The sequence below is a fragment of the Furipterus horrens genome, unplaced genomic scaffold (genome assembly GCF_987537825.1).
Source record: "Furipterus horrens unplaced genomic scaffold, mFurHor1.1.pri manual_scaffold_4, whole genome shotgun sequence".
In the NCBI taxonomy this organism is placed as follows: domain Eukaryota; kingdom Metazoa; phylum Chordata; class Mammalia; order Chiroptera; family Furipteridae; genus Furipterus; species Furipterus horrens.
Window position 1 is genome coordinate 149,827,179 of NW_028327174.1, and position 276,274 is coordinate 150,103,452.

The 276,274-nt window shown below is 37.4% G+C and overlaps 3 protein-coding genes and 4 pseudogenes across 5 annotated transcripts; 5 read left to right on the forward strand and 2 right to left on the reverse strand.

The window, feature by feature from the left end:
- Window positions 1-16,410: 16,410 nt before the first annotated feature.
- Window positions 16,411-18,819, forward strand: LOC150013052 (prorelaxin-like). Its single transcript, XM_090274125.1, has 2 exons — window positions 16,411-16,612; window positions 18,389-18,819. Exons 1-2 carry the CDS (start codon window positions 16,411-16,413, stop codon window positions 18,727-18,729), a joined length of 543 nt encoding a protein of 180 aa, XP_090130251.1. The 3' UTR covers window positions 18,730-18,819.
- A 2,247-nt stretch (window positions 18,820-21,066) lies between these two features.
- On the forward strand, window positions 21,067-21,504 carry LOC150013053 (small ribosomal subunit protein uS19 pseudogene; annotated as a pseudogene).
- Window positions 21,505-25,428: 3,924 nt separating this feature from the next.
- LOC150013054 (small ribosomal subunit protein eS24 pseudogene) lies at window positions 25,429-25,951 on the forward strand (annotated as a pseudogene).
- A 10,904-nt stretch (window positions 25,952-36,855) lies between these two features.
- INSL6 (insulin like 6) lies at window positions 36,856-39,364 on the forward strand. The gene is made up of 2 exons (XM_090275835.1): window positions 36,856-37,141; window positions 39,027-39,364. The coding sequence occupies exons 1-2, from the start codon at window positions 36,856-36,858 to the stop codon at window positions 39,362-39,364; spliced, it is 624 nt and encodes a 207-aa protein (XP_090131961.1).
- A 2,235-nt stretch (window positions 39,365-41,599) lies between these two features.
- On the reverse strand, window positions 41,600-45,215 carry LOC150013056 (26S proteasome regulatory subunit 10B pseudogene; annotated as a pseudogene).
- A 20,167-nt stretch (window positions 45,216-65,382) lies between these two features.
- Window positions 65,383-238,768, reverse strand: JAK2 (Janus kinase 2). Of its 3 annotated transcripts, none has more exons than XM_090274130.1 (25): window positions 162,325-162,392; window positions 161,393-161,518; window positions 142,615-142,863; window positions 128,868-128,991; window positions 127,254-127,371; window positions 121,441-121,586; window positions 109,056-109,377; window positions 107,936-108,055; window positions 102,532-102,689; window positions 101,607-101,718; window positions 95,709-95,895; window positions 94,943-95,070; window positions 92,786-92,920; window positions 91,847-91,934; window positions 88,947-89,074; window positions 88,026-88,164; window positions 84,725-84,876; window positions 84,424-84,574; window positions 83,353-83,489; window positions 80,972-81,161; window positions 80,010-80,134; window positions 79,668-79,840; window positions 67,452-67,569; window positions 65,812-65,925; window positions 65,383-65,551 (listed from the first exon to the last, which is right to left on the reverse strand). In XM_090274130.1, exons 3-25 carry the CDS (start codon window positions 142,832-142,834, stop codon window positions 65,444-65,446), a joined length of 3,393 nt encoding a protein of 1,130 aa, XP_090130256.1. In that variant the 5' UTR covers window positions 142,835-142,863; window positions 161,393-161,518; window positions 162,325-162,392; the 3' UTR covers window positions 65,383-65,443. The 3 variants fall into 3 exon arrangements, with proteins under 3 accessions (XP_090130256.1, XP_090130255.1, XP_090130257.1); XM_090274129.1 differs by having other exon boundaries at window positions 161,886-162,392; XM_090274131.1 differs by lacking the exons at window positions 161,393-161,518; window positions 162,325-162,392 and adding an exon at window positions 238,335-238,768.
- LOC150013058 (large ribosomal subunit protein eL28 pseudogene) lies at window positions 238,516-238,929 on the forward strand (annotated as a pseudogene).
- Window positions 238,930-276,274: the final 37,345 nt, after the last annotated feature.

Here is a 276,274-nt window from a genome sequence, read left to right on the forward strand (position 1 = left end):
AAAACTGAAAGGGAACAGCTGTTAAAGGTATGTGAAATTCAATGGATTTTGATCAATTGAAACATAATAAGGGAAGTCTGTGAAATGATATCAGGATGTCAGGATAACACGATTGGGCTTTGAGGAATACAGGTGACTATTTTTCTTTTCCTTCCCAACATTCCCACGCCATTAATATTCTGCTGATGAAGATGTGACTTAAGTAGAAGTTAGTCCCGACTCTCTCCACCAAGGTGATTTTGAAAAAGAGTGACTGAGAGAGAGAGAGAGAGAGAGAGAGAGAGAGAGAGAGAGAGAGAGAGAGAGAAGGGAGAGAGAGCTCACATGCCATTAGAAACCCAATATGGATTCTGAGAGACTCAACAATTTCATATTTTAAAAAAATATTTTCTCGTTTTACTGAGATATAATTGACATATAATATTGGTTAAGTTTAAGGTGTACAACATAATGATTTGATATACAAAAATATTGCAAAATTATTAACACAACAAGGTTAGTTAACATATCCATCACCTTTGTCTCTGGTGTGTATGTGTGTGTGGTGAGAACTTTTAAGAGCAACTCTCTTGGTAATTTCCTTATTTTTTTATTGTTGTTCTATTACCATTGTCCCAATTTTCCCCCATTGCTCCCCCTTACTCCGCCCCCCCAACCCACTCCCACCATCAATCGCCACCCTGTTGTCTATGTCCATGGGTCCTTCATTCATGTTCCTTGACTAGACCCTTCCCTTTCTTTCCCTCCTTCTCCCCTTCCCCACTACCCTCTGGAAGCTCAGTCTGTTCATTGTTTCCATGCCTCTGGTTCTATTTTACTCTTTGTTTGTTTTGGTCATTAGATTCCACATATATATAGGGGAGATCATATGGTATCTGTCTTTCGCCACCTGCCTTATTTCACTTAGCATAGTTCTCTCCAGTTCCATCTGTGCTGTTGCCAGGGGTTGTCAATTAATATTTAACGAAGGGGACAGGAGGAAAAAATGGAGTAAAAATAGCCTCTTCAATAAATGGTGTGGGGAAATCTGGACAGGTACATGCAAAAAAATGAAACGAGAACTTCCAGCAAAGATGGAGGTGTAAACAGACACACTGTGTCTCCCTCCACAACTAAGAAGGAATACAACTACTTCAAAACTAGAAACAACCAGAAGTTCCAGAAAATCAAACTACATGGAAGTCCAGCAAACAAAGATATAAAGAAAAAATACTTATCCAGACAGGTAGAAGGTGTGGAGCTGGGGCGGAGAGGATGTGGTGTGGTGGCGGCAGCAGTGGCAGCGGACCAGCAGAAAGTGCAGTCACACATTTTAAAAAGTCAGGAGGCACACCTGGGGAGCATTCCCAGCTCCACACCAGACCTCACTGCCCAAGGTCCCAGCACCAGGGAAAATCAAGCCTCATTGCTTCTGACTGTGCAGACCAGTGGGGGTTGGGATGGAGGCAGAAATTGCTGGCCTCAGCTGAGTCCGCTTGTTTAAAGAGCCCCCACGGTCCTAGAACGTCCGCAGACCCACCCACTCTGGAAACGATGGCCAGGGCAGCAGCTAGAGGAGCTCCAGTCCAGTGGGGAAGTGGGAGAAGTGCCTGGAAAGGGGCGAGTGCTGGGCAGGCAGCATTGTTCCCTCTTGGACCCCTCCCCCACATACAGTGCCACAATGTGGTGAAACAGGTCGCCCTGTACTGACGAATCCCTAAGGCTCCGCCCCTTGCAATGCAACAGGAGCGACAGCTCTACTTGGGACATGGAGGCAAACAAACACAGGAGCCTGTCAGAATGAGGAGACAGAGAAGTATGGCCCAAGAGTGGAAACGATCAAGGTTCCAGTGGGAGAACTAAGCGACAAGGAGATAGCCAACCTAACAGATGAGAAGATAGACAACCTAACAGATGCAAAATTCAAAACACTGGTGATAAAGATGCTCATAGGCTTGACAGATGTGCTTGAGTACAGCAAACGCATAGGAGAAGAGATGAAGGCTATGCTAAGTGAAATGAATGAAAATACACACAAAAACAATGGTGAAGGGAAGACAACCAGGGTTCAAATCAATGATTTGGAACATAAGGAAGAGAAAAACAGTCAACCAGTGCAGAATGAGGAAGCAAGAATTGAAAAAAATGAGGAAAGCTTCCCAAATTTTGTGAAGGAGACAGACATACAGGTCTGGGAAGCACGGAGGGTCCCAGGCAAGCTGGCCCCAGAGGGGACCACATCAGGACATATCATGATTGAGATGCCAAAGGTGAAAGATAAAGAGAGAGTCCTGAGGGCAGCAAGAGAGAGGCAGAGAATTGCCTATAGGCGGGTGCCTATAGGACTATCAGCTGATTTCTCAGAGGACACTTTGGAGGCAGGAAGGGACTGGCAAACAGTATTCAAAGTGATTAAAGGCAACCTGCAACCAGGATTACTCTATCCAGCAAGGCTATCATTTGGAATGGAAGGGCAGATGAAGTGCTTCCCAGATAAGGTAAAGCTAAAGGAGTTCATCATCACGAAGCCATTATTATATGAAATGTCAAAGGGACTTACTTAAGGAAAAGAAGATCAAAACTATGAACACTAAAATAACAACAAACTCACAACTATCAACAACTGAATCTAAAAAATAAAAACAAAATCCAGCGAAGCAAACCAGAATAGGAACAGAATCATAGATATGGGGATTATTTGGAGGGTTATCAGCCAGGAGTGGGGAGGGGGAGAAATGGGGAAATGATGCAGGGACTAAGAAGCATAATCGGTTGGTACAAAATAGACAGAAGGTTGTTAAGAATAATATAGGAAAGGGTGAAGACAAAAAAACTTATATGCACTACCCATGGACATGAACTAAGGGGGGTGGGATGGCTGGAGGGAAGGAGGGTACTGGGCAGAGGGAAGCAATGGGGAAAAAAAAATTGAACTATTGTAACAACATAATCAATAAAATATACTTAAAAAAAATGAAACAAGACCACCAACTTACACCATACACCAGAATAAATTCAAGATGGATAAAAGATTTATATGTAAGCTGTGACACCATAAAAGTCCCAGAGGGAAACATAGACAGGAAATTTTCAGATATCCCACACAGCAATATTTTTGCCGATATATCTCCTAGGGCAAGGGAAATAAAGGAAGGAATAAACATATGGGACGACATCAAATTAAAAAGCTTCTGTACAGCTATAGAAAACATCAGCAAAATGGAAAGGGAACCAACCACATGGGAAAATATGTTTGCCAATAATACCTTAGACAAGGGTTTGATCTCCAAAATATATAAAGAACTCATATGACTCAACACCAGGAAGACAAGCAATCCATCAAAAAATGGGCAAAGGACCTGAACAGACACTTCTCCAAGGAGGACATACAGGGGGCCCATGGACATATGAAAGAATGCTCAGTTTCGCATTTTCTTAAAAATACTCCAGAGAAGATCTGGACTCCGGAATGCTTTTCTCTTCATCCTCAAGCAACTAAGAATTTTGAAAGGAGTCCAACTAAAGCTACCTATTTCAAATTTAGCAATAACAAAAAGATACCTGGGGTCTGAATATAATTTGTGCTTTTTTAGATAGTTACTTCTTGGAATTCAACAGCTATGAGAAACACAGGATTCTAGACTGACCTTTTATCTAGTTTCCTTGTATGAACTGGAGGCTAAGGACAAGCCTGCCACCTCTGAAATAGCCTGGCAGTCTAACTAGGCAGGCAAAGAGGGTTTTGTTCAGCTACTGACTTTCATAATTGCTATTTAGCAATTCAAGCAGAGACGTCAATGTCCTACTAGAATAGGAGTGTTTTAGGAAAATGAAAAGTTCAAATAGGCTCATGGGTCATAGTTAAGAAATTTTGTTCTTTCTCCCATATTTACTTTTATCTCTTTTAGCTATATCGATGTAAGATTTCCCTTAAGCAGATTTTGCACCAAATGCTGTGAGCAAGTCATTGATTTGGGAGGTGATCCCAGAAACACAAAGGGAGAACTGAGGAAATAAGATAGGACAGAGAAGAAAACTAATAAGAGTCTGACCCAAGAAGTAACCTTTCTGTAGAATTGGAGCTTAATCCTGCTGAAGAACCCTGGGAAATAGTTTAGTACATCCCCTACTCCCAGAGTTATCCCATCCAAGGATTGAAACTTTCCTAGGACAAGAGTGTTCAGGCAAAGTGGGCTCTGGAAGCGAGAAAAAATCCTCAGGCAAGAAATGCAGTTGCTAGAAGTTTGAGGCCAGAGCAGCTAAAACTAAAATAGTAAGGGCTAATAAGTACAGTAATTGAAAGCAACTCATAGTGTTATTTTAACTTTACATCTCTAAATAACATTCCGGTGTAGCTACTTCTTAATGTTTCAAAAATTAATATTATTTCTTGACATACCATAATCATAAAGAATTAGCTCTCTTAACTCTCTGACCCCACCACCCAGGAACAACTGCCACACATTTGTATCCTTCCCATTTCCATATCCTTTCAAAATTGTTATGTGATCATTTTGGTTGGATCAATATTCATTGTTTACATTATGATGATGATGAAAACACTTTTCACACTGTGCCATATAGTAAAGCATAATTACTTTCTCTTTCTTGCTCAGTTTCCTGATTTCTCTGGAATTACTGTCTTATTGTTGTTTTATGTGCTCAATGTTCTATATCACTTTAAGCTCAAACTCTTGGTTGGTTTTAAAATCTCCTCCCAAGACATCCATTCATATTAGGTATTCTATCAATACCTTCTTGAAAAAAATTGGAAGCTTCAGACTTGCTCTCACATGTATTCTTTCCTTCTACATCTGGTATGGAGATCTCTCATCCTGAGTACTCCCTTCACCACCATGGTGGGGGTTTCTTTCTTTTTATTGTTCTGTTTCATCTTTTGCTTCCTCATTTGCTAAACTCATCCCTCCTTAGCATTGTGAAAGAGTGAATGGAGGAAATATGTTTAACCTTAGATATCAAACAATAACTTGATTCTCTTCTGACGATGGATAATTTGGCTGAGTACAGAACTCCTGGGTGTTAGTAATTTTCCATCAGGATTTCTAAGGCATTATCTCATTTTCTTTTCACATTTCTCAGCCTGCTTGGGGTGTCAGCACTCTGTGCTAGAAAACCTTCCTACACAGATTCTCCTCCTTGTGCTGCTTGAGCTCCAACCACTCAGGCTGGACCACCCATCACATAGATGTGTTCCTCATCCCACTCAAATGCTAACACCGCTAGGGTGCCCCACTGTCCAAAAGTCCTTCTTAACCAGTTCAGGCTCAAACATTTCTCACTGGGTCACCTTCCTTTCCTCTCTGCCCCCAGAATTGATGCCTTCCTCACTCTTCTCAGGTTACAACACCCCCATCTAAACCACCAGAGCTTTCCACTACACCTACCAGCATGAATACCTCTTTTGTTCTGCCCCAACTAATGGATATAGCAAGAAATTATTCAGAAAGAGAAGGGAAGAGAAAAAGTGAAAGAACTGAATTTTAAAGTTTGTCACCTAACACATATATTTAGAATTTTTGAAATAAAATTATTTTTAAAATGTTTGTGTTCAATAACTTATTTTATTCTATTTTTTATCTTTATTGAATTTATTGGAGTGACATTGGTTAATAAAATTATATAGGTTTCAAGTGTGCATTTAAAAAAAATAATTTGTTTGTTTGTTTATTTATTTTTAGAGAGAGGGAAAAGGAGAAAGCGAGGGAGAGAAACATCACTGTGTGGTTGCCTGTCACTCACGCCCCCAACTGGGGACCTGATGAGCAACCTAGTCATGTGCCCTGCCTGACTGGCAATCGAACCAGCAACACCTGGTTTGCAGGCTGATGCTCAATCCACTGAGCCACAGCAGCCAGGTTCAAGTGTGCATTTCTGTAATATAGCATCTGTATATTATATTGTGCACTCACCAACCAAAGTCCAGTCTTTTTCTGTCACCATTTATCCCTTTACCTTCTTCTATCTCCCCCACCCTCTTGTAATCCCATACTATTGTCTTTGTCTATGAGGTTTTTTTTTTTTTGCTTAATCCCTTCACCTTTTCATCCAGCCCCCAACCCTCCTCCCCTCTGAATGCTGTCAGTTTTCTGTATCTATGAGTCTGTTTCTATTTCCTTTTTTATTTTGTTCATTAGATTCCACATATATAAGTGAAATCATATGGCAATTATCTTTCTCTGACTGGCATATATCATTTAGCGTAATACTCGCCAGGTCCATACATGCTGCCCCAAAAGGTAAGATTTCATTCTTTTTTTTTACAGCCACGTAGTACTCCATTGTGTAAATGTACCAGAGCTTTTTTATCCATTCATCTACTGATGAGCACTTGAGCTGCTTACAAATTTTGCACATATTGGTGCACATGTTCTTTCAAATTCATGTTTCAGGGTTTTTTAGATATAGTCCCAGAAGTAGAATTGCTGCATCATGACACAGTTCCATTTTTAATTGTGTGAGGAAATTCCATACTGTTTTCCACAGTGGCTGCACCAATCTGCATTCCCACCAACAGTGCACCAGGGTTCCCTTTTCTCCACATCCTCACCAGCACTCATTGTTTGTTGATTTTTTTAATAATAGTCATTCTGACCAGTGTGAGGTGGTAGCTCATTGTGGTTTTAATTTGCATTTTCCTGATAATTAGTGATATTGAGCATCTTTCCATATGTTTATTGGCCATCTGTATGTCCCCTTTGGAGAAGGGTCTATTCAGATCCTTGGCCCATTTTCTTTTTATTTTTTTAAAGATTTTATTTATTTATTGTTTAGAGGTGAAGGGAGGGAGAAAGGGAGAGAAACACCGATGTGCATGAGATACACTGATTGGTTGCCTTTCACATGACCCCACCTGAGGACCTGGCCCACAACCCAGGCATGTGCCATGACTGGGAACTGAACCGATGACCTTTTGGTCCTTAGGCCAGCACTCAATCCCCTGAGCCACACCAGCCAAGGCCTTGGTCCATTTTTTAATCATATTGTTCGGGGATTTTTTTGGTGATGAATTGTGTAAGCTCTTCATAAATTTTTGGATATTACCCCCTTATCAGATGCATCATTAGTGAATATGTTTTCCCATTCACTAAGCTGTCTCTTTGTTTTGTTGATGGATTCCTTTGTTGTGCAAAATCTTTTAGTTTGATGTAGTCTATTTGTTTATTTTTTCTTTTGTTTCCCTTGCCTGAGGAGATATATCAGAAAAATATATTGCTAGGAGAAATGTTAGAAATTTTACTGCCTATTTTTCTTGTAGGAAAAATTTTATGGTTTCAGGTATTAATTTAAATCTTTAGTCCATTTTGAGTTTATTCTTGTGTATGGTGTAAGAAAGTGATCTACTTTCTTTTTTTTGCATGTATCTGTCCAATTATCCATCACCATTTATTCAATAAACTGTTTTTATGCCACTGTGTGTTCTTGCCTTCTTTACCAAATATTAATTGAACATAAAGGTGTGGGTTTATTCCGGGCTTTCTATTCTGTTCCATTGATTTCTACATCGGTTTTTAAGCCAATACCATGCTGTTTTGATTACAGTAGTATAGTGTGATATCAGGAGCGTGATACCTCCAACTTTACTCTTCTTTCTCAAGAATGATGTGATCTTTTGTGGTTCCATATGCATTTTTGGAATATTTGTTCTAGTTCTGTGAATATATCATTGCTATCTTGATAGGAATTGCACTGAATCCATAGATTGCTTTGGGTAGTATAAATATTTTAATTTTTCTATCCATAAACACTGCATATGCTTCCACTTATTTGTATGTTTTTCAATTTCTTTCTTCAGTGTCTTATAATTTTCTGAGTACCAGTCTTTTACTTCCTTGGTTAAATTTATTCCTAGGTATTTTATTTTTTGATGCAAGTTTAAATGGGATTGTTTTCTTAGTTTCCCTTTCTGATAGTTCATTATTGGTGTATAAAAATGAAACTGATTTCTGGATATTTATTTTGTATCCTGCTACTTCACTGAATTCATTTATCAGTTCTAGTCATTTTTTTGGTGGAATCTTTAGAAAATCTTTAGGGAATCTTTGGTGGAATCTATATACAGTATAATGTCATCTGCAAAGAGTGACAGTTTTACTTTTACTTTTCCAACTTGGATGCCTTTTATTTCTTCTGCTTGTCTGATTGCTTAGGGTAGGACTTCCAGTACTATGTTGGATAAGAGTGCTAAAAGCAGACATCTCTGTCTTGTTCCTGATCGCAAGGGAAATGCTTTTAGTTTTTGCCTGTTGAGTATGATGCTGGCAGTGGGTTTGTCATATATTGGCTTTATTGTGTTGAGGTAAGCACCCTCTATTGCCACTTTGCTGAGAGTTTTTATCATAAATGGGTGGTAGGTTTTATCAAATGCTTTTTCTGCATCTATTGATATGATCATGTGATTTTTATCCTTCATTTTGTTTATGTGGTGTATCATCCTTATTGATTTGCAGATATTGTATCAACCTTGCATCCTTGGAATAAATACCACTTGATCATGGTGTATGATCTTTTTAATGTATTGCTAGATCCAGTTTGCTAATATTTTGTTGAGAATTTTAGCATCTATATTCATCAAGTGTTGAAACAAAATTATTTTTAAAGTATATGTTAATGGTATTGATTTTACAAGCCAGATCCTTTTATTTAGAATTTGGATGTAAAGGACTTCTCTAAAGAGCATTCATGCAGTTTGGAAAAAAGTACTCTGGAAATGCCAGTGAGCAGAGAGCATGATTTCAAGGCCATAGCAACCAAACATCAAAGACTCTAGTCCAGGTGGCTTTGGTCTGGTAGCTGCTGACTCTGGCCTGCACTAAAGTCCCTCTCAAGAGTACCCAGAACCACTCACCTGGTGACCAACTTCACATCAGAGCACCACCTGAACACCTCCACAAACAACACATCCAAAGAGTAAAGGTGGCAGATAACAAAGCTCCTCTAAGGAAAATCCCACTCTGTGGTGTCAGGCCCTGCACACATCTCCTCTGATGTACTAGTCCTCACAGCCAATAAGCCTAAGAGTCAATACCTCCCATTGATTTCCCAACAGCAGTCAAGGCTCAACTACAATAGGAGGGCACACACAACCCATACATGGGACACCCCTGGAGCACCCAGCAAATGTGATCATGCAGTCTGTGCCACTGAGCCCTACATGATACCTACTACACAAGGCCACTCTGACAAGACCAGGAGCCATAGAAGATGTATCTAATACATAGAAACAAACACAGAGAGGCAGCCAAAATGAGGAGACAAAAAGAAAATGTCCCAAATGAAAAAACAGGACAAAACTCCAGAACAAGTACTGACCAAAATGGAGACAAGCAATCTACCAGATGCAGAATTTAAAACATTAGTTAAAAGGATGCTCATTGAACTTAGGGGAAGAGCAGATGAACTGAGTGAAAACTTTAACAAAGAGATAGAAACCATTAAAAAAGAACCAATCAGAAATGAAGAATACAATTACTGCAATGAAGAATACATCAAAGGGAATCAACAGTAACTCAGATGAAGCAAAGGGTCAAAACAGTGATTTAGAAGACAAGGTAGCAGAAAACACCCAATTAGAACAACAACGAAAAATTTTTAAAAAGGATACTTTAAGGGACCTCCAGTCAACATCAAGCACAACAATATCTTCACGATAGGAGTACCAGAAGGAGAAGAGAGAAAGTAAGGAATTGAAAACCTACTTGAAGAAATAGTGATGGGAAACTTCCCTAATCTGGCAAAGTAAAGATACATACAATTCCAGGAAACGCAGAGAGTGTCAAACAAGGTGAATCCAAAGAGGCCCACATCATAATTAAGGACACATCATAGTTAAAATACCAAAGGTTAAAGAGAAAGACAGAATCTTAGAAGCAGCAAAAAAAAAGCAGTTATGTGCCAGGGAGCTCCCACAGACTGTCAGCTGATTTCTCAATAAACCTTTGCAGGGCAGAAGGGACTGACAAGAAACATTCAAACTGATAACAATCAAGAACCTACAACTGAGATTACTTATCAAGGCTATCAAAGGAGAGATAAAGAACTTCCCAGACCAGAAAAAGCTAAAGGAGTTCATGACCACCAAGCCAGAATTACAATAAATATTAAAGGAACTTCTTTAAGAAGAAGAAGAAAAAAGATCAAAAATATAAATAATAAAATGGCAGTAACAACATACTTATCAACAATTACTTAAAATGTAAATGGATTAAATACTCCAATCAAAAGATGAATGGATAGAGAAGATGTATATTTATATAATGAAATACTAATCAGCCATCAAAAAGAATGAAATCTTGCCATTGTGACAACATGGATGGACCTAGAGAATATTATGCTAGGTGAAGTAAATCAGAGAAACACAAGTACCACATGATTTCACATATAGATGGAATAAAAAAAACAAATTAACAAGCAGAACAAACTCACAGATACCAAGAACATTTTGATGGTTGTATGTTCCCAGATGGGAGAGAGGTGAAGGCATGGGTGAAAAGGGGAAGGGATTTAGATATACAAGTGACCAGTTATAAAAACAATCATGAGAATGTAAAGTACAGCATAGGGAATATAGTCAATAATATTCTAATAAGTATGTATGAAATTAATATAATATTAGATGCCAACTGTAATTGAAAAATAAGAAAAATAGTTAAAAAAAAAAAAAGACCCTGGTAACCAAGGGACCACCTCCTCAACAGAAGAGGATTGAGTCCTGAGCCATTGCCCAGCTTCTGTGTGAGATGCAGACACTTTAAAGAAGTGTGTTGGTTTTGAAATATTTGACTATGTTATACTCTGCCAATTAATTGAGAACTTGAGTCCAGACTCAAGCCTTAAAGTAATATATTTTAGAACTCAGCAAAATGTACTGTTATACTCAATATGCCAGACCATTAGCCTCATAAATTTATTTATTAAATGCAGTATCACTTAGGCATTTGTAACCATTTGAATAATTCTAATAGTGTAAGTGAAACTATTCTGTTGCTTTAATCCAGGGTTTCTCAGTCTCAGCACATTTGGAACCAGATAAGCCTTTGTGGTGGGGGCTGACCTGTGCATTACAGTACAATATGTTTACAGGCACTCCTGGGCACTGCCAAGTAGATGCCAATAGTAGCCCCCTCTATACCAGCTGGGCAACCAAAGATATCTCCAAATCACCCCTGGTTGAGAACCACTGTTTTGAATTTATAGTTCAGTCATTGAGACTCTGTTCTATCTTTGTTGGAAATGTATACATATTTTTTTCCCTAAGAGTGATGAACCACCATTACTTTTTAGCTTCCCAGCTGCACAAAATTAACAGATGATTTTTGAAAGATTTCTGGCAATGCTAGCAACATAAAATGCTAATTTAAAAGGTACTCGGCTTAATTTGAGTAATTTGTAAAGGGAGAAAGTTAGTATCTAGGCAAGGATTCTGAACACACATTTGCAAGAAATATTTGTTTAACCAAAATATTTGGAAAGTAATAAACAAACACATTTAAAATTTTTTTTTAAAAAAGGTACTCAGCTTATATGGCAACTACTCTTTAAGTTCTAAGACTTTCTATTTCACCTGTTTTTAAGTAACCATATTAAAAGGCAGCAAAAACTGAACAATAAAAAGGTACTGGATTTTTAAAATACATTTCAGGGATAAAGTTTATCTGTCAAACTAAAAACTGTCAACACTTTCTAAAATAAATCCTTTTATTTTAAAACTATTTTATTAGAGCTCTAGTTTCCCATTTACTTAAGTTTATTTAACCTCAAAAATTCCACTTTTCAATTGTTTTGGCAATGTTCATGTCTTATATGTAACAAGTAGCAAAATTTGATAGGTATTTTGTAATTCACTATATTATTATTCCTGCTATGGTTTACAAATAACATTCAGATATTTTTCTTTATTTTCTATTCTTTTTATTAACTTATTTCTCAAGCATCAAGTTTTCAAAGGGTAGTCAGGAAAAGCCCACAACTCTCCACAGGGATCTTAATTAGGGCAAGATTTTGAACTCATATTTTATTTATTTATTTTTTGAACTGGTATTTTAAACTTATTAATTTGCTTTAAGTGAATAAAGGGCCATAAAATGTGTCAGTCATCCTCAAAGGATAAAGGTATATGTTATATATGTGTGTATGTTAACTATAAAAATCTAAATTATAGTTATTTTCAAAATCAAATCAATATGTCATTGCTGTGTTGATTGCTAAATGGAACTAAGGGGACATGAAACTTATGTGATAAAAAAGACACTCGATATCTGGAGTCTTTGCTTGAGTCCCATTACAGACTCTTACTAATTGTGTGATTTTTGGCCAAGTATTTCTGAGTATTACCTGTAAAATGGGGTAAATATGCATGTAACATGATTGTTGAGTGGGAAAAATGAAATCATGTTTGTAAAATTTCTCAAAAAAACTATGTTTGATATCCAAGTATTAAGGGCCCAAGCTCTGCAGAAACACAGTCTCAGTTTGAATCCTCACTTCACCACTTACTAGACCTGAACATGTGACTGAATCTTCATTCCTCCATCACCTCACTTGTAGTCTAGTGATACTACCATTACTCAATTCACAGTACTGCTGAGGGGGATGAAAATGAGATAATGCAGATAAAATATTTGGCAGATAATAAGCACTCAATATTTCCTAATATTATTGTTCTATGTTTTTTGACATCCTCCAAAGCACATTCCTTGTCTATTGTTATTTTCACTCTACCCTATAAATTAATGAATTCTATTTTACAAAGGAAAAACTAATAGCTGATGGCAAACCCTTCTCTGTTAAGCAGTTGATTGTATACCTTATTTCTCAAAGAAAAATGACTACTAATTTTCTATGAACACAATAAACATTCCTGAGAACTAAAATTAAAGTGATATGATAAGGGGCCATATTTGATTCATTCATTTAAATGACACTTCACACACACAAAAAAGGTAGAAATTCAACTAACATTTAGTTATGCATTAGACAAATGATATTTACTTAAAAGAATAAAACTGAAATCAGGGCTATCCTGGAAAATCAAGAATGTGAGGTATCTGGACCTGTGGACAAGAAAACCTGAAAGCAGAAAAATAGGGTACTCAGAAAAAATTGTTCCTTTTAGGGAAGTGGTCCTAATACATTCAAAACAGCAGATTATTGGGTATAGTAGTCTCAATTTCTAGAAGCAAGTGAGAAGAAGGTCTCTTCGTTGTGATGAAATGAGCAGATATTCTATGCACACTAAAGATCAGGAAGAACACCCATATCAAAAATTAATAAATCATATGTTTGAAACCAACTGAATCACACTTGTCAATCAATGTTAACAAAAAAAGGAGAATTAAGACTTCATTTTATGAGAAGGGCAATTTATAATTATCTTCAAACTTGCTGCTATAAAAATAATATCTCTTGAAAATCAACAGAACCAATAAAAAAAGAAAATCAACAGAACTATATGTTTTTCTTAAGCTTTAATATGTCATCTCTGGCATGCTAATAAGTGCTTGAGAATTGTTTAAGAACACTTGATAAGGATTATTCTGAGATGTTTCAAGGTTGGCATATTGATCCAGGGTACAAGTAAATATAAAATGTAACTTGTCAATCTCTTTAAATATATGCAGATTATAAGTGACATTTGCTATACTTGCAAAATAAAAGGTTAATGTTCAAAGTCAAGCAAGGAGAAATAAAGTATGATTGTTCAGGTTCTATATTCATGACTGACCATCTCTGTACTAATGTTTCACATGTGCCATTATTACAGGTTGAGGTAGAATAATTAATGTGTTTCTATAAAAATTGGCTAGAATAAGAAAAAGTGAAATACTGACATTTCCTACAACATGCATGGATCTTGAGAGCATCATGCTAAGCAAAGTAAGTCAGACAGAAAAGGACGAAAACTATGTGATTTCACTCATATATGGGATATAAAAGTAGAAAGCAGCAAACGAACAAACAAAACAAGCTAACTAACTCATAGACACAGACAACAGAAGGGTGGTTACCAGAGAACAAGGAGAATGGTGCAGGGGTGAATGAAAAGGGAAATGGGGGTCAAATACATGATGACGGAGGGACACTAAACTTTGGGTAGTGAGCATAGAGTGCAATATATAGATGATGTATTATAGAATTGTACACTTGAAACTTACATAATGTTATTAACCAAAGTCACCCCAATAAATTTATTTTTTTAATAATTGGCCAAAACCTTAGACAAGTTACAAAATATATTTCCCTTTTCATAATACACATTTATTTTTCACAATATGAATAGCATATCCTTATATTATTGACATCAGTTCTTTAAAAGACATTTAAAGTATTGCATAACCCATTTATGCTAAAAACTGGTATATTTAGGAATTCTATCAATTTTATCAATTTTCAGGATTGTATAAATAACAAATTCAATGGAATTATTCCCAAAATCTTTCACTGAATTCTCACTCCTCACCCTCTCTGACCTATCCCGATAATCAGAGAATGGCAGAGTACTTTGTGATCCTGGACTTCCAATGTAGATATCTCTAGAACTCAATTCCATGGAATTACGGAAGTTGTAGGGAGAGGTCAGCTGGGAATAAACTAAACAGATACGGAAATCATATCAAACATACTTCTCAACAGGTTATAATTTTCTATCACACATATCCCTACTAGCAGGTGCCTGAGTCATACAAACTGGGGATGAGGTGGCTGTGGAGGGGATGGTATTAGGTTCGGCTGGTCGAGCTTTCCTGCCACTCTGCTCACTATGATCACACATACTGGGTATAGCAAAAAAGAAATATGCCAGTGTATGTAATACTTTTGCATACAATCACCCTAAGATACGTAATTCCTTGCATCTTGTTAACTTACTCTTTTTTATTTTTTATTTTTTTGCCTATCAAGCCTACTGTTTATTTTATTAATCTAGAGGCTCTTCTGAAAATTTTGAAAAGATCCTTCATTTTTAAGGATTTTTTAGAGAATGAGAAGGCTGTGTGAAAATTACTGATATCTTTTCTTACTGTACTTTTTTGAAGCAATATATAATTTAATATTCATATATTATACTGCCTCCATGTCCATTAGAAAAACTATGTAACCTTTGTAATTCTGTATTTTCAGAGTATACCAAGGGAAGATTTCACAATTAAATGTTTACATTTGAAATGTGGACAAAAGAAAGATTCCAACTGCAAATATATAATTAATTTACATAGCAATGTGTATCATATTTAAAAATAAAATCTTTGCTTATGTTTTCACTGTACCTGGAATGAAACATGATTTTGAAACTGGTTTAAGAGCTACAGATGATTTCCAGGCCATATGTTTAATGACTGCTCCACATCCAACTATTGGTTTTTCCTACCAAACCCTCTTTCATCTAATATGTTATCCAGAGAATGTTTTTAACCAAATAAAATAAAAAAGCTTGTACCATTGAAAAAAATTACCTCACCAAATACAGCAAACATAGAATACTGTAAAAAACAAACAACAACAAAAAAAAAATACCATGATTTTTGTGCTGTAATGTGCTACCAAAACATTCTTCCTGGAATTGTGGGATTCCATTGCTGTTTTTTTCTTTTCTGGTTTGTGTGTGTGTGTGTGTGTGTGTGTGTGTGTTCTCCAGTCTCTAGATACAGAATACAATATCAAATTAAACAATTCAAGAAACTGGTTACTATCAAACTACCTCCCAGAGGAGTTGAAGAAAAGTCAGTGGAGAAAGTGCATGGTAAACTTAAGATACTGTAAAGGCCAAAAGTGATGCATTGGGAATTTTACTGTTTCTACGGCAATTTAGATAAAAATTCATCAGTTTTCCCTCTCTTGTCAACAATTTATCATTTCACTCATATTTTTATGGATTGATATACCACATACTATATTAATTAATCTAAGTAAAATCTTATTTAGGTTAGAAGGTTATTCACCAAATGTTCATGCTGGAAAACTCTAGGTTATGAGTATATGAATGATTTCTATTTTATTTTTGTTGAGAAAATTTAGTGTAATGGCCAGTTTAGCTTTATAATAAAGACTTCAAATATCGACTAACTTTACATAAGTACACAAAATGGCTTGAGAATAAGAAAAGAGAAAAAAATACAACTGTAAGTGGGCCAAGAACAAAAAGATGGGCAAATGAAGGAAAGGCTGGAAGAATGAATTACAGCAGGGGGTGAGGGGTGCAGGTTGTGGATTGCAAGGAGGTGGGTGGGGAAAGGGGTGGAGCTTGGACCATTGACTCAAGGTCTAAGTGGTAACCCAAGGGCTATATAAAAGCTTGGTGGAACCAAGGGAAAGCAGCCTGAAGTCCAGGATTGGCACACAGGCAGAGGCTGACAGACGGCAGCAGCTTCGGTGTCTAAACAGACTGAAATGCCCAGAGCGGGACAGAGTAGGACCTGGATGCTGCATCTGTTCTTGCTCCACCTGCTAGGAAGTTGGCTTCTACTGAGCCAACTTCCCAGAGAGATCCAAGGCCAGGAAACAGAAATTTTTACAAAGTGCAACCACGAATTGGTCCGTTTCTTCATCCGTGTCTGCGGCACTCACCTCTGGGCAGAGAGTATGAGGAAGCAGCGTAAGACAAGATCTGAACCATCTGCAGGTGAGAGCTGCTGGTGTCTGAAAGTATGGGCTCTTCCTGTATAACTTGCTTTTCTAGTAAGGGTCTCACCGGGGACCTCACCAGAACAAGGTAAAGCCCTGGGAACAGTCTCATCTGAGAGGCATTTGGTACGTTTCGCTTCACCTCCTGGCAGCCAGGGTGACTCGGTGGGGAGAATAGAGAAGCCACAGAGAAGATAAGGCTGCCCAAAGATATGTAAGAGGTAGCGTGAATTGAGGCTGGACCCCAGGGTCAAGGTCTGTGGGTTGGACAGCGGGAGTGCTGGTGGCTGGGGCAACTGGACAGGGCATCTTGAAGGGACAAGGGGAAGTGAGGGATGAACTGATTATCAAGTGTGTCTGGGGCAGAATTCAAGAGACCTCCCATAGGGCCCTGGAGTGACAGACACAAAGGGGTTTGGATTTAACAGCTTTCTTCCTTTATAAAAATAAAAAGCTGGGCGATGCCCCATCGGAAACCTCCTCTTTTAATTTTATTTTTGTTTGTAAACTTCACCAAAGGGGAGAGCCTCGTTTCCCACAGCTTTGAACTATGTCTTGAAGTTCACTTGGAGAGAAAGAAAAGGGCCTTGTCACCTTCAGGAGAAAATGAAAGGGACTCTTGGTCAAAGGAAGTTTGCCCTTCAGACATACACAGCTAAACTATTGATTTAGTTGCAAAATCACCTCCAAAAAGTCAGGTTTGTATATTAATGTGCTAGTAGGCCAAGAGATTGAGACACTGGTTCTTGGAGATAGAAAAATGTTTGTTCGATTTGGCTGACATGAAACGACGGGAGAGCAAGATCTCTCAAATCCATCTCTCTCTAAAAGCAAAAGCAGGGAGTCTTTATGTAGCTAGGGAGTGAGGGAGGGAACTGAGAGAGAAGTCTGTGTTTCTGTAGTCATAGTTGATGCTTTTTCACATCAGATTCCTGGGCATTAGCAGCTGGTCACAGCTACCTTGAAGACATTCTTTCCTTTTGCAAAACAAACTCCTAAATTCTCCTAGTGACACTGAAGTTATCTCATGCTTGATAAAGACATAGTACATCAGCAACTTATGAGTATATTCATGAGAACAAGTGAGCAGGAAAAGTGGTTAACATGTGAAAAAAGGCCTGATTAAGAATTAAATTATTTAATTTCAGCTGCCAAAAATACTAGGGGCATTAAAATCACAAAGGGCTCAGCTATAATTTGGAGTAAATACTCCATGGAAAAGAAATTGTTAAATAGTAGAATTGTAAGGGTGTCAAAGACTGGTATCACCTACCTAAGAGATCAGAGCAATTGAAAATTCTGCCCTTTAAACTTTATCTTGAAGCAGTAATTTTCCACCATGGAACATTTGATAGTTTAAAACAATATACTCTTTCAGGGTCATTATTATAACTCAGAGGTTACTTAGTAATGGAAGAAAATTACTCGTGTAAGAAAAATTAATATGTAGTCCAACTGAGTGTTTTTGATGACCAAGATGACCTTAGATATGTCAAGTAGAGTCAAAGGGATTTGATGAGAGCATTAAGAGGACATAAGGAGAGGTGACAGATGGTCCAAGTGGAATAAAAAACTACATACAACCTTGGTAATGTAGTACTTTAAGCTGCTCAACTATAATAAACTAAATTGTTTAGATATCAAGATATCTGCTGATTGTTTTGATATTTAATTTTATTGAGGCAATGCTTTCCTTTATGTCTATGCAAAATTTTAGTTTTCTGATGTTCATTGACATGAATATTTTTCATCTCCCCCTCTTTTTTTAACTTAGGAGTCATGTCATTTTCTACCACCAAAAATGCAGAAAATTTAAATACAATAATGGAATTCATTCCTACTTCGCCACAGGAGTTGAAGACAACACTGGATGAGAGGCAGCCATTATTGAAAGAGACACTACAACAAGCTGCATCAGAGGATACAAATCTTAACTTTGAAGAACTTAAAGAAAATAGTCTCCATACTATTGGAGCAAGAGACAAACGTTTTTCAGAATTTAAAAACACAGGCTTAGTTAAACATTTTCTAAGAAAGAGACATGCCCCTTCCGTATTATCTGCCAAGTGTTGTGAGGTAGGCTGTACCAAGAAAGAGGTGGCCATATTCTGCTGAGATGAAGCTAATTGTGTATTTCATTTAATGTTCACATGTATTCTCAATGGCACATTCACAGATGCCTTAGTCACCCCACTGATTATTAAATTATGAGAAGTTATTAGTGTTTGACTTTTTAATTTTATATAAAGGTATTCCTAGCATTATTGTAGTTTATGCTAATATATTCTTTAATGCTAAAAAGTATTTTTGTCTTTTTAATTAATTGTATAATAACATTAATTGCTTTTTAATGCTGATAACTTAAAATGGCAACAAAAATATTTATCATTTAAAACACACACAATAACTCAACTTAAAATGTTTTATGAGTAGATAGTAAAACTCTATGTCTTGGTTAGTAAGAAGAGGTGTCTACTTTTGAAATCTGTACTTGATAAATTATAATCTGTCATCCACTTTTTCCTCCAGACCTAATATCCAAATGTTCTTTTACTAGTTAATATTAAAAAATTATTTTGATAGCAAAAGAAAAATTAAATATAATTCAGTGTACATAAAGCCTAACATTCAAAGAAGAACTAAAAATCTCCATCTCAAACTATTTCAAAATATTCAAGAAGAGGGAAAACTCCCAAGCTCTTTTTACAAGGACAGCATTATTCAAATTCCAAAACCAGATAAAGACACTACAAAGAAAGAAAATGATAGGTCAATATCCATGACAAATATAAATGCAAAAATCCTCAACAAAATATTAGCAAACTGGATCTAGCAATACATCAAAAAGATCATACACCATGATCAAGTGGGATTTATTTTGGGGATGCAAGGTTGATACAATAGCTGCACATCAATAAATGTGGTACACCACATAAACAAAATGAAGGATAAAAAACACATGATCATATCAATAGATGCAGAAAAAGCATTTGATGAAAGCCAGCAGCAGCCACTTATGATAAAAATTCTCAGCAGAGTGAGAATAGTGGGAGCATACCACAATGTAATAAAGGTCATATATGAGAAATCACAGTCAAGATCATACTCAATGGGCAAAAACAACAAACATTTTCCTTAAGATTGGAAAAAGACAGGGATGTCTGCTTTCACCACACTTCTTCAACACACTACTGGAAGTCCTACCCACAGAAATCAAACAAGCAGAAAAAAAACATCCAAACTGAAAAGAAGTAAAACTGACATTATTTGCAGATGACATGATATTGTACATAGAGAACCCTAAAGATACCACTAATAGACTACTAGAATTGATAAATTCAGTAAAGTAGGAGGATACAAAATAAACATCCATAAAACAGTTGCATTTTTATACAATAATGAACTATCAGAAAAGGAAACTAAAAAAACAATCCCACTTACAATTGCATCAAAAATAAAATAAAACAAAATACCTAGAAATAAATTTAGCCAAGGAAGTAAAAGGCCTATACTCAAAAAACTATAAGACACTGGAGAAAGAAACTGAAGAACATACAAATAAGTGGAAGCATATACTGTGTTCATGAATAGGAAGAATTAACATCATTGAAATGTTCATACTACCCAAAGTAAACTATAGATCAGTGCAATTCCTATCAAGATACCAACATTGTATTTCATAGACTAGAACAAATCTTCCAAAAATTTAGATGGAACCACAAGAGATCCCGAATAGCCTCAGCAATCTTGAAAAAGAAGAACAAAGTAGGAAATATCAATCACACTATCTGATATCAAATTACACTACAAGGCCATATAATCAAAACAGCATAGTACTGGCATAAAAACAGACATGTAGATCAATGGAACAGAATAGAGAGCCCAGAAATAAACCTACACTTTATAATCAATTAATATTTGACAAAGGAGGCAAAAACATACAATGAGGTAAAGATAGTCTATTCAATAAATGGTATGTGCAAAAAATGAAACTACGCCACCTCCTTTCACCATACACAAGAATAAACTCAAAATGGACTAGACTTAAATGTAATACTTGAAACCATAAAATTATACAAGAAAACATAGGCAGTAAAATTTCCAACATTTCTCTTAGTAACATTATTTCTAATACATCTTCTCAGGCAAGGAAAACAAAAGAAAAATAAACAAATGGGACTACATCAAACTAAAAACTTTTTGCACAAGAAACCATCAACAAAATGAAAAAAAAAAAAAGATAATGAATTAATATCCAAAATTTATAAAGAACTTACAGAACTCAACACCAAAAGAGAAAAAATCCAATTAAAAAGCGGGCAAAGGACCTGAATAGACATACAGATAGCTACTGGACATGAAAAAATGCTCAATGTCATTAATCATCAGAGAAATGCAAAATAAAACCACAATGAAAGACGCAGGGTGGGTGGTTTTTTCCAGAGAAGCGACAAGATGGCCTAAGAGGAGCAGAAGAAGCGGACCTTCCTCAAGTTCACCTACCGCGACATGGATCTCAACCAGCTGCTTGACTTGTCCTGTGAGCAGCTGATGCAGCTCTACAGTGCCAGGCAGCCTCGGCGGCTGAACCGGGGCCTGGAGAGGAAGTAGCACTCCTTGCTAAAGCGCCTGCGCAAGGCCAAGAAGGAAGCACTGCCCATGGAGAAACCTGAAGTGGTGAAGATGCACCTGCAGAACAAGATCATCTTGCCGGAGATGGTGAGCAGCATGGTGGGCATGTATGACAGAAAGACCTTCAACCAGGTGGAAATCAAGCCGGAGACGATTGGCTACTACTTGGGCGAGTTCTCCATCATCTATAAGCCGGAGAAGCATGGCCGGCCTGGCGTTGGGGCCATCCACTCCTTCCGCTTCATCCCTCTCAACTAGCCAATAAAAGCACAGACTTACTTAAAAAAATAAAACACACACACAATGAGATAACAACAAACAACAAGTGTTGATGAGGATGTGGAGAAAAGGGAATCCTTTTGCATAGTTGGTGGAAATGCAGACTGGTGCACCCACTGTGGAAGGCAGTATGGAGATACCTCAAAAAATTAAAAATAAAACTGCCTTATGAGTGATTGAACTTCTGGGAATATATCCGAAGAAACCCAAAATACAGTAGCCAAGAATCTGAAGCAGCCCAAGGGTCCATCAGCAGATGAGTAAATAAAAATGCTGTGGTACATTTACACAATGGAATACTTCTTGGCCATACAAAAAGAAGGAAATCTTACCCTTTGTGACAGCATGAATGGACCTGGGAATTATTATGCTAAGTGAAATTAGCCAGTCAGAGAAAGACAAAAACCATATAATTTCAATTATATGTGGAAACTAATGAACAAAAAATTCTAACATAATAGAAACAGACTTATAGATAGAAAACAGACTGACAGCTGTCAGCAGAGAGGGAACTTAAGGGGCTGGGTAAAAAAGGTGAAGGGACTAAGCAAAAATAAAAAAATAAAAACAACTCTTAGACACAGACAACAGTATGGTGATTACCAGAGGGAAAGGGAGGGTTGAGGGGAGGTAGAAAATGGTACGGGGGATGAACGATGACAGAAAGATACTTGACTTAAGGTGGTGAACACACAATACAATATACAGATGATGTATTATAGAACTGTTCACCCAAAACCTATAAATTTTATTAAGCAACATAACCCTAATAAAGTCAATAAAAAGAAAAAAAGAATCAAGCCAGATCAAAGCTCTCTAAACACATGGTATCAGTTCACAGAGTAACCCTGTTTTGAAATGTCAATTTCCTTCATCTTGTCATTCTGTATCAGGAGTAGGTATTATAAAGTCAAAATTTTTTTTAAGATTCTCCGATCTTGCTATTTCCATTAGAATGCCGTTTTTTTGTTGTTGTTGTTTGTTTGTTTTTTTGAGGTTCACCTTTATTAAAACTATAAATTTCATGCCCACACTATCTGTCTGCTGAAGTTTTAGTATTCTGGAACTAATATTGAACTTTCAGAAACTTTTGTCAATTAATTGAGAGTATAGTATAGAACTAGACAAGTTTTTTAAATTTTTTCAATAAATCTACTTTAATGTTTAAAAAAAACCCAGAAACTGCTGAACTTTTAGAGGAATATAAAAAAAAGTCAAAGGCTTACAGCAACTAAGTGACTACACAGTCAAGAAGCCTCTTTCAAAAGGATAGGGAAGTTTTGACATGTTTTTACTTCCCTTTCCACACAACCTCGGTGGTGCAATAGTGGTCTTGGTCTGGAAGTGCCGGCATCCCTGCTGTCAATTTCCTCTCTCAAATGGAGCAGATATTGCTAACTTTACTTTCAAATTATTATGTAAAGCTGAAAGCTACCCGATGGACTGGCTTCTACTTTCCCTAACATGAATTTCAGATAGAAAAAGCAGTGAGCACTAGTCATGAAATCTGAGGAAGATGACAAAATTACATACCTACAGATGCTTGGGCAAGATATAGATGTAGATATACTCATGCAATAGACCATCTAATGCTGGGGCAAATTTGTGTGGGAAATTTAGGCTCAAAGAAGCCATATATATGGGAAACTAAAAAAGTCACACATATACAAACATAAGATCTCAGATAACTGTAACCTTTCACATTGGGCTGATCACTAGGCTCAAAGCAATCCTAGCTTTATAATAAAAAACTTCACAAATAGGCAATCTTCAAAAAATAGGATAGGAAGACTTCCAGTCAAGATGACAGCATAAGCAGACATGGCTTGCCTCTTTGCAAACAACATCAAAACACAACTAAACTAGAGAACTACCATCACTTGGGAACATCAGAAATTGAGTTGAGTGGAAGTCTGACAACAATGGAATTAAAGAAACAACATCCATTCAGACTAGTAAGCGGGGTGCAGACACAAAACAGGCTGGTCCCTCGCCTATGTGTGGTGGATAAAAATTCGAGAGGGATATCTCTGGAGCAAGGAGTCCTAGCCCCACACCAGGTCCCTGGCCCTGGGTTCCAGTGCCAGGAAGATAAGTCCCCTAGTTTTTGGCTATAAAATCCAGCAGGGAATGAGTCAGTTGAAGAAATTGCTGGAACCTCAAACAGTTCCTCTTAAAGAACCCACACAAGGACTCCCCTACTTAGACTCACTCCATCTGAGCTCCAGCACCAGGGTAGCAGCTTGAAAGGCACCTGTGGTGCTATATCCTAGACTCCATCAACCTGGCAAACACTGATTGACCCACCTTGGAGATCCCCAGAGACTCCGTCCCACACAACTTACAGGCCCGCCCAGGCTTCTTTTCCATATGAATGGCTGGTTTTGACTCATGCTGCACAACTTCCTAAAGCCTCTCAAACAAGCAACAGCTGGCCTCAGCAAGCCCCAGGCCAAGCACTAGCAACAGCCAGCCTAGATTCATAGTTTGACTTCACCTGGGAATCTCCAAGCCCAGCACAAGTAGCAGCCATCTCAGGTTCCTTTATAGCTCAGGTAGGGTGGCCCTGGGCAAAACATACATTAGGGCTGACCTTGTCTTGCACCACCTGGGAAACATCAGGTCCAGCACACCCAGTGGTCAGCTACAGACCCCATTGGAGCACCACCACCCTGACCATGCACAGCTGATCCTCCACAGAAGGAAGAGGTTGGTGGTAAGTGGTCACAGCCAATCCTTGCAGCTGACTGGCCTGGGTAAATCCCTCCCATTGACCTGCCAACAGCAACTACGACTCAACTAGAAGAGAATGGTGTACTCAGCCCACACAAAGGGCACACTTAGAGTACCCAGCTTGAGTGATAGGGAATGCTGTGCCAGTGGACCCTACAGGACAGGGCACCTACTACAATAGACAATGCACCAAGACAGAGAGTCGTAGCAGCTCAACCTAATGCACAGAAACAAACACAGGGAGGCTGCCAAAATAAGGAGACAAAGAAACAAGGCCCAAATGAAAGAACAGACTAAGACTCCAGAAAAGAACTAAATGAAATGGAGATAAAAGCAATCTATCAGATGCAGAGTTCAAAACACTGGTTATAAGAATGCTCAAGGAACTTAGTGAGGACCTCAACAGAATAAAAAAGATCCAATCAGAAATGAGGATACACTAATTGAAATAAATAACAATTTACAGGGAAACAATTGAGTGAATGAAGCTGAGAATAAAATCAAAGATTTGGAACATAAGGAAACAAAAAACAACCAATCAGAAGAAAAAGAAAAAATAAGAATCCAAAAAAATGAGGATAATATAAGCAGCCTCTGGGACAACTTCAAGCATTTCAACATTCATACCGTAGGGGTACCAGAAGGAGAAGAGAAAGAGCAAGACATTGAAAACTTATTTGAAAAAATAATGAAAGAAAAATTCCTGAATTTGGCAAAGGAAATAGACATGCCAAGTCCAGGAAGCACAGAGAGTTCCAAACAAGATGGATGCAAAGAGGCCCATTCCAAGACACATCATACTTAAAATGCCAAAGGTTAAAAATAAAGGGAGGATTCTAAAAGCTGCAAGAAAAACAAGTTAGTTACCTACAGGAAGTTCCTATAAGATTATCAACTGATTTCTCTAAAGAAACTTTGCAGGCTAGAAGGGATTGGCAAGAAACATTCGAAGTCAGGAAAAGCAAGGACCTACAACCAAGCAAAGCTATCATTTAGAATCGAATGACAGATAAAGAGCTTTCCAGAGAAGGTAAAGCTAAAGAGGTTCATCACCACCAAGCCATTATTACATGAAATGTTAAAGGGACCCATTTAAGAAAAAGAAGAAGATCAAAACAATGAGCATTAAAAATACAACAAATTGTCTTTTCCTCCTTTGCTAATTGAAGATTAGCCACCATCATGAACAACACAGTGACTATCCGGACCAGGAAGTTCACGACCAACAGAATACTTCAGCGGAAACAAATGGTCATTGATGTCCTTCACCCTGGCAAGGCAACAGTATCCAAGACAGAAATTCAGGAAAAACTAGCCAAAATGTACAAAACCACACCAGATGTCATCTTTGTGTTTGGATTCAGAACCCATTTTGGTGGTGGCAAGACAACTGGCTTTGGCATGATTTATGATTCCTTGGATTATGCAAAGAACAATGAACCCAAACATAGACTTGCAAGACATGGCCTATATGAGAAGAAGACTTCAAGAAAACAGAGAAAGGAATGCAAGAACAGAATGAAGAAAGTCAGGGGGACTGCAAAGGCCAATGTTGGTGCTGGCAAAAAGTGAGTTGGAGATTGGACAACAGAAGGAGTAAAGATTCTTCAGTGACTTTATCTGTGCTGATGATGCAGATTTTTCATGAGGATTAATAAAAGATCTTTTATGTTTCTGGTTATTTGAAATATAAAAAAAATACAACAAATTTACAACTATCAATAACTGAATCTAAAAAAGAAAAAACAAACCAAGCAAACAACAGAACATAGATATGGAGATCACTTGGAGGGTTATCAGCTGGGAAAGGAGAGAAAGGGGGAAATGGTGCAGGGATTAGGAAGCATAATTAGTAGGTACAAAGACAGGGGGATGTTAAAAATAATATAGGAAATGGAGAAGCCAAAGAATTTATATGCATGACCCATGGACAAGAACTAAGGTGTAGACCCATGTACTGGGTGGAAGGGGGCAAAAGGGGAAAAACTGGGACAACCGTAGTGACATAATCAATAAAATTATACTTAAAATAAACTGTTCAACATCACTAACCATCAGGGAAATGCAAAATAGACAGAGGGATGTCAAGAATAGTATAGGAGCCCTGGCTGGTGTGGCTCAGTGGACTGAGTACCAGCCTGCGAACCAAAGGGTTGCCAGTTCGATTCCCAGTCAGGGCACATGCCTGGGTTGCAGGACAGGACCCCAGTTGGGGGCACGCAAGAGGCAACCACACATTCATGTGTCTTTCTCTTTCTTCTTCACTTGCCCTCTTTCTAAAAATAAGTAAAATCTTAAAAAAAAAAAAAAAAGTATAGGAAATGGAGAAGCTAAAGAACGTATATGCACGACCCATGGACAGAACTAAGGGGGTGGTGAGTGCTGAAGGGAAGGGGGATACCGGGCATCGGAGGGCAAAGGGACAACTGTAATAGCATAATCAATAAAATGTACTTTAAAAAGAAATAAATAGAACCAGAGGCATGTAAATAAGGAACAGACTGACAGTGACCAGTGGGAAGTGGGGAGGGGAAAAAGGAGGGAAAGAAGGGTCAGGGTCTAGTCAAGGAACTAGTATAAATGGACAACAGGGTGGGATTGACTCTGGTGGTGGGTTGGGGGGGTAGGGGAGAGCAATGGGGGAAAATGGGACAACTCTAATAGAAAAACAATAAAAATAATAATAAAAAATAAAAATTGAACATAAAAATAAAATTTTTCCTAAAATGTCAGCCCTCTCTTCTACCTCTCTGTCCATCAGAGCCCAATTAAGTTCTGTCTCCCAAACCAGTGATTTTCAACCCTTTTCATTTCATGGCCCACATAAACTAATTACTAGAAGTCTGCAGCACACCAAAAATATATATTTTTTTGCAAATCTGACAAAAGTAGGTGTAATTTTGATTCATTCACACTGGACAGCTATTGTTGTCATTTATTTGACAATCTAAGGGAAAAGAGGTCAGTGCCCCTAACTAAATAGTCAGATATTGCATGTTTTTAAAATTCTTGCAGCACACCAGTTGAAAATCATTGTACTAGGCGAAGCCTTCCAAGGTCACTACGACCAACACCAGACCCCATTCTATGAATTATTTTACTTAAATTATTTACCATTCATTTCAACATTTAACCAGTACTGCCCTGACCAGTGTGGTTCCATTGGTTGGGAGTCATCCGGCAAAGTGAAAGGTCACTGGTTTGATTCCCAGTTAGGGCACATGCCTGGGTTGTGGGTTCAGCCCCTGGTCAGGGCACGTACAGGAGGCAACCAATCAATGTTTCTTTTTCACATTGATGTGTATCTCCTTCTCTTTCTCCCTCCCTTCCCCTTCCCAAAAATGAATAAAATCTTTTAAAAAAACTTAACGAGTAGTGTTTTTACTCCATTATGTTTTCAACATAATTAGAATAAGAAGTATATGCAGCTTGTGTTTAAAGATATTTCACTTATTTCATTTATATATGCTAAATGCCAAAGACTTTTTCCCCCAATGAATTAATGAAAAACCTTTTATTTTAGGACCTGATCATGACTATATTGACTGCAAACTATCCTTTATATAATAAAAATAAAAAGATAAAAAATAATTTTTTATTGCACATTCTAAACTCTTGCCAAATTAAATCTGGTATCTGATATATAAAAGAATACAACATTTATTTTAAAGAGCATTCTACCTATTATCTCATTTGCTTTTCACATTCCAACAAAATATAGATGGCAATAATTATAACTGCTAAAATGTTTTGAGTATTATATGTCAGGTACTGTATTTTCACATTTATTGTCTCATGTTTCATCTCATTTAATGTATTACATTATTTAATACTTTAATAACTTTATCAGAAGTTACTATTATTATCTACCTTTAACCTATGCCACATGTTCATGACACACATAAGTAAACTGGGGAATATAATTTCTGCAAGTTTGTATAGCTAGCTAGTCTTAGTTAATTGGGCCTCTACAAGTCTTTACTACCAACAGAAACATTGAGGCAATCACCTTAATTGTTCTTTGTTTGTTTTTGTATGCTTTTTGTTTTAAATAATTATGTCCTCTAACTTAGGGTTTTAGTCTCAAAAGACTTGCTTTGATCTTCTGATATCATGTATCATTTTAATCTCTTCTGAAAAATTATGGGTATATCAAATAGGTTAAGAGTTTGGGATCCAGAGACAAACACTATTTCTAAGTCTCTAGGACCCATATTTTCTTTTTTTTATATTAATATTTTCATTTATTTTGTTTCATTCTTAAACAAATATTACATGTAGCTACTTTTTATACTTTAAATTATTTCTTCTTTTACAATATTATATTAGTTCTATGTGTACGTCCCAGTGATTCAACATTATATAACTAAGTGATCATTCCAATAAATCTCATACCCATCTGACACCATTCGTAGTTATTAGAATATTATTAACTATATAACCTATGCTGTACTTTACATACATATGATTATTCTGTAACTACGAACATGTACTTCTTAATCCCTTCACCTTTTTCACCCATTCCCCCAAACCCCTGTCCATCTGACAACTGTATCAATGTTCTGTTTCTGTTCTGCTTGTTTATTTTGTTTTTTTAGATTCGATTGCTGATATATATGTGTGTTTTTATTATCATTTTATTATTCATATTTTTAACTTTTTTTTTTCTTTTTCTTCTTAAAGAATACCTTTTAACATTTCATGTAATACTGGTTTGGTGGTGATGAACTCCTTTAGCTTTTTCTTCTCTGGGAAGCTCTTTATATACTATGTCCTTTGATTCTAAAATGATAGCTTTGCTGGGTAGAGTAATCTTGGTTGTAGGCCCTTGCTTTTCATTACTTTGAATATTTCTTGCCAATCCCCTCTGGCCAGCAAAGTTTCTTTTGTGATATAAGTTGACAGTCTTATGGGATCTCTCTGTAGGTATCTAACTGCTTTTCTCTTGCTGCTTTTACCTCTGTATTCAACCTTTGGCATTTTAATTTTGATGTGTCTTACTGTGGGCCTCTTTGCGTTCATCATATTCGGGATGCTCTACACTTCCTAAACCTGTATGTCTATTTCTTTCACTAAATTAGAGAAGTTTTCTGTCATTATTTTTTTACATAGGTTTTCAATTCCTTTCTCTCTTCTCTTTCTGTCCACCCACTGCCCATGATGCAAATGTTGGTATGCTTGAAGTTGTCTCAGAGGCTCCTATACTATCCTCATTTTAAAAATTCTTTATTATTTTTCTGTTCTAATTGGGTGTTTTCTGCTTTCTAAATTTCCAAATCTCTGATTTGATCCTCTACTTCATCTACTCCACTGTTGATCCCCTATAATATACTCTTCATTTCAGTTAATATATTCTTCATTTTTGACTAGTTCTTTTTTATGTGTTCTAGTTCCATTTTTCAATTTCCTATCTCTTTGTTGAAGGTCTCATTAAGTTCATCTACTTTTCCCTGAGTTTGTTGAGCAACCTTATAACCAGTGTTTTGAACAATGCATCCAGTCGATGGCTTGTTCCATTCTGTTTAGTTCTTTTTCTGGAGTTTTGTTCTGCTCTTTCATTTGGGACACGTTTATTTGCCTCCTCATCTTGGCAGCCTCCCAGTGTTTGTTTCTAAGTATTAGGCAGAGCTGCTATTGTCTCCTGGGCTTGGTAAAGTGGCCTTATATAGTAGGTGTCCTGTAGGTTCCTGTGGCACAGTCTCCCCATTCACATAACCTGGGCACTACAGGTGCACCTCCCAATATAGGCTGTGTACACCCTTCTATTATTGTTAAGCCTTGATTGCTACTGTCACATCAAGAAGAGGGATTTACCCCCTGCCAATGAGCCAAAAGGACTGGCTTCAATCACAGCAGAGGTTCAGCTGTGCAGGGGCCCACTCCATGGAGCAAGACTTACTTCAGAGGGGCTCTGGTGCCCCCCGAGTCTGCTCCATTCGTGGAGATGGTTGGATGGTGCTCCAGTGTAGTCTGAAGCTGTCCACAAGGTTCTCTGGCTCTGAGACCTTACAGGGGGTGCAGACCAGATCAGCCACTACATGTGTTCTGCCCTGGGCCACCTGGCATGAGCTACAAAGTGATCTGCAGATAGCTGCTACTTGTGTTGAGCTTGAAGGTGCCCAGGAGAGGCCAAACTAAGGCTGGCTGCTGCTAGTGCCAGGCCTGGGGTCACTTTGTGACAGGTATGGGGCACACTGAAACCAGATGCTACTTATGTGAGAGATTTTAGGAAAATCTGAAGCATGAGCCAAAACAGGACATTTGGATGGAAAAGCCACTGGAAACAGTTTGGGTGGGCTTGCAAGATGGGTAGAGGTGGGCCTCAGGGAATCACTTGGGCAAGCAAACAGTGATAGCCAGGTTAATTGAAACTCAGATATGGTGCCAGCCCACTGGCTCCACTGGGGGAGGGCTCATCAAAGGAACAATGGATCCTGTCAGCACTTTTGTCCAGGAGAAAACCACCCCTCTGGCTCTCGTCCCAATGCCAGACAACTGAGTCCCTCCCTGTATGTTCCTGAAGTCTTTCAAGCTACTTCTCTAGCACCAGAGCTCAGAGTGAGTGAGCTAAGTAAGTCCATGTGTGGACCCTTTACTAAGAATGCCTGGACGTCCAGTAGCCCTCTGTCTCACTCAGCCACAATCCCTACTGGTTTTTACAGCCACAAATTATGGGGACTCATCTTCCTGGCATGGAAACTCTGGGGTGGGGGTGAGAGTGGGAGGCTGAAACCCCTTGCTCCTCAGGGTGGACCTCCACAGCCAAGACATCCCACCTGATTTTTATCCCTAACGTGGGTTGGGACCAGCCCTTTTCTGAGTCTCTGCCCCTCCTACCAGTCTTGATGTGGCTTCTTTATATCTTAGTTGTAGGACTTCTGTTAAGTCACATTTCATGTGGTTCTGAGTGATGGTTATTCTGTAGTTTAGCTGTAATTTTGACATGGTTTTGGAAGGATGCCTACCCCAGGACCCATAGTTTTGTTTGGTTTTGTTTTTTTAAGGTTTTATTTATTTATTTTTAGAGACAGGGCAAGGGAAGGAGAAAGAGAGAAACATCAATATGTGATTGCCTCTTATGCACCCCCAACTGGGGACCTGACCTGCAACCCAGGCATGTGCCCTGGCTTGGAATTGAACCAGCAACCCTTTGGTTCGCTGGCCAGCACTCAATCCACTGAGCCATACCAGCCAGGGCAGGACCCATAGTTTTCAATTATTCAGGCCTCTACCTCTTATCAGCTCTTCCATCTTTGGCAAGTTTCTTAATATCTCTAAGTCTGAGCTCCCTCATCTATAAAATAGGGATAATTATAGTATTACTTGATATGATTGATACAAGGACTAAATGGGGTAAAACGTGTACAAGCTTGTTGTCTGATGTGGTAATCGCTCAAAACATGATGTGTAATTATTATGAGAATTCTTTCAAGACATATCTTTGATATCAAACTATACTATAAGGCTACAGTTATCAAAACAGCATGGCAGTGGCATAAAAACACACATATTAACGGAAGAGGATACAGAGCCCAGAAATTAACCCATGCCTATATGATCAATTAATATCTGACAAAGGAAGCAAGAAGTACAATAGGGTGAAGACAATTTATTCAATAAGCAGTGCTGAGAAAATTGGACAGATATGTACAAAAATTAAAAATAAACCACCTTCTTACACCATACACAAGAGTAAACTCAAAATGGATTAAAGGCTTAAATGTAATACTGTACTTGAATCCATAAAACTCCTAGAAGAAAGCATAAGCAGTAAAATCTCTAACATTTCTCTTAGCAATAATTTTTTGATATATCTTCTCTGGTAAGGGAAACAAAAGAAAAAATAATAAATGAGACTACATCAAACTAAAGCATTTTTGCACAGTAAAGGAAACCATCAACAAAATGAAAAGGCAACCTACTGAATGGGAGAACGTATTTGCCAATGATACATCCATTAAGGGATTAATATCCAAAATGTATAAATAACTCATACAACTCAGCACCAAAAAAACCCCAACTAATCCAATTTAAAAATGGGCAGAATATCAATGGACACTTCTCCAAAGAGAACCTACAGATGGCCAAGAGATATACAAAAAGGTGCTGAACATCACTAATCATCAGAGAAATGCAAATCAAAACCACGATGAGATATCACTTCACACTTGTCAGAATGGCCATCATCAATAAATTCAAACAAGTGTTAGTGAGGATGTGCAGAAAAGGGAACTAGTACGCTGTCTGTGGAAATGCAGTTTGGTGCAGTTACTATGGAAAACAGTGTGGTGGTTCCTCAAAATTAACACATTGCGGACCGGGGTATTTAAATGCCTTTTAATCCTCTGTTCTGGCAGGTTTTTAAGATTTAAATATGGTTATATGGCTAATATTAATTAAATGATTTCACGAAATTAACAACTAAGCTACTACTATCCTTAATAAAAAAAAAAAAGCAAATGAAAAATTACTACTGAATGTCTAAATAACCTTATTTAATTGTTTAAAATTACACGATCGAATGATGAGAATTCTCGCCATCCGAACACAATGTGTTAAAAATGGAACTGCCTTCTGACCCAGTGATTCTACTTCTGGGTATATACTAGGTCTGTCCAGAAAGTATCCAGCCATGTAATATGAAAAATAGAGACATTTATTGAAAAAGATACAAGAAATATTGTACATAGGACAATGATGCTTCAGTCTCCTTCAAAGTAGGCACCTTGGGACCTCACACAGGTCTCCCAATTGCCATCAGCGGCCCCATCATATTTTCCTGAATCTCATCAACAGTCTGAAATCTTTTCCCTTTCAAAGGTGATTTTAGTTTTGGAAAAGGCCAGAAATTGCAGGGTGCCAAATCTGGCTGTAGGGGGACTGAGTCACCTGGATGATTTGATGTTTCACTAAAAAAGTCTGCACAAAACATGATCCATGAGAAGGTGAGTAATCATGATAAAACTGCCAATCACCAGTTGCCCATAGCTGCAGCCTTCTGAGTCATCTGAATAGTTTCTGTGTAAGAATGTTCAAGCTTAATGCAAAATCTGTTGCTGATTCGCTACTCTACTTGCTCAGTCATTTTGAATGCTTTGGCCACATAGTACACATGCTCACTCAACAGCATCTACCACTCCCACTGACTAGTACAGTGAAGTCATCATTGTTCACACATGTGCATTCCCGCCTACTCCCCTTGGCTGCCAGATTACACTGATATCCCGAAAACTGTTCCCTTTATATTAACAATAGTTGGTCTTTTTCTGGACAGACCTTGTATAGATCTGAAGAAACCTGAAACACTAATTTGAAAGAATATATGCACCCCTATGTTCATTGCAGCATTATTTACAATAGCCAAGATATGGAAGCAACCCAAGTTCCCATCAATAAATGAATAGATAAAAAAGCAGTGGTACATAAAAACAATGGATATTACTGGCCATAAAAGAAAATAAAATCTTACCATTTGCAAAGCATGGATGGACCTAGAGGATATTATGCTAAGTGAAAGAATTCAGACAGAGAAAGGTAAATGCCATATGATTTCACTTATATGTGGCATATAAAGAGCAAAATAAACAAACAAAATAGAAACAGACTCGTAGATACAGAGATCAGACTGATAGTTGCCAGAGGGGTGGAGAGGTTGGTAGGCTGGGTTAAAAAAGGTGAAGGAATTAAGATAAACAAATTGACAGTTACAAAATAGTCATAAGGATGTAAAGTACAGCATAGGGAATATAGTCAATAATATTGTAATAAATATTGTAATAAGTATGCTGTCAGGTGGGTACTTGAAATATTTGGGAAATCACTTTGTAAAATATAAGATTGTCTAACCACTATATTGTAAACCTAAAATAATATAAAATAATATTGAGTATACATTGTAATTTTTTTTCAGTTTAAAGAAAATAAAACCATATCTTTGAATGCATATTATTTGTATGTATTTAAGAATACACACTTGGTGCAAACATCAATAATGAAGTGTTACAAAAACACCATTATAGTGGGAAAGACAAATAATTGAACACAAAGCAAAAAGTAATTAAAGGAGATATTATTTGTATTATAACCAAGCAATTATTTAGTTATTATAATTAATTCTACACACAACATTTCTAAACTAAAATTTTTAAGGATTAACCATGGGAATCCCAGTTCCTATATCAAAATATCAACACAAAATGCTAAAATAACTTGAGAAACAAATATTCTAGTATAATTCCTAATAATCCCATGTTTTATCTTTCATAAATGAAATTCTCATTTATAAATATTCAAAATGGGTTTATTGGTCAGTTCCCATTTATGAAGATGTTCTAGATAGAGTAAGGTAGCTAGGATAGGAAACTTGTAAGTCAGGCATGAATTCATTTGGTAATAATAGTAACTTATTCAAAATAAGTCATTTTACTGAGAACCTGTTCAATTCAATAAGTTCATTAACTCTTGCTAACAAGCATACTAAGTAGTATTAGTAGTTAGAATGTGTTCATTCATTCATTAAATGTTTATTAAGGGTCTGTTCAGCAGAAACTGTCCTAGGTTAGATAATAAATATTAAACAAAAATAGTTTGAGTCCTTGTCCTGGCCAGGTAACTCAGCTGGTTAGTATCCCAATACACCAAGGTTGCAGGTTCAATCCCTGGTCAGGGCACATACAAAAACCAACCAACGAATTCATCAATAAGTGTCAATGTCTGTCTGTCTCTGTCTCTCTCTCTCTCTCAAATCAATAAATTTAAAAAAAACTTTAATCGTTTCACTCCTTAATGAGCTTACAACTAATAGAAAAGAGATGATTACATGATTTTTTTCAAAATTCACCATAGTACAACAAAGAACTATAATTATGACAAGTATAAAATAAGGTATAAAGGAACACTTAGCCAATTCTTAGGAAGCTTATTCATTTATTCTTTCATTCATTCACCAAATGTTATGTGATTGTTGATATTAATATTTCATTTATTATTTGTTAGTAATATTATTAATTACAATTATTAACATTAAATTATTACTGAGAACCAACTATGAGCCAGGCACTTTTCAAGACAGGTGATATCAAGGTAAACATAATAGAATCACTGCCTGCATGGAGCTCACATTCTGGTAGGAGTAGGTAAATAGTAAATATACAGAGAAGTAAAATATACAGTGTGTCAGTTTATAATGAATGGTATGAAGAAATACAAAGGGCAAGGGTATAGAAAGTACAAAGAGAATGAGAGTATAAATCAAATTTGCTAGTTTCTAACATATTGCTTGAGAGGTCTTTTTAAAATCTTTTCAGTATAACAAATGTTTTCCTTTCTCAAAAGGTTTCACTGATAAAGTTCTGACTAGGACCATAGCCCACTGTAGTTTGGATATTAGTTGTTTTTCAAGGAAGGCAATGAAATTGTGCTAATCAAATCACATCAACCTTGAAAAAAAATCTGACTGCCAGTTAATCTAACAGTGCTCATGGATGCTACTGGGGAGCAGGGAAAAGCTGGGGGAACAGAAAATGGAGAAAAAGACACAGAGCCAGGGGGCAGGAAAAAAATGTAAAGGAAGGCTACCATTGACAGCTGCGGGCATCTCTCGGAGGCTCGGGCATCTCTCGGAGGCTCGGGCATCTCTCGGAGGCTCGGGCATCTTTCGGAGGCTCAGGCATCTTTCGGAGGCTCGGGCATCCTTAAGTCTATTCTTCTGAGACAGCCCCTGGCTGCCCCCTTGTGGCTGGTAGTACCTCCTTCATAGCCAACACACTAATAAAATTTTATTTAAAGTGACAGAGACCGGTAGGGATTGCGCTGCACTTTCCAGTCCCTTCCCTCCTAATTTAGCAAAATTCTGTTATTAGACGGCAAGTCTTCTACAGGTCCCTGTCACAGGCTAGTTACTATTTGGCAATAGACAATCCTTTATCATCTATAACCGGAAGAACCAGATTATCCCCCCATGTACCTTAGGCCCCTTTCTCCCTGCTGAACTGGTAGAAATCTTCTGAAGAAACTGGTAGAAATTTTCTGAAGAAACGTTGAATGTGCCTTTAAAATACATAGGTACATACTCTAGCACACATGTTTCAACATATTTCATTGCCAACTACGCTTCAGGCCCTGAGGTACAAGGGACAGCGAGAGCAGACACAGGGACTGCCTCCATGAAGCTTGGGGATTTAAGGGAAGAAGTTATTGAGCAAGCACACAAACGTGAGCAAACCGACCGAGATAAACACCACGAAGAAAATGAGAGGTTTCTCTGTGGAAGTGACGCCCCAATAACAACCAAGCAAAAAGGGGTATACCTCAAATAACATTTTTTACGGCTCTTTCGGTTAACTGGGGCCCCACATTTCATTTGCTCAATCTCCCTAGACAGGAAGGCAAGAAAAATGAAAGCAATCATGCTGCTTACCACCGCTGAGAACGCGGGAAGCCCAGACCCAGCCACCACCTAGCACCACCTGGTCTCCGCGTTCTCACGAGGTCCGCACGCGCTCTGAAGACCTGTGGGGGCGCGGGCGCGGGCGCGAGGGCCTGAGGGGGGCGTGCGTCCGTTAGCGCGCGCGGCAGACGCGGCCTGGGGGCTCAGGGATGCCGCGGCTTGTCCGCTTGGGTCTGCTGTGGCTCTGGCTCCTTCCGTTTCGGGTCTCCAGTGAGCAAAGCTACGAAAGCAGAGCCAGGAAGCTGTGCGGCAGGCACCTGCTGGAAAGCATAGTAAAACTGTGTGGTGATGCGGACTGGAGCCACTTCGAGGAGGAAACCCCTTTAAAAACACAGCTGATTCCCCAGGCTGCGAAGAAAGTTGAAAGCTTCATCCCTGACCGGTTGAAAAGCTCCCAGACCACTTTCCCAGTCTGGCGGGGAGGCACAAATGCAGGTAAAAATCTAAACCAAAGGTGTGTTTATCTCAGTAGATACCCTATCTCGGAATCTGCTCCGTCAGATGGTGAGACTCCCCAAGAGATGGAATTTGTGCCTAGTACACAGGAAAACAAAAAAATTGTTATAAACCAGTATATTGTAGATATACAAAATCTCTAATAAGTTTTTTCTGTAAATCTCATGTGGCAATAAAGCTGCAGTTTTAAACTATGGAATAAGAAAATATGGATTTGCATTAAAATTTTAAAAATGTTTAATCTATAACGGAAGATAACATTTAATCTGACCTGTTTATTTCCAGTGAATAATTAGAAGTTGTAGAGAAATATAGGTATGTGTTTCCAATATAGAATTTCAAGATAGAATATATAATTGTGCCATTTCTTTTACATATGAATATAGCTGAAACGTTGGTTAACTTTTATTTAGCTTGTACCAGCAAGACACATTTCTGTGTTAGATCAAGTCAATTATCAACAATTTTTTTATCTTAAAATTACAGTTGATAGACAATATTAGTTTCAGCTGTACAGCCCCATGATTGGACATTTATATAACTTATGAAGTGATCATCTCAATAATTCTAGTACCCATCTGACACCATATATAATTATTACAATATTATTGACTATATTCCCTATGCTGTACTTTACATCCCCATGACTTTTCTGTAGCAACCAATTTGTACTTCTTAATTCTTGCATCTTTTTCATCCATCCCCCCACCCTCTCCCATCTGGCAACTGTCCAAATGTTCTATATATGAGTCTGCTTCTGTTCTGCTTGTTTATTTTGTTTTCTAGATTCCACATATAAGTGAAATCATCTAGCATTTTAATATTCTGGTGATCTATCTATTTACATCTGACACAGGAAAATATAGTTTGGTACACTGATATTCAAAAATACTTTTTTTTTTCCAGAGCTACTCATTCATATCTTGAATCTGAGATTGTGTACCCTGAAGGTATGGGCCATGTCTCCCAAGACCTGCCCCAAGATGTGGCTTCATGAAGCAGACATCATATTTCTAAATTCTGACTGAATATAGTGCTGCCCAGCTCTTAGTGCCAGGAGAAACCACTCATGTTTCATCACCATCTTTTCATAACCCATAACACCTGTTCCAGTTAGATTGGCCATATTCCCCTATTTTTGGTTTTCATTCATCTATTTTTGTTTGTTTTTTAGATATCATTTTCAAAACTGGGCCTTGCAAGACACCTCTCTATATATTAATTTAACAAAATTTGAGTGCCTGTTATGTCCTAGGTATTTTTCTTGATATTAGATATAAAAATAAAGTTTCAGGAGGCAGTAAAGGCTCCTGTCCTCACGAAGCTTGTAGAATAGAGACGATAGATAATAAACATAAGTAAATGATGCAGTATGAAGACATGCTACAACACAGACGAACTTTAAAAACATTATGCTGAAAGAAACCTGACACAGAAGGCCATATATAGTATTATTGCATTTTCATAATAGGAAAATCTATAGAAATAGAAAATAGATTAGTGGTTTTCAGGGACTGAAGGATGAAGGAAAAGGGGGAGACCACTGATAGGTATTGGGTTTCTTTTGGAATTACATACTGGTGATGGTTGCGCAATCTTGTGACTATACTTAAAAAATCACTGAATTGTATACTTTAAAATGTTGAACTTTATGGCATGTGAATATCTCAAAAAATCCTTTTTGCATAAAAATGTGCAAAGGTTTCTAAGACTTTTTATAGGAAAACACTGCCTACAACTATTTTAGTTAAAGATATATGTTGCTGTTGAATAATTAACTGACTTTAGTATTCCAATATTATGATTAAATCTTCAGCTAAAGGAAGATTTTAGTAAAGTAGAATTTTTTCTCATCTCTCAACAGTCTCTACTTCTGCCTCTCAGAAAAAAGCAATAAACAATGTGGAGATGAAGTCACCTCCCGAGTATCAATATAAAAAGGCCTACTTACTACCTAATAAGACAAAAGAATTTGCCTCATCACAAGATATCAATTCATATGTTCATGAGATTATAGAATATCAGAAGAAAAATACAAACAAAATTAAAACCTTAAGAAAATTGATTAGGGGAAATCATCCCCGAAGAATACGCAGAGGATACGCAGAAAAGTGTTGTCTTAAAGGATGTACAAAAGAAGAACTTATTATTGCATGCCTTCCATATATTAATTATAAAAACTTAAAGCAGCATCAATTGTGACTGAAATATACTAACCATCATAGGAATTATACTTAATAAAAGCTTAATATGTTTATTTTACTATTTATTAATTTATTTAGTTTTGGTAATTGTCCTTGTAGGTTCTCTGCTGTGAACACCTCAATGTACTTGCAAGCACTTGACAATACTTGATGTTGACAATAGGAATCTTAGTATTTTCTTTGTTGACTCTTATTTTTCATAATTTTTATATTTAAAGATGTTACTAGAGATGGCATGATCCATGTAGACATCTAAGAATTATCTGTTCATCCTTGTTATTTTGGCTGAAATTCTCTTAAACTGTATTTAAATGGATTATGGAGTGTTCTGCATTCCATCTGTATGACATCCAGATAGATGCCCGTGACTATTAGGCTCACTCCGGTATGCCAATACATCTATACCACCAACTTAAAAGTAACTAACCAACTACCATTCCTGTAATAGTAGGCACGCTTTTAATTCTTTGAGTATTTTTATAGTAACTGGTCAGACATCTTTTCGGTTTCTCTTGAGGACTTAAAACGAGTTTAGCTAATCTCTTTTGATTATAAAATCAAATCTCTCCAAGAAACTCTTTGCTTGGAATGTACTGATATAATTAATGTGATCCTGTATTCTGGCTTAGTTTCTCTTTTCTTGGGTGGACTTGAATGATAAAGCCCCTGACAATGATTCAGAAAATGGTTTTGAATTGGTTTAGAGGAAGAGTAGTAAATTAGTTTCATCTTAAATGGTAATGTCAAATGATTGCTTGTTTGTAGTTCATCCGGTTTTTAAGTAAAAGTTAAATACACGTTTTCATTTTCATCAATAACTTTAACAACGCAGTCACTGTTTTGTTCCACTACCTTCTGCCATCTTTTCAGCAACTTCATAATGACATCTTCCCAAAACTTTTTATCTTTTTGAGCAAGGAACTATTCCAGGTGCCTTTTGCAGTCTTCCAGGGAATTGAAATTTTTTCCACTGAGAGAATTTTGTAAAGACCTAAATAAATGGAAATCTGAAGGTGCAATATCTGATGAACGTGGTGGATGGATCAATTTACCAGCCAAGCTGTAACAGTTTTTGCCTGGTCATCAAAGAAACATGTGGTCTTGTTTTATCCTGATGGAAGATCATGCATTTTCTGTTGACTAATTCCAGATGCTTTTCATTGAGTTCTGCTTTCAGTTGGTCTAATTGGGAGAAATACTTGTTAGGATTAATCATTGATTTTCCAGAAGGAGCTCATAATAGAGGACTCCCTTCCAATCTTACCATATACACATCACCTTCCTTGGATGAAGACCAGCCATTGGTGTCGTTGGTGGTGGTTCATTTTGCTTGTCCCTTGAGCTCTACTGTTCCATGTTATTGTAAAGTATCCACTTTTTATCACCTGTCACAATTTGTTTTAAAAACAGAATGTTTTCTTTATGTTTAAGTAGAATATCACATGTGGAAATACAGTCAAGAAAGTTTTTTACACTTAACTTCTGTGGAACCCAAACATCAAAGTGATTAACATAACCAGGCTGGTGCAAATGATTTTCAATGCTTGACTTAGATATTTTGAGGATTGATGGCTATCTCCCGCATAGCATAACATTGGTTGTTTTCAATTAATGTTTCAATTTGATCGCTGTCAACTTCAGCAGGTCTACCTGACCATTGAGCATCATTCAGCAAGAAATCTCCAGCATGAAACCTTGCAAAACACTTTTGACACGTTCAATCAGTCATATCACCTTAACCATACTCTGCACAAATCTTTTTTTGTGTTGCAGTTGCATTTTTACCTTTCTTGAAATAATAAAGCATAATATGCCAAGAATGTTGCTTATTTTCTTCCATCTTTAATATTAAAATGGCCACACAAAAATTCACCAATTTTGATAAGTTATTTTTTAAATGCATACCGATATGACAGTTGTCACAATTCAATCTAACAAAATCATTATGAATGAAGTTAAAGACAACTAAGTGCTACTAAAGCCAGCTTATGAAAAAAACAAATGAACTTTTTGGCCAACCCAATATTTCTTCACATGCATTTTAAGACCTCTTCAACAGTATACTTCAGTTCTCTCTCTTGACTTTTCTGCTACTTATGTTATATATTCGAATTCCACATATGTTATAAACCACACATAATTTATTCATATACTTTTAATAAGATTATTGCCATTGTGTACATTTTCTTTGACTGATTTTTACATTAAGTCTATGTCATTTAGCCATTAAAAATTAGTCCAGTTTAGACTCTAGATTCTTAAAATCACTCACTTCTGATTGTTCATGAAGTCTTTCTACACTACAAACTCATAATCTGCATGAATTGTAAATATTCATAGACCTTCTGCAGCACAAACATTTCTCAGATCTGCTCCATTAAAGTTCCCTGTAAGCATCATAATTGCTTCTAATAATCTATTTTATTATACTTTGTAGTGGCATCTCCATGGATTTTCTATATCTCTAATCTTGCATATAAAAAATCTATATATTTTTTTATATTGAGCTGGAGATAGTAAAGCAGAATTTACTTGACTTCTTTGTGGCCATAAGTTTAACTCTATGCACTGTATTATATTACCCATTTGATTTAGTAACTCCATTAAAGTCCTCTGGACTTCTGGTCAAGATGGCAGCATAGGTGAACACGGCTTGCCTCCTCGCACAACCACATAAAAATTTCAAGTAAATTATAGAACAACCATCATTCAAAACCATCAGAAATTGAGCTGAGTGGAAATCCTACAACCATGGTATTAAAGAAGAAACCAACTATGGAATTAAAGAAGAAACCACATCAAGATTGGTTGGAGGAGCAGAGACACAGAATGGGCTATTCCCACACCCATGGGTGACAGATGAAAATCAGGGGGGATATCTCAGGAGCAGGGTGTCCCAGTCCCACACTAAGCTCCACAATCCAGGGTTCCAATGCCAGGAAGATAAGCCCCCATAACTTCTGGCTGTAAAAACCAGCAGGAATTGAGGCTGTAGAAGATAGAAACTGCTGGAGTCTTAGGCAGTTCCTCTTAAAGGGCCCATACACAGACTTCCTCAGACTCACTCTTTCTGCGCTCCAGCATGGGGGCAGCAGATGAAAGGTATCAGAAACATATGGGGAGGAACTCATGTCAATGGCATCAGGATGAGAACTGGGTGGGCAGCTTTTTCTCAGACAGGTACTGGCAGAAGCCATTGTTTCTTTTCTGGGCCAACAACCACAGAGCCAAAGAGATGGCAGGTGGGTGCCATTACTGAGAATTCATATACCTGGCTCACAGTGTTTGCCTCACCCTGGTGAGTCCTGAGGTCCTCCCCACACAACTTTTGGGCCCACCCAAGCTGTTTCCAGTGGCATTCCCATACAAATGTTTTGTGTTGGCTTATGCTTCAGATTTTCCTAAATTCTCTCAAATAAGCAGCATCTAGCTTCAGTGAGCCCCATACCTCTTGCTAAGCTGCCCAGGCTCAGCACTAGCAGCAACTGTCCTTGGTTCATAGCTTGGCCTCAGCTTGGCATCTTCAAGCCCAGCACAAGTAGCAGCAGTCTGCAGATTGCTTTGTGGGTTATGCTGTGTGACCCTACACAGAACACAGTTAGTGGCTGACCTTGGACATGCCAATAGTAATCAAGACTTAATTTCGACACATGGGTGTACACAGCCCCCCATGGTGGGTACACCCTGAGTACCCTGCTTGGGTAATAGGGGAGGCTGTGTCACTGGACTCTAAAGGACACCTAGTATATTGGGCCACTCTATCAAGCCTAGGACACATAGAAGCTCTACCAATCCATAGAAATAAACAGAGGGAGGCTGCCAAAGTGAGGAGACAAAGAAATATGGTCTAAACGAAAGAACAGAACAAAACTTCAGAAAAAGAACTAAGCAAAATGGAGACAAGCAATCTACTAGTTGCAGTTCAAAACATGCTCAAGGAACTTGGTGAGGGCCTCAACAGCATAAAAAAAAAAAATCCACTCAGAAAATGAAGGATACACTAATTGAAATAAAGGACAATTTACAGGGAATAAACAGTAGAGTGGATGAAGCTGAGAATCAAATCAGTGATTTAGAATATAAGGAAGAAAAAAAAAAAAAAAACCAATCAGAACAGAAAGAAGAAAAATAGAATCCAAAAAAATGAGGATAACATAGGGAGCCCCTGGACAACTTTAAGTATACCAATATTTGCATCATGGGGGTGCCAGAAGAAGAAGAAGAGAGAAAGAAATCAGAAACCTATTTGAAAAAATAATGAAAGTAAACTTCCCTAATTTGGTGAAGAAAATAAACATACAAGTCCAGGAAGCTCAGAGAGCCCCAAACAAATGAACCCAAAGAGGCCCACTCTAAGACACATCATAATTACAATGTCAAAGGTTAAAGACAAAGACAGAATCTTAAAAGCAAGAAAAAAGCAGTTAGTTACCTATAAGGAGCTCTCATAAGCCTTTCAGCTGATTTCTCAAAAGGAAGTTTGCAGACTAAAAGGGACTGGTAAGAAATATGCAAAGCAATGAAAAGCAAGAGCCTAAAACCAAGATTACTCTACCCAGCAAAGCTATCATTTATATCATTTAGAATTATAGGACACATAAAGAGCTTCCCAGACAACAAAAAGCTAAAGGAGGTCATCACCACCAAACCAGTATTATGAAATGTTAAAGGGTCTTCTTTAAGAAGGAGGAGGAGGAGGAGGAGGGGGAGAAGAACAATAATGTGAACGATAAAATGGCAATAAATACATATTTATAAACAAATGGTTATAAAAAAACAAAGAAGCAGAATAGAAACAGCTTCATAGATGCAGAGAATGGCTTTTTTTAAAAAAATTATTTACTTGTTTATTTATTTTGCAGAGAATGTTTTGATGGTTGCTAGATGGGAGGGGCACCAGAGGGATGGACTAAAAAGTGAAGGGATTAAGAAGTACAAACTGATGGTTACAGAATAGTCATGGGGATGTTAAGTACAGCATAGGGAATAGAGTAGCCAAGGAATATATATACATGACCCATGAATATGGACAATAGTGTGGGAGTTGCCTAAGGGATGAGGGAGCTGGGTAGGTGGGGGCAAGGGGGGAAAACTGGGACAACTATGATAGCATAAACAATAAAATAAAGTTTTTTAAGAAGTCCTCTGAATCTATCAGCTGAAGTACTTGCAGAAAAATCAACATCATCAATAGCATCTATTTAGCCATGAAAATGATGCATGGCTAATGATCCCTTTATAATTAAGGATTTCTCTAATCAAATAAGTGCTTTCACTAATGTACTTGTTTACAATAGAACTTGATAAACAGTTTAAGAAATATCAGTACAGCTGGCTAACAATAGCTCTTGTTATTAGTGTTTTCCCAAACAGGTGGTCCACATAACAAACACCTTTTTAGAAATATTATTCCTATACTGGAATAATTCTAGGTTTGTAGGAGGTAGTCCTAGTACCCTTCTTAATTATCTGATCTGTTCTGATAACCTCCATCTTAGAAAAAAATATTGCCAGTATCTTCATGAGACATGCTGTTAACCAGTGGCTCTTAGCAAATATCATTGTAATCATATCCAAAGCAATTCTTGTTCCTGGCTTCAGCTTACTTTTTTGAAAATGACAATGATAACCCATAACTTATATAGATAGGTCTAATCATAGCTTTAACAATAACTTTCCCTTCCATTAATTCTTAAGTACTTCACCCACAATATTCCCAGATTTGGTGATTGTGGGGCCAGCCTTCAGATCATTTTCAGACTTTTCATACTGATTGTTCCCTGAACTGTTGAAGACAATTGTTGATCTTGTGCTCCAGGATCTTGTTTTGAGGTAGTCTTGAAGCTCATTATCTTTATGATCTGTAATGATGAGATGCTACCACTCATAGAAGATGACAAGATTGGCAATGGCATATATAACAAACCCCCAGTTAACATTATACTCAATGGAGAAAAACTAAAAGTGTTTCCCTTAAGATCAGGAGGAAAACAGGGGTGGCCACTCTCACTACTCTTATTCAACATTGTACTGGAAGTCTTACCCACAGCAATCAGACAAGAAGAAGAAATAAAAGGCACCCAAATTGGAAAGGAAGAAATAAAACTCTCTTTATGTGCAGATGACACAATACTGTATATAAACAACCCTAAAGACTCAACCAAAAAAACACTAGAACTGATAAATGAATTCAGTAAAGTAGGAGGATACAAAATAAATATCCAGAAATCAGTTGCATTTTTATATACCAATAATGAAATATCAGAAAGGGAAACTAAAAAACAAGATCCCATTTAAAATTGCTCTAAAAAAAATAAAATAAAATACCTAGAAATAAATTTAACCAAGGAGGTAAAAGACCTGTACTTGAAAAATTGTAAGTCGCTAAAGAAAGAAATGAAAGAAGATACAAATAAGTGGGAGTATATACCATGTCCATGATAGGAAGAATTAACATTATTAAAATGTCCATACTACCCAAAGCAATCTATAGATTTAATGCAATTGCTATTAAAATACCAATGGCATATTTCACGGAACTAGGACAAATAATCCAAAAATGTATATGAAACTACAAAACCCCAGATATCCTCAGCAATATTGAGAAAGAAAAACAAATTTGGAGGTATCATGCTACCTGATACCAAACTATACTACTAGGCCAGAGTAATCAAAGCAACATGTTGTTGGCATAAAAACAAATATGTAGATCAAGTGACCAGAATAGAGTTCAGAAATAAACCCACGTCTATATGGTCAATTAATATTTGACAGAGAAGGTAAAATGGGAAAATTGGACAGATACTTGCAAAAAAAATGAAACTAGATCAACTTCTTACACCATATAAATTCAAAATGGATTAGACTTAAATGTAAGACTCAAAACCATAAAAATCCTAGAAGAAAACAAAGGCAATAAAACCTCAAACATTTCTCTTAGCAGTATTTTTTTCTGGTATATCTTCTCAGGCAAGAGAAACTAAAGGAAAAATAAAAGGAGAAAAACTAGATGTTTTTGCACAGCAAAGGAAACCATTAACAAAACCAAAAAACAACCGACTGGATGGGACAACATATTCACCAATGATACATCTGATTAGGGATTAATATCCAAAATTATAAGAACTCAGACAACTAATAGCAAAAACAAAAACAAAACCCCTAAACAACAACTCTATAATAAAATGGGCAGAAGACCTGAATAGACACTTCTCCAAAAAAGACATACAGATGGCAGACATAGGAAAAGTTGCTTAATATCACTAATTGTCAGAGAAATGCAAATCAAAACCTCAATGACATATCACCTCACACCTGTCAGAATGGCCATCATTGATAAATCCACAAATGACAAATGTTGGCCAAGGTGGGGAGAAAAGGGAACCCTCATACACTCACTGTTTGTGGGAATGCAGGTTGGTGCAGCCACTATGGAAAATAGTATGGCGTTTCCTCAGAAAATTAAAAATGGCCCTGACTGGTATGGCTCAGTTGGTAGGGCATTTTTCTGTAAAGTCAAAGGCTGCCAGTTTGATTCCCAGTCAGGGCACAAGCCTGGTTTGCAGGTTTGGCCCTCAGTTGGGGTGCAGATGAGAGGCAACCAATTGATGTTTCTCTCTCACATTGATGTTTCTCTCCCTTCCTTTGTCCCTCCCTTCCTCTCTCTCTCAAAATAAATAAAATATTTTCAGCTAATATTATTTTTAAAATTAAAAATGGAATTGCCTTATGACCCAAAGTTTCCACTTCTGGGGATTTATCAAAAGGAACCTGATACACAAATTTGAAATATATGTAAATATATAGACACACACATATATTTCTATCTATCTATATCTATCTAGATGCCCTGGCTGGTTTAGCTCAGTGGATTGAGCGTCGGCCTGCGAGCTAAGTGTCGCTGGTTCGATCTTCCAGTCAGGGTACATCAGAGAAGGAAAACTCTGACTCCAAAAAACCTCCGCTGCCTTGCGGCATACCTCTTCTGGGGAAAGGCTAAGGGAGTAAACCCCGACAGAAAATCCGGAGCCGGAGTCCCTAAGGCGGTTTGACGTTGTAGTCAACACCGGCAACTCCTGCGGCGCACCTGAAGCCAAGCTGTATCGACTCCGTCTTTCCCTTGGACCCTTCAGCTGCGAAGAGAGGGGGGGTCTGCTGCATGGGCAACAGCAGACCCTCCATATCACCCTGCCCAGGCTCTGTAGCTTCAGCTCCACTGGAGAGGACACTCCAGCGTCATCGCAAGATGTCAATTCAACACGGGAGGAGACAGATGCCGTGTCACTCCCGAGTCGGACTGCACAGCCATTCTTGGCGGTGCAGATAGACACTTAAGAAGCTACACCATCGTCTCTCGAGACGGACGGCTGCCGACGACGACGACGATATCTATCTAGATAGATAGATATAGATAGATGTAGATATATATCTCTCCCCATGTGCATTGCAGCATTATTTACAATAGCCAACATATGGAAGCAATCCAAGTGCCTATCCATAGATGAGTAAATTTAAAAAGCTGTGGTACATTTACACAATGGAATATTACCTGGCCATAAAAAGAATGAAACCTTACCATTTGTGACAGCATGGATGGATCTAGAAGATATTATACTCAGTGAAACAAATTAGTCAGAGAAAGACAAATACCATATAATTTCACTTATATGTAGAATCTAAAGAACAAAATAAACAAAATTGAAACAGACTCATAGACACAGAGGGCAAACTAGTGGTTGCCAGAGGGGAGGGCAATTGGAGAACTGGGTGGTAGAGGTAACAGGATTAAGAAGTAAAAATTGGTAGTTACAAAATAGTCATGGGGATGTAAGTAAAGCAAATGGAATATAGTCAATAATAATGCAATAACTATGTATGGTGCCAGCTGGAGTACTGAAAATATTGAGGGGAACACTATGTAAACTATATGATTGACTAACCACTAAGTTGTACACCTGAAACTAACACAAAATAAAATTAAAAGAAAAAAAATGAATGGCCATGACCACTGAGGTGGGGGGAGAAGTAGAATGGGGGAGGGAGGGAGGAAGGCAGCACTAAAGGAGGAAGGTAAATGATCCTACCCAATACAATTTTAAGAAAATCAAGGAGAAATATTTGCCCTCATATTCATCATCTTGCTTTTTATCTCTTTATTTTAGAATCAGGTGTCCAGTGGTATAATTTTCTGTCTGAAGAACTTCCTTTATTATTCCTTGTAGTACAAGTGAGCTAGTGATGTTTTCTTGGCTTTTGATTTTCTGAAAAAGTTTATTTTGGATAATATTTGATTTAAAAGACTTTACTTTGAAGGATATTTTTTCATGGCAAAACATCTCAAAATGGTAGTCTACATTTACTGCCTCCACTTCTTTACCAGTCTCAACCTCTTCAGCCTGATGTAGTCTGAAAGCTTGTTTTTGAACTTATCATCAGTTTCCTGTTGCCCATTCCAAGTCAGTTCATGGTACTCCTATTCCTTGGTTCTTCAGTAAACACAGTCAATACAGTTGATCACTTTCTCCTACTTAAGACGCATTTTTCTCTTGCTTTTATGAAACTCCTCTCTCTCACTTCACTAACCACTTTGCCTTTTCTTACTGACTCCTCTTCCTCAATCAAATCTCTAAATGTTAGATAGTCTCAGGTCTTGATCCTTTACTTGTTTCCTTTTTCTAACAACACTTCCTTAAGTTACCTTAACTGCATCCATTATTTTAAATGACTACCTATGTGACATCTCTACTTGGATATCTAATAGGCGTCTCAAATTTAACAAGTCCAAAATGGAATTCTCTAAACCTCCCCTCCCCCATATAAGTAAATAGCTGAACCATCCATCTAGTTGCTCAAACCAAAACCTAAGACATGCTTGACTTGTTCCCTTTTCTCACCCATCCTATCCAATCCATCAGTAGCAGCAAGAGACTGTCAGCAAATGAATGGTGAATAAACTAGTTTGGCTGTATTGGAAAATTATTATTGATAAATACTGGGAGATATATCTAGGTTAGGCAGTTTGGGACATGTTTTGGAGGTCTTGGAATGACAGAATCTTATTTTACAAAGGGGAGCAGATGGAGTTATTCTTCTTGAGCATAATTCTCCTGACAAGTAATAGTTTTTCAATAGCTTAAAATATATTGATATGTTATTAATATCATAATAAAAGGATGCTAGTTAAAGCAGTATGACAGGTGGAAAAGGTAGTCAAATGATGGTGTCTTTAAAAATACTTTCTCCCTGTTGTTCAACCAACAAGGCAGGCCCTACCCCAGAATCTCTTTCTTTTGATATTAAAGTCTGGATCTGCCTCTGGTTACAGTCTGGGGTGTTGAACTTTATTCTGCAGGAAACAGGAAGAATTGGAAACCTTTTGAGCAGAAGAGTGACTGTGGCTAAAACTGTGTTATTGGAATAATTACTTGACAGGGATGTGCAGGGCTAATGAGAAAAGGTAGGAAGAGTAAATTATTACAATAGTACAGGCATGAAATTATAAGAGAGTGCAAAGGAAGAGATTGATGGAGACAGTGAGGAGCAAGAATGGAAAGAGTACAAGAAATAAAAACAGAAATTAAAGGCTTTTACTCAGGGGGAGGGATTCTTAGTTCTGATGACAACAAAATTGAGATGTCATTATCATGACTAAGTACATTAAGAAGAGAGGCTGTTTTACGGAGAAAATACAGTGAGTTCTGCCTAAGAGTTCTGAACTGACAAATGTGACCAATAATTATATATGGCTGTACTTGGTGTAATTCTTTGGTCATTCGCCATCATACAAAATAGTTTTGCAACCTTGGTTCTAGGTTTACATTTCCCAGGTTATTTAGTTGATTTAAATATATTAAATATCTATTTGCTAATATTATATGTATAACTGATACGGCTTCAGTTCTACCTACCACTTATTTCCTGTACTGCAAATTCATCAGAAGCAATGTTCTTTTAGAGATGTGCTATTTAATGTTCTGTTTTTCCTCGATATTTGCAAGTTATCTTTGTAATACTTTCTAAAGATACATCCTACTCCCTTCTCAACTAAAAATCCCTTGAGGATCTGAATGAATGTTTTTATTTACTAACAGTGTTTAGCATAGTGCTTTGTTCACTGTAGGCTCTCCAAAAAAGATTTGTTAAAAGATTAAAGTTTATGGTTTGTTTACAACGTAGGCTCATTTCCTCAAAAATAGATATTTTACCCTATTTTAGTATACAGAGCATCCATTAAAGTCAGAAGAGCTGGGCTCTAGCCTGGCTTTGCTCTTGGTCAGATCTGTGATGCAGAAAAGTTAGCTTCTTTGGACTGAACTTCCTCAGCTAACACCGTTTTAACTAAATCTCTGATCCTCTCCTCTCACTCAGTGATCCTTCCTCATGTAGCAAGTATTGTTGATTTTGGAAAAACATGTTTCAGTTCCTTAAGCAATCATATATATCTCTAGACTTGGGAGTGTCCAATTCAAATAATACTTCTGGCAGAGTACTTTCAGAGTCAAAGTCATCCAACAAAAACTTTTTAAAAGTTAATTTACTTTTAAAAGTAAATGTACTTTTAAGTTCATTTATCTTGTCATCCTTACATTGTTCCTTCTACAAAGACTTACTTTCTACATCTTATTAAATTGTTGTGCACTTAAATTCTTTTGTTTGGGGACATGATGTAGTAATCCAACTAAAATTATACTTGAATAATTTCCACTGGGAACTAAAATAATTTTGTCGTCTTGCTACCTGGGAACTGTAACCATGGATCACTGCAGAAAGCTTATCTAGTTTATTGCTGCTTTATATGTGTGCTGCCCAAGTTGTTAAAGGCAGCATGGTGAAGTGGTTATAAACTCTGGTATTGGAATCAGACTGCCTAAGTTCAAACTCCAGCATCCATTCTTTTGACATTTGGTATTTGGAAATTTATTGTATCTTGATAAACTTCAGTTTCAACATACTTAAAATGAGAAAAAAAATAGTACTTACCTCGTATTTGTATGGATAAAATTAGATAATTCACATAAGAGGGAAATTACCCCTACCCAAAGCATACTACAGATTTAATGCAGTCCCTGTCAAAATTCCAAAGATGTTTTTTTGCAGAAATAGAAAACCTATCCTAAAATTCATATGAAATTTCAAGAGACACCAAATAACCAAAACAATTTTGAAAAAGTACAACAAAGTTGGGGTTTCACATTTCCTGATTTCAAAATTTACTACAAAAGCTACAGTAATCAAAACAGTATGGTACTAGCATAAAGACAAACATATAGACCAATGGAAAAAAAAGACAGCTCAGAAATAAACTCTCACATATATGGCTAAATGATTTTTGACAAGAGTGCCCCAATATCATTCAATGGGGAAAAAAACACTCTTTTTCCACAAATAGTACTAGAAACACTAGAAATCTACATGCAGAAAAAAAATAGTTGAATCCTTACCTTACACTATATATAAAAGTTAACTCAAAATGAATCAAAAACCTAAATGTAAGAGCTAAAACCACAATACTTAGAAGAAAGCTTCACGACATTGGTTTTGACAATGAATTCTTGGAAACAATACCATAAGTAAAAATAAATGGGAATACATCAAAATTAAAATCTTGTGTAACACAGTACACAATCAACAAAGTTAAATGGCAATACACAAAAAGGAAAAAGATATTTGCAAATTATATATCTAAGGGGTAAAAATCTACAATATATAAAGAACTCCTATAACATAATGACAATAAAAAACAGACAACCTTATTTTAAAATGGGCAAGACTTAGACATCTTTCCAAAGATACACAAATAGCCAATAAATTGCAAATTAAGACATGATAAACATACTAATCATTAGTAAAATGCAAATCAAAATCACAATGCTATTCCACTTTATAGTCATTAGGATGGCAATAATTGAAATAAATGTGGAATTTGCCCCGGCTGGTGTGGCTCAGTGGATTGAGTGCAGGCCTGTGAACCAAAGAGTTGCTGGTTCAATTCCCAGTCAGGGCACATGCCTGGATTGTGGGCCAGGTACCCAGTTGGGGGCTCACAAGAGGCAACCACACATTAATGTTTCCCTCTTTCTCCCTCCTTTCTCCTCTTTCTATAAATAAACAAACAAATAAATAAATAAATAAATATCTTTTAAAAATGTGGAATCTGATGAACAAAACAGAAACAGAGGTATGGAAGGTGAAATATACGTGTGTGTGTGTGTATAAATGTATTGATAGGTGTTATTGCATCAAATGTAGTACTTTGAAGGTGACTGACGTTTAAACATGTAAGAATAAATGCACATTTTTCCCCTAATCTTCTCCACCATGGAATTATATATGTTTGTCATATATAGACACCGACAACAGTGTGGCGATAGCCAGAAGGAAAGAGGGTGGGTGGGGGTAGGTGGAAGTGGGCAAAGGAGGGGGGAATGGGGACAGAAAGAGACTTTGCTTGGGGCAATGGGTACATGATGCAGTGCACGGATGATGTTTTATTGAGTTGTACACTTGAAACCTGTATGGTTTTGCAAACCAATGTCACTTCAATAAGTTCAATTTTTTTAAAAAGGAAAAAAATTAAAATAAAACTGCAGCATTTTTCAGTCAAAAATGAATATTTTGTCTTCCAGGTATATTTTGTAACAGATATGACCTTTATTTGGCATTAACTGTTAGTTTCTTTCCTTTTTCTCTGTGGAAATCTTATTTTGACTTTAATATACAGTAGTATGACATTGTTTTAACATCAAAAGTTACTTTCTTCCTGTCTTATGACCAAGAAGAAAAATTGTTAACATAATGCATGTTATTATACCCTGTTATGTTTTTGAGAGACTCTTTCTTATCAATTTATTGTGAAATGTAAAAACATGCTAACAAAATGGTACTCAGGGATTGCATCTCCACTAAAAAAGACCTAATTTTCATATCTGTTAAGGAAATTCTTTAAGTCCTAGAAAAAAAAAATCCTTACCTGAGGACATATTTTTGTCACTGCTTTAAGAAAGAGTGGAAGGGAGAGAGGAAGGGAGAGAAACACCGATGTAAGAGAGAAACATTGATTGGTTGCCTATACGTGTCCAAAATGGGGATTGGACCCATAACCCAGGTATGTGCCCTGCCTGGAAACTGAACCTGCAACCTTTCAATTAAGAGGATGACACTCCAACCAGCTGAGCACCCTGGCCAGGCTACCTGACTTATTAAAACGATTATATGTCAACTAATTTTTCTCAGTTCAGATACACTATTTAGAACATTTACTTAAAGATCTAATATTCTCAACTGTTCTGACACCAACATATCTACCCTCTCTTTATTGAGGTCATTCCTGAGGTAGTGCTATTTTGGCCCATGTCTCTGTGAGCACTGTTTCTCAACTTTCTTTACATTATTTCCCTTCTCTTATTCCCCACCACCCCCAACCCAAGGAGGTTTTTAGATATTTTCCCCTAATCTCCACCATGAAACTTTAACACCACTGTATGTGTTTATAAACTTTATGTATTTATGTGCTTTATACATAAAAACAAAATTTTTTAATCCTCCAACATCAATATTCACCCTTTAAAGATATCACATATGTTGAAAAATCATGCTCTGGAGAGTGAAACTCCAACTCTCACACAAGGCCTGGGATCCAGATATCTTCCTGTGGGTCCTTTATATATGCAATTATTTGGGGCAATACCAAACTAGGTTCCCTGAAAACACCACAGTTGATGCCCATATCCTCAGAGCTTCAGTAGAACTGGATATTTTAATCTTTTGTTTTTGTCTGAATATTTAACAGGGAATTCTAAATTGATATATCATCAGGATTCACCCTCACATAGAAGTGGGGACCCAGAAAAAAATGGAATTCTCTTCTGGAGAGCGAGCCCCTTGTAGCACAGGCTTCCCCTGCTAGCTGAGTGTTCTAGGAACCTATCTGTGTCAGTGTACCAGCTGGTGTTGTTGTGAAAGGCTCCATTCAGCTTCAGTGAATTTTTCTGGAAGACTCTTTCAATGCATTTGCCCATTTCATGATGTGTGATTTACAGTGCACCTGGCCCCACCTCGCTGAGTGTTTAGCAGTTTTTGACCAAAAATGGCATGACCCCCATGCCCTACCCCCCTATTCACCTGATCTTGCCCCAAGTGACTTTTTTTTGTTGTTGTTCCCCCGAATGAAAAAAGTCCTCATAGGGAAACATTTTGTCGACGTGGAATAGGTGAAACAAACAAAAAAATAACAGAAGCACTAAAAGGCATCAAGATTGACGAGTCATAAACTGTTTTTGAGTACTGGAAAAATGTATCGATAGGTGTTATTACATCAAATGGAGAGTACTTTGAAGGTGACTTAAGTTTAAACATGTAAGATTACACATTCTTAAAATAAATAAATTCTATTTGGGGGTTCCCCCTCATATAGAATTATCCAGGATCCCTTTGCCTATACCCATCATTGGCTTATCTATTTTCCTTTATTCCCAACCTGTTAATGAAACTTAGGATTTTATCAATTTAAGAGATGATGGCTTCATCACTATAACCATCAACATGAACTACCTAGTGCAACTTGAAAGTTGTAGGTAGCCTACATTGTCATTATTGACAAATGAGTGCAAATATAGAAAGGTTTGAAGTGTAATAAAACGTAGATACAGTCTTTATTTTTTTTAATTTAGTAAGAAGAAAGAACTCTACTAAAAATATGACCATTAACCCTGGCTGGTGCGGCTCAGTGGATTGAGGGCAGGCCTGCAAAACAAAGGGTCGCTGGTTCAATTCCCAGTCAGGGCACATGCCTGGGTTGGGGGCACGTGAGAGGCACACATTGATGTTTCTCTCCCTCTTTTTCTCTCTTCCTTCCCTTCCTTCTAAAAATAAATAAATAAAATCTTTTAAAAATATTGCAATTAAGTAGTCAAGTGGGAGCTATAAAAAAAATGACCTAGGTAATTACTAGAGCCAAAGGATTTTTGTCATTTGATTGAGTTATGCTCTAACTCAATACTCTAACTTTCCATATTTATTAAAGTAATACTAAAATAAGATTTTTTTTTAATGTTAGAAAATATTCCCACTAAATGTGAATTTAATATCAGATCTGACATAAATTTAGAAATTCTCATTTCCCAGAACTATCCTTACTGCTCCTTAGGTCGCAGATTTCCAAATCATTTTTAAGAAATAAATTGTTCTTTACAGTGCTATCAATTTTTTTGAAATTTCTTCCTCTATAATAGTAATTTTGGAAATAAATAGGCCTTCTGAAGGAATTTCAATATACTCAGGGTTCTAGAATTCAACTTCAACATTTTAAAGAAGAGTTCTACAATTCAACTTCAACATTAAAAAAACTGTTTCAATTTTGTCAACAATACCTTTACTCATATTATCAAGAATTTGTATTCAACATGCTGCAATGCGGTATTATAAAACATTAACAGAAAGTGGGAAAAAGTGGTACTAGGATATTCACACTATCCTCAAAATCACTGATAGAAAGGATTTAAAATATGTTTTAAAAAGGGAAGGAAAGAAAAAAACATTCTGGCAAGATTTGTGGAAAATAGTGACTATAATTTTGTTTTTAACATGCTTTCTGAACAGCAGTCAATAAGTGCTATCATTTAAGACAAACCCCATCTGATTTGTCATTTTTCTGGGCCACCTGAAGCTTGCACATGAGTCACTTCGGTGATGAAGATTAAAAGTCTTTTAATCATCATTGTTAGAGAATTTAGTTACTCTTTTTCTCTTTTTTTCTAAAGAGAGGGAGAGAAACATCAATGTGTGAGAGATACATCAGTTGGTTGGTTGCCTCTCGCACAACCCCAAGTGGGGATCTGGCCTGCCTGGGAATTGAACTGGCAACTGTTTGGTCCTCAGGTTGGTGCTCAGTCCACTGGCCACATCAGCCAGGGTGAATTTAATTATTTTTAGGATTCAGGATGAAGTCTTTGGTTCTGCAAACAACTTCCTTTTTACTTTTTCTCCAACCAAAAATTGAGGAGTCTTAAATACTACTAAGGACATAAAATAATAAATGTTGTTCTAATATACTTAAATTTTGAAATAGCTAAAAAGATTCATTGTTCTAGCAACCTTCAAAAAAACTTTTATGCAAAAGAAGAAAGTATCACATTTATTTCAAGTAGTTGAAGATGAAAATTTCAAGTAGATATTTTAATAATTGAGTGCCTTGAGTGTCAGGCTTACCTTTCTTATTTTTTTTCCCATTTTCTTTAGTACCTATGATTTCCTTAACTTATAATGTTTTTAATTTCAGTAAATAAATTCTGACTCACAATCTTATACTACATGTTAACAGAAAACTCACTCTTAGATTTTTATATTCCAAGCATTAAAGATCCTACTTTTTTTTTCATTAAAAATACTACCCACTTAATTATCTTCTACTTTGCATGAAAAGCATGCCTAAGCATTTTCATCTATGTATACAAGTGTGCTTGAAAGGACAGCTGATCAATAAATCTTTCTAATGCATGCTTTCATTTATGTTTTTAGAACTTGTTCGTATGTCTTAATCATCCACAACTGATAATTTGCCTTATCAGCCAATTGCTGTTTTTACAATATTCTACTATACCATTAACAAGAGAAAAATCCCAAGATGTTCTAAATTAAATTACAGCAACTGGAGAGTGAAAGACAAAAACAGTTAACTAGGTAGTAACTCTAAACAACATAAACACTCAAGTGGGCGCTGCACAGTGCCTACAAACACCTCATGGGTCTTTAATATCATCAGCTGACTGCCCTCAGATAGTGCTTTTTGCATCAGATCTCTTCTTCAAATTGAACTTAGCATTTTGTTTGTTATTATAAAAGCTTCTGCTGTTATAAATCTTCATTGACATTATAAAGACACCACTCTGATAATGGTTGCTCAACATTTTGGGATGATCACTAAGACCAATGAGACAATATGAGAAATCTCAAGAAACTACAGAAGATATCTGTCTTTAAAGAAACATGACAGTAAAAGCCTTTTCTGTTTGGCACTCTTGTTGCACAAATGTGGCCAAAGGCTCCTAAAAAAACTACTTTTCCTTCTACATGGAGCATAACATACCTGGAACAAGCCTCCTAGCTATGAGGAACTGACAATGGGATGACATATCCAAAATAAGCCACCTGACAATTGAGGACCAATGATGTTTTAATCACTTATTAGTGCTGCTTTCAAATAATTGATCAGGGATGCTTCCAGGGAAAAACCCTGATCAAAAGGGGGAAAATGTAAACAAAATCTAAATGGAGCCACTTTTTAAAATGGAGCTAGAGCTGCCATGCCAGAGGAAATGCCTTGCATGTCTTATGCCTCAAATCTTTGGAATGTTTAAACAGGACAAAATAACTCTTTGCAAAGAAAACAAAAAAGCAGTTATTACTACTACTGGACTGACTACCACATCAAAATTAAAAACGTTGTTTAAAATTAACATAATTATGTTACAGTATCTTCACCAGTAGAAATGCCTGCCTTCTGTTGATGAAATTGTTCCCCTTTCCTTTCTCATAAATGCCCATTGCTTTGTCTCCTAACAGAAACAGTGTTTGGGCTTCTGTCTGAATTAGTGCTTCCTGAATGACTATTCTTACAGATTTCAAAGAAACACTTGTTACCTCTTACTTTGAAAGACCTTATTTTTAAGTTAACATAGTTGTGGGCCAACTAACAAAAGACTACTCACAATCCTTAATGTATATTGGAGCTCTGAATCAACCTCTAGGAGTCTATCAGCCAACCACTAGACCACACTGCATCCTGCATATACATGAACTTTCAGGACTGTTGCCTGTAACCAATCAAAAGTAGCAAATATTTCTTCCTGACAGATTGTGCACCTATCATAGAATTGCCCTTACTTTACCTTTGCCCACCCCTGTTATCTGTCACTAATGTAATTTCTTTCTAAACAACTTATATCTTTCTTCCCCCAAACATAATGTATAAAAGTGCCCCAAAACTCCAGGACAGCAGACATGTTTGTCTTTTCCACTCAGCTCTGCTGATAGTGGTTTAGACTTCATGCCCCTGTACTTGGTCCTTTTCTGGCTACCATATTGCTCAGTAAATCCTTTAAGCTTTCGGCTGTGAAAGGTTTCTTTTTTTGTTTAACAAACCCCATCTTTTCCTTACTACCTTGCACTATTTTATGTTATTTACCAACAGTCAGATCTAAAATGTATGTTTCTGTCTGTTCACACTGCTCAAAGCTGACTTATTTGACCTCAAATAAGCACTATTTATAGGAGTGCTTCCTACTACAGTTATGAAAATAAAAACTATTCACAAAATATAAGAATATGGGTAACGGGAACAGGGATTCTTAGTGCTCTTTTAACCCTCATTTCATAAATATTACATTAAAAAAGATGTTAAGCAATTGCTATGCAAAGAAAAACCTTATAATGGAATGATTACGTAGTGTAAGCCCTGACAGTTTTCTCCTTTTTGTAATGCAAATGTATGACTTCAGCTCTGATTGCTAAGGCACCCACTGCAAAGAAGGCTATCTCCAATAAAGACGTTGTCAGCCGCATGACTGGAAGGATCAGGCCTCCTCTCTCCACTAAGACTCTTTTGTTTTAGGGATCTTAGTTATTCCAATAACTGACCATTTGGCCACTTGTTTTTTCTCTTCCCATGCTTTAAATTACCGCTCTTAGGTTTTAAATTCTCCAATAAAGAGTAAGCCCATGAAACCCTTGGCCCCCACCCTTGAGAGAATCCCAGGCCAGTGTGCCTGTGCTCTCTCTTCTCACCTTCCCTTTGCTCCCTTTTCTTCCCTTCCTCCTCTCCCCTCCACTGGATTTCCCTGTGTGGCTCAAAGTGTGCTATGTAATTTCCAAGTCCTATTGTTATGGTGAGTGTTTAGCTAGAAAAGGGGGTGAGACAAAGGGAAGACGACATTGAGTTTAATAAACTGGGGAGCATAAGCCTGTTTGTTTAACCAGGAAGCTACATCTTCACACCCCAGGGGATTGGAGCATTGCTCCACCAAGGAGTTTAACTCTCCTCCCTTCCCCCTTCCAGTACAGGGTTGTTGGGGAGGGGGGTGCACAAGGGGAGGTGCTTGACCAAAGAGGCCAGTCAGTCTGACTAGGGAGTGTGGACCTATCTAAAGGCCATGAAGGGCTGGAAAGTTCACTGGTGTTTTTGAAAAAGCACCTGGTCCATCCCAAACCCAAGCTAATATAATCCTAGGGGAACAAAGAAGCTCTTTTCGCTCTCTCTCTTGCTCGTGACCTGCACTCACCCAAGTGTTCCGGAGGCTTCTTTCCACAGCCCATGGCCATGTGGATCCACACAAAGGTTCCGGGAGGGAGCACAGCAATAAACTGCAGCTGGAAACACAAGCTAAGCTAACTGGATGCTGGATGGAACTGTACTTCAATATAGAGCAAAAGCTTTGGACACTGGCTTTTGCTTAGGCCTTGCTAAAAAAAAAGACTGGACCTGTCCCATGGCAAGATGGATGAAAATGGGACACTGGGATGTCAGGAGGGGAACCCCCTTAATTTTATATCATCAATAAAGTTTACCACAGTACCCCATCCTCCCATGCAGGTCTCAGGAAATTATCTTCCTCACAACACCACAAGAACTCTACTTCAACAATAACACTAAAATAAACTTTTTTTTTTCCCTCCAAAGTTTTCTGACAGTTATTGCTAAATGGCATCTTGCAATCATAATAAGAACCACAAGGACCAGTCCAACCACAATTAGTTATTAACAGGCTGAGACCAACATACAAAATGAATCATTAACAAGTTTTAAAGCCATATTAATAAAGACTGGTGTTTCAATTGGAGATACAGCTTTTTTTAATACATTTGTAAGATTGAAAAAAATAAATATTTTAATATTTAAGTATATAATACACATTTTACTAAGAAATTGATTCACATGAAAAGTTAAAGGCCATATGATATGCACATTATATAAATCTGATTAATGTGAAAATATTTAAATTCTCTCAATGTCATTCTGAAATGTCTCTAATGTTACTGCCAGCATTATGAAACACTTAGCTAGTTACCTTGAAATTAAGAACAACCAACCCAAATCTGGCAGTTAATGCAAAGTAGATTTTCTGATATTCATACTGATATTTTTTCTTAAATAAAATGAAGTTTATCTCATATAACTAGTCTTTTGTTTGGGTAATCCTGCTTATACTTACTCTTATTATTTATTCTACTATAGCAAAGTAAAAGATCTTTAGTAACTTATACTGGAAAACTAGAGAAACTTTCATTAAATATAATTTAGATACCAGAAATCGAGTGGATACAGTAATGTTCAGAAAGAGCACACAGCAGTTGACAGCAATCTTAGGAAGTATTTCTTTTAAAAAAATCTAAAGGTAAGTTTACTATTATAAAAGACTTTCTCTATACATCCCTAAACCAGTGTGTGTACCCCTACTTCCTTGGTTAGGTGACAATAAAAAAGAAAATAACTTATGAATATTTATTACATATATTTCAATTTTGTGGGAACATGCTAAAGGTACAATGAAGAAAATAACACAGTTTTAATAAACTGACCACATAATGCCACCCCATGGAGAATGGCTCCCTAGGTACAGAACTGTAAGTATTCTCTAATTTCTACTCTGTAATAAAACTTTAAATAAAATTGAAATATCAGAAGTTATAGTTGTGATAAAAATTCCACTTGACTTCACAGCAGAAGTCTTGGGCTTGTAAGAAAGTACTCCTCCTATAGCAAATTACAGTGCTACTGACAGCATATATATAAATAACAAAAACAAAAAAACAAAAACCTATTTTCCAAAGCAGGTAGTCATGGATATAAGAAATTATTTACATGAAACTGTATAACTCAATATACCCAAATATTTATAAAACTACAGAATTCTAAGAAGATCTTTACCCTCACTTTTAATTTGAAGAAACATTTGGTACTAACTGGTATACTAACCATATGTTCCTTGCAGATGTAATTTCTTTTATGTATAGTCAGAAGCAAAATTTAAAATATCACTAACCCTTAGTGAATAATAATTCTCTCAAAAACTTAGAATTTTACAATAAGGTAGTCATCCCAGGCTAAATACTTAAGATTATTTATATATTTTTTCCTAAAACTAAAAACTGAAACATTAAAAACATTTTAAAAAGAAATCTAGTTGATATCCTTGTTTTAAAAACCAAAATGTTATAGACCTTTAAAATTTTACCTTTCAGTACTTAAGTTTTAGCACAAAAATATGAAATCAAGCACATCACATGTTATGCTACTTTTGACTTGAAAAGTAGCAAAACAGAAGATCTTCAATAGAGCTGTATTTACAGATCTTTGAAGTGTCTTTACAAATTAAATAAAAATTATATACAACTTTCATCAAAATTTCATCAGGATTTCATCCAACTAGAAATCTTTTCAAATCTACTATATTATCACTTTAGATGATTTTTGTATTCGTTAACTACTAAAATGTTTCAAGAGACTTCCAGCCAATGTGGAGGTGTAGATAGACATGCTTTGTCCCCTTGCACAACCACAAGGATCACAACTAATTGCAAAACAAAGAACAATCAGAACTGTCAGAAAATTGAACTGTATGGAAATCCAACCACCAAAGATTTAAAGAAGAAATACTCATCCAAATGGTTAGGAGGGGAAGAGGCAGAGAACTGGGGTGGAGAGGACACAGTGTGGCGATAGCAGTAAGGCAGCAGTGGCAGCCAGCAGAACAAGCAGTCCCACATTGAGGTGTGGTGCATAAAAGCCAGGCGGGACACCTGGGGAGACATCCAAGCCCCAGGTCAGACCACGCAGCCCAGGGCTCTAGTGCTGGGAATGTAAAGCCTCACGGGCTCTGGCTGTGAAACCAGTGGGGGTTGGGGCAGCAAAAGAAACTGCCTGTCTCTCAGGAGAGGCAGTTTAGAGGGTCCCCACAGATCTAGAACATACACAAGCCCACCCTCTTTGGGAACACCATCAGGGCAACAGTTAGAGGGGCGCCAGCCACGTATGGGAAGTGGGTGAAGGGACAGGAAATGGGGTAAGTATGAGTAAGCCTCCAGCAATCAGACAGAGGAATTTTCCCCTCTCTGACTCATCCCCCACATACAGAGCCACAAAAGAGTAAAGTGGGTTGCCCTGCCCTAGCTATTACCTAAGGCTCCGCCCCATACAATGTAACAGGTGAGCCAAGACAGGGAGTCAAAGCAGCTCTACCTAGTACATAGAAACAAACACAGGGTGGCTACCAAATTGAGGAGACAAAGAAAGATGGCCCAAATGAAAGAACAGATCAAAAGTCCAAAAAAAGACTAAGTGAAAAGGAGAGAGCCAACCTATCAGATGCAGAATTCAAAACACTGGTGATAAGGATGTTCAGAGAACTCACTGTGTATGGCAAACACATAAAGGAAGAAATGAAGGCTACACTAAGTGAAATAAAGAAAAATCCACAGGAAACCAATAGTGAAGGGAAGAAAGCTGGAGTTCAAATAAATGAATTGGAACATAAGGAAGAAATAAACAGCCATCCAGTACAGAATGAAGAAACAAAAGTTCAAAAAAATGAGGCAATCATAAGAAGATTCTGGGACATGTCCAAAAGTGCCAACAGCCAAACCATAGGGATGCCAAAAGAAGAAGAAGAAGAGCAAGAAACTGAAAACTTATTTGAAAAAATAATGAAAGAAAACATCCCTAATTTGGTGAAGGAAATAGACATGTAAGTCCAGGAAACACAGAGAGTCCCAAACAAGCTAGGCCCAAAGAAGACCACACCAACACACATCATAATTAAAATGCCAAACGTTAAAGTTAAAGAGAGAGTCTTAAAAGCAGCAAGAGAAAAGCAGCGTTACCATATCTACAAAGGAGTTCCCCATAAGACTACCAGCTGATTTCTCAGAAGAAAGTTTGCAGGCAAGAAGTACTCAAAGTGATGACAAGCAAGGACCTACAACCAAGATTACTCTATACAGGAAAGCTGATTTAGAATTTATAGGCAGGTAAAGTACTTCCCATACAAGGTAAAGCTAAAGGAGTTTATCATCACCAAGTCCTTATTATATGAAATGTTAAAGGGACTTATTTAAGAAAAAGAAGAAGATCAAAGCTATGAACATTAAAATGATAACAAACTCACAACTATCAACAACTGAATCTAAAAAACAAAAACAAAAACAAAACTAAGTACACAACTAGAACAGGAACAGAATAATATATATGGAGACTATATGGAAGGTTAACAGTGGGGAGCGGGGAGGGGAAGAATACAGAAAAAGGTAGAGGGATTAAGAAGCATAACTGGCAGGTACAGGATAGAGAGGGGGATGTTAAGTATCATAAAGGAAATGGAGAAGCCGAAGAACTTATATGCATGATCCATGGACATGAGCTAAGGGGGGAGGGGTGAGACTGGAGGGAATGGGGTACCAGGTGGAGGGGGCAAAGGGAAACAATTGGGGCAACTGTAATAGCATAATCAATAAAATATACTTTAGAAAATAAGTAAAATGTTTTATAATGTGAAAAGCATTTCTTCGCTTTCCTTCCAACCCCCAAATCTCAAACTTAACATGTAACGCATTTTTGCTTATATAATTTGCACCTTAAAACTAGCTCCAAAAGTCAGAAAAAAAATCAAGTCTTAAATACCAGTTTAAAAAAATAGCATATACCATTGAAACTAGAATAAAAAACTATTTACTTTTTAACTAAAATAATAAGTATTTTAAACTTCGTATAAGTAAAGCAAGAAACCCACCACATTTTAGATACAGTGTGTAAAATGGAGTCACATTAAAGCAAATGACAAAGACAATAATGCGTTACATGTTAAGTTAAGACAATAATGCTTCATTGAAAATATGTACATTCTCATTTTTCTTGAAGGCATATTTTGAATTTTCTACTGGCATTCTTGAATAAAATAACAAGCATATTTTTCACCAATTTATTCTCATTTTTCCCTTATATATAAGAATCTCTAACAAAAGAAAATTTCTTCTGTGACAATAGATTCCTAAGATCCCTAAAATACAGTCTTTAGAAAAAAAATTCCAAACCCACACTATGCATCGTGATAGGCTTATATATTAAAAACAAACAAACAATGTCTCTTATGGCTTATACTCAAATTTAATGCATGACCATAGTTTCCAGGGATTGAAGAATCTTATTGGCAGCCAACAACTCAAGGGATGACAATATTCCTGCATTTGTAATCTCAAAAATTTAAAAGAAAACTATTTGCCATAGTCTTGGAAAAACTTAGAGTTCTATTTTAAAAAGACATACACAAAGAGATACAAGGGAGAAAAATAAGAAAATAGATTGTGTTACAGCTTTGTAAACTTGTTTCATTTCAAAATATATTTTTTAGAGCCAGGGAGATTTCCTGTACAAATAAAACTAAACACTTGTTCCCTTTTCTTCAAAAAATATTTACAGTACATAGAACTACAAGTGAAAGTGTACACCTGCTTATATTATTGGCCAGTGATATAGATGAATAAGAACACAAAAGTATTTATTCATTTATCTGAGCATCTTAATTTGCTTGTATGGTAACATTATTATAGACTATGAAAAAATTAGAAAATACCATTAATGAATACCAGCCCTTGTGTAAAACATCACACAAGATGCCAAGGTATTATACATTCTCTGTAGTAGAAACTGTACATACATATTCTGTGCATTTTTAACATTGCAAAATTTATATTACAACTTTTTCATCTCTCAAAATTCTGAGTTAAAAAGTCTATTTTTTCTTTTGCCAAAGAAAGGTGATGTTAACTGACTGGTTAAGTCTATAAAACTTTTTACAAAATTCTTTGCAAGGACTGTTCATCAATTTCTTTTACTGGTATCTTCATTAAAAAACAAACAAAACCAAAAAACTCACTGAATTTTGAATGTCTTGAGCAGATATTTCCACATCTTTGTGGCTAGCATCATGATATATACAATAATCATACATGAAATAATAGTCCACAGCAATGTGAAATACAAAACTTTGTTCTCTAACTTTATTTTGGTCTCAGAGTTTGAAGTTCATTGCTTTCATCCAGCCATAGTGTCCCTTATTTGATCAACTCGAAGAGCTAGGTGTCTGAAAGAGGGACGCTGATTTACATTATTGTTCCAGCATTCTGTCATGATCACATAAATCTGTAAAAGAGAAAATAAACCAAAATCACAATGTACACCAAGTGCTATCTTTTAATTGGAAGAGAACATGAATTTGGGACTCCCACTTAATTCTCCCATACAGGTGTATGTCATGGCTATGCCTAGATCCACAGTCATATGACTTATGTTATTTATCTAAGAACTCACCAATTAAATTTCATAAAAGTGACCTTAAGTCCCTGTTATAAAAGAGAAGACAATTGCATGATTATTATGAATAAAAAAAATTTTTTTGTTACCTCATCTGGGCATCCCTCTGGTCTAGGTAATCTTCCATTATTCTTCAAGAGTTCTATCAAATGAAACACAATCATCTGTCCTTGTTTGTCATTGCCAATCATACGCATGAATTCCTGAAACACAAACCCACTGATCAATGAGATTTTTGGGGGGTATACTTAATTTGAAGCAGAATTCTTTCTCAGCTTCTTCCAGTAAATGGAAAAAATTTGATATATGTTTTCTTATATGTTTGAAACCTTTTAAAAATAGACTATTTTAATGATCAAAGACTTCCTTTTTAGTAATACTTCAGAAAAGACTATTAAATGTGGAACTGCTATATACCCATTTCCATAATTATAATATACTCAACACAAATTCCCTGAGAAGGGCTCAAAACAAGTGAACTAAAAACATATTTACATTTTTTGGTTGTTATTATTTTAACATGTCACATTACATTTCAGCTGAAATAAAAACTTGAATGTGAAAGAGGACATAATAAAAAGAAAGTGCAGAATGAATGTTTAAGCATAAATACATAGAGAGAAAAATGCTCATGTTAAAAATTCATAGAAGTCTGAACTGTAAACTAGAAAAATATTCACATCATTTAATGAAACATAAAGAGCTCTTATAAACTGGTAAGAAAAATTACCAACATAAAATGGGCAAAGTACATAAGGAGACAATGCACACACACACATATACTCACACTGAACACCATTAAATATGTGTTCAGCCACATTAATAGGAGAAATGCAGATTAAAATCAAATAGATACAACTTCTTTCCTATCAATTTGGCAAAACTGCATAAAAACATAATGGTCAATACCATCAAATGATGAAATGTATATACCCTGTGCACTGTTATTGAGAGTGTAATCTGGTATAGCTTTTCTAGAAAGCATTTGGAAATAATCAAAAACCTTTAAAAGAGTTCATGACCTTTCATCTATCATTATACTTTTATTCTAAGGTGACAATCAGAGATAAACAAATATTTCTGTATATTTATTCACTATGTTCATAGAGGTATTACTTAAAAGACTGAAAAATAGAAATAATTTTTTAGATATTATTTCCTTACTATGAAATGCTACCCAGAAGTCAGAAGCCATATCTGCAGAAAATATTTACTAATACAGGAAATACTTAATGAAAAAGCAGGATAGCAAGCTGTATAGTGTTACAACCTTTATTTCATAAAATATTTTAATAAAATTTAACTTTTATATATAAAATTAAAAGAAGCCTGGAAGAAAACATAGCACAATATTAAAGTAGTTTTCTCTAAGTAGTTGAATTAGAGATGATTTTTTTCATACTCTTCTATATTAAAAAAATTCCACAATGATCAGGAAAAAAATTACTTTAAAAGGTTTATTTTACCTTTTGCAATAATTCCTATAATGAAAGAGTTTATTAGATTCACTGAGAATAATATTAAAAGAATATGGTTGATAGTACTCTACCCATCCCCTTCTTTAAAAATTCAAGTTTATTTAATGAATAAATTTAGGGTTATTTTATTGGATGCTGTCTTACAAATAAGCAATAAGAGGCTCTAAAATGAGCCTTAAGCTTACTATTATTGTTTGGAAAAAGCTTTTCTTATGTTAAAAAAGTTGAAAGTAAATAAAGAACAAACTGACCGCTGGTGGACTTTTACTCTTCTCAATATATGTGAAAAGTTCATACAGAACCACTCCAAAGCTCCAAACATCTGAGGCCACAGAAAATTTGCTCTCTGTCAGTGATTCTGGAGCATACCTGTGATATATAGGAAAAGCATTTAAAAGATGGTTTCTTGATGTGCCAACCCTTGATTTTACATGCAAACCACTAAATTAAAGGAAAAGCAAAGTGTACAGGAAAGAGTTAACATAGCAGGCTTGGGGTTGCCATCCTCCAGAAGTCCCGCTTGCAATGCTGACAACTGACTGGTACATGGAGCTTAGCTTTCAGGAGGGTTTCCACAATTCTCTAAATGATAAAATGGCTCACTATGCCTAAAACGTTTGTGCTGAACACCTGCTTTCCTTCTAGGAGTCTGGAATTTTAGTTTGTACCAGGCAGAGAGTGCCTACATGTCCAACCCCAGCAAAAGCCTTGGGTACTGAGTTCCTAATGAGCTTTCTTGGTAGACAACATTTCACATTTGTCGTTACAATTTACTGCTACAGAAATTAAGTGTCCCATATGACTTTACCGGGAAAGGACCTCTGGAAGATTGTGCTTGGTTTCCTCCAGCTTTACCCCAGACTCCTTTTCCCTTTGCTGACTTTGCTTTGTATCCTTTTCCTGTAAGGAATCATAGCTAGGAATATGACTTATGCTGAGTACTCTGAATCCTCCTAGTGAATATCACACCTGAGGGTGGTCTTGGGAACTTCCAACAAACAAAGATAACTAAAATTTTTTAAAAAGTCATTTCTGTCTCTATTGGAAACACCAGGGTTAACTGCCAAGTACCTCCTAAAAACGGAAACATGCACTGCTCTTTGCAAGTTAAGCTTTAAATGAATACAAGTAAGTATCCAGAAGGGAAAAACAAGGCTCTAAAATGGAGCAAGACTTGAAGCTATTAACATATAAAAGAAAGAACCTGTTTATCCCAGGAGAATGATTATGTGAGGGAGCACAGAAAATATTAGAAACCACAGGGGGAAATGGTGCCATGTCTATTCAAGTATCAACACTAACCAAATGAGAATTTTTGGCTAATGGACTGTGAATATCTTTGTTACATTGCTAAGTTTATCCTTATTATGGAAGATGGTGACAAGGACCTGTTTAAGATTGATAAAATTTAAAACATGAATTATAAAAATCTGGTCTCTCCTTTAAAATTTACTCCCACAAGCTCCTTCTCTGACTACTCAAGGTCTTAATGATCCAATGCTACTGAATTTCTATAGTACATGTAGAGTCCATTACACACGATTAACCATGTAATACTAATTAATTTTATATTTACTTTTTAAAAGCACTTTACATATTTAGTTATATTTTAAATGAATGTTAGCTTTATCCCACAAATGGAACATAATCTCCTTGAAGACACTGCTACTCCCCCAACCACTGCAAAATATCCTTATCTTTTGGTTGTCATGAAAGCACTTTGTAGTTTCCCCAGTTCAATCCCCACAACACCCAGGAGAGGAGTTGGGAGGAGAGCGGATCTCTGCCCGCTGGCAGAGACGGGACTCGACCAAGTGGCATTGGCGCTGAAGGACAGGAGACAGCGTGCTGCCGGGCAAGTGAGAACATAATTCTCCTTTATATTTTTCTCTAGTGGACGGTGGAGAGGGGAGGAAAGTTTGGGGGTGGTAGGCCATTCTTGAGGAGCGCAGGCGCAGTGGTGCGCTTATCCACTCCCCAACCCTACCCTTGGGTCCCGGGGGCGCGCATAGGGAAGTGCTCTCATTCACTGGCCCAGGTGCGCGGGCGGTGAGTCCAGGCATCCCTCGGACACTCCCCAACGGACCTAAGATCAGTGCCCCAACGGGCACAGGGAGGGCCCACTGAACACGCAGAGGACCGTGCGCAGACACCCCTAGCCAGCTCTCGTGGGCGCCGGGCCCCAGGCCGGAAAGCAGACCACTAGCGCAGGCTCTGTTCGTGCCCTCCCAGACGGGTGAGGGAAGGCAGTTGGCTGCGGCGCCGGAACAGCGGGCGGCAGCGACTCACGGACGTTCACTTCACTGAGCACAAGTGTCCGCGGCCCCGCCCTAAGAGGCGAGAGACCAACTCCCGGAGCTCGGCTCAGCGGGACTAAGGGCACCGGCACGCGAGCGCGAAAACACCTCAGCCCAGGGACAATAGGCGCCAATCGCGGGGCAAGTTCTCGGGCCGCTCACACGCATGCAGGGACACGCACAGGGACACCTCGGCGAGAATGCAGAAGCACCTCGGCCTGGCAACAATAGGTGCCAATCTCGGGGCAAGCTCTCGGCCGCCCCTCCCATGCAGGGGCTCGCGCGCAAGGACACCTCAACTGGCTCCGGTGGGCAGCAAGGGAGCGCGCCATGCCGGCAACCGAGGGCACGCACCGTTGCGGCAACCGTGGGCGCACACCAGTGCTGCAAGAAACAAGAACCTCTGAACCGCCACACTAGACCAGCTGTGGATGCAGAAAAAGAAGGCGACACACTAAGGCTAAAACGGACATCTCCACAAAAGAATTCGAGATAAAGTGGATAGAGTGACTTTCAATCAACAAGCCAGAAGGAATATACTAACAAAAAAATCTGAAATATAACCAGACAGCATAAACAAATGATATGAAAGGTACCCCAAGAACATCAGGCTCAGGAGATCAAAGAGACTGCACCACTGAAAACCCCAGATCTACCATAAAAAATCTCATACCACAAAGGTGGGAAGGCAAAGCAGACAAATCCAAATAACAAAAACAAACAAGAAGAACCCAATATGGTAAGACGCAGAAACAACCTCTCAATGAAAAGAAAAGAGGAATCCCCAGAAAGAGAGGTAGATGGCATAGACATAGCCCAAATGTCAGACATAGAATTCAAAACTATGGTGGTGAAGAAGCTCAATATGCTCGAAAACCTCAAAAACAACTATGACAACCTCCAAGGAAGTTACCAACAGCTCCAAGAAAATTACAGGGAACTTGCAGAGAACTACAGCAGCATAAAAAAAGACATAGAAACTATCAACAAGAACCAGGAAGAAATGAAGAATGCAATCTCTGAACTGAAAAACACAGTAGAATCAGTCAAAAGCAGACTAAATGAAGCAGAGGATCGGATTAGTGAGTTAGAGGATAATGTAGGTAATAATCCTCAAACGATACAGCAAAATGAAAAAAGATTAAAAAAATATGAACAAGATGTAAGGGAATTACAGGATAGCATGAGAAGAAATAATATCAGGATCATCGGAATAAGAGAGGGAGAAGAAAAGGAGGACAGAATTGAAAAACTGATAGGAGAAAGAGTGACAGAAAATTTTCCAAATCTGATGAGAAAAAGTTATGCAAGTCCAAGAAGCACTGAGAGTTCCAATAAAGAGGAACCCCCAAAACCCACTCCAAGGCACATCATAGTTAAAATGGCAACATTCCAAGACAAAGAGAGAATCCTAAAAGCCGCAAGAGAAAAACAGCAAATAACTTACAAGGGAGCTCCAATAAGGCTATTGACCGATTTCTCAACAGAAACATTACAAGCCAGAAGGGAATAGTCAAAGAATAAATACATGTCAATAATAACGTTAAATGTAAATGGATTAAATGCTCCCATTAAAAGACATAGGGTAACGGAATGGATAAGAAAACAGGACCCACATATTTGCTGTCTACAAGAAACACACCTCAAAACAAAAGATTTACATAGACTGAAAGTAAAGGGATATAAAAAAATATTTCAAGCAAATGGACCTGAAAAAAAAGCTGGGGTAGCAGTCATCATATCAGACAAAACGGATTTCAAAGCAAGGGCAATAAAAAGAGACAAAGAAGGACATTTCATAATACTTAAAGGAACGATTCATCAAGAAGATATAACACTGATAAACATATATGCACCCAACATAGGAGCACCCAAATACATAAAGCAAATACTAGAAGACCACAAGAACGATATTAACAACAACACACTCATAGTAGGGGACTTCAACACTCCATTATCAACAATAGACAGATCATCCAAGCAAAGAAACACCAAGGATATACAGGCATTGAACAACACACTAAACCACATGGACTTAACTGATATATATAGGACTTTTCACCCCAAAGAAGCAAAATATACATTCTTTTCAAAGGCACATGGGACATTTTCAAAGATAGACCACATAATAGGACACAAAACAAGCCTCAAGAAATTCAAGAAAATTGAAATTATATCAAGCATCTTTTCAGACCACAATGCCTTGAAACTAAAAATCAACCTCAGGGAAAAAAATCAAAGACACCCAAACTCATGGAGAATGAATAAAACGCTCTTAAATAACGAATGGGTTAACAATGACATCAAAGAGGAAATCAAGAAATTTCTAGAAACTAATGACAATGAACACACAACAGCCCAAAACCTATGGGACACAGCAAAAGCAGTCCTAAGAGGGAAGTTCATAGCAATATAGGCATATCTGAAAAGACTCGAAGAATCTCAAATAAAAAACCTAACCATAAAGCTACAAGAACTAGAACAGCAACAACAAACAAAGCGTAGGGCAAAAAGAAGAAAGGAAATCATCAAGATCAAAGCAGAATTAAACGACATAGAAACTAAACGAACAATCCAAAAAATCAACAAAACTAGGAGCTGGTTCTTTGAAAAAATAAACAAAATTGACAAGCCTCTAGCCAGGCTCATTAAGAAAAAAAGAGAGAAGACCCAAATAAACAAAATCAGAAATGAAAGAGGAGAAATCACGACTGATACCTCAGAAATACAAACAATTATAAGAAATTACTACAAACAACTATATGGCAAGAAATCTGACAACCTAGTAGAAATGGACAGATTTCTAGAAACATGTAACCTTCCAAAACTGAATCAAGAAGAAGTAGAAAGTCTCAACAGACCAATAACAAAGAAGGAAATTGAAACAGTAATCAAAAATCTCCCTCCACACAAAAGCCCTGGACCGGATGGCTTCACAGGCGAATTTTACAAAACATTTAGGGAAGAACTAACTTCTACCCTCCTCAAACTATTCCAAAAAACCCAAGAAGAGGGAAAAATCCCAAACTCTTTCTATGAAGCCAGTATTACTCTAATCCCAAAACCAGGTCAAGACACAGCAAAGAAAGAAAACTACAGGCCAATATCACTGATGAACATAGATACTAAAATCCTCAATAAAATTTTGGCAAACAGGATCCAACAATACATCAAAAAGATCATACACCATGATCAAGTGGGATTCATCCCAGGGATGCAAGGATGGTTTAATATTCGCAAATCAATCAATATAATACATCACCTAAACAAAATGAAAGACAAAAATCACATGATTATATCTATAGACGCAGAAAAAGCATTTGATAAAGTACAACACCCATTTATGTTGAAAACACTCAGCAAAATGGGAATAGAGGGAGCATACCTTAACATAATTAAGGCTATCTAGGAGAAGCCTGAAGCCAACATCATACTCAATAGACAAAAACTGAAAGCATTCCCCCTGAAATCAGGAACCAGACAAGGCTGTCCACTCTCCCCACTTCTATTCAACATAGTGTTGGAAGTCCTAGCCACAGCAATCAGACAAGACAAAGAAATAAAAGGCATCCAAATTGGGAAAGAAGAAGTAAAACTATCACTATTTGCAGATGACATGATAGCATATCTAGAAAATCCTATAAACTCCACTAAAAGACTACTTGATATGATAAGTGAATTTGGCAAAATAGCAGGGTACAAAATAAATATACAGAAATCTAAGGCATTTCTGTACACCAACAATAAAATATCAGAGACAGAAGCAAAAAAGAAAATACCATTTACTATAGCAACAAGAAAAATAAAGTACCTAGGAATAAACTTAACCAAAGAGATAAAAGACCTGTACACTGAAAATTATGCAACATTGAAGAAAGAAATTAAGGAAGATACAAATGAATGGAGGCAAATACCATGTTCTTGGATGGGAAGAATCAACATCATCAAAATGGCCATACTACCCAAAGCAATTTACAAATTCAATGCAATCCCTATTAAAATACCAATGACATATTTCACTGACCTAGAACAAATCCTCCAAAAATTCATATGGAACCAAAAAAGACCCCGAATAGCAAAAGCAATCTTGAAACAGAAGAACACAGCAGGAGGAATCACGATACCAGACATCAAACAATACTACAAAGCCACTGTGATCAAAACAGTCTGGTACTGGCATAAGAACAGACATATAGATCAGTGGAACAGAATTGAAAGCCCAGAAATAAACCCAAGCCTCTGTGGTCAACTAATCTTTGATAAAGGAGGAAGGAACATAAAATGGAGTGAGAAGAGCCTCTTTAACAAATGGGGCTGGGAGAACTGGACAGGGACGTTCAAAAAAATGAAACTAGACCACCAACTTACACCACACACAACAATAAACTCAAGATGGATTAAAGACTTAAATGTAAGCCGTGATACCATAAAAGTCCTAGAGGAAAACATAGGCAGGAAAATTTCAGATATCCCACGTAACAATATCTTCACGGATACATCTCCTAAGGCAAGAGAAATAAAGGAAAAAATAAACAAATGGGACTACATCAAACTAAAAAGTTTCTGCTCATCAAAAGAAAACATCAGCAAGATGAAAAGGAAACCAATCATATGGGAAAACATATTTGCCAATGATATCAGAGACAGGGGACTGATCTCCAAAATATATAAAGAGCTTATACAACTCAACATCAAGAAAACAAACAACTCAATTAAAAAATGGGCAAAGGACCTGAACCAACACTTCTCTGAAGAGGACATACAGAAGGTCCATAGGCACATGAAAAAATGCTCAACATCATTGGCCATCAGAGAGATGCAAGTAAAAACCACAATGAGATACCATTTTACACCTGTCAGAATGGCCATCATCAACACATCAACAAACAACAACTGCTGGCGACGATGTGGAGAAACAGGAACCCTACTGCACTGTTGGTGGGAATGCATACTGGTGCAGCCACTATGGAAAACAGTATGGAATTACCTCAAAAAACTAAAAATGGAACTACCATTTGAACCAGTGATTCCACTGCTAGGATTATACCCGAAAAATCCTAAAACCCTAATTCAAAAAAACCTATGCACCCCTATGTTCATAGCAGCCCTGTTTACAATAGCTAAGTGCTGGAAACAGCCTAAGTGCCCATCTGTAGATGAGTGGATCAAAAAACTGTGGTACATCTACACAATGGAATACTATGTAGCAGAAAGAAAGAAGGAACTCTTGCCATTTGCGACAACATGGATGGAACTAGAGCGAATTATGCTTAGTGAAATAAGCCAGGCAAAGAAAGCAAAATACCATATGATATCATCCAATACAGGAAACTAAAGAGCAACACAAACAAACGAACTAAATAGGCAAAGACTAGAATAGTAGTCAGTAGGGGGGAGGGGGGAGGGAGAGAAGGGGGATAAGTAAGGGAAGGGTCTAGTCAAGGAACGTATATGAATGACGCATGGACATGGACAACGGGGAGGGATATAATTGTGGGAGAAGGGATGGGCTGGGAGGGAGGAGCAAAGGGGAAAAATGGGACAACTGTAATTGAATAACCAAAAAATAAAATTAAAAAAAAAAAAAAAATCCCCACATCGTTTCACTCTCTCCGACTATTTATGTAAAGATAAATATAGATCAAAAAATATATATATAATTCTCCCTGTTGAAAATGAGGGAAATGACTCCTTCTCCTCTTTTCTGAAAGCACTTACTTTAGAAAACTTATCGTTGTAAATTCTTTGTCTCTTTCAAATATATGTAAATCTTTTTAAAAGCTTTTGCTTAAAAGCCTCTTGCTAGCTTTATGATACATAAATGTCTTTCTGAAGAACCAGGGAACCATCTCTTTCGAATGTAATCATCAGGAAGTTAGCTCGCCTATCTCCCAGTTTCTGTAGGGGTGTAGGAATCTAACTTCAGCAGGTGCCTCCTTCCTAGTTACAAAATTACGTCTTGTCATAAAGATACGAGTTTATTTTCCCTTTGGCAAAGCCAATTAGCTCACACAGATGGTGACTTTAATTACCCAGTGAATTTAGGATGAACTATGTGTGACAAATGGTGATGTCAAGTCCTCTCACTTGAAGACTAGTTATTGTTTATCAAGAGAACATGGATGTAATGGGTTGAATCTGCTTGGCCATAAAAAAGAGTAAGATTTCTTTCTCTCTTTGCAATCTATAAATAGATTGCTTTTGATGCACATTACTTTCTGGATTAATGCTTATTCAGTAATAACACAGTTTTCTCTTTTGTCATTGTGGTGAGGTTCTGGGTTGAGAGGAGATTTAGTTTAAAATTACGTATCTCCAACACTTTCCCTTTTTTTCTCCATCCTCTAAATCTAGGTTTCCCTAAGGTTCCATCATCAGATCTCTTCCTCTGTCAAAAACTTTCCCTTAGGTAGTATCATTCAACTATATACTGAAGTCTCCTACATTTATAACATCTTTGACCTTTCTTTGGTGCTTCAGACTTATTGACTATTTCTATATTAAAGTTCTACAGGCAAACAGAACTCCATCCCCATCTCTTCAAACCTACTGATTATTTTACTTTCCTGATACAATGAATTGCATCACAATCTATGTAACTGCCCAATATGGAAATCTTAGAAATTATTTTGACTTGTCTTTCAATCCGAAGTCTAATGAGCCACCAAGTCCCTCTAAAGTACGTCTTAGAAATGTCTCAAATCAATCTCTTATGCCAATATCACTGTAACGATCTTAGGTGAGATCCTGTACTAGATGATGAGCACAGAGGTCTTTAAACCTGGTGAAGAGTAACCCCAGGGATAGAAGATTTACCAAGGGGTACTCTACAGCAAGGACAGTATAAGTAAGGGTCCTCCATGAGGCCAAAATCCTGCTTTGACAATTTAAAAAAAATTTTTTCCAGAAGCATTTTTCCCTCAGCTCTTGATATCAATCCCTAGGACATGATAAAACGTGCTATTAGCTTAAGAGCACTTTTGAACAACAAAAGCAAAATAAATGACAGATTCTTTTAAATTAAATGATAATTTTTAAAAAGATATGATGGCTAAATTCTATGGATAAAAATTATATCTGATTTATTTCAGACTAGAGTTAGTGTTCACTATTGAGTAAGTGAGCTAAAACCTATTTTATCAACTCACATTCTGAAATAATTATACAAAATGTAGTCAACCTCACTTCATTATATAAAACATTTAATGTTTTTACTTGTTAATATAAAACTATATGTCAATTGCCAAACTGATTAGTTTTTAGCAACATATAGCAGCTATCTTTTTCATAAAACACATAGGAAAATTTTGATCATGATAAAAATATGTTATTTCTGATTTTTATTCAAGCTTATTTAATGATTCCCCAAAATAAAACATCAGTTTGATACATATCTCCCCAACACATTTACTAAAGTAATATATACCCTACTCCATAAATTATAATCTTAGCTATATTTTATTCTGTATTACTTATTGTATTTTAAGTAATGAGAAATTATTTATCTTATTTTCATCACTTAATATGAAATTAAAGATGCTAGATATAGTATATCATTTTAAGCTTACTTTGACTGCCTTTGTGATTTAGCTTTCCAGACATGCAGAGAGAAATACAGAGCCCAAAGTTTATATAATTTGGGAGTTTTCATTATGACAAAGAATATTAGGTATAAAAGTAAATATTTAAAATTAGAAAAGAAGAAATCTTGGAAGGAAGGTGCTCTGGAAAATATGCTTTGTTAGTTTCACTATAAGCATGCCTCTGCACATGTGTTCTGCAATTCTGTTTTTTCTTAGAAATAATATTTCATAATATTACTATGTGTACTTAAATTGAAAACTGCAGTCAGATCTTTCTATTGAAAATTAAATGTTATTTGTTTACGAGGCCAGGCATTGCCAAATGGGTTATATAAAAGATAATCTTCATAAACTGACTCAACCTTTGAGGCAATACAAAGGTTTGCCATATTTAAATAATATATTTAAAACATGATATAATGTTATCGAAAAGTATATTTAAAATATTGTTTTTGCAACCTTTTCTGAATGTATCATTTTAAACAAGATGCCTCTAAATCAGAGTAACATCACAATTTAATTTGAAAAATTATTTTGGTATATACTGCTTCTCAGAGATGGAGAAAATGAATGACTAATGATTGGATAGTAAATCCACTTTTGAAAAGAAACTGGCTTTAATTCTTTGTTTTTAATAACAATGGAAAATAGATCTAATCAAATTCCCAGCTAACAGATAAATTTTAATGGAAGATTACTATTTGCTTTTTTTAGCACATATCTCAGAAGGAGTCATAGAAATAAACGATACTGTTATAACAAAACTTCCATTTCCTACCTATTTATTTACACAAACTATTTTTTCAGTGTTTTCAATAAAACTTTTAAAAAAATTATCTAAATTTGTAATTTATTTACATTGCTTTGGAAAATTGTATCCCAGTAACTTCAATGACAACTTAATCCAGAAGAAAAACGTGAAAACTTATGAGTTTTGTGGTAAGAGGAAATTTAAAAATTAATTACAATGTATGTACATATTTTGGTTACAAAGGAGATAGGTGATCAAAAGGTTTTCCAGGTACAAATATAATGCATTATGCAAAATTTTGGGCGAGAAGGGAAGTAGAAATATAATTTGAATATAATTTTAAAGAAAAAAAGAATGATATAAAATTTTTATCAAAAATAAAATGTCTGTCCCTATAAGTGGGTGACAATAGGTATTAAATTGTTGTGTTTAGATTTCATTGCATACAATACTTTAGAAAATATATTATTTACAGCTATTTAAATTTATAAAGTAAAACTTTAGCTATCAATTTTAAAATGTGTGAGACAGGATAGTTTTTCACCATTCTTTCAGTGGGTATACATACACAAAGGGTTTAAAAACCAATGGCCTAGATTCCCACAAAAGTTGTCTAACTAGCCTCTCCCTGCTGTTAACCTCTCCTTGATACAATATACCCTCCATACCAGTAATTTTCAAACATTAGGTTAAAGGGTCTCCTATATACTCTTAAAAGAATAATTTTGTGAGAAAAGTAGCACTATATTACATTTAAGTTTCTTTAATGTTTGGTTTAATAGAAGACTGTAAGATTATAGCCTATAAAAAAGTCCACTATCTACTCATGAAAAAGGCAAATAACATCTTAGTCTTATTATGAAAATAACTTCTGATAGTACAGATTCCCTAAAGGGGGTACCAGCAGTCCCCACAAGTAGCGGTCACCAAAAGTAGAGGCAGAGAACCAAAAAAAATTTAGATTTATATTCCTAAATTATGAGTCTTACCACGTTATTTCCCTGGATAAAGCCTCTAATCTCTCACACACTTTCTACTAAATAAAGTCTGAACTAATTAACACGGTATACAGAGCTCAATATCATTCTAGTCCTAATTACTCCCTGTTCATTCTGTAATGATGCCCTCAACTTGCAAGCCCCTGATCCTCTTGTTCTTGTTGTCCTCCTCATGGAATACCATTCCTCTGGTCTACCAATAAACTTTTAAAAAAGTAACTACTACTTTATTTATATTCTTTTTATTAAAATATAGTTGACAGATGAGTTTCAAGTGTACAACATAGTTATTCAACATTTACATACCTTATGAAGTAATCACTGTGATAAAACTAGTTAACCATCTGTCACTATATGAAGTTATTGTAATACTACTGACTATATTTCTTATGCTGTACATTACATTCCTGTGACTTAATTATTTTATAACTCTAAGTTTGTACTGCTTATTCCCTTTCACCTTTTTCACCCATCTCCCTAGGGACCTCTAACACCTCTAAGGTATCATGCTAAGTGAAATAAGTCAGACAGAGAAGGACAAATATCCTGTGATCTCACTTGATATTGTAGGTGAAATGTAGAAACCTTGACCTTGAGAAAGCTATTTACCCTGTCTACAATTCAGTTCCCTCATACTTAAGATAATACTCTCCAATGGTTGTTATAAGGATTAAATGAGATAATCCATGAAATGTATTGACGGACTATTAATAGTAAAAATAAAGTTTTAAGTATATGATACATTTTTGGTATTATTGACAAACTACTAATAATAGTAAAAATAAAGTTTGAAGTTTGTGTTCTAAAATTTCATTTTATTGTACTAAAATATACTCACCAGAAAATGGGACTTTCACCAGGTTCTTTTACTTTGTAGTATTCTTTGTCTTGCGGCAAGACTTTGGTTAACCCAAAATCTCCAATTTTAACTCTATTTTCATTCTCCACCAATATATTCCTTGTTGCCAGATCCCTGTGGATATACCTTTTTGTACCAAGATACTCCATACCCTATGGATAAAATATCATTATTCTTTCAGCTTGTTTTGTAAACATAAATAATTTAAATGGTCTTGCCTATATATACTCCCTTAATTATCTAAGAAAAACTAGAGAATTTCTTAACAATTACTTCAACATTCTCTCTTCATCATCAATAAAGAGCCAGAATATTAGGTACCTTGCATATCTGAGATGTGTACTGCAGAAGTTTTTTATGATCTATCCGTTCTTTATGCTTTTGGAGATAGTCACGTAAACTTCCATATGGTAAATATTCCATAATCAATCTTAGATTACGGCGGCCTTTGAAAATACAAATGGGAACATAATATTATTTTGTCATATTTTACTGATAAAATATTTTAAAACAACTATTCATAAATGGATTAAAGATATATAAAATCTGAGTCTAAGATGACAAAATGTGACTATAAATTAAAGGTGATGTAATAAAGAACACAGGCTTTTGGAATCAAAAAGTTTTTTAAAAAGCTTTAAAGATAGTTATGCTTTCGTCTTCTGCAACCCTTTATGGAAACCAGAATAAGCTGATGAGAAAACTTCTTTTCTCCTCATCTTGTATTGAACAAAAAGCATCTAATTTTTAAACTGTTTTTAAAGAAAATGTGAGCAAAGGCAATTTCTTTCTTTAAAAATGATATTCAACTCCTGGCTGCTGTGTCTCAGTGGATTGAGCATCGGTCTTCGAACCAAGTGTCGCTGGTTCGATTCCCAGGCAGGGCACATAACTAGGTTGCACATCAGGTCCCCAGTTGGGGGCATGAGTGAGAGGCAACCACACAGTGATGTTTCTCTCACTCCCTTTCTCCTTTCTCCACTCACTAAAAGTAAATAAAAACAAACAAACAAATAAATAAATTTTATATATATAAAAAAGATATTCACTTGATAAGCTTAAACAAGAGCGATAACCACTATCCTCAGTGAAGAGAACGATTAACCATCTTGTCAAAGACTTCCTGTAGTTATAGCCCACCATCACCAAGTGCTATATCTCCAGTCTTCTCTCTCTGGATACTGGTATATTATAAGTCCAGATCTTGAGACAGTATATATTTCTATTATCAGGATGCCAATGCCATACCTTGAGTTCAAAATAGGTTTCAGTGGGCAACATACCAGCACTGTAGCACACTCCCTTGTACTTGACAATGTTGTCATGTTGCAGGGATTTAAGGATTTCAATTTCCCTTTCAAAGTCCCTGAGGTGCTCTTCAGTACTGTGCTGAAGCTTTTTCACAGCCACCACCTCTCCGGTGTTGTCTTGTAGAGGGTCATACCGGCACATCTCCACACTCCCAAAATTACCCTAAACAACACAGCACATAACTATAGAAATCTCAAGTTTTCTACACAAGTACTTACAAGTTCTACAAGAATTAAATAAACAACTCCAACAGCTAGAATTAACAGACATCTCTAAGCTTACATTAGGCAACTTTCACACAAAAAAAGGAAATAGTGTTCCAACAGATGGGTAGTAAACCTATATTTAATTTCTTCAAAAAGAATTATAAACAACTTCAAGAAAGCATTTAAACATAAATCATGAACATTAATTATTAAGACAACCCAAGGGACATGCCAGGAAATTCCTAAATTTCTATCACTAACTTCCAGAAAGAACTTCGCTTCTTCACAGTACACCCTTTGATATCACTGTCAGTGTGCTTGATGAAGTAAGGGTCTATTATGACTGCATGTGAACGTCCCCCCTAAATTCATGATAAAGCCCTAACTCCCAATATGTGTGTATTAAGAGACAGGGCCTATGAAGAGATGATAAAGGATAAATGAGGACATAAGGGTGAGGCCTTAATCTGATGGGGCTGGTGCCTTTGTAAGAGGAAGAGACACCAGAGCTCTGTCATATAAGGACACAACAAGAAGGTGCCCATATGAGGGCCAAGAGGAGTGCCATTAAAGCAACCAAATCTTGCCAGTACCTTAATGTCAGACTTTCCAGCCTCTAGAACTATCAGAAATAAATATCTGACGTTTAAGCCACCAAGGTCATGGTATTTTGTTATGACAGCCTGAGCAGACATACAAAGTCTAATTTATTTGCTCAAGAAAGTATATTTTTAGTCTATGGGCATGTTGTTCATTTATTAAAATTATTTTTTAAGGCTAATCATTAAAGAAATCTGTTCTCTTTTAATTTAAGACTCATTATCTACATAGAGTTGATAAGTTGATATATAATATTTAAAATTAACTTTTGGGCATTAATCAAATTAGTATACATCAGGTATTATTGCATTCTTAAAGAATAAAACAGCATAGTCCTTGAACTACAAGACTCAGTGATGATATTTTCAGTTATATATTTGAAGCCAATTAAAAAAAAAACAAACTTAGACCATATATAAGCTCAAAGTTAAATCTCTAATTACAGAGGCCACACAGCAAGGAATGAGATGTCCCTTCTGAAATTAGGTTAAAAAAAAAAGACCATGGCTTCCACTGTGGGTGTGTGATCTCAGCTGCCATGTTATGGGGCAGTCCTATAGGGAGATCCATATAAATGAATTTTAAGCAGAAACCCTGAAGCCTGGCAATAGCCAAACGAGGGAGCTTGAGAGTGGATCATCCCGTTGTCAAGCCTTCTGGCTGATGCCCACTAAGTTGCTATCAGAATCCTGATTTACTTAAATTAGGTGATAATAAATGTTGTTTTCAGCTGTTAAGTTTTAGGGTAATTTGTTACAAAACAATAGATAACTGATACATCCAAAGAACTAGATCTTTTTTTTTTTTTTCTTTTTTGGCCATTGCTATATCACTTGAAATAATCATGAGAATATTTACAAACAAGGAGCAAGAGCAAAGTATTAATATAGCTAAGCCAACACTTGATATAATTCCCAGTGTTTAGCTGTGGTAAAGAGGGATCTGAATACTTAGCTTAGATTCGAAGCCTTCATAATATGTCAATACCAAATTCTATTTCATAAGGTCACATAGTACAGAACCCTTTACTGGCAAACTTAGAGGAAGAGAGCTTGCCACTATGATTGGACCTGGTAAGAATTGAGCCTTTCCTTGTCTTACTTAAAATATGTAGGCTAAGCATGACTGTGTGAACTTTTAGCAGAAAGAAACTGTCTGCTAGTAAACAGAGTCCAGTCAGCGCGTAGACTCTAAACAATCAGATTCTTTCTCCCTGAGATGACTAAAAAAGAATGAGTTGAAAGGCTTAATTCAATTATTCCTTTCTCTATTTCATAAATAAAGTGCCCTCCACCCAGAAAGAGCCATAGTCAAATCAACCAGAGAAATACTGACTAATTTATTATCCTCTTGAAGATGTTCAATGCACATTACAATTAAAGGTTCTAAGAAGTTCTTCTCAGAACTTGTGACAGCTAAATCTATTTTTTCTACAAATATTCCTTAAACATTTGTGAAATGTGAACTTTAGATACTCTCTAAAGATTTTTTTTCCTAAATTAAATGTTCTATGATTATACTTTATTTTAAAACTTTTGTTATCTCACCTTGCCAAGTTGCTGCAGAAATTTCAAGTGTCTCTCTTCAAACTGAGTAGGGTCTCTGTCTTCAAAAGCACCAGAAAACCCTAGGGCACCTATCCTCATATTTGGTAACATGTCATTTTCTGTTAATAGTTCATAATCTGCAGAAATAAAGAGTATTACCACCATAAACTAGAAAATATATTCTCTGGATTAAATTGATAGGTATTCAAGCTGACAAAAATAATTAGAATGAGTTAGAAATACTAAATGCAAATTAATACCAGGTAACTCTAATAGTTTAGATTACAGTAATGGGAACCTTTAATTATTACCCATAATCTGACAGGCTTTCAAGAAAGATTTTTACAAAGGATAAATAATTACTTCACAAAATAGGTAGTTTTAATATTAATAAAGTTAGAATAAATTCTGACTTTTTCTGTGACAATAGCAAGTATTATTGAAACAGGAAATACATGTGGGTCAAACACATGCATATTTAACTACATATTTTAAAGGAGGGGAGAAACAAAAACAAATTTACTTCATGTTTAGAAAATATATTATAAAATGTGTAAATACTGGCTTTAAAGAAACAAAGAATTGTTTTTACTCAAATAAGATAAACTTCTGTAGTATACTACTCATCAGGTGGAAGACTAAAACTGGGTAATTAAAAATGGAAAGACCGCTCAATCATGGAGACTAGAAAATGTGTAAAGTAGAAAAAGTCATAGGACCATAAGAAGTTAAGAAGTGCTAAAAGACATTAAAGAACTTACTGGAAGGCATTATAAAATTACTAACGATTTGTTAAATACAAAAAAATAAAATAAAATAAAAAGAGGGCCCTGGCTGCTGTGGCTCAGTGGATTGAGCATTGGCCTGCGAGCCAAGTGTCGCTGGTTCGATTCCCAGTCAGGGCACATGACTAGGTTACATGTCAGGTCCCCAGTTGGGGGCACAAGGGAGAGGCAACCACACAGTGATGTTTCTCCCCCTCTCTCTAAAAATAAATAAATAAATTATTTTAAAAAAAGGAAAAAAGAAAGATACCTAGAGAATCAGTAGAATTGCTCCATGAATACATACCTGGAGTAAACAAACTGTTAAGATCTCGTATGATGGCTCTGAAAGAAGGTCTAAAATCTGGTTCATAATCCATACAATTATTAATAAGATTTGCTAATTCTGTCCACTTTGGTGCAGGAAGCTGGTGTCTATCTTCATAAAACTGTAGCTTCTATAATTAAAGAAACACACATTGAGAGTAAATTGCATAATGCCTTATCAACCTTCTTTTTAACATTAGATGTGCTAAAAAAATTTCAAATCATGTAAAAGAAACATCAAGGATCACAGAGTTAATCCAATTCCAGTCTGTAAAACTTACTCTTTGAGAATCCAAAGCATTCAGAGGCTTATCTCCTCCACTGCAGATTTCCCACAAAGTGGTACCAAAACTCCATTTGTCTGTTGCCAAGTTTAAATTTTTAGGATTTTCAATGCATTCAGGTGGTACCCATGGTATTCTCTCCTGAAGAACTTTTAAATGATAGGAACATTGTATGGCTAAATAGTTCTCACAGGTAAGTAATTCTTTTATATGCAAATATTTTAAAATTCATTTGAATAATCGACTAATTCAATATCTCAGCTTTAACAAATGACAAAACTGAACTCCATAAGACAGTAATTTGCTCAAAGTCACACAATTTGTTAGTAGAAGTAAGAGAATTAGAATCCTGTACAATAAATCCTGGAACAACTAAACTCTTTCCATTAAATTATAGTGTCTCTTTATCCCTTACTATTAATACTGCATTCAAAAATTTTTTTTCCATAAAATTTGTCCTAAAATTGCCTCTTGATATTTTTTTGTATTTCTTTACAGTGTGTACATAGCAAAGGTTCTAATCTGTTTTAATGATTCAATAGCAGTGGTAGTTCTAATTTGTGGGTGAAAAAATAAGGACGAACAGGCAGACGGTGACTAAATTATACCAAGATATTCTGGGTGCAAAATCAATATGTGTAGGTTCTGCTCAGATAATGGAATTTCTCCAGTAAACTTTCTGTGGTCTTTGACCCTATCAAAAAAAAAAAAAAAAATGGTATTCAAGAAAAGAGGGAGTACCTTAACTCTCTACATTCTTGTATTCTGGTATAGATAGATAACAGATAGATAGATAGATAAGACAGACAGATAAGAATGAAGGATAATCTGTTACAACTTTTGGTATGTTCAAAGAGTACTTGTGCCTTTCTCCTTCACCATATGAATACATTTTCTCTTTCTTCACCTCTCATTCCAAAGGGTAAAATTTAACTGAGAACCAGATCCAAGATTCTATAACATTTTCTGCCTTATAACCTGTCTTCACTGTCAGATAAGCCATCAAGTTTAAGTACTATTGGCTCAACTATGCATCAATGCACAAAAGTTAAATCAGTTTTGATTCTAAATTTAGAACACTCAATTAGAGAAATTAGCTCAGATAATGAAATACAATTACATTATTTGGACCAAAATAAACCTCAACTATTTGACAAATTTTTCATTTTAATTGAATGTGTTAAATAGAAGATTAAGAAACAAAAAAGAAAGGTATTTTTTTAAGCTTTTTAAAAAATAAATAAGTAAGCCTTTAAAAGTCAAAATTTAGTTAAACTAAGTAAAATCACAAACTAGGTAAACATATCTTTTCAAATTTTTATTTAGTGACTAAGGAAAGAAAAATTTAGCAATTTACTTGTGGCTCAAAGAATATTAGAAAATTTCACTTTAAAAATGGATATAATCTGATCCTCCATATATAATCAGGGATCTAAACTATTTTTAAAAATTATGAATAAAATGATAAATAAAATAAGTCCTTTGACAAATGTATGAGAAGTACACATCAAAAGCACATTCCTGTATTTAGAGTAATGCAATAGATGACAAAGAAAGGACACATTAATATCAAAGAGAAAGAGGGTAAAACTGGCTAAGTCCTCCAAAAAAGTCAATTAAGATACCTTGCACAAACATCAAAATAAACTCCAGTTCAATAAGCATAACAAGTAAACAAGGAACATAAAATATATAGAAAAAATACCGTTGAATATTCTGTGAGTAGAAAAGAACTTTCAAAGCATAGAAGCAATGGAAGAAATTAAAAAGAAAATTATCAACGAATTTTCATATTTAAACAATCTTAATGTTAAAAAAAATTAAAAAATAAATCAGAATGGTAAAGAATGACACAAAATGAGAAAGGTTAATATTATTCCATGAAAAATACATGGGATCAATAAAAACCTCACAGAAAACTGGACAAAAGATGTGAAGAAACAGTGTAGTAAACAGCAAATGCAAATATACAATAAATTTATGAAAAACTACTCAGTGTCTTGAATAATCACAGAACAGGAAAGCAAAACAATGAAATGTGATTTAAATTAAGAGTTCTCCAATGCTCAAAAGGCCTCTGAGGTCAACTGAGTACCACTTTTTTCAGAGAGCTCCCTGATGACTTGTATGGAGAGCCTTAAATATGTTCCCAGGCCTTGACCCAGTAATTGTACTGTCGGGATCTATTCTAACGAAATATTCAGAAATATAGCCACGATTTTTGCATATTATCATAGTATCTAAAAAATAAATAAAATAGAAAATAAAAATAAAGATAAAATCTGACCTTCCATACATAATTGGGTATTAAAATTGTTTTAAAAATTTCTTACAGTCCTGTGGAACCTGAAAGAAGATGCCTACTAAGAAGGGCTCCTGGTGGTGAACTGGGCTAAAATTTGAAAGAAAAAAAAGACCAACATAAAACAGAGCCTAGCAGCCATTTCTACACAGGGGTGGCCTCTCATGCAAACTGTACTTTAGGGAGAAGACTGCATCGAACTACTTCCCTCTGCACTGAAATGCCTGTCTGTACTGTGTTCCTGCCGTCTGAGGCAGCCCTTATAAAGAAGTTCCTGGAATCCTATTACAACCTTCCAACTGGAGTAGCATAACTCTGACCAACCAGACTGGTTCTATTCTGACCAATCAGGACAAAGACATTTGGACCAATCAAACTGTGAAGATCTGGAGTCCTCACTTGCGTAAAGACAGACCAGTCAGGGACCAGGGGCAGGGACTTCTGTCTATATAAGCCAGCTGGCCTCTGGCTCTGGAAGTACACCTTCCTTTCCACTAAAGATTGAAAACAGTGTTTCCCTGGCTTATCAGCAGAACATATTGGCACAGAATAGAGCAGACCAAAGCACAGAAGACCAGCACAGTGCAAAGCAGACTGGCTCAGAGCAGAGCAGACCATCAAGGAGCAGTGCAGAGTTGTCTGGCCAGAGAGGGGCCTGAGTCCGGTGCTGTCTGTTTTCACAGCCATGCTGTGTCACTGTTGCTCCGTTATGCACTGAATAAAGTTTCCTTTTCCACCATATCCCAATTTGGGGATTCCTGTTGGCTTGAATTAGCACCGTGACCATCAGCTGACAGTCCATAGTAACAAGCTTATAAGGACAAATGGACAGAGACTTGGAAGTAACTATAATTTAATTTAGATTGCTAAACATGGCAGATAAATTTTATTATTAATCAAGAATGTCAATAAAATGGTTTAAGAAAAATTAACATTTTTTATGCAACCCTCCAAGTAAAGCTTAATAAAGTTAAATACAACTCCTGTAGAACTTACTGTCCTTTGGCAAAACTGTAATACTAATGCCAGGATCACTAAGTTTGATGAAAGGAGGATTTCCTGTCTTCCTGTCTTCTTCTCTGATAAGTAGAATATTTTTGGCACACACATTCCCATGAATAAGGGTTTTTTCTTCCTATTAAAATAAAATGTACATACAAATATCAATCCACAAATATACAAGCACTTAATGTAACTTAGGCCCCAAAATGTACTTAAAGAAAAAAATAAGATAGTATTAATTAATAAACATTAATTTGGAGTTATGCTTTGAGATATTAAAAGGAAATTAATAGCCAACACTTTGCTTCCTTTTTACATTTTAAATGATACAATAATCTATCCTTATAATAAAAAAAATACATTAAAACTACCCAATGAAACTTCACTTTCTAAAGCAGAGATTTTAAGTAGTATCTATTTTTAGGTGGAGGCTGACAGAAATCCTATTTCTGTTCAGCAGCAAAATATAGGTGCACTCTAAGGGGTCTGATCACTGGTTGACCCTCTGGTGTTCTGCTTCTCTAGCAATATTGTTTCTTATTGGGTATAATTTCTAATTGCCCACAAATACCACAACAAGGTATATTCTAAGGGGTTTTCTACCATCCATAGTTAGCACAGCATGTTTCTGCATAATTTCTGGTTAAAGTCTCTAAACCTAAGTGACACAAACTAGAGATTGTCTGTTCTTCAGTTCTAAGAGATTGGTGGGATGACAAAACTATTTCTTTTAAAAGTGATTTTATATAAATAAATATATGACTAAAATAATACTTTTCATAAACTAACACAGATTATTTTAAATTACTCAGCATCCATTTACAGATTTATTTCTTCTTCCGAGGTCAAAATCATTTCTACACTGCGTCATAAGATAAAACAAATTTCTGATAACAGAATATACTAATTACTTACTAGAAAATGCATGGCCCATGCTAACTGTTTAGCCACTTCAAGTTTCCATAATATATTTATAGAAGTTTTATTCTTTTTCAAATATGTATCTAGTGATCCAAATTTCACAAACTCCTGAACCAGAATATCTGCATTAAAAAAAAATAATAATAAGGCTCAAGTATATATTTAATAAAAATATATAATTTTAAACTTTTGTAAATATATAGTTACATATAGGTATTATAAAAAAGAGATTAAACTACATAAAATTCACTAATTTTAAAAAATATTGTATTTATTTATTGTTAGAAGGAAGGGAAGAAAGGGAGAAAGAGAGGGAGAGAAACATCAATGTGTGAAAGAAACATCGATTGGTTGCTTCTTGCATGCCCCAAGCTGGGGATCTGGTCCACAACCGAGGCATGTGCCCTGACCAGGAACTGAACTGGCGAACTTTCAGGTTGCAGGACAACGCCTGCCTCACTGAGCCACACCAGTCAAGGAAAAATTCACTAAGGTATTTAGTTTATTCACAACGCTAAGAGGTAGGAATCTAAACCATTATATCTCTAATATTATATTATATGTAAGTAAATATTATATAATATACAAAGTTATATATAACATTATTATATACACATTTTATATATACACACACACATGCACACATAAAATATTTCTTCAGTACACCTCTGTTTGTCAGTACTAAATTATGGCTGCTGTTTTAAAACAAATGAAAATTTCTCACATAGTTAATTTTTTTTCCATGAAACTGTTTAGACATTCAAAACTTCCTAAAATTCTCCTTCCACACACCAAAATTAATAACAATGCCTATTCTATTGAGACATAAAGGATAACTGAGTTTGAACTGCATCCATTTCTTTAATTTATGCTATAAAAAAAGTGTTTTTCATTGCTTTATCTTCAAAACTATTTTTAAAAAATTACTCTTAAGATATATCTTGCCAGAAAAACAAATATTAGCTCTTATAAACAGTACTGACTGCTTTTAAGTCACAATAAAATTCTCAACCCTACTAGTATTGACCAAGTTCCTGAAAGCCAAGACTGTTTCTGCAAAAAGTATGTTATTTAATAAAGTAATTAACTGGGTTTAGGGTTTATTTATATTCATCTAGTAACAATTTGTAATAGAGTAAGCTCAAGTTCTTGATTTCAAATTTGAATTTACTGAGGTCATTTTGTTGTTTCTAAAGCATAAATAGTGTTGTTTTTTAAATTAAAAAATAGGAAATTAAGATCCAAAATAAAAAAACACAGCAATTAAAAGTATAAATTTTAAACATGGTGTCATGATATATATTTTTAAAGAAATTCTGACAGACTTCACATTGTAATCCATGTTAGTTCTTGGCCCAGTAAGTTTTCAAATGTCTATACTTCATGCATGCCTATGTTTCACATATTGGCTTTAAAATGCATACTGTAGAACTAATCTTGAATTGTGATTCTGCTAGATTTAATATTAAAACCACCTAGTTTTAATTTGGTATATAACAACTGTTAGTAACAAAAGTTACGCTTGGCCCTTGCTGGATAACAAAAACAAATTAAGTGTTGCTGCCCATAGTTAATTTAGAGAACAATCTACATGCCAATCATTAAGTATTGACCAACATTAGCCCAATAAATTTAATTTAAAAAAATGATTGCCTGTAGGTATATTTGTCAGGGAAAGTGTTTAAAAAAAGAAAAGATCTAGGGGTTACAAAGAACAGGAGCTTAATCAAACCTCTTTATGTGGCATTTAAGACTTATTATGTTTCACAGATACTACAGATTATCATATGTCCCCTTATTTTACGTCATAAAAGAAAAAAATTACCAATTAAACTGACATACCATCAATTATATCACACCTCAGTTTCAGGTATTCTTAAATGTGAAAAAGGTACATCACACAATCAATGAAATCAGTATAAAAGCAAGTGTAAAAATTGGGATTATATGCTCTAAGTGTATTCTTTTCTTCCCCCCAAATGAAAAATTACGAGAAGAATCAATAAATAAAAGAGAGAAATGCAGAACCATTCTAGTTGGCGACGAGTGGGCAGAACTCTCCATTACTGCATTTAGATTTACTCTTCTTTTATTAACCCTCTTAAGTTACCCGAGGAACTTCCAGAAAACAGATAGGAAAACCACTGCCTTTGAAAACACTTTCAATTTTCAAATATATGAGGCAATATTATATAAGTATAGATGCATATCTAATCCATATTACTAATGGAAAATGGGGAATTACATAGAACTTTACTAAATGTAAACTGTTTTTATGACCAGTCTAAATTTAGACATAGAATATATCAAGTATTAACAACCAACCATTTCGGTTGGTTTCATTAATAATTATTCTACAATTTATAAGCTTTGTCTTTATAAATCCAAATGAACTGGTACTGTACTGAAATGGTCACTTACTCCAATGTTATGCTAAACCAGCCATAATCTACATGGTTGGGCAAAAGTAGGTTTACAGTTGTTCATATGGAAAATAATTCAATAATTAATAAATAATAATACAAGAATAAACTCTGTGTTTGCTTACTCACAACTGTAGGACTCCATTTGCTCTTCCCTGTATATTGTTACAGGGAAGAGCAAATAGAATATTACTAATAGAATATTAGTAAACATTGTTTACTATAATGCTCTACTGTTTTAGAATTTTAACATAAGCCATGTTAATGATTTTCTACATTTTAATTTCATTCATTGGTTTCGTTTTTTAGAAGACCTTACTGAATAGTTCTACAATGTTTGGGGTTTCAATAATATTTAGCTCCTGTTAAGTTATGCTTTACCCTGATACCTAAGTATAATCCTGAAATTGAATTTTCTATATAGACAAAAAAAAGATGTACTGTTAATAAGGAAGCTAGAGATTTACTTACTCTCCTCTCCACAGACACATACTCCATAATTTAAAACCAGATGCTTGTGAGAAAGCTGGCTCATCATGCTTGCTGCTTCAAAGAAAGACTAAGGAAAGAAAACCATGCTAAAGAATTATTGTTTGTGCCTGTAAGTATTCACAGTTCACAAAGATCAAAGAAATGTACTTTCCTATTCTCCTCAGAACTATATAAATAAAGCTACAATGTACTTTGATCCCCTTATTTTGTCTTGCAACTGCCATCAACCTTAATGCTCGAGTTCATTCTGAGGAAACCCCTCAATAAGGCTGGAATAAAGAGATAGCAGTGAGAGAGAGGAGCAATGAACAATGGCAGCATGAATAATGGAAGACTAAAAGGCTTAGACGCATGGCACCTAGAGTAGAAGACAGGTACAAATAGAGGTAGACACCGGAGACAGTAATATAGGATTGAAATAAATGAATGGGAACTTCAAATTATACCTCTTGATGAATTAAAAGTGATCTCTATGCAGATAAAATATCCCAACTATTTTGGGAGATTAGCACGGTATTTACATCATTCTAACTTTACTAAACTTTGACTAGAAATCCATATTTCACCTAGAATGTTCCTTAGTACAAACTCTTTTTTAAAAAAAGTAGATGAAATTGTGGAGGAAAACTGTGGAACCCATAAAGCTCTGGCAACCAAGTTTGAAAACCACTGCCTTAGTATATGCAGAGATGTAATAATACCCACAACACAATGCTAAAAATAATGAGTTTGGAAATGTTATTCTAAAAAATATTCTATCATTTTCTACAGCCACACCAGAAGGCATCCTCTGAAAGTGCTCGATATATATACTTTTTAAAGTTACAATTTTGAAAAGCTACAAGCATGAATGTGTTGTGTGCGTATGAGACATCTTTAAATATTAAACTACATGAACTACACAAAAGACATACACACCTCTGAATAATTTCTATGTGCTTTATCCAAAACTTTTAAAAGAACTTCTGTTTCATGTAGTTGACCATAGTCTCCTATTTCTCTTCTTACACCTTTAAAAATTTTTGTAAAAGTGCCTTGGCCAAGGCTTTCATTCTTTAAAAGGAAGGAAAGAAAAGAATGAGTAAACATGGATAAAAATGTGAGGATTAGGAAATACATTCAATGACAAAGAGTTAAAAAAATCCATTAGCAAATATTTCTCTTACAAACTAAACCCAGATTTAAGACTCCAAATTAAGTATATTTTGCTTCCTTACACAATAATAGAAGAAAACAAGGATTAATAAGTAAAGTATATTTTGGTTTCACCAGGTTCTTAAACCCCCTGAATTAGCTATAATTATCACTTATTTATAGAGTCAGTGTTTACCTATTTTTATTTAGATATGAATATTTTTTGTTTGCCTTTCCTAATAGTATAGAAGAAAGGCAGTACATATGGTCTGTGGAGGCAGAATATCTGACTTAGTTCTTATTACCCAACACCATCTAGTTGTGTGACCTTGTACAGGCAATTTAATCTCTGTGCTACAGTTGTCTTGATTTCCTCACTGGAGGAATGAGAATAATAACTATTTTTCCATAGACTGTTACGAACAATAAGTGAATAAATACTGTACTGTATATGAAAGCACTTAGAACATAGTTGATGCTATTACTTCTATTACTAGTATTTCCTGTATATCCTCAACAGAGTAACTGTTGAAACCCTGAACTCTAAAGCAGGGCTGCCTATGTTCAGATTGAAACTCTACTATTATTAGTTTTGTAATGTTAGGTTACCTATTATTCACACGAGGATTTATGTCTTTACATATCTTGTTAATTCTATCTACTGTCTCTTTATGGGACTCAGACGTCAGTTAATCTTTCTCATTCTGCTCTCCTATTTCCTAATCTCTCTTTTGTAATTTCCATTTCTATCTCCCTATCTGCTATATCTGAATAATTTCCTGATATATCTTCCAATTCACTCACTCTCTCTTCAAGTACAAATAATCTGCTTTTTAACCTGTCCTTTTTTTTTTTTTTAAGGTCAACGAGTGCACTTTTCACTTCTATATTTTTCTTCTCTAAATCTTTTTGGTCTTTTTAAATAATGTCTTGTTTTTCCCCCATGTTTTCAACTCCTGTTATATCTTTAAAATATTTATGTATTTTATAATCTCTTTCTAAAAAGTCTATTATATGAAGTACTTTTAATGTTTGCTGGTCTGCTGACTCCCTTACTCTTGGATTATTCCCTTGTATAATTTTTTCAATTAAAAGCTGTTTTTTGGAGTCATTTCATCTATAGAGTTCTAAGTGACCTAGGTTAAGCGTATGTTCTTTCAAAAATATTTTGTTTCTGCTTCTGCCATGTACCACAAGGTATTACTAGGGGAGTATCACTTTTTATTTCATTTATTAGCTTAGGGTTTCTCAGATAATGCAAGTGGAATAAAGAAATCCTAACTCAAAAGCTTATGATTACAAATTCTCAGAAGAGACTTTTTTCCTAACTACGAGCCCAATTAAAACAGACAATACTACTCGTCTCCTGTTGTTAGTAGGTGAATTTTTCACAAACCACATACTGTTTTACTGGGAATGTATTTACTTGTAACTTCCTGGCTCTATTCAGAGATGGCTTCACTTTTAACTCCTGGTCTTGCATAGGCCCTAAGATTTGGCCCTACTTTTAGATTTTAATCCCCTTGATTAGTTGAGACTAATCCCAACCCCCAATATTATTCTATAGCCAAAACATCAGCTCTTATATACTACTTTGTTTTCAGTATCTTCTTTATTTTAACCCCTTGAATTTCCCTTATTTCTCTACAACTTGAGAATTAAAATAAAGGTATTTTGTACAAGACAATTTTTAATTTAAAACTTAGAAAGAAAGTTCTAAAATCCTGAAAAGGGAACACAATTCCCTTCTTCATTAATTATACTATTTATAACTCATGTTTGGTATCACATTTTCACAAGAAATAAAAATATTTAAACAGCAATAAAAGTTTAACAATATAGGTTATAATAAAATACTTCCAAATGTCACATGAATATAAGTGGGAAATAGTTGTTATTTTAAAGGACAAATAAGACAATAATCAGTATCTAATGACTTACAAAAATCAAATCCTCATTTTTGATTTTGTGAAACACCATTTGGTTCACATTATTATTTCTCTGTAATGTTGGTGAGGCTGGTATATCAGAAACACCATTGGTTCTAAAGACTAGAAGGTTTGATTTATCTGTAAAAGAAAAAAAGAAATAATGAAAAACATATATAATCAAAACACAATAAGGAAATAACTGCTCCAAAGGGGTAAAATAAAATGTGTACTAAATATAAGAAATGCTTAACAATTTCTTACTATTCATAGAAAATTATTTTTGTATTTTATTCATTAAAGTTTAATGTACTCTAACCAGTTATTTCAAATATTCAAAATTATAATCACTTCCTTAACTAATATTTTTCAGGAATTTTAATAAATTTTAATAATCCTATTATTTCAAGACATTTCCAACCTCACCATTTTTATTTTTAAAGTTTAGAAATTAAAATCTAAGAGTATTAAAGTTTTTACATAGAACCACATATAAGAATTTGGTAGTGAGGTCTTTCTTTCACATCAATAAATAGAAACTGGTTTATAACAAGCAATTATTATTTTTAAATAGCATTTTAGAATTATGGAACTTCACATCACTTTTAGACAACCCAAATCAAACTGAACAATCTTATTTGAGGATGTATGCATAAAAGAATGAGACAAAATTAATCTGTTCTTTTTTATTTCTTTTAAAATCAACATACTGAAGATATCACTCACTATATATACAAGCCATGAACTATATTTTTAAAATAACTGGAAAATTATTTTACCTTTTGGCTTTGGGGGACAGCATTTTGTAAACTGGAAAATTATATTGTCTGAGCGAACAGTTTCCATCTGGTAGCAATTCAAAAGATCTTTAAGATTATTGAAGTTCTTCTTAGTCCCACTGAGGTTGTATTCTCCATTCTCATTTTTTGTAATCAAACAGTGCTTATATTCAATGACATTTTCTCGCTATATGTTTAATTATAAAAGGCAGGAAGAATCACAATGGATATCATGGTGATTATTGTGACAAAATAAATTTCACAAAAATAACGAAAATATTTAGACGTTTGAATCATGAATCCCTATGTAGGACCAGTATAGGCTGATAGAGGTGCTCGGTTCTTCAAAAGGAATATATTGTATAGCCTATAGAAATGGCTTAAGAGTTGACTTCATTAAAAAAAAAGCAATGATAATTAGCAATAATAATACCATCCTTAACAGCTTTCCATCATTTACAAGATAAGGTCTATAACTAATTTAAAGCATTCCTTCAGCAGACTTCTGCCTCCATCTCCAATCTCAACTTTTGCCATTCTCAACATACAGCCTATGTTCGAGATATATTAAGTGACATAAAATTTTTGCAAGTGCCATGCTATTTCATGCCTCGATAGCTGTACATGCTCTCTCTCTACCTATGAATTTATATCTCCTTCTGAGCAATTCATTCATAAAACTCAGTTCAAGCAGCACTTTCTATGAGGTCCTTCCAATAATTCTCACATTTCACAAGCAAAGGTGATTCCCCATTCCATTATACCACTACTGTATTAGGATAACTGCATTCAAAATGGTGATTTTACTGTTTTTCAGTCTTTCAATGTTTGTCCTATGTGCTATATTATGAACTTGTTCATTCACTTATTTTTTTGAGATGCTTCTTAAAACCATACTCAACCAATAGAACCATTTATATAAACAGAACTAAATATTCAGTTGGCCAAAAAGTTCATTAAGTTTTTTCCATACAATGCTTCTAGCAGTAATTAGCTATCTTTAACTTCATTCAAAACAATTTTGTTAGATTGCATTGTAACAGCTGTTATATCAGCATGCATTTAAAAAAAACTTATTGAGGGACTTCCAGTTAAGATGATGGCATAGGTAAACACGGCTTGCCAACTGGCACAACAATTTCCAAATAACAAGTAAATTATAGAACAACCATCACTCAGAACAGACAGAAATCAAGTTGAATGGAAGTCAGACAACTATAGAATTAAAGAAACCACATCCATCCAGACTGGCAGGAAGGGTGGAGACACGGAACAGGCTGGTTCCACATGCACTTGTGGTGGGTAAAAATTCAGGAGGGATTTCTTGGGAGTGAGGAGTCCCAGCCCCACACCAGGCCCCCAGGCCCAGGATACCAGTGCCAAAAAGGTAAGTCCCCACAACAACTGGCTGCAAAAGCCAGAAAAATTGAGTCAGTGGAAGAAACTGCTGGAGCCCCAAGCAGTTCCTCCTAAAGAACCCACACATGGACTCACCTTCTCAGACTCACTCCCTCTGAGCTCCAGCACCGGAGTAGCATACAGAAAGGAACTGGAAGTGCCTGGCATAAAGGCGAGAGCTGAGGAAAACTTTCTTCCAGACAGAGAGATGGGCAGAGCCACAGAGCCCACAGGCAGGTGTCATGGAGACTCCATAGACCAGGCTAACATTGCTTGCCCCGCCCAGGAGATCCTAAGGCTGTTAACAGAAGCTTTTCCATAGGAATGGCTAGTCTTGGCTCAAGCTTCACAACTTCCTAACTCTTTTCAAACAAGCAACAGTGGGCCTAGGTGAGGCTTCTTACTACCCCTTCCCACATACCTCTTGTTAAGTGGCCCTAGGCAAACACTAGCAGCAGTCAGCCTAGATTCACAGCTTGGCTTCACCCAGAAATCTCCAAGCCCAGCATAACTAGCAGCCATCTCTGATTGCTCAATAACTCAGGCAGGGCGGCCCCTGGCAGAACACAGGTGGAGGATGACCTTGGCCTGCACCACCCAAGAAACTCCAGGACCTGCACACCCAGTGGACAGCTACAGACCACACCGGAACACCACTACCCTGCCCCAGCACAAATGATCCTCCATGGAGGGCATAGGTTGGTGGGCAGTGGTCACAGCCAATCCCTGCAACTGACTGGACTGGGTAAATCCCTCCTGTTGACCTGCCAACAGCAACCAAGGCTCAACTACAAGAGGAAGGTGTACTCAGCCACGATGGATAATGCACCTCCAGTACCCAGCTCGGGTGATAGGAGAGGCTGTGCCACTGGAACCAACAGGATACTTACTATATTAGGCCACGCACCAAGAAAGGGAGTCATAGCAGCTGCCAAAATGAACAGACAAAGATTCATGGCCCAAATGAAAGAACAGATCAAAACTCCAGAAAAATAGTTCAACGAAATGGAGATAAAAGCAATCTATCAAATGCAAAGTTCAAAATACTAGTTATAAGGAGGTTCAAGGAACTTGATGAGAACCTTAACAGCATAAAAAAGATCCAGTCAGGAATGAAGGATACATTAATTGAAATAAAGAATAATTTACAGGGAATCAACAGTAGAGTGAATAAAGCTGGGAATCAGATCAATGATTTGGAACATCTATCGGCAGCCATCCGTCTCGAGAGACAATGGTGTAGCTTCTTAAGAGTCTATCTGCACCGCCGAAAATGGCTGTGCAGTCCGACTCGGGAGTGACACGGTATCTGTCTCCTCCCATGTTGAATCGACATCTTGCGATGACGCTGGAGTGTCCTCTCCAGTGAAGTTGAAGCTACAGAGCCTCGAGAGACGATGGTGTAGCTTCTTAAGAGTCTATCTGCACCGCCGAGAATGGCTGTGCAGTCCGACTCGGGAGTGACACGGTATCTGTCTCCTCCCGTGTTGAATCGACATCTTGCGATGACGTTGGAGTGTCCTCTCCAGTGAAGCTGAAGCTACAGAGCCTGGGCAGGGTGATATGGAGGGTCTGCTGTTGCCCATGCAGCAGACCCCCCCTCTCTTCGCAGCTGAAGGGTCCAAGGGAAAGACGGAGTCAATACAGCTTGGCTTCAGGTGCGCCGCAGGAGTTGCCGGTGTTGACTACAACGTCAAACCGCCTTAGGGACTCCGGCTCCGGATTTTCTGTCGGGGTTTACTCCCTTAGCCTTTCCCCTGAAGAGGTATGCCGCAAGGCAGCGGAGGTTTTTTGGAGTCAGAGTTTTCCTTCTCTGATGTGCCCTGACTGGAAGATCGAACCAGCAACACTTAGCTCGCAGGCCGACGCTCAATCCACTGAGCCAAACCAGCCAGGAAGCAAAAAACAACCAATCAGAACAAGAAGAAAAAAGAATCCAAAAAACTAAATATAATATAAGCAGCCTCTGGGACAGCTTCCAGTGTTTCAATATTCACATCATAGGGATACCATAGGAGAAGAGAAAGAGCAAGAAACTGGAAATCTATTTGAAAGAAAACTTCCCTAATTTGGTGAAGGAAGTAAGACATGCAAGTCAGGAAGTACAGAGTCCCAAACAAGATGGATGCAAAGAGGCCCATTCCAAGACATATCATAGTTACAATACCAAAGGTTAAAGACAAAGAGACAATCTTAAAAGCAGCAAGAGAAAAGAAGTTAGTTACCTACAGGGGAGTTCCCATAAAACTGTCGGCTGATTTCTCAAGAGAAACTTTGCAGGCTAGAAGGGATTGGCAAGAAATATTCAAAGTCATGAAAAGCAGGCACCTACAGCCGAGATTGTTCTACCCAGTAAAGCTATCATTTACAATTGAAGGGCAGATAAAGAGATTCCCAGATGAGAAAAAACTAAAGGTGCTCATCATCACCAAATCATTATCATATGAAATGTTAAAGGGAATTGTTTAAGAAAAAGAAGAGCAAAACTATGAACAATAGAATGGCAAAATTTACATATTTATAAAAAATTGAATCTAAAAAACAAACTAAGCAAACAAGAAAAATAGAGACAGAATCATGGAAATAGTGTTTTGATGGTTGCCAGATGGAGGGTGTGTAGGGGAATGGGTGAAGAGATGAGGAGATTAAGTACAAATTGGTAGTTACAGGATAGTCATGGAATGTAAAGTAGAGTATAGGAAACAGATTAGCTAAGGAACTTATATGCATGACCCATGGACATGAACAATGCTGGGGGGATTGCCTGAGGAAGAGGGGGTTGCTGGGTGGAGGAGGGTAAGTGGGGAAAAACTGGGACAACTGTGTTAGCATAATCAATAACATATAATTTAAAAACATCAAACTTGGTGAATTTTTGTGTAGCTATTTTAATATTAAAGATGGAAAAAGATATACAACATTTTCAGCATATTAAGGTTTATTATTTTAAGAAAGGTAAAAATACAACTGAAATGCAAAACAAAAAAACAAAAAAAAATAAGATTTATGCAGTGTATGGAGAAGGTACTGTGACTGATCAAAACTGTCAAAAGTGGTTTGTGAAGTTTCTTGATACTAATAACATTTTGGCCAAATAATTCTTTTCTGTGGGGTTGTCTTATGCACTTGAAGATGTTTAGCAGCATCCCTGGCCTCTACCCATTAGAAGCCAATAGTAGGAGATAGCCAACATACTCAAAATATCCAAATCAACAAAGTATTGGTGAAAATAAAAAATGTGTCTTTTATTCAATGGAAAAAAACTAAACGGACTTTTTGGCTAACCCAATACTTCAAGGTCAATCTCAAGTCCTTCCTATTCCAAAAGATCTTTCTTAATAACTGTAAGCCTTCCTTTTATTATGTATATTTGCCTATACTGAATAATTACAATGTTCTATTTGTATTTTTTGGTATACTTTCTTATTTTTTTCTAAAAAATAACTTTCTTGAAACAAGGCTATGTGTCATATACTCCCTAATATATAACAATACATTCATTTTGATTTGATAATAGAATATAATGAATTGCTATAATTATGGTAAAAAAATACTATACAGAGTATTTTACAATGCTGAAGTTATGGAGTAACCTACCTTCTGTTTTTACGGACAATTAATCCACCCTACATATGCTAAATATAAGATGGTTTTATTTTATTAAGCTTAAAATAACTGAATAATTAAATCATTACCAGCTTTATTTTTAAAAAGCAAGATAAATTTTGGAAGCTGATACAGTTTTTTCAAAATTTATACCATTAAATTGCCTTATAAATGATAGTATCTTTTTAGGTAATTTTTGGATAGTGAACAATCTCAGATGACATCCAAAATAATCTGTATTAACAGTGAGGTTTCATTGTAGTTTTATGCTTAAAACATACACTGAAGCCCTGGCTGATGTGGCTCGGTTGGTTGGAGCATTGTCCCATAAACCGAAAGGTCCATGGGTTTGATTCCTGGTCAGGGCAGATACCTAGGTTGCAGGTTTGGTTCCTAGTTGGTGATCAATAGATGTTTCTTTCCCTCTCTCTCCCTCTCCTTTCCCCTCTCTCTAAAATCAATGAGCATGTCCTCAGGTGAGGATAAAACAACAACAACAACAACAACAAACACTGTAGATCATTATTCTTAATATTGAAAAACCAATAGTTAAAAGTGTAAAAATGTTTTTTTCTTTATTATTTCCCTCTTTCACTCTAATCTTGTAACCATTACTAGTAAAAGGGAAGTTTGCTTCTGATTATTTTGTTCCACATGTTTTAGTGAAGATTTCCATTTTTCTGAAAAAAGACTTTGAGACTTGATGCAATTTGACACACTTGTGACATCCAAATATCAAAAAAAATAAAATAAATTCTATATAAAAAGACAAAGACATAAATCATTTCATATTTTTATATAAATCCTAGGAATTATATCTTGTTTATTATATATGCAGAATTACATGGACTGAATAAAGATGTTACCATCAATTAATTAATTTGACATACTAACCTTGACAGCAAAAGTCAAAAAATATTTATTAAACTCCTTAGGACTGCATCGAAGTACATAGAGTCCAGTCTGATTACCTGCTTTCTTCAGTTTACTTATGGCAAAATCCATTCTAAAGGTAAAGAAGTAATGTGAATGAGAACATAGCAAGGTGCCATCCAAAAGATCAAAAGTCAAATCTAAAACTCAGAATTTTTAGAAGTCTCCTGTTCTTTATAAGTTTATCAATAATCTTGTAAGGAAAAAATAATAGAAGTTCTAACCAATTAAAGGGACAATCATACTGCTTTAAAAACAAATAAAAGGACACACAAAATCATGAAGAACAAGTTATTCATTCGAGTTTTTTGCCTTCTGCTTACAAACGTAGTATTTTAAAAACCATACTTACTATGATAAGTTTTAATTTAATGATGCAAAAAACAACATATCGTAAAATACGTACATCTCTTCTACCTTAGCAATTTTGAATAAAAAATTCATGTGCATTATTTTAATATTTAATATAATACCGGGCTAGCAGAAGACCCATGACAAGTAACAAAGACTACTGATTTTTTAAATTTGCTATGTTTTATTGAAGCTGTACACCTTGAAAGAAAAGTCAAAATGTAATCTACATGATAAGCAGGAATCATCTCCAGTTCACTTATTACTATCTTATAATGCACCTAGGCAACTAAATGTCAAATTCACACAAGTTAGAAGTATTGCAGATTAAGATACAGGTGATAAATTATGTCTTAAATAATTTTAATTACTTAATGTTATTGTAAATAGACTTTTATTATTAAAAAAAAACTTCAGTTAAGATTTTTTTTCTAAGCTCCTAAACCTAAGTATATTACTCTGTTGTGTAAAACCTTCTTTGTAAATATCTCGTTTACTTTTCTAAAAATTTACTTCTGAAGTTTGTATTACTCACGAAATTGGGCCATGACAGTTGCTTTGTATATTTTCAAGCACCATTGGAGATGCTACTTCTTTACAGAGGTAATGATGTGCATCTGCAGTTAATCTATAATAGCCATCAATTAATGACACAAAAGACAAAGCTTCCCTTAATGAGCTAAGTTCAATTTCCTTGAAAAAGAAAAAGAAATTGTAAGTACCATTTAAAAAGTCAACTGCAGGCTACATATTGAAAATTCTCCTCACACTGTATTGTTAGATTAATTCCCCTAAATTAATTTTCTTCTAAATTGCTTAAATGTCTTTATGGTCCAATTTGAATTATAAATTCTTCTGTTTAATATTTAAGACCCTTGAATATGGCTTATCATGCCAGTTACAGTTCACTGTATATCCATAATTTTATTATATTTTCCAGTATACTGTTAGGAAAATGTGCCAGTCATCTCAATTAGAAGTATCTCTAATCTGACATAAAAGTTGATATGAATTAGAAATCATGGGCATTTATTTTTACATATCAAATATATAGGTGATAAATTATACCCTAAATAATTGTAATTACTAATCTGATTGTAAACAGACTTTCACTACAAAAAACAACTTCAGTTAATATTTTTTTCACTGCTAAGTTAAAGTGCTCATGCAATAAATTAAAATGTACATAGTATAAACTAAAATCATATATAATTATGCTATGATTATATCATACATATTTAATAATTAGTCTAAAATACAGCTTCTTATTTAATGGGAAAACACTGAAGGAACTTTTCCTAAAGTCAGCAATAAGAAAGCCTACTATCTAATGTGTATTATATTGTATTATACTAACATAATGAAGCCATAGAAAGCAAATATAATTGAGAAATTGGAAACAAGAAGGTAAATTATCTCTATTTGGATACTGTATGATTGTATACTCAGGGAACCCAAAAGAAAACTACTACAGGAGTAAGATAATTTATTAAGATTGCAGGAGGCAGAAATCAGTATCTTTCACACATAAAAAATAGTCAATTAGATTATATAATAAAATGTATAAACCCTTGTTATAATAACAACAAAAAAGTAGTATGTAGAATTAAACTTAATCAAAAAATGAACAAAATTATTTTTAGAAAAACTTCAAAACACTCTTGTGAGATACAACTTTTTACTTAACTATATAGAAGATTTACCATGTTCTTGAATAGAAAAACTCAACATCATGAAGATGTAAAAATCCACCCTAAATTAATTTTCTAGTTTGTCACAATCCCTAATATAAAAATATCAACAGGTACTAGAGGATGTACCCAGAAAAACAAGGCAAATATTAGATTCAGAAAACCAGGGATCCAACGTAGAGAGACAAGAAGATAATTTCCATGAAATACTTATTAAGCTCTTTCTAAACTAGGCCATAGAGCCTTGGGCAAGGTGCAGGGGATAAAAATACACACAAAATGACCCTTACCTTCAAGAAAGTCATAGTAGGGAGTAGGGACACAGTATTAATCATATTTTTATCTAAGAACAGGAAAGCATGCTGACTAAAATGAGTTGCAAGTTAGTTAGAATTCTGGTAATATAAACTTGAAATGGCTAGAGAGGTCCATACAGATACTTAAGTTAAATGAAGGAATAACATTAATATGACATTTAAGTCAGGAAGTTAAGAAATATCTGAGTTAAAAAGAAAACAGTGCCAGATAAATAAGAAACTTAAGAGCAGGGTATAAAGGAACTGATTTCTTTCCTTTCAATTAAAATAAGTGGGATTTCTGAAGCTATTTAAAGAAAGAGAAAGGGTAAAATCCTTTTTTTAAAAAATTGATTTCAGAGAGAGAGGAAAAGGGAGAGAGAGAAAGAGAGAAACGTCAATTTGTTGTTCCACTTATTTACGCATTCATTAGTTATATGCCCTGACTGGGTTGAAACCCACAACCTTGGCGTATGTATCGGGACAATTCTTTAACCAACTAGCCTTCGATAACCAGGCCAGGGCAAAAGGGTTATATCTTTTAGAATCAATCATGTCTTACAGCTGGGTAGGGCAGAGCAGGGCTTGGCTTACATTTTGTTGTATCAATTCCCAATAGTACTATTTTGATTTCTTTCCCTCCTTTAATTAGTTAGTATGACTGCTGTTATGCACATATCTATTGTTAACAAAAAAAAAATATATATATATATATATACAGGTATCCCCGTATAACACAGTACTTCCATAACACGGTTAGAGAATTGGGGAAAACTACCATATAACACAAAATTAGGGAAATCCCCATACAATACTGAATGTGATAAAAGCTTTTAAGAGCAAAAGATAATTCATTTAAAATTTTTCATTCGAGCACGTACATCATATCAGATTTTCCTGTAGAATTTTAAAATTAATCTAAGCCAGCAGAAAACAGGATGGATGTTAATAGTAGAACTTGCTAAGTCTTTAGGAGGGGAAGGTTTTGGTGATATGACTGTAGAAGATATGCAAGAATTGCTGGTAGTAGAAGAAACTGATGAAGCCATTTTGGTGGAAATGACATCTGCAATGTGGCCAGATAACTTAGGGGATGACAGGACTTATCAAAATGCAGAACTTAAACACTTTACTCTAAAAAGCGTAAAGAAAGGCCTAGACTTAGCCAAACAATTAGAGTCATATTTATTAAATGAAGATCCTTGCACTGAAAGGAGCATAAAGTTTAAGAGAGAACTTCAAAAGTGCTTAGCACTATATAATGAAATTTATGAAGATCTCTCAGCTAAAAGCAAGCAATCTAAAATAATAGATTTTTTGCAGAAAGTAGAGCATAGAACTCAAGATAATGCTGAAGAAAGTTCAGAGGATGAGGATATCGTGTCAAAAAGAAAACACATTCAGTTAATGGAGATTGAAGGTGATGAAAGAAAACATTATTTAATTCATATTAATATGTAATACTTTTGATGAAAATTGCTTTAATAAAAATATTTCTCTTAATTATAAAATATAATAGTGTTTTTTTAATTTTTGAAACCTAACCCCCCTTTTTGTACTAGTTCTTTGTTTCATATAACACGGATCTGCATAACACAGCATTTGTTAGGAACCTAACAACCGTGTTATACGAGGGTTACCTGTAGTCAGGAATAAGAAGTACAAAAGGATCTAGTGACTTCTGGCCAAGATGGAGACAGAAACACTTTATCTCCCTACACAACTAAGAAAAAATACAACTACGTCAAAACCAGAGACAACCAGAAGTTTCAGAAATTCGAGCTGCATGGAAGTCTAACAAACAAAGATATAAAGAAGAAATACTCATTCAGACAGGTAGGAGGGGCAGAGCTGGGGCAGAGAGGACGTGGTGAGGCGGCAGCTGTACTGGTGGCAGTGGCAGGCCAGCGGAAAGCGCTGTCACACATTTTAAAAAGTCGGGAGGGACACCTGGGAAGCGCTCCCAGAACCAGACCAGACCGCACAGCTCATGGTCCCAGCGCCGGGGAAAATAGAGCCTCATTGCTTTTGACTGTGCAAACCAGTGCAGGCTGGGGTGGAGGAAGAAACAGCCACTCTCACAGCAGAGTCTGCTTGTTTAAAGGGCCCCTACAGTCTTAGAATATCCGCAGATTCACCCACTTTGCGGACGACAGCCAGGGCAACAGCCAGAGAGGTGCCAGTCCCATACAAATTGGGAGAAATGTCTGGAAAAGGGGCAAGTGCTGAGCAAGCGGCATTGTTCCCTCTCAGAATCCTCCCCCATAAACAGTGCCACAATGTGGTGAAACGGTCGCCCTGTACGGACGAATACCTAAGGCTCCGCCCCTTACAACGTAACAGGAGTGACAGCTCTACCTAAGACACAGAGGCAAACAAACACAGGAGCCTGTCAAGATGAGGAGACAGAGAAGTATGGCCCAAAAGGGGGAACAGATTAAGTTTCCAGTGGGAGAACTAAGCAATGAAGAGATAGCCAACCTAACAGATACAGAATTCAAAACACTGGTGATAAAAATGCTCACAGGCTTGACAGATATGCTTGAGTATGGCAAATGCATAAGAGAAGAAGTGAAGGCTATGTTAAATGAAACAAAGGAAAATCCACACAAAACCTATGGTGAAGGAAAGGAAACTGGTGTTCAAATCAATGATTTTGGACATAAGAAAGAAATAAATAGTCAACCAGTACAGAATGAGGAAAAAAGAATTGAAAAATATGAAGAGAGGCTTAGGAACCTCTGGGAAAACTTTAAACGTGCCAACATCCAAACGATAGGGATGCCAGAAGGAGAAGAGGAAGAGCAAGAAATTGAAAACCTATGTGAGAAAATAACGAAGGAAAACTCTCCAAATTTGGTGAAGGAAATAGACACACAAGTCCAGGAAGCACAGAGAGCCCCAAATTAACTAGACCCAAAAATGACCACACCAAGACACATCATAATTAAAATGCCAAAGGTTAAAGATAAAGACAGAATCTTAAAAACAGCAAGAGAAAAGTAGAGAGTTTCCTACAAAGGGGTGCCTATAAGACTATCAGCTGATTTCTCATAAGGACTATGCAGGCAAGAGGGGACTCACAAGAAGTATTCAAGGTGATGAAAAGCAAGGACTTACAACCAAGATTACTCTATCCAGCAAGCTATCATTTATAATGGAAGGGCAGAGAAAGTGCTTCCCAGACAAGGTAAAGCTAAAGGAGTTAATCATCACCAAACTATTATTATATGAAATGTCAAAGGGACTTACTTAGAACAAGATCAAAATTACGAATATTAAGATGATAACAAATTCACAACTATCAACAACTGAATCTAAAAAATAAAAACAAAATTCAACTAAGCAAACCAGAATAGGAACAGAATCATAGGTATGGCAATCATTTGGAGGGCTATCAGCTGGGAGGGAGAAGGGGAAGATATGGGGAAATGGTGCAGGGACTAAGAAGCATAATTGGTTGGTAGAAAATAGACAGGGGGAAGTTAAGAATAATATAGAAAAGGCTGAAGCCAAAGAACTTATATGCATGACCCATGGACATGAACTAAGGGAGGGGAGGGGATTCCTGGAGGGTAGAGGGGTTCCGGGTAGAGGGGAGCAAAGGGAAGAAAAAATTGGGACTATGGTAACAACATAATCAATAAAATATACTTAAAAAAAAAAAGGGAACTAGCATAACCCAGAGTGGGGAGAAAAAGAAACTAGTGCTTTGCTAATCATACAAATAAGTGAAAAGTACATTAGTGTACAAGAAACTGTGGGAAGATAGTATTAGTAGTGATACAAAAAACTAGATGTAATAAAAAAGCTGACTAAATTGATATTTATGTTTAGAGCTGTATTTAAAACTATAATAAAAATTTCTATAAGATAATAACTTGCGTATTAAGAAGAAATACTTTTAAAAACTGTATAACATAACCATTATTCAGTTATAAAGCACACTTACCAGATTTTTACCATCTTGCTTATGGATAGTTACAATTCTGCTTTCATTTGAGCCTTCTTGGTTTGCCTGCTTAATACTGACATCAATAATATCAGGAAAATCACAATATAACTGTAACTCCTACAATTAAGAGCATTTGAAATTAAAAACAGGTAGAATCTATGGAGCCATTTTAAAATAAGACTTATAAAGGAAATAACATTCATAACAAATTCTTTAAAATAAAAAAGCATTGATAGCAATAGATAAATATTAAATGGGACTCTCTTCCCCAAAAATCTAACCCTAGACTACAATGTATCTTGCTTTGATTTAAAAATGAGCAATAACCCTGGCTGCTGCGGCTCAGTGGATTGAGCATCAGCCTGCGAGCCAAGTGTTGCTGGTTCGATTCCCAGTCACAGCACATGACTAGGTTGCACGTCAGGTTCCCAGTTGGGGGTGCAAGTGAGAGGCAACCACACAGTGATGTTTCTCTCCCTCTTTTTCTCCTTTCCCCTCTCTATAAAAATAAATTAACAAAACAACAAATAAATAATTTTTTTAAAAAAAGAGCAATAAAGGGTGCCAGGAATCTGAGACATGTGCTAGCTAGCACCCTTCAATCCAATGAACATTAATAGCAACCACTGTCAGAAAACTGAAAGTTTACCAGAGTGAAGACGAAAACAATTTTAAATCTCCAGTAATCTAAGAACAACACAGATATGAACTTAAAACATAATGCAATCCTAAGACAAACTAAATCATTCAACAGGTATACATCATCATGAAATCAATTAAAATCAATCTTCTCTAGGATATTAAATTTCTCTACTATATGAATAATAGTAAAAGAACAGAAAGAGGCAAAAATACCTTTAAAAATCACTTTTCTGAAACTATAGGAATACTATTACTAATTATTTTGTAATAAAGAATGAAATTTTTAAAAAATTAAGAAAATCAGAAAAGAACTACATAGATATGACGTTGATGGCTTCACACCATTAAAAACGTACACTTCTATCAATGGAAGAAGAAAAGTACAGGGCATGTTTCAAATGACTAAAATTACTTTGCTTCTATTGCCATTCTACTTAAATTAACAAAAGAATGAGAACATATCATTAAGGATTACCTGTTCTGTCAGTGTCTCACTTTCTTTATGTTTCCCTCTTGACCACTGAATTCCACCGTTTCCAGTTATTATAATGGTTGCAAAAATCTCCTCACCTGAAGGACCTCTTCCTGGTTCTTTTACTTCAAATTGCTCTGTGTAGAAGGCAGACTGAAGAGTTTCCAGATTTATAAGATACTTAAGTTTCAAGTTTCTGGCAGTGGCTTTGCAATGGCTGAATTGCTCAATAAACCTGCGAAATCTGTACCTTATTCGCTTTCTGGTCAAAATATGATAGTCTTGGATTTTTGCTCGAACACATTTTGGTAAGAATGTCTTGTAGCTAGGGATAAAGAGCGCACAGAGAAAAACAAAACAAATTGGAATATAAATCTAAAACTTGAAAGAGAAGTTACCGCCTTTTTAGGATAAGTAAGTACTATATTTATGCACACACATGGAAAAAGGAGACATAGTCACCACCCACACAATATAAGACCTTTCAGTCTTTGTTTGGTCATGTAAATACACATACAAATTTGCTCTGAGTTACCTTAAATGTTTAGAATAGGAGATGCTAATTTTCATTCCCTAATGAAATTAAGCTAGTCTTGTTAATAATGGAGTCTTTAAAAAATTGTTTCCTCTGCCCTGACTGGCAGGGCTCAGGTGGTTGAGTGCCATACTGCAAAGCGAAGGGTCCTGGGTTCGGGTACGAGTGAGAGGCAACCAATCCATGTTTTTCTCACATATCAATGTTTTTTCTCCCTCTCTTTCTCCCTCCTGTCCCCTCTCTCTAAAAATAAAAAAATAAAATTTTCTTTTCTCTGATTATCTTATATACCATTTTTTGACACTGTGCTATAAATATTTTCTATCACGTTGCACACAAATATTTAGATGAATTCTGAAAATTGTTACATTTTGTTGAATGCTACTGTTGTTTATTATTCAAACATATTTCTTTCGGACTTCTGGCCAAGATGAAGGTGCAGACAGACATGATGTATCTCCCTCCACAACTAAAAAAGCATACAACTACCTCAAAACTAGAGACAACCAGAAGTTCCAGAAAAACAAGCTGCATGGAAGTCCAACAAACAAAGATATAAAGAAGAAATATTCATCCAGACAGGTAGGAGGGGCAGAGCCAGAATGGAGAGGACGCGGTGTGGTGGCGGTGGCAGGCTGGCAGGAAGCACAGTCACACATTTTAAAAAGTTGGGAGGGACAGCTGGGAAGCGCTCCCAGCACCAGACCAGACAGCACAGCTCACAAGGTCCCAGAGCTAGGAAAAATAAAGCCTCATTGCTTCTGACTGTGCAAACCAAGTGGGTTGGGGCAGAGGAAAAAACTGCTGGTCTCTCAGCAGAGTCCACTTGTTTAGAGGGCCCCCACGGTCCTAGAACATCTGCAGACTCACCCACTCTGGGAATGACATCCAGGGCAATAGCTAGAGGTACCAGTCCCATATGGAAGTGGGAGAAGTGCCTGGAAAAGGGGCAAGTGCTGAGCAAGCAGCATTGTTCCCTCTCAGACCCCACCCCCACATAAAGTGCCACAATGTGGTGAAACGGTCGCCCTGTACTGACGAATACCTAATGCTCCGCCCCTTACAACGTAACAGGAGTGACAGCTCTACCTAAGACACAGAGGCAAACAAACACAGGAGCCTGTCAGAACTAGGAGACAGAGAAGTATGGCCCAAAAGGGGGAACAGGTCAAGGTACCAGTGGGAGAACTAAGCGACAAGACCAACATCACAGACCAGGAGACAGCCAACCTAACAAATGTAGAGTTCAAAACCCTGGTGATAAAGATGCTCAAAGGCTTGACAGATAAGCTTGAGTATGGCAAATGCATAGGAAAAAAGTAAAGGCTATGCTAAGTGAAATGAAGGAAAATCCACACAAAACCAACGGTGAAGGGAAGGAAACCGGGGTTCAAATCAATGATTTGGAACATAAGAAAGAAAAAAACAGTAAACCAGTACAGAATGAGGAAAAAAGAATTGAAAAATATGAGAGGCTTAGGAACCTCCAGGACAACTTTAAATGTGCCCACATCCAAACTATCGGGATGCCAGAGGAGAAGAGGAAGAGCAAGAAATTGAAAGCTTATGTGAAAAAATAACGAAGGAAAACTCACCAAATTTGGTGTAGGAAATGGACATACAAGTCCAGGAAGCACAGAGAGTATCAAACAAGCTAGACCCAGAGAGGACCACACCACGACACATCATAATTAAAATGCCAAAGGTTAAAGATAAAGAGAGAATCTTAAAAGAAGCAAAGGAAAAGCAGAGAGTTACCTGACAGCCTCGGTTCCCATGCCCTCCCCCTCGCCCCGCCCACCTGCAGCTGTCTGGGAGTTTGCCGTGATTGCAGAATGTGCCAAACCGAACCGCGTGCGGCCTTGATCAGTCAGCTGCCAGATAAACGACTAAATTCAATAGTGCCTTTTTTCTTCCTCCTATAAAATAACACCCTCCTTCCCTAGGAGCCCAGAGTCAGAGCCATTCGTGGCACAGCTTCCTCCCCACTTGCTAATTCCCTCAATAAACTTCTTTTTTCTCCTCGCTGTGTCTTGATGGTTCCCTGAGAGACTCCGTTCTTACATTACCTACAGGGGGGTGCCTATAAGAGTATCAACTGACTTCTCAAAAGAAACTTTGCAGGCAAGCAGGCGCTGACAAGAAGTATTCAAGGTAATGAAAAGCAAGGACCTACAACAACCAAAATTACTCTATCCAGCAAAGCTATCATTTGGAATGGAAGGGCAGATAAAGTGCTTCCCAGACAAGGTAAAGCTAAAGGAGTTCATCATCATCAAGCCATTACTATGTATATGAAATGTCAAAGGGACTTACTTAAGAAAAAAAAAATCAAAATTATAGACATTAAAATGACAACAAACTGACACCTATCACACTGAATCTAAAAAGTAAAAACAAAATCTAACGAAGCAAACCAGAATAGTAACAGAATCATAGGCATGGGGATCATTTGCAGGGCTATCAGTTGGGGGTGGGGGAGGAAGATATGGGGAAATGGTGCAGGGACTAAGAAGGATAATTGGTTGGTAGAAAATAGACAGGGGGAAGTTAAGAATAATACAGGAAAGGCTGAAGCCAAAGAACTTATATGCACGACCCATGGACATGAACCAAGGGGGATAGGACTGCTGAAGGGAAGCAGGGTACTGGGCAGAGGGGAGCAAAGGGAAGAAAAGTTGGGACTACTGTAACAACATAACCAATAAAATATACTTTTAAAAATACTTTTTTTGTATACACTATTTTCTTAAGCCAGCTTCAATAATTTCTGGTAATTCTTTTAGAATAAAAAAAAATTTCATTTTGAAATGTTCCAACCCTTTTGTACTTTCATCTCTATGTCAGCAGCCGTCCGTCTCGAGAGACGATGGTGTAGCTTCTTAAGAGTCTATCTGCACCGCCGAGAATGGCTGTGCAGTCCGACTCAGGAGTGACACGGTATCTGTCTCCTCTCGTGTTGAATCGACATCTTGCGATGACGCTGGAGTGTCCTCTCCAGTGAAGCTGAAGCTACAGAGCCTGGGCAGGGTGATATGGAGGGTCTGCTGTTGCCCATGCAGCAGACCCCCCCCTCTCTTCGCAGCTGAAGGGTCCAAGGGAAAGACGGAGTCAATACAGCTTGACTTCAGGTGCGCCGCAGGAGTTGCCGGTGTTGACTACAACGTCAAACCGCCTTAGGGACTCCGGCTCCAGATTTTCTGTCGGGGTTTACTCCCTTAGCCTTTCCCCTGAAGAGGTATGCCGCAAGGCAGCGGAGGTTTTTTGGAGTCAGAGTTTTCCTTCTCTGATGTGCCCTGACTGGAAGATCGAACCAGCGACACTTAGCTCGCAGGCCGACGCTCAATCCACTGAGCCAAACCAGCCAGGGTGTCATCTCTATGTAAAATATCCTAAACAAGGTGGATAACTTATTTCTCTCCTGCTCAAATATCTAACAGATAAATAAATTTTATTTCTTCAGGTACAAGGCAATTAAATTTCCATGCCTTTCACATATGCTAATCTTTCTTCCCAACACCCATCTCCTATCTGGTTCGCTCTTAGTCATTCTACAAATCTCAGCCCAAGCATCATCAAATCCGGGAAACCTTTCTGGACCTCCATGACTACATTAGATGCTACCTGCTTTGTCTGATAGTATCTATGCACTGCTCCATAATACCATTTACTACACTATACTTGTACTTGAGAATTTATAGCCAGTGTTGGAGTGGCTCATGCTGACAGCTTAAGGGTTATTTTGAGCTGATAAACAGCCATCATTAAAATTTAAGTTATATATAAACTTACTAATAAATTATATTAAAAATATAGGTAAGTACTCAAAACATATCACTTTTTAATTATTTTACATTTAAATTTTTATTTTATATTTTAGTAGTATCTATGCCTTTGAGGTTATGAGTGTCTATCATATATGAGTGGTGAAAAAGAGTTTACTACTGCTCATCTCTTACCAATTCTGCATTCAGTGATGTCAGGTTGATACCAAGAGATTGGCCATTAAGGGAGTATCCAAACAAACCAGATCTTCCCCCAACCTCTAGTTGGTAAACATTTACCATCATGCCACCTCTTACTCCCTCCCCCAGCAGGCTACTGCAAGTCCCTGGGGGATCTCTCAGGTTTGTTCTTAAGTAGCCAGCACTGCTGGAGAAAGTCATTTGACAGGATAAATGTGCTGCATTGTAAATTCATAATAACTAATTTTAAATAGCCTTTCATCACTTCTATCACTTATATATTTCTCTGTTCAACTAATTTTCTCAAGTCCCACAACGATGGTAAACCTTCTCCAATTGCCCCAAACCTCCTATCTCAAACCTCAACTACATTCCTCCTCCTTTTCAGCTGATGACTTGATTTCTTTATTTAAGAAAAAGAAGAAAGAAGTTTCTCTAAGCAGAGTTCCCTCAATATCCAACTGGCAAACCCATATACATTTTCTCCTCCTTCCCACCTGTTACAATAAATGAGGTACAAATCTGCTACTTAAAGCCATGCATTGCTGATACTTTCTAGACCCTGTCTTCCTCTAATATACATTCACCTTCTGGGGACTTTTACTCTACTTATTATTTCTCTTCCATTCACGTGTTTTAAAAATACGAATGTTCTTCCCATCCTAAATGTGAATCTCTTCATCCCACAGCCTCTCCAGCCACAGCCTATCTGGCCTCTTTTTGAAAGAGTTTATACAGCCATTTCCATTTTCTTGACTTCCATTTTTACTCCTCAACTCCAATTTGGCTTCTGCTCCATAATCCCATAGAAACTGCTCTTGCTAAAATCAAGAAAAACTTTCATGTTGCTGAAGACCCAAATTCTCATGTTTATTTTTCTTGATTCAAGTAAAATTAGCTTTCCTACTTTTATTACCATCTCTTTGACTGCTTCTTTTCAATCTTCTTTACAGGTTCACTCCCCTTTACCTAGTGATTAAATGTTGAAGTTCCTCAAGACTGAATTATGGGCCCTCTTCTTATTTACACACATTCTCTTTCTTCTAGATATGCTCTATATTTCTATCTCTAGTCCTGACCTCTAAGCTCCAGACCCTTATTTTCCACAGTCAAGTCAATCTACCCTTTTCATTTAGATGGCCCAAAAGCTCCTGAAACAATGTATCGAACCAAACTCAGAAGTCTCTTGAACATCCTCCCAAGATCCTCTTGCAGCATTCCCTATCAACTAAACAGCACTGCAATTCACCTATTTCTGCAAGTCCCAGAAACCCAGGAATCACTCTTTATACCACCTTCTCCCTCAACTCCCATTATTCAATCCATCATCACATTCCCTTGATTTTACCTTTTTTATATTTCTTATTTTTCTCACACTAACATATTCAACTGCATCTCCTGGAGGAATTACTGCAATGGCCTAACTCTCTGATTGACCCTCATTTCCATATACTATTACCCCCTCCTCGCCCCAATTTGTTTTCTGCATTAGAGTCATGGGGATCTTTTAAAAACAAATCTAATCATTTCACCCCTGCTTTATATCTTTGCATGGTTTGTTAGTGTTCTTAAACTTGACAACATGACTCTAAGATTCTCCATGGTCAAGCTCCTGCCTCATATCCTACTAATTCTTTCAGCCCTGACTCTCTTCAGTCTTCCTCTGCTCCCTTCTGCTACAAAGCGTTTTCCATCACTCACCTCTCTCCACCCAGTAAATTCTACTCATTTTCAGACCTCAAATCACATTCTATTCCTTTTCATAGCAATTATATATTTGTAAATAAACAAATATATGAAACTTAATAAAACTCTAGATAGCATTAAAAAAGAGCCTCAGTAAATTTAGAATAAACACTGAAAAGAAGATTAAATATACAATTAGAATGCAAATGCCTATTTTATCTACTTCTATCAAAAAAATTAGTTACCAAGAGCCTTACTAAATTTGTAATGCAATTTACATAAACACCAGTGGCTATTTGATTTAATAAGGCTTTGGAAAACTAATTTGAAGAATAAAAAGAGGAGTTTAAAATAACTATACAACAAGGCTTTCCACTTTTGATTCTTAGAATAAAGGACCAGACATACATCTTTTGGGAATACCACAGGAGTGTGTGGTTCTCGAATATGATGAATACCCTTCAGTGTCATGCTATCAGAACCAGACTTGTTAGAAACACTAAAATATTTCAAAAGAAACAAGTTGTTAACTTTTGAGGCATAAAACCACTTTTTTCTGATGCTTCTCTTACATTGAGTTTTTTAAGAATCCTGAAAGTAAAGCACTAAAACCCTTTGAAATTGAGCTTTGTTTTAGAAACTGTACTATATTTTATACAGTAAAATGAAATCTTCATCTTATTTCAATTGAAGTAGGCCACTGGAAATTTTGTGTACTTGCCTAGCTATTTAGAAAGGGAGTCTGAGTGATATGAGGTACATAGCTCAATTGCTAAATAAGTGTCCTTGGCCCTGGCCTAGTGTTTGCAAATTCATCAGTATCTCCTATAAACTCTTTCCATTCTCCATTTCTCTTCTTTCCACCCTTTCGCATATTTAAGATTTTAAAGAGCAGGTGAAGAATGAAAACAGAAAAATCTTATTTGTTTCCTTCACTTTCTATTCTCCAACACGTAAGCCAAAATATCCAATTAGGGACTGGCATACAAGAGTAAGTATCTAATATATACACATGCACAAACACATACATGCAGGTACATAGTTGCACACAGAGGCATTGCACACCTAATGCACAGGCCCAGACACAAAGAGATGCATCTTACATGTATTTTTTTTTAATTATGGGAAAGGATATGTATTTTGTTATACTAACTAGAGATCCATACTCTACTTGTTATTTCTGGGAACAAAACAGCTTATTTAAATTCTGCCTCAAATTTGTTCTTCCATCAATCCTGACTATTTTAACATTGGGTAGAGTTCTTTGATTATTTCTCAGAAATGAACACTGAAGGAGGATTCAGAAACCACCGGTGAGTTAAATTATATTAAAAAGGAAAGTAAGACAGGCATGTGTTTTGCTTCAGGACAGGCATAAATTATTTATCTAATTATTAAAATACCATGGTATAAGAGACCAAAAAAACAGATAAATTAGACTATTTCAAAATTTAAATTCTTGTGATGCAAATGATACTTTCAAGAACTTGAACAAACAATCCACAGAACGGAAAAATATCTGCAAAACATATATATGATAACTTTTATCCAGAACATAGAGCCCTTATAACTCAATAATTAAAAATATTGCATTGCACATTTTAAATAGGTAAATTATCTCAATAATGCTGTTTAAAATACCATGGAATTTTATAAGAAATGTTTAATATCTAACAATTTTTAAAGTAAAATAAAGAAAACTAAATGCAAAATATTGTAGATGCATTTATATACTGATTAAGAAAAACCAGAGAAATAAAATTACTAAAGATTCACGAAATTTAGGACAAAGACTAAATAACATAGGGAGAAGAACAGAGGGTATGACAAATGACCTCAAAGGAACCACAAGAATATACGAAAACTTTGGACAATATCAATGTCCCCGAGGCAGAAGTATTCCAATACAGCATAAGCCTAAAGGATGGCTTAATTTTTATAAAATTCATTTTCAGTGGCTCAAAGCTTCTCTGTTCACCAACTGTGTTCTTTTTAATTCCTTCAGTTTCTATTTTTTTAATGTATTTTTAATTTTTCCCTTTTAAAGTATATTTTATTGATTATGTTGTTACAGTAGTTCCAATTTTTTTCCCTCTGCTCCCCTCTGCCCAGTACCCGCCCCTTCTCTCCAGCAATCCCACCCCCCTTAGTTCATGTCCATGGGTCATGCATATAAGTTCTTTGGCTTCACCCTTTCCTATATTATTCTTAACTTCTATTTTGTACCAATCGATTATGCTTCTTAATCCCTGCACCATTACCTCATTTCTCCCCCTCCCGCCCCCCAAGCTGATAACCCTCCAAATGATCCCCATACCTATGATTCTGTTCCTATTCTGGTTTGCTTAGTTGGATTTTGTTTTTATTTTTTAGATTCAGTTGTTGATAGTTTTGAGTTTGTTGTCATTTTAGTATTCACAGTTTTGATCTTTTTCTTAAATAAGTCCCTTTGACATTTCATATAATAATGGCTTCGTGATGATGAACTCCTTTAGCTTTACCTTGTCTGGGAATAACTTCATCTGCCCTTCCACTCTAAATGATAGCTTTGCTGGATAGAGTAATCTTGGTTGTCAGTTGCTTTTCATCACATTGAATACTGCTTGCCAGTCCCTTCCTGCCTCCAAAGTGTCCTCTGAGAAATCAGCTGATAGTCCTATAGGCACCGCCCTGTAAGCAATTCTCCACCTCTCTCTTGCTGCCCTCAGGACTCTCTCTTTATCTTTCGCCTTTGGCATCTCAATCATGATGCATACTGGTGTCGTCCCCTCTGGGTCCAGCTCACCCGGGACCCTCCATGCTTCCCGGATTTGTATGTCCGTCTCCTTCGCAAAATTTGGGAAGTTTTCTTCATTTTTTTCAATTCTTGCTTCCTCATTCTGCACTGGTTGACTTGTTTTTTTCTTCTTTATGTTCCAAATCATTGATTTGAATCCTGGTTTCCTTCCCTTCACCATTGGTTTTGTGTGGATTTTCCTTTGTTTCATTTAGCATAGCCTTAATTTCTTCTCTTATTCGTTTGCCACAGTCAAGCATATCTGTCAAGCCTGTCAGCATCTTTATCACCAGTGTTTTGAACTCTGCGTCTGTTAGGTTGGCTATCTCGTTTGTTAGGTTGGCTATCTCCTCATCGCTTAGTTATCCCACTGGAACCTTCATCCAATCCCTTTTTGGGCCATACTTCTCTGTCTCCTCATCTTGACAGGCTCCTGTGTTTGTTTGCCTTTGTGTCTTAGGCAGAGCTGTTGCTCCTGTTACGTTGTAAGAGGCAGAGCCTTAGGAATTCATCAGTACAGAGCGACCTGTTTCACCACATTGTGGCACTGTTTGTGGAGGAGTGTTCTGAGAGGGAACAATGCTGCCTGCCCAGCACTCGTCCCCTTTTCAGGCACCTCTTCCACTTCCACACTGGACTGGTGCCTCTCTAGCTGCTGCCCTGCTGTCATTCCCAGAATGGGTGGGTCTGTGGACGTTCTAGGACCATGGGGGGCCCTTTAAACAAGGGACTCTGCTGAGAGACTGGTAGTTTCTGCCTCTACCCCAACCCCACTGGTTTGCACAGTAAGAAGCAATGAGGCTTGATTTTTCCTGGTGCTGGGACCATGAGCTGTGAGGTCTGGTGAGGAGCTTGGAACGCTCCCCAGGTGTCCCTCCTGACTTTAAAACGTATGACTGAGCTTTCTGTCAGCCTGCCACTGCTGCTGCTGCCACCACACCATGTCCTCTAAACCCCAGCTCTGCCCCTCAAGAGCATAAATAAGGATCAGTCAGAAATAAAGGATACACTAATATAATGAAGAATAATTTACAGGGAAATCAACAGTAAAGTAGATGAAGCCAAGAATCAAAGCAGCAATTTGGAATGTAGGGAAGCGAGAAACACCCAGTCAGAAAAGAAAAAAAATAAATAAATAAAATGAGGATAGTACAAGGAACCTCTGGGACAACTTCAAACATAACAACATTCGCATCATGGTGTGGGGGACAGAAGAAGAAGATAGAAACTGAAAAGTTATTTGAAAAAATAATAACATAAAACTTTCCTAACTTGGTGAAGGAAATAGATACAAGTCCAGGAAGCACAGAGAGTTCCAAACAAAATGAACACAAAGAGGCCTACATTAAGACACATCATAATTAAAATGCCAAAGGTTAAAGACAGAGACAAAATCTTAAAAACGGCAAGTGAAAAGCAGTTACCTACAAAGGAGCTCCCGTAAGACTATCAGCTGATTTCTAAACAGAAACTTTGCACGACAGATGGTACTGGCAAGAAATATTCAAAGTGATGAAAAGCAATGACCTACAACCAAGATTACTCTACCCAGAAAAGCTATCATTTAAATTGAAGTACAGATAAAAAGTTTCCCAGACAAGGAAAAGTTAAAGGAGTTCATCACCACCAAAACAGTATTACTGAAATATTAAACAATCTCCTTTAAGAAGAAAAAGGAGAAGAAAAAATAAAGATAAAAATTATGAACAAGAAAATAGCAATAAATACATATCTATCAACAACTGAATCTAAAAAAACAAAATAAACAAGCAGAACAGAAACAGACTCATAGATTCAGAGAACTTTTTGATGTTTGCCAGATGGGAGGAGAGTTGGGGCATGGGTGATAAAAGTGAAGGAATTAAGAATAGTCATGGGGATGTAAAGTACAGCGTAGGGAATTATAATCAACAATATTCTAATAACTATGTATGTTGTCAGATGGATGAAATATTTATTGGGATGATCACTTAGTAAGTTACGTAGTGTGTAATCACTGGGTGTATACCTGAAACTAATATAATAAAATGTCAACTGTAATTTTAAAATAAAAATGATTTTAAAATGGAAAGAAAATTGTATTTGGCATGACTGTCAATATTCAATATGTAGAAAAAAATATAAATACTGTGGAGTGTGGTTCACTTGTAAAAGAATCTACTGAATCAGTTATAAGATGAATAAGGTCTGAGATCTAATGCATAATCAAAATTTGCTAAAGAGAATAGAACTGAAATATTCTCACCAAAAAAATAACCCACAAAAAAAGATAAATATATGAGGTAATGGGTGTGTTAATAAACTTCATAGGGGATCTTTTCACAATGTATATCAAATCATCACAATGTACACTTTAAATATCTTACAATTTTACATGTCTATTATGCTTCAATACATGTTTTTTTAATCTCCTGGAACACTTATAAAAAATTCCTATTTGTAGACTTCAGCTCAGATTTACTGAATCTAAATTTTTGAGTTAGTGCCCAAGAATCTTCATTTTAGCAGGAACCTTATGTGATACTAATGCAAGTAAAATACGTACACTATTAGAAACATTCTGATTCAGAATTATTTATAAAGACAATGAGCAGAAATTATTCCTCCAGGTGATCTTTTCAGTCCTCTGACTTTACTTAGCTTTTTCACAATAAACAAATCAAATAATAAATAGGTATTGAGCACCTATGATAATTTCTATAGTACACAAACTCTTTAAATCATTTATTTTAGTTATAAGATAAAGAAGTACTTCTCAGATGCAATGTACAATACGATGCCTACAGTTTATGCTGCCGTATGGCATACATGAACTTTTCTTTTAAAGATTTTATTTATGTACTTTTAGAGAGAGGGGAAGGGAGGGAGAAAGAGAGGGAGAGAAACATCAATTTGTGGTTGCCTCTCTCATACCCTCAACTGGGGGGGGGGGGGGGCCTGGCCCACAACCCAGGCATTTGCCCTGACTGGGAATTGTACCAGCCACCTTTGGTTTGCAGGCCGGTGCTCAGTTCCCTGAGCTACACCTGCCAGGGTCATGAATGTTTTTAAGACAGTAGATCCTAAGAGTGCTAATTACAAGGGAAAAAAAGAGTTTTTTCCTCTTTTTTTCTACCTATATAAAATGATTGATGTTTACTGAATTCATTGTGGTAATCATTTCTCAGTATATGTAAGTCAAATCATTATGCTGTGTATCTTAAACTTATACAGTGCTTTATGTCAATATTTCAATAAAACTGGAGAAAAAAAATATGTTTCTTTCATCTCACAAAGTATGTGTTGTGCACAAGAAGGAAAAGTTACCCATAACACTTTTAATCATTATAAAATAAAAAGTATGGGCAAACACATTAAATACAAATAAATTTCATAAAAACTCTGATAGTCCCCAGTTATGTATGTGGATTCACATAAGGAAATTACCTGATAGAGCTATAGATATCCAGTGGGGTTTGATCCTTTTCTTTGGCTATTCTCATCATATCTAACACTGCCATCCCAAGACATTCTTCCTGTGTTTCATGAGTCACAGGTACTTTTATCCATCCATGCAAAAAATCATGACGCCACTAAAGGAAAATAATATTTAAAAGAAAATATCGCATAAGTTTTACTATCACAGTTAAATCTACTACCATATTTTAACCTATAAGGTAATTTCCAAAACATATGCATTTAAAAAGAATGTCAACTCCTTCAATTTTCAATAGTTTTGACATAAAATTTTAGTAAAAGTTCCTTGGCAAATGGAAACTGATTGAAATTGGGTTCCCAACTAGAAAGTACATATATCAATCTATTTCACTGCTTATAGCTTCAAATTATATCATCTACATCAAAACTACCTAAATTAAAATAGATATTTATTAAATATGTACCGAGTTCCAAATATGTTCAAAGCATTATACTAGGGACTGTGTTGGATACAGCATACGATGTGGTCTCAACTCTCAGGGCAACTAAAATCTAGCAGTGAAGCTAAACGTGTAAACAGAAAATTATGATGCCAGATACTATATAGTAAGTGCCACACAACAGATAGTTCAGGATTATACCCAGTTGGGGTAATCAGGGAAGGATTCATGGAAATTTGGTATATCACATATTCTTTGAAGATGAAGTAATTTATGATGGACACAAAATACAGTGAGGAAATAAATGATACAAGAGCAAAGCAAAAGGCATGATCAAAGATTCAAACTAGTTTGATTGGGGTAGACAATTTATGTAAGGGAATGGTATGAATTAAAAGTTGGGGACATAAATTGGGGTCAGATTGCAGGAACCCTTGAATGACTTGATCCTAGAAGCAATAGAGAACCAGTTTCCTAAAGCATATTTTCTTAAAGCATCATGACTTTTTCATTGGTAGAAATAGCAGTGATATAAGTGTTTTAAGAAAATAAAGCGTATTCAGGAAAACTCTATAAGAGGCTGCTATAATGGTTCAGATATGAGGTAATCAAGACCTGATATAGGGAACAGAATACATTAAAAGAGTCTAAAAAATTGATAACTTCATAAAAGGGGAAAATGGAAATTCCAAAATTTTTATCTGGATACTTAAGGGATATGGAAATTAAGTTGAATATGTAATGGGAGAAAAGAAAGGGTAGACCATGAAAAGCACTAATATTCCAAAAATAATTGTAATTTTTAAATTTATTTAGGGATTTTTGTTTTGTTTTGTTTTGTTTTAGAGGGGAAGGGAGAGAAAAAAAGAGGGAAACATTAATATGATGATTGGCTGCCTCTCTTATAACCCCAGCTGAGGAACCTGGCCCACAACCCAGGCATGTGCTCTGACCAGGAATCAAACCAGCAACCTTCTGGTTCACTGGCCGGCACTCAATCCACTGAGCTACACCAGCCAGGGCTAACAGCAATTTTCTTTATAAGAAGGGTAAGAGCTATAATATTAGCTGGAATTACAATATTTAACCAAGGTTTTAAACTGGATATGAGAAAAATAGGGCCTTCTATTTTTTTTGTATTTATCTTCCTTCTTTTGATGTGATAAATTATTTCATGAAATTGAAGTTTTACGGCATTTTTCTTTTTTATTTTTTTAAAAAGATTTTATTTATTACAGGCATTCTTTAAAAATAATTTATTACAAGAAATAAATATGAATTTAAAAGTAGATGTTTGTTAACTTTCTATTAACTAATCACAAAATATTTTTGTATAAGAAAATGAATTATACTACTTAAAAGGCACAAACAATGAAATAATCAGCATTAAATAAAACAAAGGCCTAAATGTTGGTAATAAAAAATTAATTCTGGAAAGGAGCTGAATTTCTTTTTGCACAATTTCAAACACTTATTTCACAACACTTTTGAAAATGAGCACGTAAGTAATTCTGATTAAAAATGAGCTACTAAAAACTGATGGCTAGGTAGATTTCTTCTTAATAGCTTGTTCTTTTCCCATATATTACATAGGACCAATGGATAATAAATTCTGTTCATGAAGATAATCTGTGGAACTCATACCCAAAAGAAAACAAATATATAAAAGATCAGTCAGAGTAGGGCTAAGAACATAATCAACCAAATACCCATTAGAGAAAAGCTACAAATAAAGAGTCCCAAATGCCAAAACATATTATTTTAAACTAACTTGCCTTCAATATCACAGAATGTGCCAATAAATTTTCTTTTCATTAAGATGGTAGAAAAGTAAATTTTTATATGGGTAGCTGACAATATTTGAACAAAGAATTTTTATCTGCATTCAGCCAGAAAAATGAGAGAACAGTTATAATCACAAACTCAGAAATGAACCAAAGAAAAAATATAGAGGAAATATCCATATATACATTTTTTTTTTTTGCTGAATACATACGAATTAATTAAAGATTGTTCACATGGTAGCAGTTTACTTATTTCCTTATTTGCTGATATAAAGAAAATCCTCAGAAAAAAATAAATTTAAAAGGTTGGCAGCATGTGTTTGTCTTTTTAATTGCTTACAGGTTCCATATCTGTCTTTCTACAATACTGTCTTACATACTCTAAAAACAGTTTAATGTCTGGACTGCTTTTTTCTTAAATTACTTTTTAGTTATTTTTAAAATGTCAACATATTCTTACACTCTGGTAATATCATTGGTCAAATTTGCTTTACTTAAGTCTCCAATAGCATATAGCCTAACCTGATAAAAGACACTCAATGAATAAGATAATTACTACCTTATTTATTTCCTAGGACAGACTTACAGAAATAGAAATATTAAGAAATATAAAATTAGAAACTAATATAAAATAATATTAAGTGCTAACTGTAATTTAAAAAATTATAAAGTATATTAAAAAGAAATATAAAAATTCATGTAGTATTGTCTAGACACTATTTAGGATTATATTGTGAAATTATTTTGGTGTTCTAAATATGAAAACCCCTACTAGAACAACAAAACTGGAAATCATCCATAATTTTTATAGATCAAAAGTATCAGATATCACTGTATTAATATTAGGGTAAAGTAACTAAATGAATAGTTTAGGAAAACTTGCCTTATTAATGGGCCTTAACTAGCATGCCACCAAAATAGATCAGCTCTGCAACTGGATGAAATAAAATCATAAAAGTGACAAAGTCATAATCTTATACTACACTATTCTCAAAAGCCTGTCTCTCTCTTTCTTAATGGTTACTGAAACAAAGGAAGCTGAATAAAAGTTGGTTGGTGGTCAAATGACTTTTGACAAGAGTGACAAGACCATTCAGTGAAAAAAGGACAATCTTTTCAATAAATGGTGCAGAAAACACTGGATATCCACATGCAAAAATGAAGTTGAACCCTTATCTTACACCATATACAAAAATGTACCCAAAATGGACAAAAGACCTACAATAAGAACTAAAACAAGAAAACATAAAACACTAACAAGAAAATGTAAGGAGAAAGGTGCATGATATCGAATCTGGCAATGATTTCTCAAATATTAGATGAAAAGCATAAGTAAGAAAAGAAAAAAATTGGACTAAATAAAAATTAAAAACTTTAGCACATCACAGGGCACAATCAACGCAGTGAAAATTAAACCAATGGAATGGGAGAAAAAAAATCTATAAATCATAGATCTGATAAGGAGTTAACACCCAGAACTTATAAAGAACATATAACTTGATTTTTAAGATCCTGATTTAAAAATGGGCAAAGGATTTGAATAAAAATTTCTCCAAAGATATACAAATGGCCAACAAGCTTATAAAAAAATGGCCAACATCACTAATCATTAGGGAAATGTAAGTCAAAACTACAAATACTGGTTTACACCTATCAGAATGGCTATTATAAAAAAAAATAGAAAGTAAGTGGTGGCAAGGATGTGGAGAAATTGAAATGCTGTGCACTGTTAGTAGGAATGTAAAAATGATGCAGCTGCTATGGAAACCAGTATAGCAGTTCTTCAAAAAAAATCAAAAACAGAATTACCACTTGATTTGATTAATTCCACTTCTGGATATATATCCAAAGAAGTTGAAAGCAGGATCTCAGATATTTGTAAACACATGTTCACCACAGCACTATTCAAAAGGTGGAAGCAACTCAAATATACATGAACAGATGAATGGATAAACAAAATGTGGTACTATGTACAACAGAATATTAAGTCATAAAAAGGAAGGAAATTCTGACACATGCTACAACATGAATGAAACTTGAAGACATTATATTAAGAGAAATAAGCCAGTCACAAAAGAGCAAATACAGCAGTCCCTCTCTATATCGCGGTTCACTTATCATGGCCTCACTGTATTGCAGGATTTTAAAAAATATTATATTTAATTATCTATCACGGATTTTTCACTATATCGTGGGATTTCGTGGTACTGTATATGTATGTTGTTAAAGTTACGTAGGTTTAAGAGTGTAGAATATGTTTAAGAACCTAAGTAGTGTTTATAAAAGTGTGGAAAAGGTTAATAAGGGACTGGGAACAGTTTATAAGTGTGTGGGAAGGGTTTATAAAGCCTTAAAATATATATAAATACTAAAATAAAAGTAATGTAAGGTTCCTACTTTGTGGATTTCACCTATCACAGGTGGGTCTAGAATGTAATACCGTGATAAGTGAGGGAATACTGTACTGTATAATTCCACTTATATGAGGTGCCTGGAATAGGCAAATTCATAGAGACATAAAGTACAGTGGGCTGGCAGGAGGAGAGGGGAATGGGGAATTACTGTTCAATGGTTATGAAGTTCCAGTTTAGGAAGATGAAAAATGTTCTGACATGGATGGTGGTGATAGTTGCACAACAGTGTGAATATACTTAGTAAATGCCACTCATCTATGCAGTTAGAAATAGTTAAAATAGTAAATTTTATCACATATATTTTACCACAATAAAAATGTAGGTTTCTCTCATAGCCCAAAAAAGAACTGTTTCAATCTGTTGCTCCCAAACTGAACTAGCCCTACTAGACAGTTTAGAAATGTGAGCCATCAGGATCTGTAGGATTAATTCCTATGATATTATCAAATCTGATTTAGAACTCCTTAATCTGACACGTTGGGGAATACCGAGAACATATCTTCACCCGAAAGCACTAATATATTTTCTTTTCTCTCTTTAGTTTCTACTCCTCAGTCTTCTGGCACATAAAAACAAAAGTTATTTAATGATAAAACATTTCAATTACTGTTTAAATCAAGGTAATATATTTAAAAAGCATTACAAAATGTTCAAATACACTACAAAAATTTAACATAACGGTATTAATAATAAATAACTAGAACCCAGCTCTCAGACTAAATAACAACATTCAGCCATCCTCCCATGAGGAACTACACAAACTATTACAGCTCAATTTTTTAATGCAGTTACCTAGTTTCTTTACATTTCACTCCCCACTATTTAAGTCTGAAAAACTTCTCGAGATATTTGATTGTCTTACATTTCAACCACTTATGTCTACATGAATCATGTTGTAAAATTCAGTCTAAAATTTATGAAATCCTTAAAATAATCTAATGCACTATAAAAGAAGAAGAAAATTCAAAATGGCCAATTCAAGGGATCTTTATAAAAACATTCTATTATCCATAAACCATGGGATTAAAACTTAATGTTAAAGACTTAATTTTGTTACCTGCACCTTTTATGCAAGATGGAACGTCAGTCTTCCCATACATGAAGATTTTCCTGATTAAAGAGGTACACTATAAAGCAATGCATTTATCATTTAACACAGGTATAAGTAAATAATATAATCATACCTGAGCAAAAAGGTAAGACATGACAAAGTCGTCAAGAAGAGGAGCTTCAGCACCTCGAGATATTCCATATCTATAGGTTCTGTTGCTGCCATTACAATACCAATAAGGAAAGTAATATCTACAAGACAGTTAAAACATTCCATCAGCCTCCAAATACATACTTCAAATATAAACGTACTGTGTATATATAACCACTTTCAGCATAATAAAAGGTTATCCCATAATCAGAAAACACAGCTAAGAGAGTTAAATACAAGTTGAGAACAAAAAGACATTTGGATAAGACCATAGTAAAAATATAAGTAGAAAATACAAGAAACATAACTGTAAAATCAATATACTGCCTTCTTCCATGCACAGAATGTAAAGACAATAACAGGAAACAGAGAAATGTAGAAATATGCTTATTATTGATACCTGTATACTGTTAACAATTATGTCATCTCCAAATAATGACTTTTTGTTTCTCTGTTCTGAATTACCAAACTTTTTCTTTTCCTGTCTTACTGCACTGGTTAGGAATTTGACTAAAATCCTAAACAAAAGCAGTGACTGTGGCTATCTTTGTTCCTAATTTTAAAGCAACTGTTTCTAACATTTTATCACTTAGAATATTATTTGCTACATGTTTTTTATAGATACCCTTTTCGTGGTAAGAATGTCTCTCTTAAGTCTTAGTTGATTAAGGCTTTCCTTTACCTTTCTTTTTAAAATTATAAATGAGTCCATATTCTTTTTTACTGTAACGCTGACTCTCTGAAGTGAATGGGTCTATTTCATAAGAGCCACAGATCAAAATTAACTTCTTTGTTTCATTAGGTAGGAAAGTACTTCTGGATTTCTCTAAATTAGTATTACATTGCCATAAATTAACTTTATAATTTGAGACTGTAATAAACACTGACAAAATCTCTTCAACTTAAAAAAAAAGTTATTAAAAAGAAGCGATGTGAGATTACATTTTACTGCAGAGAACATCCAGTTTTCTGGGAAACTAGCAATATTCCAAACATTTAGTATTTTCTAGTAAAGCCATGCTCATCATTTTAAAAATTTAACCATAATTTTAAGCGGTAAAGTAGCATCTCACCAGAACAGCTTTATTTTCAGAGCATTCTAGTCAAAGAACATGCATGGACACTTCCTCTAATAGAGAAACAGAGTTGTAAATGAAGAAAGTTAAATGTTAAGTAGTCTCTGGTATTATGTACATTGCAATTAAAAATTGTTTTGCCCTCGCTGTTGTGGCTCAGTGGATTGACTGTCGGCCTGCAAACCAAAAGGTCACCAGTTTGATTCCTGGTCAGAGTTGCAGGTCAGGTCCCCAGCTGGGGGCATCCTAGACGCAACTGACTGATGTTTCTCTTGCACATCAAAGTTTCTCTCCCTCTCTTTCTCCCTCCCTTCACCTCTCTCTGAAAATAAATGAATGAAATCTTTATTTAAAAAATCTGAATTAAATACACAGGGGTAGTTTCAGCCAAAAGGTTCTCTTTAATACCTACCCACTCACAGACACCAATCATTCCTAATTAAGAAAAAAGAAATTCTTTTCAATAATTTCTCCGACTTTGTTCTTTATCATTAAATGAGTCACATTACTGAAGAAAGTACCTTATTCTGTAGAGTACACTGTGCCTTGTTGACTCATCTATATGGAAGACATGGTTGGGTGGATACCAGATCCTTTCTGTTTCACTCATTAAAGCAAACATACTGTGATACACTGGTGTGATCCCTAGGAAAGAAGCAGAAAAAGAAATAAGTATAGATAGTTAAAAGTACATTTACATTACATCTATAATTTGTAGTGGGTCTGATGTAACAACTCAAAATAAGCACAAAATGCAATAGCAATTGAAATCTTTGTCCCGTTATATTTTAAAATATGATTGCTTGGACTCTTCCAAACAGATTTTCAAAAAACTTTTAGCTGTCTCTATAGAAAAATTGATTCAAATGTGTGTGTGTTTTAATTGATAATGAGGACATCAAGTAGCTAAAATATTTAGAAGTCACTGGATACTTTTAAGAGAACTATGAAACAGATTTATTTTTAAAAAGCAAATTTTACACAATACACTAGTAATTATATTCTGTACTATTTAAACTTACAATGAAAATTTTTAACTGTGAACTTAAAAATGCAAGGGTATGTGATTTTTTTTCAAAGATAATTTTGGATGTACATGAATAAAAAGTTGAAGGTTACTAAACTTTTTAAAAAGCACATAAAATATCTAAGCCACACAATTAATGTTTTTTATTTCCCAGCACATATAGAATAGTCACACATATACAACCATATATTCACCAGTATGTGGAGATTAAAAACAAGTCTCCAAAAATGCTAGAGAATAATCATACATAGCATGCCCTCTAATCATGAGTCAATTAACTCAGAAATGAATACTTAAATTTTTTCAATCCTATATATTTGAAAAAATCCTCAAAAAAAGTATTTTTAAGGTATATTAACTTTATTTGTTCAAAAAATTATTTTAAAAAGAGAGAATAGAGAGGTTTTTAATATTCACTGATAAATTATTATTTTAAGGAATTATTATCAATTCTTTATTAATAATAATGGTATTTTTTCCCCCTCAGGAATAGCTGTTTTATTTTATTTTATACTTTTCCATCACCATTTATATCCCCTATATCCTTTTCCACCTCCACCCACTCCCCTCCCCCTCACAATCACTACATTGTTGTGCATGTCCATGAGTTCTTTCTCTTTTTATTTCTTTTTGTGCTCAATCCCTCCGCCCACCCCAGCCCCCCACCCAAAGCTGTCAGCCTGCTCTCTCTCAGTCTGTTTTTATTTTGCCTGTTAGATCAGTTTGTGCATTAGATTCCATATATAAGTGAAACCATATAGTATTTGTCTTTCTCTGACTGGCTTATTTCACTTAGAATCATGTTCTCCAGGAACATACATGTCATCACAAGGGTAAAATTTTCTTTCTTTTTTTTTTACAGCTGAGTAATATTCCATTGTGTAAATACACCACAGCTATTTATCCACCCTCTACTGAGAATATTTTTACTTTAGTGACATTTTCATTCTTTTCCACTGTAGGCAAAATGACACCAACTGGACATACCAACAAAAAATTTTAATTTGTAGTTAAATTATTAAAATTGTCTACTCATAGATATGTAATAATTTTAGTGAGTCACATATGAAAAGCTTATTCAGTACAAACTTTGAAACTGTATCCTTGTGTTCACTCTTATATTTACAAATACTTCTAAATCTCTCACAGGTCACAGAAGAAATTATAACAAATTCATTTATAATGAATGATCAATACCATATATTAAAAATTATAAACTATAATTAGAGTGATTCTCAACAGGAAACTAGCAGCTCTGATATGATTATATTAGAAAATAACAGATTGAAGTAAGTTATCTAAAGCAAAACATTAGCAAAGAACAGAATAATCCTAAAGACAGCTAAAAGGACATGACACAATTGAAGTTACAATAACAGGGAATAAAAATTTAATAAAGAGAATTAACAAGATAAAAATTGATTATTTGCAACGACTAGTTAAATAAACAAACCTCTGTCAACTATGATAAAAAAAAAAGGCACTGATAAAAACACTAAGAATTTTTTAAAGTATAAGTTATGAAGACAAAAAGAGTGCTAGAATAAATTATGTCAATAAATTTGACAATGTAGACAAATGAACAATTTAAAAATATATAACTTTAAAAATAGATTTAATAAAAAACTTCAAAAGAACTACAATCATTAAAGGAATAATCTATCCACTTTTTTAAAAATGGAGGGGAAAGAAGGAAAAGAGAAATAAGGAAGAATCAGAAAGAAGAAAAGAAAACCACTATCAGATCCACAAGAAATTTATATGAGTTCAACCAAACATGAAAGACAATTTCTATTTTATTACAGAGACTAAAAGAGAATAGAGAAACTGACATATATTGTGAGTTTAGTGTGATCATGATACCTAAACCAGATAGACATCATAAAACGATAATGTCACTTACCAAAAGACACTAAAAATCCTAAACTAAATATTAGCAAACCAAATTCAGCATTGTTTCTCTTTTAAAAGTTAACAAAGTTCATTCATCCTAAGATTGAAAAATGGCTTAATTAGAAAAATCTATTAATGTAATGTATCACAGTAACATGCTGGGAAAAAGTCTGCAATAAAATGGCAAAATCATAGACTTGAAAAGGCAGGTGGCGAGTACTGACATGTATTATATTTTTCTAAACAAAGTATTACTTAAAATATTTTATAACAAGAAATCAAAATTAAAAAGGTAAAATAAAAAAATTAAAGTGAAAAATAGAATTAAGTTATTCACAGTAGAGCAAATCTACAGGACTAATAAAACATGAAGGAATGTTGAGACCTAGTACTAAAGGAAATGCAAATTAAAATTACAGCCCTGGCTGGTGTGGCTCAGTGGATTGAGTGCTGACCTGTGAACTGAAAGGTCACTGGTTCGATTCCTAGTGAGGGCACATGCCTGGGTTGCAAGCCAGGTCCTGGTTGGGGGCATGTGAGAGGCAACCACACATTGAGGTTTCTCTCCCTCTCTTTCTCCCTCCCTCTCCCTTCCTCTAAAATAAATTAATAAAACCTTTTTAAAATTTAAAAAATATAAAAATATGTGACATCACTTTATACCCATTCAACTAGCAAAAATAATGAGGGGTAACATCAAGTGCTGATTATATTGTGGTAAAAAGGGTACTATTACATAACTGCTAGAAATATAAACTGGTAGAGCTTCTGAGAAAGCAATATTGATATAATTTTGAGAAATCAATGTCAATAAATGCTTCTTAAAAAAAACCTTTAAACCTAGCAATCTCTCCTATGTACTCCTAAAAGTACAGTACATTAATAAGAAAATAGAAAGAAAATGTAAATTTGAGAGCAGAAGATAAGAAAAAATGATGGTAGTATATAATCCATGCCATGGACTGTTACAAAATTAAAGAATGAGTTAGTGCAAAAGTAGTTAGCTTGAATAGATTTTTCACAATGTCTGAAGCACACAAGGGTATATAATACAATTCCATTTTATAAAATAATAGCCCCAAAACCCTAATGACTGTGGGTATGAGAGGAAGTGAGACAGTGTGTCCCTATGTGATTACATGATCATGGAGCAAAGTATAAAAGGATTCACAAGAGATTATTGCCCCAGTTAACAGGATGGGACTAAGAAAAAGGAAGGTCAGACTATAGCGGAGAAGCAATTTTTTCTTTTATTAAATAGAAACATTAAGCACTCATGTCAAAAGAAGAAAAGAAAGAAAGGAAGGAAGGAAGGAAGGAAGGAAGGAAGGAAGGAAGGAAGGAAGGAAGGAAGGAAGGAAGGAAGGAAAGGAAGGAAGGAAGGAAGGAAGGAAGGAAGGAAGGAAGGAAGGAAGGAAGGAAGGAAAGAGAAGAAGGAAGGAAGAAAAAAGGAAGAAAGAAAGAAAGGAAGGAAGGAAGGAAGGAAGAAAGAAAAGGGGAAAACGGAGACTAATCAACTCCAAAATAAGGGTTTACCATGCAAATCATCTCGAAGCTAAAGATAACTATGGTCTGTCATTCTCTAAACTTTAAAATAACAAAAGGATGCCTTGGCCAGTGTGACTCAGTTGGTTGGAGCATCATCCCATAAACCAAAAGGCGGTTGGTTCAATTTCTGGTCAGAGTACATCCTAGTTGCCAGTTCGGTCCCTGGTCAGGGCAGGTAGTAGAGGCAACCAACGTTTCTCTCTCACATGATGCTTTGCTACCTCTCTCTCTCCCTTCCTTTCCCTCTCTCTTTAAAATCAGTTAGCATGTCCTTGGGTGAGGATAGAAAATTAATAAAATAACTAAGTTAACAGCAAATGTCACTCAAATAATTTGAGAAATAGTTATTTTATCAGAATACTATTTTGATCCACACAAATTCTGGATTGAAAAAATACCTTAAATTTTAAATAACATCATCTAGTCAAGTAGTTAGCATCACAATCCATGTCTCTGTGTCTTGCACATACTACTTTTCTTATCTAGAAGGAACTACCTCTCTTCTAAGTCAAAATATTTCACATAAGCCAGTGTTCTAGGTATATAAGAGACACAGGGGGCAATGAAATTGCCCAGAAAGAGGACATAAAAGACATGATATGAGATTATCTTGGAAAGAAAAAAATATTTGGAAGAGAACCTTAACAGAGAGCTAGCATTTAGTTTAAATGTAACTATACCGACAAAATTATATATGTAAGTATTATTCTTAGCACATGTTAATAAGGATATTTTTAGAACAAGATGGTGTCATTTTCAAACAACAGTGTAACTACACAAAGCAGGAAAAGTGAATTCATACTATGAATCATCAGGGTTTCTTTTAATGATGAATGATTTCTTAACACAATAAAGACTCCATTTATTAATTATAGGTATTAAAATAAGAAAATTAATGTATCCATATAAATTGGCAAAAGAGGTCAGAAAAAGGAGGTACACACCAAAAGAAAAATTTTAGGTCAGTTCTGCCATAACAAAAGACAATGCTCATAGTCATGTTTAGTCACACTGATACATTATTTCAAAATGGAAATTATATATTAATATTTCTTCCTTTTTTTTCCAATTTGATTGGATTGTTCTAGAAAGGAAGCAAAGGCACTGACCCTGTATTTGAAATATACACTGTATTAAAAAAAAATAAGGACCTCAGAGAAATTTCTGCCATTTTAACTCCCTTTTCTTTCCCTATACACCAAGTCCAAATTCTTTTTGTTTTTATTTATTAAAATCACTTAGATGTATTTCTTCTTTTCCAAGCCATTACCAGATTTGTGGTATAGTTTCATGCAATTCTACGGCAAGAACAGTCATCATTCCTCTAATATTAACAGAGTCCCTATTCTATAACAAGCACAAGATGAGTACAGGAATGAAAAATAGTGCCTAACTTTAAAGATCTCACAGTGTAGTAGATGGCACAGAGAAGCCTCTGGAGAATTATAATTCAAGAGGGTAAGGATAATGATAGTGAAGACCACAGGAAAATACAGAAGCACAGGGGAGAGGTGACAAAGATTCCTGACTGGACCAAATTTTAGTCAGGTTCCTCTGAACCCTCTCCCGAACAAGGCCCACATGTACTTCCTTGTAGAATCCAGTTCTTTGGCTTCTCCATTTCCTTTACTATTCTTAATATACTGTTTATTTTGTACCTACCAATTATGCTTCTTAATCCCTGTACCTTTTCCCCCTTTCTCCCCCTTCCCTCTCCCAGCTGATAACCCTCCAAATGTTCTCCATACCTATGATTCTGTTCCAGTTCTGGTTGTTTGCTTAGTTTGTTTTTGTTTTTATTTTTTAGATTCAGTGGTTGATAGTTGTGAGTTTGTTGTCATTTTAATGTTCATAATTTTGATCTTCATCTTTTTCTTAAATAAGTCCCTTTAACATTTTATATAATAAAGGCTTGATGATGAACTCCTTCAGCTTTACCTTGTCTGGGAAGCACTTTATCTGCCCTTACATTCTAAATGATAGCTTTGCTGGATAGAGTAATCTTGGTTGTAGGTCCTTGCTTTTCATCACTTTGAATACTTCTTGCCGATCCTTTTTTGCCTCCTAAGTTTCTTCCGAGAAATCAGCTGATAGTCTTATGGGAACTCCTTTGTAGGTAACTCTTTGCTTTTCTCTTGCTGCTTTTAAGATTCTCTGTCTTTAGCCTTTAGCATTTTAATTATGATGTGTCTTGGTGTGGTTCTCTTTGGGTCCAACTTGTTTGGGACTCTGTGCTTCCTGGACTTGTATGTCTATTGCCTTCTCCAAATTAGGGAAGTTTTCTTTCATTATTTTTTCAAATCAGTTTTCAGTTTCTTGCTGCTCCTCTTCTCCTGGCATCCCTATAGTTTGGATACTGGCACTTTTGCAGATGTCCCAAAAGAAATGGAAGGGAACTTCCTCAATGTAATAATGGGCACTGAAGAAACACCCACAGGTAACATCATGAATGGTGGTAAAAGACTAAAAAGCTACCCTTAAGATAAGGTTCGAGACAAGGATGTCCCATTCACACCACTTCTATTCAACATTGTAATTGGGAAGGAAGAATCAAAACTGTCCCTATTTGCAGGTCACATGATCTTATATATAGAAAATAATAAACAATCCCCCCCCAAATGATCGGAGCTTTAAGTAAATTCAGCAAAGTTGCAGAACACAAGATCAATAGGCAAACATCAATTGCATTTTTATACGCTACCAATGAACAATTGAAAAAGGATAATAATTTAAAAATCCATTTACGATAACATCCAAATGAATAAAACACCTATGAATAAACTTAAGAGGTAAAAGACTTATACACTGAACACTGTGAAGCACTGCAGAAAAAAGTTAAAGAGGACCTAAACAGACAAAAAGACATCTAATGTTCGTGAACTGGAAGACTTACTAATTAAGGTCATAATACTTCATAAACTGACTTTTATATTCAATGCAATCGCTCCTGAAATTTCAGCTTTCTTCATTGAAAAAACTGACAAGTTAATGATAAAATTCATATAAAAACTGAAGGGTCAAAACAATCTTTAAAAAGAACAAAAAAGTTGAAAGGCATATACATTCTGATTTCAAAACCTACTACAAAGCTACAGTGAAGAGAGTGGTACTGGCATTAGAACAGACATACAGACAAATGAAACAGAATTGAAAATCCAGAAATAAATCTATTTTTCTATGGGCAAATGACATTTTCACAAGTGTTTTAAGACAACTGAGTGGGAAAATCATAGCTTCCTCATCAAATGGTGCTGGGATTTGCATGTGGATATCCATTTGTTTTTGACTTCTTGTCATAAGGTTCATCCATGTTGTACCATGTATTTGATATCATTCAGCTGAATATTATTCAGCCACAAAAGAATAATGTACTATTACATGGTACAACATGGATTAACTTATAAACGCTGTACAAAGTGGGAGAAGTCAGTAACCAATGAATATTTACATGAAAAAGGAGGATATTGGAACCCTATCTCAAACTTTGGAGTAGCAGCTTTCCACATACATTAGTCACTTATAGCTTTAATCACTTAAGCCTATCAATTAAGACTAAACTACTTAACACCTGAGTTCTATCATTCCCCCTGTTAGTTTTTAATTATCTTATTTCTATAGGGTTGTTTACAAACTAAAACAACATAAAATACAAAAGCTACACAATTTTGGAAGAATGGCAGGCTTCTGCCTCAGAGCCTGTTCCCTCTAGAGCACCCAAAGAAGAATAACCCTACCACCCTCTGCCAGGCCAACCCAATCCTAAGCTGCACCCGGAGTTTCTTCTCCCATCCAAAATATTGTCCTTTGGGAAAAACAGGCAACTGCAGCACGATCATCCAAGCATTCTTAAGGAAGAGAGCCTGAGAACCAATTTCTGTCCTCTTCTTATTTTAAATCTTCAAGCCCATAATTCCATGCATTCTGGAGGCATTCAGCTTCTCGGCCAATCCTAGACTGTTTACCATTGCCTCGGGCAACCTCCTCCTACAGCCCCTCCTACACACCCCCCAGTGACCTTATCAGATCTCTCTGTATCAAAAGTTCCTCAAAAAGTTAAATGTGGAATTACCATTTGAACCAGCAATTCCACTCCTACACAGGAGAGAAATTAAATCATTTGTCCACACAAAAACTTCTATATAAATGTTCACAGAAACATTACTCATGATACCCATAAGGGGAAAACAGTCAAAATGTCTATCAACTGATCAACAGTTAAACAATATGTGGTATTATCCATACTATGGAATACTCAGTCATAAAAAAATGAAGTACTGATAGATGGTACAACATGCATGAACTTCATACTGTGATCAAAAAGACAGGTGTTGATGAGGATGCAGAGAAATTGAGGCCTTTATACACTGCTAGTGGGAATGTGAAAAGTGCAGTTGCTTTGAAAACATTCTGGCAGTTACTCAAATGGTTAAGCAGAAAGTTACCATATGACTCAGCAATTCCACTCCTAGTCAAAAAGAACCACATATTACATGATTCCATTTACATGAAATGTCCCAAATATGCAAATTATTAAAGGTAAAAGCAGATAGGTGGTTGAGGGAGCTGAGGAAGAAATGGAGAGTTACTTCTGATAGGTATGAGATGGTGAAACTTCACATGATGATTGCACAGCTCTGTAAATGCACTAAAAATATTGAATTGCTTAATCAAAAAAAAAAAAAAAGAAGAAGAAGAAGAAGAAGGAAGTCTCAACAGCAGCAAAGAAAACCACAAGTCACCTAACCACCTGCCAAAACAAAATCTATCACGATTTAAAGACTACAACAAAATCCAGCAGGCAACAATGTAAATTACAAATTTATGTTATAATGTCCAGCATCCAATAAAAAACTGTACGCATTCAAAGAAGCAGGAAAATACGACCTATAACTAAAAGAAATATCAATGAGTAAGATGCCCAAAAGTGAAACAGATGGAAGAATTATCAATGAAAAAATGAAATCAAATACTATAATACTTTCCATCTATTAAAGAAGGTAGAGCAAAACATCAACATGGTGAGGTAATGAAAATTATCCAAATATAACTTTTAAAGTATAACCTGCAGGAAAAAAGATTGGTAACTATGAAGACCTAGCAATAGAAACCAAATGAAATGAAGCCATACACAGAGAACTAAAACTGAAAAAAAAGTGCAAAAGTGATGTCAAAAAATATCAAAAGGTTAACTAAGAAAGTCCAGAAGGCAAGGAACAAGAAAGGAGTACATAAATATAATGAAAATTATAAACCCATAGATCCAACAGGCTCAACCACCAGCAAAGCAAACATAAAGAAATCTGCATCAAAATACATCATCATAATTAAATTTCTGAAAACAAGTATTAAAAAGAGAATCATAAAAACCATCAGAGAAAAAAGACACATTAAATACAAAGAACAAAGAAAAGAATAATAGCTTCTGATCAGAAACAACTCAAGCCAGAAATAGTAAAAAGAAGTACTGAAAGAAAACACTGTAGGCATTTTACGTAATTGGCTAAAATGTCTTTCAAAAATAATGGTAAAAACTTTTAACCAAACAAAAGTTAGATAGAATTGTTAAGCAAAAGTTAAAGATTTGGAAAATTCTCAGTCGATCCATCTTGTAGAAAATGAGGAAGTGTGGTCAGAGAGAACACTCAGGTAGTGGCCAAACAACCATTTGATAGTGTGGATCAACCATCTCAATAGATGTCAGGAGCTATTCCTTGAGACAATAGAAGAATGACTGCAAAGGCAACTCAGAAATCATCTTGGCTGCCCCTCCTATCACAGACTCGGAGTGCAAAGGCACTGGTAACACAGCAATTTCAAAGGAGGAGCTGCCAAATCTTGGAGACATCCTGCTTGCCTCCTAGTGCTAACTCATATTGAGGGCTCCTTTGGGGCACTGCAGTTCTGAGCTTATTGGTTGCCATAAGTGCAGCTCTGGTAGTCTCGAGTGCAGCAGGTACCCCTCTGTAGGGTGCAGGGAGCAGACTTTGGTGAAGGTGTTTCTACCAAGTGAGATGGCACAAGCCCAGAGGGCATGGTTGTCTCCACCGAGATTGCAAAGGATGGAGGAACCCAAATACATGAGAGAAGGGCTCCTAAAGCCTTGGGAGGCCAAACTCTGCCCAGCAAAGATGTAGGGGCAGGAACACTGCCCTGGTGGGCCTAGAGGTCAGAGCCTCATAGCATAAAGACAATAAGGTTTAGGCAAAGTGGCTATGTAGAGTTATCTATTGTAATTCTCCCACCTCTTTCTGAGCCCTTTGCCAATCACTTTTCCTTCACTGTACTTCTCATGTACCTAGTATTCCTTCCCTTCCCATCCCCAAATGCCCTTCATTCTATCTAGCTGTAATCAAAACTTATATTAACAGCCCTTTGTTTAGAATGGATTTGATTATCTGATAAAATATTTTATAATAAGTTATAAAGGATAAATAGTTTAAATATCAAAATATAATGAAGTATCTTGATCTATGGTAATCTCTCATTGTAAAAATATTTAGGGGAAATTTATATATTTTTTATATATATTTGTGTTAGAAAGTTGCTTTTTTTTTTTTTTTAATTATTGTTCTACTACAATTTTCCCATTTTCCCCGCTGTTGCTCTCCCCAGCCCCACCCACCTCCATCCCTCTCCCACAGTCAATCTTCATCCTGTTGTCCATGTCCATGGCTCATTTATGTTAGTTCCTTGACTAGACCCTTACCCTTCTTTCCCCCCTTCTCCCCTTCCTCCTCACTTATGGTCACTGTCAGTCTGTCCCTTGTTTCCATGCCTCTGGTTCTATTTTGCTCATTTGTTTGTTTTGTTCTTTAGGCTCCTATATTAGGTGAGATCATATGGTATTTGTTTTTCGCCACCTGGCTTATTTCACTTAGCATAATACTCTCCAGTTCCATCCATGCTGTCGCACAAGGTAGGAGTTCCTTCTTTCTGCTGCGTAGTATTCCATTGTGCAAATGTACAACTTTTTGATCCATCCATCCACTGATGGGCACTTACGCTGTTTCCAGCACTTGGTTATTGTAAATAGTGCTGCTATGAACATAGGGGTGCATAGGTTCTTCTGAATTGGTGTTTCAGAATTCTTCTGGTATTATCCCAGCAGTGGAATCACTGGATCAAAAGGCAGTTCCATTTTTTAGTTTTTTGAGGAAATTCCATACTGTTTTCCACAGTGGCTGCACCAGTCTGCATTCCTACCAACAGTTCACTAGGGTGCCCTTTTCTCCACATCCTTGTCAGCACTTGTTGTTTGTTGATTTGTTATTGATGGCCATTCTGACTGGTATAAGGTGATATCTCATTGTGGTTTTAATTTGCATCTCTCTAATGGCAAGTGATGTTGAGCATCCTTTCATATGCCTATAAGCCCTTTTTAACTTCTCCTTGGAGAAGTGTCTGTTCAGGTCCTTTGCCCATTCTTAATTGGATTGTCTGTCTTCCTGGTGTTCAGTCCTATAAGTTCTTTATATATTTTGGAGATCAAACCCTTGTCCAAGGTATCATTAGTAACTATGTTTTCCCATATGGTTGGCTCCCTTTTTATTTTGCTGTTTTCTTTAGCTGAGCAGAAACTTTTTAGTTTGATGTAGTCCCATTTCTTTACTTTTTCCTTTATTTCCCTTGCCTTAGGAGATACATCAGTGAAAATATTGCTACGTCGGATATCTGAAATTTTCTTGCCTGTTTTCCTCTAGAACTTCTATGGTGTCATGGCTTACTTTTAAGTCTTATCTATCTTGTTTATTCTGGTGTATGGTGTAAGTTGGTAGTCTAGTTTCATTTTTTTCACATGTGCCTGTCCAGTTCTCCCAACATCATTTGTTGAAGAGGCCATTTTTACTCCATTTTATGCTCCTGCCCCCTTTGTCAAATATTAATTGACCATAGAGATCTGGGTTTATTTCTGGGCTCTCTATTCTGTTCCATTGATCAATATGTCTGTTCTTAAACCAGTATCAGACTGTTTTGATACAGTGGCCTTGTAATATAGTTTGATATCAAGGTATTGTCAGTCCTCCCACTTTGTTCTTTCTCAGGATTGCTGAGGCTATTCGGGGTCATTTTTGTTTCCATATACATTTTTGAAGTATTTGTTCTAGGTCTGCAAAATATGTCATTGGTATTTTAATAGGGATTGCATGGAATCTATGAATTGCTTTGGGTAGTATGGACATTTTAATGATGTTGCTTCTTCCCACCCATGAACATGGTATATGCTTTCATTTACTTGTATCTTCCTTAATTTCTTTCTTCGGTGTTCTGTAGTTTTCTGAGTACAGGTCTTTTACCTCCTTGGTGAAGTTTATTCCAAGGTACTTTATTTTTTCTTCTTGCTATAGTAACTGGGTTTTTTTTTTGTTTTTTGTTTTTTTTTTGTAGTTTCTATCTCTGATATTTCATTATTGGTGTACAAAAATGCCTTTGATTTCTGAATACTGACTTTGTACCCTGCTATTTTGCCAAATTCACGTATTACGTTGAGTAGTTTTTTTTTTGTGGCGTCTATAGGGTTTTCTAGGTACACTCTCATGTCATCTGCAAATAATGACAGTTTTACTTCCTCCTTTCCAATTTGAATGCCTCTTAGGGGAAATATATATTTTTAAGTGACCTTTATTTTTAACCCAGTATCTAAAGAGTAGAATAGAATGTGGAGTTAATGTTACAGCTGTACACCATATAGCATATTTTTTCAGCTAGCTAAACCTTATTGACACTGTCCTAAATAATTTACATGTGTTATTCAATACTTACAACAACACTAGGGTATGTAAGTAGTATTGTTATCTTACTTTTAAAAATGATAAAATGGCTGAAATTACACTTCATTCTTAAACCTCACCTAAGAATTCCTTTTGGCTGTTTTGGAAGTAGAGCTTTCAGGGCTCTAACCTTTAATATTGAAAATTGTGACAAAACATGATATACGGTTCATGCATTCATTCAGCCAAGCCAGCACTCAGTTGAGCCATTTAATCCAGAATCATTTGACAAATGAATAAATGGGTTAGCTCTGTTGTGGAAAGAGAGTAAGAGAGTAAAGAAAGGTTATAAAATGATGTTGGAAACCACTGTCGACTCTCCTTTGATGTGAGAATAATAACCAAGACCTCATTAGGGTAGGATTGTTTTTTAAACCTGAATATTTATAGTTAGAACTAGCATTTCTAGTGTTTTGAATACTTTTTTTTAAAGATTTAATTTATTTATTTATAGAGAGTAGGGAAGGGAGGGATAAAGAGAGGGAGAGAAACATTGACGTGTTAGAGAAACATCAAGCAACTGCCTCTCTCACGCCACAAACTGGGGACCTGGCCTACAACCCAGGCATGTGCCCTGACAGGGAACCAAACTGGTGACCTTTCAGTTTGCAGGTTGGCACTCAATCCACTGAGCCACACCAGCCAGGGATGATTCATCTTCTTACTATGTCCTCACGTGGCAGAAGTGGCAAAGATGCTCTATGGGGTAGGGCACTAATCCCACTGATGAGGGATCTGCCTAATGACCTATTCACTTTCCAAAGGCCCTACTTCCAAATACCATCACACTGAGGGAATAGATTTCAATATAAATTTGCAGGGGATACAAACATTGTCTATATGACTAGCCCAAGGCAGATTTGCTTTAAATTCTACTCTAGTGACATTCTCACTTTTTATGTACATAAAAACACATCTGTCAGCTATATAAGCATTAAAAAAATAACACATTATACATGTACATTATATTAGAGTAAAAAAATTAAAGCAATCATCTATTAATAAGAAGAAAAACAACTTTTCAATAGTTACCACAGGCTTTAGAAGCAGCAACACAAATTTCTTCTGCAACATAGTCACCAGTTGGAAACTTCAGGTAATCTCCCTCAGTCTTCCCAGGGGAATGATAAAGATACACCTGTAGGACTGGGTCTATTTGCTTCACAGAATCAGCAATACCAGGAATATCACCATTATGCTGTAAAGGAAATGTAGATGATCCTTCCATTTCTGTGATTGTAAGGCAAGCCATTTCTATGTAGTCTTTTTCAGAACATTTGCCTGTAAGAGAAAACAACATAGTTAACAAATGAAAGTAGTATTGGTAAGGCATCCTTTATATACAAAGAAGTTTTCACTGACAAGAATCTATCAAATCCATTATCTGAATAAATATTGTGTGCTACCATATAGAGAGCACTGTGAAAGACATCAAGATTATAAACGTCCTGTGGACAAGGACCATAAAACTGTGAAGTTTGAACTTAACTGAGAAAACATAATATAATTATGTAACGCAAAACAAAGAAAATCAATTACAGACCACAGAAGAGATCCCATGAGGCACATGATTTCTTGACAAATGAATTACTCTGAAAATTGCTTATTAGTGTCTGGAGGGGAAAAAATAACATTTCAGGCTGGGATTAATTAATGAGTTTTATTAAAGGAGGTCATATTTAAAACTAATCTTGAACAATGGATTGGATTTAGATGGATGGAAAAGGAAGAACATTCCAAGAAAGTGAAACTGCTGAAGAGTAAAAAGGTATAACATATGCTCAGGAATTTGTTGGGCTGAAGTGTAGAATTTGAGAAGTTATACCATTTAGGATAGATGGATACTCGTGGCAAAACTGCAGCTACATACCCAATCTGCCTTTTCCCTTTTTCCTTGATACAGAAGCCCAATTTTATTGAGCAGAGCAATGTATCAAAAAACAAAACACGGTACTTCCCCACAGATACCTAGCCACATGAACCAGTTTTAGAAAATGAGATTTAGTGAAAGTTGGGTGGTACTTCCAGGACCACTCCTTAAAAGGAGGCTGGCTGAACTTCCTTTTTGCTTTTTTGTCTTCACTCTCTTCCTACCTGAATCTGAATATAAATATAGGGTAGTGAGTCACCTCAAAACCAGGAGGCAACCATGAAGAAAAGCCCAAGAGAACGAAAGACCTGGCAACCTTAAGCAGCTGAATCAATGTCATATTACCTATGATCTACCACCAGACATCTTGTTACTTGTAAATGAATGCAATCCTAACTGATATAGTACAAAATTAAGAGGCCTGAAGGTCAGACAAAAAGAATTTAAACTTTATCCCACAGTCAATAATGAATTAGAAAGGTAAAATGATGAAGAGTCAGAAAGCTACTGCAATAGTGGTGTAGATAGTAATAAGATCCTGAAATGAAACAGCAACATGAAGTAAAATAAAAGCAAGACTTCATATAGCCTGGAAACTAATTATGTATTCATAAAAGCCAGGAGTGGGAGCTGATGTGAGGATTTCAAATTTGTGAGATCTATAATACCATTAATGGAAATAAGGAAATGAGAAGGACTTTGTCCTTTGATACTTGAAGGTGAGGAGTATAAGGACTACAGTAGTTTTACACACTTTCATTTAGAAATGGAGGAAGGGCAATTACACCAGAATCTAGCTGGCAGCTAAAACATGACATTGACATTTGAAAAAGCTGAAAATCTGACAACCTTTTCCATAGATGTAATCACTTAATCATGAACAGAATTACACAAAAGAAGATGGGAATAATAGCAAGCATACTCATATGACATGTGCTATGTACCAAGCAGTTCTCTAAGTACAGATATTAAGGAAGGAAAAATGATTATTGAGTATGTGAATTGCAATGTGGTATTTAGTTCTATATTCAACTATAAGGACTTGACTGTATTTGAGAAAATACTGAAGTATTTACTTAGTTATTCAACAATATGGGACTTTCAATGTATAAAAACAAAACAAAGCAAAATTTTCAACTATATTCAAGTATAATTGACAAAACTGCAAGATAGTTGAAGTATACAACAGGATGATTTACATTGTATACACTGTAAAAAGATTCCCCCTCCCACTGAGTTAAACAAATCCATCAGCTCATTGTATACCTTTTTGGGGGATGAGAAAATTTAACTTCCCCTCTCTTAGAAAATTTCAATTATACAATACAGTATTCTCAACTATAGTCACCATTTTATACTTCAGATCTTTAGACATTATCTATCTTATAACTTAGAATTTATAGCCTTTACCAATTTCTCCCTATTTTCCCCACCCCCTAGCAACCACTTTTCTGTTTCTTAAGAGTTACACTTTTTTTTAAGATCTCAGATATGTGTTACTATACAGTATTTGCTCTTCTATCTGGATTATTTTACTTGCCCTCCAGGTTCATTTATGCTTTCACAAATAGTGTGCATTCCTTTATAAAGGCTGAATAATAAATGTTCCAGTGTACACACACACATGTACACGTGCACACACATTTTCTTGACCCATTCACCCAATAACAATCTATTAGGTTATTTCTGTACCTTGGTTGTTGTGAATAATGCTGCAATGAACGTGGGAGTACAAATATCTCTTCAAAATAATGGTTAAGTTTCCACTGGATACAGACCCAAAAGTGGGATTACCGGATCATATTGTAGTTCTATTTTTAATTTCCTGAGGAACCTCCATACTGTTCCCATAGCATCTGTACCAATTTACATCCCCACCAACAGTATAAAAGGTTCCCTTTCTCCACATCCTCACCAGCATTTGTTATCTCTTGTCCTTTGAATAGCCACCGTAACAGGTGTGACGTGATAACTCACTGTGGACTTGCTTTGTATTTGCCTGATAGTGATGTTGAGGACCTTTTCATGTATCTGTCAGTCATCTGTATGTCTTATTTGGAAAAATGTCTTTTCAGGTCCTTTGACCATTCTTTAATTAGGTTTTTGTTTGTTTGTTTGTTGGCTATTGAGTTGTATGAATTCCTTATATATTTTGAATATTATCCCCTTATCGGATAGTTCACAAATATTTCCCCCCATTCCACAGGTTGCATTTTCATTTGTTGATGGTTTCCTTTGCTGAGCAGAAGTTTTTTCATTCAATGTAGTTGCTCTTCTTTATTTTTACTTTGGTTGCCTTTCCTTTTGCTGTCAAATAAAAAAAAAATTGTCAAGACCAATGTCCTTTTCTTCTTCTAGGAGTTTCATGGTTTCAGGCCTGACATTCAAGCCTTTAATCCATATTGAGTTGATTTTGTGTATGGTGTATGATAGAGATTCAGTTTCTTCTTTTGTATCTGGCTGCCCAGTTTTCCCAACACATTTTATTGAAGAGACTATTCTTTCTTCATTGTTGTATGTATACATATATTCTTGTCTCCTTTGTCATATTAATCGATGATGTATGTATGTGTTTATGTGGGGGCTCTCTATTCTGTTTCATTGATCAATGTGTGACTTTAAGCTAATACTAAACTGCTTTGCTTACCATAGCTTTGTCATATAGTTTGAAATCAGAAACTGTGATGCCTCCAGTTTTGTTCTACTTACTCAATATTGCTTTGGCTATTTGGGGTCTTTTTTGGTTTCATAGAGTTGTAGGTTTGTTTTATTTTTGTGAAAATACCATGGTAATTTTGATAGGGATTGCATTTAATCTGTAGATCACTTTAGGTAGTAGGGACATTGTAATAGTATTAATTCCTCCAATCCATGAGCATAGAATAGCTTTCCATTTATATGTTTTCTTCAATCAATTGTCATATAGTTTTTTTTAATATGCTTTATTGATTATGCTGTTACAGTTGTCCCAATTTCTTTTCCCTTTGTTCCCCTCCACCCAGTGACACCTTCCCTCCAGTTGTCCCCCAACTTAGTCCATGCCCATTGGTTGTGCATATAGTTCTTCTCAACATCTTCCTATCTACTCCACTTCCTTCTACTATGCTTCTTAATTCCTGTACCATCTCCCTCCCTTTCCCCTTTCCCCCTCCCTGCTGATCTCCCCACAGTATGTTCCCCATACCTATAGTTCTTTTTCCACTCTCGTTGCCTACTTAGTTTGCCTTTGTTTCGATTCCCTAGCTTCTGTTGTTGGTTGTTGTGATGCAGTTTTCATTTTAATGTTCATAATTTTGATCCTCCTTCTAAACCAGTCACTTTAACATCTCATATAACAGTGATTTGGATTTGATGAACTCCTTCAGTTTTACTTTGTCCTGGAAGCACTTTCTCTGCCCTTCTATTCTGAATGACAGTTTTTCTGGATAGAGTATTTGTGGTTGTAGGTTTTTAATTTTCATCCCTTTGAATATTTCTTGCCAGTCCCTTCTTGCCTGCAGGGTCTCCCTTGAGAAATCAGCTGATAGTCTCATTAGGACCCCTTTGTACGTAATTCTCTTCTTCTCTCTTGTTGCTTTTAAGATTCTCTCTTTATCCTTAATTATTGATATTTTGATTATAACGTGTCTTGGAGTGGTTCTCCCTGGGTCCAGTTGTTTTGGAACTCTCTGTGCTTCCTGGACCTATAAGTCTATTTCTTTCCCCAAGTTAGGGAAGTTCTGCTTCATTACTTTTTCACATAATTTTTCAATTTCTAGTTCTTCTTCTCTACTTCTGGCAACCCTATGATTCGGATGTTGGCCCGCTTATAGCTGTCCGATAGGTTTCTGAGCCTCTCCTCATTTTTCTCACTTTTCATTTCCTCTTTCTGCACTGGTTGACTGTTTGTTCCTTCCTTATGTTCCGATTTGTTGATTTGATCCCTGGTTTTCTTTCCCTCACCACTAGTTTCATATGTGTTTTCATTCATCTCAGCAGGGCTAGCCTTCATTCCTTCCCTATTTTGTTTAAGATCTGCTGTTAGGACTGTAAGCATTCATATAACCAAAGCTCTGAACTGTGCCTCAGAAAGATTTCCTATCTGCTGAGCCATTAGATTAGATATTTGCTGTCTGGTCAGCTGCGTGATTGGGATCTCCATCGTGATCTGTGCCATCCTGACAGTTTTGTGTTTACCTTTAATTATGGTTACCAAAGAGAAAAACAGCCAAAGAAGTATAAATAGTAAGACAAAAATATGTAAGAAAATATTTTTGTCCTGGCTGATGTGGTTCAGTGGATTGAGTGCTGGCCTGCGAACCAAAGAGCCACTGGTTTGATTCCCAGTCAGAGCACATGCCTGGATTGTAGGCCAGGTCCCCAGGTGGGGGCAAATGAGAGGCAACTGACTGATGTATCTCTCGCACACTGATATCTTTCTCCCTCTCTTTCTCCCTCCATTCCCCTGTCTCCAAAAATAAATAAATAAAATATTTTTAAAAAAGAAAATATTTTCTAGCAGTTATGAAAATCTTAAAGACAAGCCAGTAAAATACTAATTAACAGGAAATGCAGAGAACAGAGAAACACATTAAACTTCACCATAAAAATATGATAATCAAAGCTAGATTATGGGAAACTATAACCAACCTAGTTAAAAACAAAAAAGAGAAGCAATACAGGAACTAGATAGAGACTGTAAATTTGCAGTGTGTGGACATTATTTGGAAGCTGGTTTAAAAAAAAATAAAACTAGACACATCAAAATTACAACTAAACTACAGAACAACCATCATTCAGAACCACCTGAAGTCTTGCTGAATGGAAGTCCTACAAGTAGGAATTAAAGAAGAAGCCGCCTCAAGACTGGTAGGAGGGATGAAAACTCAACCATGTGGGCCCCCCACCCACATGTGGCAGAAAAAAATCAGGAGGGGCTATCATCCCTGCTGAGGTTCCCTCTGAAAAACAAAGGTTCCAGACCCACACTAGGCCCCCATGACAGGGTTCCAGTGCCAGGAAGAGAAGTCCCTGTAACTTCTGTCTGTAAATACCACAGGGGGTTGAGGCTGAGAAAAGAGAGAAGCTGCTGGACTCCCAGGCAGAACCTCTTAAAGGGTCCATGCACACACTTACTTGGATTCACTCCCTCTGAGCTCCAGCACTGGGGCAGCAGTTTGAGAGGCACCAGACACATACGGGGAGAAACTGAATTGTCTGGCATCAGGGCAAGAGCTGGGGAACCAGATTCCTCCCAGAGAGAAGTGCTGGTGGGCACCATATCTGAGACTCCATCAATCAGCTCACACTGTTTACAATGCCCCAGTAACTGCTTGAGGCCCCACACCATCCACTTTCAGGCTCACATAAGCTGTTTCTAGGGGCTATTCCATATGAATGGCCTGTCTTGGCTCTTGCTTCAGAGTTTCCTGACATATCTCAATTAAGCAGCACCTGGCCTCAGCGTACTCCATACCCCATACCTCTCACCCAATGACCCCCAGCCCTGCAACTAGCAGCAGCTGGCCTTGGTTCCTAGCTTGGCCTCACCTGGGAACTTCCAAGCTCAGCACAAGTAGAAGCCATCTAAAAATTGTTTTGTAGTTCATGTCAGGTGGCCCTCAGCAAAACACAGGCTGCAACTGACCTTGGCCTGTATGTCCCAAGAGGCCCCAGTGGACAGCTTCAGACCACATGGAAGCATCACCCAACCACCTCCACAAGCAACTACTCAAGGGGTGTGTACAGAGCCCCACTGAGATAAATCCTGCTCTGTGGGGTGGGCCTTTGCACATCTGATTGGAGTTTGGTGGTCTCAGCCAGTCCTTTGCAGCTGGTCATCTGGGGGACAGGGGGACGGTAAATCCCTACCATTGACATGCCAACAGCAATAAAGGCTCAACTACAACAGGAGGGTGCACACAGCCAACACAGGGGGGCACACCTGGAGTGCCCAGTTTAGGTGATCAGAGAGGCTGTGTCACTGGACCCTATGGAACATCTACTACATTAGGCCACTCCACCAAGTCTGAGAGACATAGCAGCTCTACCTAACACATAGTAACAAACACAGGGAGGCTGCCAAAATGAGGAGACAAGAAACATGTCCCAAATAAAAGAACAGAACAAAATTCCAGAAGAACTAAACAAAATGGAGACAAGCAATCTACTAGATGCAGACTTCAAAACACTTGTTATAAAAGGGTGCTCAATGAACTTAGCGAGAACCTCGACAGCATAAAAGAGAACCAGTGGGAAACGAAGGATAGCCTTGCACAGTGTAGCTCAGTTGGTTGCAGTGCCATCAGTGAGAGGTCGCAGGTTCAAGTCCTGGTCAGAGTACATGCCTGGGTTGTGGGTTCAATTCAGACCCAAGTCAGAGAGCACGTGTGAAGGGCAACCAATCAATGTTTCTCTCTCACATTGATGTTTCTCCCTCTCTCTACCTCCCTTATCCTCTTTCTAAAATCAATAAGCAAGTCATCAGGTATGGATTAAAAAAACAAAAAAAGAAATGAAGGCTACACTAACTGAAATGAAGAATAATTTACAGGGGATCAACAATAGGTAAGATGAAGCCAAGAATCAAATCAGCAATTTAGAATACAAAGAAGCAAAATACAACCAAAAAGAAAAAAGAATCCATAAAAATGAAGACAGTGTAAGGAGTCTCTGGGACAACTTCAAGCATACCAACATCACATCATGGTCGGGACCAGAAGGAAAAGATAAAAATTGAAAACCTATTTGAAAAATAATGACAGAAAACTTCCCTAACCTGCTGAAGGAAATAGACATACAAGTCCAGGAAGCACAGAGAGTCCCAAATAAGATGAATCCAAAGAGACCCACACCAAGACACATCATAATTAAAATGCCAATGGTTAAAGACAAAGACGATCTCAAAAGCAGTGAGAGAAAAGCAGTTAGTTATCTACAGGGAGCTCCCATAAGACTGTCAGTTGATTTCTAAACAGAAACTTTGCTGGCCAGAAAAGAGAAGGGAATGGCAAGAAGTATTCAAAGTGATGCAAAGCAAGAACCTACAACCAACCTATCATTTAGAATCAAAGAACAGATAAAAAGCATCCCAGACAAGAAAAAGCTGAAAGAGTTCATCACCATCAAACCAGTATTAAGAAGAAGAAGAAAGATAAAAAATATGAACAAGAAAATGTCAATAAATACATAGCTATCAATAACTGAATCGAAAAAACAAAATAAGTGAACAAGCTGACAGAAACAGCAGCATAGATAGACAACATTTTGGCAGTTACTACATGGGAGGGAAGTTGGGGGATGTGTGAAAAAGGTGAAGGAATTAAGAAGTACAAATTCATTGTTACAGAATAATCATGGTGATGTAGTTATAGCATAAGGAATATAGTCAATAATATTCTAATTACTATGTATGACATCAGAAGGGTGCAAGATTTATAGGGGTTATCACTCAGAAAGTTATATAATGTCTAATCACTGGGTTATACACCTGCAACTAATATAATAATGTATGTCATCTGTAAATGAAAAATACAAATGACTTAAAATTTTTTTATAAAGTTAGAAATGGTACAGACTTTAAACGCATTTAGTATAAAATCATGGGATAAGTTTTGTAAAGACAGAAATTTTGAGTGCTTTAAAACCAAAGTAATTTGGTTGTAGGAGGAGAAGTGTTATATACTTTCATTATCCAAAACTTAGAAGTGTTTGCTAAAGTAAAAGATCCCCTGTGAATCTGATACATTAAACCAAAAGATGGTACACAAAAAGCAGCTAGTTACTTGCTAATCTTTCTTTACTTGTGAATATACAGAACTCTTTGTTCATCTAAAATACACTTATAAAGGAGTAACAGTACAAAAGAGCCCCTTTTTGGGTTAATGAGGAAGAGTGTCTGGGATAATACAAGAATCTCATTTATTACATAAAAAGTGTGTATCTCCTATAAACAAGATTAAAGGCAAATGATCAGCTTTTTAAAAAAACAAGAGATCCTGTTAAATTCTGTTTGAATGTATTTGATAGGCATTTAAAATCAAAATAGTATTGGTATACGCACAGATCAGTGGACCAAAACAGCATCTGTAAATAAATCCAAGAAACTGCCAGTAAACTATAGAGAAAACATGCTAAACCTATACCTTATATAAAAATAAATTATATGTAAATTAATTATTTAATGTAAAATGTAAATGAACGAAACACTGTAAGAACCTTTGAGATGACTTTTACCTGGAATGGGAAAAATTTCTTATGCAAAATGAAAAACCCAAAATCCATATAACAAAAGTCATACAAATTGGCTACCTGAGTCCTCATTTTCTTTGGCTAATATAGTGTTTTTTATTCCTTCTTTAATTTCAGTGCCTTAGGCAGGACATGCACTGTCCAGTTCCCCATGGTCTGCCTTTCTCCCTATTATCTTATATAATAAGCCTCTTTATACACGTTAATGACACTGAAGTCAATCAAGTTTTTTACCCGTACCATAAAGAAAAAGATGTACGTATTATATCACAATTTCAATTTCTCTAGAGGAAAGGAATCATAAACAAAAACAAAAGACAGACTGAGAGAAAATATTTGTAATTCATTTGTCAAACAGGGAGTCCTCCAACATACAAAGAGCTCCACAAACTGATAAAAGACAACCTTCTGTCAGACTGTCTAACGTCAATTTGTTTTCTGGCACTGCTTCTTCCACATCTTCTTCCTCATTGTATGACAGAGGTTCTGAAGCACTCAGCTCCATCAAGTCATCTTCTGTTAATTTCTCTGGTGTGGTGCCTGTTAGCTCTTGAATTTTCCAAGATTCATATCTTGAAAGCCTTCACCACCCACCTTTTTTGGTTATATCCACAATCTCTTTCATGATTTCCTTGATTGGCTCTCTTGTAAATTCTATGAATTCATGCACAACATTGGGACAGTTTTCTCCAGCAGGAATTTATTACTTCAGACTTAATGACTTTCACAGCTTTTTTTGTAACAATGATGGCATCTTCAATGGTGTATAGTCCTTCCAGACTTTCATGATGTCTATCAGGGCACTCTCTTCTCTTCTTAAAAAATATTTTAAAAATTTATTTTTAGAGAGAAAGGAAAGGAGGGAGAGAGGGAAAGAAACATCACTGTGTGGTTGCCTCTCGCAAGCCCCCAACTGGGGACCCAGTCTACAACCCAGGCATGTACCCTGACTGGGAATCAAACCACTGAGCCACACCAGCCAGGGCTTAGGGCTCTCTTCCACAGTGTCAACAATCCTTTCAAGGTCCTTATGACCCCTTGACCAAGAGGCTGAATTAGAAACAATGTGTTTTGGGGACAAGTAGACCATTTTGATGCCTTTGGCATTGAACTCATGGGGTTCTGGGAGGCCAAGGGCATTGTTCAATATCAAAAGAACTTTAAAGGGCAAAGTACCCTGACTTCAGGAACACAGCATCAAAAAAGTGAGTTCAGTAAAAGGGTTCTCATTGTCTAGACTTTCGTGGGCAACCAAAAGACTGGCAGCTAATATTTATCTTTTCTTTTCAAGTTTCTAGGGTCAGCAGCTTTATAGATAGGGGCAGACCTGATCACAAACCCGACCGTGTTTGCACAGAACAGTAGAGTTAGCCTATCCTTGCCAGAAGTTCTGACGTTCATTTTTCTTCCTCACTAATACATGTCCTTTGTAGCATTTTCCTATCTAGGGCACTTTTGTCTCATTAAAAACCTGTTCAGGCAAATATCCCTTCTCCTCAATAATTTTCCTTTTCTAAATTTTATTTCATTTTTTAATAGTTTTTCTATTACAGTTGTCCCACATTTTCCCTCATCGCTCCCTCCCAACCCTATTCACCCCTTCTCTCATAGTCATTCCCCACCTCATTGTCCAGGTCCATGGGTCATTTATACTGGTTCCTTGACTATACCCTTCCCTTTCTTACCTTCCTTGCTCTCCCTCCCCCCTCTCCCTGGTCACTGTTAGCCTGCTCCTTGTTTACATGCCTCTGGTTCAATTTTGCTTGTTTGTTTGTGTTGTTCATTAGTTTCCTGTATTAGGTGATATCATGTCTTTCATTGCTTGGCTTATTTCGCTAAGCATAATTCTCTCTAGTGCATATTACTTGTCTCTTCACAGGTCTTCGGGTAAAGAGCAATCATTCTCAAGAAACCATACCTGAGGAACCTGATCTGTATCTGGACCTGATTTAGATGACATACTGGATTTTCAGCTAATGTCATAATGGGATGTGAATTAGAGATCTCTGAGGAGGAGGCTGGTGTATTTTGCATGTAATTTGGCTGTGGGAGGGATGTGAAATGTGGCAAAAGGGTAAACCATGGCAAGAGTGTTCAGAGATGGCTATAACAATATCTCCAGGGCCTGGTTGGGTTGATCAGTTGGTTAGGCCATTGTCCGATACACCAAGGTTGTAGGTTTGATCCCCGGGCAGAGAACAGACATATGAAAATTAACCAGGATACAAAATTAATATCCAGAATCAGTTGCATTTTTATATACCAATAATTAACACAAAAGGAGATTAAGAAAACAATCCAATTCACAATTGCTTCAAAAAGAATAAAATACCTAAAAACAAACCTAACCAAGATGTAAAAGACCTATACTTGGAAAATTATAAGACACAGAAGAAGGAAATTGAAGAAGATACAAATAAAAGGAAGCACATATTATGTTCATGGATAGGAAGAATTAACATATTTAAATGTCCATACTACCCAAAGCAATCTATAGATTCAATGCAATTTCTATCAAGATTCCAATGACATATTTCACAGAACTAGAACAAATACTTCAAAAATTTATATAGAACCACAAAAGGCACCACATAGCAACAGTGGTCCTGAGAAAGAAGAACAAAGTTGGAGGAATCACGCTACCCAATATCAAACTATACTATAAGGCTGCAGTAATCAGAACAGCATGGTACTGGCATGAAAACAGGTATATAAATCAATGGAACTGAATAGAGAGCCCAGAAATGAACCCACACCTTTACAGTCAATTAATATACAACAGAGGAAGCAAGCAGACACACACAATGGGCTACAGATAGTTTATTCAATAAATTGTGTTGGGAAAACTGGACAGATATGTGCAGAAAAATGAAACTAGACCACCTTCTTACACCACACACAAGAATAAACTCAAAATAGATTAAAGACTTACATGTTAGACCCCAAACCATAAAAATCCTAGAAGAAAACATATGCAGCAAAATCTCAGACACTGCTTGTAGCAATATTTTATCAGATATATCTCCCCAGGCAAGGGGAACAAAAAGAAATAAATGGGACGACATCAAACTAAAAAGTTCTTCACAGCCAAGGAAAACATCAACAAAATAAAAAGACAATCCACAGACTGGGAAAACATATTCACCAATACATCTGTTAAGGGGTTGCTATCCAAAATTTAGAAAAGATTTACAAAACTCAACACAAAAAAACAAGCAACCCAATTAAAAAATGGGCAAAGGACTTTAATAGACACTTCTCCAAAGAGGACATACAGATGGCCAATAGACGTATGAAAAGATGCTCCATGTCACTAATTATCAGAGAAATGAAAGTTAAAACCACAATAAGATATGATCTAACAACTGTCAGAATGGCTATCATCAATAAATCAACAAAGAACAAGTGCTAGTGAGGATGTAGAGAAAGGGGAACCTTTTTGCACTGTTGGAGGGAATGCAGACTGGTGCTGCCAACTGTGGAAAGCAGTATGAAGATACCTCAAAATATTAAAAATGGATCTACCTTTTGACCCAGCGATCCCACTTCTAGGAATATATCCGAAGGAACCCAAAACACTAATTTGAAAGAACATAAAGCACCCCTATGTTCATTGCAGCATTTAGTTATAGTCACCAAGATATGGAGGCAGCCCAAGTGTCCATCAGTAGATGAGTGGATAAAACAACTATGGGACGTTTACACAATGGAATACTACTTGGCCGTAAAAAAAGAAAAATTTACCCTTTGTGACAGTATGGATGGACCTGAAGAACATTATGCTAAGTGAAATAAGCCAGTCAGAGGAAAACAAACACCATATGATTTCACTCATATGTGGACTCTAATGAACAAACTGAACTAACAAGCAAAATAGAGACAGACTCATAGAGAACAGGATGACAGCTAAGTCGGGGGTGGGGAGATTAGGGGGTGGAGGAATTGAGCAAAAAGGAAAAAAGACTCATGGTGATTGCTGGGGGAGGGAGATATAAAGGGACTAAATAATAATGGAAAAAAATACAACAAAAAATAAATTTAATAAAAAAGAATCAATCAATGAATGCATAGAACAACAAATTGATGTTTCTCTTTCTCAAATCAATAAATACATTTTTTTAATTTAAAAAAAGTATTATCTCCCATCCCATGTTTTCTTCCACAATGTGACCTTGCCAACCCCCTCTTAATAAATGGATTCTAATCCTCAGCACTCCCCACCGCCACGTTCACCAAAACACTGGCTTTTAAATTGACTCACCATGTGAGAAAGTCAGTTATCCTGAGGCCCCCATGTGGTACGGAAATTCAGGCCACATGTACATGCTTCAGTTAACAGCCCCAGCTGAGATCTCGGTCAGCTGACAGCATCAACTAACTGCCAGTCATATGAGCAAAGACACCTCCAGATGATTCCAGTCTCCCACCTCAGGTTATCCCCAACCAACAAGTCTTCCCAACTGAAGTCCTACACATTATGGAGTAGAAACAAGCCATCATTGGTGTGCCCTATCTGAACTATTGACCCATAATATCTGTAACTGTGAATCTAATAAAGTAGTTGTTTTACATCAAGTTTTAGGGTAGTTATGTCATGTAGCAACAGCAACCAGACTACATACTGATGGAAATGACTCACAGAGACAAAAACAGAAAATACAAGAAAAAGAAGGAGAAATACAATTGCAATATCCTTGAATATAAAAGGAATGGCTTCCTCTACACAAGTAGATGGAGAAGCTTTAGATGCAGCACTGCGTAGTTCACTCACTGCAAAGGGGAAAAGGGCAGAGTACAGGTACAGACACCATGGGTGTGGGAAGATATTGATGGCAGATTGTTATTTAGGAATATAGAGAAAAACACCAGAAGACACTTATGAAATTTATATACATCTTATCATCCTTTTAAAATAAAGTTTTTAAAAAAGATCCAGTCCATTCTTCATTTTCTAAATAAGGAAAATATAAGGCTCAATAATTATGTAACTGGCTCAAAATCATACACCACATTGACAGCAGTCATCCCTGATCCTGTTTCCAAAACAGTGTCCTTCCTCACATCACATTACCTTTCACATTAACAAAAATATTACCTAGTGGCACTATATTTCAAAATCAGAATTTATTAAACTAAAATCATTTAGTAAGCAATAATAAGTACCCTATTCCCAAGGACTGATATCAAAAAGGCAGGTTGAAGGATGTCCTTGGGACATCCAAAATAAGCATTCAAGCAAAACAAACAGCCCATGAGCTATCCCAACCTAGTTTACCTTCATTAGCTTTACTGTACAGGCTTCAAAAACAGATAATGCTTTCTTTTCCCCTTTCCAATTCTCCAATCCTAAACACTCTTTATCATACTAACTTCAGTTTTAAGTTATCTACCAAGGATTTTTCTTTCCTTTTACAACTCATATCTTACCACTTTATTCAGATTTTACCAGTACGATAGCACCCCAAGATCACTTGTCTAAACTCACTAGATTACTGAATGTCTAATGCTAACCACTGAATGTCTACTTATTCAAATAATACAAATGCAGGACTAATGTCCACAAGGAATAGCAGTACCTATGTAGTGTGAAATGAAAGGACACAGAAGAATGACAAATACTGTCAAAAATACCTCCCAGTCTTTATTATTTCCAAAATTCTCTTCCTTAGTCCTCACGATTAGAGCTCTGGATAAAAGTCTCCACTGTTCAACCAATTGCCAAATCCAAAATCATCTGTCATACTAGAAAGAACAAAATAGTAACAGCAGTAATTTCTGTATGTTGTACCAGGTAAAACACTAGTACACATTTTTAAGGCCTTTTTTCAGTTTTGATTCTTCTCATTTGTTGGCAGTGATCAACAATGATCAACATGTTAATCATTCTCACCTTCTTAACCTACCCATCTACTTGCTTCTGATGCTAACTGCCCCTTCCTCGACTCCTTTGACAATTCTTTGACCCATTCTCTAATAACAGACAATTCCCAAGGCTCAATCTCAGGCCTACTGCTCTTCACTCTGAGCACTGTAATCCAAGCCCTAAATTTCTCTACCAAGTTTTAGTTACGTGCCCCACTGTCTGGCTATCTATTTTTTACTTGACTATCCCACTGTCACCTCAAATTCAACATATCCAAAATATAAGTCCAGCTTATATCTATGTCTCTTCAATACTTTCATACCTATTTCTGTCACTACCGCCTATCTTTGTCACTCACTAGCTGAGTAACTTTGGACACATTTTTAAATCTCTCTGGGTCTCATATTCCTAATGCAGAAAATGTATATATTGTGGTCCAGATGTTCTCAGATGTCTTGGATTTGCAACACTTCATTTCCTCTCTCACTGAAGATCAAAACCTCAAAATCATCTTCGATTACTCTTTGCCACCTGCCCCACACCGCCACTCCCCCATCGCCGCCCCATCCTCCTTTCCTGTCTAATCCGTAATGAAGTCTTGTGTGACATCTCTCTCGTCTTATTTTTACTAAGTGCAAATCTTCATTATTTCAGGCCTAGATTATTTTCCCACTCTTATCACTTCTCACTCCAAATCATACTATGCCTAACATTGGTGCCTCTCTGATTTTCCTAAAATACTTTTAGCAAGCTCTTTCTTAAGATAAAAATTTTAAAGCTTCTCTGTGACCCATGGAGCAAAGTACATTCTTCACATCCCAGCTCTTAGAGGCATCCATAATCTAATTCCAACCTACAGTTTCAACCTGGTTTCTTACTACTCTCTCACACAAACCTTTATATCAGACAAATTATTTTATGAACTGTTCTCTGAATATATCATGCATATCTTGCCTTTGTTTACCTCCTATACAAGTTCATTCCTCTTCTGCAAAATAGGATCCTGCCTAGATTTGATTCTACCTCCTCTCTGGAGCCTTTTAAGCTCACTTCAACTCTAAGTGACCTCAAATATCTGTACCTTTCATTACTTATCTCCCCAAGTGAAAGGAACCTATTTTAGATTTTTCTGCATCTCTTTTGGACATAGCAAAGTACCTTTAACATTACAGGTATTAATAAATATTTGTTTGGTGACTGACTAAAGCTCCTTTTTAATACATAGCATTTACTGAATGCTCCCTATGTGCTTAGCATTATGTGTATGTGCTTTTTTAATCCAGGTATTGTTCATCAAAGCATACACAATCAATTTGAAAACATAGTTAACACCTGGAAAATAACTATCAAGTAACCAAAACATGTCCAGTTCATTTTAAAACTAATCTGGTTGCTCATTTGTCATTCTAGTCACAGTACTAGTCTTCTAGTATTTTTGACCATCTCCTCAAACTCAACATGCCCCAAATAAAAATCATTATTTTATATCCCTTTGTAATTTTCTTCCCTCCTGGTTAGATAGGATCTAAATTAGGCACCATTTCAAAACTACCTCTTTCATTTACCACCTACATTAACCCACTGAATAAGTCTTGTCTATATTTCCTTTGTCTTTAATATGATCAGCTGGTACTAGTTGATCAATAATTGTATCAATAATTTTGATGGAGGGGGGTTCAAATAGTAAGCAACATTAAAAAAGTGCAGTTTTTCCATTAAAAATAACTTTTTTTTTTTTTTTTAATCAGAAAAGCCAACCAAAAGCTAAGGCAGAGGTTCTCCAACATTCTCCATTCAGGGAGTCTTCAGTCTTTGTAATTTTTTTTCTCAGGACACCTAGGCCAAAAGAAATACTTAAGTAGGTAGGTTCAAACCACTTAAGTGTTAATGTCCTTACAACTTAGTGCTTTTGGGGCACTGCACAACTTCTCAAAACCTTGTTATTAAATCAGACATTATACTCTCATTGCCTGTATCATTGATTTTCATGTAGTATTTATTTTTTATCAAAGCACCATCTAAAAATACAGCTTTGGCCCTGGCTGGTGTGGCTCAGTAGCTTGAGTGCCAGCACGCAAACCAAAGTGTCACCGGTTCGATTCCCAGTCAGGGAACATGCCTGGGTTGTGGCCCGGTTCTCCAGTTGGGGGCACATGAAAGGCAATCACACATTGATGTCTCTCTCACTCTACTTCTCCCTTACCCTCTCTCTAAAATTAAATAAGTAAAATATTTTTAAAAAAATAAACAAAAATAAAAATACAGCTTTGCAAAGATACAACACTGTAGAAGGAAATGTGCCGATTTAATGCTGAAACCGTGAACTACTTAAAATGAATAGTTCAGGCCTGAGTTCACTGGTGCTCTGAGGCACCCCAGTGCACAATTTGGGAAACTGGGAGCAAAGGCAAGGGGTCTAAAAGGAGACAAAAGAATGGAATGTAGGAGCAAAAGAAAGTTCTTAGCACAATTAGCCACAAGAGGGCAGCACAACAGTTGGTGGGGCTGCTCAATGGGGTTGGGGTGTCAAAGCAATAGGTACAACCTTTCCATAAGAAGGTTGTAAAATCTGTTAACTAGTTAAAGACCTAAGTCTTTTTTTTCTCCTTATGCTAAAGAGGAAGAAACACTGGTCACTGGCAGATCACCTTATGCAGAGTCATTCTGTCCTCTGAATCTCCTTGGCCTGCCCAGTCATGATAGTAGCCAAGACTTTAATAGCAGCCAAGCAATTTACTTCTTTGCATGCATAGGCTTATTCAATTTTCACAACAATCATAAGAAAAGTGAGGCTCAAAGAGATTTTAAATAATACAATACTAGGATTCCAACCCAGATCTGACTCCCAAGCCAGTGCTGTTTCCTGTTCTGGCTCAAAAGCATTCCACCTTTCAGCAATATCCAGGTAAAAGCAGAGAAAAGATATCCCTTCCCATACCTGAGACACCTGTCTCAAATCACCAGAAAAAAAAACAGTACATGATTCTTAAATGGTCCCTAAACTATCATGAACTCCAAACAAAGGACATTCAATTAGAGCAGATTATGTGCTTCCCTAGTCAGCAAGTACAACAGCCTTCCTATACAGATAAATACATGTACTATTAAGGCAAGTGTTGGACACATCCAGTTTGCAGATGTTTGTTACACACTAACACACAAATGCATATACAAGCAAATGATTCTCCCACTTTAAGTGGTAAAAGGTGAAAGGGGTGGGAAAAGGGTGTAATATCAGAATATTTGCAGTAGCCCCACAATTCACTTGTACAAACCTATTATGAAACCAAAAGCAATTTTCATCTCTCTTATTCCCACTTCTGGTTTCCTTCCCCACATTTTTCTTCCCCACTATGTATGACACACCTCAGCTGCTTCTATCCTTTCATTCAGAGACAAGGAGTTTCTCCTGACAGATTAATAATCACCGGAAAGCAAACTGGGTAAACTCAACCGACACAGCAAACTTAGGCAGATAAACCATCCAGGAAGCATTCAGTGTGGTAGCAGAAGCCCCAGCAAGAACGGCTAACGTGTTCTCTCAATAGGTACTTAGTGCTAGAAAATGTTCCTCTTTGAAAGATTAAGAACCTCTGGCTGCTTGAAGAAAGGGTGCCTAACAACGTTTTTTCTGCAAAGCCGTGTTATTTGTATAATCAGCACGGAAAGAAACAATGACTGTTTCTTAAAGGATTCACGGGCAACAATAAACACCCCCAAGACACTCTCCCAGACCAACATTAAAAGTTCAGCACTGCCCTTTTCAGAGTAAGAAACCAGGAGCCCGGCTTGTCGGTACACGCTCCCAACCTTCCTACGCTCGCACTCGCAGCTCGTGCTACCCTCACCTTTACCGCGGCGATGAGGGGCAGCGGCCAGGATCGCAGACCCACCCTCGCGGGCAGGGAGAAAGGGCCTCTTTTTCTGCAGAAGAAAAACAGTTCACATCTTGTTCCCTTGCCTGTTTCTGAAACCTCAAAAAGAAGAGAAGAAGCAGTTACTACCGCAGAAATCCAGGGAAAATACGTGTTCTTTTCTAACTTGTTTGGATGTCTAGAAAATTTTAAAGAGGGGTAAGTAGTAAAAGGTGGGGGTGGATACCAGGCACACATGAATGCAAATATCAACAGCAAAACACTCCGTTGTTTCCCCATAAAAAGGAAAATTTTCTTGCCGTCAAGTGGGCTGCTACGAGCAGGGGGAAAGCGGGGATCAGGAGGTGGGAGGGTGGAGGGGAGACAACTGCAGTCCCCCACCCAGAGACCTGACAGCAATACCACCACCCGCTGCACGGATCCGGCGACGAGGACGCGCCCCCAAGCCTACAGGGGCTGCTCGTACCAGGTGCCTCCGGACGGCCAAGCTCTGCGAAGCCCCGGGAGCGGGCACTGGTCGGAGCGTCCGCCAGGCTGGGGCACCCTGCCGTGCGATTTCTGCTCCCACTCACATCCCTCGGTGGCGAGGACCAGGCCTTTCCTCGAGCCGCGGCAGCAGCTCTTCGCCCCGACGCGCGCCACAAGTCCGGGCCCAGGAGCCTAGTGGTCGAGGCGGCGGCGCGAACTCCCGAGCGAGCCGGTTGCCCGCCCAGCCGGTCAGCGCCCAGGGAGGCCGTTAGCTACAGCCGCTGCTGCCCTCTTCTGCTCCTCTTCCTCTCTACTTCCTGCAACCCTCGCCACTCTTACTTCAGGCAACCGGGAAGCCCGTCACAGTCGACGTCTCCACCCTCGCCCGGACCACCCAGTTTCCTAAGAGCCGCAGGCGACACTTTGACTTAGCCTACCGGTTGGCCTTCAGTCGGGCAGCCAGTTCAAGGCTGACTGAGTCCGGGTCTGAGCCAGGCGGAGACCTGGCGCGCGCGCCCGAACTGCGCGCGCGCCCGAACTGCGCGTGCGCCGCTCCACCCGGGCCGCGCAGATCCCGGCGCGCGCCGCCGCAGGGCAGACCAGGGCGGGCCGCGCAGGACCGTGGCCTCCTGCTAAGCCGGCTGGCGCGCGCGGAGATTCCCGGGACGGCCCTTAAGCCGGAGCGGATGGAGAAGCTGAGCTGGCGGAGGCTAGCGAAGACGCCCCCCCTCCCCCCAAGATATGCGTGTCTGTGGTGGCCTCCCGCAGCGGAGGCGACTGGGAATGAGTCAGCCCGGCAAGGAAGGCGCCCCCTGCGCGCTGCCGGGCACAGCACAGACTTTCCCCACCCGCGCACTGTTGTCTCCTTCCTGCCTTTGCTTCCACGTTCCGGGCCCAGCAAACCTGTGCTTCCCCAGTCTCGGCTTCCAGACCGAGGGTTGGGGCAGCGCGTTCATCCGCGCCGTTTTGTGCCCGTGCAATCCCGAGCGCCCAAGTCACCTCTACTAGGAAGCAGTGAGGGTGGGGTGAGGCTCCCAGCTGCCAGCGATTGACGACAAGGCCTGTGCGATTGAGTAGAAACAATCTCTACCGTCCAAAAGAGCTTCATTCATCCATTCAACAAGTATTTACAGACCACCTACTAAGTGCCAGGCTGTAGGCCCCCAAAGATGCTATGTGATCACTAACTGCATACTCCTTGGGTACTGGAGCTAGTATTCTGGTAAAGTGACAAAAATGCCTTAAATGTATAATGTGCGGTGTATAACTGCCACCAAAAGGAATAATGCAAAGTGAAGGAGTAGAAAGTGAGCAAGCAGTGTGCTATTTTAGTGAGGGTCGCCAGGAAAGACCTCCAGAGTAACTGACATTTCAGCAGAGACCTGAAGAATGAGGAGCCAGTTCTGCGACTATCCTGGAAAAGTTTCAGATTGAGGAAAGAGGCAAAGACCCTCAGAACGGGATGTGCTTGGCAAGTTCAGGGACCAGGAAAGAGGTCACTGTGGCTGACAGTGAGGGCGGGGGCAGTGGTTAGAGGTGAGGCCAAAGTAGCCTTTAACGGACTGTGTAGGGCCTTTGTACATTAGCCTTCTTTCTGTTAATCTGAAAGAAATGATGCATTTATAGCACCTGTTTTTCCATACACAAATGATGCTGCCATTCAGGACTAGATTGTATTTAATGGTTTCTTTAAATAAACCTCACCAAAGCAGCTCCTGCATTTCTTCTTACATAAGACCCATTGCAAAAGGTCTTTGAGCAAATGATAGCAGGATAGGAAACGACTTAAATTCACACCGACCTCTTTAAAGTAAATAATAAACTAGGGCCCTGTTTTCTCGTAAAAGGAAGAGATTATAGCGGAATTGCATTCCTATGGTGCAATATTGTGATTTATAAGATATTTGGTTTTCATCATCTACAGCTTCCAAAACCCTTGGAATTTCCTAAATGTTCAGTGATGGAGATGTCTTTTGTTATTTTAATGAGGTGACTTCTGGACCTCACCCAGGGGTTGACAGGAGAACCAATCAAGTGATTACAGATTTGTAACTTTGCGTCCCATCCACCCCACCCCATTTTGGGATAAGTGACAGGGGCTGTAAATTAAGTTCAATTGCCAAAGATCAATGACTCAGCCAATCATGCCTGTGTAATGAAGCCTCCATAAAAACCCAGGAGCACAGCTTTTTCTTTTTTGGAGAGCTTCCACAATGGGAACTAGAATGCTTCCATGTGATTGCCACCCTGTTGGGGACCCAAGCTCCACAAGGACAGAAGCTCCTTTTTCCAGGCCTCGCCCTGGATATCCTTTCACATCCTTTTATAATAAACCAATAAACTAGAAAGTAAAATGTTTCTCTGAGTTCTGTGAGCCATTCTAGCTAATTAATCAAACCCAGGAAGGGTGTTGTGGGAACCTCTGATTTATAGCCCATTGGTTAGAAGTACAGGTAACAACTTGGACTTGAGATTGGCATTCTAAATTGGAGGGGTCTTTGGGACCTCCAGTCTTTAGCTGGTTGGTCAGAAGCACAGGTAAGAGCCTGGGCTAGCCATTGGCATCTGTAGTGTGTGTGTTCTGGGGAGGGAGGTGGCAGGCAGTCTTTGTCAGTCTGACCCCTTAACATGTGGAATCTGATGCTCCGGGTAGATAGTGTCAGAATTGAGTTGAATTCTTGGACAGTGTCTGAGCAAGAGCTGTTTGTTGGTAGGAGGGGGACCCGCCCTCCCATGATGGAATTGGGTCTGAGAACCCTATACATATGGCTACTTGTCTCACAAGCAAAATACACTGCAGAGCCCCTTTCTAATTTTAAAAAAAATTAGAAATGTGAGTTGTGACTCAAATGGCAAATCTGAAACCTTCTTAGAATATTAAAGCTGAAATTACAAGCAGGAACTGCCATAAGAGTTCTCTTCTTGCAAACAAAAACTGTTACTGTAGTATAACCCAGGACACAGGCCCACACAAAAGATGGTAAGTGTTGAATGTGGCTTTAATGTCAGGGTTAAAATAAAAAGCATTTGAATTGTGGAAAAAGAAAAGCCTTTTAGAACTCTGAGACAGTGAAGATACATTCATTGTAGTTAAGTGATGTTTCTATATTTTACGATGTGTTTATTCAACCAGGCATGGCATCTGTAACTGTTCACTGCCTATTCACAAAAAAAGCCATTTGGAACTAGTGAATATTGAGGGTATATATATATATATACACACACACACACACACACACATATATTAGAGATTTGGATATGGAAGACAGTGGACAAGGGAAATATATTATTCAGAGGCCTATACAATTGAGAAATCAATATACCTACACAGAGAAATTAAATGACTTGCTTAGTGTCTGTCATTCAGATAGTAAAAACCTCTCTTCTCACTAAAATATTAGGATTTTAAGATAATACTGCCTTGGAATATTTAGCTCTTTTCACTCTGTAGAGAATTGTTTAGCTCTTTGTGTGATCCCTGGTAGCTAGAAATTTGCTACCAGGACAAACATTTCAGAAAATTTGCCCTATTCTTTGATAATGACAAGAGAATACAAAAAAAAATTGTCCAAGTCTGTCACAACATTCTTTCACACAATACAGAGAAACAAGAAATGTGGGTTGGATGATAACACATTTAGATTCAAAACTGATTGTATGGACCATATCTAAAAGTAAAAATCAGCAGGTAATTGTAAACTGTGGGGCAGTATGTAGTGGTATGCGGCATAATTCTGTTCTTCCACCGTAGTAGAACCTGGCAGAAGTGGTTCTTGACTGCCTTTCCCCAGACCCACGCCTGCAAAAAAACTGTGACAGTATGTGAGAAAGGCTTTGCCTTTCCTTTCTTTTGAAAGTTCTTAGGTGGTTTTGAAGCAAAGCCAGGATTGAAGACCCAGGCCAAGGGGTTGAAGAACTTAAGCTTGAGAGTCTGGCCAACCCAGATTTGAATCACAGCTTTCACCAAAGAAGTCATTGAGATTTTCTAAACTTCCATTTCCTTATCAGTATAATTGGGATAATGCTATCTTCCTTGAAGAGTTGTTTTGAAAACTAGATGAAAAAGTATTTTTAAACCCTTAGCACAGGTATTAAGTACCAATTATAATTGTAGGGACAATTTACCGATATCACTAAGCTGGGAGGCATAAGAAATATGTTGGATTTAATTCATGATATTGAAGAATTTGTCACAATCTCTTGCATCATACATAACTGTGGGCTGATATGATTACAGTTGAGTTGTAATGGAGATAAATGCCAAGACCTGTATTTAGATTAAAAAATAAATAAAACTATGCCATTAAATCTTAGGCCCTGGCTGGGTAGCTCAATTGGTTAGCGTGTCATCCCAATACACAAGGTTGCAGGTTAGAATCACCAGTCAGGGCACCTATAAGAATCAACCAATGAATGCATAAATAAGTGTAACAACAAATCAATGCCTCTCTCTCTTTTTCTCACTTTCCCTCTTTCTCTCTCCCGCCCACCTCCTTCATCTCTCTTTCTAAAATCAACTTTTTAAATTAATTAATTTTAATATGGGAGCAAAAAAAAGATACAGAAAGCCCTTGGAAGGGGAAGCAGGCCCAAGGGAAAGGTTGGGGATAGATCCTGCAGTTAGTTTGTTTCTTTCCAAAGTACGAAAGACGAACTTTTCTTAAGGCAAAAAGGAAGTAGCTATGAAGACAGGCTGATTTATCCCAGGTCTAGTAATATAAGGCAAAGGCAGGACTATGAATCAGACAGACAAGCAAGCAATATTTTTTGTTTTGTTTACTTTGAATCATCCAGATATTTCAGAGCTATTCATTTCAAAGTTTAGTTGAATATGGCAAAAAATTTTCCAAAACCTCCTTTGCATTAAAGACCTTGTCTCTGTATCAATCTTCTTTTACTTCCTTACAATCCCAAAGAAAAACATGTTCCTGGAAACAGGTCCCTCCTTCCCTTGAGATAACAGGTAAATTTAACTTCCATGCATGAAAACCCAAACAATCTCTGCCTCTGTAAATTAGGCATTAATAACTTCCTTCAGGTGAGGGTAATTACATTATTAAAATGTTGATTATAATTATGCTTTACCTTACAAAAAAATTAACTAAAATAGAGGTAAAGTTAGCAATTCACCAAAAATATTTTTCTTTGTTAAAGGATTCATACCAAGATTTAATCTTAAAATATAGAGATTCCCCTGGCATATTATTAATTTACAGAACATCAATTCCTGGGTCCTTATTTCGATTAAGAACTCTGTCCTCTTCATCCAAAGTAGCCAGCCTCTAGCCCTTATATTATTGTTTGTGACCCTGCCCCCACACTCTTTTTTTTTTTTCTCTTTCTTTTTTTGTATCCTTTGACCAACATGTCCCCATTTTCCCCATTCTCCCCATTCTTCAGCCCTTGGCAACCATCATGCTACTCTCTGGTTCTTATGATTTCCATAGACGTGAGTCTATACAGTACTTGTCTTACTGAGTCTTGCTTATTTCACTCCAACAAGGATTTTAAACCAGCCATCATACAAATGTATAAACAAGCATTAAATTTTCCTTTAAAAACAAGGAAAAATAGGAAATCTCAACAAAGAAATAGAATGTATTATAAAGAACCAAATTAAATGCCCCCACACTCTTGACTGCACCATGAGTTGTCACCTGACTAAGCCAATCAGGGTTTCCCTCCTGTGGAAGTTGGAACTGGGATTCAAAGACAGTTGCTCAGACTTGTTCACTTAAAATAAAGTTACCCATGCTCTTAAGATAACCACTGTGAGCTTGCCGTCTTTATTGGAGTACATGATGTTGCACAAAAAGCTGATTTGCTGCGGGAGAAAAGAATGATCAGAAGAGAGAAAAAGAGCAGGCATGCACCAGGAATAATCGTCATAGATTTTGTTTCCTCTTCCCTATAAGGCCCAAATAAACTTCCTGTAGTTAGTACTTCCTTATGAGAAGTTTCTCTCTTTTACTTAAGCTGGGTCTAGTAGTGTCAATACACTGATGAGAAGAAAAGAAAATATGCTCTCTCAGATTACAACAAGGAAAATGTATATATTTTTAAAATCCAATTTACCCACAAATTTTGACAGTCTATCTTCAACCATATAGCCAAGCATAACTATGTAAGTATTTGTCACAATCTAAGACATTTACATGGAACCCATAGGTTAGCAGAAAATAAGTTATCTTTGAGAATGATGGATATTTCATACAGGGAAATTTTCCTCACCTCCTCTTCCCAACCATCACTCCCTTCACCACTGTCCAGCTTGCTTTTCTCACTTGCTTCACTCTACTTCCTCTGTAATAATTTTGTGAATCTTCTGGGATGTAGCTACAGTAATTGCTTAATCCCTCCACTGTAGCTACACTACTAAACAAAGCAAAATGTGATTTGATATTAAAGCATCATAAACATAAATTATTTAAATACTCTGTTTTTCAGTTTTTACTTATGTAAACGGGACCAGAAACTACTGCAAGAAACAGTTTTCAATTTTAACTTGTACTCCTACCTGGTTACATAAACCCAATGTCTATAATTTGTCCTTAATTAGGCTTCCCCCTCCCTTTGTCTTTCCCACGATGCCTTCTTTTTTCCTAAGGTTTTGAGGCTGTACATAGTTATTTTCTGTTTCTGTTTTTGTTTTTGTTTTGCCAGTGAGTAAAATAGGAAATAATGAATAAGCAAAGGCCTAGAAAACACTTATTTACAGGCATGAGATTGGTTTTCTTCCTATTGTGTCAAATAATTTTTGTTGACTTGCCTGACCCTCAACATTTCTCATCGGGAATGCATAACCCCCAAGGATGGATTTTACAAGATGGTGAATGCAAAAGTGTTTTGGTAAAACAGTGTAAATCAGAGGTCTTATAATTAAGTGTCACAGAAGTAAAAAAAAAAAAAAAAAAAAAAAGTGGAGACTCCCAAGAAGGAAGAAGTAGTGTCAGATGCTACAGACTTTCAGAAAATAATTTATTTTTACCTCAATCCATTTGGTTTGTGATTTAAGGAAGTTAAAGCAAAAGAGTGAATCTGTTCTCTAATAACTTAAGAGTATTTTATGAGGCACGTGTCACCTGGTAGTACAGGAGATAATTTTTGATACAGTAAGTAGAACTGGATCACATAGTGAGGAATTCATTCTTCCGTTTCTCTTTTAATCCTTCTGATTTATATTAAGGGAGAAAGTCTCAATTGGGGCAAATAAGTCTGTAACATCTAACACTAGCTAACTTCCCTTTTCAATAAACTCCTTCAGATTGTCAATATTAACTATCTAGAATTTAACAACATCATATTAACTTTACCATCTACAAAACCTTCTTTTGTTGGCAAGGGATACCAGTTTTCCAGTTACAGTAATGATACAAAGCTTCCTTTTAAAATTAGTTATTTTTTAGAGGCTGTACCTCTTTATCTCTATATCATGAGTCTTGGACAGAAGGAAAGGCAATATTTTCCTCCTTAGCAGAGGCAGTTGGTAAAGACCTTTTTTAGGGTGATCTTACTTTATCTCAATTTCTGTCCTCCCAGTTGTTTTCTAGACCTAAGATCCATCACAGTGACCTATCCCTTAAATGTTTTTACCTGAAATTTGCTTTCTTAAAAAAAAGACACCTATGTCATGCTGGGCAATTGTTGAGATTATTGTCACTGAATTATTAAGCACTTTAAAGTCCACTAAATCAAAGTCTTATGCAAAAGTAATACATTTTAAATAGCTGTTATTAATAAATGATTAGACTTCAATCCATCTATTCTGGGTTAAATTGTATCCTACCCCGCCCCAACCCCTCTCTACCCTGCCTCCAAAAAATATATGCTGGAGTCCTAACCATCAGCACCTGTGAGGACCTTATTTGGAAATTAGGTCTTTGCAGATATAATCAAGTTAAGATGAGGTCATTAGGGTGTGCCTTATTCCAATATGATTGATATCCTTTTAAAAAGAGGAGGAAGAGACTCTGAGAGGAAACACCCATGTGAAACAGGCAGACTGGAGTGATGCAACCATAGCAAAGGAACATCTGGGGCCACCAGAAGCTGGAAGAGGCAAGGATGGAATCTTCTCTAGAGGCTTACAGAGGGTGGACGGCCCTGCCAACACACCGATTTGGAAGTCTAGCCTCCAGTACTGTGAGACGGAAGATTTCTGTTGTTTTAAACTACCCAGTCTGTGATACTGTGTTATCGCGGTCTAAGAAATGAACACGCTATCCTACATTCCTCATACTGAAACTGAGAAAGCCTTGAGAATAACTTTCTCTTCTCTCATCCACACCTAACTGAACATTGATATAGTCATTCATTTGAAGTGGGAAAAATATGCTGTCTTTGCTCTCTCCTTTTGTGCAGCAGTATTTTTATTTGGGTTTTTTGGGGGGTGGGTGGGTTGGTTTTTTACTTGTTTTTCACAGTCACCCTCATCTCTTACAGGTCAAGCATGAAATAATGTAATAGTCCTAAGACAAACTTCTTTGGCCAGACACTCTAATAATGCTATGAGAATTTTAGCATCATGTGCTTTCCTCTCAGATGCCAATTCAGCTCGTTTACTATTCACAGGAAATGTTCTGGTAGGCAACAACATTAAAAATCATGATGTTTTTAGTAAGAATGATGACTTCGGAAAATTTTTTGAGTAACTACTAATTACTAGAATAGACATGTTTCAAGGCTTGTGAAAGTTTATTCTTGTACATCTTAGCACTATTATCCTTATTAAAGGTTTTTTTCAGTATATTTCTCAAGCAAGCTACTTTATTCTTTTGTTCATCTCACAAGTAAACAATACATACCAATTATGGAAAATTCAAATAATATAGAATATAAAGTATATAAAGTGGAAGTTTCTCTTGATCTTCTTTGCTTAGCCCTCCTGACATCCCAAAGGTAACCACTAATAACTGTCTGGTGTGTAACTTTTCCAACTTTTTCCTAAGCATTTTCCTACATATTTCCTATAGACATAGTTTTGAACTGTATGAACAAAATGGATAATTATATATTTTTTCCTGTTACCATTTTTTCACTTAACACATGTTGGAGATCTCTTATTTCACTATGCATCATGGTCCCTCATTCTTTTTAACTTATACAATGTCCAATAAAATAGATGACTCATAATTTATTAAATAATTCCTCCATTTCTGAGCATTTAGGTTTGTAATTTTCACAATTAAAAACAGTGCTAAATTTAACTATCACTGTACATACATTTCATGGAACAGAGTGGTATTTCCTAGGAAAGATATTTAAGACTCTCTGGGCCAAAGAAAGCATATATTTAAAATTTGGTGGCTATTGCCAAATTGACTTCCAAAAATCTCATAATAGTATATCAGTGCCCATTTCTGTATATGTAATCTCACTAACTCTGGACATTATGAATCTTTAATTTTAGGTAATTTTAATTCCAAATCATACCATTCTAATAGTTCAACAAATATTTATTAAAAACTATGTGACAGGTACTCTGTAAATACTAGACACTTACTAGTGTGTTATGCAACCACTATTATACCTATACTTGCCTCCATTATTTGTCTTTAATACATTTTAAAGTAAATATAACAATATTAGGTTATAAAATTCACTAATCATCTCGATTAAGCAAGTAATTATTCAATCATATTTAGATATTCTTTCGAAATTAGCTGGCCTATACCATTTTCTTATGGGAGAAAGTAATTCCTTTGAGAAAATGCTAGTGAAATACAAAGACCAGAGATTTTTACTAGCTGGGGGACCTTTCTGAACTTGTTTCCTAGTCTCCACAATGAGAATAATAGACCTGCTTACCTTTTAGGACTGACTTTAGGTTATAAAGATATAATGAAGAAAAGACTCAACAAATTCCTAATAATATGAATGATAGGTAACATCATAATATGCAACACACCATTCTTCAAGGGCTTTTATATGAATTAAATCATTTGTGTCTCATAACAACTCGAGGTGGTTACTTCCAATATCTTAGTTTCAAAAGTAAGAAACTGAGGCACCAGAGTATAACTCTCCCAGAGTTTTCCATAAATTCTACCTCCTCAGGACTGAATCCCAGAGGACCTGACTTCAGGGCTAACTCTCCTACCAACCCTACTCCATTATCTCCCGTATAGACAATCAAACAATGAATAATATTTCTTTTATTATTCTTGCATTATAGTAGTCTACCAGATATACATCCCTACATACAGAATGTTAAATATGGTGATTGACGATGACATATTAAATTCTTAGCTTTATATTAACATATAAAGAATTAGGTGACATTATTTATGTAGAACAAAGGCCTGGTATGAGTCTTGTTTGCTGGGACAACTCCCATCTGCTCCTAAGTTGTAGAGCAGTGGTTCTCAAAATGTGGTCTCTGGACCAGAAGTATCAACTACTTGGGAACTTGTTAGAAATGTAACTTCTTGAGCTCCAAATCAGAACTTCTTTATCAAACTCTGGAGGTAAAGCCCAGACACTTGTGTTTTAACGAGGTTTCCAGATGATTCTGATGCGTGCTAAAGTTTAAGAACCACTGTTGAAGAGAATTCGTGTAAAGATGAAGTGAAAAGAAAAGAAATAAACCAAAAAAGCTTAGATTGACTTTTCTAATAAACAGGTGATATAAGGGTTGGGAAAGATGAAACGTATGTAAAGCCCAGATGTAGTACCTGGTTTAGGGATGAACAAAAAGATGAAATCTTTATTTCAAATTGCTGCAGTTCTGTGGAGGGAAAAAAGAGATGGATGGCAAAAGAGAATTTTAAAACATTTTGCTTTATGTTATAAATTGGGCCACTTTCATAGTTAAAAAAAAAAAAACCCTCAAATTTTCTCTTCAATTACTCCTGGCTATTAAACTTGTTTTTATTTGAATGAAGATCTATATAATGCCTAGATCACATAGGAGCCCCTAGATATTATAATACAATAAATGTATTTTTTTCAAAGATTTTTAAAAGATTTTATTTATTTATTTATTTATTTTTAGAAAGAAAGGGAGAAAGGGAGAGAGGGAGAGAAACATGATGTGCAAGAGATACACTGATCGGTTGCCTCTTGCATGCCCCCAACTGCGGACCCAATCCATAACCCAGACATGTGCCCTGACTGGGAATCAAACCAGCAACCTTTGGGTTTGAAGGCTGGCACTCCATCCACTGAGTCACCAGACAGGGCTAATACAATGAATTTAAATCAAATAGCACTGAGTACACTAAATACAAATCAAACAAATTCTAAAATCACAAAATGATGATGCTGAAGATCATTGATTAGATGGAATAATCAATTCTAAATACCATTTTCTAAACATTACAGAGGTTGTAAAGATGATGCAGCTTAAATAACATACTCATTTATTGTCTGGTAGGGTAGGTACCCAAGGATACTTTCGACAGGGAAGGCAGAAAACATATCTGTTTCATTCTCCACTGCATATCCAGTACTAATCAGAGTTTGACACACAGTGATAAAACAGATATTATACAAGTGAATTAATGAATAAGAACAATGGCAGACCAAGATGAGGGGAAGTCACCAAATCCCCTATACTAGTAATACCTCTAAGCTATCAGGAAACAAGTTACCACCTAACTCCTTGGGCAGAGAGGCCTAGATACGAAGGCAACACACCTTAATGGAAGAATTTGAGTTGCAGAAATTTAGCCTGGAGAAAATAAGTATCCAGAGGTATGGTGAGTGATAACTTAGCTCAGCACAGAATGGTTTTGTTCAAGATTTCCTTCCAGCGCAGCCACCCAGCACCTGTGTCAGAGTCAGGAAGGGAATGCAGAGAAAGGGCTGTTATTAAGAGCATGCCAGATAAATTACTTACATATCCAGGGCCTCTGCAGGAAACAGAGAGCTCAAGTCAGGGCTATTTGTGGTTCTGCTATAGAATACAACCAGGAAAGTACCCCACTGGAAGTCCTGGGTCTGAAGTTGTAAAAGTCAGAGTTGCCACTTCAGGAAGCCAACATGGGTCATTACAAGAGACAGAAGAGCAACCACAGTCACAGCCAGGAATTAGGGCAATGACATTCCCTGGGCCCTTTCCCTACCTTCCTATACACACATGGCTTACTCCATCACCTCTTTCAGGTGTGATAAAACTGAAATGGCAATTTCTCCCAGCCCCCAGCACTCCCTTCACATATATTTCATTTATTTATTTGTCTGTCTAACCTCAAGTAGAAAATGAGCTCTATGTCTATTATATTCATACTGTATACCTAGCATCTAGGACAGGGCCAAGTATGTGGTAGGAGCTAACAAATATCTATTAAATGAATAAACTTTTCATTATTTTGCTGTATATTCTATTAGGTAAGTGTTATTATCTCTATTTCACAGACAAGAAATGAAATTCAGCTAAGTTAACTGGCCCAAAATAATATAACCACTAAGTATTAAAGTTGCTATTTGAAGCTATCTCTGTCTCCCCACAAAGGATGTTCTCTTAAAGTAGATGTCATTTGAGCTTTAAAAAAGAGGGTAGTATTGAAACTCTTCTGTAACTTACATCATTTCTTTAAAAACTTACGTTCTGTTTTGTATTTATAATCTCCATATTTACCTCATTCTTGGTCCTACAATAAAAGATTCAGGGCCTGGTCGGGTAGCTTAGTTGGTTACAGCATTATCCCAATGCAAGTTCAAACCCCTTTCAGGGCACATACAAGAAGCAACCAATGAATGCAAAAATAAGTGGAAAAACAAATTAATGTCCCTCACCCTTCTCTCTCTCTCCCTCCCTCCCCCCTCTCCTCTATCTGTTGCTCTCTCTTTGTCTCTCTCTCAAATCAATAAGTATTTTTTTAAAGAAATTTAACATTCATCAGTAATTTTGTTATAGTTTCTCCATTTATGTATGAGGTTCATCCTTCAGTAGTTTCTTCAGAAAGGGTTCAGGAGAACTGGTCTCTAATTAGTTCATATTCAAAAAATTTTTTAAGTTTCCTCTACACAAGTTTGATTACACATAGATTTCTCTACTCTCTTCTAAGGTCATCACTCACCTTCAGAACTATCAACATTTTGCCAATCTTATTGTTTCTACTTACCCCCATGGTTTTCACAAGCTCCAGATAGCATGTAATTTTTTTCTGGTGAAGAGTACACACCTTTAACTGTAAGCTGTGACAGTAATAAAAAGTTGTACTTTCTTTTTTTTTTTTTTTTAAGATTTAATTTATTTTTAGAGAGAGGGGATGGGAGAGAGAAAGAGAGGGAGAGAAACAACAATGTGTGAGAGATACATTGATCAATTGCCTCTCGCAAGCCCCCAGCTAGGGACCTGGCCCGCAACCCAGGCACGTACCCTGACTGGGAATCAAACTGGTGACCTTTCGGTTCACAGGCCCACACTCAACCCACTGAGCCACACCAGTGAGGGCTGTACTTTCTCCATTAATTAGAGATAATTGCTGGTTAATGAGAATGTACAATTTCTTTTCTTCTGAAAAAAGGCAACTAGATGCTGTGTTTCAAAGTGACAGTTCTATTTCAGGAGGAAGTCCTCTAAGCTGAAATAACAAAATGTCAAACTCTCATGCTTCCATGTCTCCATGTATCCATCTAGGCAAAGATAGATGAATTTTCTGAAACTGAAATGACCCCATCTTAGTCTGTTATTCATTAAATTCCCTGATCCCTTGTATCTAACTTTTAACCTGAATCTACAAAACAAAAAACAAAAAAACAGAAAATTTTTGGAGAAAGACCCCCCTACTAGCTAAAAATCGAACAAACAAATTGGTTTTCCTTGAATCCATGACTTGCTTTTATTTTATTTATTTATTTATTTTTTTTGACCTACCAGATCTTCTTTCCTAGAATTCATAGTTCTGGTTCCCATGTAAACAAACCTATCTAGCTTGAACTCAGATTTTATTTATTCTTTGCCTTTGCTTCTTATAGTAAAACAAACACAAAATCTTTCTAGAGGAAAATTAAAACGTAAACCTCTAGTTCAAAACTTTTCCTTAAATCAGCTTCTTTTTAAATAGAAGGCTTATTTTTCCAGAGACCTGTGACATAGTGTGTAGAACCACAAGGAACTTCTTTTTTTGAGTTACCTTTTCTTACCAAACAGTGGTTCTTATCAAGTGTTTTCCTTTCAGGGCACATTTTACTCACTGGTTACAAACTCCTAGAAACAAGGTGTGTGTGTGAGAGTGTGTGTTTGTGTGTGTGTGTGTGTAACCGAAACTCAGAAACTCACCTACAATTGAACTGATTCCTACTCTCATTATAATAGAGTGATATTGTGTGTTCTTGAAAATAAATACATGGCAACTGAGTTATTTTTTAAAGTTTTCATTAGTCTATATATAAAAGTAGAATATTTTTCACACTTGGAAATAATGCTACTTATTCTGCAAGTCAGTAGGTATTCCTTTTGAATTAATCTGCTTACACATTGTCCCCAATGGCAGTTTAGATCATTGTTTTCAAATCTCCCTCTGCCTTATTAACATTTAATGGGAGATATTTCCCCCGTTGCACTACTGTTGGATACAGTCATGTACGTGACCTGCTTTGGTCTATTGAATAATAGCAGACAGGAGTCCAGGCCTTAAATAAGAGGTTTGACTTGGTCTCTTGTGCTTGTTAAGCCACCAGAAAGGGAGAAAAAAAAAGGTGTGCTTCAGGTAGCTACTGAGATTGTGAGGACATGTGGAGCAGGCACGATCCCAACTTGGAGCTTTGAGACAAGTCTAGCTGACCAGCAAAGGAAGCACAGCAATCCTAGCTCATCTACAGACCTGTGAACAAAATAATAAATACTTATTGTTATAAGCCACTGAGTTTGGGGCTGTTTCTCATACTTGGTGTAACAATAGCTGACTAATATAGGCCACATTTTTTGTGTGTTCAGTGGCATACATGTGTGAAAACTGACAGGCAGTGTTATGTCCTCACATTAACTCTCTGTCTCACAGTCTGCAATGCCCAAGAGCTTTGAAGCTCACTGCAACAGCCAGTGTTTCTTGCTACTATCATTAGGACCCAGACAAATTGGAAACACTAGATAATCTTCCATAATGAAGTTGGAGAAGAAGAATTGAGAAAAAGGATCAACCAAAATGTGTAAAAATTCTAGTTTCTGTAAGAGCCTGGTAGAAATAGAAAGAGCACAGAAGAGGTTTGTATTTAACCAAGCAATCTACCTGAGACTCTTCTGGCAGAAGGATCATATAGCCCAGCTTCTGAATTCTCTCTGCCAGCATCTCTTCCCTTTTCCTCCCTTCCATTAGCAACCAGCCACATTAGTATATTTTCCTTCCAGAGCACAGGGTACAGTGAGCAGAGTATTGTAGAGAAGAGGAAAGGGAGTTTATCTGTTAGCATTCTTGCTGATATTTCAAAATCTGCTTCTAGAAAAGCCTCTTTTTTCTCTGTGGTCTCTCTCTGATTTTGTTAAGAGGGGCCGCACAGAAAAAAATAAGAGATTGTATATCTTCCTGAGATATTTATTTTTTTGAGGTTTTTTTCACATTTACATTCTTGTTACATTTCTAATGAGATTATAGTAATAGTTCTATATTTCTTGTAGTCAAGGTTAGTGATGCAGTTCTTGGTAATAGTCCAGAAGAAAATCAATTTATATAGTACTTTTTGGTTAAAAAATGAGGCATTGGGTTATTATCTTAATTATGAAACTCTCCATCTTTCTACCATAAGAATAATTTCAGTGTTTTTCTTTGTATACATGATTTTTTTAATACACTAATATTTTTCATGTGGCTACAAACCACTAAGTCTCAACATTTTTCTGCTCCCATATTAATGACTTACCTAAGATTTTTCCACTACGACCATCTAGATTACACAAAATGTTTTTTTCATAATCACTATTTGTAATGGCAGCCTAATCTCCCATTGAGTGGACGTAATATAATCTAATTAACCATCTCCTATTGATAGATTTTTAGGATGTGACCAATTTTTCACTATTACAAATAACTTTCCTATTACAGACTGCAAACTTGCATCAGATATTTTTAAATCTTTTGATTATTTCCTCAGTACAAATTCCCAGAAGGTTCTACTGGGCCAAAAGATATGTATATTTTTAAATCTCTTGATAGATATTGCTATATTGATTTCTGTTAAGACTTTTATAATACCAATAGTAATATATGAGAGTACTAGTTTGACCCCTTCCTAACAAATATTAAATATTATTATGAGTGTTGATTTATTTTACAACTAAGTGATAGGATATAAAAGTATCTCAGTACCATTTTAATTGTTACTTTTTAAAATTCAAAGTGAAGTGGGGCCCTGGGTGGGTAGCTCAGTTGGTTAGAATGTCATCCTGATACACTAGGGTTGTGGGTTCAATCCTTGGAACAGATACATACAAGAATCAACTAATGAATGCATAAATAAGTAGAATAACAAATCAATGATTCTCTCTCTCTTTCGTTCTCTCTCTCTCAAATCAATAAATTAAAACATTTTTTAAAGTGAAGTGGAAGTAAAATAAGTCAGTCAGAGAAAGACAAGTACCATATGATTTCACTTACATGTGAAATCTAAAGAACAGAATAAACAAACAAAATGAAAAAAATTCATAAAGAGAACAGACTGATGGTTGCCAGACCAGAGAAGACAGGGAGGGATTGGGAGGCTGGGTGAAAAAGGTGAAGGGATTAAGTACAAATTGATAGTCACAAAATAGTCACTGGGCTATACAGTACAGAATAGCAAATACAGTCAATAATATTGTAATAACTGTATCACGCCAGATGGGTACTGGAAGTATCAGGAGAACACTGTAAGTATATGATTTTCTAACCACTGTGCTATATTCCTGAAACTAATACAGCATAACATTGAATATAAACTATAATTTAAAAATAAAATTTTTAAATAAAAAAATAAAAGCAAAGTGGAAATTTGTCCAAGTTGGTCACTAGATGATCTCCTCTTTTTAATATCTATGTACTTTATTGTACCACAAAAGAATAGAAGTAGCTTTCAAGCAGTACTTATCAATAAGAAAACATACTTACTGGAGTTTTTTAAATGTAGGTTACTCTATGAATTTTTATATAAAGCTATTCTCACAAAATGAATCTGTAAGTTGAGAGTATTTTTTAAAAATTTTATTTTAGAGAGAAAAAAACATCGATTTGTTGCTCCATGTATTTATGCATTCATTGGTTGCTTCTTGTATGTGCCCTGACCAGGTACTGAAACCACAATCTTGGTGTATTATGACAACGCTCTAACCAACTGAGCTACCCGACTAGGGCCTCTTTTTTCTTTTTTAAACAGAGCAGTATCAAAATCTTTCTGAAAAAATAATTGATGGAACATTTTACCAGAACTTACCTTGAGCCAAAAGCACAGACTTTATAGAGAGATCTAATCAACTTAGCAAATCAGCCAAAAAACAACAGTACATGACAGGTCAAATTCCATTTGAACAAACACCACACAGACTGAGCAATTCCAGAGGGCAGAAGTAGGACCAAAGAGGGTAAGTTGAAGGGAGACAAAACTTTTTCTAATGATAGGAAGGACGCTCTAACAATTAGCTCAAGCCCAGAATAGACATGGACTGTCCTGTAAAGAAGCTAGTTTCTTATCACCTTGCTCCAGCAAAGATGATCAGGAATAGTTTGGGGTAATGTACGGGGTGTGGGGGCTGGTGGTAAGTGGAATGGATGTACTCAAGTTCCTTCCAGCTCTATTTTCCCTAGCACAGCCTGTGGACCTGGACCTCTTGGTCCTGGAAATAGAGGACTGATTTGTAAGGACAGAGAAAGAGGAAGAACTTATCTTTCTCTTCTTGAGGGTGGAGTTAACCCTACCAGAATTTTGAAATCTTCAGATTTATCTTTGGCATCATTCCACTTCCCTTTTTGTACTTTTGTTTACCATCTCATCCAGGCCTTTCTCTCCCAACAAGACCACTCCTACCGCATTGCTTCTTCCTCTCCAACCATTTCAAATGCCCCATTCTTTGAATACAGGTAACCTCAGCTAGGTATTAAGAGGAAAGCAATCTGTTTAGACCACTTTACTCTAAAATGCAAATGACTAGTAGCCCTATGGACTTTCCAGATAGATATGAGTTTTCAAAACAAGATGTTTCTAAAACCAATGGCAACTGACAACATGTGGTAAATTGAACTCCAATTTAATAGCCCTTTTAGAGTTTAAGTCCAAGTTCCATTACTTACTGTCTGGTGAACCTGAAGAAATTACTAAGCTAAACTGTGCTTCAATACTCTAATCTGTAAATGAGAAAGATGTATTATTAAACAACAAAAAAAAGTATATAACCTGCCTAGCATAATGCTTGACACACAGATCTTAGTAAACGTTAAGTTATTATTCTCTCTTCTGCAGTCCTTCACGCAAAGGTACAATCGTGAATTTCCTGCTCTCTTCATTTCTCCATTTCGAAGCCCATAACCCATCTTTCTTGGGCTGGAAGGTGAGAACTTGAGTCAAAGCCTGAGCAGCTGAGAGCTCTATGTAAAAGGAGGGCCTCCTCAAGTTCAGCTGACTTTACTACCTTTTCTATTACTTATTTTCTGTGATTACATTTTTTACATTTTTCCCTTTTCTTTGTGTTTATTTTGTTATTCTTGCTTGGTTCTTTGGACTGGGGTGCTAAATTTTTATTTGAAAGTTTGCTTAATTTTCAGTATTCCTTATTTTCTAACACATATAGGTTTCCTTCTAAGCAGCATGTTATCTATAAACCACAGATTTTGAAAAGTAATGCTTCTGTGTCCACTCATCTTTACATGTTTTGTAAATTCTATTTGCTTTTTCCTTAACCCACATTATTTAGTAATTGTTATTAATTGTTTTAAATGTATGACTTCGGTTGGTATTCTTATTGACTTGGGATTCATAAATAGTCTTGCTGTCTCTATATTCTCATGATAAATAAATGTAGCACTTTAGGCTTCAGAAGACTAGAAGCCACCCCAGCTGGTGTGGCTCAGTGGATTGAGTGCCAGCCTGTGAACTGAAAGGTTGCCAGTTCAATTCCCTGTCAGGGCACATGCCTGGATTGTGGGCCAGGTTCCCAGTTGGGGGCATATACAAGAGGCAACAGATTCATCTATTTCTTACACATTGCTGTTTCTTTCCTTCTCTTTCTCCCCCCCAGCCCCCTTTCTCTAAAAATAAATTAAATTAAAAAAAAAAAAAAAAAAAGACTAGAAGCCATTGGGTGACTCCATTCTTTATCTCCTCTCTATTTATATCTCTACAAATGAAGCTAACACTCCAAAATTGATATTAAGTGCAGGTGAGCTATAAATGAAAGGATAGTTTATTAAATGTGTTTAAAAATAACAGTATAGTGCTTTCAGTAAACAATAGCAACAAGTATTCATTTAGGTGATATTCTGCTATAACAAATCAACTGTGTTCTGTCTGATGGAACCTGTGATTATAACAAAAGTAAACTAAATGAGAAAAATTTAAATTATTTTTTGTTTTGTGTAATGCAACATCTTTGCAAATGTAAGACATTGTTTTCACATGTGAAGCTAAAATTTGGCAGTGGCTTAGTGGTTTAAGTCAGGGAAGTTTAATTATGTAACTGTTGTTATTTTTATAGCCACACTTGGGAGTTCTTTAATGGTTATAACATTGCCTTATTGTAATGAGATAGCAGAGCTGACATCCTCCCAAACTGAGCTAGTTGTTTGCTTATTTAATGACGTATCTATTTCTCACAGGTACTGGAGACCAAGTTAGTAGCTGTATTAACGTTAAAATTAAGGGACTATAATCCGCCCTTACATTTGGGTCGTATAGGGTGACCAAATACCCTGGTTTGCCCAACACTGGGGATTCTCTGAGATACAGAAATTTCAGTCCTAAAATGGGGATAGCCCTGGACAAACCAAGACAGTTGGTCACCTTACCTATTTCCCAACAGTAAGTCACAGCATTATCCAGGGTTGATATTGCAAGCAGGCAGACTAAGCTAACTCACTGACTTTGTATGATTTAAGGGCTACCAGAATGGCTATTCTGTCTCTCAAATTACCCAGACTCTAATAGCACTATCTGCTTTCCTGACCTGCAGTTCCCATCATTAGAGTAATTCCTTAAGTTATTTTTCTTTTCAGCTAGAATTAGACATCAAAGACCCAGGCATTATCTTTAGAAGGCCTTTGTTTCAAAGCTCAAATCTGGAAAGGAAGCCCCTTTTAGTTCAAGCTCCATTGCATCTCACAGCCCAAAGAATCCTTTGAAAAGCATTAAAGACCACTCTGGTGAGGGTGACACAAAATTAATGAGAGGTTTTCCTCTGCCCCCAGCTGCTGCTTTCCTGCACCCCCTACTGTGGAGCTCCTGCAAGTAAGAAAGTTTCACCAGAGGGGTGAGAGAATCCATTTGGTCTTTCAACAAACATTTGTTGAAAGAGTTTATTATGTGCAAGGCACATTTGGGCTACTGAGAGAATTGAGATGTCTTTTCTACCCACAGGACCCTCTCATGCAGGTGGGAGAGAGATAGAAACACACCTAATGAGAGCTAGAAGGGGGATCTCTATGTGAAGATACCCGAGAGAAGTCAGGGCTTGCAGAGCAGGCATGGTGAACACAGAATTTAGGCCCACACAACACCTGTGCTCCATGCTCCCCCCCCAAAAAAGGGCTGAGAGACAAAGCCAGGTCCAAAATGCAAAATTCTCCCCACTTCACTAATTTCCCTCTGAAACTGAGTTTTGAAATCAAAATATTTTCTTTGCTACTAGAAAAGAAACCCTAAACATAAAAATGGAAAGAAAAAAATATATAGTTCTATAAAAAATATATAAATAACTAAATTTAATAGTACAAATTACTTATGTAATTCTAAGAGGACTACAAACTCAATTAAAAATTTCTTTACTGGGAAAATAATGATTCGAAAACCCAAGTAAATGGAGATTGACTTTTTTTTTAAGTTACTTAGCTGTTATCTCTTTGTTTCATTTCCCAGAAATAAAAACTGTTTCCATTCCATTATTTCCACTTCCCAAAATACATTACACACTAACTCAGCAATTTTCAACCTTTTTCATCTCATGGTACACATAAATTAATTTCTGATCTGACAAAAATTAGGTATAAGTTTGATTCAGTCACATCAGATGGCTATTGTTGTATTGGCTGTTGTCATTTTTAAATTTGACAATCTAAGGGAAACAGGTCAGTGCCTCTGACTAAACAAACAGTCAGGTATTGCGTGTTTTAAAAACTCTTGTGGCACACAGGTTGAAAATCACCGCACTAACTGAATTATCTTTCATGTTCTGACTCACAATGAAAGCTTTAAACCCACATTCCATCTCCTGATCTTTACACATCAGAAATTTAACAAATTTAACTTACAGAGTCTAAGTTTGCTCCAACTTATTTCAACAAGACAACCTAGCACCTTCTTCAGAAAACACTACAAATTTTCAGGGAGGCTATGGAGATTAACATATTTTACATTACCCACATTCATATTATCATTGGACTAAACAAGGCTCATCAAAGTTCAGCAGTGAAATGGAATTCTTAGGTTGTCAAAAGAATGTCTCAAGGAAGTTGTGGATCCTTCCCTAAAACTCTTGGTCAGACACTCTTGATGTGTTTACTTAGACTAGGACAACCCAGTACAAGATGAACTGAATGGAGTCACGCTTTAGTTAGAGGTACTAAGGGGCCTCTAAGGTCCCTTCCATGAAAGTTAAAAAAATAACAACGGGGAGCATTTGAGAGTGTGCTCCCTAGCATATGCCATCAGTTTAGCTCAAATAAACTTTTATAAAACTTCAAAAAAAAGGGAGAGATGTCACCAGGAAGTCTTTTACAGTGGAATGGAGGTGAATAGATACTTTTGGATTGTAGCACTGTTTACTAGCTATGTAACCATGAGCAAGTTATTCAATATCACTAATCCTATGCTACATTAGTAAAAGGGGACATTACTAGCATTTTTCTTATATATAAAATTGCTGTGAGGATCATGGGAGGTGATTATGTAAAATTATTAAAAGGCACAGAGGAAGTATTTGAGCTTGAGTCTTCCATTTACCCCTTCATAGACTCTCTGCTCTTCTCCACCCTCCCTGTGACTGGGAGGCTGGCCTGTGTGGCTTCTGCTTGGATTTGGTCACCTGAGGTCTCCTACAGAGCAGAGGGAGGAAGGAGAGTGAAGGTGAGATATATATCATCCAGCTCACTACCTAGAGGGTCACTGTTGAGGTTCTTGCCAGGTGGCCACAAGGCCTATGAAGTGGCCCTGTCCACACAGCTTTTAGGCCTAAATGAGGTAATGAGCCTGCATTGGGATATTATACTCCCTCTTGGTTTCCTACACACTAGCCACAGCATCGTAAATAGTCTCCTTGAATTACCCACTTGGTGCACTACATGATAAACTAACCAGTGAAGCACAGCAGCAACCACAGCAGCAGCTTCAGTGATTGTGACTATTTGGAGTATAAGGTTAAGTACCAAATGAATTATACAGATATTGAAGAATACATACTGTAACGCAAATAAATTCCTCCACCTTCAGAAGGCAGCTGGAATAACCCAAACACAGGCCACTCACTACTTCTCAGACCTTTTCACAATGTGCCTAAGGGATAGCTTTCTCTTTGAAGAATCACCTGCCATTAGGGTTGCCTGATTTAGAAAACAACAACAAAAAAAAAATGAGTAATTTTTAGTGTAAGCACTTCACAAACATTGATGCTGCTTCCCTGAAGTCTGTTCATTGTTTATCTGAAATTCAAATTTAACTGGGCATCCAGTGTTTTATTTGGCAACTGTACATGCCATGAAAAGATTTGGACCCTTCCATTCATTGTTTCATTTCTTTCTTGTTTTTTTTTTCTTAATGAATGAGAGTTTTATTGTAAAATGTCTTAATTTTTTCTATACGAATTTTCAGAAAAGGTTCATAAAAAATAAAAAACAATAGCCAAAACAACTGGCATCAAGTACTGATTGTCACCAATACTCATTCTTCCTTTCAGAGCTCAAATCCCTTTCCTCTTTTTTCTTAAATTGAATTTATTGGGGCCCATTGGTTAATACAATTATATAGGTTTTGAGTGTATAATTCTGTAATACATTAGCTGTACATTGTATTGTGTGTTCACTATCCAATGCCTAGTTTCCTTCCATCACCATTTATCTCCCATATACCCACTCCCAAAGCCCCTTTCCCCCTGGTAATCACCACATTATTGTCTGTGCCTGTTACTTTTTTATTTTTTGGCTTAATCCCTTCATATATGTCACCCAGCCCCCCAAATCCCCTTCCCTTCTGAGAGCTGTCAGTCTGTTCTCTGTATCTATGAGTCTGTCTCTTTTTTGTTTATTTTCTTCATTACATTCCAGTGTAAGTGAAATCATATGGTGTTTGTCTTTCTCTGACTGGCTTATGTCACGTAGCATAATACCTACCAAGTCCATCCATGCTGTTGCAAAAGGTAAGATTTCCTTCTTTTTTCTGGCTGACTAGTATTCTGTTATGTAAATGCACCACAGCTTTTTTATCCACTCTCCTATGATGGGCATTTGGGTTGCTTCCAAATTTTGGCTATTGTAAATAGCACTGCAATGAACACAGTGGTCAATATATTCTTTCAAGTCAGTGTTTCAGGTTCTTCAGATATAGTCCAGGAAGTGGAATCACTGGGACATAAGGCAGTTCCGTTTTTTAATTTTTGAGGAAACTTCATACTGTTTCTTAAATATACATTTCAGAACATTCTTGCCTTTACAACTGAGTGAGAAAGTCAGGCTTCGTGATTATCCAGTACTTCCCCATGGGAAAATATATTCACTATCAACAGAGTGCAAAAGTGATGAGGAGATAGGCCAACACTGGGTCACATTCTGTTCTAGACACACCAGTTGAGTCTACCCTTCCCTCCAGCCCTTTCAAGCTCAACTGCCCTAAACGCTGCCCCTCTGCCCAAGGAGACCATGCAGACCACAGCTGATTAGACCAGGAGAAGGACCACTGCCTGACAGTGACTGACATTTACCTGGTATAGAAAGTTGAACTGAACTAATTGGATTTCTGGTACTTCAGCTGCAGGGGCCAAAAGCCTTATGGAAGCTTCACGAGCTTTGTAAAACTGAATTTGTAAGAAGCAGAAGTTGAGGTAAAAGATAAATAGTCATCGAAAGAAAGAATACAACTATCTCAATAAATAACAGAAAGAGGCAGACATACAAAGAGTAGCTAGGATCCATTAATGGTGGAACACCAGAGGAAAACTCCATTCACTCAAGAGAGAGATCTCTAGAGCCTCATCTCAGGATGCTGACCAACCTCTGACACCTGTCTCCCTAAAGCCCAGTTATTTTGCTTTCTCTTGCATGGTGAAGGATGCAACCTCCCTTGTATCCTTGAAATACCCTCCTTCTTACTTCAAGTAATTCAAATGAGTCTTGTTGTGAATAAAAACCCAAACGACCACACTGCTCCTGCACCACACTGCTCCTGCACCACACTGCTGGGCAGTTTCCAGCCTTGAAGAAATTCACATGCAACCTCAGTCTCATGGAGGTTTAGGACCCTGCTTGCAGGCTTGAGGTAAAGGGAGTAATCTATTCTCTTGGGACCCTGACTTCTAGGGCTTTCTAATGGGAACCCCTTGAGGAGAGTGAGTCAACACTACTCTTCTTGCTTGCCTCGGATTCCTATTTCTCCATTCTTTGCTAAAAGTAGGGCTGGTAGTGCTGCAGCTGTGGTTGTGCCACCTGCAAAGCAGAAACCATTGCAGCCACTTAACCTAGCCCATCAGAGAAACTATAGTCAGCAAATATTAACTACAAAAAGAATCAGATGGTTACTGTTTAAAAAAACAAACAAACAGAAACAATAGCAAATGTTGGAGAGGTTGCTGGTGGATTGTAAAATGGTGGAGCCACTGTGAAAAACAGTATGGCGGTTCCTCAAAAAGTTAAACAAAGAATTACAGCATATTATTTGGCAATGCCATTCCTGGTTATATACTCAAAAGAACTGAAAGCAGGTAGTTAAACAGATACTTGTACACCAATGTTCATAGCTGCATTGTTTACAATAGCCAAAGGTGGGAAAAATCCAAACATCCATCAACAGATGAATAGATAAATAAAAGGTGGTATATCCATACAATACAATAAAGGAATAAAATTTTGATACATAAATGCTACAATATGGATTAATTTTGAAAACAGTATATGCTAAGTGAAATGAGCCAAACACAAGGGCCACATATTATATAATTCCATTTATATGAAATATTCCAGAATAAGTAAACACAGCGAAAGCAATCTAATAGGGGTTAGGGGGCAATGGGGAGTAACTGCTTATAAGTATGCAGTTTCTGTTTAAGATGATAAAAAAAAGTTCTGGAAGTAGATCGTTGTGACAGTTATACCACTTTGAAAGTAGTTAGTACCATTGAATTGGCACTAAAATGGTTAGATAGTAAGCTTTATATTATGTTTTTACCATCACTTAAAAAAATCAGGATGTCTGAGTTCAGGGTTTCAGTGGATTTCCATAAGCCACTGAGCTAGTTCTAAGGTAGCAGGTACTGCTGCACATTAGAACGACAGTTATACCGTGGTATTTGTCAGCTTCACAACTCAAACCCTGTACTTGTCTAATTTTGATGAATAAAAAAATGTTTCAGCACTTGGCACTTGCTCAGGACTCACTGCACTTGCTAGAACTTGAATGAGTCATGTTGCTGTCCCAAAAGAGAAAATGCTTCATCAGTCATCGCTTGCTCCTTACTTACTGGTTTCAGCACGTGTCATAAGTTCCAGAATGAACTAATGATGAGTACCAAGGTACCTCTGTATCTGAGGAGCTTTTAAAATGCTTGATGTCGGGACCACATTTCAGACTTAACTCAGAAAGAATCTCTGGAAGTGTGCATCATTAATTTTTAAGATCCCCCAGTTTATTCTGATATGCAGTGAAGTTTGAGAATAGTGCTCCAAGACAATTTGCTTCTCAAACTTTAATGTGCATACAAATAACCTGGGCATCCTCTTAAAACACAGATTCTGACTGGCAGATCTGTGGTGGAGTCCAACCATTTCTAACAAGCTCCCAGGAGATACTAGAGTCACAGGTCTGTGGACCAACTTTGAACATCCTGGCCAGCTGTGTATCTATTGTCCTTTTTTTTTTTTCTTTTAAATTATATTTTATTAATTATGCTGTTACAGTTGTCCCAATGCCCGCCCCCCCACTCCCTCAGGCAATCCCCACCCCTCTTTTCATGTCCATGGCCATGTGTACAGGTTCTTTGGCTACTCCATTTCCTGTAGTGTTTTTTACATCCCATGGCTATTCTGTGACTACTTATTTGTACTTCTTAATCCCCTCGTCCCTTCACCTATTCCTCCAAACACCCCTCCCATCTGGCAAAAATCAAAATGCTCTCTGTATCATAATTCTGTCTCTGTTCTTGTTTGCTTAGTTTGTTTTTAGATTCAATTGTTGATAAATATATGTTTACTGCCATTTTCTTTTTCACAGTTTTGATCTTTTTCTAAAATAAGTCCCTTTAATGTTTCCTATAATAATTGTTTAGTGATGATGAACTCCTTTAATTTTGGTTGGGGTTTTTTGTTTGTTTTTGTTTTTGTTTTTTTGTTTTTGGTCTGAGAAGCTCTTTAGCTGCCCTTCAATTCTAAATGATAGCTTTGCTGGGTAGAGCAATTTTGGCTTTAGGTCCCTGCTTTTCATGACTCTGAATATTTCTTGCCAATCCTTTCTAGCCTACAAAGTTTCTTTTGAGGAATCCACTGATAGTCTTATGGGAACTCTCCTGTATGTAACTAACTGCTTTTCTCTTGCTGTTTTTAAGATTCTTTCATTATCTTTAACCTTTGGCATTTAATTATGATGTGTCTTGGTGTGGTCCTCTTTGGGTCCATCTTGTTTGGAACTTACTGTGCTTCCTGGACTTGTGTGTCTATTTCCTTCACCAAATTAGGAAAGTTTTCTTTCATTATTTTTTCAAATAGATTTTCAATTTCTTGCCCTTTCTCTTCTCCTTATGGATGTTGGTACTCTTGAAGTTTTCCAAGAGGCTGCTGATCCTATCCTCATTTTTTTTTTTTTTTTTTTTGGATTTTTTTTTCTTCTTGTTCCGATTGCTTGTTTCCTTATGTTCCATATCATTGCTTTGAGTCTCAGTTTCATCCATTTTACTGTTGATTCCCTGTAAATTGTTCCTTATTTCCATTAGTGTATCCTTAATTTCTGCCTGGGTCTTTTTTATGCTTTTGTGATACTCACTAAGTTCCTTGAGCATCCTTATATCAAATGTTTTGAACTCTGCATCTGATAGGTTGCTTATCTCCATTTTGTTTAGTTCTCTTTCTTGAGTTTTGATTTGTTCTTTCATTGTGCCATGTTTCTTTTCTCTGCATTTTGTCAGCTTCCCTGTATTTGTTTCTATGTATTAGGTGGAGCTGCTATGACTTCCTGTCTTGGTAGTGTGGCCTAATGTAGTAGCTGTCCTGTAGGGTCCAGTGGCACAGCTTCCCATATCACCCAAGCTGGGTACTCGAGGTGCACCCTCTGTGTGGGCTGAGTAAAACCTCCTTTTGTAGTCAAGCACTGATTGCTGTTGTCTGGTCAATGGGAGGATTTAGCCAGGCCAGTCAGCTGCAAGGAATAGCTATGACCACTGACCACCAATCTCCACTCCTTGTGGAAGATCAACTGTGCAGGGGCAGAGTGGTTGTATTCCAACACGGTCTGTTGCAGTCTCCTGGGTACACAAGCTCTGGGGTTTCCTTGGTGGTATAAGCCAAAACAGCCACCACCTGTGTTCTGTCTGGGGCTGCTACTTGCTCTGGACTTGTAGATTCCCAGACAAAACCAAACTGTGATCCAAAGCTGGCAGCTGCTAGTGCCAGGCCTGGGGCCACTTAGCTAGAGGTATGGTAGCTGGGGACTCACTGAAGCTGGCTGTTGCTTCTTTGAAAGTATTCAGGAAAATGTGAAGACTGAGCCAAGACCAGCCATTCATATAAAAAAGCTATTGTTAACAGCTTGGGTGGGCCCTGAGTTGTGTGGAGCAGAGCCTCTGGGATTCCCCAGGGCAGGGCAAACCATGTGAGCCAGGTTGATGGAATCTTAGATATGGCTTCCACCTGCCAGTTCTGTGGCTCTGGGGGGTAAGGTTCAGAAAACAAATGATGATTTCTGCCCACCTTTCCGTCTGGAAGAAAGCTGTCCCCCAGCTCTTTCCCTGATGCCAGACACTTCAGTTCCTTTCTATATGCCACAGGTGCCTTTCAAGTTGCTAACCCAGTGCTGGAGCTCAGAGGGAGTGAGTCTGAGTAAGTCCATGTGTGGGCACTTTAAGAAAAACTGCTTGGGAATCCAATAGTTCCTTTCACCTACTCCAGCCCCACTATTTTTTACATCCAGTAGTTATGGGGGCTTATCTTCCTGGCACTCAAACCCTGGACTGAGGGGCCTGGTGTGGGGATGAGACACCTGACTCCTGAGATATCCCTCCTGAATTTTTATTCACCACAGGTGAGTGTGGGACCAGCCTGTTTTGTATCTCCATATCTCCTGCTAGTCTGAATGGATGTGATTTCTTTAGATCTGTAGTTGTCAGATTTCCATTCAACTCGCTTCCTGATCATTGTAAGTGATGATTGTTCTGTAGTTTAGTTGTAATTTCGGTGTAGTGTGTGAGGAGGCGAGCTGTTTACTTATGCCTCCATCTTGACCAAGAGTCTTGTGCATCTATCCTCTTAAGAAAGAAAATTTCAGGACTTCTGGCCAAGATGGAGGCCTAGACAGACACACTGCGTCTCCCTCCACAACTAAGAAGAAATACAACTACCTCAAAACTAGAGACAACCAGAAGTTTCAGAAAATCGAGCTGCATGGAAGTCCAACAAATAAAGATATAAAAAGGAAATACTCATCCAAACAGGTAGGAGGGGCGAAACCAGGGCAGAGAGGTCATGGAGTGGTGGCGGCAGCAGTGGCAGGCCTGCAGAAAGCGCAGTCACACGTTTTAAAAAGTAGAGACAGACAGCGGGGAAGCACTCCCAGCACCAGACCAGACCCCACAGCTCATGTTTCCAGTGCCGGGGACAATAAAGCCTCATTGCTTCTGACTGTTCAAACCAGTGGGGGTTGGGGTGGAAGAAGAAACTGATGATCTCTTGGTAGCGTCTGCTTGATTAAAGGGCCCCCACAATCCTAGAATGTCCCCAGACCCACCCACTCTGGGAATGATGTCCAGGACAACTAGAAAGGCACCAGTCCCATACAAAAGTGGGAGAAGCACCTGGAAAAGGGGCGAGTGCTGAGCAAGTGGCATTGTTCCCTCTCAGGCCCCTCCCCCACACACAGTGCCACAATGTGGTGAAACAGGGAGCCCTGTACTGACGAATACCTAAGGCTCCACCCCTTACGATGTAACAGGAGTGACAGCTCTACCTAAGACACAGAGGCAATATATATATATATGAGCCTGTCAAGATGAGGAGACAGAGAGATATGGCCCAAAAGAAGGAACAAATCAAGGTTTCAGTGGGAGAACTAAACGATGAGGAGATAGCCAACCTAAAAGACACAGAATTCAAAACACTGGTGATAAAGATACTCACAGGCTTGACAGATATGCTTGAGTATGGCAAACGCATCGAGGAAGAAGTGAAGGCTATGCTAAATGAAACAAAGAAAAATCCACACAAAACCAATGGTGAAGAGAAAGAAACCAGGGTTCAAATCAATGATTTGGAACATAAGGAAGAAAAAAACAGTCAACCAGTACAGAATGAGGAAACAAGAATTGAAAAAAATGAGGAGAGGCTTAGGAACCTCTGGGACAACTTTAAACATACCAACATCTGAATCACAGGGGTGCCAGAAAGAGAAAAGGAAGAGCAAGAAATTGAAAGCTTATACAAAAACTAATGAAGGAAAACTTCACAAATTTGGCTAAAGAAATAGATACACAAGTCCAGGAAGCACAGAAAGTCCCAAACAAGATGGACCCAAAGAGGACCACACCAAGACACATCATAATTAAAATGCCAAAGGTTCAAGATAAAGAGAGAATCTTAAAAACAGCAAAAGAAAAGCAGAAAGTTACCTACAAAGGAGTGCCTATAAGACTCTCAGCTGGTTTCTCAAAAGAAACTATGAAGGCTAGAAAGACTGGCAAGAAGTTTTCAAAGTGATGAAAAGCAAGGACCTGCAACCAAGATTCCTCTATGCAGCAAAGCTATCATTTATAATGGAAGGGCAGATAAAATGCTTCCCAGACAAGGTAAAGCTAAAGGAGATCATCATCACCAATCCATTACTCTGGGAAATACAGTTTTCATTGAGCTAGATCTGACACTTGTTTTTGTCTAACTTTTGGCATCTGAATCCCCAGTTTTTCTCTATCATGTCAACTTTTTAAGGTACAGGATACCCTTCCTTTGTCCCGAAAATGTACATACAAAAGAAAATAAAGAAAATATTACCTGAATATACTGTTTATTTAGAGTTATTTTACTCATATAAATGCTATATAGTGTTACTGTAAGTCAAATTGTGTACAAGTAGTAAAGTTCTGCTACGAAACATACATATTAAGGTATTTTATCTTTTCAAATGACAGGCTAGGAAATGCCTAAATGAGATACTAGAAACAGTCTCCTTCAATTGGCAAAGCTTTAGCAAATTGCTTCATGAGACCCAGTTTTATGTGCAGGGGTGGGAATATGATGTTCTTTCTGTCAACAAGTGGCTCATGTAGAATGTTTGGATCACCACGTTTGAGGTCAGATCTTGGAGGCCAATTCAACTCCACACAATGCTTCTCACGTCCTCTGCTGTCCCACATACACAGAAAACAGGGATACTTGGTGTATTCGGGTTGCTGACCAAGAAGGAAGCAGATCATTTTAAGGTCAACACAGATTATCCAATGTGCTTGTGATATTGCAACAGATCAATGACTCTCTTTATGTCTTCATATTCCTCATGAATACAAACTGAATGGCCAATTGGGACTGCACAAAATAAATTGCCATTGTGGAGGAGGACACACTTCAAGCTTCACTTTGAGCTATCAATGAACAGTTACCATTCAGTTGTGTTACAGATTGGAATTCCCAACTCCTCCATTAAACCATGTATGTTATGGCAATACACAAAGCCACCGTCACTTTGAAAGTACTGCAGAAATGTACCTTCTCTTGATTGAAAGTAGGATGCCTTCGCTCATTTTTCAAGCAAGTTTTTCTCGTGCAGGCATAATGCTAGGAGTTCTGAAACCTTTTTGGATAGTCCCAAACCTTGTGCCAAATCATTCAACTCATGCTGATCAAATCCCTCATGAACTGAGTCATCTTCAATTTCAAAATCTTCATCGTTGCTGTCACTTAGTTCTTCAACACACTCCTGTTTTTCAAAAGAGGGTAATTCAATGAAAACTAGCACTGGGATTTCAGCTGAATGAGGCACTGGGCATATAGCTGATGGCAGACTAGGATGCTCTACATTTATTTTTCTTGTTATATCCTGACGTTTTCACTATACAAAACTAACAGTCACTTGAATGATCTCTGGGCTCTTGCCAAACCATAGGTACATATACCAAATGGCAGTTTATCACATTTTCCCTTCGTCCACATCCGTAAACTCTTGACACACTGCTTGCACACCTTGTGAGGGGCCCAAGACTTACTTGGATCACCAAGTTTTACTTTAAAATATGCAAAATGGGCTTGCCTGACAAATGCGCTGATGTTTGTCCTTTGACTGGGAATGGTGAAACTGCCACAGATATAACAACAAATCAGGGTTGTTTAGGCACTTACAATGAAAAATAGCAGAGGCAAACATGATCTGAATGAAAGGAAATAAGTATGTATGTGAATAAAAAAATAAATTCTGCTAACTCCTTGTATACAGACAAGAACTCGGACTACACTTTGGAATACAATCACTATATAGAACAGCACACAACCTCTCACCACACTGTTTCATGTGTAGTCTAGACAAGTATGAACCTTTTGCTGGTCTTCAAGGTTGTCCCCCACCTGTCCCCACTCGAGGGAGGTTTGCTCTTAGCCAGTTCGAGAAAACTAGTGCTTCCCTCAATCCAGGCTCGACCTGGCCTAGAGTGGTCACATTAAGATAAGATGTACAGAAAAAACTTGACATGATAGAAGAAAAATAACTGGAGTTTTGAAATCAGCATGCCTATTTAAGTCTAAAACAGCTGAAAAATTGAACTCAACAGAAATTATGTTAAAAGTTGTTCCCCTAAATATCAAAGGGACTTACTTAAGAATAAGATCAAAATTATGACCCTTAAAATGACAACAAACTCGCAACTATCAACAACTGAATCTAAAACATAAAAACAAAATCCAACTAAGCAAACCAGAATAGGAACAGAATCATAGGTATGGCAATCATTTGGAGGGCTATCAGCTAGGAGGGGGAAGGGGAAGAAATGGGGAAATGGTGCAGGGATTAAGAAGCTTAATTGGCTGGTACAAAATAGACAGAGACAAGTTAAGAATAGTACAGGAAAGGATGAAGCCAAAGAACTTAAATGCATGACCCATGGACATGAACTAAGGGGGGTGGGATTGCTGGAGGGAGGTGGGTATTAGGCAGAGGGGAGCAAAGGGGAAAAAATTGGGACTACTGTAACAACATAAGCAATAAAATATACTAAAAGAAAAAAGAAAATTCCATCAGCACTTAAAAACTGATTCTAAGACTTAACAACCTTCATATTTAGGAAGGTCTTTAAGCCAACCATGTTTTTATTATCCATATTTCTTCAGCCAAATAAAATATTCTTTCATGGCCTTTCCCCAAAGGCCCAATATTATCATCAGCTACATTTAAGTAGTGAATATTTCTTATCACTTCTGTTTTGTCTGATTTTTCATGTTCCTATAGATCCAAGTATGGATCCAGAAATTTTCACCTAATGAGTTAAAGTTATGTCCACATCTTGTTTGCAGTACATAAAATATAACTGTCAACATTTTAGTGAGACTTTGTGCCTGATGATTCAGGAATAAATCATATGATATCTTGACAGCTTGGCCACTGATGTCAAAACTATTTCCTTTCCCAGTTCAAGCAGTAATAGAGTTGAAAATGTACATTTAAGACTCCCAAGAAAATTAATTTCAAATGATGGCAATTATTTATAAATACTAAAACAATTTCATCACACAATTTAATTGACAGAGAAGATGCAAAAACTTTAGATTCCAAAGGGTCTTAAAGAAAATGCATGACATCTTCAGTAGTTATTATGATTGGGAATTTAAATATTAGTAGCCAGAGATTTATAAAACTCATTGGTGAGCCATTTAAAAAGATTGGTAAATGGGTGTTTTTACAAAAGACAGTTCAGTTTTAGCATCAACTTATCAGATTATATATAAACTAGGAGAATAGAAGAGGAATTTCAGAGCTTCACTCTAAATTAACTTTTGCCTGAAGCTGGTATATATAATTCTGGTGCCACAGAAAGTTCATAAACCTACAATGTGCAGCAGTAATGAATAAAAGCAATGCATCTGTAAAGATGGAATAAGATCTAAAAATCACTGACAGGAAAAAGAGAAGAAAATCAAACCAATTGAGCACAGATTTGTGATAATAATTACTTAAAATATGGCTAATTAAACAAACTCATGATGATAATTTAAGGGTTTAATTATTATATCTGATAATGTTGATTTTATAAGAAAAAGCATTGAGAGCCAAGCATTTAGAGCAATAAATAAGGACATTATGTGAATAGAAGCCAAATAAATGCAAAAAGCAATAGTCCTGAATTTATGTTTCAAATATAACAATACATATATAAAATAAAATCATGGAAATAAAGTAAAAATGTAAACATGATCAAGAGATTTTAATCCCCTGCTTTCCGAACGGTACCTATCAATAAGATGAAGCATTAATAAAGATACTACAGAGCTGAACAATTTATTATATTGCTCAGTGCCTCTTAGATAAAGATCTGCATGGCAAATTCCTCTCAGAGTTCATAGCCAAGACAGAATTTCCTCTCCTGATGGACAGATACTATTTCAGAAAGATATAAAAATATAAAATTCATGTATTTCCTGTTTTGTTGCAGCTATTAGAAAGCACCAGGCCAAACTTCGCTCTTAAAAAATGTCACTTTCTTCAACCACAACTTTTAACATAATATTAATTTTCTCCCTTTCTGCTTGGATTTCTGCCATTTAACCTGTATTACTGGTTGCTGATCTTAGTGCATCTATGCTTCTATTCTAAACCACTTCAAATCCTTTTTTGAAAATATATAATGAGAAATAAATCAATACGAATGCAGATCTAAACACAGTTTTTAATGAACTAGAATGAAATAGATGGATATCCCTGGCCATCTTCAGAATAAGGCTTTTAAGACTAGATGGAATCAAGCAGCTTTCCCAAGCTAAGGCTTTTTAAAAGACTTTATCATTTGCATAAACCAGCATTAAAATGCACAGCCCAATCCTAGTTCGAATGTGAGATTCTTTGGCTGACAGACAATCTCTGCTGCCCTGGTTTGCATCTGTATCTTGTGTGCAGGAGGTGGCCCATCTCCTTTCCTCTTCCTGGCTTGCTGTCTCCATTTTGGCTCCCCTAGCACTCACTGGTCTTTATCCAACATTTACTGGCATCCCTACTAAGAACGATTCTCACCCAGCGAATCTAGCAAGTTGGCTAATTCCTCCAACAGGCAACTCTGCTCCACTGCCCAGATCTGATCAAGCCTGCCTTGGTCTTGGCCTGTGGGGGACACCATGAAAGTCATATAAGCATCAAGGGAATTCAAAACACATGCCCTCTTTCTAAGTGTCTCTTTCAACACAATGTGGATCACAGAATGAAAAACAACCAAAAAAGTACTTGGTAACCATTTAAAAAGTATCAATTTTATATATTGGTGCTATAAACATTAAAAAATAAAGACATATGGAAAGTTAATAATGTTGCAAAATCTGTCCAAAGAAAAATTATAACCTCTCTTAGCAGCTTTAGTATGCCTCCTCAGTTAAAAGCTCACCTTTCCAAATTTTTAAAATTTATCCAATTCATTCACTCATCAAATAGTTATTGGGCATCTACTGTGTGTCAGGTCTGGGCTGGAAACTGGGGATACAACAGTGAACAAGAAAAAAAGGAGTGAAGGATATATAAAGAGCTTATTGTTTAGTGGGCAATTACTTATGAGTAAGTACAGGATGTTGTTGAAGTACAAAAAAAAGAGTCTCCTAATTGTCTTGCAGGAATGGGATCTATAAGGGAGACCTGTAGGATGAGTAAGGGCAGGTCAAGACTGGAAGCTGCTGTGGGAGAGAGATCAGGAAGAGGTGGGAGGAGCAAGAGTTAAAATGAGGTATAGCTGATGGGACTTCATGACTGAACAGTAGGATGAGGAAGGGAAAGAGGCATGGATAATATGCAGGGTGTGGTTTTGGCAGAAAGGTGGTGTCACTCATTGTGACAGGCAACAGAGGAGGAGCAAGACTGTAGGAAATGTAATTCACAAGGTTAGTTATGTTTCGAAGAGATAGAGAAGAGAAAGAGGGTGAAGAAAAAGGAAGAGGGAGAGAAGAGGAAAGGGAAAAGGTAGAAAAGAGGGTAGAAGTGTTGAAGACTGATGATCCCAGGATTACTGACATCTCTACTGACCACAGATGCTGCAGGGAAAGATGAAGAAAACTAAACATACACTTGCTATTTCTTACTAGCTGGTTATTAACATCCTTATACCTAGAGACCTGGACCACATGGTGTGTCTACTGGAAGAATTCCATTTGCTTAGGCTAGAAGCAAGTCAAGTGGCTTGGAGAAAAATCTGGCAAAATCACCTTATTGGTCCAATTCCCTAAGGCTCACAACTCCTGGAAAGGAGGAATGATAACCAAAGAAGATCTGAAAAAGGAGGATTCTCTGTAAGCCCTAGTTGTGAACCAAAGGCCTCATTTTCTCAGATTCCCACTTGGCTTTCTAAGGGCAGGTATAGGCTGCCCTTCTTTCCAGGTAGAGGGCTGAGGCCAATTTCTGTGTAGCATCATTTGTACTAAATGACCAAGAGACAAGTCAAAGCAGATCAGTGAGCCACAAATAGGCAAAGGAAGCAAACAAATGCCAACAGCTCAAGAAAAACTGTTGGACTCAAAGGAGCATGAATTTTACAGGAGAGAGCATGAACAGTGATCCTGACTCCAGATACAGGAAAGGCCTTCATAAATTTGATTTGAACTTGACACAATACATTTGATTCTTGGAGTAAAACTAGTTGGCCCATCAGTAGAAATGCTCTAATCTTAGAGTCATTGATAAGCCCCATAAGTAGAAAGATGAATCATATTTCTACTTTTGACCTAGGTAGTTAGAAGTAGTACAGCTGCCCTAGGTAATCAGAAGTATGGAAGATCTGGTACCTAATTCAGAGTGACCAACCAGAGTCCCACTGTGAAAGGTCTCAGGAGAGATGATGGGATGTTTTTGAGAGGAAGAGGAAAAGCAAAGATGCAGCTTTTTACCTAGACATGGAGACAAAGTGTAAATTCAAATTCGATGATGATAAAGTATGTTTTATTCAAAGCTACACACACACCAAACCAACCACCTTCTAAAATATGAAGACAGTGCAAATACCATTTAAAATTATTCCTTAAGTGCTAGAAGATTCCGATTATGCAAATATTTAATGAGTCAATGAGAACCATTTCCTAGGAAATTTTCAGAGCACCTCTGTGTAAACTACCAAGATCTTCCACAGGCTTATTCATGTGCCTGTGGGATGGTAAGGGTTGGACTTGTGTGCATATGGCCTCTCAGAGTCCAGGGCAAGTCACAGGTGAGCTGTGTCTTAGATTTGATATAAGGAAAGAGGAGTAATGGCCTTCCAGGTTCTGACAAGTTTTACTTCTTGTAGCTTTTTCCTAGAACTTCTCTGTGCAGTTAACTGAAAACAAAAAGTGAGTTTCTTCAGGATGAGCTTCCAGAGATCGTGTTCTTCACTATCTTCCTTTAAGAGAATACAACGATCTATTTCAAGGAAGCATAAAAGATAGCTCTCTTCCAAGGCACAGTGGATTTCAAGATACCTGGATAAGGGGTGGAGAGAGGAGGGCCTTCAAAGTAGGTCTGGACTCAGATTTAGAAAAAAGTCTTTCATTTTTACAGAGATTTGCTTTCTCACCTAAATGTCTGCAATAGCCTCCTAATTTGGTGCCCCTGGAGCTGTCCTCTACAGTGGCCTTGGATAAATATTGTTGCTGTTGGTGAGAATAAAAAGTGATTCGACTTCCAGTCAAGATGGAGGTGTAGGTAAACATGCCTTGCCTCCTTGCACAACTACAGCAAAAATTACAATTAGACAACAAAATAAGTATCACCCAGAAACATCAGAAAATAAAGCTGTATGAAAGTCCAACAACCAAGGATTTAAAGAAGCACATTCATCCAAGTGGGGAGGAGGGATGGAGACATGGACACACTCAAGAGAGGTGAAAAGATGTGGAGAAACATGGAGAGGCACAGAGATGGAGAACAGGCAGTCCAAAATCCATGTGTGGTGGATAAAAATCAAGCGGGATACCTCAGGAGTGAGGGACCACAGCACTAGACCAGACCACCCAGCCCAGGGTTCCAGCACCAGGAAGTCCCCATAACTTCTGGCTGTGAAAACCAGTGGGGGTTGGGGCAGTGGGAGAAACTGCCAGTCTCTGAGGAGAGTTTGTTTAGATGGCCCCCACAATCCTAGAATGTACTGAAACCCACCCACTCTGGGAACCATCACCAGGGCAACAGCTAGAGGGATGCCAGCCATATGTGGGAAGTGGGTGAAGTGACTGAAAAAGAAGTGAGTGCTGAACAAGCATCACTGTTCCCTCTCAAATTCCTCCCCCACATACAGTGCCACAACATGGTGAAACAGGCCACCTCATACTGACGAATACCTAAGGCTCCACCCATTACAACATAACAGGTGTGGCAGCTCTACCTACTACACAGATGAAAACACAGGGAGGCTGTCAAATTGAGGAGACAAAGAAGTATGGCCCAAATAAAATAACATATCAAAACTCCAGAAAGGGAACTAAGCAAAAAGGATGCAGAGTTCAAAACACTGGTGATAACAATGCTCACAGAAATTACTGAGTACAGCAAATGCTTAAGGGAGAAAATTAAGGCTACACTAAGTGAAATAAAGAAAAATCCACATGAAACCAATAGTGAAGGAAAGAAAGCTGGTATTCAAATCAATGAATTAGAACATAAGGAAGAAATGAACAACCAGTACAGAATGAAACAAGAATTCAAAAAAAACAAAGAGAGAATAAAAAGACTTTGGGACATTTCCAAAAGTGCCAACATTCAAATCATAGGATGCCAGAAAGAGAAGAGGAAGAGCAAGAAATTGAAATTTTATTTGAAAAAAATAATGAAACAAAACATCTCTAATATGGTGAAGGAAATAGACACACAAGTCCAGGAATCACAGAGAGTCCCAAACAAGTTGGACCCGAAGAGGACCACACCAAGACACACCATAATTAAAATGCCGAAGATTAAAGATAAAGAATCATAAAAGCAGCAAGTGAAAAGCAGAGAGTTACCTACAAAGAGTTACCTATAAAACTATCAGTTGATTTCTCAGAAGAAACTTTGCAGGCAAGAAGTACTCAAAGTAACGACAAGCAAGGACCTACAACCTAGATTACTCTATCCAGCAAAGTTATCGTTTAGAATTTAAGGGCAGATAAAGTGCTTCCCAGACAAGGTAAAACTAAAGAATTTCATCATCACCAAGCCATTATTAAATGAAATTATATAAGAAAAAGAAGATAAAAACTATAAACATTAAAATGGCAATAAATTCACAACTAGCAAAATTGAATCAAAAAAACAAACTAAGCAAATAAGCAGAACAGAACAGAATCATAACTATGCAGATCATTTGGAGAGCTATCAGTTGAGAGGGGTAAAGGGGAGGATGGGGAAAAGGTGTAAGGATTAAGAAGCACTTCAGTGTCTATTAATAAATTATACTGAAATAGCCACACTCATTCATTTACAATTTTGCCTATGAATGCTTTCATGCTACAACAGCAGAGTGAAATAGTTGCATCAGAGACTGTGTGGCCTGCAAAGTCTACTTACTTTTGGTCCTTTATAGAAAAAATTTGCCAACATCTGGAACATACTACTGATTGATGACAGACCTCTAAATTCTTAAAATCAGACAAGTGAATTAGGGGATTCTCTAGTCAGAGCCACCCTTGAACTACTAGGCTCAAAATAATTTAGAGAGCCAGAATTTTATTCAGGAAGTCTCATGTAATATTTTACCATTTAATGGTAGGCTTTCCTCCTATTTGTATAGATGAGAAAACAGACCTAAGCTGTTACGCAGTGGCACAACCAGACTTCCAGGTGAAGACAGTATAACAAAGCAGGATTATAGAATCTACACTCACAAGACTATTAAATTTAAACAAGAAAAATAAAAAGGAAGAAAATAAAAAAGTTTACCGAATATGTAACCAAACATGAGAAAGCACTGTGGGTACTTTCAATCTCATTGATGACTGATATTCCATAGACTTCAAAACTTGGTTGATGCCCTGAATGGTGTGGCTCAGTGGACTGGACGTCATTCTGAAAACCAAAAGGTTGCAGGTTTGGTTCCTGGTCAGGGCACATGCCTGGGATATGGACCAGGGCCCTAGTTGGGGTCATGAGAGAGGCAACTCATCAGTGTTTCTCTCCCTCTCTTTCTCTCTCCCTCCCCGTCTCTCTAAAAAAATAAATAAAATGTTAAAAAAAAAACTAAACAGTTTGTAAGCAGAAAAACCAGAAGAAAAGTCAGTAAACAATGTCATAAGAAAAGTCAGTCAACAATGTCGTAAGAACTCTCATTAATTATCCTCAATTGTAAATGAAGTGAGAGATCAGTAAGCAACCCTAGGAAAAGTCAAAGTCAGGATCTGCAGAGACAGGAAGGGCTGCTGGGGCTTGTCATTTTTTCAGGGCATTGTGCTGAGTCAGAGGAATGAATAAGAAGTGGGATATAGCATTGGCTGGGTAGAATGAGCTCTGTCATCTTACCATTCTGAGATTTCACAGAACCCAGCTAAAGAGTGCACTTAGCCCAGACTAGATCTTTCCTCCCTCACACCCATACTCATACTCTTGGTTTGCAGAAAAGTGGATAGAACGCAGCACTCTGCTCTTAAAAGGGATAGAATGAAATGGGTAATTTATTCCCAGTGAAGGAGGAAACAATGACAATTTGAATAGATGTCATGGAGAAAATACAGGAAATAATCAGAATGAATGTAGAAGAAAATACACAAAGACCTGGCTGGTGTGGCTCAGTGGACTGAGTGCCAACCTGCAAACCAAAGGGTTGCCAGTTCAATTCCCAGTCAAAGCACATGCCTGCGTTGCAGGCCAGGTCCCCAGTTGGGGGTGTACAAGGGGCAACCACACATTGATGTTTTTCTCCCTCTCTTTCTTCCTCCCTTTCCCTCTCTCTAAAAATAAATAAAGTCTTAAAAAAAAAAAGAAAATACACAAAGAAATTAAGGAAGTTAAGATTAAAGATAATAAGAAGAGAAATTAAGTAAATCTTATATTAGGATAATTGGTACCATGAACAAAAGATGATGAAATAGAAATAAATATTCAAAACATAATATAAAATATTTTCCCTGAATGATGGCAGAATCGATTAAAAGTACCCATAATGGTTTTTTTTAATAAAAATTTAACTTTAACAAAATCAATATTTGATTCATACTTCAATTAGGTTAGCAAGGTTCAAGTATAAATAAAGAATATTTCAGGCATACAAACAGAAAAAGTAAGATACCCACAAGGGGAAATAATGAAGTTAGTCTCAAAAAACTGTTTAGCAACATTCAGTGTCGCAAAATAAGAGAACAACACTTACAAAGTTCTAAGGAAAAGAGTAACCCAGAAATATTACAGACTGCAAAGCTGTTGTTTAAACATATTATTTTTCTAAATTTTAGAAAACTGAGATTACTTAGAACCCATAAAACTCGTTTTGGAAAAACTACTTAACTATCTAATCTGACCAACTGAAGTTGAACTAAAATTAGGAATGGCAAAGTCATGGTAAAAGTTCTAATGGTGATCACTAAAGTCTTTCAAATGTTAAATTAAGACTAAACAACTCAGAGAATTATAACTTTAATCCAGAATGCAAATGTTATAATTTCTGACAAAGTTACAATATATGATCAACAAAAATCAATGGTAAATGCAAAGGGAAGTGGGAGCAAATGTAAGAATTCATATTATCTCCCTTTTCCAAACAAGCTGTCAATCTGTATTGTCTAAAGTTAAGCATTTTTTCTTTTAAAAGTTACTAACTCTTAATTAATTATTTTCATAATTTCTTTTCTTAGCCCTGAAGGACATTGTAGAAAATATCTCTTGTGGTGAAAATATAAAAATAAAACCATTACCTGAAGTTCATCAACCTCTTCAGTTTCTATTTCTTTTCTTAAATTAAAATAAAATTAAATTTTAAGTATTATTTATAGTGTGGTTTTATTATATACAAACAAGTAAAATTAAACATAGTATTATTTACAACACAATTCTTTGTATAGTTAAAACTTATAGTAAAATATTTATTTATTACTATCTTTTTTTTTTTCAATCTGTATGCAGAGAGAGATACCTGGAAACATGTTAACCAAATGTCACACTCATTTTGGGATATGAAACTTTGGGTGATTTGTTGTTGTTTTTCTTTATTACTTTTCTATATATTTTTGAGTTTTTATATATTGTTTAGCCACTTGAATTTACATACAGTGAAACATTGTTCTTGATATACAGATCTTTGAGATCAAACAAATGCACTGCCACACAACTGTCACCAAAATCAAGACATGGAACAGTTTCATCCCCCCACAAACTTCCCTCATGTTACTTACTCCTTTGAATTCAATACCTCTTCCCACTTCCAGTTCCTCAAACTCCTAACCCATTTATTCTTCCCACAGTTTTGCTTTTTCCAGAATTTCATGTAAATGAAATAATACATTATGTAATCTTTTGAGTCTGGCTTCTTACACTTAGCAAAATCCATTGAAATTCATCCATGTTGTTGTGTGTAGTGGTTTATTCACTTTCAGTGCTTAGTAGTATTCCATTGTGTGGGTGTTGACAGTCTGCTAATTAATTCAACAGTTCAAGGACATTAGGCTGTTCCTGTTTTGTGATAATGAATTAAGACACTGCTAACATTTGTGCACAGGTTTTGTGTGAATATGCTTTCGTTTCTCTTGAGTAAATACCTAAAAGTGGGATGTTAAGTACAGGTTTAACTTTGTAAGAAACTGCCAAACTGCTTCTCAAAGTGGCTGTACCATTTCGCATTCCTACAAACGTATGACAGTTCCAGTTGCTCTGTTTTCTCATCATCACTTAATACTTTTAGTTATTAGTGTGTGGGTTGTTTTTTTTTTTAAATAGCTATACTAATAAGTATGCAGTGGTAGATACCTCATGCACTCCCCCAAGATTGAATTTTAAAAAAATAAGAAACGTGTCTTTTTTTTTAGAAAAAAAATATCTTTGAAGCTATTACTTAAAAGAACAAAAAAAAGATATTGAGTTTTAAAAAGTAGTAAGATAGTTTCAGTGTTTGCTTTTCAAAGTGTGGTGTGTAGTTGCTAGTGCACCCTTTTTTTTTTTTTTCCAAGAAATTGTTAGTCCCAGCTTTGTCACTTTGTAACATTAAGACTTTATCCGCAGGGCCTGATTCCTCATCCCCTAAAATGAGGGTTTGGGCTACAATTAAATTAAATCAGAATCTCCAGGGATGAGGTCCAAGTGTCAGGATTTTAAAGTTTCCCAGGTGATCTTACAGGCAACCAAAGTTGAGAATTGCTCAACTCATATCTAAATTGCTTCAAACTCCCAAATTGTTAGTCCAATTTCATCTTTCTCAGGCCTATTTGTTAGGTTCACTCTACTGGAACCAGATAATTCTTTGTTGTGGCTGGGGAGGAGGACTCTTGTGCATTATAGGATAGTGAAAAGTATCCTTTGATTCTACCCACTCTATGCCAGTAACACATCCTTCGCCCCAAGTTGTGGCATCTAAAAATGTCTCCAGATATTGTCAAATGTTAACCCTTGAGGGCCAAATGACCCCATCTACGAACCACTGCACTACTGCAAGCCATAGTAAACCAAAAACAATTCAGTCGAATTGTAAAACGTATATTTTGTTTTATTTTATTTTACATAAATATTTATGATGGCTTTATTTTTCATAGCCCAAAACTAGAAACCATCTAAATGCTGCCCAACAGATTAATAGATAAACCAACTGTGGCTTATCCATAAAATGAATACTATGCAGCAGTAAAAAAGTGACTCTAGACTTCGGGCCAAGATGGAGGCTTAGACTGATATGCTAGGTCTCCCTCTACAACTAAGAAGGAATACAACTACCTCAAAACAAGAGATAACTAGAAATTCCAGAAAATAAAACTACATGGAAAATAAAATTCCAGAAAATAAAACTATAGAAAATAAAAACGTATGAAGTTATAAACCAGCGGTGCTCATCTGGATGGGTAGGAGGGGCGAGATCAGAATCGGGACGAAAGGGTCAGGCTAAGCTGTCCGCAGTAGCCTCGGGAATAGCGGCGGGACTGCGAGAAACGCCAAGGGAGCAATCCCGGCTGCAGTTGAGACCCGGCAGCTCGTGATTCCAACGCAGGGGAAGGCAGACCCCCCCCATAGACTTGAACAGTAAGGCTGTGGGGAAGGAGCTTCCTGGTCTCTTGGCAGAGGGTAATGGCAGGAATCCATGTTGGACCCTCGCCCCCACACAAAGCGCCACAGTGCAGTGAAAAAGGTAGCCGATCACCGCTGGTTGCCAATCGCTGCCCGTCGCCAGCAGTGACGAGTGCACAGGGCTCTGCCCCCTATAGCCTGCCCTGGAAAAAAGCTAAACACAAATCTGTTAGAATGAAGCAGACAATGATTGAAATCCCAGTGACGCAGCTCACCAGGCAGCAGATGAGAGATCTGACAGAGGAACAAATAAAAAACCTTTTGGAGGCTCAGTTCAGAGCTATAGTTATAAGGTGGCTTACAGAATTAACAAAAAATTTGGAACAAGACAGGGAAGGAATGAAAGCCACTCATACTGAAACAAACGAAAACACATACGATACAAGTGATGAGGAAATAAAATCCAAAGATCAAATCAACAAACCAGAACATAGGGAAGGAACAGACAACCAGTGCAGAAAGAGGAAACAAAAAGTAAGGAAAGTGAGGAGATCAGAAACTTCTGGGACAGCTATAAGCGATTTAACATTCAAATTATATGATTGCCAGTGGGCGAAGAACTAGAAATTGAAAAATTATGTGAAAAAAGAATGAAGTAGAACTTCCTGAACTTGGGGAAGAAAATAAACTTACAGGTCCAGGAAGCACAGAGAGTTCCAGAAAAACTGGACCCAAGGAGAACCACTCCAAGACACATTATCATCAAAATGTCAAAAATTAAAGATAAAGAGAGAATCTTAAAAGCGGCAAGAGAAGAAGAGAATTATGTACAAAGGAGTCTCAATTAGACTATCAGCTGATTTCTCAAGGGAGACCCTGCAGGCAAGAAGGGACTGGCAAGAAATATTCAAAGGGATGAAAATTAAAAACCTACAACCACAAATACTCTATCCAGAAAAACTGTCATTCAGAATAGAAGGGCAGAGAAAGTGCTTCCAGGACAAAGTAAAACTGAAGGAGTTCATCAAATCCAAATCACTGTTATATGAGATGTTAAAGGGACTGGTTTAGAAGGAGGATCAAAACTATGAACATTAAAATGAAAACTGCATCACAACAACCAACAACAGAAACTAGGGAATCGAAACAAAGGCAAACTAAGTAGGCAACGAGAGTGGAAAAAGAACTATAGGTATGGGGAACATATTGGGGGGAGATCAGCAGGGAGGGGGAAGGGGGAAAGGGAGGGAGATGGTACAGGAATTAAGAAGCATAGTAGGAGGAAGTGGAGTAAATAGGAAGATGTTGAGAAGAACTATATGCACAACCAATGGGCATGGACTAAAAGGGGGTGACAACTGGAGGGAGGGGGACACTGGGTGGAGGGGAGTAGAAGGAAAAGAAATTGGGACAACTGTAACAACATAATCAATAAAACATATTAAAATAATAAAATAAAATTAATAAATAAAAATTTTAAAAGAGACTCTACAACATGGACAAACCTCAAATAATGATACAGAATGGAAAAAACAGACCCCCCAAAAAGAGGCATACATACTATGTCATTCCATTTATATAAGAGTTCTATAAATGCAAACAATCATAGAGACAGAAAGTCTCAATAATTCAGTGTTGAATAAGGTGCAGGATAAAACTGACTGCAAAGAGGCACAAGGTAACCTGTACAGGTAATGGATATGTTGACTATCTTAACTGTAGTGATGGTTTCATGTATATATAAAGTGGAACAAAAGTAGGTTTACAGTTGTGAGTACATGAGTTTATTCTTTTATTATAAATTATTGTATTATAGTCCATACAAACAGCTGTAAACCTACTTTTGTCCCACCTTGTATGTAAAAATCCATCAAAGTGTGCCCTTTAAAATTTGTCATTTATTGCATGTTACTTATAAATAAATATTTAAATAAATACTTTATTTAAATATAAAGTAATACTACACTGAGGTAGTATTTCTTACCTGATAGGTTTATAAAAACCCCAAAACTTGACAACACACTTCATTAAAAAATTATAGGGAAATGGGGATTCTCCTTCATTGCTGGCAGAAAAGCAAAATGGTCAACCCAGAGAAATTTGGCATCATCTATCAAAATTACAAAGAGATATGACCCCTGGGCCCAGCAATTTGGTTCTGAGAATTCATCCTGCAGATAAACCTGCACTTACACGTGCAAAGTAACAATGCAGGTGCAAGATTACACACTGTATCATGGTTGATAATGGGACCCTGCCCCATAAAAGTCAATAAGCCAGTGTCCGTCCCTGGGGCTGCTGAATGCTAGGTGCTTCCCCCACTCAGAATGCTAGGCAGCTGGAAAGCTTGCTATGTACCAATGGGAGAAAACTCCCAGGACACACTGTTAAATGAAAAAGAGCGTGATGCCCAGTAGCACATGTGGGTTACTTTGTGTTTAAAAAGGGAAAATATAAAAATATAGACTGGGATTGTCTGTGTTTGCATAATAAAGCACCATAAATTTATCCAAGCAACTCATAAAAGTGGTTTGCTACGTGGGGGCCAGGAGGGTAGGATGGGGAAGTGTGTGAGGAAGACTTCTCATTGTACAGTCTTTCATATTGTTCCACTCTTTGATGCATGTGAATGGATTACCTTTCAGCAAAGGTATCAAGTTTCCCCAAATCCTCACAGAGGCCAACAAGGGAATTCAAGGTTGCCACCTTAAGTCAAGAATGGCGAATTTGGTTTTACATATACAACAGGGTGGACTCGGAGGTTACCATGTTCATCCTTTCCAGAGCTTGTAAATTTTCCTTATCACCATGGGCAGAAATTAACCAAAATTCTGACATGCTTCCTGTCTTCTTTTAACCAGTTATGGAGCTGGTGAGCCTCGCAGGCAGGCTGTGGCTGGGCGCGGGGCTGGAGCGCACGGATGGCTTCCGGGAGGCAGAGGCTCGGAATTTCAAAACTCTAAGAAGCTTTTGTAAGATACAGCAACATTTTCTTTTGTGTTTTATCCTATCTGCTAGTTGCACTCCAGATTTTTATTAAACAAAGACTTTAATTTTCATGTTGTGTTGTTGACAACCAGTAGAGGGCACATCTAAATACTGACCAATCCTAATTTCTTCTGAAATCCTGTAGGGCGGTGATAAGATATGGCACAAGCTGGCATCTAGCCCTACAACCCTACTGTGTAGGACAAGGGGAGAGTAGGGAGGAAGACAGGACTGAAAGCTGAAGAAAGATCTGAGGAGAGAAAAGGTAACACAGGAGAGCCAGGGAATTGGTAGGCAGGCCAAATGGTGAGATGTGGGCCACCGAACTGGAAATTCATTCCAGAAACTAAACAGGATCCCACCTACGTGTAGAGCTGAGGTCACTTCCAGTTTCCTGGAAGGAACTGCAGGAGTATGAAGGAATACCTAGACTTCTTCCTCCTTTTGCCTGGCCTAACTCAACTGCCTCCACAGAGGCCCAGTGACAAGGGCATTAACAACTTCTGCCCACATGTGACCTTGTGAGGAAGCCCAAGCAAGATACCATGTTGCAACTGCCACAGTGTGTCGCGATTTAAAACTGCTATATTGTTTTGCTCAGGTACACCACCTAGTTTTCTGGAGGGTCTACAAGTTCTATAAATCTTCTCTCCAGGCATCTGTCATGCTGCCTTGTTACTATTCGCAGTAAAAATATCTCCATTCACTCAGTCTTCTTAAGAGCCATGAACTCTTCTAAAAATGTCTTTTAAAGTCAACTTTTATTACACATCACTTCTCACTTACCAGCAGGCTTGATTTTTCCTCTGGTTAACTTTTTTTCTGACAACAACACATTGAAAATTATTGTCAGAGGGGGCTTGGACTGATGGTTCAAACAGTTCTAGCCTGGCACTTCTCTTGTCTTTTGGCAAAATCAGAGCACTGCCCATGTTACAGGAAGAAAAACTGCCACCTATGGTAGTCTTCTTTTTTTTTTTCAAAAATATTATCATATATTTCCCCATTTAAAATAATACATACAACAGGACTTCCGGCCAAGATGGAGGCATAGACCGACACACTCTGTCTCCCTCCACAACTAAGAAGGACTGCAACTACCGCAAAACCAAAAATAACCAGAAGTTCCAAAAAATAAAGCTACATGGAAGTCCAGCGTATGAAGTCATAAACAAGTGGTGCTCGTCTGGATGGGTAGGAAGGGAGAGACTGCAGCTGGAAGATCGAACTGTGCTGGAGGCGGCAGCTGCAGCAGCAAAGAGCGGGACCAGGTAAGCACAGACACCCGTATTGCGGGAGAGGAGAGAAGCACCTGGGAGCCGGCCCTGGCTGCAGACCAGACCAGCTGGCTCTCGATTCCAACGCCGGGGAAGGCAGACCCCATTGTCTCGGACTGTGAGGCCCAGAGGAGGAGATTCCCGGTTCCTCAGCGGAACCCAACTTGGATCCCCGCCCCCACACAAAGCACCACAGTGTGGTGAGAAAGGTCACCAGGTTGTGACAAGCACATGGGGCTCTGCCCAATATAGCGTAGGAGGTATGACAGTGCCCGCCCAAGAAGGGAAGATAAACAAAATGGTCAGAATGGCAGAATTAATGATTGAAATACCAATCACACAGCTAACGAAAAAACAAATAAAGGCCTTGACCGGAGAACAAATAGTGAATCTTTCTGAGGCTCAGTTCAGAGCTATAGTCATAAGGCAGCTTACAGACCTAACAGTGGGGCTGAATCAAGACAGGGAAGGAATGAAGGCTAGTCCTGTTGAAATGAACAAAAATACACACAAGACAAGTGGTGAGGAAGGGAAAGCCAGGGATCAAATCAACAAATCGGAACATAGGGAGGGAACAGTCAACCGGTGCAGAAAGAGGAAACAAAAAGTGAGGAATATGAGGAGAGGCTCAGAAACCTCTGGGACAGCTATAAGCGATCGAACATTCGAATTATACGATTGCCAGAGGGTGAAAATGAAGAAATAAAAATTGAAAAATGATGTGAAAAAATAATGAAACAGAACTTCCCTAAATTGGGGAAGGAAATGAACTTACAGGTTCAGGAACCACAGAGAGTTCCGGATAGGCTGGACCCAGGGAGGACCACACCAAGACACATTATCATCAAAATGTCAAAAATTAAAGATAAAAAGAGAATCTTAAAAGCAGCAAGAGAGAAAAGAAGAATTATGTACAAAGGGGTCCCAGTTAGACTCTCAGCTGATTTCTCAAAAGAAACTGCAGGCAAGAAGGGACTGGCAAGAAATATTCAAAGTAATGAAAAGTAAAAACCTAAAACCACGAATACTCTATCCAGCGAAGCTCTCATTCAGGATAGAAGGGCAGAGAAAGTGTTTCCAGGACAAAGTAAAACTGAAGGTGTTCATTAGATCCAAACCACTGTTATATGAGATGTTAAAGGGACTTGTTTAGAAGGAGGATCAAAACTATGAACATTAAAATGAAAACTGTATTACAACAACTAACAGCAGAAGCTAGGAAATCGAAACAAAGACAAACTAAGTAGGCAGCAGGAGTGGAAAAAAGAATTATAGGTATGGGGAACATATTGGGGGGAGGTCAGCAGGGAGGGGGAAGGGGGGAAAAGGGAGGGAGATGATGCAGGAATTAAGAAGCATATTAGGAGGGAATGGAGTAGACAAGAAGAGGTTGAGAAGAACTATATGCACAACCAATGGGCATGGACTAAGAGGGGGGACAACTGGAGGGGGGGTCACAGGGTGGAGGGGAGCGGGGGGGAAAGAAATTTGGACAACTGTAACAGCAAAATCAATAAAATAAAAGAAAAAAATAAATAGAATAATACATACACAGAGGAAACTCAAATGCATATTGCTAAAGGAAAAAAAGCCAATCTGAAAAGAGTATACTTGTGTGATTCCAGCAATATGACATTCTAGAAAAGACAATAAAAAGTTGAGTAGTTGCCTAGGGTTAGAAGGGAGGGAGGGATAAATAGGTGGAGCACAGAGGATTGTTTAGGGCTATGAAATTACTTTGCATGATACTAGTGTGGACAAAAATAGGGGGCCACATACTAAACCTGACAAGTTCACAGGAAGCCAACATGGCAGGTCTTACAAATTCAGGGACCTAAAGTAACCACATAGGATGGTCTGAAATTAAAATTTCCTTATTGAAGGTGAGTCATGGTGGGTAGTTATGTCCTAGGCTGATATCTTTCTTAACAAAAGTCAGTCTTCATCTTAAGTGAAGCTGTCTATTGTCTTTTTGCATTTTTGATAACATACCTTTGGAATGTCAGAGTAATTCCCCTTTCCCAGACCTCTCAGGGCCCAATCTCCCACCAGAATACCAGACCAAGGAAACCCTCATTGTTAGTTCCTTCTCCCGCATACCATCTCTATGTGCTATAAAAGGTAACTGTTAACTATCCTGTACACACCAATGTAAAAGAAGTATGTGTCTATCCTTTTTACACTGTATCCAATCCTCTAGATTCCCCCACTTTGATTTCTCCCACCTCTCTAATATACCATCAGTGGATTTCATGTAATCCCCTTATGTCTTCCCCTTTGATTCTGATATATAAAATAAGTGGTAAAACTGCCATTTTTAAGAGGATTTTCTCAATCTGTTAAGATTTTGCTTTCTGGCAGTTGTCATCAGTTTGGCTCAAATAAACTCACAAAAATTCTCTACAGGTTTGGACATTCTTATGACAACATGCCTAAAAGCTAAAAGATATTGAAGACAAAATATTAGTACTTTAAGACAAAAGCTGGGGATAGACATTAAAGTACGGTGCAAATGAATGACTATGTAATTGGAGAGAGATGTAGGTTACAATTTATCACAAGGTTGTATGACACTCCTGAGATAAGTCTGAGAACTAAGCTGAGTGAGTTAAATGACCCAGCAGGATTGGAATTCAATCAGATTGGAATTTACCCAGAACAGGAATGTAAACACTTTTTATCTTTTGCTGTCCTCAAGATAATGAATGGGGTTACCATATTACACAAACTGAGCAAACCCAAGTCAAAAACAATAAAATGGCTAACATTGAGACTACTCCTCGGCAGCCGTCCGTCTCGAGAGACGATGGTGTAGCTTCTTAAGAGTCTATCTGCACCGCCGAGAATGGTTGTGCAGTCCGACTCGGGAGTGACACGGTATCTGTCTCCTCCCGTGTTGAATCGACATCTTGCGATGACACTGGAGTGTCCTCTCCAGTGAAGCTGAAGCTACAGAGCCTGGGCAGGGTGATATGGAGGGTCTGCTGTTGCCCATGCAGCAGATCCCCCCTCTCTTCGCAGCTGAAGGGTCCAAGGGAAAGATGGAGTCAATACAGCTTGGCTTCAGGTGCGCCGCAGGAGTTGCCGGTGTTGACTACAACGTCAAACCGCCTTAGGGACTCCGGCTCCGGATTTTCTGTCAGGGTTTACTCCCTTAGCCTTTCCGCTGAAGAGGTATGCCGCAAGGCAGCGGAGGTTTTTTGGAGTCAGAGTTTTCCTTCTCTGATGTGCCCTGACTGGAAGATCGAACCAGCGACACTTAGCTCGCAGGCCGACGCTCAATCCACTGAGCCAAACCAGCCTACTACTACTAATAACTCTAATTTCTGCTGCATTTCAGAAAATACAAATTTAATACAATTGTATATAGATTTACATGAGCTCCCCCTTGAAATTCTTTCTTATAAACTTTGCCTGTTTTTTTTGTTGATATTTGCACTTTTGCTTCACAGTAACTTATTTCAAACCAGAATTTAAGATGGTCCTCTAGCTAGACACAACAGTAGTGAGAGTCAATACAGTGTTTCTGTATGGCTTGCAAGAAATTCTCCATCAAAAACGGACTTCCAGTCAAGATGAAAACATCGGTGGACACGCTTTTCCTCCTCACCCAACTACAATAATATTCACAACTAACTTCAAAACAAAAAACACCCAGAAACTGCCAGAAAATCCAACTGTATGGAAGTCTGACAACCAAGGGTTTAAGGAAGCCAAATTCATCCAGACAGGTAGAAGGGACAGAGATGGGGAGACAGGGAGGAGAGGACATGGTGTAGTATGGCAGTGGCAGCAGCAGTGGCGACAGTGGAGTAGGTGGTCCCACATTCACATGGTGGATAAAAATGAGGAGGGATATCTTGGGAGTGAGCGATCCCAGCCCCAGGCTAGACTATGCTACCCAGGTTTCCAGCACTGGAAAGACAAAGTCTTACAACTTCTGGCTCTAAAAACAAGTGGGGGTTGGGGCCGTGGAAGAAACTGCCAGTTTTTTAGGAGACTCCATTTAAAGAGCCCACATAAGTTTAGAACATACGCAAACCCACCCACTCTGGGAATCACCACAAGGGCAACAGCCAGAAGCACACCAGTAGCATATGGAAGTGGGTTAAATGACTGGAAATGGGGCGAGTGTGGGCCATGTCTCCAGAAGCCAGGCAGTGGCATTGTCCCCTCTCCAAATCCCCTCTCCCCAACAGAGCCTCAAAGCGGTGAAGTGGGTTGTTGTGCCCTGGCAAATACCTAAGGTTCTTCCTCATACAACTTAACAGCTGCACTAAGACAGAGTCAATGCAGCTCTACCAAACACACAGAAACAAACATAGGGAGTCTGCCAAATTAAGGAAACAAAGAAATATGGCCCAAATGAAAGAACAGAACAAAACCCTAGAAAAAGAACTAAGTGAAATGGAGATAGCCAAGCTATCAGATGCAGAGTTCAAAACACTGGTTATAATAATGCTCAGAGAACTCACTGAGTATGGCAAAAACATAAGAGAAGATATGAAAGCTACACTAAGTGAAATAAAGAAAATTCCACAAGAAACCAACAGTTAAGGGAAGGAAGCCAGAGTTCAAATCAATGATTTGGAACATAAAAAAGAAATAAACATTCAACCTGAACAGAATGAAGAAACAAGAATTCAAAAAACAAGGAGAGAATAAGAAAACTCTGGGACATTTCCCAAAGTTCCAGCATCTGAATCATAGGGGTTCCAGAAGGAGAAGAAAAAGAACAAGAAATTTGAAAAAATAATGACAGATAACTTCCCTAATTTGGTGACGGAAATAGACATACAAATCCAGGAAGCACAGAGTCCCAAACAAGCTAGACCCAAAAAGGACCACACCAAGACACATCATAGTTAAAATGCCAAAGGCTGAAGATAAAGAGAGAATCTTGAAAGTAGCAAGAGAAAAGCAAAGAGTTACCTACAAAGGAGTTCTCATAAGACTATCTGCTGATTTCTAAGAAGAAACTTTGCAGACAAGAAGAGGCTGGCAAGACGTACTCAAAGTGATAAAAAGCAAGGACCTACAACCTAGATTACTCTATCCAGCAAAGCTATCATTTAGACTGGAAGGGCAGAAAAAGTGCTTCCCAGACAAGGTAAAGCTGAAGGAATTCATCATCACCAAGCCATTATTACATGAACTGTTAAAGGGACTCATTTAAGAAAAAGAAGAAGGCTAAAACTATGAACAGTAAAATGACAACAAACACAACTATCAACTGAATCTAAAAAACAAAAACAAACTAAGCAAACAACTAGAATAGGAGCAGAATCATAGATATGGAGATCATTTGGAGGATTATCAGTGGGGAGGGGAAGGGGAAGAAATGGGGGAAAAGGTACAGGGATTAAGAAGCGAAGGTACAAAATAGATGGAGATGTTAAGAACAGTATAGGAAATGGAGAAGCCAAGGAACTTACACGTATGACCCATGGACATGAACTAAGGAGGGTATTGCTGGAGGGAAGAGGGGTACTGAGAGGAAGGGGCAACAGGGGAAACAGTGGGACAACTGTAATAGCATAATCAATAATATACACTTAGAAAAACAAACACACAGCAAATAAGAGCTGAAGTAGAGTCTCACAAAGACTTTAGACTTTAGAAGTTTATATGGAGCTGGAGAGTCTCTCTCTTCATTTTAAATTAAACCTTGCCTCTTTTCGCACTTCCCAAGCTAATTTCCCTCTTTAAGTGTTAGGATGGGCCTGAGCAATGTTAAGGATAAGAGTATACTTAAAAGGAAAGTCATGCCTTGCCATTCTGTCTAACATACAGTTCCTCGTCATTATATAAGGATTCTGAATTTACAAATTCATCTACTTGGTAAAATTTATTTGTAGTCCTAAAATCAATACTGATGGAGCTTTTGGAGTAATTTGCTGGCATGTGTAGAGTGGCAAAAAAAATTGAGTCATCTGACAGCACACATTCCCAGGTACAATGGCAACACTCTGCTTTCTTGTTTCAGTTCTCGTACTGTAAATGTGTCCTTTTCCTGGTCTATTTAGTGCCATGTTTTTCACATTTTGGTGCTTTTTCTTGGTGATTTCGCTGTTTAGAAGACCCCCAAATGTAGTACTGGAGTGCTGTCTGGTGTGCCTAAGTGCAAGAAGGCTGCGATGTGCCTTATGGAGAAATCATATATGTTAGATAAGCTTCATCCAGGCGCGAGTTATAGTGCTGTTGGCTGTGAGTTCATATCAATGCATCAATAGTATATATTAAACAAAGTGTCTTTAAACATAATACACATAAAACTAGGTATGTATTGATCAGTTAATGAAAATGTGACCAGTGACTTGGAGAAACCTAACCCTGTATTTCCCCTAGGAGCAATGGTTCGGTATTTGCTAACTCAGTATTGACAGCAACGTTACAAAGTACAACTACTGTGAATAATGAAAGTCAACTGTATCTCCAGGAGAGAGACCACTAAGAAGAGCTAATAAATAGTTGGATTAATCATGCTTGTGCCTTGATTTGGGATATCAATGACACACTTCCTTATTTTTGCCCACAAGCTGCTACCTAGTAACAGTAGAGGTGATTATACATGTAAAGGTGGCTTGGTATTGTGGCCTTTGATTGAGAAATTGAAGTGGCAACCAAGGATTACTCTTTCCACTCTATATTATAGTGTAACACTTAGTGGAACCTTGCTAAACCAAAGCAATTATATTTCCTAAAAGTATCAAGTCAGCAAAAGAGTGCTTAGAAAGTTCAAAACCATGTCAAAAAATTCAAGTCTATCAAATATATAAGAAAATACAAACATTCTGGGTCATGTAATTAAGAGATTTTCTTCTTTTTGACACATTTCTATATTTTCTATAATAAGATGTATTACAATAAAAGTCAGAAAAAAGGGAACTTTTAAAAAGGCTTTAGTTCTCCATACTAACAATCTAGATTATTTTAGTCCTTCAGAAATATGAACACTGGAGAAACTGACCTCATTTGAACTTTTGGAACTTGGCACTTGACGTTTTGGTCTGCAGGCATCCCCAGGGATAGGCTTAATTTACCTGGAATTTGGGCAAGATGTGAGCTAAGGTTCTTGCAGCCTGTTGTCAGAAGACCGTCATTACGGCCTTCTCAAACCAGACTGCCTAAGTAGGGACACAGCTATGTCATGAGACTGCAAAGCTGGATTGGATAGGGGTGTGGGTATAACTAGGGCATAAGCAAGGTTGAGGGGAAATGCCTCTTATTTTAAAGGGGCATTACCAAAACCTGCAGTCAAAGGAGCTGGGCCAGAGTTATCCAAGTAAGCACAAATGTGCAGACAGATCAAATGGGAAACTTTGTTGGTGTAAACATTACCATAGTAGAGTCATTTGTATAATTATTCCTATAATTTGGTCTACATTCCAATATGTTTGACTTGCAGAGACTAGGGTCAGCCAAAGATGACATTCTATTCTTCCTTTGGGAAGAATGCCGAGCATTTCAACACACCATTTTCAGCTGCTTTCTGGTACTTCAACTCAGACTTTCAGATGGCCTGGTTGATCAGAATGTGATAAGACAGCATCAGTTTTAACAGCAAAAAGGAGAGAAAATATGCTCAATGTCTGTCATTGGGTTCTGTTAATTTACCAATGGCATGTCCAGACAATGCTATGCAGCCCTGAAAAAGGACCAAGATCTGTGTGTGCTATCATGGGAAGACAGCAGTAACAGAGGTTAATGGTGCCACTGCCACACCCCTCTCCCCAAGTCCTAGCCTGAGCTGCAGCTGTGATAGACAGTTCCCATGCATGCTGAAAGCCGCCCAGCCCGAGTGCCACTGGCAGTCTCTCAGTTTTTCTACCACAGAGCTTTCTCAGCCCTCCCAGAGTAGACCGAGAGTATTGGGAAATTAACCTCTTGAGGCAACCCTCAGCAAATGGGGATGTCTCTCATCCTTCAGAAGGACAATGCTGAGATACATTCTACATGGTTAATTAGAATCTTCATGACATTGCTCCCTAGTATTGATTCCCTACATCCACTGCACTAGTCAGATCCTGCTTTTACAGGTTTTCTCTCCTCTGTATTACTCTCTTAATATTTCATTCCAGATGACTGGGAGTACCAGGGAGGAAGGAAGGAAGGAAGGAAGGGAGGGAGGGAGGGAGGGAGGGAGGGAGTGAGGAAAGGGAAAGAATAGAAAAATACTACCTGGCCCAAAGTCCTTTACTCAAACTCTGCTTTGGGGCAAACCCAAACTATGATGATTAATGTACATTGGAAAAATCAAATTGCATGATTGGATTCATGGTAGTTCCAATTAGTGCAGAAACAAAACAAAACACCACAACAAAATCATAAGTGATGTGTGTGTGTGTGTGTGTGTGTGCGCGCGCGCGCACATGTATATTAGAAATAAAAGCTATAGAGGTAGTCACACCACACTATAATAGCGGTTACCTCTGGGCAGTTAAGGGAAAAGAAGAGAAAATTAAGGGAAAAGGAGACTTGCCAATTTAACTTTGTATACTGCTGTATTATTTCAATGTTTAATAGAAGATGTTACTTTTGTAATTAAAAAATAAACTAAAGGAGAGAGGACAGTGTCAATTCCCCTGTTCTTGAAATATCTAGCTTCCCCTTTAAGCTGTGAGATACATTGTGAAAAGAAAAGTAACCATGCAGAGATACAACTACCTATCTTTAAAACACAGATGCTGATCATCCCAACCCAAACCATCTTCAAAGAGAAATCACAAACTAAGTAAAAATTCTTTTGGAGACCAGGCTTAATGGAAGGTGAATTAGTTTCTTTAGCTTTATTCTTGAGGCCTCCAGTGTAGTGACTCTGGAATGAAATATTAAAGAGAGTGTATGAAGACTACAATATTTTAATTATAGGTGTACCATTGGTCCTTCTGGCATGGGTGCTGCAGTATTGTGAAAAAATTTTGGCTACAGTTCTTTATCACCTCCTTTATCGGTGCCTTCCACCATGTATGTTTTAGTGACTGCCACTCTTACACTGGGTTTGGTCACATGATGTGCATTGGCCACTAGGATGCTAACAAAAGTGATACAGCTGGGCCTTAAAAAGCATTTGTGCAGCTTTTATTCTTTTGTATTTTTATTGAAGTATACATGATGCTCAACTGTATGTGAGGGTGTATGGGAGCAGGAAATCTGTCTTTTTAGTTTATAAGTCTCCACACAAAGAGAAATCACATCTGGACCTGGTGTAGATCATGAGAACCTGGATTTCAAGCTTGCTTCCATGATCTGATGAGACTTTTGGGGGTCCTGAGATATGTTTGAGCATATTCTGCATGTGGAAATATTTGAATAATTTTGGCCAAAGGGAAAACTGTAATATTATGTAAAAAAAGATGATCATAATTCTTAACCCCTCCCTCATCCATACCCTTTGTCTTTTAACTTTGTAATGCTCTCCCAGTCTGACTCCAAAATCAGTCAAGTGACTTGATCTGACAATGAGGCCTAGCAAATAGGATACAAGTAAAGGCTTGAAAAGTATTTGCATGTCTAGGTTTGCTCCTTTTTTGTACTTTAGTTAGCCTGAGTCACCCTACTAAGTTCAGTTAACCTCAGCTAAGACCATTCTAGATCAGCCAATAGCCAGCCAACACCTAGAAACATGAGCATGCTTAACTAAGATCATCAGAGCCACCTAGCCAACTTACAGTTTATCATGGATGTATAAGCAAGCCCAGGCAAGGTTAGGTGAACCCAGTTCAAGTCAGCTGAATCTCACAGATGTGCAAGCTGAGCAAAGATTTATTGTTGTGTTAACCTACTGAAGTTTCATGATTGTTTTATGCAGTATTATTGTGGCAATAGATAGCTGATACAGATTCCTTATAGAAAAACTCAGAAGTAACTGCTGACTTTCTAAAATCAACTATATAGAGTCACTTACTTTTTAACTTCCCTTCTTATCACTTCTCAGTTCTCAGGAAAATACTTATTTTATAGTTCATGTGACAAAGTTATGTGTGTTGAAGGCTATAAAGGTTTGAACAAATTTATAACAAGTATTTTCCATCAGTTTTTCTGATAGTTTGAGCTAGACTTAATTTTATTTTGAGGTATGTATTACAATAGGATGTAGGGTTTGGCTTGTAAGTATACCATTGTCATGGACAACATTTTATTACTGATGCTATTAACAATTTCTAGGCTATCTGTTCAGTAAAAGGGATTATCTGGGATTAGTGAAGTTCAAATTGTTAAAATAACTTCTCTTTCTTTAAGCTGTTGCCTCTAACTTGATGGGTCATTACCACCATCATCAACTTTACCACAAACATTCTCTAAGTGATTAGTATACCACAGGATTCTACTAAGTGCTTCACATATGTATCTTAATCAGTCCTTGCAAAAGTCCTTTGAAGCAGGCATTCTAAGGCATTACTTCTACTCGGAAGCCATCCTAGATCCCTATTTGAGTCTGGTGGTACCTTTGAATTCCTGTGGTTGCTTTTGCATCTTGATTATTACACTCCTCACACTATAAAAACTGGGTGATGTCTTTCTATGTCTAATTGTCCCTCCTAGACTCCAAACTCCTAGGGGGCCTGGATCATATCTTACTTATCTTTCTAATCCCAGTGCTGGGCACTCAACCTGGTATAAAGTAGGTGCACTACAGATGTTGAACTGGTTTTCTGAAAAGAGGTAACATGGAGACTATTAGGTCCAGAGCACCAACACATACAAACCACAAAATCCATGAAGGACCGACTAGAACCTCTTAATCTGATATTTAGACTCTATCAGATTCTTGCCAGGTACCCTGGTTATCACTTGTATCCCGAGATAAAAGAAGGACATGACACACTCTGGAGAGACCCCCCCTCACTGTACTTTATAAGTTTAACAGCTTTTCTTTTTTAATTTATTAATTTTAGAGAGGAAGGGGAAAGGAAAGAGAGAGGAAAGGAGGAAGGAAGAGAGGGAGGAAGGAGGGAGGGAGGGAGGGAGGAAGAGAGAAACATCAATTTGTTGTTCCACTTATTTATGCACTCATTGGTTGATTCTTGTATGTGCCCTGACCAGAGATCAAACTTGCAAACTTGGCATATCGTGACGATGCTCTAACCAACTTAGCTAACCAGTCAGGGCAATAGCTATTTTTTAAAACTGAATTTATTGGGGTGACATTGAATAATAAAATTTATAGGTTTCGGGGGTACGATTCTATAATACGTTATCTGTATATTTTATTGTGTGTTCACCACCTCAAGTCTCCTTCCATCACCATTTAATAGCTTTTAATAAGATTAAAAGTGGTCTAATTGTCCATTTGTCACTGAAAAGGGGAAGGAATTTGGGTACCAATTCTGTGCCAGGTACTGTCCTATGTATTTTTATTTCACTTAAAAACAAATATTGCGGCCCTGGATGCTGTGGCTCAGTGGATTGAGTGTCAGCCTGTGAGCCAATTGTCGCTGGTTCAATTCTGAGTCAGGGCACATTACCAGGTTGCATGTCAGGTCCCCAGTTGGAGGCGCAGGTGAGAGGCAACCAAACAGTGATGTTTCTCTCCCTCTTTTTCCTTTCCCCTCTCTCTAAAAACTAAAATAAATAAATAAACAAATAAATTATTTTTTTAAAAAAATAATTTTTTAAAAAAAGAAGAAGCATAATTGATTGGTACAAAATAGACAGGGGGAAATTAAGAATAATATAGGAAAGGGTGAAGCCAGAGAACTTACATACACGCCCCATGGACCTGAACTAAGGTGGGTAGGATTGCTGGAGGGAAAGGGTATACTGGGCGGAGGGGAGCAAAGGAGGAAAAAATTGGAACTACTGTAACAACATAATCTATAAAGTATATTAAAAAAAAAAAAAAACAGGACTTCCGGCCAAGATGGAGGCTTAGACGGACACGCTAGGTCTCCCTCAACAACTATAGAGGAATACAACTACTTCAAAACAAAGGATAACTAGAAATTCCAGAAAATAAAACTACACGGAAGCCCAACATATGAAGTTATAAACCAGCGGTGCCATTTGGGCAGGTAAGAGTTAAAGAAGGCAAAGCTGTTTGCGGAGCGGTGGGCGGGGCGGCGAAAAATCCCGGAGGCAATCAAGCCCCTGGCGTGCGGGACTCCAATCAAGCCCCTGGCTTGCGCGACTCCGACTCCGGGCGCTGGGGTGCAGCCGCAGCATCGCCTTGAACAGTGAGGCCCAGTGGGGCGGGAGGACGGATCCCGGTCTCCTAGCTGAATAACTGTGTGAATCCATCTTGGACCCCCGCCCCCACAGAAAGCACCACAGGGCTGCGAAATAGGTCGCGGACAGGCAGGCGACTCCAATCAAGCCCCTGGCGTGCCCGACTCCGGCGCTGGGGAGCAGCCGCAGCATCGCCTTGAACAGTGAGGCCCAGTGGGGCGGGAGGACGGATCCCGGTCTCCTAGCTGAATAACTGTGTGAATCCATCTTGGACCCCCGCCCCCACAGAAAGCACCACAGGGCTGCGAAATAGGTCGCGGACAGGCAGGCGCCGGCGGGTCGCCAATTTGTGACGCGTACACAGGCACTGCCCCCTATAGCCAGCCCAGGAAAACAAAACGCATCTGTCAAAATGTGGCAGACAAATATAGAGATCCCGGTGGCACAACTCACCAGACAGCAGATAGAGAACCTGACAGATGAACAGATAAGAAACCTGTCAGAGGCTCAGTTCTGGGCCATTGTTATCAGGTGGCTTACAGAATTCACAAAAGAGCAGGAAAAAGATATGAAAGAAGCGAAAAACTTTCATAATGAAAGGAACAAAACCACATACAAGACAGATGGTGAGGAATCCAGAGTTCATTTCAACAAACTGGAATATGGAGAAGGAACAAGCAGTCAACCAATGCAGCGAGAGGAAATAGGAAGCAACAATGAGAGGATCAGAAACCTCTGGGACAGCTATAAAAGGCCCAACATAAGAATCATTGGTTTGCCAGAGAATGAGGAAGATGAACTAGAACTTGAAAAATTGAGTGAAAATATAATAAAGGAGAACTTCCCAGACTTGGGGAAGGGAATAGACATGCAGGTCCAGGAAGCAAGGAGAGTTCCCAAGAGACTGGACCCAGGGAGAACCACTCCAAGACACATTATAATCAAAATGTCAAAAATTAAGGATAAAGAGAGAATCTTAAAAGCAGCAAGAGAGAAGAAAAGAATTATGTACAAAGGGGTCCCAATTAGACTATCAGCTGACTTCTCAAGGGAAACACTACAGGCAAGAAGGAACTGGCAAGAAATATTCAAAGTAATGAAAATCCAAAACCTACAACCACGAATACTCTATCCAGCGAAATTGTCATTCAGAATAGAAGGACAGAGAAAGTGTTTCCAGGACAAAATAAAACTGAAAGAGTTCATTAGATCCAAACCACTGTTATATGAGATGTTAAAGGGACTGGTTTAAAAAACAGAAGCTAGGGAGATGAAACAAAGGCAAACGAAACAGGCAACGAGAGTGGAAAAGGAACTGTGGGTAAGGGAAGCATAGTGGGGGGAGGTCAACAGGGAGGGGGAGTGGGGAGAGGGAGGGAGATGATATAGGAATTGGGGATCATGGTAGGAGGGAATGGAATAGATGGAGAGAGATTGGGAGGAACTGTATGCACAACTAATGGACATAATCTAAAAGGGGGGGACAACTGGAGGGAGGGGGGCCACCGGGTGGAGGGGAGCAGAGGGAAGGGAAATTGGCACAAATGTAATCTTTTAATCAATAAAACACATTAAATCTGAAAAAAAAAAAAAAAAAAAAACCAAATATTGCTACACTTACGCAGAGAATGAGCTGACTGCATTAATTGTAGAGAATAGAACTGTTTTCAAATGTCCTGTTAAGGCTGTCCTCTAGCCTAAAATTTTGTAAACCAACTCTTTGAGAGCAATTTATAACAATGATACTTCATTGGACTTTCTCTGACTTCATCCTCACACCAGGTCAGTTTGGTTCTATTATAGATATCTAACAGTTTGTCATTTTCCTATTTCTTCTCATTATTAAATATCTTTTATCTCTTTTTTCTTAGATATCTTTTAAATTTATATATTCCATGCCAAATTTCTCTGAATTTAAGTTAGATGTTCATGCCTCTTTGTATTTTTCTTTGAAAAAAGAGAGTTTTAGGTAAAAAATTCAAAATGGCTAGTATTTTTAGGATAACATATCTGAAGACCATTTTATTTCTCCTAGTTTAATTTCTCATATCCAAGTTCATTTGGAATTACTTGCACTTCCCAGATTGAAGTTGTCTCCCAATACCTCACTAGTCCTTCAAGGTCTGTTTTTCCCTGTAAGCTTAGATTCTGGATAATTTTCTCTTTGAGTTATTTACCAAAATGGTATTGTACAAGAAAGGAATTCAGGAGTCTGGGTCATGTATATTTTAGGATTGAACTAATCTCTTTAGCTAACTGAATAAAAAATTACCTTGACTTTTTCTTTTGCAATCGGGTGTTAGTTACAGAAGGCCAAGGAACAGACATAGTCCATGATTAAAATTTAGTGGAAAATTAACCCAGAATATCTTTTGGTTTTTTTCTTGTTATTTTTCTTCCTTGGATTTCTACCTTTTTGCTATTTAACAGATATGTAAAGGATTTTGTGTCATGTTGGAGGGGATGGCAACAGCCACATAAATATCACAAACTCAATGATCGCTTTCCCCAAGATGAAGGAACTTTAAAGTTTTAAAGCCTCTGGTGATTCACAGAAATAAATGCTAAACAGGGACAGAGATCAGATATCACCAATTTTCTTCCAAAGCAACACAAGAAAAGTCATCTTATTTTTAAAAATGTAAATTAAAGAGCACAAATGAACATTTATATATGTTTTAATAAAGTTTTAATAAGGTTCTCTATTAAAAGCTTCTTTTAAAAAACAGCACTTAGGATCCTCAAGCAAGTTACATCAAGGATAAAAAACTGATATTAAACATGAAATAAGTAAGCTAAATGGTTCTTTTATTGTAGAAAATGAGGAAGTTTTAATACTGGCTATATCCTTGGGATCGGTACCAAGACTAATACTTAACATTTTATGTATTAGTTAATACAACTTCTCTGATGATGTACTAACTGGATGGGGATAAACTACAGAAAGTGCTCTCAAAGCTATGAATCTAAGAACATTTAAGATGAGAGCCTTAAAGGTATGAATTATAACCTCATAAAGAAAAGAATCTTTCTCATTGATTCTTAAAAAATTCAGCTGAAAGTTTGCAGCCATTTTGCTTCTAAAGCTGAAGAGACCAAATCATCCCCCCCACACTGCCCCCCAAAAACTATCATTAGATGTTTTCATTCAGGTATTGAAAATAAAACAGAGAGCATAACCTTAATTTTTCGTAAAAACATGACATATTTGCCAAACCTGAATGGAAAGGACTTCATAGTTGGACTGTAAGGCTATCTGCGTTTGAGTCTGCCTATCTATAAGTGTTCAAATCCTGGCGCTGTCATTTATCAGCTGTATGCTCCTGTGTGACCCCATGAAGATAATAGCAAATCTCTTAGTGAGATTTGTGTAAAAGTAAATAGGATACAGCTTTGCACATAGGAATTTTGCAATAAATATTTTAAAGGTTCCTGGAACAAGGTGAGAGAACAAGTTGTTCTACTTGTGGTTCAAACAAAGGCAATAAAGCAGTGTTCCCAAGAGGGGAAAGGGATTAGTTGAAGATTCCAAAGGAAAAGGTTTAAACAAACTGAAAATTCTGGGTTGGTTCCAGGTATCCTTGAACAGAGATAAGAGGGCAGAATGGCAAAAGTTATTGTAGAAAGATATGAGCTAAAGAGTTGGAGCTTCAGATTGGAAGCTGAAAGCAGAAACCAAGGGTGATGGTAGATAATGGCAAGTCAGGTCGTAGAGTTAAACTCAGAAATCTCAGGGAGTGTGCATTAACAGCTTCTCTGAAAGAAAACTGTACCTCTGAGGCAGTTCAACTTACTGCTATAGAAAGCACCAAACTCCAGTAGCCCTGAGGCCCTAACAATTTTTACATTAAAGCATTTCATTTCACTGAGGTGCCATAACTGGGCGAGAAAACATTTTGGGAAAAAAAATAATTCATGGAAAAAAGATGCAAAATCCTCAGTGTACACAATAGAGGAGAAAAGAGAAAAATATAGCCATGGTACCAAACTGAGGATATTACATTGTACAGATGAGGCTTCTCAAACTTTCTGTGATGAAGGGCTAGATTATGTACTCCTTAATCATCATCACCCAAATCCTACCATCTGCCCCAGCTGTAAGCAACCTCTAATTATTTTGTCTCCTCAAACTCACCTATTTTAGACATTTCATATAAATGGAATCATCCAATATTTAGTCTTTTGGGACTGGTTTCATTCACTTTAGCTCATCCATACTGTAGCAGTAATTTCTTTTTATTGTTGAATAACATTCAGTTGTATGGATATATTACATTTTATGTCACAGAGTTTTGAAGAAAGTCATCTGTCTTGTAGACTTGTCTTTAGATTTGACTGACATTTTGGATTTGGCAGACTGCTTCCTCTTGGTCTCAATTAACATGTATATGTATGTATGTCAGTGGTGGGGATCAGGGGATAAACTGATAAACAGGCTTAATTAGATTACCACATTTCTTACCCCAAACCTGCAATCAGCCATTTTTCCAAAGAGCCCAGGTTCCTTTTAGTGGAAACTCCACAATTTGGATACTAGGAATGCTATTGATACTGCATTGTTATTGCCTTTGGGTCTTTAAGAGTTAGGAACGTTAAATCTGAATTAGGAAATAGGTACTGGTTTTTGAAAGAAAAATAATAATAAATTATACTGGTATATCCATTTCAAGGTTAAGAATACAGGGTGTTTACTTAATTTTCTGGTTTTATATGTCTCTTTTTTTAACTGAAAATCTTGGCTTTTAACATTAACATAATATGACAGATATATAATATTTTTAAAATAGCAATACCAGTATTATTTAAAACAGTAAAACTACTGAATGCAATTTAATTTTTTGTGTGTGAGTTTTTGTTCTCAGGATATACCTCACTAGGGATGTAAAATCAAAATACTGCTCGTTAAAGTCACTTTTAGTAATGATTTTCTTCATTCAATTTGGCATCAACTTGATATAAAATCATGGCTATATGTTCCCATTTGATTTCAATTTGTAGGTACTTATTTTTATTCTTTTAAAATTCAACTTTATAAATAAAACATTTACATGGTTCCAAAGTAAAAACTATACAATAAAGTAAGCTGACAAAAATTTTACTTCTCCCTTGCCACCCAAATCTTGTTCCCCCACAGAGACAACAATTTTATTAGATTGAGTTATTCTTCCACTGCTTTGAAAATATTAACAGACATATGTACATCTCTCTTACACAAAGACAGACCACTACAAACAGTGCTCTGCATCTTAGTTTTTTAATTTAAAATATATCTTAGAGATAATTCCATATACCATACAGAGTTTTTCCTCATTCATTTATATAATTGCATACCACCTTTTGTTTAATCATTCATCAGCTGATAGATATTTGGGTTGTGTCTACCTTTTGGCTTGGAGACATCTTTTTTAAATAAAAAAAGACATCTTTTTAAAACAAAAATCAGACCATGGGGTTTATCTGCTGAAACCTTTTTAAAGACTTCCCATTGTGCTTAGATTAAAACGTAAATTCCTGACACAGTTCTCAAAGCCTTGTTTTACCTGGTCCTGCTAATAATCCCAGATTTACCTCATTCTCTACCCCCTCTAGCCCAGTTCCTCAAGACTCTCTGCATATTAGAATCTCGTGGGTTACCTTAAAATGTTTTCCCCAGCATCACTCCAGACCAATTAGATCAGAATCTTTGGAGGGCAGGGCTGAGGCAATAGAATGTTTTAAAACAGGGTTTCTCAAACTTTAACATACATCAGAACCACTTGAAGTGCTTGTAAAACATAGATTTCTAAGTCCCACCCCCAGAGATTCTGATACAGCAGATCTGAACTAGGGCCTGAGAATTTGTATTTCTAAAAGTTCCCACTTAATGATGATCCTGCTATTCCTTTGAGAACCCTCTCAACTTATCTACCACCACTTTAACATATTTATTTTCTTTTTTATTATTAAATCACAAATTTTGTTGACTTGTTAATTGTCAACACTGTGTAGAAAGGGACCATGTTTATCTTGTTTACTATTCTACATTCAATACCTACTACACTGCCTGAAGTATAGTTCTTTGATAAACTGTAATTTATTGAACCATGATAGAAGAATTTAAGAGGACTACATTACAAATTAACAACCCAAGTAGTCAAGAATAAATAAGACTACTTCACACACGCTATGGTGGCCATAATCAAAAAGACAGATGACAAGTGTTGGCAAGGATGTAGAGAAACTGGAACCCATATACACTACTAGTGGAAATGTAAAATGGTGTAGTCACTGTGGAAGGAAAGTCTGGTAATTTCTCAAAATGTTAAACATAGAATTATCATATGACCCATCAAATTCACACTCAAGAGAAGGAAACATGTCCATACAAAGAACTGTACATGAATGCTTATGACAGCATTATTCATAATAGCCAAAAGGTGGAAACAACCCAAATATCCATCAACTGGTGAGTGGTTAAATAAAATGTGGTATTGATACAATGGAATTATTTGGCTGCCAAAAGGAATTAAGTGCTGATACATACAACAGCATGGATTAACCTTGAAAACATTATGCTGACTGAAGAAGCCAGTCATAAAAAAAAAAAGACAGATAAGTCCATTTATATGAAATGTCCAAAACAGACAAACTATAGAGGTGAAAAACAGGTTACTGGTTTCCTACATCTGGAAGAAATGGGAGGATTGAGGAATAATAGCTAAGAGGTATGAGATTTATTTTGGAAATGATGAAAATGTTTTAAAACTGATTGTGGTGATGGTTGTACAGCTCTGTGAGTATACTGAAATCCCATTGAATTATACACCTCAAATGGGTGAATGGCATAGTAGGTTAATTATATCTCAATAGAACTGTTAAGAAAATAATAAATAAGAATATTTTAAAAATGAATAACTCCATTTATATTTAGAATTTAGAAGCTCGAATAGACAAGTTTTGAACTTTTATTTAATATATAGAAAATATAAATACTTTTCAAAGATCCATGGAGTGTTTAGAAGAACTTATCACATATGACATTTCACAAATACATATGTAGTCACACATATAAACCATCAAATTGGAAAAAGAAAAAATCCTTACAGAGAACTTTCTGACAATGACACATAAACAATAGAAATGACAGAAAAAAACTTTTAAAAAGCCATGACAGTACAAAATAGACAGGGGTAAGTTAAGAATAATATAGGAAAGAGCGAAGCCAAAGAACTTACATGCACTACCCATGGACATGAACTAACGGGGGGTGGGATTGCTGGAGGGAAGGTGGGTACTGGGCAGAGGGAAGCAAAGGGGAAAAAAATTGGAACTACTGTAACAACATAATCAATAAAATATACTTTTTTTTAAAAAGCCATGACAGAGTAAATGGTACCAATTTGCCTTTTTGCCATAAAAAAAAAAAAAAAAACTATATAAAACTAGAAAAAGGAGGAAGCAACTGTTTTCAGACACTGAACAGCATGCAGCATGGCACTGTAACATTTGAGAGAGGAAATATACAAGATGAACCCAATGATCAAATTCACTAACTTTCTGCTGTGGGATGAGGGAGTGGAGAACCCAAGCATGGCAATAGTGCTGTGAACTGACAGCAGAAGTCTCATTTTCAGACCTCTGAGGAGCTGGAATATTCAAACCAGTATACTGGAGAAGAAAACAATGCCTGGGGTATGAGGGAAGACATAAAAAACATAAATTTAAGTAGGAATTTAGCATGAATCCTTGGCAAACAACTTGGATGAACAAGTGCAAGAAGTGACTCCACAAAGTCTAGCAGAGATAACCTGTTGTGGGACTGTGAGTTAGTGATTGAAGATATTAGGCTTGGCCCCTGCAGTAAGAGACTATACTTAGGAACTAAATTATTCAGCTGAGACTCCAGAAAGGCCACGCCTTACAAATAAGGAGGACATCCTAGAGTAAGAGTCATGCCCTAAGACTTATTTAAAAACTGAAATAGACCCACACTAACTGAGAGTAAAACCAATCCAGACAGGACTAAAACATTCTGTGAGTAATTTAACTGCCCAGTACAACAAAATTCAACATCCTTTATTTTCCCCAACATTCTTCAAAGGGTGATGAAATAATGCAGTCTCCCTTATAACATATAATCCACAAGGCCAGCAAAAATAAAGAAAAAATTACTAAACAAGCACATAAGCAGGAAATATGATCTATAATCAAGAAACAAAAAAATATGAGTAGAAACAGACACTGTATGACCAGGTGTTGAATTATAGATGATGATTTTAAAGCAGCTGGCATAAATATAAGGATACAAAGGAAAAAGTGGTATAATGAGTGAACAGATGAAGATTTTCAGCAGAGAACTATATAATGTAACAAAACAGGTGGAAATTTTGCAACAGAGAAGTACATATCTGAAATAAAAATTTCACTGGATGGGCTTAACAGACTCCGAAAGAAAAAGTTAATAAACTTGCAGACAAACCAATAGAAATTATTCAATGTGAAGAAAGATACAAAAAGCTGAAAAAACTAATAGAGCCTCAGTTACATGCAAAATAATATTCATGAAATTAAGAGATCAAGATGAGAATGGGATAGAAAAATATATGAATTAATAATGATTGGTAATTTTCTACATTTGGTAAAAAACATAAACTTACAGAACTAAGAAGAGTAGTAAACCCAAGTAGAATTACATATGAAAATAATCACCCTGAGGCATATAAGATAACACTAAACAATAAAAAGTAAAGATCTCAAGAACAGCTAGAAAAATACGATATATTGCATACAGAGAAACAATGATACAAATAATGGCTGACTTCTCATCAGAAAAAAGGGAGGCCAGAAAACAATGTGATAACATTGTTGAAGTGCTGTAAAAAAAAAAAAAGGAAGGAAGGAAGGAAGGAAGGAAAGAAGGAAGGAAGGAAGGAAGGAAGAAAGAAAGGAAGGAAGGAAGGAAGGAAGGAAGGAAGGAAGGAAGGAAGGAAGGAAGAAAGAAAGAAAGAAAGAAGAAAGAAAGAAGAAAAGAAAAGAAAAAAAAAAATCACTCTCAATTAAAAATGTTTGATATCCAGGGAAATAGGCTGCAAAACCAAGGGTGTAAAAAAACTTTTTCAGATAAAAAAAAAATCTTTAAAAACCCATTGTTAGAAGACTGACATTATATGAGGTACTGAAAGAAGTTCTTCATATTGGAAGAAAATGATATCAGATGAAGTATGAATCAAGAGGAAGGAATCAAGTGTTTGATATGGTAAATATGCCAGTGCAAATAAAGGGTAATTTTTTTCTCCTCAACTTCTGTGAAAAACAACTGACAATTTAAAGGAAAAATAATGACATTGTATTGTGAAAATTTTTACATAAGTAGATGTAAAATAAGTGATAATAACTTAAGGGAAGAAGAATTTACTGTTGTGAGATTCTTTTTATGTGAAGCGGTACCATGTTACTTGTAAGCAGACTGTGATAAACTAATGATGTATATTGTAATGCCTAGAGTAAACATTTAAAGAATGATATAAAGAGACAGAGCTTAAAAACCCAATAAAAGAATTAAAATAAAGAATATAATTTCTTAAAATGCTAAATATCATATTTACTTACCCAATTCCACTCCTAGCTATTTACTACTAAAAAGAAAAAGAAAAAGCTAAATATATACCTACCCAAAAGTCACCAAAAGACTAGGAGAAAATGTTAATAGTACTTTAATGAAAATAGCTGAAGACTGGAAATGATCGAAATGATCATCAACAAATTGTAGTATATTTACACAATGGGATACTACTCAGCAATAAAAAAGAAGAAAATACTGATACATGTAATAATATGACTGAATCTAAAAAAAGTTATATTGAACAATAAAAGCCAGACACCAAACCCTATAATCTCTATGAAGTTCAAGTGGTAGAAATCAAAACAGTTGCCTAAGAGGGATGAAGATTAATCAGGACACAAGGGAATAATTCTAAAATAAAGAAAATGCTCTACATTTTAACTGAATTGTTAGTTACATGACTGTATCCGTGTATAAAATTCATCTAATTGCAAACTTAACATCTGCGTATCTCACTGTTTATAAATTTTACCTGAGTAAAAATATATTTTTAAGAATCCATAAACTTCAATGTAACCTATTACACCAACAAGCAAAAAAAAATTCACAGGATCATAGCAACTGGTGCAAAAAAATTAATTATTTGACAAAATCCAACACCTATTTATAATTTTTAAAGAAACTCTTGCCCTAGCTGGTGTGGCTTAGTAGATTGAACACTGACCTGTGGACCAAAAAGTTGCTGGTTTGGTTTCCGGTCAGGGCACATGCCTGGGTTGTAGCCCAGGTCCCCGGGTGAGAGCCTGTGAGAGGCAATCGATCAATGTTTCTCTCTCATATCGACCTTTCTCTCCCTCTCTTTCTCCTACCTGTATCTCCCTCTAAAAATAAATAAATAAAATCTTTAAAAAATAAAAACATTAAAAAAACTCTCAACAAACTAGGAATAAGGAAACTTCCTCGATTTGATAAACAACACCTATAACAATCTATATCTAACATCATACTTAATAGTGAGAAACTAGATGCTTTTCCCCAAATTTTAGGAGCAAGGCAATGATGTCCTCTCTCACCAGTCCTATTTCACACAGTACTAGGTACTAGAATAAGACAAGAAAAGGAAATAAAAAGTGTACATACTAGCAAGGGAGAAAAAAATTGTCTTTGTTTGCAGATGACATGATTGTGTAGAAAATCTGAAGTAATCAACAACGACAAAAAGTCTGTAACTAATAAGCAATTATAGCAAGGTTGCAGGACACAGGGTAGTACACAAAATTCAATTGCCTTCTATATTTATCAGTGAACAAGTAGAAATTGAAATTAAAAATCACACCACCATTAATAGTAGCACCTCCAAAAATAAAATACTTAAGTATAAATCTAAGAAAATATGTATAAGATCTGTATGAGGAAACCACAAAACTCTGATTAATAAAATTAAAAAAGTAAATAAATAGATACTGTTTCTTCATGGACAATATGTCAGTTCTTCCTAACTTGATCTACAGATTCAGTGCAATCCCAATCAAAATCTCCACAAGTTACTCTGTAGGTATCAACAAACCGATTCTAAAGGATATGGAGGGGCAAAAGACCCAGAATAGCCAACACAACACTGAAGAAAAATAACGATGTCAGAGGACTGATACTACCGGACATCAAGACTACTGTAAAGCTATAGTAGTTAAGACTGTGTGGTAGGCAAAAGAATAAATAAATATATTAATGGAATAGAATAGAGAGCCCAGAAATAGACCCACAAAAATACAATCAATTAATAATTGACAAAGGAGAAAGGTAATAGAATCAAGAAAAGATAGTCATTTCAACAAATGGTGCTAGAACAACTTGACATCCACATGCCAAAAAGGACTTTATACATTTAATAATAATTAATTTAAACTATATCACAGACCTAAATGTAAAAATGTAACATTATATGTCTTAGAAGATAACATAGAAGAAAATCAAGATGAATTTGGTGTAGATATAGCACTAAATCTATGAGCCATGAAAGAAATCATTGTAATCTAGACTTGATTAAATTAAAAATTTCTTCTATGTAAAAGACATTAAGGAATAAGAAGACAAACCACACTGGGAGAAAATATTTGCAAAAGACATATTTGGTAAAAGGCAGCTATCCAAACTATACAAAGAGCTCTTAAAACTCAACAGTAAGAAAACAAACAACCCAATTAAAAATGGGCCAAAGACCTAAACAGGCACCTCTCCAACGAAGATACACAGGTGGAGAAAATGCACATGAAAAGATACTTGGCATTAGGGAATTGCAAATTAAACCAATAACGATCTATACCATACACCTATTAGAATGGCTGAAGTCCAAAACTCCAATGATACAAATTGCTGATGAGAATGCAAAGCAACAAGAATACACTCATCATTGGTGGGAATGCAAAGTGATACTTTGAAAGACAATTGGGCAGTGTCTTAAAAAGGTAAACATAGTCTAATTATACAACCCAGCAATCATGTTCCTAGTTATGTACACAACTAATGTGAAAACTTAGGTCTATACAAAATGTGCATAAATATTTACAGCAGCTTTATTCATAATAGCCAAAAATTGGAACAGTCAAGATGTCCTTCAGGAGATGAATAAACAGACTGTGGTATACCTATACAATGGAAAATTATTCAGCAATAAAATGAAATGAGCTACCATACATGAAAAGACATAGAAAAATCTTAAACACATATTGTTAAATGAAAGAAACCAGTCTGCAAAGGCTACATACTATATGACTCCTTTTATGACATTCTGGAAAAGGCAAGATTAGACAATAAAAATTATTGGTGGTTCATAGGAGTTCCAGAGGAATAGACAGATATTTCAATAGATGAAGCACAGGGGACTTTGAGGGGCTATGAAATTATTCAATTATGAAATTTTAACTGTGGCTATATGACATTATGCATCTATCAAAGCCCATTAAATTATACAGCACAAACAGCGAATCTTAATGTGTGAAAATTACAAAATATCATTTAGGCCCTGGCTTGTGTGACTCAGTGGATTGATAGCCAGCCTGTGAACCAAAAAGTTGCCAGTTCAATTCCCAGTCAGGGTACATGCCTGGGCTGTGAGCCAGGTCCCCAGCTGGGGGCCTGTGAGAGGCAACTGACTGCTGTATCTCTAGCACATTGTTGTTTCTCTCCTTCTCTTTCTCCCTTCCTTCCTCTCTCTCTAAAAGTAAATAAATAAAATCTTTTTTAAAAAATCATTTAGGAGGTCAAGAGAGCCCCAGGGTATATGCAGAATGTGACAAAACCATCTGCTGTATTAAAAATCTGTGAAACAGCTTCATGGACGCAGATGGGGGAAAGGTACTGACCTAAGCAATTTTGAAAAAAAACTGGAGTCTGTAAATCTAAAAGGAAAAGAAACTATATAAGCACTGGAATCTAGTTATTAAAATTATATTCCATGGGGGTATGGGTTAACAATTCTGATACTGTTACATCTTTGTACTTAGACTGACCAATTAAGGGAATGAATGGCAGATGGTGGGAGTTCAGACAGATAAGCAAGGGGAGAAAGCTAGAATGATCCATGTGGTAATAGAGTAGAAACAGTAATATGAGCTCATGTGTAGATTAGTATAAATGTAAATGGTTACAAATAGAAATACTTATTTATATATGTGTACACAGATTATCTAAACACATATATTAATACTTCCTTGTTCTGTCAGCTGAGAGGGCCTAGAAACAATGACACTTTAGTATCACTCAAATGCCGGTTTCTAACACTATTCTTTAATAAAATGAAGCAGGCTCCTCAGAGAAATGAATCATTCTAGGACTGGAACAAGAAATTTACAAGATGATCCTGGAGTATCTCATAGTGGCAGAAAGTAAGGAAGTGCCACCTGCCCGCCACCCCGCCGATACACACACACACACATACACACACACAATAACAAAAATAGGGGTATGTTGAAGGGACACTGGAGCCAAGGAAAAAACCTCCCAAGGCCAAAACTGGAACAATTTAAGCAACAAAATAAGTAAAGCAGTACTGAATTATAACCCAAAGTATCAAATGAATATCTATGAGCCCATACATAAATACATAACTCAATAAATATATTATTGAATTAGTAAGAAAAAAACAAATCTCCCTTGCAGAAGAATTCAAAATAAATTGTATAGGTTTTCTACCCTCAAGGAGGTGAAGCACAACTCCCCTCTCCTTAGGTGCAGCCTGCACACAATGACTTCCTTCCAAAGAGTACAGGATGGAAAAGGGGAAGAAAAGAATAACTTTACAGTTGAGAAACCTGACATACACTAATTATCTAACCAGTGATCAAGGTTAGCATCCACATTAGTATACCATGTCAATAATATGTACCCTTGACGTGATGCCATGAGAATGGCACTTTACCTTTGTGGTCCTCCTCCCCAAAACCTATAACCATAGGTTAATCATGAGAAAAACATCAGACAATATCCAGCAGAACAACATTGTACAAAATATTTGACCAGTACTTCTCAAAACTGTCAAGGTCATCAAAAATGAAGTCTGAAAAACTGTCACAGCAAAAAGGAGCCTACGGAGATAAAAAGACTAAGTGCAATGTAGTGTTCTGGATGAGATTCTAGAACAATGAAAAGATATTAGATAAAAACTTCAAAAATCTGGGGAAAAAGTTTCCCACTACATCCCTCAGCTAAGCTTCTCTCAGGTCAGGCTGGTTCTATTAATGTGTCAGAGAAAATGGCCACCAACAGCCATAAAGTCTCATCTTCAGTTTGAGAACCAAAGTGGAAAAAAAGAAAATTTCCTCCTCTGTGCCCATATATCAATCCAGGGGTAGATTCTGATTGGGCCTGTTTGAATCTTCTGTCCATCCATGTGATGAAGTGATGGGTAGGACACCTAGATTGACAGTCCCTCTGGAACCACTATAAATGGAAGAATAGTTTCCTAAAGGACATAGGGTGTTAAGCAAGCAAAAATTACTGAGGTCTACTACAACAGAAATGTGATTGATCGAAATGGATTCAAGAAGAGTTGAGAAAATCTGAATAGTCCACTAACTACAATCTAAATTGAAAAAGTTATCAGTTATCTACTACCCCTACAAGGCATCAGTCCCGGACTGTTCTATCAAACTCACAAAGAATACATCATTCCCAAATTATTTAAATTGCTCCAGATGATAGAAAAAAAGAGAAAGCATGCTATTTGAGAGGATTAGCATTGCCTTATTACAAAAACCAGGCAAAAATAATATGGGAAGAAGGATAAAATCATAGATAAATTTCATTTATTCATATAGACATAAAAATTCTTAATTAGATATCAACAAATTGATTCAGCAAAGTATTAAGAGAATAATACAGAATAATAACACATAACCAAGTAACATTTATCATAATATTCTTAGTGTATTTTAATATAATTTACTACATCAACAGCTTAAGGAAGCAAAACCATTTGAACATTTCACTAGTTTCCAAAATGTTTTTATTAATTCAACACCCATACATGACTTTTCAAAATGTCCTTAGCAAGCTAGAAAGAGAATGATACCTCCCTAATTTGGTAAAGAGAATCAGAAAACTAAAGTAAACATCATATTTAATGGTGAATCATTATAAGTATTTCTGTTAGAGAAACAAGAGGATATGCTCTTATCACTATCTTTGACCACTGCACTAGAGTTCATAGTCAATGAATTAAGATAAGAAAAAAAAAGGTAAGTATCTTGGAGAAGAAAAAAACATTAACTGCAAATATTACTTAAAAAATGTAAGGCCAACTGAAAAATTTGTACTGATAAAATAATGAAATGACATAGCAAGATTCAAGATTACTAGGTTTTCTACACTAGCAATAATAATATAAAATACAGTCAAATTTCAGAACTTGGAATTAGCCACCAACACAAATAATACGTATGTTTTATGAGAATTAACATTTGAAATGGAGGTGTGAAAACCTCTACTTACCTCATCGCCACCACTAATATCTCTTCCCACTTTAACAGAACCTCATTGTGAATTAGGTTATTAGGCCCTTATCCTCTTTGATAGAGTGGGACCCCGAACAATACTCAGTAGATTCTATCTCTATTCAGTTGTATCATTTTTCTTTGTACCAAAATAATTTGTGTATGTTTCCTCTACTAGATGATCAATGACTTCCTTTTTATATTGCATCCCACAAAATCTTGGGTATGGTAGGAACACAGTGATTATTGACTTGAATAGTCAGAGGGTATGCATAAAAGAGAAGGAAATGGAGAGAACAAATTAAAGAGGAGGAAAATAATATCGGGCCAGAAAAGGCTGGGGAGCATAAGTAATTTGAGCCTCTTTTATGCATTCTTTTCTATGGCTAAATCACCATTATCTGAATTCCTTACATTCCAAAATGGTACAAATTCTAGAGCAAAATATTCAGTATTTGGGGAACTCCCAGTGAAAAAACTAGGAAATATTCCCTATAAAATAGCCCAAGTAAGGACATTCCTGATTTTTTGCAGGACTTGAATTTAATTCTCCCATTCCCATTTACCACTAATTCTCCCAAATATCCCTTTTTTATTTCGTTGGCCTCATCTCTGTTTTCCTTTTGTACTTTTCTGTTTTCCACCCTTCCTACCTTTCTTCTCTCCTGAAATCAGGTCTTTCCTTCTCTTCTGTTAAGCCTGGTTTCAGAGTGGCTAAGAAGGCCCTGGGTTTGGGCTCTAACTCAGCCATATCCTCTGTGGTGTGGGAATGAAGAAATCAGAGGTGATCAGCTCTTCCCGTGTCCGGCTGCGGCAGCGAGAGGAGCGCCCGCCATGTCTGTCCCTCTGCAATGGATGGTCATCCGGAACTACTCCAGCTTCCTGATCAAGAGGAACAAGCAGACGTCCAGCACCGAACCCAATAATCTGAAGGCCCGCAACCCCTTTCGCTACAATGGGCTGATTCACCGCAAGACGGTGGGCGTGGAGCCAGCGGCCGATGACCAAGGTGTGGTGGTCGTCATGAAGAGGAGATTCGGCCAACGAAAGCCGGCTACCTGCTACGAGCGGACCACCATCAACGAGAATGTCCCGGCCCCTCTGAGCAGCATCCGGCGCATGATCTGCAAGAACAAGTACCGCCCAGATCTGTGCATGGCCGGTACCCTGAGGGCAAGCGCCATCCTGCTCAGCCAGAAGCCCGTGATGGTAAAGAGGCAGCGGGCCCATCCCACCAAGAGCTCCTGAACACCCTCTCCCACTCAAAGCAATAAAGGTATCAGCCAACGTTCTTCAAAAAAAAAAAAAAAGAAGAAGAAGAAGTAGTGATCAAATATTTACACAGTGCACACAGTGCATTCTATGTTTGGGAAGAGTGAACATTTGGGAATTAAATAGAACTAGGTTGAAATCAGGCTCCAACCACACTTAGAATCTTTGTGCCTCAGTGTTCTCATCAGGAAAATACAGTAATAGCAGCTCCAATGAAGAGTTGTTCGGATTAAACAACATATGGTTTGTCAAATGCCTAGTTCAAAGGAAGCACTCAGCAAATAATAGCTATTAGGGAACTACGATTAAGAAACAAGGAGGGAGTAGAAAGGCCATACTCGTTTTTTCTCCCACCTTCCTCCCCTCTAGCCTAAAATCATGAGTGGAGAGAGAAGACAGGAGTAAAAGTGTGCGTAACTCAATACTAAATCTTAAATCTTAATCCCCAATTTATTGCTTGATCAAAATCAAAAACATTTTTTATTTTATATGGCAGCTTTTATTTTATGTATCTGATTTTATAGTTTATTTCAGAGAAACTGTCTAAGCAATAATTTATCATATTTGGAATAAAAATCTCAAAGAGGAAAATTCTCTTAGATTAAAACTCCAGTGAAAATGATACATCCAGATAACTTGCCCACTCTAGTATCAATACAGTTTCAAGTTCTCAAAAGGTAATAAAAGTTGTTGTCTTTAACACAGCAAGTAAACAAAGTAAACCCCCAAAACTTATAATGGTACCATAGTTGAGAAAGAAGGGGCAATTTTATTTAATTAGTGAATTTTCTAGATATTTTATATTTGTTTTGCATTAAAAACATGAATGTCTGTTGTAGATCATTTATGGCTAGTGGTAAGTAACTGTAACTCATTTGAGAAATATTTTCAAAGCTCATGGATAGAACACCAGTCCACTCTATAATTATGCTACATTTATAATGATTGCTCTGGTGAATAAAAGAGAAGGAGCAAGTTTCAGGATGGTCCTCGAAGAAAATGCTTCACTTCCCTCTGCTATCGTTCAGCCATGGCTGTATCTGATTTCAGTGTTAGTGAATCTATTGCACTTTTAAATAAAAAAGAAAAGAACACATTTCAGTTACTGCTGACTAGAGAGTTCATCAGTCTTCCTGTTACTATGAGTCATAGCAGAGAAGAATTTGATGATTTACAAGAAGAAACCATAGTCCACTATAAGCAAGAAAATGAAATCAGCAACAAATTTTACTCTAAATTTTTATTTGACTGCCTACTGTGTACAAGCACTGTTCCAGGATTTCTGAGTACACGTAAAAAAAAAAAAAAAAAAGAATATACTGTCTGACCTTAAGGAGTGTTTAACCTGAAAATTTCTTTAAGAGAAATAAGCACTCTTAAATAAAACTAGACCACCAACTTACACCATACACAAGAATAAACTCAAAATGCATAAAAGACTAAAATGTAAGTTGCAAAACCATAAAAATCCTAGAGGAAAACATAGGGAGTAAAATCTCAGATATTTTGTGTAGCAATATTATTGCTGATAGAATTCCTAGTGCAAGGGAAACAAAGGGGAAAAAAACAAATGAGACTACATCAAATTAAAAAGCTTCTGCACATCAGCAAAATGAAAAGGGAACCCACTATATGGGAGAACATATTTGCCAATGATACATCTAATAAGGGTTTAATTTCTAAAATATACAAAGAACTCATAAAACTCAACACCAGGAAGACAAACAATTCAATTTTTAAAATGGACAAAGAACCTGAATAGACACTTTTCCAAAGGGGACATACAGATGGCCCATAGACATATTAAAAAATGCTCAACCTCACTAATCATCAGAGAAATGCAAATTAAAACCACAACGAGATATCCCCTCACATCTTTCAGAATGGTTACCATCAATAAAACAACAAGTGCTAGCGAATATGTGGCGAAATGGGAATCCTAGTACACTGTTGGTGGGAATGCAAACTGGGGCAGCCACTGTGGAAAACAGTATGGAGTTTCCTCAAAAAATTAATGGAACTCCCCTTTGACCCAGTGATTCCACTTCTGGGAAAATATCCTAAGAATCTTGAAACACCAATACAAAAAAATATATACACCCCTATATTCATAGCAGCATTATTTACAATAGCTTAGTGAAATAAACCAGGTGGCAAAAGACAAATACCATATGATATCACCTAATACAGGAACCTAATGAACAAAACAAACAAATGAGCAGAATAGAACCAGGGGCATGGAAACAAGGGACAGACTGACAATGACCAGAGGGGGAGGAGGAGAAAAGGGGGGGAAAGAGGAAGGGTCTAGTCAAGAAACTAGTATATGTGACCCATGGACATGAACAACAGGGTGAGGATTGACTGTGGGAGATGGGGGAGGTGGGTGAGCCAGGGGAAAACAATGGGGGGAAAATGGGACAACTGTAATAGAACAACAATTTAAAAAATAAATTAAAATAAAAGAATTAATTTTTAAAAGATCTGAAAATAGCCTAAGTGCCCATATGTAGACAAGTAGATCAAAAAGCAGTGGTACACTTACACAATGTATAATAATACTACGCAGCAGAAAAAAGGAGGAACTCTTGTGCAACAGCATGAGTGGACCTGGAGGCTCTAATGATAATTGAAATAAGCCAGTCAGTGAAAGACAAATACCATATGATCTCACTTCTATGTGGAGTCTAATGAATAAAATAAACTAACAAGCCCTGACCAGTGTATCTCAGTTGACTGGGTGTCATTCTGCAAGGCAAAGTGTCGTTAGTTTGATTCCTGGTCAGGGCACATGCCTGGGTTGCAGGCCTTGTCCCTTGTTGGAGCATATGGGAGAGGGAACCAATTGATGTTTCTCTCACACATTGATGCTTCTCTCCCTCTCTTTCTCCCTCCCTCCCCCTCTCTCTAAAAATAAATAAAATATTTTTTAAATAAGATAAACAAACAAAAGAGAAACAGAAGCATAGATACATGGAACAGACTGACAGCTATTGGAGGGGAGGGGAGGGACTGGATATAAGAAGGGGAAGGGATTAGCCAAAGACCATGTATGCATGACCCACAGACACTGACAACAGTGTGGGGATTGCCTGAGGGATGGGAGGCGGTGCTGGCAAAGCAGGAAAAAGCGGGGACAACTGTAATAGCATAAACAATAAAATACAATTTAAAAAAGTCAGCACTCCTTTTATGAGTACTCTGATCTTAAGATGTAAAAAATTAGTCTAGCCCTGGCTGGTGTGGCTCAGTGGATTGAGTACCAGCCTGTGAACCAAAGGGCCACCGCTTTGATTCCCAGTCAGGGCACATGCCTGGGTTGTGGACCAGGTCCCCAGTTGGGGGCTTGCAGGAGGCAACCAACTGATATATCTCTTGCACATTGATGTTTCTCTCCATGTCTTTCTTCCTCCCTTTCCCTTTCTCTATAAACAAGTAAATCTTTTTAAAAATAAATTGAAAAAATAAAAAATTAGTCTAAAGAGCCAAGCCTCCACAAGAATAGTAATGTTATTACCCAAATTTCATCAGCTTCAAGCCTCCCATGTACTTAATCACAGAAACTCCAATCTTTCAGTTATTTTTTTGAGCCGGCAAAGTTGCTTACAAACATCCACAAACATTGGGCTGTGAACTCATGAGGAAAACAGGCTGTAGCCAAGTTGCTTGAGTCTCAAAATGTCAAGTGGTTAGTCCAGCAAACTATTTTATTTGTCATGTTATTAGCAGTTCACACAGGGGTCACACCATCCTGCCAATGCTGGATGGACATCTAGTCACCTAAAAATGACCTTGAAAAGTGAGAGTGAGTTAGAGATGTTCCATAGCAAAGTTAATCCCCAAATTGCTCTGGACAGCTTACTCACAGCCATTTTCCTTGGGGCACCAGGCTGGTAAGGTCAGGACAAAAATCGGTAGCAGTTTGTTTGGTACGCCAGGAGGAACCACTCCATGAAACACTCTATCTTTGCTGCTGGGTTTGGCTTGCCATGGCAGCATCCTTTTTCCCTTACGGTGAGTTAGCTGTTGCATGTCCCAGTTGTTTCTCTCTATTGTGTGGCCTCTATGGGAGCTACCCCAGTCCACCACGCATGCTGTCTGAAGCCAGTAGTAGTCAGGATCCAAGTTTTCTGTTCCAGGAAGCTCCTTTGCAAATTAGTGCCTGGCTCTCTCATCAGAATCACCTGAGCCCAAGCTCTGGCCCAGCCAGGATGCTCTGCTACACCAACATTGGAAATATTGCTATCAGGTGAGTGATCATAAATGATGGACCAAAGTAACGGTAAGCATGCTGAAAATGTAAAAAGCTTTCTTGGTGCAAATTGATATTTTCACCTATCAGTTACCCAGTTCTAGTCCGCAGTGGTGGTTGTATGTAATTAGAAGGCTCTTTAAAGTAACTAGCACAGGAGAAATTCATATTAAGTCTGCAAAAATTAATGTTTTACATGCAGCTTTTCTTTTTTAATAAAAAAATATTAAAATATTTTATTTCAGAATAATATTTGCCCAGAACCAGAAAGCAAGCAACAATACATCTGAAATTATCTGCTCAAGAGATCTTAGAGATTGAGGATAACAATTTGGACATAATTCAGTTTCCAAAGCCCCAGAAAGATGGAGGTGGGTGACAGGTAAAGATTATGGAGCAGCTTTTGTGTGTCAGACATTGTGCTAAGTGATTTACATGTATTGTCTCACATGTTTTAGATAGCTACTACTATGCTCTCCATACTACACATAGAAAAACTGAAATTTAGAAAATATCCTAAGATCCTGAGGTAGTAAGAGATGGAACTGGGTTAAGAACACAGGGCATCTGACTGACACCTGGGTGCTCACAACCTCCCTTTGGGCTTCAGTATGGGGTTTGGATTCTGTCAAGTTTGGCTTCTAACCCCATTTGCGCTCCAAAAGGGTCACTTAACCTCACTACCATGTCTGTAAAATGTGGGAGGGAAGCCCACTTCCGAGGATGTGGTGAGGATTTTCTGAGCTAACATTTGCAAAGCCCAAAAGAGTGTTATCCTTACAAGAGAGGTCAGAGTCCATCCCTCCTGAGAAGGCTGAGGGGAGCAGCAGACCCTCCTGCTCTTTAGTCACATTGCTGACCTCGATCATCACTGACTTATGAAAAGGACGTTCATTACTTTAATTCCTGTCTGGACTATTTTTGCATTTGTCCAAAACTGGGAGCACTGGGATTATCTGCTTCTTTCACTGGCAAGGCCAAAGCTATTTTCTACAGATGCATTCAAGTTTCTTACCACACTGTGTCAGAGCACAAAAATTCAGAGCCCCCAGGCTTATATGGGAATCTCTTTTCTAAGGCTTGTATTCTTTAAATGATTAAAATACAGCTGGTCTATGAAATACCTATTATTTTTTAAGTTGAATTTATTGGAGTGACATTTGTTAATAAAATTATATAGGCTCCCGGTGTACAACTCTACAATACATCAGCTGTATGTTGTATTGTGTGTTCACCACCCCAAGTCAAGTCTCCTTCCATCACCATTTATTTCTCCTTTACCCTCTCCGACCTCCCCCATCCCTCTTTCCCTCTGCTAATCACCATACTGTTGTCTATGAGGGTTTTTTGTTTTTGTTTTGCTTAATCCCTTCACCTTTTTCACCCAGTCCCCCAAGACCCTTCCCTCTCACAGCTGTCAGTCTGTTCTCTGTACTTATGAGTCTGTTTCTTTTTTGTTTGTTAGTTTATTTTGCTCGTTAGATTCCACATATAAGTGAAATCATGTGATACTTGTTTTTCTTTGACTGGCTTATTTCACTAAGCATAGTATTTCCTCGGTCCATCCATGCTGTCGCAAAAGGTAAGAGTTCCTTTTTTTTTTTACAGTTGAGTAGGATTCCATTGTGTAAATATACCACATCTTTTGTATCCGATAATCTGATGAGCACTTGGGCTGCTTCCAAATCTTGGCTATTGTTAATAAAGCTACAATGAACATAGAGGTGCATATATTCTTTTGAATTAGTGTTTTGGGTTCTTTCAGATATATTCCCAGAAGTGGAATCGCTGGGTTATGAAGTACCTATTTTATCTTTGGTTTGAAATTCTACGGTTACAGATGGTTTGTTATTAGGTTCTCCATCTATACCGGTAATTGGACACAGCTTTGTGCTTATGATGAAATTGTAACAAAAGTGAGAAGACGAGGGGAAGGGGTTGAGCCCTTAGCAAGTGTACTGAGTCTTCCAGCCAGCTGATGTCCTGGTATCATTGCCCTGAAAGGTGACTGCAACAGAAGCAAGCCATCTGTTACAATTTGCCAGTTTAAGAAAGCCAAATCTCTCTCCAAATCTAGTCCTTTCTGGGTTAAGCACTGATACTGAATTTTTACCACTGAGCCCCTATATGCCATTTTATATTTAAATTTATCATTTGTTAATTGATTGCTATTATAATTTCTATTGTAAATCAACGTAAGTTTGTTAGTATCTTATGTATGCCCCCTGGACCTGGAAGTCGATGGGAACCAAGCAGAGTTGCCTCTTTGCAGATTTAATTGTAGGTAGTTTTCACTGGTCTCTCCTGAGTTTCTAGGATTCTATCTACACGATTGCCTCATTTTCCCTTGAACTAGACTTACCCAATGGCTGTCATAATTATAATGTCAACATAGACTGAGTCCTTACCATGTTTGATACATTATGTAACTCGTCGGCGGTGGCAGCCGTCCGTCTCGAGAGATGATCGTGTAGCTTCTTAAGAGTCTATCTGCATCGCCGAGAATGGCTGTGCAGTCCGACTCGGCAGTGACACGGTATCTGTCTCCTCCCGTGTTGAATCGACATCTTGCGATGACGCTGGAGTGTCCTCTCCAGTGAAGCTGAAGCTACAGAGCCTGGGCGGGGTGATATGGAGGGTCTGCTGTTGCCCATGCAGCAGAACCCCCTCTCTTCGCAGCTGAAGGGTCCAAGGGAAAGACGGAGTCAATACACGGCTTGGCTTCAGGTGCGCCGCAGGAGTTGCCGGTGTTGACTACAACATCAAACCGCCTTAGGGATTCCGGCTCCGGATTTTCTGTCGGGGTTTACTCCCCTAGCCTTTCCCCTGAAGAGGTATGCCGCAAGGCAGCGGAGGTTTTTTGGAGTCAGAGTTTTCCTTCTCTGATGTGCCCTGACTGGAAGATCGAACCAGCGACACTTAGCTCGCAGGCCGACGCTCAATCCACTGAGCCAAACCAGCCAGGATAAATTAGTTATGTAACTAACACACAAATATTTCAATGAATGGCCTCACCCAATTCATACAGCTCTCTAGGTTGTTGTTGTTATTATCATTATTATTATTAACTCAAGTTTATCATTATTATTATCAACTCAATTTTACAGTTGAGGAAGTTGAGTAATAGAAAAGCTTCTTGCCCACAGATCACAAAACTAGAGTGGGTTGAGCTGGGACTTACACACATGTCTGTGTGACCAAGTCCTGAGTCCTCAGGAGTTCCACCACATGCACTCCTCCCTGGCTAAAATCTGAAAACAAACTTTGTTTCCACCAATTTCACTAAAACTGTGACCCAATGAATGGCTCTCTCTGGGGGCAGGTTACAGATTATTTACCAAATTAGAAAAGCATGAAATCAGTTCAAAGAGAATGACAGCTACCTGAATGTGGTGAGTCCACCCGATTGTCTAAATTCACCAGTTTCAGAAATAACTGAGCTGTACTGTGAGGGAAAGCAGTGGCTGTGATAGGTCTTTCTTTTTTATTTTTTTCTGTGTGCCATTGGGTAGGTCACTTTGTTTCTCTGCCTCAATTCCTGGAGTTGGACTGGATACAGGTTAGTGGGTTATGAAATCGATTTAGTGAACAACAACCATTTCACTTTAAGAAATGGAGTAGTAGAGCATAAATATATTTATAGTATTAGTGCTGTGCTATTTATATTATTAGAATATAATAAAATATTACAAAATATTATAGAATAAAATAGTTACTCACATGTATTGAATAGTAAGATAAGTATTTTTTATCAACCTTTTGTTCAGGTGTGAGGTGTGTGTATTAGGTCACAACATAAAATATATTTCTTATGGAGGAACATAGGCAAAAACATTTGAATTACACTTGGTTATGAGTCTCTCTACCTCAAATTGGAGGACTCCATCCAATAGTTGTGATACTTCAATCATACTTGAATTTGCAGACTATAAGTCTCTATAATTTGTCCGTAACTATCTTATTGGCAAAGTCCAGCAGAAAAAAAAAAAAGAAAAGAAAAGAAAGAGGGAAAGAGAGAGTCAAATAGGCTCTCTAGTAATATTCAATGTTTCCTTAATACCCAAGGTTCTTTCCCTAATAACTAAAAAGCTAAACAGACTATGAGTGTCAAGTAATTTTTCCACTTTATTTATGACTGTTATATTTTTTCTCTCCTTTAACAAAAGTGATATCTGTTCCTTTGTTCACTCAGTACAAGTGAACCAAAGTAACACAACTCATCTTACAATACACCTTTGCATGTCATAATTTGTCAATATTTAGGCAAAATCTTCATGAAAAACTTGGTACATTCCCCTGATCCCATTTTCTTCCCAGCTACACTTTTCCTGTTTACTCCAATATGATAATTTAGTGTAAAAACATGACAGTCTAGTCTCCTAATTAAGCTCTGCCACATCCATCTCTTCACCCATCCTTCTCTGTATGTTGCTCTGAGAAAAAGTCCATTTCTTTTTGAGCAGGTACCAGATCAGACAGTAGCAGTCAATGTAGTAGGCAGCCAGTGGTTTTCTATGAGCGTCACCATAACGAACCCTTAGTGTATTAATGGTCTCCACAAAGATCCCTGCACAGGACAAAGAAGTGCTAAGGTCTTGGGAAAGAGAACTAAAATGCTGTCCCCACATAACCAGCAGTTCCCAAAACTCGATTCTAAATGCACCAGAATCCCTGGGGAGCTTTCAAGCATAGATACCTGAGCCCCTTATGTAGGTAGTTAAATTAGATAGATATTCTAATTTGATAGGTTTGAGATAGGACTTAGAAATCTGTATATTTGATGGACAGCATACATAAACAATGTATAAAATCATAAATGTATGGCTTGAAGAATTTTCGCATTGTGAACAACTATGTTCTGTGTCCCAGGTGACTGATCACATCAAGAAATACAACATGTTAGCATACTAGAATCCCTTTCATGTTCTTTTCGCAGACCCCACCTATTTCCCCCAAATTTAGCTAGTCTCTTGACCTTGAATAGCATATATTGCTTTTGCTTTTTTAAACTTCATATAAATGGAACTATACAATATATATTTTTCTGTGTTTGGCTTTCTTTGCTCAGCATCATATTTGTGAAATTTATGTTATCATTCTATTTGTGGTTTGGTCATTCTCATTGTTGTTCTGTTGATGTACGTTTAGGGTCTTTCCAATTAGGGGCTCTTACAGATAGCACTGTGATGAACATTCTTATACATGCCTTTCAATGCACATATATATGCATTTCTGTAGTGTACATACATAGGAATGAAACTGCTGGGTCAAAGAAGAGTCATATGGTTAGCTTCAGTAGATAACTGCCAAAAAGGTTTTTAATATGGTTGTGTCAAATATTATTTTTAAACTATTTCCCAATTGATTTGATGCCATGAGCATTTGAAGGCAGCCACTGTGTTCATCTCTTTCTACAACTCCCAATGTATTGGACAATATCTAACACATGGCAAGACATCAACAAATATATATTGGGTTAAGTTAAATTTTCCACAAGTATTAATAAATGAGAAACACTAAAGCTCTCACTTCACTTTATTTTCTGATCATTTTTCTGACAGCTTTATAGGACAATATTCTAAATGAGATGGTAAAAAGGAGACATTATCCCAATCAAATTAGTCATCTGTTCTCACTTCATAGAGCTCACATCCCTATAGGGTCAAACTCTCTGATCCATCCAGAAAAAAAACTTTAGGCCTAATCCTGGCATAACTACAGACATATTCTGTATGAGTTACATGTGTCCCCCTAAAATTCATATGTTGAAGCTGTAACTCCTGTGTGGCTGTTTTTGGAGAGTGAGTCCTCTAAGGAAGCAATTAAGGTTAAATGAAGTCATAAGGGTAGGGCTCTGATCTGATAGAATTAGTGTCATAAGAAGAGACACCAAGAGCTCCCTCCTGACTTCCACACCCCCGATGCATGCTCAAAATCACAAAGCGATCATGTGAAGTAACAGCCAGAAGGGGCCATCTGCAACCTGGTGGTTGGTGGGGGTGAGGGGACAGCTCTCACGAAACATCTGCCATGTTGGCACCCTGATCTTAGACTTCCATCCTCTAGAACTGTGAGAAAATAAATTCCTGTTATTCAAGCCACCCAGTTTGTATTATTTTATTACAGCAGCCCAAGCAGACTAATACTTCAATGCAATTTGACAAGCATTTATTGAGCCTACTGAATTTGAATGCCATTTTAATTACTTAACCAGCTTCCAACAGAAAACTGGAAGTTATCTTTCAGAGGGACACCTTAGCAAACTATTTCAAAGCATGTGTTCACTGATTTCCAGGGAAAGAGCATTCTCGTTTCTGCCTCCATCTAGGAGACAAACTCTTCAGAGGTATGTTTAAGTTGTTTAAAATCCATAAGTTCCAATACCCTGAATTGGCAATAACAGCGGTTGATGTTTGGGGAGCAAAAGCTCCCCCAAAAGAGTGATTCTATACAGAAAGACTGACATTGAAGACTAAACATGCTTATGACTAAAATACTAAAGGGAGATTTCAAAACAAAAATTTTTACAATCCCAATATTAGTTTTTAAATTCTACCTATTTTTTTTAATGTTTTATTGATTTTACTGTTACAGTTGTCCCAATTTCCCTTCCCTCTGCTCCCCTCCACCCGGTGGCCCCCTTCCCTCCAGTTGTCCCCCCCTTTTAGTCACTACCCATTTGTTGTTCATATAGTTCTTCTCTACCTCTTCCTGTCTACTCCACTCCCTCCTACTATGCTTCTTAATTCCTGTACCATCTCCCTCCCTTTCCCCCTTCCCCCTCCAAGCTGACCTCCCCCCAGTATGTTCCCCATATCTATAGTTCTTTTTCCACTCTCATTGCCTACTTAGTTTGCCTTTGTTTCGATTCCTTAGCTTCTGTTGTTGGTTGTTGTGGTGCAGTTTTCATTTTAATGTTCATAGTTTTGATCCTCCTTCTTCTAAACCAGTCCCTTTAACATCTCATATAATAGTGGTTTGGATCTAATGAACTCCTTCAGTTTTACTTTGTCCTGGAAGCACTTTCTCTGCCCTTCTATTCTAAATGACAGTTTTTCTGGATAGAGTATTCGTGGCTGTAGGTTTTGGATTTTCATTACTTTGAATATTGCTTGCCAGTCCCTTCTTGCCTGCAGGGTCTCCCTTGAGAAATCAGCTGATAGTCTAATTGGAACCCCTTTGTACAAGATTCTTTTCTTCTCTCTTGCTGCTTTGAAGATTCTCTCTTTATCTTTAATTTTTGACAATTTGATTATAATGTGTCTTGGAGTGATTCTCCCTGGGTCCAGTTTTTCTGGAACTCTCTATGCTTCCTGGACCTGTAAGTCTATTTCCTTCCATAAGTTTGGGAAGTTCTGCTTCATTATTTTTTCACATAATTTTTCCACTTCTAGTTCTTCTTCTTCGTCCTCTGGCAATCCTATTATTCGAATGTTCGTTCACTTATAGCTGTCCCAGAGGTTTCTAATTCTCTCCTCACTTTCCTTACTTTTTGTTTCCTCTTTCTGCACTGGTTGACTGTTCCTTCCCTATGTTCCGGTTTGTTGATTTGATCTCTGGATTTTATTTCCTCATCACTTGTCTGGTATGTGTTTTCATTCATTTCAGTATGAGTGGCTTTCATTCCTTCCTGTCTTGTTCCAAATTTTTTGTAATTCTGTAAGCCACCTTATAATTATAGCTCTGAACTGAGCCTCTGAAAGGTTTCCTCTTTGTTCGTCTGTCAGGTTCCTCATCTGCTGCCTGGTGAGCTGTGTCACCGGGGTTTCTATAGTTGTCTGCCTCATTTTGACAGATGTGTGTTTTGCTTTGCTTCCTGGACAGGCTGTGGGGGACAGAACCCTGTGTACTCATCACTACCCAGTGACCAGCAGCGGTCCGAAACCTTTTTTGCTGCACTGTGGCGCTTTGTGTGGGGGTGGGGGTCCAAGTTGGATTCCTGCCGTTATTCTCCGCTGGGAAACCGGGATCCATCCCCTCGCCCTCTGGGCCTCTCCGTCTGAGGCAATGGGGTGGGGGGGGAGCTGCCTTTCCCAGCATTGGGGTCGCGAGCTGCCGGGACTCAACTGCAGCCTGGATTGCTCCCCCTGCCGCTATCCCCGCTGCTACCACAAACAGCACCGCCTGACCTTTCCGTTCCAGTTCCGATTTCGCCCCTCCTACCCGTCCGGACAAGCACCGCTGGTTTATAACTTCGTATGTTGGGCTTCCATGTATTTTTATTTCCTGGAATTTCTGGTTATCTTTTGTTTTGAGGTAGTTGTATTCCTTTCTAGTTGTAGAGGGAGACTGAGCCTGTCTAAGCCTCCATCTTGGCCGGAAGTCTAAAATTCTACCTACTGATATCTACATATACCCTTACACTCATACCCATACACAGGAAAATAAAATAAAAGCCTAAATGGGGAAAGAGAAAGTCTCATATGTAGCAATAGGACTGGAAATTGGTTAAGCCTTTATGGAAGGCAATTTGACAAAAAGCTTTCAAATTTTAAGTGAATGTGCTCTTTGCCCAGTAATTCTAATTTTGGGATTATTCTTACAGATGTATTAGCACATGAGCCCAACCACAAATGTAAAAAAATGTTTACTGCAGCATTGCTGATAATATAGAAAAATGAAAATAATCCAAATGCTCATCATGAATGGAGTAGTAAAAATAAATCATGACACAGTCATACAATGGAAACCTGCGCAATCTTAAGGAAGAGTGTGATAGGTAGTTCTCTCTATGTATTGGCATAGAAAGTCTCTGATATAGGGTTAAGTGAAAAAAGCAAGTCACAGAGCAATATTTACAGTATGATGCCATTGGTGTAAACAAAGAAATTTCCTATATATGAATCTGTGTGTAAAAGCTTAGGAAATAAATCTGGAAGAATAATGCTGGTCATAGTTACCCCTGAGAAAAACAGTGGGAGAAAGGGTAAAGGCTGTGCATTAGTTTGCTAGGCCTGCCATAACAAAATACCACAGGCTGGGTAGCTTAAGCAACAAAACTTATTTTCTCACAGTTTTGGAGGCTAGAATCTGAGATCAAGGTGTCCACAGACTTCTTCTGAGGCCTCTCTCCTTGGCTTGTAGATAGCCACCTTGCTGTGTCCTCACATGGTTTTTTTCTCTGTGTAGATATCCCTGGTGTCTCTGTGTCCAAATGTCCTCTTATAGATCAGGGCCCACCCTAACAGCCTCATTTTTAACTTAATCACATTTTAAAGGCCTTATCTCCAAATAGTCACATCCTGAGGTATTGGGGTTACAACTGAGCATATGAATTTGAGGGGGGACACAATTTAGCCATAATAGGGTGACTTCCACATTTTGTCTACATTGTCTCAATTTTTATGATGATCATATATTTGTTTTCTAATTTTAAAAACAATAAAAAGATAGGAAAAAATGACTAGAAGACTAATGTTAACAGCTAAATATTAATAAGAATTATGTCTAAAAGACTACAGATGATCCTTTTTTCCCTCTGTGTTTTTTAATGTCCCCTTCTAATGCTCTTCAATAAATATACATTACTCTTTAGTTAGGAAACAGAATAAATATTATTTTTTAATAAAATAAAGAAAACTCAGTAACTTTATTGTCAAGAGCCTAGAAATTAGGCGTACTCAGAGAAAGTATCTACCTTGAGAACTGGCTAGTGATTTTTAATAATATACCATGGCCCTTCATTTACAATAGGCTATTTAAAATACATGATTATCCAGAGATTCTTAGGTTATGAAAATTAGCATACATTCTCCCAATTTTCCAGGTTACAGTAATAAAGTAAATCTAGTCTTAACTTAGTAGTCTTGTCAAACAATTATTCAAAGATTTTTCAGATGACTATTACATTATGTCTACAGTATGAATTGCACACTTTTTCTTAATTTACTAAATTTCATTAAGTAATAAGTCTATCCAACACCAATAGTAATAATGTCCTATATATTAATAGACTATATTTCCCAAGAGATGTACAGCATAGTCATTAACTAAATAACCTCATCATGCTATGAAAATCGTCTTCAGAGAAATGTAAAGAATAAAAAGAAAAAAGAAAAGAAATAGTTTATGACTCCAATATATACCTGCTTTGCCTGAGTTTAAAGCTCAGTCAGAAATACCCATGTGATTTGCTGACTTCTGAGTTCAGCATCTTTTCCTCAGAGCCCATATGAGTGAACTATGTCAGGTTTGTCAGTCTAGCTCTTAGGTGAGTTCCAGTCTGCACATATAGGATCCCAGGATGCTTTGAACAAAATTTCCTAATGAGGAAATTGCCACATATCCCCCGTGTGGCTATTTGAAGGACAGAGCAATGATGTCTTCCAAAGTGATATCTTCTTTTTTTTTCTTTTTTTCCTGTTTTTTGTGTTGGTAAAAGTGGATTTCCCAGAGATAAAAAGCAACCTAAAGTAATATAACTGGAAATTTTTTAAATTTTCTTTTGGTGGTCAGTAATTCCCAACAGTTTTAGTCCCACTGGGAAACTACTCAGAACTTCTGACTATTCGTTCAGCCACTGGAATGTAGCAGATTTGGAAATTCCCAACCTCCATTCTTGTCAGGGATCCGTATCTTCACCACAGTAGTTCCCATTTACCAGTGCTTTAGAAATGGGCGGGGCTTCTTTTTCCTTCACATTTTTAGGAGCAGTAAGTCCAAACAAACCCTTGAGAATGACTATGGGTAGAAGATGACAGAGGAATAACAGCTTCCAGTGTTACACCACCAAATATGATGTCCCACAAATTCTTTGGCAATAGCAATATTGTATTTACAAATCTTTCCTTCCTGTACATTTTGAACTAAATATTGGCTTATATTAGCAATTATCTAAACATGTCTCTATACCCAACTCTATTGAAGCTGTGAAGGCTAACCTTGTCTGTCTCCCTGCAGAAAAAAGAATGGGAGAGTAAGAAGAAATGGCCAATTGCTAAGTAATTGAGAGCTACTGTGTGTTCTTGGGTTCAACTTACTTTCATCTTTCAGGTGTAGAATCTATGCCATTTTGTCTCCAGGAATTAGGAAGCAAGTTCTTTGTTAGGTTCTTTGGCAGGACTGGGGAGGCATCTTGTACTGCTGGGTTAGCTGAGGAGGGGAAGTCCATGTGGACAATTTAGCAGCACAGTTTAAATGAGAGGAACTGAAAGAAGACAGAGGAAGCAAGGAGAGAGGAGGCAGCTGGGCAGTCATGGATAGGATATTGGCTGCTCTTCTTTGTTGACCTTGGCAAGCAGGGTGGGAACAACACAAGGTAGTCCTTTACAGTTCAGCTATCTTTTGTACATACAGAACTCATTTGGCTTTCTAAACACCCCTATGTTGAAGAAATGGCCAATATTTGTAATAAATACTATTTTTAATAATATTCCCATTAAGTTTTCAGGTTTCTGAATCAGACTACTGGGCTTCAAATCTTAATTCAGTCACTTTCTGACAGTGTGACCTTAAGTAAAGTCATTAACTTCCCTGTGCCTCATTGTTCTTATTCATAAAAGGGTGATAATCATACCCACTTCATAGGATTGATGTGAGGATTAAGTGAGATAACACAAGTCCTCAGTACATGGCCCAGCACACAGTGAGCCCTTAACAGCTGTTAGCTACTATTTGTAATAAGTGTTGGCTTGGTATCATGCCTAGACAGTTGTTTCCTTCCCTGAGATTATATATTCACTCATATTTCCTTTTATAGTCTTATGTTCTACAATTAAATCTTTAAAAAAATTTTTTTAAATTGCGGCACGAACATTTAACATGCCCGCTGCTTAGCAACTGCCCATTCCCCTCTCTCCTCCAGCTCCTGGCAACCACCATCCCACTCTCTGCTTCTGCAAATTTGACTTTGTCATACACCTCATATAAATGGAAGAATGCAGTACTTGCCCTTATGTGACTGGCACACTTCACTTAGCATAATGTCCTCAAGGGTCCATGTTATGGTCTCAAGTTTTACATTTAAATCTTTTATATACTTGGAATTTATGTGGATATATAAAATAAGAAAAGGATATAACTACTTTTTGCCAAATGGTTACAAGGTAATATTTTTAAAAATAAAACCACATAATACACGATTCCCAGCAAGAATAAGGAGAGGCAATTCCTTCACATTGAAATTAATTCAACTTTTTCTTTTTATAAATAATTTTTACTTAGAGTATTTTTTTAAGGCTATAAGAGTATTAGATTTCTTAGTGCATCTTGGTTTCTGTCATCAAAGATAATAAAGCATTTATTTATCTTTTCATCATATTAGTTTAAGAAGAATATTCCAAAAGGGAATGGAAATAAAATGAGAAAACTAATGAAATGCTGGTGGCACCAACTAACTCATGTCTACAGCTGGCAGGAAGGAGCTATTAAAAAAATCCATACTTCTAGATATTTACAGACAAAATGACATAATGGGAGAGAAGGAAGCACATCACAAGCAAAATATTTGTATAATATTTGCTTAAGCCTACTTTGTTTTAATTAATACAGTTTAATAAAATATATAAAATAGAGAATAAATTAGAAATGGACAAGAAAAATGAGGCAAAAGAAAAATGAGAGTAGGAGCAGGAATGAAGATCTGTGCATTTCCTATGAATAGGCCACAAATTTATCTCTGAGCTTTCATCTATAAATGTGGACTCAAACATAATTTCAGACAAAAAATACAAAGTACCTTTAAGAAAAAAGCAAGGCAATGTCTCAGAGCATAATATACAGAGGTGGTTATCATTGGTTGTCTTGCCAGAATTCATTCTCCCCTTCATCTTTCCTAACAGAATCTCAGTTCTGTTCAGGTGCTTCCTTATACAGCACTTGCAATTGAACGATTCTGTTCCCAGAGGTGGACTGATTAGTATAAGCCAACCAGTGATTGAGTCAAGAATGAGCCTATGATTGAATTTCAGCCAATAAGACAATAAGGAAATGGTCGGAAAGACTTCTAGGAAAGTTCTTTCCTGGCCTTAAGAGACCAAGAAGAAGCTCATGTCTCTTACCTGCTGGATATGAAAAGAAGCTGCATTACTGCTGGAACCATCTTGAAACCATGAGAGAAACCAGACTGAGGACAGGCAAAGCATGAGAATGGAACAACCAAGACAGTTGAAGAGAAAGAGATTGAAATCTCTGACCACATTGCACCTGAAGTCCACATTACTATTAGACATCTACCCATATGAGGCTCATTGTTTACTAATTTGACAATGGCATCTGATATTGCAATCTAAAACAAGCTGATACATATACCCTCAAGTGTACAAAAATATGCCCTCTTTTTCTGCTGAGACTTTTCTATTTGTTCTTCTGTGATGATCATATTTTTCTTTAACATCATGAGTTACTGTAATAGTTGGTTTTAAATCTTTATCTGCCAAATCCAACATCAGAGTAAGTTTAACATTGCTCTCCATTGATTCTTTTTTCTTGAGTATGGAATCACATTATTCTATTTCTTTAAGTCTAGAAAATCTGGACTTTATATGGACATTGTAAATAACAATGTCTTGATTCTGATACATGTTCCTCTGAAGGTGTTAATTTTTTTTTAACTTGGCTAAACTCACTCTCTAAACTCTGCCTCTCCTGAAGTGGACAACAGCTAAAGTCTCTGTTCTATACTTCTCACCTCAGGTGGGTTGGTTGGAGTCTACCTCAAGTGAAGATTCAAAAAAATTGACGATAGTGTCAGCAGCTTCTGGGACAACTTTAAGCATACCAACATTTGCATCATAGGGGTGCCAGAAGAAGAAGGAAATTGGAAGTCTATTTGAAAAAATAATGAAAGAAAACTTCCCTAAGTTGGTGTAGGAAATAGACATGCAAGTCCAGGAAGCACAGAGAGTTCCAAACAAGATGGATGCAAAGAGACCCACTCTAAGACACATAATAATCAAAGTACCAAAGGTTAAAAATAAAGAGAGAATCTTAAAAGCAGCAAAAGAAAAGCAATTAGCTACCTACAGGGGAGTTCCCATAAGACTATCAGCTGATTTCTCAAAAGAAACTGCACGATAGAAGGGATTGACAAGAAATATTCAATGTCATGAAAAGCAGAGACCTATAGCCAAGATTTCTCTACCCAGCAAAGCTATCATTTAGAATTGGAGGGCAGTTAAAGAACTTCCCAGACAAGAAAAAACTAAAGGAGTTCATCATCACCAAACCATTACTATATGAAATGTTAAAGGAACTTATTTAAGAAAGTGAGGATCAAAACTATGAACAAAATGGCAACAAACAGATAGCTATCAACAATTGAATCTTAAAAAAAAAAAAAAAAAAAAACTAAGCAAACAAGAACAAAGACATAATCATGGATGCAGAGAGCATTTTGAAGGTTACCAGATGGGAGGGGGTTGTGGAGGAATGGGTGAAGTGGTGAGGGGATTAAGAAGTACAAACAGGTAGCCACAGAATAGCCATGGGGGTGTAAAGTACAATACAGGAAATGGAGTAGCAGAACTTAATATGCATGACCCATGGACATGAACAATGGTGGAGGGTTTGGCTGAGGGAATGGAGGATGCTGGGTGTAGGGGAGCAAAGGGAGAAACTGTAATTGAAATATCAATAAAATATAATTTAAAAAATAAAAATAACTAATGTTCAATGGAATAACATACTTTGAGAAATGTTATCTCGTCAATGAGGAAATGCAGCAAATATAAATTTATTATTTTTCTCTGACTCAAGAGGGAATAGCTAGCCTTCAAGCTTATAAGGTAAACCTTGTATTTTAAGTTATATAAACCATCTACTTTAAAAAAAAAAGATTTTATTTATTTTTAGAGAGAGGGGAAGGCAGAGAGAAAGAGAGGGAGAGAGACATCAATGTGTGGCTGTCTCTCATGAGCCTCCAAACAGGGACCCGACCCACAACCCAGGCATGTGCTCTGATTGGGAACTGAACCCATTACCCCCTGGTTCGCAGGCCAGCACTCAATCCACTGAGCCACAACAGCCAGGGCAGAAGCAGCTACTTTTTAACAACAAAAAAAGAACAGAATTAGGATCTGGGAAGTGTGCTGTTTTCTAAATAACAGTGTGACCTTGGGAAAGTATCATTTTAATTCTTTCTAACCCTATTTCTTCCCTACAGCTGCAAAAGCAGAAATTCCCTGGTCACAGAGTTCTTTGTGGTGGCAAAATTTAAATGAATTTGAATAACACTGAATTAAAGAGAGTACAAATGTTAGAATGGAAATCCCCAGACTATCCAGTTGTCCCTCCAATTGTCCTGATTCTTGCTCTTTGGGTACTTACCACAGTTTGATGGTGGGCTTCCTCCCAGTGTCCCCACAGACAGAGTAAGGTCAAAGGTGCACATTGCTGGGGCAGACCCACCAAGGATGGGCAAATCAGCAAAGGCAATGAAAAAGGGCTCACTTTGTGGACCTTCCCACTCATAGCAGTGCTCATTCAAATGTCCCCTTGTTAACCAGTCTTGTGGGGAAAAAGAGGCAGAGAGGGATCTTTAAGAACCTAAAGTTATATTCAGTGTTATTCACAATCACCAAGATTTGGAAGCAGCCCAAGTGCCCATCAGTAGATGAGTGGATAAAAAAGTTGTGGTGTATTTACACAATAGAATACTACTCAGTTGTAAAAAAGAAGGAAATCTTATCTTTTGCTACAGCATGGATGAACCTGGAGAATATTATGCTAAGTGAAATAAGCCAGTCAGAGAAAGACAAATACCATATGATTTCACTTATATGTGGAATTTAATAAACAAAACAAACAAAATAGAAACAGATTACTAGGTACAGGAAACAGACTGACAGCTGTGAGAGGGGAGGGGGTTTGGGGTTGCCTCAGAAAGATAAAGTGATCAAGCAAAATAAACAAACAAAACGATGATGAGTATGGTGATTACCAGAGGGAAACGGGGGTGGGGGAGTAGGAGAGAGTAAAGGGATGATAAATGATAATGAAAGGGGACTTGACTTGGGGTGGTGAACGCACAATACAATATACAGATGATGTATTATAGAATTGTACATCTAAAACCTACATAATTTTATTTACCAATATCACCCCAAGAAGTTCAATAAATAAGAACATAAAGTTATAAAAATTCAGAATAGTCCAGATGATTAGTTCTAGGAGGGAAATCTGGAAGAAAGGGCTGAAAAGTTCAAGAAAGTACCTGCTCCATAATATCTTTTATTATATGTTTTCTTCCTTTTATCTTGCTACAGTGAATTTGACTAATTAAAGATTCATTTAATGTATGTTGATTTTTAAAAATTGGAAATATATCTAGGAAGATTAAAGAGCTATTAAACATATATCTGGGGTATGAATTTGCTCAGTCAGGCCACCTTCCTCTTAATATCTGAAATTATTTGCACTCAGGGACGAGGACTGTAATTGGCAGTGTGAGGAAGGTAAGGGGGGCTGTTGTAGTTTGGGGGAGGCATGGTGAGGAACAGGTGCAGATGAGGCATTCACACAGTGACAGAGAAGTGCAAAAATAAAGGTGTGGAAAAGGAAGGTTTCAATGACAAATGACCCAATTTCAAATGGCTTCTACAGCCTATCCTTCCCTTTCTTCCTTCTCCCTCCTTCATTTTATGCTCTCTTGCTGAAGGGAACCAGGAAAATTAGGACTACAGTTAGGCTATATCATGGGTAAACTTGGTTTTTATAAGCTAGTCTGACAAGCGAAATCACCTATCATTGTGATGGCCAAATGTATTCCAAATTCCAAAGACCTCCTTTCAAGAGAAATCTTTGGGGATATAACATGTTCATGAGCTGGGTTTTTTTTCGACAATATCCAGTTAATAAGTATTTACTGGGTGGCTACTACATGTAGGCATTGCTAGGTGCTGAAGATATTGTGCAAGGGAGACTCAAAGTCTTCATCTCTGCTTTCACAAAGTTCAAGGATCATATTTGCATTTCAAAGGTCACTCAGAAGTGCAGTAAACTGTGTGAAGGGAAGTAAGATTGGAGTCACAAAACCAAGTAGGAGGCAGCTGTGGAAATGCAAGGTCTTGATCCTTAACCTTCACTGAACATTTCTGAGTAGAAGGATATTAACCATTCTATAGTCTTTTGTAGTTTTGTCAAAACTTTTATTTTCATTAGTGGAATGCCTCTAGGTTGATAGTAAATAATTGGCTTGGTTTTAATATTCTATTCCAATACCTGTCATTCTTTAAGGACTTCTCTTTCTACAGTGGGCGTGGCCACAGAAAGCCTTCTGGCAGAACAAAAAGGTGCTGGCAGATGGATATTCTGTCTTGCACTGAAAAGATAAGGATGAGACAGTGTGGTTACAGTAGACATCAGGGCAGGCAGTGACTGCTAAATCACCCCACGGGTTATGGGAAGAACATGCAATCAGGAAAATTGTCTTGGGCTCACCCACTTACACACCTCTCTCAGCCATTTCTAACCATTAACCTGGATATTCCACATGCCCTGGCGACTCACAGTTTGAGAAACATAGCTCCAGTAAAGCAAAGAACAAATACTGGTTGAAAGAGTAGACATAAAATTTGTTTATGAAACAAGCATATGTTATGTTCTCTGTGATGTTTGTCTTGGTTTCATAGTTTTAACTGATTTTCCTGTTAGTACTTGTCCTTCTATGCTTAAATCTGGCTTCCATGTTATCATTTAGCCATCCTTCCTCTAGGTCGTAATCCCAACATTATCACTGACACTTTGATTCAGTTTAGAAAATACTCTTATATGTACAACTCTACCTTGAGTGCTATGAGGGCCACAAAGAAGACCAGGAGAATATGGGGTCTTCCTTCAAAGGGTAGTTCTTTTGACATTTTCTGGCTCCACTGAAATTTTCTTCAATTCTCTATTATTAACTCTCTGACTCTCTCTAGCTCCCCATTGCCTCTGTAACATAAACTTCCAGGCTCTGGTAGATTGTTAATTAATGGTCACAAATGAATCACAGATCTAATGACTCAGACCATTCCCTGAAGGCAGGCCCATCCAAGTTTGAATCTGAACTTGGCCATGTGATTTGTTTGTGGTCAGTGGACATCAGTAAACACAACATGAGCAGAGGCTTGATAAGTGCATGTACATTGTAGCTTTCTCCGCTGGAATCCTGCCACCGTCCTGTGGAGAAGACTGGCTCCCACTACTGGAGGAGAAAAGATCAAGGGGAAGGAAGCCCAGCTGTCCTAGCCAGCCCAGGTGAGCCCAGCATCCATTGATCTGCCCGCCTGCTGAATGCAGCCCCATGAGAGAGCCCAGGTGAGGCCAACAGAAGAACCACCCAGCCCTGCCACAGCATCACAAGAAATAATTGTTAAAGCCAAATTGGTAATTGAAATATATGCCTTATTTTCAGGGCCTTTCTCTGACTCTGTCATGGAAGAGCTCTGGTTTAGTCTTGAAGGTCTTCTGCCAACTCTTCAAGCTGCTATGCTTAGATAGGTCTACTCTGCACAAAGGAAGAGCATCGGCTCATGAATACCCTTCTGGCATCAACCTTCTTGGCTATGTGGCTTTGGACAATTCACTTAACATTTCGAATTCAGTTTTCTGCATTAGAGCAGTGTTGTTCAAAATGTGGTCCACTTGCATCAGAATTCACAGGAGTGTTTTTTAAAAAATAGACATAAGCAGCTGTTTTTATAATAACCCAAAACTGGAAACAATGTCAACATCCACTCACTGGTGAAAGAATATGATATATCCATACAATGGAATATTTTTGAGAGGACAGAACTACTGATCTACTTAACAGGGTTGATTCTCTCAGATGTTATTCTGAGCAAAAGAAACCACACACAGAAGAATATTTTCAGTCCTAGAATAGGCAATACTAATTTGTGATTATTGGGCAAAACAAACTGATGAAATCAGAACAATGAAATATTTGAGTGGGAAGGATTGACTAGAAAGAAGCATGAGGGAACTTACAATATGAAAATGTTCTGTATCTTGATTCAGATGTAGGTTACATGAGTACATGCATTTGTCAAAATATCAAACCATACACTTGAAATGCGAGCATTTTTATATGAGAAATATACTTCATTAAAAAACAGAGAGATTGTAGAAAACATACAGATTTGGGTGGGCTAAATACTTCAATTGGCTCACTTAAACTCTATTTCATCTCCTGTGTGGAGAAGTTGGGAAGCTTCTGGATGTGAATTGGTTCTGCCAGTTATGTGTGTTCATGAGGGATTTGGAAAGTGGAAGGAAGGCAATTCTGCTTTACCATCTTTCCATGGAGTTTCAGGTAAATAGTGGGCTCTGGCCAATGAGAGAGAGAGAGAAACATTGATTTGTTGTTCCACTTATTTATGCATTCATTGGTTGATTCTTGTATGTGCCCTGACTGGGGATTGAACCCCTTGGTGTATCAGGACAACACTCTAACCAATGGAGGTACCCAGCCAGGGCCAAGTATTGGGGTTATTGGGTTAAATTACTGAGATTATTACTGAACAAAATGTTGGAATCCATGAAAGCCTAGGTGTCTGGTGCAAACATGGTCTTGTAGAAAAAAACTGGGATGAAAATTCTGGGATCTGGGCACCAGTTCTAGTTGAGTCATTATCTGGTCTCTGTGTGTATATACAACATCTTGAGTCAATCTTTCACCTTTTTGAGCTTCTATTTCTTCATCTGCAAAATGAAGGTCTTGGAATAAATGATTTTTTGGATAATCCTAGGGACTTCTGATACTTTTAGGAGATTAACTCATAGTTGGGCATTCACTTCTTCTCTGTGTGTACCATGTTTCTGCTTTGTGACTACCCGCCCCCACCCCCCATCCCCAGCATAGCTGACTGGTTTGGGGGTGGGAACTGACACAAGCTGGGTCTATCAGATTCTTCCCTGGGGATTTTAAATTAGGCTGTTTCTTGAATGAAGAAGGTAAAAACTGGGAGGTTGTAGGGAAACCCCTTTCTTTCCATCAGGTGGACTAAGAATCAAAGAAAGGAGAATTTCAGAGAAGAATGAAGCAAGCCAGCAGAAGGAAGCTGCGTAGGCCCTGATAGCTTTCAGATTCTTTCCCAAGGCTTAGCTGTATGCCTGCCCTTGCATTCCAGAAGACAACACTGTCTCCTTATAATAAAATCCTTTTTCTTTAAGATAGCTTGATGCATATAGTGAGTGTTTGACAATGTATCTCCCCATCCCTTCTTTTGATTTCCCCCCTTTTTTGAATTGAGGGAATTTCCACCCCCAATCTGCATGAGGTTGTAGGAGGACAAACCATCATGGGTGCTCCCTCACAAGGGTAGGCACAATTCAGCCAGACCAATCACGGTCCCCTACTCCACTAGTGTTCAGGTACATCATCCAATCAAGGCCAATCAATGTCTTCCCTAGATTGATATAGGAAGTTAGAAAGAGAATTTCCTTTTCTGCTGGGGTGTCTACACTGAGATGGTGTAAATTAGGGACACTTGGCGCCATTTTACCCTCTTTGTGAAGCGATGCTGTCTGAAACCAAGCAGAGAAAAGCCAATCCAAGGGATGGACCTCTGAAGACCATTTGAGCCTTAGGTTCTATCCTGCCTAAAGCCAGATCCATCCTAGACTTTCTGGTTATGTAAGCCAATAAATTTATTTGGTTAAGCCAGCTGGAATTGGGTTTCCATCACTTGCAACCCAAACAGCCTGACTCATTAAGTTTATGCCTATTACTTGCCATCAAAGTTGTAATAGAGCAACATATACAAATACAGGATTTTATGAAGTCTTGGAGTTTAGACAACTGTCCCTGAAGAATTAACAAGACCACTATGTCCACAGTGGTTTCCAAATTACCCTCATAATTCCTTCCAGATCCACTTGCTGCAGGTCTGTCAGCCTTGCGTCTTTGTTACAGTTTGAATTGTATATAAATATGTACACATATACATACATATATATATTTGTGTGTATATATACATATATATATATATATATATATATATAAGTCCTACTCCAGTACCTCAGAATGTGACCTTATTTGGAAATAGTCATTTAAGATGTAATTAGTTAAGAAAGGTCATACTGTAGTAGGGTGGCTCCCTAATCTAATATGACTGCTGTCATTATAGGAAGAGAGCCATGTGAACACAGAGATCCAGGGAGAATACCACATGAAGATGGAGGATTACAGTGATACAACTACAAACCAAGGGACACTGAAGACCACCAGGGCTGGGAGAGAGACATGGAAGGGATTCTTCTTCAGAAGGTACCCGATCTGCTGACACCTTGATTTTGGAGTTTTAGCCTCCACCCAGGTTGTGTTAATTTGTTATAGCTGCCCTGGGAAATTAAAACAGTTCCTCAATCAGGAAGCACTGTTTGGGTGATGGTGGCAGATACAGGATTATAATTTTATTTAGGTCAGAACAACTGTCCTTACACAACCTTCCTACTCCTCTACTTCCCTTTCACAATTTGTTTTTCTTTTGCTCTAGGGAAACTGGAGGCCTAGATGGAAATTCTGATAGGGTGGCCAGAGTCAACCCCAGTGTGATTGAGTTCTGAGGCCAGTTTCCAAGGGCCTCAAACACCTGAAGAAATTGGCATTTGTGACTGGCTAGAAGGTGGGAGAACAGAGACAGGGAGAAGAACCACATGCCTTGGCAGAGCCAGCAGCAAGGCTGGCACCCACCAGCTGGCATCATGGCCTCACTCTCAGCCTGTGTCTGGGCAGTGTGTGTGGTAGCCATCCCGGAAAACACTGAAATCTTCCTTCTCTTTACCCAGCAGCCAGCCCCATGCCCAACCCTACTCCTGGACAGCTAACCCAGGACACAGCGGGTGGGGGGATGGGAAGGAGGGCAGAGCCAGAAATGAAGCAAGCACAAAACCTGACGTCTCTGTCCCTCGAGAGACACACAGGAGAAAGGACCCCAGCTTGCTGCCTGCTCTCTGCAGAAAGCTAACAGAAGATGGAGAGGACTCGACACATTACCAGTGTGAAATAAAGGCACCTATGCTGAGGGCTGCGTGGTTCTGTTGGAAAGGTAGCCTAAAATTGCTGCAAGAGAGATTCAGAAGATGAGGTGGCCATGGTTACTCAAATATTTTTCCTCTAGAGTTTTTTTTTTTTTTTTTTTTTTTTTTTTTCCTGAAAAGACCACAATCTCCTTCTTCATTAGCCAACTCTTCACTCTATCTGATCGGAGGACCCTCCCACCTTGGGCACTCCTGACCTTCCAGTTAATTTTGAGAGCAACTGCTGAGTACATTTCCAAGCCTCATCAAAGAGAGGAAGTGTGGAGGGGGAGGGCAGCCACCTTCCTACTGAAAAAGAATAAGCTAAAGAGTAAGGAAATTCGAGTTGTGGTTTTAGAAAAAATCCTCCTAGGAGATGTCAGGTACTAGATTCCCAGCAATGACTCCATTCAGCTGGATTTATTAATTTAATGTTGAAGTGAGGTCAGCACCAAGGAGTAGATTGAACTATTCTTGTCCTTTAGTCCAGACAGGTTTTCGTGACTGAGATCCCACAGCAGCAAAAGAATCCAAATCAAGCTTCTGTGTAAGATGAGAGCCTCCCCCAGGCACTGTCAGTGAGGGCAGCCTGGCTCTCTTCCCCTCACCCCACCCCAGAACTGCCTGCCCTCAGGGCTCTGTTTGGCCCTCACTTCTCTTCACTCAGTCAGAGCCAACCTGAGTCCTCAGCTTTTGGAAAATGAGAGAGCCGTGGAATGGACTCACACCGCGAATCTGTCAACAGTTTGAGAAAGGCTGGTATCTTCAAGGCCACCAAGATTGTCATGGAAGAGAGAAATAAAACCCCAGGTCTGGGATTTTTGTATTATTATTATTATTATTATTATTGTTGTTGTTGTTATTATTATTATTTTGGCATTGCTTTCAGTTTTTGACATACCACTTAAATATGTCAAATCTGGAAGCTGGAATTATCCTTAAGGACACCCTACCATACCGTGTGCCAGCATTGCTGTAGGTCAGGTGGAATTTCAGCCAAAAGATCCCAGCGGGACCCACAGCAGAGTTCTTAGCCAGCTGCTCTGGCCCCAGCTTGCTTCCGCACTCCTCTGCCTCACTCATACCCCTCTGGGCATCTCCTTCTAGTGCCCATCTGTTGAAGGATTAGTTTCATTTTATTCCAGGTACCTCTCTTTTGCAGTTCTAAAAGGTTTTTCTTTTGTTGATAGGGGAAACAGAAAAAAAAAAAAAAAAAGACTCCATTTTATCCCCCTTCATATGGCCCTTATAAGAAAACACCCAGTGGCCCAAATCTATCAGGTCTTTAGTGACCCAAAACTACAATGTCCACATATCAATGACTCAAAGCATACACCCAGGGCAATAGCCAGGAATGGCCACTGTAGATTTCACTTAGTGCAAGGGAAGAAGGGATGAAGTAAAGGTGGGTAAAGATCCAGAACCCTCTGGGAAGAAATCATCAAAGAGAGAAGAGCAAGAAGGGGAGTCCCAAATATAGCTGGGGCCACCAGGCATTCTTAGGTCAATGATGTGAATAGCTTCCCAACTCATGCAAGTAAATAGCATCTTCCTCGGTAATCACCTGGGAAGATGAGATCCTTATTTCAAAAGAGGAGCACTTTGTTATAAATATCCAAGAAGCCCTCTATAGCCTGTAGGTTTTATACTTTATTATTCTGGGTGTCCTCAGTAATGGCAGATCTTTTCAGGACACCTTTGATGATGAACAAGTCTAAAATCACTTGAAGTGAAGCCTAGCCAATAAGCTGAACAGTTCCAGGTGAGGTCAAACTCCAGGTGTGGCTCCTTAGTGATTTTCCCTTACCCTTGTAAAACCACCCCGAAGGTAGGACGCCAGGCTTGTGAGGTGCTGATCATCATGCCCACCAGTCAACATGATCTTGGCAGTGTTTGGTCAGTGTACCAAGTGCATTATCTAGCAGGGTCAGTGCCACTGACAGAAAAAGTCCGTATCCTTTGAAGACAACTTTTCTGGGTCTGTGGCAGCCTCATGTTTGAGTCCCGAGTCTTGTTTCCAACCCTAGCTCCCCATTAGAAGTCCTTTGCCAGTCCTCCTCAAACCTAGTGTTCAGGGCCACAAGGGATTCCTCCAGATAGCCCACTGCAGCTCTGTGCCTCCCTCTAAATCACCCCAACAGGGAATACTTCGGCAAAAACGGAGCGTTCCCTCCCTAATCTCACGTGCCTGGCTACTCCTCTTAACAACCTAGAATGTATTCTTCCACTTTTTTTCTCTTTGGGGACTGTTAAGCCTGCTCTTGTACCTAAGTCAATGACCTTATTTTGCATGCTATACAGAATCCACTGCAGTGGCCACAACGACGCACCCTCAGCAGAGCCTTAAGTAGGTTGTGATTATATTGGGCCAGGATGGCTTAATTGCTAAGTCTGGAGATCTTGTAGTGCAGCCACAACCAGAGTGAGCTGGAGGACAAGCAAGGCTGTACTATTGGTCTTGTCCATGTGGCAAAGTCAGCAGTGCTTACTGGTTCTAGGGCCAGGATATGGTCTGCGACCTGTCCTGGCTGTGCCACCTGGGCCAAGTCCCTCAGGTCTTCAACTTCATTACCCAGTGAAGACAGAGTTGGAACTAGAGGGAAAATGCCTAGGGAACTAATCTGTAATGGACTGGAATAGAGAAAATTGTATTGATCAGTATTCCACTCAGGGAGCATCCTGAATGTTTAGAGGAATACTTTGATAAGCTGCTGGGTGTTCAAGAGGCAGAAGAGCATTTCTGTGTTATATATTTGCTGCCTTGGCCTTCCCAGCATTCATTTCCATACCTTTTGGCACCAGAAGCCATATTTTCCTCGGGAGACTGCTTCCCCTACTTCCAGTAAATGTGGTTTGGGAATTAGACTCCCATATGGTTGGACTCCACCAGGCTTTAGGAGTTGGCATGTGACCTAGGCATGGCCAATCAGAGCAGCCCATCCATCTGGTTATAGTAATTGATTTCTGGTTGAACAAATGACCCAAATCAATTCTGTTTTTCAGTTCTTTGGGGATATTGTTGGGGACTGTTAGAGAGACTTCCCGCTGTGGCTGCTGAGAAGACATGACGGAAGCCAAGACCTTCTTGTGGTCTCTTGACACCATCAATACGAAGACCCTGCTAGAAAACGGAGCAGGAGAAATAAGGCCAGAGTTACAGAGCAGAAATGATGAGTCTTAATGACATCATTTAAGGCCCTAGATCCATCTAGGCCCCAAATGAGATGCATCCTTGAACTTCTTTAAATGAATTAATACATTCCCATGTTTGCTTAAGCCTGTTTTTTTTCAGTCACTTATGCTAAAAAAAAAAAACTTGACTAATATAACTACCAATGCGGAATGCTTGGGCAACAAAAAATGACAAAGCTGGTCTTCTACTGAGAAGACATTAAAAGCTGGGGTGATACCTCTAGTATTCTGCCCTTCCCTCACAAAGGGCTCATTCTCTCAACTCTAAATCAATACTGAACAAATATTTAAAGAACATAATTTGAAAGGGCACCAAGTTATGACCTGCTAGATATATTCACTCACATGTCATGGTTCAGAGCTGACAGGACCAAAAGTTTTGAGTTCATGTTCTAGTTTCTCCACTGATCATGTGACTTTGAGTGAGTTTCACAGCTTCTCTAAACCTAAATACAATATATGTGCCTGTGAGGATGAAATGAGATAATGTTCATGGAAGTGTTTTGAAATCCAAGAAACAGGGAAAACCTGAACACTTGACACCTTGAAAGGCTACTGCTTTGTAGAGGAAGACATCCTGAAGGAAGAAAGCAGCACTTTTATCTCAAAGGCAGAAGGCTCAATTTAAACATTTCAGTACAGTAGTCCCTCTATATTGTGGTTCACTTAACGCAGCCTCACTGTATTGCGGGATTTTTAAAAATATTATATTTATCGCGGATTTTTCGCTATATCACAGGATTTTGCGGTACTGTAAATACTAAAATAAATGTAAGGTTCCTACTTCGTGGATTTTTACCTATCGCGGGGGTGAGGGGTCTAGAACGTAATACCGGCGATAAGTGAGGGATCACTGTAACAACAGATCAGTGACGCCAAGTGGAACTTCATTTCTTTGAATGATGATTGAGAATGACTCAATAACTGGATTGACCTTGTCTTCCTCCTTCTTCTCCCTCCTAAACTACCCCCGACCCACACACATACAAGCAAAGTTTGTGTCAAGAAGTTCAAACCTTCCAGACCATTCCAGAATAATCACATGACCAGAGTAGGTAACCAAGAGCGAACTATTACTGGGGAGAAAATAATTAGATAAGGCATAGGACCTCTTTTAAACATCTAAAATTTTCATATACCTGTTTTGTACATGATAGAATTTGTTGATTGAGAAAGTACTTAATGAAATAAGTATGAATTAAGTAATGCTTTAAAATGAATTCATGGATTACTTATAATAGCAATGGTTCTTAACATTAGCAAAGAGAGTCACAAAAGAACGGACAAGTCGTATTATGTGTGTTGTGTTCACAGTCCTCTAGGGGCACATGATTTCCCTGGCAAACAAATATGACAAGCAGGACAGCTGCCGAGGGACTGGAGCAGCTGACCCGCTGCCATTCCCAGGGCAGCCCCCCTTGTTTCACCAAAGCTCTTTCCAAGGTATTGTTAACGAAGGCACTGCACTCACCACATGCTCTTTTGCTCTGAGGTTGAGCTGTTTTCCACTTCCTTTTGCACTCTTCTTCCTCTCAGGTAGTTAGTTGGTCAGGGAGTTCTAGTTCTCTTCATTACTTCCTACCCTGGGCCGCAAATTCAAGTCTCTGACCGAATCTTTGTTGCTATTTCACCTTCTGAACTCCCAAAAGGCAAACCTCAGGACTGCAAGTAGCACCTACTCAGATTGTCAAGAACTGCAAAAGTTTATTTATCCTTGACATATAGCAGCGAGTTTCAACCTCTTTCATCCCATGGCACACCTAATTACTAAAACCCTGTGGCCAGCTAAAATATATAGTTTTTGCCGATCCTGACCAAAAAAAAAAAAAAAAAAAAAAAAAAAGGTATCATTTTGATTCATTCACACCAGATGGCTATTGTTGGGTTGGTTGTTGTCATTTTTTAATTTGACAGTCTAAGGGAAAAGAGGTCAGTGCCCCTGAAGAGTCAGGTATTGCATGTTTTAAAAATTCATGCAGCCCACCAGTTGAAAATCACTGATGTACAGCTTTAAAAAGCACCCATGTTAAGTTCTACATTTTAAAGAAGACACCCAGAGAGTATTTGAAGAGACTCTTTTCTGGAAAGCCCATCAACAGAGAAGCAGGGGTGGCAAGGACTTGTTTTAAGTGCAAGCGTCTCTTTTTAAAAGCCCATTTAAAAAGCCCAAGCTCTCTTCCTATTCCCAGGTCTGCTGCTTCCAGGACCCTGTCTTTGTACTTTGGTAGTAACTGCTGGCAGGTGGTGCCCCTGTCAAGAGTTCTCTGAAAACCCAGGTGTTTGGGGGCTAAGGCTTGGCCTAAGAAGTATGGCCAACCATTTCTCCATGATACCCCCTCTCCAGGAGTTTCTTCCTGACCCATTACCAAGACTTAGACTAAGCTTCCACAACACTCTGTCACTTTCCCTGGACACCCCCTTGCCCCCAGACAATAGAACTACACACATCTGACCTCTTCTTGCTGAGAGCTCAAGTGGGCTCCACTGCCAGGTTAAGGCTCTGAGCCAAAAAGAAAACAATGTGACTCTCAAGAGATTGAAGACATTGTAATTATTGCAAGATAAAAAAAACCAAAAAAACAAATAAGAGTCCCAGCCTATCCACATACCTGACCTCTCTAACTCTAAGAAGCCCAGACAAGAAGTTAGATGGTATAGGGCTGGGTGGGGCTGTGGCCATTGACTTGAGGCTCATGCTGTGGGGGGTTAATGCTATAGGGCTGGGGCAAGGGTTAGTTAGACATGAGCTTGGATTTCCCACCAGGTTCCATGTAACTGCTTGGCTTCTCACAAATGGTAATAAAAAATGGAACCATTTATCTTTTCCTAAAAAGTCCTATTATACCAGGAATCCTCAGAGTACAATCAGCAGAATAAGAGCACTGCATGCAATTCTTTTGGTGGTGGTGGTGGGGGGGGGCAGGGCATGGAAAGTTCCATGATCAAGTCAGCTGAAAGAGTGGTAGGTTAAACAAAGACAGTTTCGAGCCCACACTGCGCTGAGTATTAAGCAGTTTCTGACCAAAAATGGCCATGACCCCCATGCCCTGCCCTCCCTACTCACTGCCCCAAGTGACTTTTTTGGTTTTCCCAGAAGAAAAAAGTACTCAATGAGAAACATTTTGCCGATGTGGAGTAGGTGAAACAAAAAACAGCAGCAGCACTAAAAAGCATCAAAACTGACAAGTTCAAAAACTGTTTTGAGTGGTGGAAAAACGTCTCGACAGGTGTATTGCATCAAATGGAGAATACTTTGAAGGTGACTTGAAGTTTAAACTTGTAAGAATAGATAAATTTTTATAAATAAATTCCAGTTTTGGGGGGGGGTACCCCCTTGTGTGTGTACATATGTAATAGAACTATAAAAACAAAATAGTGCAAATTATTTGAAAGTAAAAGAAACATCACACTCCCATTCTAATACTGTCATCACATACTCACATATGTCTTCATTGCTCTTCCATAGGTAGCTCTTTATGTTATTTTAATTCTTGTATTCCTGGAAATGGAAAAAGAAAAGTTCTGATCTTTGTTCCCCATTCCTGAATCTGCCTCTCCAGGGGCTGTGAAAGGAAGAACCAATGGAGAGCACCAGCTGACATTGCATGGAGACTCCCTCTTTCCTTTAGGTCGGCCCCCTACTCTTCCTCCTGGCCCACAACCCACAAGCTGCTCCCACACCCGGAACTGGTCACAGCCAATTCTCCTTCCTACGTTATCATCCTGGGCATGCTCCCACTTTTAGCTCAAGAATACAACTGGCTAAAATGAACCTTTGCCTTCTTGATACAAAGATCTTGCCTTCGTTAGGCATCATCTGTTGAATTGAATTCATCCTTGTCCACCCAATTCTATACTTTAATGCTGAAAGATTTTGGATGGTGAAAGACGGTAGTGGGTTTTGTGGGAATATTTAGGGAATTAGGTAATGTAACCTACAGTAGACAACTGTTGTGTCTGCCTTCCCAGTGTCTGCTCTCTTCTTTGTAAAAGCATTCAGCTTTTCCTTTGGAAATCACCTCTTAATCCACATGATTGGGCAAGGCTGACATCACTACCACACCAGGGAGAGAACCCGTGATCATCTAAGCATGCTGGAGTCAGCAGAGGGAGACATAATTCTGGGAATTTATTTTTAAGTATCGGGTAACGAGAATCAGTCCACTATGATTGCTGAGCAAATGGAATATTAAAGAGAATGCTTCCTGGAGGAGGAAGGGAACACTGAAGAATGCAGAGCTGAGATGGAAGCGAGTTTTCTGATGACAATGTACTTTTTTACACTGTACTTGTAGACTACATTGTAGTCTGATAATATTGCACTTCCCTGGTTTGGTTTGTACACACAGAACCTCTGGGATCTGACAGTCCTGCCCATTCATTTCACCCTCAAGAGGATGGATCCTGTTGGAACATGGTGAGCTGCAGAGAGATGCCTGTAGGCCCTCTTTTTACTCTGTAACATTTGGCATGGGGCAGTTGATCCCAAAACACATGCAGGTGCCATAGCTTGTCTGTGGTCTTCTAGCTGAATGTATACAAGAACCAGATGTAAATACAGACCCTGTAACTCAGGCTGATATTAATCTGTTAGGCGGGAGACTGCTCTGAATCCCCACCAGGGATTGAAGTTAAAAAGAACCCTAAGCATTTAATATATAACCATTATATTTCATAAATCCTCTCAATACCAGGGTGGATAGTAGATATTTCCCATTTTGCAGATGAAACTAATCTCAGGTGAAGGACCTGTCCAATGCTATGTATCTACTGACACAGCTAGGATTCAAACATAAGTCTCTTTCCTAACCCTGTGTTACTTCCACAATGCACTACTGACACACAAGAAACCAAAATCAGCCCTGGCCGGGTAGCTCAGCTGGTTAGTGTCGTCCCAATATGCCGAGGTTGTGGGTTTAATCCTCAGTTAAGGGCACATACAAAGAATCAATCAACAAATGAATCAAGAAGGGAAAACAAATTGATGTTTCTCTCTTCCTCCCGAAAATCAATTTAAAAAATAATAAAAAAAAAAATAGTTTTCAAGAACTTTAAAATCATAGCAACACCAAACCTAAAAACCGTCCCCTTGCTGTGGTGACAGGATATTCACAGAGCAGACATGTGAAGTTGTGTGGGTATTGCTGGGCTAGTTCATTTTCCTTTGTCTTCAAGTTAGCCTCTGGTTTCTAGAAATTCACCTACTTTTATCAATTTGAATATACATTTCCCAAACTGTAGGACAAAGTATTAATCAAACTGCATATTTAGAAATGGGGAGGAAACACAGAAATAGTGCCTAGAGACCTCAGTGAAAACATCTCAATGTTTAAAAAATAACCATGCCTGTTGACCTTCCTGCCACTCCCAATAAACATCTTAAAATGGGGGAGGGGTAGAGTTGTGATGAGGGGAATCTTTATTTTTCTGGCACCATCTCATGCATTTACCCCAATTCCACAGAGGAGGTCAAGTGTGGAGAGGTGAGTTATTTAATGTCATCACAGCTAGTCAGTAGTCAAGCTGGGCCAGAAAGCCAGCTGTGCCTCACCTCCTGAGATCACCACCACCTCCTCCACAGACCCAACAGCAGGGTCTCAGCAGAGCAGGATGCACAACCAGAACCATGAGCATCAGGAGGACCAGAAGAACTCTGACCTGGCCCATCAACAGGTGCCATCCCAAGGCCCATGCTTGAGGCTCAGGGTCAGAATCTGACATGTATGGGCCAAATGTGACAAAGAATTAAAGCAGTCCCAAACCTTGGCAGCCCCTGACAAAATGACAGCTGTTATTTGCTTGAGTAAAGGAATGATGTGGCTTGGCCTCCATAAGATGCCAAACATTGATAAATTGTTCCATTCAAATGTCTTCTTAGAGCTAGCCAACTGCAGTACAAAAAAGCCCTGGTGTGCCTATTGGCATTCCCATGAACTATCAGTCACTTCTGTAAAACAGGCCAGAGTTGTCTGCACATGGACACTAAGCACAAGTTGCTACTTGTCTTCCACTCTGGGCCAGGTGAGGAACAAGGGAGCTCTGGGTTGGGCACATGGCCTGTGGTGCTGCTTTCCCATTCATTACAGCCTGGCGAAAATTGCCCACGGGCACCTCCACAGGTCTTCAACGAAGTACCAATAGGAACATTCAATGGAATCCCCCATTGTAACCCCATCACCATGACCAAGGCCCCCAATAAATGCATTTCTGCACCCTACCTTGGTCCTCCCCTCACCTTACTCAGGTGAATCTCTCGGGCACAGCCAAAACTGTGGTAATTTGTTTCCCTGACGCTTCCTTTTCTTTGTGTATTTTTTATTTTACCCACTTATTCAAGCCTCTACTTCATCCTGCCTACTTCTTGTCCTGCCTTTAGAACCATCAACTCTTCCCCTCAGTCACCATACAATTAACTACCAGCACTGGCCTCTCCTAGGAGTCTCCCAACACAAAAGACCTAATGGTAAATGGCCACCTCATGGTGAAAGGACAGGCAACATGGTGCAACTTAAGTGTTGGGTATTTTTTGTTGTTGTTGGGTCTGTAATCAGTGATGTCCTTCACCACTTTCTATCAGAAAAAATAAAACAAACAACAAAACAACAAAAACCCACAAGGGTTAGCTGTCCTACGAGGGCAATTTGATTTCAGCAGAGCCTCCTGTTGCTCCTTCCCCACCAGCATGTCACGTTGCAATACCCTAGCTTCCTCCTACCCTCTATCAACTTTTCCTGATGAATATGGTAAAATAATCATGATGGAGGTTGGCTGGCTGTTGAAGGGTGTTGAAAGGCAGAAACAGGGCCTGGTATACGACAGGAAGGCAGAGACAATGATTCTGCCTTGACCCCAATAACGTCACACTTAAAAAAAAAAAATCACTAGTTTCATTGAGGGGTCTATCTCAGAGTGGTCTATCTCTGTCAAGGAGAGCAGACAAGCCACGGCAGAAAATCAAGCCCCAAGTCCTAGAATCTCTCATCAAACTACCCAGGGATAGTTGGACCATCAGGGGCTAAGAACAAGGCAGAGACCACAGGAGCTGAATGTCACTGAGATATATCAGCAACGTGCACAGGATGGCCTTCTTTCCAAGAAGTGGTATTGTTTCTCTCGGGCATTTGAGAAAAGGGGGGCTGGGAGCAGGTTGTTTAAATATTGAATTTGTCCTCCTTTTGGCAGTATCATCCCCACTGCTGCCTAATATCCCTACTCCAAAAGCAGCTGTGCCAGATGGAAGGCTGGAAGCCAAGAGACACTTCCATGTTTATAGCAGATAGGAGCACATGTACCTTCTACTGCTTACAATGATCTGCCTGGAGTCTACATGCCACCCTAAATTGAATGACCAGCAGTACCATTTCCACAGCTTCTTTTAAGAGACAGAAAGCTCCTACAGAATAGTATTTGAGCCCCTTAGTTCTGAATCCAAGCGTTGGGAGATCTGGGTTCCAATGTCAGCAGCACTGAATAAGACTGTAATGTGTGGTATGCAAAATTCTCAGGTGACTGAGCAAAATTCCCAGCCGCTGGCTATTAACACACTAATCTAGGTTCTGCTGTGATCAAGTGACCGAATGATAGGGAGATTATCTAGAGGGGACTGTGATATGAGTCATTTAAAAGCAATGTTTTCAAAATAAATAAATAAATAAAACAAAATAAAATAAAAAATAAAAGCAATGTTTTCTTCAGCTGATACCACAAGAGGAAGTCAGATTCAAAGTGCGTGAAAAATCTGGTGCAACAGAAGGATCTGATGCACCACTGCTGGCTTGAAGATGGAGAAAACCAAGTTATAAGAAATGTGTACAGTCCCTGTAAGCTGAGAGCTAGCCCCAGCCAGCCACAAAGAGCTCCAGTCCTTCAACCTGAATCCTGCCAGCTGAGGGAACTGGAAGCACATTCTTTCCCAGAGCCCAACCTGGTTGACACCTT

What these genes read in the sequence shown, in the direction of transcription:
- JAK2 (XM_090274131.1), bottom strand. Translation starts at nt 142,834, where the DNA reads ATGGCTTGCCTTACAATCACAGAAATGGAAGGATCATCTACATTTCCT. An exon ending in AGTGTACTCTACAGAATAAG is followed by an intron (nt 127,372 to 128,867) that starts GTACTTTCTTCA and finishes ACTGTCTTGTAG; the next exon opens with ATATTACTTTCCTTATTGGT. An exon ending in TTCTGCAGCAACTTGGCAAG is followed by an intron (nt 81,162 to 83,352) that starts GTGAGATAACAA and finishes TGTGTTGTTTAG; the next exon opens with GGTAATTTTGGGAGTGTGGA.
- LOC150013052 (XM_090274125.1), top strand. Translation starts at nt 16,411, where the DNA reads ATGCTGCATCTGTTCTTGCTCCACCTGCTAGGAAGTTGGCTTCTACTG. An exon ending in AAGATCTGAACCATCTGCAG is followed by an intron (nt 16,613 to 18,388) that starts GTGAGAGCTGCT and finishes TTTTTAACTTAG; the next exon opens with GAGTCATGTCATTTTCTACC.
- INSL6 (XM_090275835.1), top strand. Translation starts at nt 36,856, where the DNA reads ATGCCGCGGCTTGTCCGCTTGGGTCTGCTGTGGCTCTGGCTCCTTCCG. An exon ending in GCGGGGAGGCACAAATGCAG is followed by an intron (nt 37,142 to 39,026) that starts GTAAAAATCTAA and finishes ATCTCTCAACAG; the next exon opens with TCTCTACTTCTGCCTCTCAG.